Source organism: Balaenoptera musculus, chromosome 4 (assembly GCF_009873245.2).
Source record: "Balaenoptera musculus isolate JJ_BM4_2016_0621 chromosome 4, mBalMus1.pri.v3, whole genome shotgun sequence".
NCBI classification, from domain to species: domain Eukaryota; kingdom Metazoa; phylum Chordata; class Mammalia; order Artiodactyla; family Balaenopteridae; genus Balaenoptera; species Balaenoptera musculus.
In genome coordinates this window covers 20,464,520-20,752,877 of record NC_045788.1, presented here as the reverse complement: position 1 = coordinate 20,752,877, position 288,358 = coordinate 20,464,520, and the positions used below count along the sequence as shown (strand labels likewise).

Here is a 288,358-nt window from a genome sequence, read left to right as displayed (position 1 = left end):
AGAACACTTACTTGCAGGCGGCAGTTGTCAGCTCCTAAGGAGTCTTGCTGCAGCTCAACGCGCTTAACGCAGTGCCGTGGGGCCTCGTTTCTGTGGTGGCAGGTGTGAGATGCCACGTGCGCTAAGTCAGGGTCCCTCCTCTGGCCTTCACTCCATGGAAAGAAAGGCCTCCCTTAGTTTAGTGGACATTGGAGCTGAAGAATTTGCAGCGAAGGCAGCCAAACTGACTCAGCTCCTGATGCAGAGTGAAAAGCAAGGCCATCCGCTGAGAAGGTTGGTGATTCTGTGTCACCCTCCCTGCCCAGTGATGTGACACAGAGGTACCATCAGGGCAGGAGTTAGGAGGTTTGTGTGGCACTCAGAGTCAGTCCCCTCATCCTGCAGACTTCACAGTCCCCATCTCAAAGACGAGGGTGATAATCCCCTCCAAACCTAAGGCTGTGGGAGCAGAGAAATCCGTGATCTCTAGGATCAGCCCACTCTCGGACCAAGGACCCTGGTGACAACAACCTGTATTCAGCAAGTGCCGGCTGCATGGTGGGCATGGGCTTCCCCACCGTTCATCCTCACAGAGACCCTGTATGGAAGGTAGCACTGTGGTCCCCATTTACAGATGACGACACTGAGACCTGGAAGGGAAGGAAATTGTCCAGTCACCCAACGAGTGGGCGGCAGAGCTACAGATAGACCCCAGTCCTGCTGATGCTAATGCCATGCCCTTAACCTCTTGCTACCTTGCCTTTGTACCTTTGAATCCTAGAACAGAGGTAACACATGCTAAATACCCAATCAACATTTTAAGAAAATAAATGAATAAATAAATGAAAGAATGAATAATTAGTACCCCCCCCAGCCCCAGAGAGAATCATGTCCATGCTGGTGGGGAAGTGATAGTTCAGCCCAGTGCACTGAAATTGTGTCTTGTGTACTGTTGTGTTAGAGATGCCCAGGGTTTTGTAAATAGCATTTTTCTGCTAATAATGATAATAATGCACGTTTGCAGTAGAAAATTAGGGAAGCGCAGAGAAGTGTAAAGAAGGAAATAAAACTCATCCATAATCCACCCCTGGAAAGGTAGGTGCTGCTGACATTTGGGCATATTTCACCCCAGGAAAAGAGAAAATCTTAAATAGTCCGAGGCCTTAGGCAGCCCTTGCTGTCTCCACATGTGTCCTGATACACTCAAGTCAAGGGGCTCGACAGAATTCCAATGCCCACCTTACTGACAACAATAATAATTATAAGCATTTCTATAGCACTTAACATGTTGCAGATATTATTGTAAACACTTCACATATTTACTCATTTAACAGCAGGAGAAAGAGCCATTTTATAGGATAAATTTCAAGATTTTACAGCATCATAAAATTCAGCCAATAATCTTAAACTCTCCTCTCTTTCCTTCCCCTGCCACTCACAAGGAAAAAAAAAAACCTTTTTTGGGTAACGTATGAGCGATGACTTCTTAAGCACCTGCTTTTACCAAAAGAGCACTAGGCAATGCTCCTTGTAAAAAGGGTCCCTTCCCCCCACAGGCTCTTACTGGGTCATAAAGGAAATGGCATGGGCCCACTGAGCAGTAATGATTGCTTTAGACCAGAAGCATCAGCAGTACCTGGGAACTTGTTAGAAATGCAAATTCTTCAGCCCCATGTCAGACCTACTGAATCAGAATCGTTGGGTTGGGACCCAGCAGGCTGTGGTCCAACACGCCCTCCGGGAGATGTGACACGCACCAAGTTTGGGAGCCTCCGCGCTAAGATATCCTAGTCCTGGCATTAAAGGGTTGATGCCAAGCGCACCTGATGTCTGACTTAAGCGGAAAAAGCCACTTTGGGCTAGAGAAGTCAGGGAAGCCTTTCTGGAGGAGGTGATCCTTACCTAGAGCTCAAAATTGTTCCCTTTGGAAGGAGGAGAAATGCGGGATGAGGGAACGCTGGTTGGGCTTTTGGACTCAGACAAGAGAAGGACACCTGACCTTGCTGTATCGGGGGCAGCACAGGCAGACATAAGGAAATTGCTCACTCCCTCACCTTCAGATTTCAGCCCTATCATCACCAGTCAATAGCCGTCCATGGTGATTACTGGGAAGAGGCAGGGAAATGCCAACTGGGCAAAAGGGAGTGAGGGGTGTGGGCAGTGAGGAGTCTGGAGGTGGTGGGGAGGTGAGGCCTGGAGCCCACAGGTGGGCTCCCTGGGGTCATGCCCCATGTCCTCCATTACCACCAGCCCCCAGGACCCCCAAAGATGACACCCAAGGACCAGAGCACGAGTCAGGATACCCATCACTCCACAGCAGCGTAACCATGGAGGACCTGTCATATGAACAGCCTTGGACTGCGGCGGGCGGTGGTCACAAAACAGTCCCATGCTGGTCTTGCTGGTCCTGGGACTGGTTTCCCACAGGTCCATTACTTCCCCGACTCTGCTTTGCAGGACAGAGGGGTCGACCCCTTGAGGTTGTTATTTCCCAAGCTCCAAGACTGGCTCTCTTCCACCTGGCTCAGCCAATGAGGAAGAGGAGGAAGAGAGAAGCCAGCGTGTTTATCCCCTGCTCTCTCCGCTTCGGGGGCACGGCCAGCCATAGTCTCTGTGGTTCCAGCACCCATGCAGTCCTATCATGGGCTGGCAAGCCTCTTCCCTTTGTCCCCACCCCTACCTCACCAGCGCCTGAAGCTGCCACTGCTGCCAGTGGTGTGACCGTATCCAATTTGCTCCACCGAACTGCGTGGTGTGACCACTCTTTCCCCGTCAGACTGTCTGACCTACTGTGCACCCACCCTGGCCGCTTCTGCCAGCCCATCCTCTGATGTGCAGAGCCCTCCTGAGGCTCTCAGTTCTCACAGAGGCCCAGGCTCCGTGGCAGGTCCCAGACCCCCATCCTCCCTCCAGCTTCGTCTCCTGCCCTCCTCTGGCCAAAGAGAAAACCTTGCCAGTCTTAACTGCATCTTGTGCCCCAGGCCTTGCCCTTCCGGGTGCCTTATCCTGGCCGCTTCATCTTAGCCATATTGACCTATCAGAACCATCTCCTTCCTTCAGAGCTCAGCTTGAATGCCCCCTCCTTCAGGAAGCCTCCCTGCTTGCACACCCTCTCTCTCCTCTGATCCTGGAGGTCTCTTCTGCCCCCTGCCCTGGCCTATCTCATTAGATACAACGTTAGAACATGTACTAGGGATTTGCCCAGGCCTGGTCCCCAGCTCCATAAGGGCAGGACCAAGATATTCCCAGCCTCTTTCCCCACAACTCCTGGCACAGAACCTTCCACAGAATATAGTCCTAACTGATAGCCTCCAGACTCATCACCTCTCCCATCCAGTGGTCTTTCTAAAATTATCAATTTACCTGCCTGGCCCTTCTGTAAACCCTGCAACAGCCCTCCTGTCCCCGGGATAGAGTCTGTACTCCTCAGCGTGCCCTAGAGGCCCTCCTTGATGTAACTGGGGCCGTGGTGGGTGCCCCAGACCGTCTTCTGACTGGGCCTTCTTCTCCTTCTGTCCTGGTCCCCACCCTACCCATACCCCATCCCTGCTCAGCATTGGACACTTAGGTGGCAGATGGCAAATCTGTAATAAACAAAATGTGATTCTTTGATGGATTTGCCAACCTGACCAAGTAAGTCCCATGGATTCCAGCAGTGCTTTAAGTCCTCTCCCATTTGCTGCTGGGTTTTAAGAACATGGGAGAGAGGTTGAGGCTGACCCAGGCTTGAATCCAGGCTCCATCACTCACCAGCCCTCAGTTCTCCAAGCTCCATCTCCCCTTTCCTGCGATACATGGGTACCTCCATCGAAGGGCAGCAAAATGATCAGTGAGGGCATTCCTAGCACACACTGCCAGTTCCCCGGGAAGCACCGGTAGTGCCTTTTCACTGACCAAGATACCCATCCCATCTGAATCTCTTTGCCCTTAGGGGAGTTTGGGGTCTATCCTTCCTGCAGGAAAACAGGTCTTTACCCGTGCATACTGCTGTGTTGGGGTTGGCGTCTCTGCGGCTCTCTGTCCCCCCTCTTTAAACCTTCCTCCTTTCTTTTTCCCCAAATAGCTAGAAGACAGTCAGCCCCACCCCCAGTCCCACAACTCAGCAATAGGCTCATACCCTGCAGATTAGCGCACGGAGAGCAAACAACGTAGTCATGGTGGAGCAACTCAGGCATTTTAGAAGCATCTGTGTTTTGGGAAAATTGCCCACATCTTGACCCTCAGGGGTTCAGGTGTCCTCACTCCATCTCCCCCTGGCTGCTCAGCTCTGAGGGCAGAGGTCCCTGAGTGCAGAATAGAAGCTCCATGGTTTCTGTGAACCAAGTGATGATGGAAATGAAGAGGCGTGTGGGATTCACCCCTCAGGGGGTCAGAAGTGTCTCTTCGGCAGAAACCTCAATTCAGATTGACAAATATTTAGGGAGTGGCTACCATACGCCAGGAACTAGGGGAGCAAAGACTGTGGGATTTTGAGAACAATATCTTTTCAACTCTGTGTCCTCTGGTCCTTGCATAGCGTCTGTGCCTGCAAAGGCTTGGGGAAGTAAAGGGGAAAGAAAGGAAAAGAAGAAAGGAGGAAGCAGAGTTCCTTGTGTGTGCCAGGATCTGGGATCCAGAGATGGATAGGGAGTGGTCCCTGGCCCTGCAGGACCTGGAGCATCCTGATGGCTCAGACATGAGGGCCTTTGAGATGGTCTGTCTCCCACCTCATGGCTCAGCTCTCTGAGGGCAGGCCCTCCCATCAGTTCTTCTCAGAGTGGGGCCATGAGTGTCCCTCGGAGTCAGGAGGCCACCTAAGAGATACCCAAGGGAATAGGAAAGCAGTCAAGTGTGAGGCCTTGTCAGCTGGAGCTCTTGCACCCCCAGGTGGAAGGGAAGGTACTCACACAGTAGATACAGCAACAGTGACATCCCAGGTGGCTTCCTGGAGGAGGAAGGCATGGAGCAGAGCCTTGAAGGATAAGGCAGGTTTATCTGAATGGAGAGGAAGGAACAGGAGCATATGAGCAAAAGGACAGGGCAGGAATACACAGGGGTGCATCAGGGAACACAGAGCAGGAAGTTAGTCAACAAATACACCAAGCGGAGGTTCCCTATAGAAGAGTATTTGTGTGTGTGTGTGTGTGTGTGTGTGTGTGTGTGTATAAAACAGATAACCAACAAGGACTTACTGTAAGCACAGAGAACTGTACTCAATATCTTGTAATAACCTATAATGGAAAAGAATCTGAAAAAGAATATATATAACTGAATAACTTTGCTGTACACCTGAAACTAACACGACATTGTAAATCAACTATACTTCAATGAAATTAAAAAATAATAATAAAATTAAATTAAGTTTTTTAAAATAGAAGAAAAGAAAAGTGTTACTAAGTGCCAATATAGCTATCAGCACAAACTGACAGCGCTATTTCCCTTAGATGTTTATCACCTGCTCTCACATGCACGGCTTCCTTCAATTGTCCCAGTGATCCTCTTAGCCACCCCTGATCAATGGCTTCTCAAATTCAACTCGTCAGTCATTCCACACCCTTCCCTTATTCTTTAAGTTCCTACCGTCTCCTCATGCCCTTTGCTCTCAGCACATGACCTGTGTGTCCTGCTTCACACAGAAATGGAGACTTTCTAGGAAGCTTCCTTTGTAGCCTCGCAAGCCGAGTTAGACATTCACTGCTGGCTGCCATGAAAAGCATGAGCGCCTGTTTATGGGGCTGCCTTTCCTGCTAGACTGGGAATTCCTTGAGGGCCTGTCTTATTTGTCCCCCATCTCCTGGGCCCAGCCCATAATCTGGACCAGAGTAAGTGACTAGGAAATGTTTGCTGAAAGAATGAGTGACTCATCCTTACTTGTCAGGTGGGCATTATTTTTTCCATTTAGTTAAGGGAAATTGGGTCAGAGAAATTAATTGCACTGTCCAAGGTTCCCCTTCCAGTGAAAGGCAGAACTAACCCCTAAACCCACAACTCCTGATCCCAGGGTTGGCACTCTTCAGACCCTAAGATTGTCAAGAGAGAAGCCAACAAATGCCCCCAAAATGGGTCAGCCTTCCCACCTGGCCAAGAGGCTGCCATGTGCACCACCGCCCAAGGCAGCCCAGACAGCAGAGGTGGAGCCCCTGTGAAGGCAGTCACTGTAGAGTTGATACGTCTGCTCGTTTCTGATCCATATATGTGCTTCCCTGCCAGTCATCCGCAGACGGCACTGGATGAGCGGCCGGCTTCTGGAGAAGCTGCGTGGGTGGAGCGTGGCCAACATGTGGCTCCTATGCCTTCCTGTTTATGCATGTTGATGTTTTCCCATGCTGTGTGCTGAGTCCGCATCTTCTGTTTGTTTTGAAGTTAGTATAATTAGTGAACTGGCCTTGACTTCTCTCTCTGTGCCAGCTCTTGGCTCACTTCTAACTGAATGGTTCCATTAGAGCCTTTTCCTGGGATGTGTATCAATGCTGTGATACCATTTGCCCTTCCAGGGATGTGCCGACCGACTGCCACATACCACCCAGAGCGGGGGATGCCAAGTCAACAGCAGCAGAGAGGACAAGATGTCGCGCTTTCCCTCACTTCAACCTCTCTCTACAACCACAGTTGCCAGGACACAGGGTCCCCAAAAGGATGTTTTCAGGGCCCTTTCAGCACACACAGGTGGCAGTCCTTCATGTGACTCTGCCACTCCTTTGTTTAAAACCCCTCAAAGAGCCCTCTGTCCTGCAGGGTCCTTCAGAAGCACCCTTCATCCAGATCCATTGCCTTCAAGCCCTGCCCTACACTTACCTCCACACCCAGCTCTCCCGCGATCCTGAAGCACGGCTGTTGCGGTACTGCCCACTGGTGCTCTTGCTGCTTCCCATACCTGGAATGCCTTTCCTGCTCTGCCCCATATGGGATCGTCTGTGATACCACATATTGAGAACTGTTGTTATATTCCTGCCAAGTATGGTTTATTGTACCCATTCTACAGATGAAGAAACTGAGGTACAGAAAAGTTGAGTAACTTGTCCATGGTCACTCAGCTAGCAAGTAGCAGAACTAGGATTTTGACCTGAGACCTCTTTCACCACAAACTCTATGATTTTAAAAACTTGATGCTTCTATACCACACTCTCATCTCTCAGGATTCAGTTCCCCTCCTCTCCGAGGTCCTGACTCCCGTTTACCCTGCCAGAAGATTCTCTGTCTCCCTCCCCACCACCTCTCCAGGCAGACATCGAGCTGAGCACCTGAAATGCTGCACAGCCCTTGGTCTCTGTTGCCCCACTGGACCAGGAGCTCTGCAGGTGGGGAAGAGCTCACAGTTTGCCAGTGTCCCTGGCACTTGTAAGATGCACAGACACACCTGTAGGTGATCACTGTACTGTTTCATTTTTTATTTTTATTTTTTAAGTTTAATTTTTTTGTTTAATTTTTATACAATGTTTAAAGGTTACTTCCCCTTTACAGTTATTACAGAATATTGGCTCTATTCCCCTTGTTGTGCAGTACATCTCTGAGCTCATCTTAATAGTTTGTGCCTCCCACCCCCTCCCACTACATTGTTTTAAAATGAACTAACTAGTGGGTGACAAAGCCTATAAGTGCAAAGGGCAGCAAGAACTAAAACATGTTCTCCCCAGAGTGACACATCCCTTTCTCCTCATTACAATACCTGACATGCTTTTGGAGTTTCCAGACTTTCTACTCAAAAGGCTACCTGCTTCCTCTTGAACAGTGTTCCTGTGCTACAGCCCTGCTCACCTCGTGTGGCGTGCGTGCCCCTGGTGGAGGCTGACAGATGGCTGCCCTGGGCACTTGGCTGGCCCGTGTCTCCCACCCTCTCTTGCAGAGACACGTGGCCATGATGTGGACCCTTCCTAGGCTGCAAACACTTATGTAAATTCTGACTCTTGTGGAGTGACTTTTACGGAAAATAAGGTGGAGTTCCCTGCCTCGCTCATCAATGCCGGTCTGCACAAGCTCTGCGCTGGCGGGAGGAGGTCCGTAACCCTCCTCTGTCCCGGCCCTCATGCAGCTCCTTCACCGGCAAGCCACACTCCCTGCACTTCCTCCACCTCCACATGGGGACATGGACCGGCACCCACACGGAAGGGGACGGAGGACACTTGCAAGTCCCCGCTGGATATGCTGTGACGCTGCGGCTTCCCCTTGCCCCACCCTGAGAGGCTGTGGGGCACCCACCCATCTGAGCCTCCCTGTGGCCGCACCCAGGCCCATCTGGGGGGCAAAGGGTGACAGCACATCTCGGGACTCCTCCGAGCAATGCAAGCTGGTCGCCACCCTGAGCAGGGCAGGGGTGGGAAGGGGACGCCAGGCAGGGCCTGGGACACTAGGAGGAAAGGAGCAAGCAGCTGAAGGCCTGTCCCAGTGAAGCAAGGAGGCAGCAGGAGGTGGGACCACGTATGAGCTGAGGGTCAGCCTTGGATGCAAGCTTCATTGTCTCTTGTACCCATGCGCTTCACTTACAGAACACAATTTCAAAGGTCAATTCTTACGAATTTCAAGACAGCAACCACAGAGCATTAAACCCCAAGTGTGGGACCCTTCTAAATGCAGGGCCCTGTGTGACTGCATTGGCTGTGCACCCATGAAGCTGGCCCTGGGCTAGATGGAGGGTCAGTAACCATGGGGTCTCTAGAGTCAAGAAAAGAAGAGCAGGGGGGAAATGGGTTATCAGAATGAACACCAGGAGGAGGTGAAACCTGGCCTCACCATGAAGCCTGGGGAGACATGACCAGGCAGAGGGGAGGAGGGAGGCTATCACAGCCCATCCCATGCTGGATACAGGAGAGGAAGACCCCGGCCTTTGTTCTGTGCCCATGGTTCTCAAAGTGTGGTCCCCAGCCAAGCAGTATCAGCATCACCTGGGAACTTGTTAGAAATGGACACGCTCAGGTCTCACCCCAGGTTCAGTGATGAACTCTCACAGTGATCCCAGAGAACAGGAAACCCACAACAGAAGCAGCGAGCCCCATCTCTGCTACTTGCCTAGCTGTGTGACCTTGGGTGACTCAGTTAACCTCTCTGTACCTCCATTCCCGTCTGTAAGATGATAAGCATCCCACCTCATAGGGTTGTCCTGATGATGGAATGACTTGAGACATGTAAGAGTACCTAGCACATAATAAGTGCTTGTTAAATAAAATAATGATGGGAGTTCATATTGATCAAACATGTATTATATACCTGGCACTGGGCTCTGCTTATGGGGATGATTTTATTTGATTCTTACACAGGTTGTTGCTTTTCTTCTCATCCTATTTTGCAGTAAAGGAAGCTTGGGGAGTGAGTCCCCGAGGCCAACAGAAACTGCATTCTGGGTCTACTGCTTACTGCTCACACAGTATTGAGCCTCACTTTGGCCCTCTCTGAAGAGGAAATGAAAGCATCTGCCTAATTTGGTTGCAATGAGAATGAAATAAAGCTCTGAAATGAACCTGGCACACAGTAGGCCCTTATCACATGCTGGATCTTTCACAGTAACGTGTATTCTGTGACATTCTGTGGGTCCTGCTCACCCCCAGCTGCGATGTTCTTTGCCAGATGAGGTTTCTCTACCGTTTCTCCCTGGCTCTTAATTGCCACATCTCTCTTGAAGCCCCGCTAATAAGAGAAAAAACTCCCTCCCATCATTTCCAAACCTTGCCATTTGAAGCGGCTGGGGATGGCAGCTTGGGCTTTCCCTTTGTCTTGGCCATTTCTTCTGTTTTTCTCTTTGAAGAAGGTATATAAATATTCAGAGAACACTGGCATTTAGACGCCCTACAATTTAGGGATCTACTTAAAATTAAGCATGCTGAATAGAAGTCCTTTATGAGTTGTTCTAAACCCCTATAAAATACCATTGCCAACACCCTGGAGAGCGGGTTATTTGCAACTTCATAAACAGGGTGAGTTGTGGGTGTCTCAGCTGCACTTGGCTCTACCTCGGTTCCTTCTCGTAAATGTGGATCGGACCCTTGAAACGCTGTGTGTATGAGCCTTGGCAGAAGGCACCAAGCCCAGCCTAGGACTGAGGATCCATTAAAGAATTATGTCCCGGTGCACAGGTAATCTCCGAACGGAGGTGAAGAGAAACTGAGAGAGGGTTTAGGAAAACCAGCACATAAATCTCAAGGTCTGAAATGTCCTTCCTCCTTTTACACCTGCATATCTGCTTGTCTGGACGATCTGGAAGCTTCCTCACACTCCCCCTGCAGGGGCCTCCTGTGGATGTGAGGGGCTGAGGCACCTTACCCCAGCGCCTATGACGGGGCCTTTGGACTATCGCCAATGAAGCCTTTCCCCCTCCTTTCTCAGGTAAAATAAACCTACAGTTCAAAGGAAGAACTACACACACACACACACACACACACACACGTTGTACCAATGTCCTTTTCTTGGTTTTTATATTATGCAACTATGACATAAAATGTAGCTATTGGGAGAAATTGAGTGAACGGGACACAGGACTTCTCTGGACTGCTTTTCTGTCAATCTGTGATTATTTTATTTAAGTTAAAAAAAATTCAAAGGGAGACACTAGGTTTTGAAGAGTGCATTCTAGGTTGCTTGGTGAATGGCACGTGATGTGAAGGGGCTGTCACCACTTGCCCTAGGGAACAGTTTCCTGAAAGGGTTTGAGTGATTTAGGTTTTTTTGTAAACTGATCCTTTTGATTTAAACTCCAGGAAGGAAATTTGATCCACTAGACATTTGCAAAAATACCTACTAAGTATCCTGCTCTATGCTAGACTGTTGAGTTTGAAATTTATTAATTATAATTATAGTAAACACCAATACTACATTATAGAGAGTGCTATGTTTTATACTGTACTGAGACCAATAAACCTTCACACAGGCTAGTCCCTTAGTCAGCACATAAAATTTTCATTGATTGGTTGGCTGATTCAATGCTGTTTTTCCTGTATAAGTCTTGACTAATTTCAATTCAATAAACGATTCCACAAATGCCTATTGAGCACCTATTATGTAAAGTCTGGGGCTCAACAAATGCCAATTAAACCAATTATGTGCTCAGTGCAGTGGGATTCAAGTAGGTGATGCTAATCCTGGCCAAAATGTACTAACCTTAGCAATGGCAATCACAGGGCACTCTGCGTGCTGTTTGTTGCAACCACTCTGTGTGGTAGGTAGTATCATCATCAACATCCTCCTCATCATCATTGTTCCCATTTCATAAACAAAGTAGAGAAGTGAAATAACTCACCCAAGTTCACACAGCTAGTGAGTAGTAGAGTTGGAATTCAAACCTATAGTATGATTGGAGAGTCTAAGATTTTGACCTTACACTACACGGCCTCTGTCTAAGAGACAGAACCAAAAAGTGTACAAAGGGCTATGGGATCACCTAGGCAGGAGTGATTCACTCTAGGATAAAGGATGAAAGAGCTCCCAGAGGAGATGACATCAGAGCTGGGTTCTGAAGAGTAAAAGTTCGGTCAGCAGAGCTGAAGGTCAGAGAAAGTGAATCACCTGACTGAACAGTCATTCTGGTATCCTCCTCAGCTCTGTGCACCAAGCCCTGTTTCCCTTATCACTGCCTGGTGATGCCTGTATTGCAAAGCCCTAGGAACTCGAGTCCTGTGGGACCAGATATGTCCACCATCCATGCAACCTGGCCCTTGCTTTGTGAGCTCTCCAGGAGAACTCGCTCTCACCATCTGAAAGTGCGGGTTTGTCGTCTGGAGCTAGCTTAGTTGTCTGTCCTGGTTCTCTGGGTTGCAATGGCTTTGTGGTACCCAAACGTGGCAAGGATATCTTTTAGTGCTCAGATAAGAATTTTTTACTGTGGAAAAAACCCCCACATAACATGAAATCTACCTTCTTAATCAATTTTTAAGTGTACAATACAGTATTGTTCACTATAGGTACATTGTACAGCAGATCTTTAGAAATTTTTCATCTACCATGACTGAAATTCAGGTATGAATTTGAAGACAGGGACTTGAAACCCAAGCAGTGGTTTGGGCACTGTCCAAGGTCCTAAAATACTAATACCAGAGCAGTAGTGTCTCTGTGAGTCGTCAGAAAATGCTAGAACAGACAAAGACCCTTAGCCACTATTTTATTCAACTCTCTTATCAGTGCTGAAGATGAGATAGAAATCAAAGAGATAAAGGCAGAAAGTGAAAGATTTTCCTTAAATAAAATAAGCTAGAAAAAAACATACACGAGACCGCTTTGGAAATTGCAGAGTTCAAAAGGCAGGTCATTTTTCCCAAGAGGACACTGTGGCCCCAGTCGAATGAGCACTGGATGGGTAGTTCACTGAACTCTAGTCCAAATCCAAGTTCTGCTCCTCAGATAGTAATACCTTCCATTCCAACCTCACAACGATCAAAAATAAAAACGAGATACTGCAGGAGAAAGCACTTTGGTATCACGGAAGCATTAACACATAAGATATTGTTATTACTAGTAGAGTAATAAATAGTGAAGCAAGCATTGCCATGTTAGACAGATTTACTCCTACCAAATAAAAATCTCTTAGGGTTCTGATTCTCTCACAAATGCTATAGAGTAAAGCTCTAAGTCCTCTTTTTATGGAATCAGCCAAGCCTGTTAATAAAAAGAAGGCAGCTCCCTTTGGAAGAACACTCATCCCTGATGTATCTCAGGTGATAAGGCAGGACATTTGACAATGACCTAATGACAGGACAGGAAATTCACCTTCTCTGGGACAGATAATGAGGGGTCAGAACAAGCAGAGAGGTTGTAGTTCTGAGCCTGTTAATCTGAACAACAGGGCCCAGAGGTGAAGCTGGGCAGGAGGTTATGCTACCCAACCCCAAGCTAAAAACACAGTCACATCACATCCAAGAGAGTCAAAACATGTTTATTCATTCCACAAACACTGTGGACTCCCTGCATTCCGTGGTCTCTACCATCCAGTAACTCACTGGAAAGGGTGGCAGAAGTAAGGTTATGAAGTATCTTGAGCTTTCAACTAAGGACTTTAAATATCATCCCTAAAATTTGCCTGAAAAAGTTAAATAGAAGAATAGAAAGATCAATCTTGGTTTTTAGAAAGATAGTGGGGCTCCCATAGAGACAGAAAGAGCAATTAAGGGCAGGTATCTCAGCAAAAGGGAATGAATTCTAAACTAATAGGGAAAAGAGATGGAGAGGAAGGTGCAGTTTCCAGAAGTAATTTGATGGGAGACTCTTGTCTGATAGGCTTAGGGAAGGAAGGGGAATTCTAGAATGTTATCTAGATCCCTGGATTGGCATCTTGAGCTGACATTGGTGTCATTTATAAGACTATTGAATACAGAAGGAGAAGGAGCAAGCTTGGGGAGGTGGGATGGTGAGGATGATGAATTCTATTGGGCATATGGTAAGTTTGGAGGCCCTGGGGGCAGGAGCAGTCCTTGGTGGAGATAGGTTTGGGATGCAGGCAGAGTTCTTGGCTGGACTGAGAGTTGTCAGCAAGTGAATGGTAGTTAAAATCAAGGGGTGGGAGCTTGGCCGGGCAGCAGGTTGACAGTGAAGACGCCACAGATCCAAGGCCAGAAACTTGGGGAAGCCAGCCTACACTGAAGCAGAGAGGGTCTCATGGGACACCAAGAAGGACCAACCAAAGAAGTGGGAGGAAACCCAGGACAGAGTGATGTCAAGTGATGTGCCAGAATCCCCAGAAGTAGGATTTCAGTCAAATTTGCCCAGAATGGGCAACACCAGCTCTTCAAGTTCTAAACTTCCAAAAGAAGTATATAGTGGAATGTTCCCTGAGTACCAGCCTTTTCTGAAAAGTCTGCTGAGGAACCAGAGAATCAAAAGACATAACTCCTGCCCTCAAAGTACCTCAATCTAGGGTGTGGACCCTGAGAGCTGTGAGAAGTCAGAGAAGGTTCAGGGAACATGGCAGTACTTAGGAAGGCTTTGTGGAGAGGGGACTTGACACTAGCAAGGTGGAAAAGTGTTGGAACGTAGACTGGGGAACCACAAAATAGAAACAAAGAACAGAATGGAAAGGAACAAGGTCCCTGTGGAGTGCACCTTGCATGGAATTCACACTGTGTTTTTACCTATACTCTGCCTTGCAGCCAAATTAAACGACATGAATTCCTCTAAAACTCTAAGTTCTATCTGCTTGCAGGTCTTTGCACGTGCTGTGTCCGCTACCTGGGCTGCCTTACACTCCTTCTACAAATGCACATGCTGCCCCAGACTGATCAACAGACTGTGAACTCCCTGAAGGCAGAAACTGTATCTGATCTATATATCCCTAGCTCAAACTTACTGCTATTAAATTCACACTATCACATTTGTTAAACTAAATAACTGAATGCTAAAAGCAGCATGAAGTAGGTTGGAAGAGGCAGGGAAGATGCTTTGAGAAGCAATGTGGTTTTTAACTGATTCACCAGGTGTTTGAGTTTATTAATTTACTTTACATTATTCCAGCGTGAGACCAACTGACAGATCAATAGATTTTATAGTGGCAGTGTGAGGCTTAAATTAGATTTGGGGAGAAGCAAACATCATCTCCAGATTTAGAAGTTTTTTGGTTTTTTTGTTTTAGCCTATCAACATTTTAACCACAAAAAGCATTTTAATCCAAAGCAGGCTGAGTAATCACTCCTGAAATATTGCAACATACCAGTAACAGATCCCTGGGAGCCTGGGAGCTCAGCTTTATGGAAAGATAAATGTTTCTCTCTTTGACTTTTTAATATTCAGAGAGTTCTTGACTTGGGAGAATTGCGGTTGACCAGTTACCACTTCGTGCTGTGCTGGGCTGAGCCTGTCCAGCTATCTAGCCCCATTCCAAGAGCGCTGATAAGGAATGACTTCCTGGAGGCACCAGGCTCAGCACCATTTCTCCAGTTTCATATTTGCTAAGCCGAATTTGCTCATTAAACATTTTATTGTATTAAAAAAAAATTTTCTCCTAGCTGGAATCACTCCTCTATCCCCCTCTCATCCCACCTCACTGCAGTGAATGCAGGCTCCGCAGCCAGACTGCTTGGGTTCAAAACCTGTTTTCTACCTTTTCTAGCTGAAGGATCCTGGAAAAGTCACTTAACTTTCCTGAGACTCAGTTTCCTCACTTATAAAGTGGAGATTATAATTCACCTACCTCATAGGGCAATTGTTCTCAGCTGGGAGCAATTTTGCCTCCAGGGGACATTTGAGAGTGTCTGGAGACATTTTTGATTGTCATGATTGGTGGCGAGTGCTATTGGCATCTAGCAGATAGAGGCCAGATGCTGCTAAACACCCTACAGGACATCCCACAGGACAGCTTCCATAACAGAGAATTATCCAGCCCAAACTGTCGACAGCACAGAGATTGAGAAACCCTGCTCACAAGCTTATTATGAAGCACTTGATACATGTCACCCTCTCCCCACCTCATCCTCAAAATCCCGCCAATTCCTTGGCCTCTAGCTCCCTTGTTCAAAATCCTCCCTTCATCTGTTCTTCACCCCATAACTGCCACAAAGATCCTGATGCAAGCTCACATCTCTTCACACCTGAGACCTTCGTCTATCCCTAATTTATCTTCCTCGGTTCCCACCACAGAGCAAACGGTGGGATCCTCACTGCCAGGGCTTGGTATTTTCCTCTATGTGTCTTCAGCACCAATTGCAATGCCTGGCACATGGTGGGTGCCAAGTGAATGTTTGTTGGACCAGCTTGAAATCCACACCTTGCTGAACTATCAGATCATCCGTTCCAATATTCTCACAGGCACTAACCCCCAAAAGATTGCTCAAAGATAAAATCTCAGTCATCTCTCCCAAAGTCCCAACCTCCACTTGTAACTTAATTTCCCACCACCCTACATGAACTTTTCTTTCAAACCACACTGTCATGTGCATTGTCTACAAAGCACATCTTAGCTAGTCTCATTTCTGTACATTTGCTCAATCCTTGTCCCCTACCTTGGTTCCTCCTCCCTTCTTTTCACATAACCAAATTCTCTCCATCCTTGAAACCCAAACCCAAACCTACCTCCTCCCAAAAGCTTTCCTGAGGACCCCAATCCATCAGCCACTGGCTCTTTCTCTTTCTCTGCACATGGTCACTTTGGGCAGGATGTGTCTCTTTCTGAGACTCAATTTCCTCATCTGTGAAGCAGGCATTGATGGAGTCATTTATGCAGCCCCAAATCCACCAACTTTCTCCAATCGAGTATTAAAACTATGGAGAAATAGGGCAAAGTTTGAGAAATAACTCTACAGTCTATATCCATAGACGTTCTTAATATTATTTGAGTATATCTCCTAGCTTTTTCTTGATTTAAATTGCCCAATCCTTCCTATTAAGGTAAGAAGGAGAGATAATTTTCTTTAATTATTTGGGGGAGGGGAGATCAGGAAAAACCAAATAGTTATTAAAATCTCAGTCCCTTGTCTCCCTGTGCTCCTTAGCCCCAGGTTCTCAGAGTGGAAGGTTGACCATATGTTCCAATGAGCTTCACCCTCAGAAGTTTTAGCTTCCATTAATAAATGTAATTGAGAGCAATGAAACATTTGGATCTCACTTTAATAAGTCAACACAACGTAAATGAAGACAGTGGTTGACAGGAGCCTTTTGTCCTGGAAAAGGAGACATCTCTTCCCACTGCAGCCTGCTGTTTGGGGGAGGGGCTCAGGACGGAGGATGAGACTGCTGGGCGTATGTATAGAGAGCCACCTGCAGATGAGGTTTGAGGGGTCCTGAGAAGCCCCCATCCCCCTTGCATCTCTGCCGTCCGTCTGATACAGCTCCTGCAATCCCACTAGTAGGGGCTCAATTCATGCCTACCCACATCTGGCTCCTCCCTCAAGGTTCACTCCTAACCCTACCGTTTTGAAACTAATCCTGTTCTTACTCTGGGAGAATTTAAGAAGGTTGAGTGGGGAGTAGAAAAAGTTCCAGGAACTTTTGCATTCTTTGGAGAACCTGATGAATTGGTCTGTTTTAGGTGGTAATAATTCAATAATTAATTTACAGTCACACATTCATTCAGAAACCCTAGCCTCAAACTGTCACAGCTGAAATGTAATGGATAAAGCTGAAAAAGAGGTTCCTGTCCTTGGATCTTCTTATCTAATCTAGGAAGCAACCCCACAAGGGCAAAGCCATCAGAGAGAAGTGAAGGAACAGCCTTGGTGCCTGATGGCTGACAGCTGCCACAACAACCTATCCAACGTCTGACCAAGGGGAGTGGTTCTTTCACTCACACATTTGGCAAACACGGTGTGCCAAGATGTCCCCTAAATTCTCTGGGGTTAGTCCACCGGTTTTGCATTATGGAGGGCAGATGCGTACACCCTTGACTCAACGATCCCACTTCCAGATATTTATCATACAGATACACTTACACACGTGCAAGGTGGTACATAGGCAGGCATATTTGTGCAACACTGTGGTAGCAAATAATTGGAAACAACCTACATGTCCATCAAAAGAGGATGGTTAAATAGATTATAGTACAGCTGTGAAAAAAAAGGCATTATGGGGCTTCCCTGGTGGCGCAGTGGTTGAGAATCTGCCTGCTAATGCAGGGGACACGGGTTCGAGCCCTGGTCTGGGAAGATCCCACATGCCACGGAGCAGCTGGGCCCGTGAGCCACAACTACTGAGCCTGCGCGTCTGGAGCCTGTGCCCCGCAACGGGAGGGGCCGCGATAGTGAAAGGCCCGCGCACCGCGATGAAGAGCGGTCCCCGCACCGCGATGAAGAGTGGCCCCCACTCGCCGCAACTAGAGAAAGCCCTCGCACAGAAACGAAGACCCAAAACAGCCAAAAATAAATAAATAAAGTAGCTATAAAATTAAAAAAAAAAAAAAAGGCATTATGGATACCTAAATCAAAAGCAATCCAGCGTGTTTTGTTAAATTAAGAAAGCAAGATGCACGGCAAAGTCAGTTGGGGGGTGGGGCGGAAATATTATTCAGAATATCTGTCTGTGTTTGTAAATGCGCAGTCCCCAGAAGAACACACAAAGAGCTGGTAATGGTCATCAGATCTGGGACAAAAACTGGGTGGAAGAGGAGGTAGAAGGATGGCTTACTCTTTTTTGTGTTTCCTATTTGTATCCTTCTGAATGTGTGCTAAATGCGTATTTGCAAAGAATAAGTAACTTTACAAAAGGAAAGAAAAGCAAGGGTTTTGTATGAGGGTGTGAGTCTCAGCCCTTCTACCTACAAGCTGTATACCTGGGGTGGGCTGTCTAACCTTGCTGAGCTTTGGTTTCCTCAGTTTCTAGGCATGGATAATGTTATCTTCCACATCAGATTATCGTGAGGACTAGGGGAGACAGTGGTCCATGCTAGAGGCTCAGTAAGTGGTACTCACAGCCACCAGCATCCCGGTCACCGATATCACAAGTGAAGGGCACCGAGTGTCAAAAAGGCAAGTGTCACCCTAAAGGCTGGTTAGTACCTGCATCAGAAGATGGTCTTTCTCTCTGCTTGGTCACAGGCTGATCCCTAACACTAACCAAGACTGACCCTGACCTTGAACTCACTGTACTCCTAAATCCTGTCCAGGTAACTCCCTAGTTATGGCTCTAGTCATGAGCAGGGCAGGGTGTTGGCCTAAGTGTAGAATGCAGGCGAAACAGAAAAACAGTAGAGAGTCAGGCTAGAGGTGTGGCCGTAACAATCTTGGTTTAAAAGCTCTCCAGTAAAACTGCCCTCACTGCTGGCAAGAGGGTGAATTGGTCCAACACTTTACAAAACCGTTAGGCAGTATTGACTGAAGATAAATATAAACCTACCCTATAATCAGCAATTCCATTTCTCAAGATATACCCAACAGAAATGAGCGCATATGTCCACACAAAGACTTACACATGAATGTATGTTCATAACAGCTTTATTTATGTCAAAAAAATGATAACCACAAACATGTCCATCATTAGAAGAATGGGTAAACAAATCATGGTATATTCATGCAATGGAATACCACCCGGAATTAAGAAAGAAGAAACTACTTGTGCCCAACACAACATGGGCAAATCACACAGACGTCAGTCATATTGGGTTTTTTAAAAATCCAGACACAAAAGTAAATATACTGTATGTATTCAGCAACTGGCAAAATTTATCAATAGTGACAGATGTCAAAGTAGTCCTTATCGTGGGAGGGTAGGTACTGAGTGGGAAGGGGCACAAAGGAAACTTCTTGGGTGTTCGAAGTGTTCAATATCCTGATCTGGATGGTGTCACGTGGGCGTCTACATAGGTAACAAATCAAGCTGTGCCCTCAAGATTTGTGCATTCAATCCATTTTATGATGTGTATATTATAATACAATACACCTCAACTAAAAAAGAAAAAAAAATGTAATAATAAAATAAATAAACCTCTCTCATAAAGTTTTCCCAACTTGCCCCTGCGCTGACCCACCCTCGTTGGCCGGAAAGTCCATCCTGTTATCTAAGTTGTCATCCTTCCCACGCAGGGCTGAGCCTCCCGCTCCTGGCTCTGTTCAAACTGGTCCAGGAAAACATATCTACTGGAATGGCCGCCTTCCTAAGAGGCCACCTTGTCACTTGCTGTCTGGTCATGGCAGCCATGTCCCTCCACTGTGGGGACACCGGGTCCCACTCCTCACGATTCCACGCACGCGCGCTTGGGCGGGACTCGCTAGCGTGGAGCAAGGGAGCGGCTGCTCTCCTTCGGGCCGCCCAGCTCCCTCCCGGGAAGCCGGTGCCCAAAGTGGGATGGCGCCTCTGATCAGCAGAGGAGCAGAAATCCACCTGCAACTTCAAGGAGGGGTCCTTTGTTATGTGTTCGGTGTCAAAACAAGAGAGAAACAGATGGAAATCAGAAGTGCTGATGCTCCGGTCTGAGGCCTTTGGAGGCTGCTGGCTTCCTCTCTAAGCTCCCTCTGCTGGTTCTTTGGAAAATACATCTGCTTGGCCAGGATCTATGCTCAGGACTGAACTGGCCGCAGCCAGGGTACTCCATGCTAGAAAGCTCCTTTCACGTGTCATGCTCCTTTCCCATCTTTTCCCTGGAGTCCCCGGAGAGCCTATCACGGATCTCCCGACCAGCCTCATGGCAAGAAAGCCAGGCAGCCAAGGGAAGCGGGACTGTGGCCTTCAGCCAGGTGATCATTTTGGCATCCTCTGTGTCCCCCAACACACACACACACACACACGCACGCACACACACACACACACACACACACACACGTGTTTCTGATGACTCTGGTTCCTCAGGGAGAGACTGGGAATTTCACTCACAGAATAGTTTTCCCCAAGAGTATGGAAAACCATCCAAATTCCACTGTCTTCCAAGCCCTAATTTACCCAGACTTGAAGGGTAGAGAAGAGGTGGTCTTGGAGGCCAAGATTATAAGCTGCTTAAAATAAATGCATCTATTTCTATCTCTGGGCCCCCTCCAGGGAATCTTGCCCCTCAGGAATTCTGAGGACCTAGGGCTTCAGAATTCCCTCCGGTGTCATTAAAACCACTTGAGGTGTAATTATAGCTCTTCTGACCACTGACCCCTGGGAGCGGGGGGCGCAGAGGCGAGAAACAGAATGCACTCGTTTTAGACTCTTCAGCTCTATTCCAGTAACAGCTATTTAAAGCCCTGTCAAGCTAACCAATTGCTGCAATCTTGTCAGAAGGACGTCTGTCTTTTTATTTTCATCTTTCCAATTCCAGCATTGGATTTAGGTAAAACTTCGCTTTAAAGTCCTAAACGGATATTTGGAATGATGAAGAACATAGGAGCATCAATACACAGTGCAGAGCCTACCTCTGCTCTGGTTTCTGTCTGGGTCAGCTTTTCCAGCACTTTCAGTATTAAAGAACCTATTTGTTCAGATCCACAGAACCTGGTAGGACAAAGTGTAAACATCATAATAGCCTGGACTCTGAGGCAATAGATTTGGAAACATCTGGTTGATTGTTTACAATGTTATCCGAGTAATAATCCCTATCATTTGCTAAAGCAGCTGGACTTCCTATTGTATGCACTTGGACCACATGATGGCTGAGAGTCACGTGAGTGCCACATTCCCAGGGGCTTCCCTGGACCTTGCATGATTCCCTTCCAGACTCCACTCCAAGCCATTGCCATCGTCACCACTCAAGGAAGCATCTTGCTGTGCAAGGGCGTGAGCATGATGCTGTTAGGAGGATTAGCAAGAAATCTGCTCAAAAGTGAGTCTATCAAAAATAATGATTTTTAGGGACAGACTGTTGAATCTTGGGCAGCCAGGAACCCACCAGCCAAGTTCCTCCAGGGTCCCTTCCCACACGTCTTCCACCAGGTCTGCCCTTCAGCTTGAGGTTAGTACTGCTCAGCTCTGGCCCATTCAGCATGCTGGTGGTAGCTGGGAAAAGAGCATGGTAGGCTCAACATTCGGGGTAGAAGCTATGGCCCCAGGGCAGGTCAGGAACTGGCAAGAGGAGGCAGAGGAGGAAGGAACAGCTGTCCGGGAGGTGGGCACACCAGGAAGGGGACTGAGCAGGAGAGTGGATATTGACACCAGGTTGTCAATAGTTGCTATGCCCAGGAGAAAGAAGGTTTCAGTGACCAAAGAAGTTTGGGAAATGTTTGATCAAAATTAAATGGGTTTCTTTTCAGTGAGACTTCTAAGAAGACCCTTTAATGTGCAAATGATGAGGGTTATACTTTGTGGTGCTTCTACAGCTTGTTAGATCTCAGATTCCCTTTCTTTTATTTCCAGAGCATCTCAAAGGGTAATTCTTTGGTCAACTGGGTCAAGTTGGAAGCTATGTTTCCCAGAATCTCCTCCTCTCTAGGGTCCCAAGTTCAAGTTGGCTAAAAGTAGAACTTGAATGAGATCTGAAAAGTAGAAATGAAGCAGTAACCATTTCCTTCTGAAGGTTTCTGAGGTCAGAGGAGGTGACAGACAGATACAGAGGAGCCTGATGGATTCCGACGTGCTGTTTTCTATCACTCTGAGCCCAGCTCTTCTTCCCAGTTTCTAGTCCTAACCACCAAGAGTGGTCACTGTTTTACCACTAGATTCTTGGTAACCACAGAGATGGCAGCTGTGCAACGGCTCCCCATAGACCTCTCCATGGGCTCCTCCTTCACATTTCCATGTCTGCAGCCCCGACCTGCCTGGATTCTTAGATTTTCCCTGAGAGATCTAACTTTCCATCCACATCAGATCTATAGGGAGATGCGTAGTGATTATTTATGATCCTCTAGCTTCCCCTTCCAGAGTGTATTAGTTTGCTTGGGCTGCGGTAACCAAGTACCACAGGCTGGATGACTTCTCAGGAATTTATCACCTCACAGTTCTAGAAATTGGAAATCTGAGTTCAACATGTCAGCCAGTCTGGTTTCTTCTGAGGCCTCTCTCCTTGGCTTGTAGATGGTGACTTTTCTCTTTGTCCTCATATGGTCTTCCCCTGTGTATGTCTGTATCCTAATCTCCTCTTCTTATAAGGACACCAGTCATATTGGATCAGGGCCCACTCTAGTGGCCTCATTTAATTTTAATCATCTCTTTAAAGACCCTATCTCCAAACCCAGTCATATTTTGAGGTGGTAGGGGTAAGGCTTCAACATATGCATTTGGGGCAGAGGACATAAGTTCAGCCCATAACATAGACCATCTCTTCCCAGCTCCTCCCACAATTGTGGGAAGTCTATTTCTTGTCATAAACCCCTTATTCTATGGCACAGTGGCTCCACTTCCCTAAGTCCTAATACAGAAATTGGTAGTAGAAGTGGGATGATACCGTAAAAGAAAATGAAAACAAGAGGTATTGGCTTTGGAACTGGATGGCAGTAGCTAAAGAAGTAGTGGGATCAAGGGGTGCCCCAACCTGCAACCTGCCTCCAGCCTGTAGAAAGACAGCAGAGACCTCTAGATGGGGGTGGGCTGGAGTCCCTCAGAGTCAGGGATTCAGGGATTACACCGGACCAAGACTTCCGGAGCCTCCCTGCCAGCCCAGCCGTGACTCACTGTGCCAGTGGCTGAACCCAGAATCTGAAGAGGCAGCCCTTGTCAGTGATGTCCAGCCTGGTCCTGCTGCCAAACAGAGCACCAGACAGGAGCCCCCAGCCGCAAGGAAACAGTCCTCTTCTCCAGATGACCAGACACACATGCAAAGCAATTAGAGGATCACGGAAGAACAGCTATAATCAAGTGTCTATGTGTATGTTACAGACAAGCACGTCCCTCCTCTCCCCTACATTATGCTCCAACCAAACCAAACCACTTACAGCTTCCTGAAATGTCAGGCTATTTCACGCCTCGGGGCCTTTGTTCTAACGCTCTCTCCCAGCCAGAAGCCCTGCCAGTGTAGCTGCCCAGCAAACATCTATTCATCTTTCAAGCATCACCTTTTCTATGAAGCTTTTTCTCTTGGTCCCACTGGGTGGCTGTCATTTATTAAGACTTGCCATGTGCCAGTAAATGTGCAAGGTAGCTCAGTTCATCTTCTGTGAACTACCTATGAAATAGGTATTCTTAGCGCCCCCTTGGCAGGTGATAAAACTGAGGTTCAGAGAAATTAAGTGATTTGCCAAGTTCACCCAGCTTACAGGAGATGCAACCGGGCTTCAAACTCAAACCATTGTGATCTAAGTCCGGATCTACACATACTCATACATGCAGTATAGATTGCTCCTCTGAGGCCAGGTTTGAGCCAGAGACTGAGGCCATCCTGGGGTCCTTATTAGTATCCTGCTGTGTATTACAACAGTCTGGAGGTCAACAATCCCATCGGAGAGCAACCCTTTCTAAGCATGGCATCCATCAGTGTCCAGATCCCTCCTGAACCCCCTGGACGGGACACAAAAAGGCCTGTCAGCATCAGGAAGGGCACTCTCCACCAAGGGAAAGCTCCAGCCATGTATATATCAGAACTTTACAGATGATCTAGGTGGTACCACAGACAATGGGAGAAGGAAAGATTGTTTAGTCAGTGGTGTTTGGAAACTGGCTTGTCATGAGGAAAAAAAGACAGCCACGTTGTCACTTTATGCCAAAGATTCTGGGTAGAAGAAACACATAAGCATCGAAAGTAGAACTATAAACTTCACAGAAGAAAATATAGATGGATATCTATTATCAAATACCCCAAAGCACAAACCATAAGGCTAAAAAAACAAAAATAGGTAGATATCAAAACTTGTAGTCATGGGGTTTAACAAGAGCACCATAGACAAAATTGACAGATCAATGACAGACTGGAAGAAGCTATTGCAATATCTAATGCCAATAATGTATTAGTATCTACTCTAGACTCTACCGGGAACTCCAAGTCATCAAGAAAAAAGACAAGAAATCCAATTATTTTTTAAGGGGCAAGGATAAGAATCAAGGATGTAAATAGATGAATTTAACAGAAAATGAATAACAAGTTGATGTTCTCACTCCCTAGTAATCAAAGATATGCAAATTAAATCACAAATGAAACAGTGTTTCACAGCCATCAGAGTAGCAGAAATTAGAAAAGTGGGTAATTCAAGTCCAGGCGAAGAAGTGAGGAGATAGGAACACTTGTGCCCTGCTTGCTGGGAGTTTTAAGTTGGTACAGCTGTTTTGGAAAGCAATTTAACAGAATTTAGTACAATTATGGGTATTTACGTCCTATGAACTGGCAATTCCACTCTTGTTTGTACAACCCAGAGATTTTTCCACAGATCTAATATGAGAACCAGTATGAGGATGTCTGTCAATAGTGTTATTATTCCTGAGAGCAAGAAGTTAAACTTGGGCCATCACTAGAGGGATAATTAAGTGAAATGTGCTGGAGAATAAAATACCAGGCAGCCGTGAGGAGCTGTGGCCTAGAAGCACATAAATCAACATGGATAGATCTTAAAAGCATAGATTTGAATGGGAAAAGTCAGAACCAGAATGGTTTTAAGGCACAATACTCTTTAAATCAATTAAAGCTAAGCACGCATAAAACAACTTCAGATATTTTACAAGGTGACATACATCTTTAAGATTTTTACATAAAACGCGTTAGAGTAAGAGCTTGTGGGGAGTTAGGGGGAGATGGGTGTGGATATCAGAGATGGGGGAAATAAACGAATAGATAGTAAACAAACAAATAGCTCTGGAGAGGGGCCCCGCAAGGATAGATGGTGATGGCGAGGCGTGAGCCAAAGGGTATGAGGAGCTGCCGAGGCCAGAGCAGAGGAAGAAAGAACATAGGAGAGAAAGCACGGGGGGCAAGAGAACCGTTTCCCCAGCGATGGCCCTGGAGTAAACTGCCTGGCTTTTCATCCACTACTTGATAGATTTGGCCTGGAGCTGGTTATTTCACCGGACTCGGCCTCTGTCTCTTCAGCCGTAAGATGGAAATGCTTTCAGTAGCTACATCAAAGGATCTTTTGAATCAAATGGTTAGGCAACATCCATGCCCAGCACCTATAAGTAGTGCGGGCTGTGTGGACAGTAGCCATGTTTGTTTCTGTATCACTTCTGCCGTGTACTCTAAAAGCCTACAGTGACACGACAGTGAGGACGTGCACGGGGTCTTTTAATCAGCCATTGCACGGATGATTTCGTTTCACCGGCAGGCTATTCGTTCTCCCCTGGACATTGTCACAACTACCTTCTCCCCAGAAACCTCAGTGAGCTCCCCTATGTCTTTTCTATCAGACAAGACCTAGGCAATGCTGCTGAGGGCTGGACGGGAGAACGGGAAGGGAATGGCTCTGGGGTCAGAGACCTACCTGGTTTCCTGTCCCGGATCTGCACTCACCACATTCCTTAAGCTCTCTGTCTTATTGTCTTCATCCACGAATACAGATAAAAAGAGCATCCCCACAAAGTTGTTGTGAGCATGCAATGTGCTCATGAGCAGAAAGCTCCTAGCACATAGCAAGTGCTTTGTAAATAATTGGTACTATTACTTGTGCCGGGGGAGAGAGGGGACCTTCTGTATTAGGTGAGAACGCCCTAGCAAAGACCAAAAGAGGAGGCAATAGTGTGTGTAACGCCAACAAGGAGCCCTTAGTTCCACTCTAGTTACTAGCTACGGGCGTGTGGTGGGCTTCCGGTGCTGAAAGACCCCAGAACTTAAAGGAGGGGGTCTGTTAGCAAAGCAGATCGCTGGGAATCAGCACCTGCTTCATAGCTGAGCATGCTGGAAAGTAGGCACTGTCAGATCTCAAAAATGATTTTATTATTCTTATAAATGACTATTTTACTTCCCTTGGGAACTCAAGAGGAGCTTATAAGAGAGAAACTCAGCTTCCCAATGAAGGGACTGTTTTCAAACCAGAGTTGGCATTTGCATCAGTTTTGCTGAAGGGGAGCGATTCTTTTTTCCCCACTCCAGTACGATGCAGTGGGATAAAAGAGTTTGGTTTCTTGCACAAGAGGAAACTATGTCTGAAACTTCAGCCTTGGAGAAAAGATGAAGGGTTGCTGGCTCCGCCAGTGTGCTGGGAATGATGGCTGGGATGAGAAACACGGTATGGGGCTGATGGGGTCCAGCAGGACACAGTCAGCTGGTGACTTTCACAACAGGGCAAGTTCCCATCCATTTTGGCTTTTAATTGATTTAGAGTTTGCTCTGATTCTGCTGATTTGTCCTGCCGGTGCCCCCTCCAAACCCCCCCCCCCCATTACAGATATGAGAAATCTTCCCAGGGCTCTTGTCCTGCATCTGATGGTCCCTGGCTTAGACACCTGCAGTGTCCCCCAGGGTCACTTTAGATTTCCAAAACTCTTCCCTGCCTGCAGCCTACTTGTCCAAGAGTAACTCTTCGGTTGAACGTTATTCCTACCTTGCTTTCAAGACCCTCCACGATCTTGCCTTTTTGACCAGGACCCCCTCCGCACCATGGACGCGTGGACCCTCTGCAGACCTCCCCTTCATCCCCACAGACACACTTTTGCCCATCCTGAGATGCCCTCTCACTCCTCCCCCACTCCCATCAGCGACTCCATTCAGCCCTAGTTCATTAAGCTCCTGCCCCGGGGCCAGGCCAGAGAAGACAAAGGCAGAGCTTCTGCTCTCACAGAGCTAGTGAGGGGAGAGAAGAGTCACAGAGACTAGGAACTAACTCAGAGTGGTCGGCAAAATACTAAGAGAGAGCACATGGCTCAGTGGGGACCCCAATGGGGGACTGGTCAGAGGAGGCCCAGGAGGCCCCCTTTCAAGTGCCAAACCTGACTCCATCTACCACCTCCAGGAAGCCTCCCCTGACCCTGCTAGCATCATCTGAGGCAGTCAGTACAGGGATTAAGAGCCCAGACTTTGAAGCCTGGCTGCCTGAGTTTTGAATCCCAGCACTATCACGTACTAGCTGTGTGACCTTGGGCTAGTTACTTAACCTCTCTGAGACTTTGTTTCCTTATCTGTAAAAGGGAGGTAATATAGTGTGATTAAATGATATAAATATGTAAAGCACTACTTAAAACAGTGTCTGGCTCAGTATTAGTGCTGGAGAATGTTTGCTGTTATTGTCTGGGGTCTTCATACTACACTGCCTGTGGGGCTTCTCTCCCACGCCATAGCTGCCCTAGAAACACTGTTGCAAGGTGGCATTCAGCAAGAGATTGACTTTCCTCTACATAGATATGTATATATTACCAGAACACTCTGCCTTTATCTCCATAATGACAATTCTTCTGTTGATCATAATCTACCTCATTGGCTCACACAGTGTCCATGGGTTCCCAAAGAGTGTTAATAACATTACATTTTGATTGGTGTTTTTAAGAATAATAGCAATAAAAGAAACTTCTGTCTTGAATGTCCAAGAATAGATTCTGCATAAGTCTTGCAGCTTCAGGCCTGGGACAGAATTGGAAGAGGAAGCGATCATTTGTCATCTTTCTTTATAGGCTGCATTTCTGGCATCACTTCAATGCTAAATGGGACTTTTTAAAAATAGTCTGAACAAGCATTTTGACAGACTCCATTCTGGATACCAGAGAATGTAGCCATGGAGAGTCAGCATGTGTGAAATCTGACCCGGCCTCGGCCAAATGGCCAGAGACTACAGTCCCCTCCTGGGGTGGGGAGGGGGAATGTGTCTGGTGGCAGCAGGGACGCTGACTTAAGAGGACCACTTGGGAATATGGTACTGGTTGGGCACTAAAGCCCTAGATGTCTCCCTCCTGAAGCTGACACTTATTCCCAGGAGCTCAAGGCAGATTCAGTCAGATGAGAGGTTCCTCCCGCAAAGGCCACCCCTCTGCTGGAAGCAGTGAAGGAGACCCTGGGTATGACCCATCGGGGACACAACCCAGGCCCATTCTTTCTGGAGCCTTGTCACTTCAGGATCAAGTCCAGGTCAAACCTAAAATGTCAGTGGATACAGGCTGAGAGCCTTCGTACATAAGTGGTGGGGCTGGTGGGAGGAGGGGTTGTGCAAAGAGGGAAGCGCCCAGACCCTGTCACTGCAGCGCAGCTTCGCGGGGTGGAAGCATCGGGTTCTGCAGAGGCAGAGGCTCCTGGGCGCTGTCCAAGTCTCTGTGCACTTTGGTTCCCCATCTGTAAAGTGGAGATCATAATAATTACCTCTCGGGGAGATGGTAAGGAATTGCAGGGCTTGAGGCGGAAAATATGGTAGTGATTGCTATTATTATGATATCAGCGGGAGATGAGACCCTGTAGAGGCAGGGTAAGTGGGTGCACACAAAGCTGTTCTGGGGAGAATGACAGGGACCTGCTGCCAGCCAGGATCCCAAAGTAGTCACTGCCTACTGCCGTGACATCCACCCAAAGTGGCTCCAAGGATAGCTGACTGAGGTCCACAACTTTATGCTTGCTATTGCCCCTGACTCCCCTCGAATCCCTCATCAGATGTTGCTGCAAATTCCAGACACTCTGCTCTACGCCTCTCTTCCCCTGGCCACTGGGGCTTTCTCCTCCCCCTCCTCCTTTTCCTCCCCATCGCCCTTCTCATCTCCCTCGCATCCCTTTCCCCCAACTCCTCTGTATGCTCTAATCACGCTGCCCTGTCTTTTTGTCTTTTCTTCTTTTGTCCAGAGAGAAAGTGAAGACTCAAGTTGGGATCGGGGAGACAGAAAGGAGCCACCCCTCAGCATCCTCGACTCAAGCAAATGTGACCATCAGCAGAACAAGTGCCCAAAGCTGTGACCTGGGGGCTCCCACGTGGAAGCGCACTGATGGAAGAAGACAATGAGTCCTCAGAACCCAATCCAAATTAGTACATGTGGGAAACTGATAGCCCGGAGAGGGAATGAGACTTAAACCCTTCAAACCTTGTGGCAGAGCTAATATTCCAGACCCCAATCAGGATCTTTCCCCTAGACTTAGTCACATGGTGTTCAGGCTCCAAGGCATCTCTGAGACCTAAACCGCAGCCCCTTCTTTCACAGGTGGGCAGCTGAGTCCCAGAACCCAAGCCGCAGGTCAGGTATTAGCTGAGCTGGAATGAAAAGGCAGGTCCCTCCATTCTTCACAGCCCACTTCTCCCTCCCCATCCACTCGCCTATCAGCTTTACAAGGACTGGAGAGGTATGAACAACTCCCACCCAAACACCCAAACATTCTCTCTCTCTCTCTCTCTCTCTCAGACTGTGGCCCCAGTCAGGCACCCACCCACCTATTCCCTAACCCCACACAGTCACCCAGCTAGCCTGAAGGAGGTCAGTGATGTACCCAAGCACAGATCACAGGCTGTGTCCTGTTCACCGTGATACGCATCCTCTGAGCATGTACCATGTGCCCGGTTCTGGACCGGGCACCACAGTCTTCAGCAAAGCGTTCCCTGACTTTATTTAATCACAGTCTGGTGGGGAAAGAGGCAGTTTCTGTGCCACGTGATCCACACTTTTATTGAGTGAGGTTTAGGAACACAGTGGGAGGGCTTGGCTCAACCTGGATGTCCTGGGAGGCTTCCTCGAAGAGGAAGCCCAGGCTGGCTCTTAATGATTCAATAGAAGTCATTCAGGCATCCCTGGCTCAGGACACAGACAGTCTATACCCCAGAAGGAGGGAAAATTGCTATGATTACAAGTTCAAGCATACTTGATCGATAATGCTCAGAGTAAGTGAATGTCTGTACTCTTGATATTTTTTCTTCATTTGTTTGTAAATTTAATAAATCTTGATCAAAGAAAAAGGACAAAACCCCTATCTACAAGAAATCCTCCAATTATCATCACTTTCTTTGACTTCTCTGAATTCCATTGCATCCGACTCCAAATTTCAACAGATGTGCTTTATGTTCACAGATGGACTACAGCTTTCTCAGAAGCAGGGACCATTTAGGAGGAACAAGACAGAAACCTCCCGGAGGTCAGACGCTGCATCTTTTCTATCTGTGTCTGAATCCCCTGCTCTGAGAGCAGAGCATGGCACAAAGAAAGGGAACAATTAATCCTGGAAGCTGCAGGACAGCTTCTAGGCTGAGCTGAGCAGGGCAAGCCTGGGCCCAGGGTCATGGATTCTTTAAGGGCAGGGCCAGGTGTTACTCATTTGGGGGTCCCTCCAATACTCATTTTAGGGTCCCACCCACACAGAGCCTTGCACAGTGCCCTGTATACAATTGACATTCAATGCATGGCTATTGAATGCAGCTGAAATACTTTGAAAAATCAAATACAACCATACCATTTTGACAGAATGATGACCTTCTTTTTAGATGATTTTGGGGGAGAAAATAAGAATGCTCTGGAGAGGCTCTGTCTCTCCAAAATGGGCAGCCATCTGAGCCCTCCTTCCTGCCCCTACCCTGAGTTCTGGGCGGAGCTCTGCCAACTGAGAGGGGGCATCTAAGGTGTCCATTGAGCTCTCCCCTGAAACGAGGGTTTCCGCTCCTCAGGGGTACTGGCCCAACAGCTGTAACGGTTGTCTGGGCTTAGGGAGCTGTCCTTCTGTCAAGGTGCCTTGCAGGACTGAAACTTAGGCACAGGGGCAGGTGAGAGAAAGGGGACAGATTTTTTTTTTTTTAACATATTAGCACTAGGGCTCTTGGCCAAACAAGCACAAAGCTTTATGAGAAAATTCACTTTAAAACTTTTCAAATGGAAGAGGGATCACGAAGCAATTCAAGGAGGTGAGCAAGTATCAATGGGCACAAATTGGTTCGGTCTCCATAGCGCCAGGTAAAGCCAAGTAGAAATGGTTTAAGTCAAGTGACATCATTAGTTGGGTTTTAGTAACGTGTTCATTCTTTTTCTTTTTTTAATACATGTAAAATAATACAATGCGTGGAATCAAGCAATAAACGATGCTGTAAAGTTTACGATGACAAATAGCATCATCTCCTGACTTCAGAGGTCACTGTACCCTGAAGCGATTGAGGCTTGATCTCCAGAGTCCCTCGTTTTGACAAACCCCTCCTAAATCTTTGCCCCTAATTATGTATTTGTCATTCTTTGTCTGAGAGGTTCCCCAAGTCGTGTAAGTTTCAGGCACCACAACACCTGGATCTGTCCCCTGTCTGACCTCCTCGACATCCTTTATACCTCAGTCTTGCTCCTAGGAGGAAACACATTCCAACCCATCTGCATGTTTTTCTCTGGTATGTATCCTCATCTTGCTAAGTAAGACACTGATGGGGCCGGTCCTTGCTCTGTTTTAGGCATTGTCCATCCTCTTCTCTTATAAAAGGTAAGGAGGGAGCCCTCTCCCCCTCCCACCATCCCTCCCTTTCCCCCGCCGTCCCACAACCTTTCCTCCCCATCCGCCCAATTGCATCACATCACAATTTTCGGAAGGATTACTGCAGAGTGTATATTTCTAGAACCATATAAATATGGTCCACGACTGAGCCAAATAGTGTACTGTAACTACAGTTATTTTCTTCTACTTGTTTTCATGTTTCCTGGAGTTGAAATTGCCTTACATTTTCGCTTGCTCGTTTTCTGGGCATCAGTCACTAATTCATGCTAAACTTGGACCCAGTTGTAAAACAACTCTCATGACAGTTAAATATATGAGATAATCTCTACATTCAGCTTTTTGTTTCTCTGGTGACACCACTCCTGGGCCCCTCCATCCTCTTGCTCCAGTCTGAAGAGTCGTCTGGAGCTGACGCACAGCTGTCATCCTTTGCCATCAGCTGGCAAATCCCTTCACCTCTCCCTGTGCTGGTTCCTCCATCTCCTAGATTCCGTGGTTTTTGTTTTGTTCTGTTTTTGTGGACTCCTTTTCTGTGGAGCACATCCTTCTAAAAACTGGGTGCACGAGAGGTTATTGTTTTATTCTTGACAGTTTGGCCATGCAGAGAATTCTAGACTAGAAAACATTTCCCCTAAGAATTTTGAAGAATTGCTCTTTATCTGCCGGCATCCTGGGTTGCTGTTAAGAAGTCTGATGCCGTTTTGATTCCCACTTATTTTTGTATGATTCTTTCTCTCTCTCTCTCTCTCTCTCTCCCTCCCTCCCTCCCTTCCTCTCTCTCTCTCTGAACATTTTTAGGATCTTTGCTCCATCTCTGGTACTCTGGCCTTGGTGCGAGTCATTTTTCACCCACTGTGCTGGGCATGTGACAGGACTTTTGTCTCTGAAACTCAAGTCCTTCAGTCTGAGAAATGTACTTTTATGATGTCTTTGATAATTTCCTCCACCAGACTTTTCTGCTCTCCCTTTATAGAATGCCTATTAGTTAGATTTAGATCTTGTAGATTGAATCCATAATTTTCTTTTTCTTTCTTTTTCTTTCTTCCTTTCTTTCTTTCTTTCTCTCTCTCTTTATCTCTTCCTCTCTTTCTCTCTTTCTCTCTTTCTCCTTCCTTCCTTCCTTCCTTCCTTTTTTCCCTCTTTCTCTCTCTTTCTTTCTTTTTTCTTCCTTCCATCCTTCCTTCCTTCCTTCCTTTCTTTCTTTCTCTTTATCTCTTCCTCTCTTTCTCTCTTTCTCTCTTTCTTTCTTTTTTCTTCCTTCCATCCTTCCTTCCTTCCCTCCCTCCTTCCTTCCTTCCTTCCTTTTTTTCCCTCTTTCTCTGTTTCTTTCTTTCTTTCCTCCATCCTGGAATACTTTTCCTGACTTCTGCATGTGGATGGTAAGACTCCCCCATCCCCCATCGCCAGCTAAAGAAGAGGCGGTCTGGGGGTCTACCCGCTCCTTCCACAGACTCGTGTCTGCCTGTCTCGAGTCTCACCCTTGTGTTTGGAGCTACGCGGGCCTCCCCACCCCTGCACCTTCTGGCTCTGGGTGGGAACCATCAGGTCCTCAGAGGCGTCCCTGCTGCAGCCGCACACATTGCAGTATCACCACCACCAGCACCCCATCTTCCCAGCCTCGTTGCTCTCTCTTCCCCACTGTCTTCTTTGCTCCTAATCGCTTCGTCTTGGCAGATTTATACCATTTTCTTTCCTTTTTTCTACCAGTGTATTAGTGTCTCAAGAGGGAGTAGGGATAAATGCATGTGTGCAAACTATCCTGTTTAACTCCAAGTCTCTACTTTTACTTCTTCTTCTGTTTCAAAAATCACAATTTTATATTGTTTCGTACCAAACAGAACTGTGATTTGTGTTTCACAATTTAAATTGCAAAATTTCTTAATTTTGACAGTTCTAACGTATTTTCAAGAGCCTTGAAAACTTCTGGGAATTTCAAGAAATGCTATATCCATCCCAGTTCGAACTCTGTATGCTCTACTTAGGATCCAGTCATCAAGTAGTCAGTGGGAGTTGACTGAATTATTATTCCATTATTAAATTAGAGACTCAGGTCCCTGCAAGATCTAGGGGTGGTGGCAGTGAGCACAGAAGGACAGGTTCCAGACAGGAGGGGAAGGAAGACATCTTGGGGCAGCCTGGACAGGAGGTGGGAGAGAGAAAGGAGAGGGAGGGTCCAGAGGGACATAAGGATTCCATCCTTCTGTTGACACTGTAATTTCACTGTGCCATTGGACCATTGGGTGGTCCAGCCACACCTATGGGACACAAGTGAGGCATCGAGTGGTGTTGAACTTGGCCTCTCCACCTGGACAGTGCAGGGAGGAAGTGGGCCTTCATTTTTCAGAAAGATATTGAAGGAATGAATTAAGATGATAAATTTGAAAGCTCTTGGAAAATAAAAGGACTATATAAATGCACAGTGTCATTACTGGATCTAGTGTGGTTTCAGACAAGTCTGGCCTTAATTCATTGTAACGTTATGAGGCAAGTACATTACAATAATCTATGGTGCAGATAGAAATGTCCTTTGCCCATGGCAAATGTCTAGAGTGCCTGTGAAGAAATGCAGCATTCAATAAGGAAATTAAAGCCCAGGGCATCCAAGGTTGATGCAGGAAGAGATCTCCCTTCCTGAGATCTCAGGACATGAGTTAACATGGTGGCATCCCAAAATGGTGGGAGTCCGGGGCCTGAGTCACCAGGTCTAGGCTAGCCCTGACTGACCCGTATCAGACTTTATCTAAGTGAGAAATGAACTCCTGTGCTAAGCCACTGAGATTTGGGGATTTATTTGTTACCACAGTATAGCCTAGCCTGCCCTGACTAAGAAGCTTGAACTAAGAAGGGCTGCGGCTCCTACATGGGTGTCCAGGAAGGTATATGGTGATGAGGTGATGAGAAGAGAGACGGCTATGCAGATACAAAGGACCTTCCCTCGAGCCTGGAGGGAGAGCTGAGACCAGAAATGGGCCGCTGGGTCAGGCTTCACCAAGCATTCTGGGGAGAGTCAACAAGTGGCAGGACTAGAAATATTGATAGTTCACCTCACCAGATGTTCCTGTCTTATCTTCCATGTGGAGTCAGCCACAGGGTGTCTTCCTCTGTCTCCTGTACCTCCCATGAGGACGCCCCACGGTGCATCTCTCAGCCTGCCGTCCGTCGGACCCAGTCTCATGGAGGCACATTCCCGCCTCACCTGTCTCAAGGGGACACATTAGCCACGGTTTCCCTGACTACAGAGACCCCACCCCTCCTCAGAGGCATGGGTCTCCCCTTCACGTGGGACCTCCTTTTAGGACTTCCTTGGAGAACTGCACATCACCCAACCTCACCCAGCCTTTGGTCTCTGCCACTGGAGCAGGTGCAGGAAGGGTGGCCTCGTCTTACCAACCTTCCCAATCTGTGTTGAAACACAAGCATACCTCAGTTACAACTAGAAGCACAAACTTTGAGAATGAGAAGTCCCTTAGACATCCTATATTTCAATAGCTCTTAATATTGGGGAGGGGGTCATGTGATCCTGTTGAGGATCTGATGCAATCAGAAGAACACACATAGTAGTAACAAAATGTTGAGTGTGGATTTTCCCAGTGGATTCAGGATTGTCTGCAAAGCCCCACACTGGGGGAAGAGAGTCACGTGTACACTACATGCTAAAGTGAGCCCAAAGCAATTAGAGCCAGATGCCCCCTCCCCAGGGCTTGGGGGAAATGGCAGAACAAGGCCTGCTACCTCCGGCCCCTGGCAACCCTGCCCTTTGTCAGTCTATCTATATTTTTTTTCGAATTGAGTTTTATTAATAACATCACAGGCCTGAGTCTGATGAGTGGGGAGAGTCTGCCGGGCAGGCCCACCCTGCAGATACAAGGACACCATTGATCTTAAGACCCCTTGGCTGCAGGGGCTCCTTGGTGTGCCCTAAGAAAAGGGGGATACACCCTTATGCAGGTTGCAGGGATCGGGGGCAGGGCAGACTCGGGCCAGCACCAGCTTGACTCTGGAGACCAGTTGCCCAGGAGGAGTATCCCAAGGAGAATGGAGGTCAGCAGAGAAGAGGGTCACATGCCATTGCAGAAGGCAGGCACATGAGGCCCCAAGAGATGACTGAGGACCCTGCAAGAGAGCTCCTCGGGAGAGCTGGCTTCACGCACCCCTGAGTGGCTTGGTAGGCGTGGTCCTCACAGGCCCCTCTAGTGCTGATGCTGGATGGAGGGAAGGTTGGTGATGAATTTGGCAGAAAGCTTGACATGTGTTCCCTGTAGTTTAAGGTATATATTTAAACAGAGGTTACAGCCTGCTTCTCTGCTAGAAATTTCTGAAGGTGGGAGGCTGGCTGTAGCAACCCACACCAGCAGAGTAAGTCAGGATTATGGTGTCAATAGCCCACCACCGCCATCTGTGAACGGGAGACCTGTGGCTGGTGCAGGAGAGGACCTCTCCTCCTCTTGACCCCCAAGAGGAGCGCTGAGGTTAGAGGAGCACACAGAAGCTTTAGGCTCTCCAGGTGGCCTAAGTGAGATCATGACCCATGTCTCAGCTGGAAAGTGGCGTTAGAAAAACGGACTATGGCTAAAATAAAGGAAATACTGTTTTTCCCTTTCTGGAGAAGTCCTCAGCTATGGGGAAGCTGAGCACTGCCCCTGAAGCCCATGATCACCATTGATACGGGGACCCTCCACCTCAGCCTCCAGATAGAGCTGGCTCCGCACCAAACCTCAGTGAGGCCAGCAACACCTGCCTCCCTCCACTGGCCGGTTATCAGGGGTGAGGGAAGACTTCTGCTCCCTCTTTTTCTCCTCCTTGCCCTGGACCCTGGATCCAAGGATGGAGAAGAGCAGGTGTCTACATGGCAAACTCCACAACCCCCAACTCTAAGGTGCCAGGCAGGGGAGCAAACCATACCTCCCTCCTTTCTCCAAGTCCTAGAGCCCCAGCGTCTTGGTCTGTCTAGGCTGCTACAACAAAGTACCACTGACTGGGTAGCTTATACACAACAGGAGTTTATTTCTCACAGCTCTGGAGGCCAGAAGTCTGAGATCGCAGGGCTGGTCGGGTGAGGGCTCTCTTCAGGGTTGCAGACTTGTCGTATCCTCACATGGTGGAAGGGGTGAGAGAGCTCTGTGGGGTCTCTTTTATAAGGAACTAATTCCATCCATGAAAGGTTCACCCTCATGATGTCAGCACCTGCCAAAGCCCAACCTCCTAATACCATCACTTTTGGGGGTTAGGATTTCAGCATATGAGCTGGGGGGTGGGGCATGAGCATTCAAACCATAGCACATGGGTAACGTCTTCCCTGGGGGAGGAGAGGAGAGATTGAAACTTTAAACTGAACTCAACTTCTGGTAGTGGAAAATGATAGAAAAGTGACAGAATCTGCCCACGATGTTGCTAAAGAGAGAAAAGAGTCAACATACCCAGTTGAAGGCAATGATTAGAGAAAGATGAAGTCATCTCATGTTTCTATCCCAAGTTAGTTAAGACTGTTCAGTGAACCATCCATGCATCCAAAATTTGGCATCTGATTTCAATGTGTATATGAGCCACCAAAGATTTTTTTAAGTCATCCCACCCATTTTACAGATGAGTAAATCCAGAGAGGGGAGGTGGTTTGTTCAAAGACATATAGTTTGCAGCAGAACCTAGAGAAACTGGCAGCACTGACTCCTGACCATGTTAAAGGAAGTGCCTGTGTCTGGTTTTGTCCTTAATCATCCAGCTTGGGCTACAAGGGCAGCGCTCTGCATCCAAACCACTGAATAGCCTCTCGTGTCCCAGGACGGCCTGAGGTAGTGTGGAAGGCAGCCTAGATGGAAGAGAACTCTTAGATGGTGCTTCGCATCCATTTGAGGATTTGAGATCCAGAATGCAGGGTAGGAAGGCAAACTGCACAATGCACTATTTTGCTTGAAGCCCTGTGCATTTCATTACACACACATCCATATTCACTCAGAAGTTGAATAAAGGACAAACCAAACCCAAAATGCAAAGACTGTTGGATGGTATACCACTTCGGAATACCCACCCTTATTCATCCCCTCCAGAACTGCTGACTGTTGAGCTTTCACAGTTAACTGCCATGAGGTCTAATTAAAGGGAGAAATGGGGGCTTCCCTGGTGGCGCAGTGGTTGAGAATCTGCCTGCCAATGCAGGGGACACGGGTTCGAGCCCTGGTCTGGGAAGATCCCACATGCCACAGAGCAACTGGGCCCGTGAGCCACAGTTACTGAGCCTGCGCGTCTGGAGCCTGTGCTCCGCAACAAGAGAGGCCGCGATGGTGAGAGGCCCGCGCACCGCGATGAAGAGTGGTCCCCACTTGCCACAACTGGAGAAAGCCCTCGCACAGAAACGAAGACCCAACACAGCCAAAAATAAATAAATAAATAAATAAATAAATAAATAAAAGAACGTGAATTTCTTAAAAAAAAAAAAAAAAGGGAGAAATGGAAGAAAATGTGAATAATAAACACAAATCTCACACACACCTCTGAGGAAAGATGTGTGTTCTCAATTTTACCTTAAGTAACACTGAACTGTTTCATTTTTCAAAAACTAGAAGCCAGCCTTCCTTTCCTGTTAGAAATTGTGCAAACATGGCACATCTTCAGCATGCCTTGCTAACCACAGATTCCATTATGTGTTGAATAATTGACTATTCAATAGAGCATTGATGCATTTTTGTCTGGAACTAATTCACCTTTGTCTGTGCCTTGTCACGAATGTTCGGTGAATCACAGATGGGATCGTAGAAGTGCTTCGGGTGCCGCTGCTCATCACAGAGCCACATCCTTGGGATTATTCCTGTCAGGCCCTGTGCTCACAAATGTTCTAGCGTGCTGAAGCCACCTGAAAATGTGATTTATGAAAGCCACCAAGTGCGGGACTGCACCTCTTCCCTTCTAATGAGGACTAACAAATTACAGTCTGCAGGCGGCTTAAACCAGGGAAGAAAGTGTCGTCTGCAAAATTAACAAAAATGAACGCCCTTACAGCCCATTAAGGCCAGGGAGCTACCCAGTTGGAAATCGGGCTGAGACGTGTTCGTTGTGGAAGCAAAGTATTAGCAGATGCGTACGTCTGGACTTGTCTGTAGTGGAAAGAAAATCCCTGCTCTCTCCTAAAGAATTCCCGCCTTGCTTTTATGGATTGGGATTTATGAATTTGAACAGCATCACAGACAGCACTGTGTGTAATTTTGTGATGAAATGGGCACACCATCCTGCAGGGCTCTTTCCTGGGAAGGACCAGCTCTGTGTCTGGGCTCAGACACTGATCGGGGTTGGCAGGGCATGAATGCCACAGATTTAAAAGGAGGAGGGGAAGAACTTATCCCAAAACTGTTCTTATCCATTGCAATTATCTTGGCTATTTTTGTACCAGAAGCAGAGCACTGGCTGAAGTGCAAGTGCCCTCCAGCAAGAGAAGGCCCGGTTGCTTCTACTCAGCCATGAAATAGTATTCTGATACAGGAGAAATATTTCTTTTTAGTCTTTTGTGAAAGCTGGGTATATGATGTGATAGCTAGCATACCGTTTCATAAAATTATCCATTTATTTAAAAAACCCATCCACAGCATTTGATGTTAAGATTGCCTTCTTGTTGGAGCTTGCTTTTATCAATGGAATTTCCATTGCTTGGGGGTGTGAAATCTATTTTTTTTTAGTGGTTGTCCTAAAGTAATGGATGGTTAAATTCATATATTCCATTAAGGGACTCTACTCTTCTGTTAATCTCAGGGGAGGAAAAATATTGCCTGACTATCTCTACCATCCTCATTGCTTCAACTTGTCCTATCTTGTTGACTTCAGTGCAGACCTGTGCATCAGCATGGCCCAGGGTTCTGACGACCACCTGGGCTCCCTGAGGCAGCCAAAGCCTGTGATTTAAGCTGCAGTTATAGTCAAGTCTGAACCTGGGCCAAGATTGGAAAAGTTTGGCCTGCTGATCAATTCCTTTTTTCATTAATCAGCAGAGTTGTTAAAATACCCTCAAAACCATTGCCCAGACCTCGAAGCCTCCTGAATGAACAGGATCCAACTACTGTTTTCCCTTTATTATCCTTTTCCAGAATAGTCTAGCTAGAGAATGAGCCCCTAATATTTTTAGCTACAGTAACAACTTAAACTTATAGAGCCCTTACTCAAATGCAGGCTCTGTTGTGTTTGTACCTTTTAACTTATTTAATTACAATAATCATATAAGGTAATTATCTCAAAATTACAAATATGGAAACTGAGGCACAGAGAGGTTAACAATTTGCTGACAGTCACACAGCCAGTAGTGGAACCAAGCTCGGAACACAGGCCATCTGGTGCCATAATCTATGCACTAAATCACTGTATTTACTGCCTCGCATGAAATAAAAATGCAACATGTGATTGTATCATTAATGACCAAAGTCTTTTGATCTTTCTTGCCATGAATTCCTTCATTCAGACTCTAGAATGTGCATAGCATTGTGATCAAACTTAAAGAAATAATAAAATATAACTATAGAGTCCTTTCCTCCCACAATCCAAATGGAATAGAAAGCTGAGTATTATATTATGGTGCAGAGAGGAGGCGTGGAGGAGCAGGATTGCCAGCTGTGTCTCTTGGTGGCTGTGTGAACTTGGCAGATTAACTTAACCTCTCAGAGGCCGTTTGCCCATGTGTATAATGGAGCCGGCAAGCACTGCCTCATGGCACCCCACCACCTTGCAGGAAGCGTGTGCTCACACAGGTGACATAGGTGGTTGAGGTGGGATGATGGAGGGCCAAGGTTTGGGGCAGGGACATGCTCTGATATAGCTTTGGTCTGCAGTTCTGACTTCTAGATTACATAAAGTCCCAGTGTAAGTGTGGTCCGGAAACCATGCTGTAAAATGTGGGAAAGAAGACAGTATGGTACTGGCACAAAAACACAAATATAGATCAATGGAACAGGATAGAAAGCCTAGAGATAAACCCTCCCACCTATGGTCACTTAATTTATGACAAAGGAGGCAAAAATATACAATAGAGAAAAGACAGCCTCTTCAATAAGTGGTGCTGGGAAAACAGGACAGCTACATGTAAAAGGATGAAATTAGAACACTCCCTAACACCATACACAAAATTAAACTCAAAATGGATTAAAGACCTAAATGTAAGACCAGACACTATAAAACTCTTAGAGTAAAACATAGGCAGAACACTCTATGACATAAATCACAGCAACATCTTTTTTGACCCATCTCCTAGAGTAATGGAAATTAAAACAAAAATAAATGAATGGGACCTAATTAAACTTAAAAGCTTTTGCACAGCAAAGGAGACCATAAACAAGATGAAAAGACAACTCTCAGAATGGGAGAAAATATTTGCAAATGAAGCAACTGACAAAGGATTAATCTCCAAAATATACAAGAAGCTCACGCAGCTCAATATCAAAAAAACAAACAACCCAATCCAAAAATGGGCAGACGACCTAAATAGACATTTCTCCAAAGAAGACATACAGATGGCCAACAAACACATGAAAAGATGTCCGACATCACTAATTATTAGAGAAATGCAAATCAAAACTACAATGAGGTATCACCTCATGCCGGTCAGAATGGCCACCATCAAAAAATCTACAAGCAATAAATGCTGGAGAGGGTGTGGAGAAAAGGGAACCCTCCTGCACTGTCAGTGGGAATGTAAAATGATACAGCCACTATGGAGAACAGTATGGAGGTTCCTTACAAAACTAAAAATAGAACTACCATACGACCCAGCAATCCCACTACTGGGCATATACCCTGAGAAAACCATAATTCAAAAAGAGTCATGTACCACAATGCTCATTGCAGCACTATTTACAGTAGCCAGGACATGGAAGCAACCTAAGTGTCCATCAACAGACGAGTGGATAAAGAAGATGTTGTACATATATACAATGGAATATTATTCACCCATAAAAAGGAATGAAATTGGGTCATTTGTAGAGACATGGATGGACCTAGAGAGTGTCACACAGACTGAAGTACGTCAGATAGAGAAAAGCAAATATTGTATAATAATGCATATATGTGGAATCTAGAAAAAAGGTATAGATGATCTTATTTGCAAAGCAGAAATAGAGACATAGATGTAGAGAACAAATGTATGGATACCAAGGGGGAAAAGGGTGGGGAGGGAGGAATTAGGAGACTGGGATTGACACATATACATTATTGATACTATGTATAAAACAGACAACTGATGGGAACATACCGTACAGCACAGGGAACTCTACCTAATGCACTGTGGTAACCTAAATGGGAGGGAAGACCAAAAGGGAGGGGATATGTGTATGGCTGATTCATTTTGTTGTGCACTGGAGGCTAACACAACATTGTAAAGCAACCATACTCCAATAAAAATTAACGAAAAAAAAAAAAAAAAAGTGGGAAAGAGGCCCAGGGCAGTCTTCCTGAAGAGGAAGTGGAACTGGTTGGAAGCGTGAAAGTAAAGATGGTTTTCAGACATTAGGAACCATAGCTGTATGATGTGACCTCTGATGGCTCTAGGAAGCCCCATCCTACCACCTGTCTGTCCCCGGTCTGAGTGGTATAACAAGATGCTACCCAGAGCATGGAAAGGGGCCCTTCCCAGAAGATGGAACAAACTCCTACACACCTGGCCAAGCCTATCATCTTCTCTGGGTGCAGATGGAAGTAGGGCATTGAAGGGCAAGGGGAAACCTCCTTCCCAGGATAACTTCCCTGGATCCCATGACCTGGGGCTTCCTGCAGTACTGAGTGGGGCAGGCATGACTCGGGGGCGGAGGGAGAGTAAAGGAGGTGAAGCAGAGAGCTTGTGCATTCGTTCAACAAACATGTACTGGGCTTTGTGCCAGGTCCTGCTGGATGATGTAGTGCACCCCCGTTTGCCTCTTCGAAGATCTTCTGCTCTAGTAAGAGGACACAAAGAAAACCCACATACATTCACTCAGCCTGTAAGCGTCCATTCTACCTAAGGCAAGGGCCTCAACCACGTGGCACACACACCCCATTGGCTGATGACTGTCACTGCCTCCAGGCTGCACGAACACAGGGGGGCTACTCTGCAACCTCACACCCCAACAGAGAGGCTAGAACCTGGAGCCCACCAGCAGACTCTGGGTTCTAGGGTTCTGGCTACAGTATGAGTTTCAAGGGGCTTGGTAATAGGTGATTCTACCAAAGAGGAAAGGGTTACTGGCCAGACCCTGGCCTGCCTGGTTTCCTGCCACACATTCTCTCCAATCCCCACACCTGGGGAAAAGAATGAGGTACCATTTGCTGACTGTCCAAATGGGCCAGACACTGACTTGGAGATTTACCCCATGAGGTAGGTGTTAGAATTCCCATTTACATAGATGAGAAACAGCCCTGAGCATGAGAAACTGGCCCATAGCTATACCAGTTGCTAAATGGCAGAATTAGGATTTGAGACCATCAAACATACCACGGGCCTGTCTGATTCACTCTTCTCACTGCAGCCTGGCTTATAGGTTGCTTCATGCCCAGCCTGCCTCTCCAGCCTCACCTGCATTCTTGCTCTCCCTGAATTATCTGTGTCCCCCAAGTGCCCCTGGGCCAGTGCCAGGCTCTTCTAAGTTCCACCTTTGCCTCTCCAACACTCCTCAAAGCTCAGTTCAGATGCTGTTTCTTCTGGAAGAATACACCCTGTATACCCCCAATCCGCCTACCCCACCACCAAGGCTGAGCTCCCTCTGGAGTCCCATGGCACCTGCACTTACCTCTTTCATGGCTGACCAATCAGTGTCATTGTCCTGGACTTCTGTGTCCTTGAGGCCAAAGCTGGGTCAGATTCATTCTCTAGCTCAGAGGCTAGACCATGACCTGGCTCAATTGGGAGTCAAGAATTATTTGTGGGAGGGAAGGAAGGAAGGAAGGAAGGAAAGAAGGAAGGGAGGAAGGAAGGAAGGAAGGAAGGAAGGAAGGAAGGAAGGAAGGAAGGGAGGAAGGAAGGAATCCTGGCCCCCACAGGTCTGTCATACCTCCCTTCCAGCCCTACCTGGTCTGACCTCCCAATACCACCTGACTCTCAGATCCAACAAAGTCACTGATTTCTCTGTCCCCAGATCAGGGGACATATTCCGAGCCTGGGGCAGTAAATTGACCCTTCAGTCAATTTTTAGTCTTCCCAAAGGGCACGATTTGTTGGCTGGTGATCCGTAGTGAATTTTTAATCACAGATCAGCCGCTCCCCCTCCCTCCTCCCCCTCCCCCTCCCCCTGCCCCTGACAAGTCTCAGTGCTGCGAGTGCTGAGCACCGGGGACTCTGTTTGCCAAGGATCTGCAGTGAAACTAATCAGGAAGGAGGATTGTTGCTTAAGCCTCTGCACTGGCTGCTGAGCCTCCTGCAAACATTTTTATATGGCAACTGTTCCCTCAGTTCCAGGGATAGTTCAAAGCTGAGAGCACTGAGTTGTAGGCATAGTTTTCTCGTACTGGGTTATCAGGGCCATTATTACCAGGAAGGGCACGGAAGTTAGTGAAATAAAATTTATAACAGGGGCCAGTGTGGATCTAGGCTTCCCAAGTTATAAAGTCTTTCATGTGTGTGTGACCTCATTGAACCTTTACAACAACATAGGAGGAGAGATCATTAAAGCTATTATTTTACTGGATGCTTACAAGATGTGTAAGCCAGGCCCTGCACACACTTGCTTTATAAACACTGTCTCATTTATGTCCTCAGCATTATGAGCCAGGTTCTGTTAGGGTTCTTATTTTACAGATGGAACCCAGGAATGTTAACTTTCTTTCCTAAAGTCATGCAGCTGGGGGATGGGAGGTCTGGAGCTTGAATTCAGGTCTGTCTGATAACAAAGGCCATGCTTGACCGCTTTCACAAGCAACATGCCCATTTTGCAGATGAAAAATTAGTACACAGTAGAACCAGGACAGGATCTGAGCAAAGCTTCAGAGAAATGAGCCTAGGCTCTGGAGTCAGAGAGAATGGGACGGATGTCTTGGCTCTGCCACTTACAAGATGTGTGGCCTTGGGCAAGTTGCTGAGTCTCCGTCTTCTCAAGTGTAAAACGGCACCTGTCTTGCAGGATTGCTTGCTGCAAAACTCCTCAAAATGCTGCTTTGAGAAAATCAAAAGGTTTTCACTTGGGCCATCTTCGAGCCTTCCAGAGCAGGAAGTCTTCTAAAGGCGATGAGTCATCACCGGCTCGGGCTCTCTCTGTGTTAAATGTTCATTCACTCAATGGCCACAGGCTAAAAGGAATCATTACTGTTGTTGGGCCCTGACTGTGATTCAGGCACTGTGCTGGGCACTTTCACATGCTCGCCACAGGCCTGCAAGGCAGGGAGTTTTAAGCATCTTACAGGTGATGAAATTGAGGCACAGAGATGCGAGGCGAGGGTCTCAAGCTCTGGTCTGGGGCAGAGGCCAGGTCGCCTGGCAACAGCACCCTCGCTGGCCCATCCTGCCTCTGATTTGTCACAGCTGTCAGTCACCTCCGGGAAACCACCTTTCTTTGTTCGGGACACCTGCCCTTGGATGAGGAAATAAGACTAAGTCTTAGACAGCACAGCTCTACTAGGTTAAGAACTTAATTATTCGGCCTTTTATTTTTTACCCTTCAAAATAAAATGCATTCATCATGTGGGGGAAGCGCTTTTTCCTCCTGTTTGCAAATAATATTATTTAGTCTTCTTAGTACCAAAGGGAATTCATTTAGAAGGAAAAAAAAAAGAGGGAAGAGAGAGAAAAAGAAAGGAAGAAATTACTGTGAATAGAAGACCTAGGGGACATAATTACAGAAATACTGCAGGTTCTGCATTAGCTGGAAAATTGCAGCCATTTCATTGTGGGAGTGAAGCTATTTTCTTTTATTTTAAAGTGGATCCTTCACCTTCCAAAGGGCTAATTATGGTGCTGCCTACTTTGTGCTCATAGGCTCCAATATCATCTTTTCAGTAACCACAATGGCAAATAACAAAATTGTGTGTGCGCTCTGGAAGCATCTTCGTGACAGCTCCCATAACAGGTGGGAGGGACACGGCAATCACTCATCTCGTGACTCAGGCCATGGTTTCCATAACTGAGCCCACCACGGACCCTGTCAGAGGCACCTCGTCTAGCTCAGCCAACAAGAATTCACAAAACAAAGCAGGTGGGCGGCAGGAGCTGGGAGGAGGTCCAGGGAGAGTGAGCAAAAGGGAGGGCAACACAATAGCTGTTAAAAAATGAATGCCCTAAAATGATGTTTATGGAGAGTTTTTAATGATGTGGGAGACTGTTTAAAATATGATGCTTAGGAGAAAAAGCAGGATATACAATATGTGGACAGTACGATTTCAACTATGTGAAACATCTATATCTCAATATATAGCTATCTTTATGATATTTGACAACATTTGATATTTAATACATATCAATCACCAGATTCTTTTAATATCCAAATATAACTCAATCCCACATAAAGGCAGCAATCCAAAGCCTCCTCCTTGAGATGTCAAGGATCTCCTGAGAAAGGGGGGTTTCATTTTTTTAGGGGTTGCCCTTCACCCCCTATTCCAAACCCTCCTCTGGCTCCGTTGTCAATCCCCTCAAGGGATCCCAGCGCTGTTCCACTGGACCCTGCTCCTCTCCCTAAGCCACTTCATCCCTCTCAGGACAAGGACCCATCGTCTGTGTTCCCCAAGACACCAACAGCATCACGCTGTTTTGTGAAACGGACTTTTACTCTAAAAGTTTGAGGATGGGGCAGTGGCGGGTGCGGGATGGGGGGTGGAATGTTGTACGACAGAGGGAAGATGCTGAGAGCTAAAAAAGGCTTTAGTCTCTGAAGTTCACTGGATGTGCTGGGCCCCGACCAAACAAAATCAGTTTGGCTTCTTCTCTAACAAAGCAGGCTGACGCTGGTGTCACTGGGTTTCACGTTCTGCCAGTGTGTGTGTGTTCCTGTTCCTCTCTGGTTTTCTGTGTGTCCCTCTCTGGGTCTTTCTGTGTCCCCTGTTCTCCATTCCATCCCTCATTGTCTTTCGCTCTCTCTGGGTGTCCCTCACTTTCTCCCTACGTGTATCTCTGTCTCAGATAACCTCATAGGTTTCCACTCTGTTCACATCCTTCCTTTCCAGAGCGCCCCAAACGGAACCCCTTCCTCTCTGCTTTCAACAGAGGACTAAAAGACTTCTGTCTGTTTCTGACTTACTTCACTCTGTATGACAGACTCTAACTCCATCCACCTCATTACAAATACCTCCATTTCATTTCTTTTTATGGCTGAGTAATATTCCATTGTATATATGGGCCACATATATACGGAATCTAAGGAAAAAAAAAAAAAAAAAGGCAATGAAGAACCTAGTGGCAAGACGGGAATAAAGACACAGACCTACCAGAGAATGGACTTGAGGATATGGGGAGGGGGTGGGGTGAGATGTGACAGGGTAAGAGAGTGTCATGGACATATATACACTACCAAATGTAAAATAGATAGCTAGTGGGAAGCAGCCGCATAGCACAGGGAGATCAGCTTGGTGCTTTGTGACCACCTAGAGGGGTGGGATGGGGAGGGTGGGAGGGAGGGAGATGCAAGAGGGAAGAGAAATGGGAACATATTGTATATGTATAACTGATTCACTTTGTTATAAAGCAGAAGCTAACACACCATTGTAAGGCAATTATACTTCAATAAAGATGTTTTAAAAAAAAAAAAAAAAAAAGACTTCTGTCTGATTAGCATGCAGAGCATTCAGAAAACTTTTCTTTCAATGTCTCCCATCCAGACTAGCCAGGAAGAACAAGGGAGGGAAGTGAAAAAGCCCATTAAGGTGTCTTCCCAAACAAATGTCTTCCTTGTCCTTCTGCCCAAACGCAGAAACAGCTTCAGCTTTAAAAATACCTTGCTTTCATCTTTTGAAGGAAATATGCCAAAATTTTAACACTGGCTGTCTTTGAGTGGCAAGAAATGCTTTAGTGTTATTTATTTCTTCCTATTTTTCTGAGTTTTCCAACTTGTCCAAGACAAGCCTGAACTACTTTATCATAATAAAATCTCCCATGTATTATGCACCTGCCAGATACCTGATTTAATCTTCACAACAGCCTTAATAGGTAAATGTTAATATGCCCATTTAGAGGTTCAGAAAGGTCAGGCAATTTGCTCAAGGTCACACAAGCAGAGGTGGAGATCCAACTAGACGTTAGGCCCTCAACCACTAAATCATACTTCTTGGAGAGGCCCATCCTCTGCTTCACCTGCAGGTGCAGAGGCTTTCCCACACCTGAAATCTCACTAGATCATCTGAGCTGCCTTGCTTGAGTCCTCACTGTAAATGCAAGTGGTTCTGTATGTTATGATTCAAAATATTAGCCTTCTCCGGGGGGAGGATTCTACTTTCCCACATCAGGCCTGCGACCTGTGGGAGGACTATACATCCTGAGCCTGTTGAACTTGAAAGTGGCATATGACCTGCTCAGGTTAATAAAACATGAATGGAAAGGCCATGTCACTTCTGCACCAAAGCAGTAAGAGCCAGAGTATGGTTCTCTGTGTCTTTCTCCCCTCTGCCCCAAGGCAACATCCCCAGGAATGTCCATGTGTAAACACGGAGCAGAGCTGTAGTTGACCCATGATGGACATGTAGCCTGAGCAAGAAATAGATGGTTGTTTTTATAAGCCATTGAGATGTGGGTGTTTGTTACCACAGCACAGCTTAGCCTAAAGCTGACTAACTCCGTATATGCAAAATTTCAAATGCATAGGGGGTCACTAATAGGTTTCATACTTCCTCCTCTTGGAAGCTATAAATAGAGGGAGTCTTGCCCAAAGCATTAGTGTAAAGTTCCACTTGTCCTTTTCAAAAATGATCTTGGGAAAATAATCTGCTCCCCTAGGGTGTATTTCTTCAGCACATTCTCCTGATGGGGTCAGACTGTCAGAATCAGTCCGAATTACAGGCTCTGGAACTGCCCAAGCAGACACAGGCCAATTAGTGCATGGCTGTAAGTCTTAGAGGACCACGTGGAAGGGAACATTCTGCCCACTCTTCTCCCCTCGAGGAGAACTGAGTCCCCACTGACTGCGGCCACAACTGGAGGCTTGAGGCTCAGGTGCCATCTGGGCAAACAGGGAGCAATAAAGATGGACAGAGGGAAGGCTCGGGGTGGTGCAATCAATGATCACTTTTGGTCTGAAATACGAGAGCACACAGCCTTCACCGGCAATCTGTTCTCCCTGCCTTTAGCAAAGCTGCCTTGGAGGGAAGAATGGAGACTTAATCCAAAAGCTGAAGGTTCAGAGGAAAAAGAATTGCTGTTATTGCTGAGGAATAGGCAGGAGAGAGAGAAAACACTACTGCTGCCCCAGGATGAAGCAGTCAAGTGATTTTTCAAAGAATCCCTGGGGGGATGGAGGTGATCATCTCACCCCTAAGTGACTCAGTTGGTAGTTCTGTGGCTGAAGTATCTTTATTCAATTTGTTCTTCTCTCTGGCTGTGTCATCATTCCTGCATTCTTTCACCTGAACCGTCATTCTTTCCTTCCTCATGTCATAGTTCATGCACTCTTTCATTCATTCGTTCAGCCAGTGAGACCTCTGAGCACGGCACTGCTCCAGACATTAGCAGGCTGACCGGCGGACGGAGGAGGTGTGGGCAGGGTCCAGCAGGGGAGGGAAGGACGCAGAGCCAAGATTCACAGCTGAGCTTTTGTGCCTCAGGTACAAGAACTCAGGGGTGAGGATTTCAGTTTGAGCTATTATTTCAGAGTCTGAGATAGGAATAAAATCTCTCTCTCGCTGCAGACACAGCCCTAACCCCTGCCTCACTGTGCCACAGAGCCGTGAACTGTGTGGGGACCCAGACCAGTCCATGAGCTCCCGTAGACAAAGACTGGTTGGTGGAAGGTGTGACAGACACGGAGATCCACTGCCCAGATCCGCCTTCAGAAAAGACTGGCTTCCCTAGTGGGAGGGGCGTGGCTTCCTGACAGCCTTCCACTGGTGGCCCCAGTTTTCAACCCAAGGTCGAGTTACTCTCGGGGCAAACCCTAGCCAATGACTAAGCAAAGGGGGTACAGGGGTCTGTACCCAACACAGGTCACCTCTAGTGGGCGATCTGAGCTCCAGAGCTCCACCAGCTGGCAAAGATTGTTGGGTCTGCATCGTGGTCTGCCGGCTGCCCCTGCCCATCCAACTCCTGCCTCTTCTCTTTCACAGGTGTCATTCTCCTGTAAAACTTTTGCACCTTTAACTCCATCTCAGTGTCTGCTTTGTGGAAAACCACACTGGCACAGAAGAGGAAACATGGAAAGGAGGAAGGAAAGCACGGGTTCCTCTCACACCAGGAGCTCTACGGTCTGAGACCGTGCAGCGTTTCTTGCCAGCTCCTTCTCAGAAGACAGATCAAAGTTGAGAGTTGACACTCCATAAGGAGCCCTGTCATCTCTTTCTAAAGCTGTTGCCATTTAGGAGACACTAGGTTAGTGGGGAAGGCCAGGACTTAGCCCTGTGGCCCTACAGACCAGCTGGGCAGACTGGCGCTGGACAGACTACTCTGAATGTGAGTGTTAGTGTTGACTGTGAAAGGGCCACAGAGCACTCCAGGCTCTCGGGGACCACTGGAGGTCAGGGCCTTGCTGAGGCAGTAAAGTGGAAAGAGCAACATGGTTTGACTGCCAGGACATGGATCATGGAGGGCTGCATGGAGGAGGAGGAATATTTGATCTGAGCCTTAAAGAGCAAGCTTCCTGAGGACACAGGTACAAACCAGGGCCCATGGCCTGTTCTGCACACATGTGTTTAGAAATCAGAGCAGGAACAGGGTATCACTCAGGCCTCTCTGGCTGCCAGCAACAGAAATTGACACTGGATAATGTAAAGGATTTGCAGGGAGGCCACAGGAGAGCTAAAGAACCAGGCAGAAGGCAGAAAGAAACCTGGCAGCTCTAGGGCCCCATATAGCAGGAGCTCTTCAGCAATTCCACCAGGGCACTGCTGTGAAAATGGAAGAATGCCACCATTTTTAGTTGTCTTAGTTTCTCTGCTCACTAGTTAATTTCTAGGGAGAGGCAGAGTGTCCTCCCTGTAGCTAAGGTATGATCTGATGCCTTGATCAGTAGGCCTGGCAAGGCAGGATGCACTGTCCAAGAGGTAAGAAGAGATGCAGGAGAACCTGAGCTCACAGAGCTAAGGGAGAAGTTTCTACAAAGGCGGTGGTGAACATTATCAAAGGCAGCACACAGGGCCAGTCAAATGAGGACAAAGATTTACCCACAGGAATTAGCACCCAGCAGAATGGTTTTAGTGTGGAGGCAGGGACAGAAGCTGGATGCTCTGGGTTGAGGATTCAATGGGAGGAGAGAAGATGTGGACAGACCACACTTTTGAGAAGTTTGGATAAGAAGAGAAGGCAAGAGATTGTTTGTTAGAGAGGCCATTGGGTAAACGGTGGATTCTTTTTAGGACAGGAGAGACCTGAGGCTCTTATAAGCTAAGACAAACGAGCAGAGAGGAGGCAAAGGTGAAAAGACAGAAAAGCATGGCAGTAGTCAGAGCCCTGGGGGGCAGGAGGATGGCACGAGGGCATGGGCAGAAGGGCTGGCCTTTGAACTCTGTCTTTGCCATTGTCATCTGTTCCTCACTGCTCAGAGTATATTATACATCACAGGTCTTGCTGTCTACTTGCTTAAGAGGATTATTTTAATCTCAATTCGGCCATCAGCTTCTTGAATGCAGGAATTGTGTCTCTGTAAGTAGAACAGGAAAGGTGCTGCATAAGGAATGGAGTGACCAGAGTTCTAGGACCAATTTTTATTATCAGATTGGGCAAAGCTGTGTGTTTCTGATACCCAGCTATAGTGGCCTGGCCAAATAGGTTTTTAATTTTCTTCCAAAAGAAGAAGTCTGCAGGTAGGCAGTTCAGAGCTGGTATAGCAGCCCCATGGTGTATTTTTACATATCAGACTCCTTCTATTCATCTACTCGGCCAGTGGCTAAATAGTCTTAGCAAGTGACTTTGGAGGTCATGCTTGTCACCTCATAGACTCAAGATGGCTGCTTGGCCTCCAGGCTCATATTCACATTCTAAGACAGAAGAAGGAAGGAGGACAGGGGCGAGGAGCTCCTGTGGTTGGAAAGCAAAACCTTCCTACTAATCCCACGCAAACTCCTGTTTGCTTCTCATGGCCGTTCCTAGCTGCACAGAAGTCTCCCACTTTAAACTAAATCCATGTTTCATTGTATCCTGGCTTCCCTGCATCCCTGACTTCCTCCTAACATCATCTTTGGGGGGTCCTTTGAGGGATTTGCCTCTCTCCACCATGAGAGGCTTAGCGGAGAAGTAAATTCAGGTGTCTTCCTCTCAGTGACCAAAGTGGAAGGGGTTTGCCAGCACGACCTCAGAATGTCAGGCAAGTGTGTCCTAATCTTGGCCAGTGAGAGGGTCCCTCCCAGGACCTTGGCTCCTGCATGAGTGAAATAGAGAAAAAGTGGCTAAAATGTACTCACCTATCCCTTCAATGACATCCTCACTAGACCATTTCTGCTAAGAGATCATTCCTAGGGTTTTCACTTTCTAGGTTTTCAGAACTGCTTTCTTCCTGCCCCTTTCTAAGCCTGGATTTTCAACCTTCCTATAAATTCTGAAGGCCCGATCCTACCAATAAATTCCCTTCTACTCTGCAGAGACTGTTTCTGTTGCTTGTTTAACAACAACAACAAAAAATTCTGACTTATACTCTCACCCCATCTCTGACCAGCTACATGTGATCTTGAAAAAACCACCTAACCTCTTTGGCTCCTCTCTCCTCCTCAAAAAATAATGGGTTAGGGAGCGTCTAGAGGGAGAAGTAGCAGCCGTGATGGACGGGTTCCTCACGAGAACACCATGTTCACAGACGCCAAGGAGTCAAGCACCGTGTTGGAGCTGAAGCACATCGTCGAGGACATCCTCAGGTGGTCGCTGGACGAGCAGCAAGCGGCTGTACAAGGACGACAAGCTTCTGGACGACGCCTTGTTCAGAGACCTAGATTTTATATGGCCAGTGAGGCCTGAAAACCCTCTCCCTGGTCATCTGGAACAAGATGGAATCTGACAGATGCAGCTGCAGTGCATAATATCCTCAACAACACTGAACATCTGGTGGTCGATAACAAAGTTGCAAGGAGCAGAAAGATATGAAGTTTTCTTTTCATGATACAAGTTTTTGATCTGGATTCACATAGAGGAGTCAAGGAAGTGTTGAACAGTCTCAGAAGATACATAATCAGGCCTCATGGAGAACTGGAACTCAGTAAGAATTCAAGCTGCTCTAGTGGTCCAACAATAATTCTAGTAATGAATTATGCCCATCCCAGTTTTATACTTTCTGTATTTCTTTCTCTACTTCTGTTACTGCTATCAATTGGCATCAGGGTACCTTCTTCCATTTACTGATGGTTCCTCCTGTCTCATGGCTCCTGTTTATTGCAGACTCTCCATGTGTCTTTCCTTCTGTGCTACTATACCTTCTGTGTCTCTCTTATTTTTATTCAAGTTTCTCAGGAGAAGGGATCTAATCAGGACGGATAATTATGGTTCAGCATGGAGTACCTACAATGAATAGATGTTTAACTCTAGGACACATCACAGGTTGTGTAAGTCATTGTCAGGTTGAGTGCCTTTGGTTTAGGGGTCCTTCAACTATAACAAAGATGTTAGGGTGACATGGTCCAAAACATGGTGACATATATGCATTGGAATTGAGCATCTTTGGTTATGGAGAAGACACTTGAGCTTTTTTTTAGCTTTTGAAAAAACTTAGGTAATTAATAAAGAAATTGTCAACCAAATTGTTCACCAAAAATACAGCACATAATTGTTAAATTTAGAACTTCATTTGCATGAGGTTGAGAATAGCTTCAAAAAAAAAAAAAGCTAATTTGGCTGTCCTGCCACTCTACAGGAAGTCAGGTATAAGTACCCTAGAATTTTATAACTTAATAATTATAAGGGGATATAAGATGGTCTTACCCAAACCTCTTATTTTGCAGTTGAAGAATAGGCTAAGTGAATGGTCCAAGATCACACAGCTGATTTTTTTTTTTTTTTTAATATTTATTTATTTATTTATTTATTTATTTATTTATGGCTGTGTTGGGTCTTCGTTTCTGTGCGAGGGCTTTCTCTAGTTGCGGCAAGTGGGGACCACTCTTCATCGCGGTGCGCGGGCCTCTCACTATCGTGGCCTCTCTTGTTGTGGAGCACAGGCTCCAGACGCACAGGCTCAGTAGTTGTGGCTCACGGGCCCAGTTGTTCCGTGGCATGTGGGATCTTCCCAGACCAGGGCTTGAACCCGTGTCCCCTGCATTGGCAGGCAGATTCTCAGCCACTGCGCCACCAGGGAAGCCCCACACAGCTGATTAATGTCTAGCTGCTGCATTATGAGGGACAGAAAACATTTTTCCTCTAGATTCTGAGTTTTAGAACACTGTGAGCAACACTTCAGCATGCTTACAGGAGAATCCTATTAGTTTCGAGTGATTACTTTACCACTTAAAACCCTTAATCAAAGAAGGGCCACAGAATTCATTTGAGTTACTGACAAATTGCTGAAATAGCTATTTTTCTCCAGATTAAAAATGCTTAAATTCATATATTCCCCCATGTTGTTTATACACACTAAAGAAACTTTAAATTATAATGCCATTTTACATTTTTCAAAGGATATGATCTTACTGTGAATCACAGCATCAATACAATTCATAATTACTCTTTCTTTTTGGTTTATTTCACGGGCCACATTGAACCTTTGCAAAGATACATGCAAGACCTTAGGCCAGGAATCAGTAGCATTGGAGGATTTCACATACTCTGATTACCCTTTATTATAGACATTGTTATTTATTTGCTCCCAATTACCATTCTGTAATTTTACCTTCCATGGAAAATATATCACATTAAGCCAACCTTTTAAAGCACAAGAAATTAAATCAAGCTGGGAAAATAATAATAATAATAATAATGGGTTATTACTAAAGTGCTTTCCAACGTGAACAATGCATTATGACTTTGACCTCTTTCAGAAGGCCTGCTTTGTACCAAGTGGGCCCCGATGGACAGCAGGATTAGAGTTTTAGCAACAGGGGTAGAATATAAAAGCTCCATCAGGAAAGATAATTTACAGCACTGAGGTGCTGCAACTGGAACATTCCTTAGACAATTAAGCCTAGGTAGGTGCTCACCAAAACCACTCCCCTGCTAGTGGCACCAGTGTGCAATGTTCTCATTAGCAAACAGGCACCATTTGGTATCATCTTGCCATGATGTCAAGGACCCACTTACCAATTCTATGGTTTCAACTGTTCTTGATTCCAAGACTGCTTCATTGCACCACTGTAAAACCTGTTTTTCAGGGAGTCTTTGTTTGCACCTTAAAGTCCTTTCTGCAGCAGGCATGCATCTGCCTTACAAAACTTCAGAATATAGGACAGAGGACTCTGTAAAATCGTAGTCCGTACATTCAAGGAAAATTTACTTTGTTAGAACAGTGGCCCGAGTTTGGCCTTATGTTCTAGCAAAAGCTCATTGCTTAGCTGCATTTAATAATCCATGAACCATTTCTGTGTGAATTGTGTGGCTGCAAAATGGGAAAAAAAAAAAAAAAAGTGGGAAGCAGGAATAAAACATTGGCAGAAAATAAAAATTAGTGAAATCTTAAATATTTGATCAAGGCCTCTATTTCCAGGTAAGCAGTTACCACCTTGGGCCCTCAGATGCCAGCAGAAGCCAAAGAACACCATTCTGAATTATTAAAATAACCAGGGGAAACTTTTTTCTTCTTAATACTTTTAAATGAGCATGTAGCCTTTCAAGCTAACCTTTGCGTAAATATTTAACACAGGATTGGGTCAAATGTAAAAGAGCCAAAGTTCTCAGTCTAATACTCATCTGTAATTATGAATCAGATTATATAATGCATCTCAACCACTTCATTTTATTTTATTTTTTTCTCTCTCTGCTCCCACAATTCTTCCCAACTTGAGAGGAATCCAATCTGGATGAGTTGAAAGTCTGCATTCTAAAATATTTTCAAACTGTATGTTTACTGATTTTGTTTCTATTTTTCATTGGTTCAATGCATTCATTCATTCGACAAATATTTCTTGACTACCTACGAAGTGCCAGGCACTGTTCTAAGCATGGGGATAGGGTATTCCTTGACAGTCCAGTGGTTGGGACTCCGTGCTGTTTCCACTGCAGGGGGCATGGGTTCCATCCCTGGTCGGGTAACTAAGATCCTGCATACTACGTGGTACAGCCAAAAGAAAAAAAAAAATGTGGGGATATATCAAGGAACAAAATAGATAAAGACTCAGCCCTTTGGGGACCTTGCACTTAAGTGAGGGAGACAAATAAGAAAGAGATAATGATTCCAATGACAGATAATAAGTGCTATGAAGAGGGTGGTATGGGAGTGCTGGTTGTTTATGTCTGAGGTAGGTGGCCTGTTAGAAAGCTAAGGAATTAGGCAAATTACCTTGGGAGTTGGGGGGGTATACCATTTCGGTCAGCGAGAACAGCAGTGCAGGGGCTCTGTGGTGCAAACAGGTCCAGTGTGTTCAAGAGACAGCAGCAAAGCCAAGGCGACTGGGGGTGAGGAGTGGGCGCTGTCAGGAGACAATGTCAGGGAGAGCTTGTCAGAGCAGATCTTGTGAGGCCATTGGGGAGAACTTGGTGTTTTATGCTAATTGTGGTGGAAGAGGCTGAGGACGTCTGAGCAGGGAAGTGCTGTGGACTGATTCATATTTCAAAAGGATCACTTTAACTCAGTAGTAACTATGGCCAGTGGAGCCAGGTTGACCAAATGGTGGCTTCTCGTGGAGGCCTGCTTCAATGGCCAAGTAAGAAAGACTTCACATTGGCATTACCTGTTCATTGCCTATGAGAAAACATCCACCTTTTGAAGTCCTTAAAGGGATTGGAAATGTTGCCCTCTCTGATCGTTTTAAAAGTCCACCAGTCTCCTTTTTTTACATTTTACTTCCACCAGTCAAAACTTGACCTTTCTGAGAGCTCAGAAGGCAAGGTTATAGTCTCATCCAACCACAGAGGCTGACCCAGCCTGCAGTCCCATCATGATCTGTCCAAAAGCAAGTCTTCCAGAATGTCCTCAGGTCACACCTGTAGGCCTGAGACAGTATGCAGAAAGTGCTTCATCAGGACACCATTAGGTGACAGAAGGAAGCTGCAGAATAGTTATAGCTTGATCTCATTTGGTAACCACATTTATATGCCTAGAACTAATTTGTAAAATGTTCAAAATGAGCTAATCTGTCAGTCCCAGTTTTTTCCCTTTAGAGACCTCTCACCTTCAGCTCTTTCTTGGGTTGGATAAATCTGAGCCACTTTCTTTACATGTTCTTTGCTTTCTAGAATTTTCCTGCAGGATCAAGCTCCAATTATCTGTAACAGTAGCTGCCTTAGTAATGCATCTTTTATTGGACTCCCAAATAAAACACTTGCACTTGAATCCTTGTCTCAGGTTCTGCTTGTAAGGGACCCAAACTGAGATGTAAAATCCTCCTCCTTCCTGAGGTGGCATTACCTGGCCACTTCCTTGACTCTAATGGCAGATAGGATTCAGGAGAAATAAAACTTACCCATATAAAAAAGGTAAAAAAAATATTATCCCTGTTATACCCATGATCCAGTAGCCCTGTGTGCCCTCAAGCAAAGGGCATGACTCTCATGTAGATATTCCCTTATCTAGAGTATTAGGAGCTAGTTGTCTCCTGCAAATGGATTTCTCAACCACAGCCTTTTGCCCCTCCTTGATTTGGGATAAGTGAAGTTATTATGGTTATTATGTGAGGTTCTTACCTCCCACCACTAGGAGGCACTACTTCATACCTGGAAAGCTAGGCTTCCTCCTAAACCAAGCCTTTATCTTCACTACCTCAGGGAAAGAAGCATCCCTTGCATGGAGAAGTCATTGCTCATCCCCCTCTTGCTCTCTGTGTCCAGCCTCTCCTTCCCTGGGTCAGGGCCCTGACTCAGAATGATTTAGCCCTTGATTTGAACCCAACCTGTGGTACCAATGCTACACACAGATTTTAAGTCCCTAACCTTTCTCACAAGCCTCCCACCTTGCTGGGAGACAAACCGTGTTATCAATAAGAGACCATCCAAAGATCATTATCCTTGAATTTTTTTAAATCTCAGAGTAGGAATGGCCTTTCTAAGTATGATACAAAATCCAGAAGCAATAATAAGAAAAGAGCAATAAATTTGACCACTATTTAAAATTTCTGAGTTATTAAAAAAAAATAGGGCTGTAAAAAAGGAAAAAAAAAAATCCTCATGCGTATACCTATGAAGCCACTTAATCCTCCCCAAAAAGTTGTTCCCTCCAACTTCACAGAAGGATCCTGAGGCTTTGGAGAGGTAAGGTGACTTTGCCCAAGGTCACCTTGTTGAGGCACATTTCACACTGTAAGGGAGTCACTTCTGATTCTTGGGAGCTGGACGAGGGAGGAAGGAGAGGAAGCAGGAGAGACGCGAGGCAGAGCAGAGGAAGGGGAAGGACTGAACTCTCAGGAGAGAAGGGGTGTCAGGGAGGGCGTGGACACCGCTTCTTCAGTCTGAGTAAGCAGAGGTGGACCAGCCCCTTCGCCTGTGCACTTATTGGGTGCTAGCTGTGTGTGCCCTGTGCTGATTTGGGAGGGGACAAGTAAGGCCCCTCCTAAAAGTAGAGACAGTATGCCTGTCCAGCCAACATCATGGGAGCACTGTGAGAATCTGGTGATCCTGCAGGGGCCCAGAGCCAGCTTTACAAAACACTCCGTACTAAGAACCTGTCACAGATGCTAGGGAAAGCTGGGAATGAGGTGTGCAGCAGTCACAAAACCTTGACATCACCCTTGATATCTCTTTTTTTTTGCACACTTCAGTTCACTCCATTAGGAAATCCTATTGGCAGAAACTGATGCATCTTGACCTTCACCGCCCCTGTAAGGACTGGGAGTTATGGAGGGTTCTGGGTGGACAGAGGAGGCCAGGCCACACTGGGGAAGCAAATTCAAGAAATAAATTACCTGCGAAGATCTCAGAGGATATGGACCTGAATGTCCAAGGTCCCAGCATTTTGTTGTGATTGCTTTTTCCCATTCTAAATAAATTTTCATTTGCAAGGCTTGATTCTGTAGGGCTTTCTAAAACAGCCCTCCTACTCCCCTCCCCCCACAATTGTGTACGCTTCAGGCCCCAGAAAGCCTTCATCCACTCCTGGTTTGAGGTGTCAGAGCTCACCAGGGCAGGACTTGAGAACAGAGGGGTAAACTTGTCAGGAGAGGGAAGGCAGGGGCGCAGGAAGAGAGTAAATCCTCATCGAACATGGCAGAAAGTCAACAGATAACTCAAGAAACCTCTGTGTAAGCTTATTTTTTAGCGACAAGGGGGTAAGCACTAGCAGAACTCAACGCAGTAAGTGCTATAAAGGACTGCGTGGTGGGGCGCAAGGGAGAGGGCTCTGTTGCTTCCATTATAAGAACATGCAGGTAATTTTATTTTGTAAAAAGTGCTCATGCATTACTTAGATATATTTTTAAATTCGATCTTTAAAAAAAGAAAGTAAAAAATAAAAATAAGTAATAAAACGGAACGCAAAACATAGAAAAATAAAATGCAAAGGCGCACACAAGCCAGGGAGTGGGAGCAGAGGCGGGGCGCTGGGGGCGTGGCTTGGTACGAATGGGCGGGGCGCTGGGCGGGGTCTCTTTAGGGCCCGCCCCCACGGAGGAAGTTGGGCGCCGCGGTTTCTCTCTGACTCCGCCCACCTCGGGAAGCCCTTGAAGCGCAGGGTCAAGTTCGCCTTAGGCCCTCTCCCCAGCGCGGGGGTGGGAAGGGCAGGTGACTGGCTGCCCAACCGTAAAGGGCGGTGCGTGCGGAGGCCTGGAGCTGTCTTCACCGGGCCTTGGGTGCGGGGCCGCGCGCGGGCGAAGAGCCCCGGTTCGGCGCCGCCGGGCCTCCAGTCCCCTGCAGTCCCCCCCCAGAGGCTCGCCGAGTGCCTCTGCGGAGCCCCGCGACGCGCAGGTAAGCGCAGCCAAGGCCGGGCCTGTTCAGCCCGCCTTTGCCCTGGCGGGCGCCCGCCGAAACCTGGCCCGCGCCGGGGCGACAGGTGGCGGCGGAGTGCGGAGCCCGGTAGCCCGTCTGGGTCGGATGAACCCCAGAACGCCTCCTGTGTGCAGCCGGCGCCGCCCATTCTCGCCACAGCGTTATCGACCTAACCCCAGCACCCCTGTGGCTCAGACCCGAGCCCATCTTCAGCACTCGCGCACTCAACAAATGCAAATAAGGATCCACCAAATCCTGCATGCCATATGAGTGCCCGCCACTGGGCTCAGTGCTGGGGGGTACAGTGCGGGCCAACGAACGTAGTGCCCACCCCCCGTGGAGCTCGCGGTCTGGTAAGAGAGACCCACAGCAAATAGGTAATCTCCACACGTGAGTGTAAAAGTTAAAACTGAAAGATCTGTGAAGATAAGAAGTGCAGGGTGCTGGGAGAGCATTTAGCCGGTGGTCCCCATCTATAAAGGATGCTGGAGCTCACACTTCAATATGAATGGCAGGGTCCCAAGGTGGAGAACGATGGAGCAAACACACTTGCTGGGAGAGAGTGTGGCTTGTTTGAGAAAAGGAAGGTCAGTGGGACCTGCCCACTGAAAGTGGGAAGCAAAGCAAGTTCCCTAACTTCCTGCTCTGTAAAATGGGACTGTTCCTCCCCATTGACGCTTCAGACTTTGCATGTAAATGACTTAGTGGTGTTCCAAGCGTGCAGTAAGTGAAGTGAAGGTGAAGATTTCTGTGGATGGAGCAGGGTGTTGATCTGGGCTGAACGCAGTGTGCTACCTCTGGGCACTCACTTCCCCTCTCCTGGAGTCCTGTCTCCTTGTCTGAGTAGAATCTCTCAAACAGCTTGTTCTCTAAAATGATGACTGCTTTAGTCATTCATTCTTAAAATACTTAACTGGTGCCCACTTTACATTGGCCTTGCCCTCCTGGAGCTCATGCAGGGCGGGCCAGGTGAAGTACACTGGTAGTCTCAGCCGTGGTGCTCTGGAGCCCAGAGGAGAGAGCCTGATCCAATCGCCTTGCCAGGGAAAGCCTCCTGCTTCCGTCAGGGCCAGGTATACATTTCCCAGAAAGGCTCACCTGTTAGTGCCAACACCATGAACCCCCTGAGAACATAAGGCTCACACTCCTCTGCTGAGCATGGTACTTCCTTATTTTCGTTGGTGGCATCTCCCCCCAAAACGGGCCAGAAAACTCCCAAGAGGCAGCAACCCTACTGGTCCCTCGCTGAGGACCCCCAGGGATTTAGGAGAGGTTTGGAAGCTTCAGAAAACACCTGGCTGGCGACTGCTTGGTATATTTTATTGGCTTGGATGATGCCAATTCCTTCTTTGGCTCGGTTTATACTGTTGGTGGAGACTGCGGATTTGCTCCATGAAAACAGGCCGGGAGGCCCAGAGAGTGGAGAACACAGTTGAGAGAAGAGTCTGGCACCATTTGTGAGTAGGGGTAAAAAAAAAAAAAAAAGAGGACAGGTGTTAACAGAAGGGTGCTGGGGGAAGAGGGGGAGAGGGCAGGCTTTGTGCAGCCACTCTGTTTCCCCTCGCAGACCGTGGCAATGCCACCTGCGGAGACCAAAAGGAGAGCGCTGGGTTAGGCAGTCACAGACCTGGGTTCAGGTTCTTATTTGTTACTTCCCAGCTCTGTGCCTGACCCTGGGCAGTTCACTTATTATCTGATTGTGCAAGCTTAAGACAGTGCTTGGCATCTAGTTGGCCCTGAAGAAATATTACCTCCCTCCCTCTTCCCCTAAGTGAACTAAAATAGGAGTAATAATAGTGCCTACCTAAGAGGGTTATTATGGGATTTAATGAGTTAATGTACCTAAAATACATAGAGCAGTGCCTGACATGTAGAAGTTACTGCTGCTGCTGCTATTGTTATTATTCCTTATTCTGGGTAAAAATTGGTGAAACAAGGCAGGCAGAAGATAGGAGGTAGGGGTGAGAGGTTGGTTCTGAGGAACTGTGCAGGGTGATTAGTGGGGGAGTTGTGTTATCTGTTGCAGTGGTTTTACTGGAAAGCATCAGCCCTGGCAGGAAAAAGCAGTGTTCTGGGTGATAAAAGGCCTCTTGGGCAGCCAGGCTGTCAGAAGGCCTGAAGACTCAGGCCAAAGAAAACACAGCAAAAGCATGGGGGGAAAACTAGGGCTGAAAAAGATCCAACGTTGTCCTGTTTGGGTTGTCCCTAACCCACAGCTGGGTGTGGGTCCCCGGTGAATAGCTGCCCCTGCTCCATGCTGACCCCTGCCCTCCTGTGGATATGGTAATTGCCTGAAACCGGTCCAGGAGCTGTGGAATCCAATTCTGTAAGCCCTGTACCCAGCAGAATACTGGGCCCATAATGAAGGCATGAATGAATGAATGAATGAACGAATGAACAAAGGAACCTAAACCCACAGATCAAATTTCTCAGTGTGCAAGTGTGCTGTTAAAAGAAGGGAGTATGAAGATAGGGAGAGATAACTAATGTTTTTAGGCCCTTGATAAGGGCCAAGCATTTTCATGTATGTTGCAGCTTAGTGGTGAACACTGCAGCTTTGGAGTCAGATGAAATTGCCTGTGTGACCTCACATGCATGACAGAAGCTCTCTGAAGTACAATTTTGCATCTGTAACATGGGACTCATTGCCCCTCATTTGTAGGGCCGTTATGAGCAGTCAGTAATGCTCATATGTAAGTGTGTGGTGTGCCGTCCTCAATGCACAGCACAGGGTTTGGGAAGTACTCAGTCAATAATAGCTGCTGTTATTATTATTATATTGATTAATCCTCCCAGTGCTGTCCACTGCGATGAGGAAACGGAAGGCCACAGACACAGATGGGTGGCGTTGATTCTGAACTCTGTCCTGTCTGGAAGCAGAGGTTCTCTGCAGACGCTAACCAGACAGCTTTATGTGCATTTCATGCATTACTTAAAGCACTTGACTATGTGAAATCTTAAAAGGAAAAAAAACTGTAAAATTATAATTTATGTGTCTTTCAAGTTCAGGTATTTTATCATCTAGATAAATCTTCCATGCATCTATGTTAAACCACTTTGGGCTGTCGAAGCTTTTAAATAAAGTGGCTCATCCTGACCAGTGTCTGTCTTTGCTCGTTTATCACAGTTCCCTGGTAAAGACAGACAGATCCCATTTGGCAGGGCAGGCCTCAGGACGGCAGCTCCTGCCCCACCGTTTTAGCCGTGTGGTTCTGCACGGTGTGTTTAACAAACCACAGTGGACTTGTGATTCCCTCATCATTGTCTCTCTCATGTACACATAGACCCACAGCACCAATCTTGGAACTAGGAATAGAAAGGCGTTCTGTGGCTAGTGTGAATCTGGGGAAATCACAGGTTCTCAGTGATGGGTTTGGGGGGTGAAGACGCCTTGGATGAATGTGGCGGTGTCTTCTAGAAGTCAGGGCTGTCTGCCCTTTCCACCCAGGAGTGCCGTCTCTGGGTCTGGCCTCCCGCCCAGTAAAGGTCTGATCTGCATCCCCATGCCTTCCTGCTGTCCCTGTCTCTGGCCGGATCTGCCCCGAAAGCTGGAACCCCTGCAGCACCTGCAGGGGCACAGCCTATTGCAGGGAAGCCTTTCCGAAACAACCCTGCATTCCCATGGTCCCACTGGGCACCTCTGCTGGGCATCACTTTTCTAGCTGCCCTGGCATTACCTCCTCTGTGGGCTGTGAGCGCTTCCACAGCTATTGGATTGAGCACCCCTGGTGCCCAGCACCATGTCTTGCTCATTTTCCTCCCTCCTTCTCTCCCTTTCTTCCTTCTATACATTCTCAGGCAGTGTCCTGGGGATCAGAATGCTGAGACAAAGTGACACAGTCTCCACACTCATGCGGCCCAAAGACATCATGAGACAGATTATTGATAAAGACAGAATTAAGCACATGACCACACACACAACGTCAAGTTATAAACCAGATTAACTGCCATGAATGAGAAGCCTGGCATGCCAGGAGAACGCATAAAGGTGGGATAGATATAGAGATTTAGTCAGTATTGATATAGATAGAGGGGGCCCGGAAATGTTGGTTGGAGGCTTATACTGAATTATTTATATACCTTTGAAGACTGTTGGGTAGTATTTTTCTATGAATTCTGGCAAACAATATTTTATGCAGCCAAAGTAGTCTTATAAGAATGTGTACTTTAAAAATCACTGAGCTTTGGCTTCCAAATGGGAAAATAATGCTAATGCTCCGGTTTACTTAACCCTTTAGAGTTGCAGAGCCCCTCCTTGGATGTTGTCTCACTGGGTGTGCTAGTTCTCAACATCTCTCATACTGGCTGGCGGCAACATACAGGTGTCCAGCTCACCTGGGGTAGATCGGGCGTGGTGGGCCTTGAGGCCCTCTCCCTTCAGAGTGACAGGGACCACCAAGAGCCTATTTTTTTCTCCTTCTTTGATATCTCTGGGCACATCAGGCTGAGGTTCTGGCATAGATTTTATGACATTGCGTCTAGAGACCTGTCATTTGAGGGGAAAGAAGGGCAAAGCTGACTGCTCTTGTCCGGGTGTGTGGAGGACACCTGTCTGCATGCAGCTGAGGGAGGGCGGGATAGCTGGCAGCGATCTACCCCTCCAGAGCCCCGCCATCCCAGCGTGGTCCCTCGTCAGGAACCAGCGTCCTCCAGAGGCACACCACGCCTACCTTCAAGCCCAGGCAGTTCCTCTGAGAACAAAGAGAAAAATCATACTCAAAGTCCAGTTTTAAATAAGACATGATCCAAACAGCCCCAGGAAGCATTCTCTCTCCATGACTAAATATTATTAGAGAGTTATTTTATTTATTTGGCCAGCGCTGATGACAAAATACATCTTCGATCGATCCCCACCTGTCTCAGAGGTAGACCTTATTACAAGAGATGAGCTGCCGTCTTCCCCGAAGCAAAGGAAGGAAAGTCGCATCGCTGTGCAGAAATTGAGCAGGCCTCCGTGCCAGTCTTGGTGGGGTTGGGCTTGAGCGCTGTATTCTCAGGGTACAGGTCTAATAGGCTTGTAATCGTGTGGCTCTGAGCCATGGAGAAAAGAAGTGGCTCTGGAAATCTGCCTTCCATAAGGCTGACACACAGTGACGGTATTTATTGCCTCTAGGAAGTGCATGTTAAGGGGTAGGTATTTATGAAAAGGGTTCTGAGGAGTAAGTGTGCCCATCAGTCAGCCTGGAACTCTTTAGAGCTCCTAAGATGGTTTTAAATTAGAGCCAGTCTTCCTTCCTGCCTTCCGCCTTCCATCAGCAACCCCCTCCCTTGCTTCCTGTTATAGAAATGAACTGTCAAGGCAGGACACAGCCCAGGTAGGAGTGTGGGAACTCTCCTGACTTGCAGAGTTCACGTATTCAAGGCAGATGTGTGAGGGTTCGCGCCTTGATTCCGGTCCTTCCCACCTAGTTACCGCATTGGCAAGACAGGAATGTGGAGCAAGGCTGAGCAACGAGATCAGCCTAACTGCCCCCTAACCACAGCCGCCAGCTGCTCTGCTCTCAGCCAGTCCGCCGGAAAGGGTGGACAGTTGGTGGGGCGGGGGGAAGAATGATGAAAACAAGTGATGCAAACTAAGCTGAACTGGGGCCCAGTAAGTGGCATATGGGAGAGAATGAATGTCAGTGTCAGGGAATCCCACCAGGCCAGGTAAAGAGCAGGCTTTAAAAGGCTAGAAGTTGCTCTGTGAGCAGTTGATCATTAGAACAGAAGGCCTGTTACACGAATTAGTGTGTAGGAGTCTAACTTGAAATTATTATTGACCTTCAAATGTTCATTTTAAAGATCAGAAATTGGTGTTTATTGCACGAACCCTATACTTAGTATCAAAGACTGCTTTGCTTTTTAATTCTCCCATCAGGCCTTCTTCTATGTAACTTTTTTTTAAAATTTCATTTAATTTTATTAATACAGCAGGTTCTTATTAGTTAACTGTTTTATACATATTAGTGTATATATGTCAATCCCAATCTCCCAGTTCATCCCCCCCATCCCCCCCCCCCGCTTTCGCCTCTTGGTGTACATACGTTTATTCTCTATATCTGTGTCTCTATCTCTGCCTTGCAAACCGGTTCATCTGTACCATTTTTCTAGATTCCACATATATACGTTAATATACGATATTTGTTTTTACCTTTGTGACTTACTTCACTCTGTATGACAATCTCTAGGTCCATTCACGTCTCTACAAATGACGCAATTTCGTTCCTTTTTATGGCTGAGTAATATTCCATTGTATATATGTACCACATCTTCTTTATCCATTCGTCTGTCGATGGACACATAGGTTGCTTCCATGTCCTGGCTGTTGTAAATAGTGCTGCAAAGAACATTGGGGTGCATGTGTCTTTTTGAGTTATGGTTTCCTCTGGGTATGTGCCCAGTAGTGGGATTGCTGAGTCATATGGTAGTTCTATTTTTAGTTTTTTAAGGAACCTCCATACTGTTCTCCATAGTGGCTGTATCAATTTACATTCCCACCAACAATCCAAGAGGGTTCCCTTTTCTCCACACCCTCTCCAGCATTTGTTGTTTGTAGATATTTTGATGATGGCCATTCTGACTGGTGTGAGGTGATGCCTCCTTGTAGTTTTGATTTGCATTTCTCTAATAATAAGTGATGTTGGACATCTTTTCATGTGTTTGTTGGCCATCTGTATGTCTTCTTTGGAGAAATGTTTATTTAGGTCTTCTGCCCATTTTTGGATTGGGTTGTTTGTTTTTTTAATATTGAGCTGCATGAGCTGTTTATATATTTTGGAGATTAATCCTTTGTCTGTTGATTCGTTTGCAAATATTTTCTCCCATTCTGAGGGTTGTCTCTTCATCTTGTTTATAGTTTCCTTTGCTGTGCAAAAGATTTTAAGTTTCATTAGGTCCCATTTGTTTATTTTTGTTTTAATTTCCATTACTCTAGGAGGTGGGTCAAAAAAGATCTTGCTGTGATTTATGTGAAAGAGTGTTCTTATCTACAGTTTAAAAAAAAAAAAAAAAGAGTGTTCTTCCTATGTTTTCCTCTAAGAATTTTATAGTGTCTGGTCTTACATTTAGGTCTTTAATCCATTTTGAGTTTATTTTTGTGTATGGTGTTAGGGAGTGTTCTAATTTCATTCTTTTACATGTAGCTGTCCAGTTTTCCCAGCACCACTTCTATGTAACTTTTATGATGCTATTGGTCGACCTTGTCTTAACATTTTTTGTGTGTGAGAAAGAGGATGCCAGTTTCTGTTACCTGGTTTATATTTTATGACTAATCCAAGGACTGTAGATGATAAAAGTAGGGGGGGCTTCCTGTTTCAGATGTCACTGAATTGCTGCCTTTTGGCTTCTGGAATTCTGTCTTAAGAAAATAATTTGAAAATTGGAAAATGCCACTGTATGAAGATGGATCATTATTTATAATGGTGAAAACTTAGAAGTGACTTGAATATCCAGTATAGGAGGGTAGTCAAGTTACAGAACACCAGGTTGGTGGAATATTTAAAAACAGGAAGACTAGTAATGAGAGAAGTCATTACCCGCTCAGTGAACAGAATACTGTTCCATGAAAGATGTATTCAGGAAAATGGTCTATGAGGGGTGCCTCAAGGGGACAAGAATTGCATTTGAACAGTGGAACAATGGCTGACTTTTTTCCATATTTTAAACTTTCTATATTGTTTTATTACTCCTATAAAGTCTTTTTTAAATTCTAAAACGAGCCAAGTTCAATAATGATCTTTATGCTGTTTGCAATTTTAAGGTCACTGCATTCGTGGCCTTATCCTGATTAAATCTCTTACTCAGCAGTTTCTAAGGCCAGGCTTGGCTCCCTGCCTCGGTGTCTCTGGTTGAGGGACATCCTCTGGGGCCACTGGCTGAGTGGCCAGGAGATGTGCTCCCTCTGGCTGTGTAGACTTAGATTCTCAGGGTCTTATAAGTTGGAGGCGGCAACTGCCCACCCCTGCCCTGCAGCCTCACACCCCTCTACCAGTCTCTCTCATCCCTGTTCCCCACCTAGTCCCCAGTGGTGGGGTAAGGATGGGGGGTTTGGGTTTGCAACCTTTGGGGGCTTCGTTGGTAAAGTTTCAGCAAACTCTGCCCCCCGGCCCCAAACACACACTCACTCACTCCCTAAGTCAGCAGTTGCCTGGGGCGGCCCTACATCACTCTGGCTTCTTGTCCTGCTTAGGCCTTGGTACGCCCGTACCTCAGGGCCTGGATTCTACATCCTTGACGCCAGCTCTCCCAGTGTCCGCCCTGTGCCCCTCCATCCTCTGCCCAGTGCTGGCCGGGGCCTAGTGCTTGGCCAATGGTACGTCCTAAAGCAGCAGTTCTCGTACTCAGCTGGCCATACGTTGGGAAATCATGGCACGTGTCCTTATTTGAGACAAGGATTTGAGTCTGTGTGGTTTATTTGGAAGGAAATCCCAAATAAAGAAGGGAAATAAGGAAGTAGGGAAATGAGCCAGAGAGGCGCACCATCGAGCCCGTCACCATCGCGGACCACTGGAGTTTAAACCTGCTGGGAGTTTCCGGCAGCCAGTGTGTAGAGCACCCATCCCAGAATTGGCCTCTCCTGGGGATGGGCGGCTGGGTATATACACACCCTTGCGATCCGTCATTGGTTGAGCAAGGCTCCTTAGGGGAAGCGAATTCTCTGGGAGTTCCGGCAGCTCCCAGTCACCAGGTAAAGCACCAGGGCAAAGGGCTGCAGGTGCTGACTCATAGAAGACGCTGGCTTGCTCTGAAACAATGAGTCCTGAGAGCTCAGGGCGTAGCACGGACAGCGTCTGCTGTGCTGTTCTTCCCTAAACACCGTGAACGTGATCAGTGCGCTAAACTGAAAATAACCAAATCCATAATTCTGTGCTGAATCAGACCTGTTTATACTCAACTGAAGACTACCTTAAGAGTGGCCAACCCTCAAAGTTTATGAAAAATCATGGGAAGAAAACTTTAGATAAGAAAAATATTACCATTTTTTTTCCCTGTGAGTTGGGCTAGACTACCAATATTTGATTTAAGTGGCAGAACACTAGTATTCTGCAGCCATGCGCTTTGAGACCCAACACTTTGAAAGACGGCCTGAGTATATAAGAAGAGTTATCTTTATTTTGGCAATGTTTCCCCCTCTCTTGTAGCTCGATTTTTTTTCTGTTATTTTTCAAGTGTAATACACTAAGATGACCCTAAAAGAAAAATTCATTGGGAGAAAACATTGAACCTCATTTGTATCAACCCATAATTATGTCTCCAGTGCCGTGTTTTAATATTAATGCTGGATTCACCATACTGACACTGATACCAGAGGATGGGAGAGAATGTCTGTAGTTATGGCTTTAGACACTGTGATAAATGTTTTGTAGTCATTGCCTTTCTATAGAAACACTCCATCTCCAATTAAAGATTTAGTAAGCACTTCATCAAAGTATCTGTTAACAATTGACATACAGTATGGTTGTGCTGACATTTCAACTTAATTCACTCTATAGTTTGAGTCCCAATCCATTTTATATGCCTGTTTTTTTTCTATGCTTGGAGGAGGAATAATGGCAGAAATTTGGGGGCATATTGCAGATTCTAGAAACATTTCCATGTATTTATTATTATTGTCTGTTGGCATATTTGTCACTACAAATGAGAAAGCCTTACTCCAAGAGAAGATTTAAAATTGTTCATGTAGCAAGCTCAATAGGATTTAGTGGCTAAATCTCATATGCTTTGAGTTATGGGCATTTTAGTATTTGCATAGAAGGGGCATTCATTCAAGATCCCGGCATTTTAGAGAAATGAGGCCATTTCCCTTTAAGGTATGGTTTAATGTGCGTTCCATAAAGAGCGGGATGGTGGATGCTTGGTGCTAGTGCCCTATTCCTGTGTCCCGTGCGCACAGCAGACGTCACTCCCTGATACTGCATCCTCCTCTACAAAGCGTTCCCTGCAGCCACTCCAGCTCATCAGTACTGGCTGACTAGATGAAGCCTGTGGACTCCCCATGCTGTTGCACACCTTTGTACTTGGCCTTGACATTACTGTGCACGGCCAACAAAACAAAGGAATCCTTCACAGTCTCTCTCTAAAAAAAAAAAGATGAACTCAAGAGGTAGTTTTTCCTCACCTTGTGCTTTTCAGTCTCCTCTTTGTTGTGCAGACGGTATCTACTCAATTTGTTAATGTTTGTCTCCCTTGTTTCGTTCTATTATATGCATTTTGATTTTTCCCTTTCTGCCTTTTCTCCTCTAATGTTGCTCAGAAGATAAAGCAGGGAGCCCCAAATTATTTGCTGTTTGGTCTCATCAAGTTTGGTTGCAGTGATTTGTATTGATGGGAATGCATTGAGAGCTTCCTTTTTTTCCCACCACTTCAGGGAGACTACTCTCCTATAGAGAGGTCACCAGTGACCTCTGCATTGCCAAATCTTCCAGAGCTTTCTCTGTATCTTCGGTGTAACATTTGACACCTCTGACCATGCCCAGCTCTTGAACTCTTCTTTCTTGCATTTTCTTCCTTCTTCCCTGATGGTGATTCTTTGACTTCTACCTGCTCCTTTTCCTCTGCTGGCATTTTCAGTGGGGCATCCCCGGGGGTCTTCTTCTCTTGTTTGTGCACTCCACCTGGATGACTTCATTCCCGGCCCTGGTTTTTAATGACCACCTTTACCTAGACGCCTCCTGCATCCTCAGCTCCGTCACATCCCCTCTCTGGAGCCCAGACCTTGGTACCCAGCAGCCTGCTGAATGGTGCCCCTTGTGGTCCCCATGGGCATCCAGAGTCATATGTTTCATTTGTTTAGACTATTCCTACTTTCATAGGGCCAACTAAATACTTGCCCCCAGGTTGGTTTCTGCTACCCTCTTGGGCTTATAGGTAAACTGTTCTAAGTGTGTCAGAAAGCTTCCATGTTGGAAAATCAAGAGTAAGACAGAGGCACAAACCAAGAACTGCTCCTCAAAACTTAAGGGATTGAAAGAAAACAGTTATTTGGTTCTTGTCTCTACAGTTCTGGGGGTTGGCTGGACTCAGTGAAGCAGGTCCTACCCTGGGGCTCTCATCTAGTGGCAGTTAGTTGGCCATCTCAGTGCCCCCCCTTCACTCAGGGCCTAGTGGCTGGGACCTGGGCTGGGCCGGGCTGCTGGCCTCGGTTCCCCCCTTCAGGACAACTGGGTTCTGAGAGCAAGCATCCCAAGAGGACCAGGTGGAAGCTCCGTCACCTCTCTTGGCACACCCTCAGATGTCTCAGGGTGTCATTTCTGCCATATTTACCTGCCTGCCCAGCTACAGAGGGACAGGACGTAGACCTGCTTCTCAACAGAAGGCACGCCAGCATCACGTTGCAGCTGTGTTGGAAATGCACCTAAGCCACAGTCCCCAAACGTGTCTAACTATCCCTTTGAGAACTACCCTAAATGCCACAGAAGCTTTACCTTTAATTTAAAATTTTTTTGGAATAGGTAACATATTTACATGATTGGAAAGTTAAAAAAAAAAATGTAAATGTATTCAATGAAAATGGTCTTTCTCATCCCATATCCCATACCCTTACCTCCCCATAGACAACCACTGTTATGTTTCTTTATAATTCTTTGAGAGTTTATAGGTCTTTTTTATATTTCACCCTTATACAAAACTCACCATTTTGCATTTTGCTTTTTTTTTTTTTTTTTTTTTTGCTTAACAATATGTCTGGGAGAGATTTCCATATCAGTACATAAAGCATTCTGTCCTTCCCTCTCTCCCTTCCTCTCCGTCTCCCTCCCTCACAGATGCACAGTATTCCACTGAGCAGCTTTACCCCAGTTTACTTAACCAGTTCTCTGTGGGTGGGCCCCGGGCTGTTCGCAGTCTTTCTCTGTGACAGATGCTACTGCAGTGCGTAACATACATATGCCATCCTTCATGTGAGACAATAAACTAGGAAATCTTCCTCAAGGGCTCCAGCCTGTTATGTGTATCCTCTTCCCATAATGCCTTGCAGCTCCTTCCATCGTGCACTTACCTGCCTCCTCTCACTGGACTGTGGGCTCCCACGGGTCATGGGCTGTCGCCGTTGTAGCTCATTTCCACACTGCCTGGCACAGGGAGCTCGGTGTCCACAGTGTGCAGAGGAGGCCTGTGGTGAGGAGGGGGAAGAAGGAAGAGTAGGGAAAGGTGACTGAGTACAGGTTTCTGGGTGGCCTGTGATCCACCTCCTCTAATATCATTTGGAGCCTTATCTCTTAGTGACAGGTACCACTTGAGGCCTAAGTGGGTCCTCCCTCAGTCACTGAAACTGGAACCTGGTCCCGCCCTATCCTGCCTAGCTTCATGGCTGTACCCCAGGAGGCTTGGGCCCAAAGCCCAGTTTTTGTGCAGTCTCCCTGTTCAACCCAGGACCACTCTCTGACAGCTTGTCCTTTCCTGCTTGAGGAAGTATCCTTAAATCACATATTTTCACTCTTTCTCTGCTGGGAAATGTATTCCCTAAGGAATATAGATTGTTTGTGTTAAATTAGGGAGGCTAATCTCTAACCCCCACGGGAAAAATGGACAGTTATGCTAGTTGTTTTAAAGAAGGCTTTCTGGGGATGTTCCAGATTCTTTCTGTTATAAGGAATAGAAACCTCACTCAAACTAAGTCAAGCAAAACTAGGAACATGGCTATTAGAATAAAAACGTTTCAGGGTATCAGGCACAGCTGGATCCAGGTGATCAGATCATGGCACCAGGAAGTGCACCTTCTCTATCTTTCAGCAGTTCCACTATGAACACCACTGTGTTGGCTTCACTCTCTAAGGTAGGGAGAATGGCAGCTCTAGGCTTATGTGGAGCTTACAGCTCCTGATTTCAGAAGAAGATACTCTTTTGTCCAGTGTTCATACTGAAAAGGGGCTCTGATTTGTCCTGTAGTTAAGGTTTTCTGGCCATCTTGATTGACAGACCTTCCAGAATCACAAGGAGTGGTAGCAGAGCAGTTTCCAAAACACATGGAGTGGCCCACTGCAGATGGTGATTCAAAATTCAAATTTCAGACTGAGAGGAGTACCTGAATTGGAGGTGGTAGGCCTAGGAGTGAGTTAAAAAAAATTCACTGTGCTCATCTCTCTATTTTTGTATATGTTTGAAATTTTCTGTAGTAAATAGTGCTTTTTTTTAAAAAGTACATTATGAAAAAGAAAAGAAGAGCAGTTTTTTTCTGACTTGGTTTGGGAACTGTCAGCAAAAAAGCCTGCACATCCCTGTATGTTTACTGTCTGATTTTCTCACTCTCTCATTTTCTTTTCATTGTGTAAAGAAACCTTAATCCTTACTCTCCTCTAAGCTGGGGATTGGGAGGAAAACACATAATAGTTGACTTAAGATTTGTGTGGTGTGCTGGGAGGGGCACAGAGGTAAGGCAGTCAGGTGTCCCTGTAAGTCCATATCTCCATGGTTCCCAGGACAAAAGGCTTGGAATATTCCAGCCAGGGGAAAGAAGGAAGTCGATGCTGGCTCCCTCTAATGGTCAGTACTGGAGCCTCAGTTAGTGTGGACAAGACGAGGTGAGACTTTCATGGGGTCCTGGGCTTCCTCACATGTGTTACTAGGAGAAGGTCAAGGTCCTCAGACCGTCACAGACTGGCTGCTAGGAGATATTTTAGAGAGTGCTTAGATAGCCTTTTCATTTTGTAAGTGAGGAAACTGAGGCCAGAGGGGTTGAGTGACTTGCCCAAGGTCACACAGCGAAGTAGCAGGAGCAGAGCTAGACTGGAGTCCCCATAATCTGACATCTGAGTCTGGTACCACTTAATAGCTGTGTGACCTTGAGTAAGCCCCATTACCTCTCTGAGTTTCAGTCTCTCTCTGGTGGACGGAATAATGGCCCACATCCCAATCCCTGGAACCTGTGAATAGGTTTGGTTACATGGCGTGAGGGAATTAAGGTTGCAGATGAAATTAAGGTTGCTAATCAGCTGACTCTAAAATTATCTTGGATCATCCAGATGGGCTCGATGTAATCACAAGAGTCCTTACAAATGAAAGAGGAAGGCTGGAGAGGCAGTCACAGTGATACAGTGTAAGAAAGACTGGGCGGCCATCACTGGCTGGGAAGATGGAACAGGGCACGAGCCAAGGAATAGGGCAGCCTCTGGAAGCTGGAAAAGGCAAGAAATGGATTCTCCCTTAGAGCCTCTAGAAAGGAATGCAGCCCTTCGACACCTTGGTTTTAATCAAGTGAGACCTCTTTTGGACTCTTGACCTCCAGAAGTGTGAGATAATAAAATGTATATTGTTTTAAGTCACTAAGTAAAGGGGGGTAATCATGTCTTTCTTGAAAGGTTGGAGTGTGGAGTCAGGGAGATATTGTCCAAAAATTACACAGCAGACTCCTGGAATGTAGCAGATGCTTAATAAACAGTAGTGTTGATGGTGGGCAGCGGTGGTGGTGGACAGTGGTTGTCATGAACACAGAGTGAAGGAGGAGGAGCTGATGGCAGGTGGTTTTGAAGAACCAGGGTTGGTGCCTTGAGGCGAGGTTCGGTGCTAGCGGGAGGCCAGTAGGAGACACCAGATGGCCCAGGTGGGCGGCCAGAGGCCCCGTGCAGGGAACGCTTCCGCTCTGATGGTCCAATGGCCTTCCTCCCCCTACTCCTCAGCACTTCCATCTGGCAACGCCGTCCCGCATGGAGGACACGGGAGCCGGGAAGGGCCCGCCCTAGGACCTCTTGCATCAGGCAAGCCCTGCCTTAGAGATCTGCAGGGCGCGGGCCTCTCTCTGCCTGGCCCTCGCTCAATCTCATGCCTTCGGCTGCCCTTATGGCCTTAAAGGGGATCACTGCCACCCCCAGTGGCAGCAGCAGAACTTCAGTGAGCTCGTTACTGCCCAAGCAGTGTGCTAGGCGCTCCACGACAGAGCCTGTGTCACTGTCTCCTTCGGTCTTCATGACTGCCCTCTGAGGCAGGCCTTGTCTCCCACATTTCAGAGGAACACACGGAGGCTCCCAGAGCTCAGGCGACCTGCTCAAGGCAAGTGTGTCGCTGGCAGAGCTGGGCCTACGGGTGGGTTCGTCTGATCAGATCCAGCCTCCTGGACAAGACTGGTCACCGAGTGGGAGACGGCTGACTGGAGGGGCCTGGGAGCGCTCTGTTTGGATGTGGTGGCACTGTCGGGGCGAGGTCCCCCAAATCTCCAGAAGGGGACCCCACTTGAGGGAAGGCCCCTCCACCCTCTCGCGCCTCTGGGAATGATGGAGCCCCCAGGTGGGACAGGGGTGAGCGCGTTTGCCTCCTGGGGACCTTGCGGGGGCATTCACATCTGCTCTGTCTCTCCCGGGGTTGCCCAAACTGTATCGATATTTTCTTTCCTCAAAAGATATACACTGACATTTGGACCTGTCTTATATGATATTGAGGGATTTTTGTTAATTGTTGTCAATTTTGTCAGGTGTGATCATGGTATTATGAATAAGTAAGAAAGTGGCCTTGCTTTAGAAAGTGTCCTTTATTTTCAAAGTATTCAGAGGTGAAATGTCATGGTGTTTTTAACGTGCGTACTTATACTTCCAGCGGAAAAAAGGTGAAGTAAACTTGGAAACACGTTCATGAGCATTTGGAGACGGCTGTGTTGCAGTCCATTACACTATTTCCTCTACTTTTCTGTATGATGTGATTTTTTATAATAAAAAGTTGTTCGGTTGTTTTTTTTTTAAAGTCATTTGCTGAGGCCTCAGGACGTACTTTGTCTTGGGCTGAATTAGACACAGCTCTGCACTCTGGAGACCCACAAATAAATGCTGGCAGTGGTGGGCGGAGCTTGGGAGCAGAGGCAGAGGGGTGTAGGGCGTGGGTGGGGCAGCCCTCGGAGGGGCGGGCTTCTAGGCGGAGTCACCTAGTGGGACCAGATTCTGGCTCTCCCAGTTGTGATTGCTCTCCTGGAGCTGTGTGTAGTCAGTGCAGAGTCAGGTAACTACGAGACAGCTGGCCTAGTCTTTTTTTTTTTTTTTTTTTAATTATTTATTTATTTATTTATTTTTGGCTGTGTTGGGTCTTCGTTTCCGTGCGAGGGCTTTCTCCAGTCGCGGCAAGCGGGGGCCACTCTTCATCGCGGTGCGCGGGCCTCTCACTATCGCGGCCTCTCTTGTTGCGGAGCACAGGCTCCAGACGCGCATGCTCAGTAGTTGTGGCTCACGGGCCCAGTTGCTCCGCGGCATGTGGGATCCTCCCAGACCAGGGCTCGAACCCGCGTCCCCTGCACTGGCAGGCGGACTCTCAACCACTGCGCCACCGGGGAAGCCCTGGCCTAGTCTTTTTTGATGCCTGATCACAGAGAGAGTTCCTGCAGTGTTCGACCGTCCTTCCCAGGGCTGCCTGATTTGTCCTTCGTGGTGGCATTCCGCCTTTGCTGTGTTAGGCGAAGAGAAAAGGACCACGGTGTTTTGTCCAACATCTTCTCACGGTACGTACGTACACTTAAGACAAATTCCACTTGTCGCTGCTGACCCCCCCAGCACATTTTCCTTGGCAAATTCTGTAATCTTTTGAGTGGTACATGAAAGTTCGTTTTTCAGACTTAGCATTGGAAGAGATAATCAGATTCCGCGGGCTCCTGTTAGCCTCCTCTTTCTTTGCATTTCTCCGTAGCAAAGTAGCCAGCCGGTGAAGAGAAGCAGCCCTCAGAGCGTTTGCTCTTATCTTCTCAGTATTTCCAAGGACTTTGACAGATCTGTAGAACCGTGTCGAGCGTCTTTTAATACAGACGTTACTGCCAGCCGAGAGGCCAGACTCGGCCCAGCACTGGTTTAGCTCTCTAAATACCGTGTTATTCTTCCACTAGCACTCTATTTCTTCCCTATAAGCCTTTGGACGTAGGAACACATGATAGGTGGCCTCTGAGTGGTAATTTCATATATTCTGGGTGAAGTGAATTGTATCAGATCGATACATCCGTAGACTCATCACATTTTCTGGGCCGCGAGGGACTCTGAGATGAATCTGGTACAGCTCTGTTAGTAGAGGAAACATTCATTTCAACTGCAGAGTCAATTCTCCATTAACAAGGGTCATGGAGTGGAAGGAGGTCAGTGATAATCAAAAATCATGGTGAAAATAAAATTGTAGTCAGCAGTGGATTTTCTGAGGGCTGATTAACTGGTTTGTGAATTCATTGAGGTTAAGACACGGTGGACACCAGGTTGTCATCACCTTGGTAATTCTCACCACCTGGTCTCCACCTACCCTCTCTGTCCCGGGGAGGAGAAGGGCTTCCCAGGGGCTGGCTCAGGCAGAGCCAGCTGACCTTGGCCAGATTGGTACCATGAAGGCTGCTTTTAGGGTTTGTTGCCCATGCCCCTTGAGAAGCGCTCCTCAAACTTGAGCTGCATCAGGCCCACCTGGAGGGCTTGTGAAGCCCCAGATTGCTGGGCCCCATCCCCAATTTCTGATTCAGTAGTTCTGGAGTGGGGGCTAAGAATTTGCACGCCTAAGAAGTTCCCAGGTGTTGTGATATGTGCCAGCCCAGGAGCCACACTTGCAGAACCGTGGCTTTCCAAACCATTCTCGTCATCCCAGCTGCACATTAGAATCACCTGGGGAGCCTTTTAAACCTACTGATGCCCTGATACACCTTGGCCAATTATATGAGAGGCTCTGGAGGTAGGACCCAGGCATGGGTGATTTTAAAGCTCCAGGTGATTTGAATGTTCCTCCAGGGTTGATGACCTCTGCTCTACGGAATGTTTCCCAGCACCACAGTCATCTGCCTACAATTCTCATGATTTTTTTCCCTATCTTTACTCCCTGTGTATTTGTTTAATATTTCTTTAAAGTTTTTATGTAAATAAACTTATTTTAAAGACAAACTAGGGACTTCCCTGGCCGTCCAGTGGTTAAGACTCCGAGCTTCCAATGCAGGGGGCACGGGTTTGATCCCTGGTCGGGGAACTAAGATCCCACATGCTGAGAGATGCAGCCAAAAAAAAAACACAAAAAAGCAAACTATCCCTTTCATGTAGGAAAACTAGTTTCACAGGCCAACTATAGGACATACTTGTAACAATAAACATATTAAAGTTCTGGCCTAGAATCATCTTGCATCCCATCACACTTTGAGAGTCTCTACTCTAGAACTGTGATTTTCACTCTTTTTTCACAAAGGTGACGGAATACACTGTGTCTGCCCTTCGTCCCCTCCCATGGGTCAGGCAGGGCTATGCTAACTCTGAGCACACCTGGTCTTCTCCCCACAAGAGAGACAGGTTAGAATGCAAGCGTGACTTCATTACAGAACAACCTTGATGAGGCAATAATCTTTACTTTTAAAAAAGGAATTCACCAATGGGAAAATTATCTAGATAAACTGTGGTACAGCCAGAGAATGGAATACTACGTGCCAATGAAAAGGAGGAACTACTGATGGACACACCCCCTGGGAAGCCAGACACAGAGACTATACACTGTAATTTAGAACAGTGGTTGCTTGGGGGGGAGGGGGACTGGGAGATTGAGTGGGAAGGGGCGTGAGAGGACTTTCTGGGGCAATAAGATGTTCTGTGTCTTGATAGGGGTTGGAGTTACATGGGTGCCTGCATTTGTCAAAATTCGTTGAATGGTACCCTCAAGATTTGTGCATTTCACTCTATGTTCAGAAAATGGGGAAAAGAATGCAAAACCAATACAGAACTCCAGTCAGTGATATGCTTGCTGAAGTGTTCAGGGAGAAGGGTATTGCTGTCTGCAGCTTACTATGAAAGGCATCCAAAAAATAACCTGGATTGACGAATGGATGGAGGGATAGATATATTACACAACAAACATAATAAAATATGAATAGTAGAGTCTAGGTGGGGGATAGCCAGGTGTTCATTTTTAAATTCTTTCAAGTTGGCAGGATGTTTGAAAATCTTTCCTATTAAAGATTGAGGAAAATTTGACATATACATTCAAAACAACAAACAAGTGCTTTCCCCGCATGCCTGAGCTCTCCGGCATCTGCCACTCCAACAGCTCCCTCGGAAGATGAGCCGGAGGGTCAGAGGGGTGAGCCAGGTGTGGGAGGGCGGGGCCCTTGAAAGAGGCTGCTGCTCTGGGAGAGAAGCCTGTGGCTCCCTGTGCTGGGCCCCCTGCAAGAGGAGAAAGCCAAGGGCACCGCCTTCCTCCACCTACGCTGTGTCCTGGGTGTCCCCTGGGAGGGGCTGTGCAGAGGCGATGTCAGATGTGACCCGCAAAGACCACCTGGACCCTGTCACAGAAAGGCAGGTGTGAGTGGCTGAGGAAGAGAGGGGCTTCCCAGGCCCCTCCAGCCGGCAGAATTCCAGAACATGCCACCCCTGTGTCTCCCTGGGAGAGAGTGAGGGTGCTGAGGCATGAGCTTCCCATCACGGGTATCAGGCAGGTGCAGTGGGCAAGAGCGGCCTTTTCAGGCCTGGTAGTAGCGGGCTGTCCGGGGTGCCCCCCGGCTGTGACGGGGACCTGAGGCACCTCTCTGGGCTGCAGGGTCCTCCCCACCCTCCACGCACCCCCACTGCACACCCCCGTGATACACCACAGCAGACCGGTAACCCACCTCCACAGCACAACCCCGCAAGACACCTGCCAGCTTACAACAAAGCGCACAACATAAGAGCTGTGAGTTGAGTTCACTCAGTGTCCTACCGAGGACCGTAGCCCGGGGGACATTCTCTCAGTAGCTCTGAGGGTCTGTTCCAAAGAGGTAAGGGAGCAGGTCAGCATATATGTGATTTTGGTGAAAGGTAGGTGTAATCAAGCACACGTCTCAGGGGAAGGTTGCTGCCAGTCACGAGGATCGGGCACCTTAGTTAATGGTTTTAGCGCCTTTCTATGTATGGAAAGATGCGAGAATTGGGGTGGTATGGTCAGGCCACTCAAGATGGCTGTTCTCTTGCTCTCCAGACATCCCCTGCTCGACTAGAGCCTGCCTCACCTACACCCTACACACACGACTGCCCTTCCTACGTACTGGTCTCCGCCCCAGCTAGTGACTGTTCTCATCAAGAGGGGTGGTGAGGCGTGTGCCCCTCTGCTAGTTTCCCTGGTAACCGATGGGCCGACCTGAAGTACTTCTCCCTATAACTGGCAACCTCCCCCCCTGCCCCCAGGAGCGAAGACGGCCTCCACGTCCTGCCCGCAGGTGCGGTGTTGCCCCAGGACTCTGCTCCAGACGTGTAAGCTCCCCCATCCTTTGAACCATTGACGTCTCTGTCGCCGACTCCGGGCTCTTCCTTGGTCTTGAGGCTGAGCAAGCCCAGGGCTTGTAGGCCTGCGGGGTGCAGCCCAGCAGGGGTTCATAAAAATTTCTCCTGCAGATATCTAACTCTCTGAAGGCCTGTTCTGCAAGCTTTTCCCAGAGCACAGAGCGCCTTATTCCTGATCTCCACCCTGACCTCCTCCAAGGCTGTGCTGAAGGTCAGTGACTACGGTGGCTAAGGACTTCATTCTCGTAGAACCAGGTGGCGAGCGACATTCTTTAGCTGGCACATTCCAGCTGCAACCCTGCAGCACCCTCCATGTCACCCCCCGACAGCAAAGCCCCCAGGGGGCCCACCCCCATGATGCACCCCACGGCACACCCCTCGTGAGATGTCCCCCGCATCGAGGTTTCCACCACACGCAGCCCAGCCCAGCCCCCGTCACCTGCCCTTGACCTCCCCACATCCACCGCACGCCTCCCCATGAGACAGCCCCTAGACCCACCCTCCGTCAAAGCCCTCCATGACACCCCTTGCGACACACGCCCAACACAGCCACAGCACACTTCTCACTGCACACGCGCGTGCACACACACACGCACACACACACACACACCCTGCTGAACTTTGAATAGAGGCCCCCTTGCCGTTGAGGGTAGAGTGTGTGCGTTAACCTGCTCTCACCTCTCCTTACTCGTGCAAGGATCTTGAGATACGCAGGATGGAGGACAATTTACTCTTGAGGGAAGGATTTGTGATTGACGTCTAAAAGATGGTTAATATGCTTATTACATCTAGTGTTTCCTGCAAAAATGAATGAGCCCATCTTGAATATCAAAGAGCCTGGGGCCTGCGTGGAGGGGGAGTCTGGGGCCCCTCTTGGTTTCTGCACCTTCGAGGCAGTGGGGAGTGAAATGACCCAGCCTTTGTGATCAGACGGGAGCTTGTCCTTGCTCCGCGTTTCCTGGTACTGCATCTTTAGATGAGCCCCAAGCTTCAGGGGACCATCAGAAACAAGATGATAATACGTACCTCTCTGCATCGTGTTTGCAAAGATTAAAGATAACGCAAAAGACAGGGTAATAACAGGCTTGGTATAGGTGCTGTCGAAATATGAGTTAGACCTAAAAAGTGCCTAGTACACAGTACACTAAATAACTTTTAGCCGTTGTCAGTGTTCCTATTGATTATTGATTTAGTATGACTGTGATTTATTATTGTCATCCACAAGGGTTGAAAATGTGAAGAGGGCAGCATTTAGAACTTCCCCAGCTTTGATGATACGAGCTTTTGCTTTGACCACATATGGCGTTTTGAACATTTAAGAAGCTGCTTGTCGTTTTTTCCATGTCTGATCCCCGCTCGAGAGTAGGGACTGGGTCCTCTGTACCCTGGTCCCCAGGACTGAGCACGGTCCCACATGGAAGATGTTAGGAATTTGGGTGGTTGGCGTGGTTTCTTGATGAGCAAGTCCTCCCAATAATGAAACTGTGTAGCTCAGCAGAGCTGGGCTTTCGAAACAAAACTGCTAACAGCACCTTTTAAAGCCACAAAGCCACAGTCGTGTTTTCATTTACATACTACTCTGTCAGTTAACGTTACATGCCAATTAAATGGGACGTTAAGCTGCCAATAGGCATGCGACTCTGCACGCCAGCATCTTCTCCACTTCACTTAGTGAGCTGGATTCCTTGCCTCCCATCCTTTCCCAAGGCTCTTCCTCACCCACTTCCCAGCCCTCACCGGGACAGGAAGACCACCAGACATGGCTCTGGCTGGGTCTCCTCTGGGAGAGGGGTTCGCAACACCAGTGAGTGTGGCTGGTTCCCTGTGGCATTCCAATCAGAATTTGACCAAACGTTTCAGTTGCTTGGATGCATCTGAGTTGGTGACAATCCCATCTTTAAAAATCCCTCCTAGAAGCAGAAAAGGCAGGAGTTAGTGCCCAAAAGCGCAAGGGGCCTACCTGCTACCTAAAGCAGCTGGTTTTCAGGGAGCCATTTTAAGAGCTCTCATAGCAGCCGTTCTGCTGGCAGCCCAGCTCTTCCTGGTTTTAGGTAAACTGATTATGGTGAGTGAGCAGGTGCACCTGTGAGATGTCCAGAGCGCCTGGTCGTCTGACACGGCCCACGAGCTTGCATTTCATTTTTCAAACCCTTGCTTTTATATTTCTATTGGCAAAAGGTGCTTAATTATTCCCTGCCTTTGTGGCTCGGGCACTTTAGTAATTTAAAAGCGCTTCTTGTCCTTCTTCATCTAGAGAAGTAAAAATATCATAGAAAATGGGTAATTTACAGCTACAGTGCCAGGCTGATAATCAAAACCTTGTAAACGGAAACAGGAGCATATGCTTATCACTTCTCGAAATGAGAACGCAATTGAAAGTAGCTGCGGCCTCAGAAGCGGTGAATAAGGAAGGTGTCCCTGGAGGCGGCTTTGCCGTTCAGGAGACCCTCGGCTGCTCACTTTCTAATTGATCATCCCCTGTGTAACCATGCAGGGGCTCACCAGCCACCACCATCATGATCAAGTTCAACCTTGCCAACATAGAGCACAGGCCCTGGAGAATGCTGTCGTCTCCCCGCTCCCGTCACCACCCCATCCCCCTCCACCAACCTTAGCTACTCTGTTGACCCTCTTGCATCCCTGAACCTGACATTCCCCATGGCCTCCCACTTCCCCAGGTTTGCAAACACTCTTTTCCCAACTCACTGCCTCCTGCCTAATTCCTATTCATCCTTCAAAACCCCAAACACCTGTTACTTCCTCTTGGAACCCTTCCATACCCCTTTTGCACACTCGCAGCCTGGTTGGGCTGGGAGCCCTCTTCTGTGCCCTCAAGCTCGCTCTGTTTCCATTTATGCCAGTTCCAATATGTGTTGTGAACATCAGGTAGCCTGTCTGCCCCCCACCAGCACAGTCAGGAGAGCCCTGTAGGCAGGAATGTGGCTTACCCTTCTGTCTCCCTGGTTCCTGGCATACTTCCTGACACATAGTAGATGCTGATTGATGTTTAGTAAATGAAGGGATTATTAATGGCAGTCAAGGAGTTTGAAACAATTTTAAAGTTTGTCTTTAAAACATGGTGATCCCATTGATCAAATAAATCCATGATGCATTCTACAGCCAGCTGGGAGATTTGTATTTTTGGTGTCCACGTTCATTTTTGTGATGAACCAATGGGTGGATCATGAGATAGGTCTGCCCAGTTTTCAAGTCAAAAGCAGAATCGGCCTGAGAGACATCATGGTTTTGCTTCTGTCTTCAGTTCTACCTGCCTCTGTATCATAATCAGGAAGCAATGTGCTTACAGCTTGGCATCTTATTTTTGTGATTTTATTGGAAGTATGGAAGGGCACACAAATGCTCTCGGCGTGAAAAGGAGGTCAGTCTTATTAATGAAGAGTTTCTGAGCCCAGAATCAAGTTTATCTCTATTTATGCCCTTCCTCTGTAACCCAGAGTCCAGCTCTCTCTCTGCCTGCCGCTGAGTAGACACGTCCGCCAGTGGTTGGCTTTCTCATCACTGAGCTTATTCTCAGCTTGTTCCAGGCTCATGGGCAGTAGGGGTACAACGTTTACGTTTAAATCAGCCCCCTGGTTTGAAGTTGATTTTCTTTTTATCTGCAGGTGTACTTGCTGGAGGCTCGCTTTCCTGCTAATCAGTTACCTCTCATGCCCCAAGCCAGGGGGAAGAAGGGAGCAAGGTGTGATTCCTGCCCAAAGGGTCTCACCTGTAAGACACTCCCGTAGAGTGGGGATGTTCCGGAGCCATCCTCGGCCCGGGGCTGTGCCGTCTCAGGACTCTGTAGGTGCTGTGTGCTCTCCCAGCTGCTGGGACCCAGGGACGAGAGAGGAGAGGAGTCCAGGCAGGGAGGTGGGAGGCACCACGTGCCCCAACCGCATCCCTTAGCTTGTCTCCATCTTCCTGACCCATGGACCATGCATCTGCACTAGCCAGGATCTCTGGTCCCTCGTATCTGCATCCGGCTCTGAGATGCAGTCCCGCCCTGGGTCTGAGTTAGAACGTGTTGTCCACTATGTGACTCTAGCAGTGAGTGAGTCCAAGTAGGGAGGGGAGGGGCTGCCTGGATTTGCTAGAGGAGGTTCTGGAGTTGCGGTAGGGCTGGTCTGTGGGGAGCCTCGTTTCTCCATTCAGCCAGCATTTCCTAAGCCCAGATTATGTTCCAGTCCTGCGTCAGACACAGAGATCCTAAAGGCAGTGAGTGGAGCCGGGCTCTTCTGGTCTGGGGCGCGTAATCCAGTGGGGGAGGCAGGCCACGCTCACACACCGTCCCCCACCCCACCGAGCCCGCTGCCTGCCTTCTCCTGCCCCACCTTGTGCTTGCAGCACTTACCAGTCAGTTGCGTTTGTTTCCAAATGTGTTGGTGCCCATTGTACTTGTAATGAATCACGTAATGTTATTAAATGTTCCATAAACTGATGGATTATGAGTATAAAAGGAAAGAGTAGGCTTTTTTGGAGGAATGAATCGAATGCTTTGAAAAGACTCAAAATAGTGGGTGGCTCGCCTCCCCCCACCCCCCCGGGTGTTGGTGAAAGAACTGGACTATAAAAGATGGGTGGGGATGGGGTGGGGTGCAGATCCGAAGAATCAAGACAGATCCTTCCCCTCAGGTTCTTCTGGTGTGTCCTTAGGTGCACTCTCCCCCTAAAAGGAGCTGGCATGGGGAAGGGGGATGGATGGGGTTTGTGAAAGCTCCAAGCCCTGCTCCTGAAACAAAGCCTTGGCCCTGCGTCAGAACGCTCCCTTGTACAGGTTTACTTTAAAGCTAAAGTTCACCAAGACTTTTTGGGAATGATTCCCTGCTTTGGCCATTTGTTCCTGCTTTACCAGCCAGAAACAAGGGTAAGAGGGCTTCTGCGGCAGCTGGCGTGGGGCTGAGAGCTGACTGCTAGCAGCTGAGACTTACGGGGCCACGTCATGGACCACCTCTCTGCCTTGTCAACAAGCTTGGGCTGCATCCTAAGGACGGAGGGGAGGGACGGGCTCAGTGTGTATTAAGGAAGGGCTGGACAGGGGAGTGCGGAGCAGGGGAGCCGTGTGGTGGCCCCATGGACGCATGGAAGGCTGGGGCCAGGCATTACGGGGTGATGGAGAAGAAAGGAGATCAGAGAGGGATCTAGGACGTGGAGCATACAGGACTCGGTGATAGACGAATTGAGAGGAGGGTGGTGGGAGGAAAAGAGAGGGGCCCAGAATCCCTCCCACACAACTGTCTGGATGACGGTGCTGTTCGTTTATGGGACATCGGAGAAGGTGGTACAGATAAACTGAGGGGAGGGGGCAGTCCAGGTGGAGAGAAGAGCTCCAAGGAAAGGGAGGAAGCAAGAGGCTCCTGGCCAGGTGCCTGCATCGTTTATTCAGGGAGCATTTATTAAACACCGTCTGTGTATCAGGTTGAAGGCCAGGAATGCTAGGAACAAGCGTGTTGGTCTCAGGCACAGAGGAGGAAGGGCCAGGCTGTGAGAGGTGCTTGGCAGCTGGGTGGGCAGCGACGCCTGGGGTTTTTCACCCCACAGTGCCATCCCCAGGGCTAATGATGTGGGATGAGGAGCCACTCTTGTGGGGAAACAGTGAGTCACGACCAGTTGAGTTCTGGGAGGTGGTAAAGGGTAGGGGTGTTCCAGACAAAGGCCAGAAACTCACCTTAGGAAGTGGAGGCAAAGGAGCAAAGGGAGAGGCCAGCATTTTATAGTGTTCTACTATTTTTTAATTAAACCAGTTTTTTTTTTCTGTAAAAAAAAAAAACCTTTTAATGGGGTTTTTAACAATACCACTTACCTTTTGCATCATTCAGTGACACGTCGAGAGGTGTGAGGTTTTCTGCATCAGAATTTTTTTTTTTTTTAATTTTATAAATTTATTTATTTATTTATTTTTGGCTGTGTTGGGTCTTCGTTTCTGTGCGAGGGCTTTCTCCAGTTGCGGCGAGGCGGGGGGGCCACTCTTCATCACGGTGCACGGGCCTCTCACTGTCGCGGCCTCTCTTGTTGCGGAGCACCGGCTCCAGACGCGCGGGCTCAGTAGTTGTGGTGCACGGGCCTAGTTGCTCCGCGGCATGTGGGATCTTCCCAGACCAGGGCTCGAACCCGTGTCCCCTGCATTGGCAGGCAGACTCTCAACCACTGCGCCACCAGGGAAGCCCCCATCAGCATATTTTTAAAAACCATCTCTGAGTCTGGTTTTATTTGCAGAATGACCTTTTAGGAACCTTTTAATCCAAGCATAAGTATTTTTATAAACTGGAGTAGACATAGGAAATGACAGACTAACTCCAGTAAGGTGGACATTTATGAAGCAGGGATTCCTTAAACTGGAACGTCTTGCATTTTTTTCTCCCTGTATCTGTTCCTTTAACATTTTAGTTCCATTATTTCAATAAAATAGGGGTAGGATGCTTGTTGTGAAACCCAATTTGTACTTTGAATCTGAATGGTTTTAATCTTCTCTTGAGTGGATGTACATCTCCTTGGTTAAGGGCCTCAAGCTCAGGTTTTTCTTCTCTTGCCTTTGCTTCTGGACTTCTAGAGTTACAACCAACGCTATTCACTCTTGGAGAAGCAGAGCCGCATTTGGTTCTAGAGTGATTCTCAGTTTCTCTCAGTGGAGAGAAGGGATGGTGTTTTACTGGTTCTCCATCCCCTCTCCTAGGGAAAGAGGCTGCGGGGCATCTGTTTGCTCTTGCTTGCAAAATTAAAGTGAACTGAATTTAGTTTTGAGAGTTTTGCAGTTCCTCTTAAACATTATGCTGTTGGGGAACCTGGGAATCCAGGCTGTGAAGTACCCCCAAGTGTGTGCTCACAGGTCCATGCTGTTGTCATCTGGTTCACAGGTCCTGGGAGACAGCTGGAGAGCCCGCGGTGTGGGATCAGATCCCAGCTCACTCCTCCTCCCTATGTAACCTTGAACAAAGTAGTTCACTTCTCTGAGCCCCAGTTTCCTCGTCTGCAAAGGGGGAATGTTAGCATCTAATTGAAATAATATGTGGAAGCAGTTAGCAGCAGTGCCCCATGAATAGTAATGATATGATCCAGCTCAGGTGCTAACTCTACAGCTTTCCTCAGCTCATCCACTCAGAGCCACTTAGCCTCGTTTCTGAGCCCCCTTGCATTTTGTGGGTACCCGCACTTAATTGGATTATAGCTGTTGACTCATGGGCCTCTTCCACCAGCCATGGGCTGCCTCCGGGCTGAGATGCGGCTGAATCTCCTCTGGGAGCCCGGAGCCCACACCTGGCCTGGGCGCTGGCTGGCTCAGGGCAGACCCCAGAGTGCAAGTCTTCCCCGGGCACCTGTCCTCCCAGCATCACCTCCAGCCTGGGCTCCCTCTCAGGCCTGAAGCTGGGTGGAAGATGAGGGCCAGACACAGATCAAGCAGTGGGTGCCAGATATTCCACCAGTGGATGGGAGGTTCCTGAACGCCTTGGGGAGGAGAGGGGGGCATTCAGAGAAATCCTTGCTTTGGAACAACAGAGGAGAAACAGCTGGAACAGGAGCCCTGAGTCATGGCTACAGAAGCTCTGACGGGTCACGGGAGGGGGATGGTTGGGGTGGGGGGAAAATTAAAGAAGGTCCTTGTTTCACACCCTTGCCCAGGACCCTGAGGCCAAGACTCCGGTGTTTGCTCTGTCCTCAGACCTGCCAGCCCCCCTCACAGGAGCTGCGAGTGGCCTGCACTGTGCCACTGGCCTGGACCGCCTTAACTCCAGCAGCTGCCTTTGGGACACACCCCTGGATTCTCAGGAGCCCGGCATCTCATCATCTGACGGAAACGCAGTTCAAAGCCGTTGGCGGTGGGTCAGCGGTATCGTCTTAGATAAAGTGCCACACATTATTAGCTTCCGCTCTCTTAATATCACGGATGTTAGGCAGACTGCCTTCTCTCAGAATCACCTCTGGCTTTTGACTCATTTGGCATGAATATATGTGGAATCATTGGTGGAGTTTTTAATCAAACTTTTTCCCCTTCAGATTACTTAGAAATGTACTTTCTCCAGCTAAGGCCCACTACAAAAACTGCTTTGCAAAAAAATGGGACTTCATACGAAACTTAGAGAGAAAAATCATACAGTGGGAGCCACTGTATAGTTTCGAACTCAGGAGTTTTCATGTTGCAAATGTTTCATGCTCTGCAGTTCTCTCTGTATTATCCTCTCTGTCAAAGTTCTTCGTATAGTCAGGCCCGAGTGAGTCTCCTACATTCTTACAGATTCTTACAGAAATCATAGTTAAGGTGTCACGACAACTCTGTACTTCTTATTTTCCAAAATGTTTTCCTTTTACGGTAGAAATGTCCACGTTGGATTAAACTAGGAGGTGATTATTTTTTTACAACTTTTTTTTTTTTTTTTTAAACAGAGGGGTCAGGTAAGATTTACTTTTCTTTTTATTTATTCATTTATTGATTGATTGATTTATGGCTCTGCTGGGTCTTCGTTTCTGTGCGAGGGCTTTCTCTAGTTGTGGCAAGTGGGGGCCACTCTTCATCGCGGTGCGCGGGCCTCTCACTATCGCGGCCTCTCTTGTTGCGGAGCACAGGCTCCAGACGCACAGGCTCCAGACGCGCAGGCTCAGTAATTGTGGCTCACGGGCTCAGCTGCCCCGCAGCATGTGGGATCTTCCCAGACCAGGGCTCGAACCCGTGTCCCCTGCATTAGCAGGCAGATTCTCAACCACTGCACCACCAGGGAAGCCCTAGGAGGTGGTTTTAAATAATCACTTCTGAGGTATCGGGTGAGGAAGATTTTATATTTTTATGCAAAAGACTATGTTGGTTTTTTCTGCTTATTTCTTGGATCCTATTGTTGAGAGCAAATCAGATATTCCTTTTTGTAAGTGAAGTGACAAAATCTTCCCTGAAGGGTTTTAGAAATAAGATAGCTCCTTCTCCCCTGGAATGATGTCTGCGACTTCTGCCTTCAGGAAAGGAAATGGAGTAGAGAATCCCTCCAGGTCCTTTCCAACCTCATATTTCTCTGAATTTATTACCTGCGCAAAAGGGGTCTTCTGCATCCCCTGCTTTTGTTCCAGACTGCCGGCCTCATTAGGCGTAGTGATGAGGATATTGTCATGATGCAGTCCTTGGATAAAACTTAAAAATCTCCATAACCAAAGAGCTTGGCTTAGAAGGCAGCATCGCAGTGTGATACAAGTCTCAGCCCAAGTTCTGATTCTACTAGCTCTGTTATTACCTTACTGTGTGACCTTAAATCAGCAACTTCACCCCTCTGGTCCTCAGTTTCCTCAACTATAAAACAGGGGGTTTGGGCCAGATCCAGCTCCCAATCTTTGTTTTTGCAACAATTCCTTTAAAGGAGATGAAAGTCTTTTTTGAAATTTGTAATAAGGAATCATAAAAATGTCACAACTTTTTATGATTTGCAGCAAATCTTGGAGAAACATACTTGGAAAACTAAACACTTCATATTATATAGGGGAGAGAGGAATGGTTCCTTTCCTTCCACAAAAAGCAGTAATTTCACTGAGAGTCATCACTGCGGAAGTGTTTGCAGAGACCTGTTACCTTCAAAGCCCTGCGCTCACGTGGCACGTGTTTGAGATGGAAATGACCCACGCCCCTGCTTTTATCCAAAGGGGACTTGCGCTTCATGGTTTTTGATCGTCCAGAAATCTCATCTTTGCTTTGACGTCCCGAGACTCACTCCCATCACATCTCTAGTGCCCCTGAATTGAAAGGTGGGAGGTCAGTGCATATTTCCCCCAGCTGTATTAACACCTTTTTGGTGCACAGTTGATAAGCCTGATTGTACATTAATCCAAAAGAGCACTTCCAGTGGGCAAGTAACTGGGGGACTCTTTCAATCCAAGAGCCCTGGTCCTGTGTGGTGGAGCGTGTTTGGGGTGCACTTTGGGGTGTACTCCAAGGAGGGAGACCGGGGGGTCCTTTTCCAAGGCGTAGGCTCCTGTCCTGCCGGACAGCTTACCAACAGGAGGAGGGCTGTGCTCAGACAGTTCCGCTCACCAGCGAGGAAACCGCCCTTCCAGGGGGCAAAACGACCTTTCGAAACGTCATCACGTAGGATTTCTCTGGAAGTGCTCCAAAGACAGAGTCCCCTGGGCTTTCATGCGAAATGAAGGAGCCAGTGAATAGTGGCTTTGCCCCACTCTGTGAAGAGACAGTAGACACACTTGCCGGGGACTTTGATCTCCTGACTATGCCGGTTTTTCTTTTATAAATAAAAACATGGCGGCCCCACTAGGGAGCCTGGCGTAAAAGCCAGCATTTTTGCCTCCAGCCCTGTGACACTGGCAGGCCTGCAGGCGACCTCAAGAAGCCACAGCCAGTCTCTGCGGACCACCAGCCCTTCCTCAGGCCACACCATGCCTGGCATGTACTAGACAAGGTTCTCACAGCGTGTCTTTACTGCATGTTCATTTTTTTCCTCCTTAAAACTACAAAAAGGGCTTCCCTGGTGGCGCAGTGGTTGAGAATCTGCCTGCTAATGCAGGGGACATGGGTTTGAGCCCTGGTCTGGGAAGATCCCACATGCCGCGGAGCAGCTGGGCCCGTGAGCCACAACTACTGAGCCTGCGCGTCTGGAGCCTGTGGCCCGCAACGGGAGGGGCCGCGATAGTGAGAGGCCTGCGCATCACGATGAAGAGTGGCCCACGCTCGCCGCAACTAGAGAAAGCCCTCGCACGGAAACGGAGACCCAACACAGCTAAAAATAAATAAATAAATAAATAGAGTAGCTATTAATTTAAAAAACAAAAACAAAAAAAACCCAAGATTATTGGGCTTCACCCTCAGAGTCTCTGACTCTGTAGATCTGGGGTGGGGACAATACTTTAAAAAAAACAAAACAAAAAAACAAAAAAAAACTACAAAAAGAGTACACACTTAAAGGAAAAAGCACATTCATGTAAAGTAAGAAGTCCAAGTCCGCCCCCCAACAACCCTCCCCTTTCCTTAGAGGTAATGACTTAACATTTGATGAACACCCATCCAGTGGATCTATATACATATATAGGTGTATATATTATGGATTATTCCTATATATTACAACACAGATGGCTTCATTCAACCAAAATGAGATAATACTATAAGACTGTCTGTAACATGCTTCTTTTCCCTCAGCATTTACTAATTAGTAACCTCCCATGTCAGTATATGCATAGAAACATGTTGCTTTTTTATAGCTGCATGGTATAATATGGGGTTTAACCATTCGCCTGTTGGTAGACATTTGGGTCTCTAATATTTCACTCTTCTAAATAAACCTGCAGAGAATAGCCTCATAACATATGCTCGCAGGCATCTGGCCATGTTTATTAATAACTACAATGAATTTATTTGAAGATATGCTCCCCTGCCACACACACACACACACACACTCAACGCAGCCCTAACTGAGCTATGAGGTTAATTTATGGGAAGTTTCTTAAATCCTTGGTATTCCCTTCACACTTACCTATTCAGATATTTGCTTTAAGAACTAGACATGTTTTCTTCATGCACTCAGCCCCCTGCTTCAGGAGGGGAATTGCCCAGAGCTGTTCCCAAGGACCCGGGAGTGTGGCTGCCTGCTTTTCTTACCCTTGTGCTTCATGGACCTGGCTGCCCTACATTCAACCCTCTCACTTTCCACTTGCCTGGAGGCAGGAAGTTGAATTCTGCCAAATACCATCAAAGGAACCATAGAGTATTTGGGATGGTTTTGTACAAACTGAAACCTTCGCCTGTAGCACCTCTAGGGGTGTGTTAGTTTTCTAGGGCTGCTGTAACAAAATATCACAAGCTTGGTGGTTTAGAACAACAGAAATGTATTCTCTCAGGGTTCTGGAGGCCACAAGCCTGAAATTAGTATCACTGAGCCAAAATCAAGGTGTCAGCAGGCCCACATGCCTTTTGGAGGTTCTGGGAGTATATGTGAGGGGGCGGGAGTCTGTTTCTTGCCTCTTCCAGCTTCTGGTAGCTGCTGGCATTCCTTGGCTTGTGGCTGTATCACTCCAGTCTTCAAGGCCAGCATCTCCAAATTTCTCTTTATTCCGTCTTCACATGGCCTTCCTTCTCTGTGTGTGTCAAATCTCCCTTTGTCTCCTCCTTATAAGGATTCATGTGACTGCATTGAGGGCCTTCTGGGTAATCCAGCATAACCTCCTCATCTCAAGATCCTTAACTTAATCACATCTGCAAAGACCCTTTTGCCAAATAAGGTCACATTGACAGGTTCCAGGGATTAAGACCTGATAGGTCTGGGGACATCATTCGGCCTGCTACTATGGGATTTTCCAGCCTCTTTTCCAGCATACTTTAACTTACTGCTGGGGCACACTTGATATTTCCTTTGAACTTTGGAAGAATGTATTTTCATTCATAAGGAAGACAGAAAGAGATGTTATTTCTCTCTGTGCATTGAAAAATGGGCTAGAAAGTCCAGGTCAGACAGAAAATCTCTGGCTGACAAGTTCTTTAAACTGGAGACATGGCATGAACTGCATGTACAGCTGCTCTGAGTTAAATTACAAACTTGTCTGTCTTTCCTTTTTCATTTGGAAATACTTAGCCATATAATAGTTTGGATGCCCTTGCTGGAAGGAGTTGAGAAGCCGTCTGTTCTACCTTACCTCCTGCGGATCAAACCACATCCCAGCCATGAAATTCAACTTTTAAACCTGCCCAGAGGATGTACATACAAATGTTTTACTGTTGTGAAAACAGTGGGGGGCGTTGGCCAATAATAAGGGCATAAGGCCAGGAGCAGCACATAACTCCCAGGTGGTTGGTGGCATTAAAACAAAAGGATGAGGTTCGTGAGCACACATTTAACTGACAAGAGTGTCAGCTCCTTCAAACTCACTGGTGTGAAAGGCCTATTTATAGTGTTGGACCTGGCCCTGCCCTTGCCATGTGAATGCTAATGTCTTGTACTTCCATTTCCCAATTTCACAGCAGACCTGCATAGTCATAAATTAAACTGCATCGCTCAGCATTATCGTGTGCATTCTAGGATTTAGTCCAAAATGGCCCGAACTACTGCCTAGTTCAGCAGAACTCCCTTTGGCCACCGCATGTTAATATATTATAGAGATATTAGGACAGTGATTTGGGAGTGCAGACCAGGCAGGCAGCAAACACAGTTCCCTGCACAGAGGTCCGCCAGCAGACAGGAGTGACCCAGGGGGATGACACGGGGTGATGTTGCCGCCACCTTCCAGGTGGGGCCTGGGCGGACCTGCCCTACCAGAAACACAAGCGGTGGTGTGTCGGCCAGACTTTCTTCTCATAAAGAATCTTGAATGCCTAGTGTTTAAAAAATAAGAAATCAATTGAAAGATGTGATATAAAGAAAGCCCTGAATAGGGCTGGTTTATGTCACTTTCTAAGCCAGTGAGGGGAATTAAAAAACATACTAAAATGCCCACCACTCAACCAGGTTGTCAAGGGTAAAGGAAATATAGGGATGCTTGGCTTCCCAATATAATAAAAGGCTGATACATTTGTAATCAAAATAATGCAACTACTTCAGAAGGGCTTTTTAATAAAAAGTTACAGCTTCATCCCTACCTCCTTGCCTACCTCCCAAAGGTAGCCTCTTTAGTCTTTTTAAATTATTTGGGGGATTAAATGCACAACTCTAAATTGTACCCTGATAAGATAGCCACTGAGTCCCATTAAGAAGGATTGATTTAATTCGCTTATACTCTGCACCCTACCCTTCCTTCTTCTCATTTTTGATGGTTCTGTTATTTTTTATTATCTTATTGGTTACCTTTTTACTTTAAATAATATACTTTTATTTCTTGAGACACAAATGATGAATTGCTTTCCCAATATCTATCTCCCCTTCTTTCTTACAAACAAACCCAGGTTTGTTGAAAGCAACAATGTGCCATCTAAAAAAACTACACTTCTCAGTTTTCCTTGTGATAGGGACAGTCATGTCACTGTGTTCTGGCCACTGTGATATAAGCAGCTGTTGGATGGGGCTTCAGGAAAGCTCTTTATAAGGGGAATGACTCAGCAGGTTGGCCTCTTTTGCCCTTCCTCCCACTTCCTTCTTCTTACTTGGAACACAGATATTATGATGGCTAGAGCTGTAGCAGCCATCTTGTGACCATGAGACCAGATAAGGCATATTCTAAGAATGACAGAGAAATCTAGAGGGATCCTGGGATACTGGTGATATCAGAGCTGCTGCACTATCCCTGAACCACCTACCTTCCAGCTTCATTTTATGGGAGAGAAGTTTATGCCCTGTCTTGTTTAAAGCGCTACTTTCCCTATATCTATTATTCACAATCAAATCTCTGTTTCTTATTCCTAAACTGTAATCAGTATCTAGACTCTCTGTGAGGTAAGAGGAAAATACTGGAACTTCTCCTCTTGGTCCCATTTTTCTTTCCCTAACCATTTCCCTTCTGGTGGCTGTATTCTTACATTACCAAGGGTGTTAACATTATCTTTCTATTATGTATTCACAATTAAACCTTCTGTGCGTTACATTAAATTGACTCTAAAAGTTGAACACCATTAAATAGCATTTAAGTCATTTTGACTACACGAATGTTCACTCCAGGGTCAAGTAGCCCTGGACCACTCAAAGGGAAATATCAGTCAAATGAATTTTCTTTACTCATATTCCATCAGGGCTTAAAATTGTGTCACATTGTAATTTACATTATATTATTAGGTAGCTTTTTGTTTTATTCGGATTTTTTTCTGGTTACAGTTGAGAGAGAAAGCTTTCACTGTAAGCTCAGTGTACCCGGCCTCTCAGCATACACCTTTTACTTAGAGGCCCACCTTTTCCTCTACTGCCCTGGGCCGTGCTCTGCAGCCTGCACAACTCTCATCCCAGCTTCACCAGCCTCCTAGGTTGGGTCCCTTTCTTTCTACTTTATTAGTTTTTCTTCCTTGTTTTGCTGGAACACACTCTCAATGAACTTCTTAAGAAAGAGTGCCTCAGAGGTAAACTTTGAGTCCATTCGTGTCTAAAAATGTATTTACTCTGTCTTTATACTGAAATGAGAGTCTAGCCGGATAGAGAATTCCAGATTCAAAGTCATCTTCTCTCAGAAGTATGCAGCCATTGCTCATTACCTTTGGCATCTAATGTTGTAAAGGAGAGGTCAGATGCCAGTCTTATTTTCATTCCTTTGTCTATGAACTTTCTTATTCCCTAGAAACCCTTAGCATCTTTTCGTTATCCTTAGTGCTGCAGTATTTCAGATCAAGTGTATTAGCAATTAGGTTGATTTTGGTTGCAAGTCCAGGACACCAACTCAAAGCTGCTAAATGGTTAAAAATTTACTGGCTCACACAAACACATGAAAGGATGCTCAACATCACTAATCATTAGAGAAATGCAAATCAAAACTACAATGAGATATCACCTCACACCGGTCAGAATGGCCATCATCAAAAAATCTACAAACAATAAATGCTGGAGAGGGTGTGGAGAAAAGGGAACCCTCTTGTACTGTTGGTGGGAATGTAAATTGATACAGCCACTATGGAGAACAGTATGGAGGTTCCTTAAAAAACTAAAAATAGAACTACCATATGACCCAGCAGTCCCACTACTGGGCATATACCCTGAGAAAACCATAATTCAAAAAGAGTCATGTACCACAATGTTCATTGCAGCACTGTTTACAAAAACCAGGACATGGAAGCAACCTAAGTGTCCCTCGACAGATGAATGGATAAAGAGGATGTGGCACATATATACAATGGAATATTACTCAGCCATAAAAAGAAACGAAATTGAGTTATTTGAAGTGAGGTGGATGGACCTAGAGTCTATCATACAGAGTGAAGTAAGTCAGAAAGAGAAAAACAAATACCGTATGCTAGCACATATATGGAATCTAAAAAAAAAAAAAGAAAATGATTCTGATGAACCTAGGGGCAGGACAGGAATAAAGACGCAGACGTAGAGAATGACTTGAGGACACGGGGAGGGGGAAGGGTAAGCTGGGACAAAGTGAGAGAGTGGCATGGACATATATACACTACCAAATGTAAAATAGCTAGCTAGTGGGAAGCAGCCACATAGCACAGGGAGATCAGCTCGGTGCTTGGTGACCACCTAGAGGGGTGGGATAGGAGGGTGGGAGGGAGACGCAAGAGGGAGGAGATATGGGGATATATGTATGTGTATAGCTGATTCACTTTGTTATACAGCAGAAACTAACAAACACAACATTGTAAAGCAATTATACTCCAATAAAGATGTTAAAAAAAAATTTACTGGCTCACATAATTGAGATGCCTAGTTAGGATTGACTTCAGGAGCAGTTCAATAAGGGCTCTGGCTCTATTTCTCTGTGATTCTCTTGGTTTAGGCATCTGGGTAGGTCTCAAAACAATCCTGATAGAACAGAAAACAAGGAAGCAAGGCAGAGGTTAATGAGCAACCAGTGCAGTCAGACCCTGGCATCAGAGAAGGCTCACCAAAGGAGACCTTTTATTTTTAAATTTTAATTGGGGTAAAATACACATAATATAAAATTTATCATCTTAACCATTTCTAAGTATACAGTTCAATAGTGTTAAGTACAGTCACACTGTTATACAGCCATATCTCAAACTGTAACATCTTGCAAAACTGAAACTACACAACTCCCCATTCCCTCCTGCATCCAGCCCCTGGCAAACACCATTCTATTCCCCATCTCTGTAAGTTTGACTGCTCTAAGTACCTCATGTAAATGGAATCATACAGTATTTGTCTTTTTCTGATGCTTGTTTCAGTTAGCAGTGTCCTCAGGTTTCACACATACTGAAGCATGTGTTAGAATTTCCTTTTTTGAAGGCCAAATAATAGTCCATTGTATGTAAATACCACATAGTGCTTATCTCTTTATCCATCAATGAACCCTTGGTTTGCTTCCATATTTTAGCTACTGTGAATATTGCTGCTCTGAACGTGGGTGTACAAATATCCCTCTGAGACTTTGCCTCCAATACTTTTGGGTATATACCCAGAAGTGGAATTGATGGATCATATAGAAATTAGATTTTTAATTTTTTGAGGAAACTCCATACTGTTTTCCACAGTAGCTGCACCATTGTACATTCCTACCAATAGTGCACAAGGATTCCAGTTTCTCCACATCCTCATCAACACTTGTTACTTTCTGTATTTTTGATAATAGCCACGCAGATGGGTATGAGGTAGAATCTTACTGTGGTTTTGATTTGCATTCCCTAATGATTAGTGATGTTGAGCATCTTTTCATGAGCTTGTTGGCCATTTGTATATCTTTGGAGAAACGTATATTCAAGTCCTTTTTTAATTGGGCTATTTGTTTCTGTTGTTGTTAAGGAGACCTTTTATGTTGCCCTAATATATGCTGAGTGCTAGGGGAGCAAAGTTAAATAGGTACAAATGGGTAGAAAGGGCATTCTAGGCAGAGGGACCGGCAGGAGCAAAGGCACAGATGACGGTGCGGATGTGTTGAGGCTTCCTCAAGTCACCAGGCTGTGTTGGGCCAAAGGCACAGACAGGCAGGCTGCTGGCACTGACGCGGGAAAGACACAGCTGTCCCCGCCTGTGGAGAGGTGGAGCGAGGAGCATGTCCTCCCGGCGAGCCATCGAAGATGCGAAGACGGTCCCACCAGATACAGGGCTGCCCTCAGAGAGGTCCCTGCGGGCACATGGGGACAGTGAATGCAGTTGAGACGGGTCTGTTAAGAGGCTCAGGAGGCAGTTTCCCCCGAGATTAGGTCCTCAGAGAGGCCCCTGCGGGGACATTGGGACAGTGAATGCAGTTGAGACGGGTCTGTTAAGAGGCTCAGGAGGCAGTTTCCCCCGAGATTAGGTTCTGAGGGCCCAGTGTCAACCAAAAATCATGTTTGTTCAAAATAGTCCCTGGAAAATTCCCAGTACAGTGGCCACATTGGGGTCTAACATAGCACCCCTCCCTGGGCCCCACACAGCAGGATGCCCTCAAGCACAGGCGCAGTGCCTCCCTCCAGCTTGCAACCCAGATGGAGTGGCTGCTTTGACTGTAGGGACCATGTCATGCAGAAGGTCCCTGTCTTTTCACACTGGGGTCACACTTGGCCTGCAGAATTGCACACACTGTGAGGCACAGCCAGAACCAGGCCTCCTGAGGTATATCTGTTTGGATGCTTCGAGCCACAAGTAGCCGAATACCTGACCAGCAGTAGCTGTAGCAGTAAAGGTATTTTAGCAGCTCAGTAATAAAACCTAGAGAGAGGCAGTACTAGGTTAAATCAGTGACTTGCTGAGACCACATCTCTGGGTGGTCCTTCACCTCTGCGGCTCTCTAGGGCTTCCCTTTGTGGCGACAGGGGGCCGTGGCAACCCCGGGGGCACATCTTACACCACAGTGTCCAGGGCGGGGAGGGGCAGAGAAAGGGCCTCCCCGTCGCTGCTCTTTCAGCGGGTGGGAACGTCTTTCCCAGAGGCCTCCAGGCTCTTCCTGTTAAATATCATTGGCTGGGACTGAGTCACATGCCCACACCCGACCAATCACAACAAAGGGGACAGACTGCCATGGCGGACGTGGTGCCGTGGTTCCTGTCTGGATCTGTGCCCCTTGTCCCTGAACAAAACCGGGCTTGATAGCAAGGAGAGCAGGACAATCACTATGCCGCGGGAAGGACCAGCAGAACCTCTGCCACATCACACTCTCTCTGGGACATCTGCTCATGGAAGACAGTGAGCTTAAGTCAGTTCATTTTGGCTACGTTTTCTCTTACACCCAAGTTATTATTTTGTTGATCTAGCGAGGCCAGCACATGCAGGAGAATTCACACGGGCCAGAGGCTGGTGGATGAAGCTTCCCTGTCTTAATTTTGGAGCTGATACCTCCAGATGTCTATGTCTGGCTTTACCCCAGCCTCTGGGCATAAGGTGCTCTGTAATTCTTATGGCCTGACTGGATTCTAGCTCTACCCATTGACCTTGAGGCCCCGGGATCTGCCTGTTCCCCTGGAGCCAGGATTCTCCTTGCCTGGGCCTCTGGGCAGCCTCTCTGCTCCAACTCCTAGGAACCCCATGCTCGTGCATGTACACTCATAGATCACCATGTATCACAATGTCCTGTAAAAAATGCCAGCAGCCAATGGCTACCAGATAAATACATTTGGTTCTTCAGCAATCATAGGAGCAAATTAACGTCTTTGCTGGTTTTTTAATTCATGCATAGTAAAGAAAGTCACCAATTCCTGACTTTGTGGGAGGGAACCTGGTGCAGGTCATCTGGAGTGTTGTGTATGACCTACTGGTAGATATGTTGGGCCTCTTTGATTCTCCCAGCCCAGACCCAAATCGGCTGGAACACTGGTTTCATTAAATCCCTGATTTTGTGCATGTAGAGCTTGTGCCCTGAGATAAATAGTGGCCTCGTTTGGCCTGCTCTGGCAGAAACAGGTTGAATCTGTCATGGACAGTGGTGTCTTTACACAGGGTTGGCACACATGAATCCTGCTTCCTAACTTTGTAATGGAAGGCTTCCTCCTCTTCTCAAAGCCATGTAGGAGATGTAGTCCTAATGTGTCTCTTTCGTTCATCTTCATGGCGCCCCCGTGGATGGATGTTGGGATATCCTCATTTTAAAGAGAATTGGAGGGCTTGTTCAAGGTCATAGAGCTTGGAACAAAAAGCCAAGCATTTTCCATTCCAGGTGCAAGCACAGGCAGCCTCAGTTCAAGGCCAGAAGTGCCCCGTGGGCTTCACTGTTTGAGTGTCCTTGTGTGCATGAGAGAGGTTGGCCTGTGCATGAGCTTCAGTGTGGGGACGTGGGCAGGGCCTGAGCTGCCTGTCCTGCTAATGGCTTCTGAAGCAGTAACTGAGGGAAGAAACAAGATAAGGTTTGTCTGTTAAAGACTCATAGAGACTGCAGTCGTTCCTGTGAACTGCCCACCATTTAGGCCTCATCTCTGGCCAACACAAAAGTGATTATGCATAACATTAAATATATGTTGGATGAACTCGGTTAAAATTTTTAATTAATTACCGCCCCAAACCTGGCTCAGGTTTGATCTGACTTCATAGATCACTGCACAGATTTGCAGTTTTCTGCTCATGACCATCTCATTCTGCTTATAACTCAATAAAGAAGGGAAGATGGGCTGCTTGGCTTATAATTTCTTGAGGAAATTATATTACATGAGATGGGAAAGGATTGCTCTGGACCTGGTTATGTTGTGCCCAGTGAAATTCTCAAGTGAACACCTGTCTTTTAGCAGTAAGGCTTGCCCGCATCTCCCCTGCTGTGGTTCACTGGGCCTCCACTGGCCTGGCCTGCCTTCATGGAGGGCCCAGCCAGCTCCTCATCTTTACAGGTATTTCAGGAGCTCCCTGTCATCATCCTGATGCCTGGGGGAACTTGACAGCAGTGGCAACTTGTTTTCTTTTTTAGTGAATGAATGAACAAGCAGGGTAAACAAAGTTGCCTTCTTTGTTAGAATTTTTACATTTGATTTTAAGGCTGGTCCTAAAATTCAATGCAAGGGGACTTGGGATAGAATAGAAAGCAGTTTGATGGAGCAGACACAGGGAGGGGTTGGAAGGTAAATGATGAGGCTGGTGAAACAGGTCATGACCAGGTTATAAGGGCCTATGGATGCCATGCTAAGGAGTTTCAACATTATCCAGAATGTGGGTGGTCGGCAGGGGATTAAGCATGTTAAAAGATCCCTTGGGCAACTGAGCCGAAGATGGATCAGAGGTGAGACTGGAGACAGGAGACCAGGTTAAGAGGCCCGCGCACCACGATGAAGAGTGGCCCCCGCTCGCCGCAGCTAGAGAAGGCTCTCGCACAGACACGAAGACCCAACACACCCAAAAAAAAATAAATAAATTTATAAAAAAAAAAAAAAAAAGAGTGCACTCAGGTCCAACTGAGAAATAATGAGCCCCAATCCAAGGCAGCGACTGTGGAATTTGAGAGAGGGCTGGATCATAAAGATGTTACAGAGGTAGAACAGGCAGGCTGTCAAGGCCAGGGAGGGGGAAGAGCCCACATGGCTGCCAGTTCTGTGGTTTGGGCACTAGAAGGGCCCTGGTGCCATCCCCTGCCATCATTATGAACAGTTCTGCATTTTGCTGACAAATAGGGAAGCCCCTAGGGCTGTAGAGGGTGTGGGACTGCTTTCCCAACACTAACTGTGGCTCATCGCCCCCTGCTGGACTGGAGCGGGACCCTGGGCATGCACCCTGGACAAGGCATGGACAGAGAAACAGAGAGGACAGAGGAGTCAAATGATGCCTTTGAGGGGCAATCAGAAATCAGGATCCTGGATGGGGCCCAGCCAAGGCAGCAGACACGATTCTTGGGGTGAGAGCAATATTCAAGTCTGGAAGGGAGCTGACACCCCAGAAAGAGGGACAGAAGTCTGCATGGGGTAAAATAAAGCAAACTGGAGACTAGGAAGAATTGGTTGTTGGAAGCACGGGAGAGGGGGGTGGTGGGAGGGTGGACAAAGCTGGGGCTCTGCTATTATGGTTTGAGGGATGCTTCCTCCTCAGTTGCTTCTTCCTGCCTCAGCCTAGACCATGCCCTGAAGTACCCGGTGCTCCCTGGCTCTCATTTTGATCTACTTTTCACTTGTCCCCCAATGAATAAGGTGAATATTACTTATTTGCCTTCCACTCTGCATTAGAACCCCCGGGATCCCTGCCCTTAGGGATTTACAGACTGCTAGGCTAGAAAAGTGCGCGGACTCAACCATATAGACAGAGTGTCACCTTGAAGAGGTCAGAGGAGGGAACACTGACTTCCAGGTGGGCCACCAGGAGGAGCTCTGTGGGAGGGTTGGCCTGGAAGAGATTCTAGCTCTAGGAAGTGGCAATAAACAGAGATCCCAGAAGCAGAAAGACTCAGAAGACACGTCAGAGCATGGCAGGTGGTCCCAGCTTGGTGAGGAGATGGAGCACACGTAGGGAACAGAGAGGGCAGTCAGGAGACAATTAGGAGAGGTAGAATGAGGCCAGGATCTCCAAAGTTCTGATGCCAGATGAAGGAGGTGACCTAGCAGATAAATGCCAATGGAGAACAAATTACCGAAGACTTTATATCACTGGCTTGGCATAAGGGCCCAGGTTTTATACAGTGCTTGGTGCATAGTAAACACTCAATAGTTTATCACATTCATCTGAGTGATTGAACCCAAACTTAAGAACTAGTTAATCTGCTCAGCATATTGAGAAAAGATTGGGTTGGGGCCAAATTGGTGGTGGGGAGGTGATTCCAGAGTTTCTCTCACCTTACCAAGTGTGGACGCCCACACTGGGGGCAGGGGTGGGACTGTCCAGTCCACATCAACTGCCCCTCTCTGGGAACAGCATTGTACACTCGTGTGAGCCCCAGTGACCATGTCTGTGCCACAGGACCCCATCCAGGCTGGGACCGTGACACTGCCCTTTCCCCTGTCCACCCTGAGATCTCATGTTCAGCTCTTCCTTTATCCTGTGTGATGGCCTGGTGGCCTTCTGATCATTCCATGCTCCTTCACTGCTTTGCCTTTGGTGGGGAGGGGAACTAAGATAACCAGAGCTTCCTTCTCTTGTTTGCATTTTCCCTAATTGATCCAAGAAAGTAATGAAATCCTATAGGAGGGCAGGTCTTGGTCGTGATGGAAGGTGACCTTATGCAGAGAACATTGGACACACTCAGAGGCTAATTGTATTGAGGGGACATGAGGAAGGATGGAGAGGTGTCATAGTTAACTGGCAGGTTTTGATCATGGGTGACTGGAAACACAGATGAGGGGTACAGGCAGCCAGAAGCAGGTATGGGAGGGGATGAATTCTGTTTTGGACACACGGAAAAGTTAGAGGTTCTGGAGAACCTCTTATGGGCCAGGCACTATTCTGAGTACCCTACATGGTCAACAGCAATTATCTTCATGACAGTCTGAGGAGGTATGTGTAATTATGTCCATTTTCCGTATGAGTCACTGAGGCTCAGAGTGGTTAATTAACTGATAACTGCAGGGCTATTCACCAAATATTTCTGGCTCTCTAACTTTGGGACACAGAGTCAGATTGTATTTTCTAACTTGTTGAACTTTGGTGGGGTTGTTGGAAGTGACATGTGCCCATTTGAGGCCAAGTGACCTTCCAGAGCCTTCTTTTTCTCTGCTACAGTGATTGACTGTATTCCAGGTAGTGACTCCTCCATTGACTTGAGTCCTGGATTGAGGGACAAAGATGAGGCAGAGCAGAGCCCCCAGTAGGCATGGACTGGGCATGTATAGGAATATGAAATAACATCCACACTGAGATTTGGGGGTTGTTTGTTAATGCACCTCACCTGGCCTCTGCTGACTGATACACTCAAGGTCATGCCATTAGGAAGTGCTTGTTGGTTTTGAATCCACGTCTGTCTGGCTTGTTATCAAGCCAGTGTGTGGCCACCCATGGACCTGTAGGGGCCCATAAGCAAGATCAGGACTAGAACAATAGATTTGGGTGTCATCTCTACACATGGGTTAGGGAGTGGAGAGGAAGAGATAGGGTGTTAGTCTGTGGACTTTGGCATGAGGCTCATCTCTCTCCCTCATGTTCTTTCTATCCCGAGGGTTTGTTGTTGGCTCCACAAGCCTGCTAAGTAGGACATCACTGCTGCCTGCCGGGTCTGGTGGTTCAGAGACGTTGGCTTGAGCTTGTCAACAGCTGCACACTCATAACATTGCTAAAAACTTCATAAACTCTGAAGCCTGGAAATAGCCCAAGTGGTTTGAGGTTTTGCTCACTTGTAAATGTTTGAGTATTGTGTCCACAAATTGCAAATTGAGTAACTCAATTTTGAGGCACAGCTGTTATTTGGAAAAGACCCATCTAATGCAAACTCCTTGTAAAATGATTGTGCTTCATTTTTGTCAAGTATCAGAAAACCATTAAACTGCCAAGCCATATGGCAAATGCCCACTCGAAGCAGAGTGCGACAGCACACCATAATGAATCTGTCTTGGGGGGAAGAAGATAAGACAGAGTCTGGCTTTTGTGATCTGCAGAAAAGCAGATTCATTGCTGCACATTTCAGCCTTCTAGAGTCCTGAGTAAGGATTTTTCCTCCCATGAAAAATTCATATAAAAAATTAAGTGATGGTAGAATTATTTTTTCTTAGATGTATTCTCCCTTTCAAACAATATCTATTTGAGTTTCTGCATATAAAATAGGTTTAACTGGGGCAATAGGAACTTTTAAAAGTTTATACACTTTTCATTCCTTTATATCCAAATTCAATAAACATTCATTAGGTATCAGTATATCAGTTTGAATAGGTTTAGCTGCATATAACAGAAAATAGAAAATAATAGTGGCTTAGCAGAGTGGCTTATTTCTCTCCCCAGTAAAAAAAAAAACCTGGAGGTGGGCAGTCCAGGTCCTCAGGGTCCTGGCTTTCTCTTGGCTTGTTCTCTGCCAGACCTAGAGTTGATCCTCATCCTCAGGGTCCAATCTAGCTGCCATACCCCAGCCATCACATTCTAGACAGGAGGAGGGGAGAAGAGGAGAAAGGCATGCCTTTCCCTTTTAAAAAGAGTTCCTGGAAGTCCCACCCAACACTTCTATTCACAGATCACTGGCCAGGCCTTAGTCACATGGCCTCGCCCTGCTGCAAAGGAGACTGGGAATGTAGCAGCATGCCCAGCCAGGAGAGTGGATGCTGGGAGCTCACCAGCAGACTCTGCCCTACCTGGTGTCCTCGATATCTGTTCTTCCTGAAAGATTGGGAGGAAGGGGCCAGGTTTCATTTATCCCTGTACCTCCAAGGCACTAGCACAATAGCTGGCATGTTATCTGCTACTTTGCACTCCTCATAGCAGACCCCAGGCCACCTCTTCTCACCTTCTACCTCCTCTTATATCTTCTTTGTTTAAAGTTGGCAAGTTGGTTGCGATTTGGGGCATGTCTCTTCTTCATTTTCAGATGTTTTTCCTACCTGAATGACATTAAACTATTCATTCCTCTGTTTCTCAATATCAACTCTTAACTCAATTCCAGGGATAAGTGATGCTTTGAGTTGATTGTTATGGTTGGAGCTAGACAGAAACCACAGCAGTGGTATGTGGGAGTGGCCTTTTTTGGGAGCATTCTTCTCTGGTGACAACTCAAGCTGGTTTGACTGAGCTGCCTGCTGGTGGGGGATGCTGACGTGTTCCTAACGCCTGCCAGGTTTTGATCAGTGGGTGACTACAAAATGGTAGGCTCTTTTTCAAACAAGGTGAATAGGTATATGGAAGCAGATGTGGGGATAATGAATTCTGTTTTCAGTATAATGAAAGAGGAAGGAGCTAATATTTCTGGAGAACCCCCTATGGGCCAGGTACTGTGCTAAGTGGGTCAACTCCGATAACCCTCAAGACAGCCCTAGAAGGTGTGTGTAATTATCTCCATTTTCCATGTGACTGAGGCTCGGAGAAATCGATTAGACTCTTTACCAGAACGCAAGCACCAACCCTTCCCTTCTAGGCGTGTTGAAAGAATCAGCGCCAGTGTGTATAAGGTTTTCTGCCCGGTGCCTAGCCCGTCACTCAATAAACCCAGTAGCTGTTACTCAGTTCCTCCCTCCTATGACAGTCGAAATCAGTCCCAACTCCTGAGTGTGGAATTGCAAGAGAGCTCGTTCCATTCCTTGGGATCCTCCAAATCTTTTGAAAGTTCTCAAAACTGAAGAGCCAAGCTGCCTGCTTTCCTGCGAGTCTCATGATTAGGACGAGTGCTTAATTGGCATGTTTGTTTCCTCCAAGGGGTGGCTGGCAGAGGATCCTCACACGACAGAGGAGGCTGGCTCTGCTTTTGTTCTTAGCAGCACTGTGTGCCCATAGCAACAGCGAGTGAATCCAGCAAAGTTGAAAAGAAAAAGTGCCCGGAGTTTGCGTGAAGGTTGATTGCCCTGGAGAAGTTGATACTCTTACGCAGATGGAAGTGATCTCCCCGGGTCCTGAAAAATGTGCTCGTCAACCCCACAAATCCAAACCGTGCCTCTTGTTTTCTTTAAGACAAGGAGTCCGGTCAAGAGGTCTATGTAATGAAAGATGTTTGTAGAATCCATTTCCATTCTGCCCAAAGCCATCTGCTTTATGTCTATAATAAACAGGGATGTTTTCAGCCAGGTCTTTCCCAGGCCAGGTCCCATTAGAGGCACTCACCACAGGGAAAGGTAAACCGCCTCCCAGTTGATGAGCATTAGCACATTACGTCCGCAGTGATGGCACTTAACCTTCCCGGCTCGCCTTTCCTTTCTGTGTCTCTGCAACGGCCTGTGACAAATGTGCCGAGGGGCACACATTTAGTTAGAATTTAGTACGCATGGGGCACTGGCCAGCATCACATTACCCGGTGACTGAGGAGAAATGTAGGCAGCAGGAAAGGCCATCCTCTGGGAAGCTGGGGACCTCCTGACCTTTGCCAGGCAGAGGGGTCCCCGGGGTAGCCATCCCGGGGCTTGCTTCCTGACACACCATCCTGGGGGCACTTGAGAGCTCTTAAAATCCTTCAGAGGTTCCTCATGGCCTATAGGATGAAATCTAGACTCTGCCTTGGGGGACTGCGTGATCCTTGCACCCTCTGCACCCCCATCTTGGGCCACCCGCACGTCAGCTTACACCACACACAGCCACATCTATGTGCTGTTAGTCCATCGCCCACCTTAAGTGGTGGTTTCTGAACCTTTGCAATGCTGGTCCCTGTGCCCGACTCACCTTTCCATATCCTCCTTATCGGCTCAATCCCTGTGCCTTTCCTGCCGCAGGCTGAAGGTCACTTCGGAGCGCCTGCCCCAAATAGGTGAGTGTATGAGTTCCCTATGGCTGCTGTAACAAATCGCCACAAAGTACTGGCTTAAAACAACACAATTTTATTTTCTTATGATTCTGGAGGTCAGGAGTCTGAAATCAAGGTGTCAACAGGGCTGCCCTCCTCCTGGAGGCTCTAGGGGAGAATCTGTTTCCTTGCTGATTCCTCTCGCCCTGCTGGGTCCTGGCCCTCCCTCCATCTTCAAAGCCAGCAGCAGAGCCTCTTCCTGCCTTCTGATCACTGCTTTGTCCCTTATGTCTTCCTCTATGTGACCTTCCTGCTCCCTCTTATTAGTACCCTAATCATGTTAAAATCGGCCCACCTGGATAATCCAGGCTAACCTCTGCATTTCTGATCGTTAATTTAATCGCATCTTCAAAGTCCCTTCACCTGGCAAAGCCACAGCTGATGACCTCCAGGGTGGAGGAATGACCTTGGTGTCAGTGTGCAGGAGGCTGGTATATCCCTATTGATGGGCTCCTGGCATCGAAGATGGCACAACAAGGCAGGAATATGTTGTTTGCTTTCAGTCTGAGTCGGGTGGAGTGGGGTCTTGGGGAGGGCCCTTAGGTGCCCCTGGGAAGCTGGAAAGGTCAGCTTATATCCCTGGAAGTCCCAATCCATTGACTGCTTGGGACAGAAACAAAGAGCGGAGGTCGCCGTCTGAAAAGGAGGATGCTTGGTCAGGGAGAGTCCCTCATTCTCTCGTTCGTGCCACACACATTCCTGAGTACCTGTGTGCCAGGCACCCTGCAGGAGTTGAGGGGCCTAGATGAAGACGGAACCTCCCTGGAGGAGTTCACCTTCTACTGGGGGAAGAGCGACACGGAAACAAGGCAGTGACAGGTCTGTGGTCCATGATAGAAGAAAGTGATAAAGTAACAGGTACCGTTAGCATGGTGGGGGTGGGGGGAGGCGTCGGCCTCCAAGGAGAACACCTTGAAGGCAGGAGCGAGGAGGGCGTTCCTTTCAGGTGGTCGGAAGAGCATTTGCACAAGCAGGGGAAAGGAGCTGCGTGTTGTGTTTGAGGAGCTGGATGAAACGCTGTCGGGATGACTGTGAAGTGGGAGGCGGTAAACTGGAGAGGGGGCGGGGTCCGGAGGTGGAATCTGTTTGCCTCGCCTCCAGTTTAATGATAAATTCCAAGAAGACCATATGCCACCTTCTCAACTTGTTAAATCCCTCAGCTGCAATTGCTGTTCACTCGGAGGACCTCTATTAAATGCTATTGGTGAGAAGCCTTTCCCAGTAGCAAAAGTCCTCCACGCTTGCTTCATCTCGCTGGATACTATGACATGATAGGGCAGACGAGTCACTTTTATGGCTTGCATCCGACCTTTGAGACGCGCTCGAATCGGAGCCTGGTGTATTCTCTGCTGAACCCCTGGAGGGAGTCCATTTCAGCCCTATCATTGTACTTCTCTGGGTTTGGGCTTGGGAGGGTGTTTAGTTGAAGCACATTGGCGTAAACAGACGACGCAGGTGCACTGACCTCGTTCCTGAGCCTGGGAATGTGCACCCACCGCGACCTCCAGCCTGAGGTGCGGCTCAGACAGTCAGTCGCTGTCAGAGCAGCATGGCTCAGTGTGACCACGCAAGGAAAGAAAAGACAGACAGACACTTCCTATATATCATTTGTTCTTCTTCCCATCGTCGCACTGCGTCGCATTGATGCCACCATTCAAACTAATGTTCTAATTTACAGTTTCTGGGAACTTTGGAGAAAATGGATCAAAACCCCAGGTTACCTGAGATGCTGCAGTTACATGTTTTAAGGGCTCTAAAAAAAATGATATTTTGTCAGAACGAAGTAGAATTTTGAAAGACTTCCTAACAGTTGTAAAAAACAGCCAGCGTCTTCAGATACACTCATTTCAAGGCTGCTCTTGTGAGTAGCTCAGCACGCTCTGCAAATACTATCTCATTAAAGATCCGCCCTCCCCAGGAAGAAGCCAGGGCCAGCAGCTGTCACGCAGGCTGCTTTCTTCTCACGCAGCAGGGGGTGTCCCTGCTAACTCAGGAAGTGGGAAGAAACCACAGCCCACCTATGTTGAGAGTTTTTTATCCTCACACCACCATAGCTCAGAACGCTGCCAGAACACTTCTCTATGTACCCAAGGAGGTGCTTAAGCCTTCCCAGTACCAGGAGGTAGGTCCACTCCCAGCTGGCCGGTGCCCTTTCAGTCTCCACCCAGCCCTCCTCTGGGCCCATCCTCTTGTCTCCTTACCCTGTAGGTTTCAGCACCTGGGTGAGGTTAAAGTAAAGCAGAAAACAGCCTGGGCTCCAGGGCAGGCTGGCTGATAGGGCTGTCCTGCCACTGAGGCACTGCCTCCTGGAATGTTCATGAAGAGCTTCACTGGAGTTAGGCCTTGGTTTGACTCCTAGTTCTACCTCTTACTGGCTGTGTGACCTAGGGCAAATGATAGTCCCCTCTGAGCCTGTTTCCTCATATGCAAGATGAGGATAATATTACTTACACTTATAGGGTTGTTGTGAGGATAAATGAACTATGTATGGAGAGTGTCTGTGCCTTACCCTCTCAAAAATGCTTAGGCCCCAGATAAAGACAATGAGTGAAATCAGAAAAGACCTGTAGATTAGATTATAGTCCTGTAGCAATGTTAATTTTCTGATTTTAGTCGTTCTTCTGCAGTTATATAAGAAAATGTCTTTGCTCTTAGAAAACACATACTGAAGTATTTAAAGAGGTATTATGTCTACAACTTATTCGCAAACATTTCAGAAAAAAATTATAGGTATTTACAGATACGTGTGTGTATATGGAGAGGGAGAATGAATGTAACAAGTGTGATAAAATGTTAACATTTGGGGACTCTGTGTAAAGGGTATATAGGAATTCTTTGTACAAATTTGGCAACTTTTTTTGTTAAGTCTGAAATTTTTTTAAAATAAGTTTTTAAAAAGTTCCACTCTGCTCTGAGGCCTGTGACTTCTATTTGGACTATCAGAGATGACATTTTGAGCATCTTACATATGCCTTTTGACCCTAAGGTGATCCATCAGAGTACAGGGAGGATGTAGAGGTTATGGGCAAAACATGGTCTTTGGGTCAGGCTGCCTGGGTTCCGGTCCTGGCCTTGCAGCTTCTAAGGTCCCTGAGCTGTATAAGTAACTACTCAGGATTGAGTTGAAAGCATTTGGTAAGATAAGAGCTGTACCTTGGCATGGTGCTTGGCACAGTTCCTGGCCCATGGTGAACCTCCTGTAAATGTTGTTATTGTTATTCTTGCCTCCTCAGTCATCTTACAAGTGAGAAGTAATGGCCTGCGTGTGGCTTAGAGACACTGATCTTGACACTTGTCTTGGTGCCAACTCCCTGACGTGAGTTTTTGTCCCAATGAAGGCAGGGTGGCTGCTGCAATGGGTGTGAATGTGCCTGACAAGATGAAGAGCCGAATCCCCGTGGTGCTCCTGGCCTGTGGCTCCTTCAACCCCATCACCAACATGCACCTGCGCTTGTTTGAGGTGGCCAGAGACCACCTTCACCAAACAGGTCAGTCACGGGGCCCAGGTCCAATGGAAGAACTGGTGTGTTGGGCCTCTTGGGGCTTTGCTGGCTGCTGTCATCATCCCCATTATTAAAGCTGTCCAATTTATTCATTCACAGCATAACTGGTGACATACATTTCCTCCATCATACTCAGAGGGCTAACACCCCTTAGCCATGTGACATGTGTACAAGTCATATCGCTGGCCATAGAGCTGAAATGCTTCTCAGGATCCGCTACCCCCCTGTCCACTTCACGTTGACTGTTAATGCTAAAAAGACAACTGGGCACATTATAGAACCTGTGTCTCAATCAGGGCATCCTTCCTGGGGCTCCAGGAAGCATTTACCCACACAGCCAGATGAATAGGTAGCATGTACCTTTGAGAACTCCTGCTACTCTTCAGTGGGTAAGCAAACATTCTATAATGGGGATTTTGACACGTTCTCCTTTGAAAGAATAGATCTTACACAATTGCAAATTAACAGACTTGTATATAGGGCATTTCTAATACAGATGGCATGGCTTTGCCAGAAATATTTAATCAGCTGGAAATATTTAATCTGGAAATGTTCCATCTCCTTGACTTTCCATTTCATTATTAAGAGAGTAAAATGGCATTTGTAATCTGCATGATTATTTCTAAAGAATATAAGTCATTTATTTGTTGATGTCAGATACATATGAAAGTTTTATTCATTATGTATTTATGTATATCTTATGTATTCATATATGTATTTTGTATTTTTGCATTGCTCAAAAATGTTTGTCTTTTAAGGGCATTGTTTTTAAATCAAAATCAATTTCTATTTACTTTTAACATAGAAAAAAATATTTGAATAACATGTAAATCATTTCTTCAAAGAAATTACTTACAAATATTAATTTATTTTAAAGAAATGTCTTTGTTTACAAAACATTTTTTAATTTTTCAAAAAGTGAAGTATTTATTTTTAGTAAATAAATAGCTCTGACATAGGAATAAAAAATCCAAACAGTTAACTTAAAACTGGTCAGTGAGCATTAGTAAGCCATATACCAAAGAAGAAATATAAATGGACAGTAAACTTGAGAAAAGCTGCTCAACATCACTAATAATCAATGAAAATGCAAATAAAAACATAAATACCACAAGGTAATAAGCACCATGAGGGCAGCTACTGTGACTGCTTGAACACCACAGAATTGCCGTCTGTCACGAGGCTTATAGCTGGTGCTCAATAAATATCCGTTGTGGTAGTAAATAGTTCTAGCCTATGAGATAGGCAAAGATAAAAGATTGTCAAAATTCAGTGCTGGCAGGATAGGGAGGGAAACAAACACTCATGTATTGGTAGTGATGGGAAATGATAAAACATTTTTGGAGGGCAACTTGGTTTTCCATAGGAAAAAAGAATTGAAGTCTATATACACATCCATAATGAGGAGAAAAAATCAATCAATGGAAGTCGAACCAGAACTGATGCAGATGTTAGAATTAGCAGACTAGGACATTAAAGATTACAATAGTTATGTGACATATGTTGAAAAATTAAGTAGAGACATGGAAAATATTAAAAGAACTCAAATATCTAGGGATGAAAACTACAGTATGTGAGATGAAAAATAAACTGGATAGGATTAACAACAGATTAGACACTGCAGAAGAAAAGGTTAGTGAACTTGAAGCTATAACAGTCTATTCAAACTGAAACGATCCAAAATGAAACATAAAGAGAAAAAAGAATTTTTAAAAATAAAGAAAAGAATATTGGTGAGATATGAGATAATTTACATCATCTTAATATACTTGTAACTGAACTCCTAGAAGGAAAAAAAACAAAGAACAGAAAAAATATTTGAAGAAGTAATCACTGAAGTGTTTTCAAATTTGATGAAAACAGATTTAATCAAGTAGCTCAACAAACCCCACGCACAAGAGACATGAAGAAAACAACGCCAAGGTATATGATAATAAAGTTTCTCAAAACCAATAATAAAGAGAGAATCTTAAAGGCAGCTACAGAAGAACAAATAAAGAAGATAGCAGATTTCTTGTTTCTGAATTCAGCAAAAGGGAATTCAGTGGTACAGATCTTTAAAGTACTGAAAGAAAAAAACCTGTCAATCTAGGATTCTATATCTGGCAAAAATATCTTTCAAAAACAAAGGCAAAGTAAAGACATTTGCAGTTCTACAAAAGCTGAATGATTTCACCACCAGCAAACCTGCACTACAAGAAATACCAAAGTCCTTTAGGCAGAAGGAAGATGATACCAAATGGAAAAATGTATCTACACAAAGGAATACAGAGCATTGATAACCACATGGGCAATTGTACATGTTTTTTTATTATTTAAATTTCTTTAAAAGTAATTGACCATTTAAACAAAAATAACAATATATTGTGGGGTTTATAACATATGTAGATGTAAAATATATGACAGCAGTATCAAAAAGACTGGGAGGGGAGAAATAGAATACTACTGTAAGGTTTTTATGCTATACATGAAGTGTTATAATATCACTTAAAGGTAGACTGTGATAAGTTAAAGATATATATTATAAAGCCTAATGCAACCACTAAAATAAAAAAGCAAACAGTTATAACTCATAAACTTTCAATGGAGATAAAATAGAATGAGAATATACTCAGTTAATCTAAGAAGGAAGAAAAAGGGGAATGGGGGACCAAAGAATAGATGGGACAAATAGAAAGCAAATAACAAAATGATAGACTTAAACCTAATCATATCAGTAATCACTTTAAATATAAATAGTCTAACAACTTCTGCTAAAAGGCAGGCATTGTCAGATTGGATAAAATAAGAAGGACCCAACTACAATTATTTGATGCCTACAAGAAACATACCAAATATAAAGACACAATTAGGTTCAAAGTAAATGAATAGACAACTATCCCATGCAAACACTAATTAAAAGAAAGCTGAAATAGCTCTAGTGTCAGAGAAAGGAGATTTCAGAGGTAAGAATATTAACAGGAATAAAGGAAGTCATTTCATAATTATAAAGATGTCAATTCTTTGAGAGGAAGTAATAATTCTAAACCTTTTTAAAATGTAATAATAGAATATCAAAATACATAAGAATTAAAATGTGTAGAACAGCAAGGAGAGATAGACCAATCCACAATTACAGTCTGATATTTTAAGTCTCTTCTCACTAATTGATAGAATAAATACACAGAAAATTATTAAGGATATAGAAGACTTGAACAACACTATCAACCAATTCAACTTAGTTGACTTTCATAGAACACTTACCAAACATCAACAGAATACACTTTCCTTTCAAGGGCACAGAGAACATTTACCAAGATAGACTATATTCTGGGCCATAAAAGAAGCTTCAATAAATGTATAAGGCTTGAAATCCTACAAAATGTGTGACCACCATGGAATTATATGAGAAATCAATAATAGAAGGATTTCTGGAAGATTCCCCAAATATCAAAATGGAATAACACACTTCTAAAAAACCCATGTGTCACAAAGGAAATCAAGATGGAAATGAGAAAATATTTTGAACTGAATGAAAATTAAAGTCAAATATATCAAAAATTTGGGGATGTCACTAAAGCAATACTTAGGGGGAATTGTAGCACTAACTAAACACTGTATTAGAAAAAAAAGAAAGGTTTTAAATCAACGACTTCAGCTCCTATCTTAAGAAATTAGGAATAGAGGAACAAATGAAACACAAAATAAGCATAAGAAAGGAAATAATGAAGAACAGAGCAGACATCAATTAAAGAGAAAACAGAAACACTTTACAGAAAATCAGTTGAACCAATAGTTGTTTCTTTGAGAAAATCAATAAAAGTTATAAACCTCTAGCCATACTAACAGGAAGATAAAGAGGAAAGACATAAATTACTATTACCAGGAATGAGAGAGGTGACATAACTATAGATTTTGAACACTTATATAGAAAATATAAGGGAATATTATAAACAACTTTATGCCTACAAATTTGATCATTTTAAAAATTGGAATAGACAAATCCCTCAAAAGACATGCTACCAAACCTCATTCAAAAATAGATTTTTTTTTAAATGAGAAGAAACAAGTAACCTAAATAGCTTTATACCAACAAAAGAGGTTTAATTTGTGGTTTAAAAAACATCCCACAAAGGTTTCTGGGAAGATGGCAGAGTAGGAAGCCACAGGAATCTGTCTCCCCACCTAAACAATAATTGCACCAGCAGAATCTGTCTGATGTAACCATTTTGGAATACTGAAGTCTGTTGAAGATGGACTACATCCAGGGGAAGACATGGACAGATAAAGTGCAGTTAAGTTTAGTCAACTTCAGCTCTTAGCCCAGTAAGAGCTACCCCTCCCCCACCCCCAGCCACATGGCAGGCAGCTGTGCCCATGTTCCTGGAACAGCCTGCACACAGCTTGTGGGAGCCAGTGTGGGGAAAAGGGCCTCTGTCTTCCGAATATTGGGGATCTGTGCTCTGATCTCTGGTTACTGCCTCTGATCACTGATGTACAGACAAAGGTGGCCAGCCATTGTTGCATTTCCTCTCATTGTTGCAAGCCCCTCCCTCTCTGGCTGAAGTAACTTCCAGGGGATTTAAACAATCAGCATGCTTTCCCCTCCCCTCCTTTTTCTCTTTTTCCCCTTTTGGGAGCCAGACATTAAAGACTAGCACATTCAAAATTAACTGCATATATGGGAAAAATTAGAAAGTGACCATACATGGCTCAGGAAAGTCTGAAAAAAGACTGAGAAGACTTTAACTTTATACTTTAGGCTGATCCTCAGCACAAAGACAGCCTACAACCATCAAAAAACAATAAATAATAACAACAACCAAAAATATCAAACCCTGGGGAAGGAGAATAATCTGATTTCCAGAGTTACCACATCATTAGAGTCAAATGTTGTTTTCAACCAAAAAAATCAGAAGGCATATAAAGAAACAGGAATGTATGGCCCATTCAAAGGAAAAAAAATAAATAAACAAAAATCACCCTTGAAAAAGACCTGATGGCAGATCTACTAGACAAAGACTTTAAAACAGCTGTCTTAAAGATACTCAACTAAAGGAAGATGTGGAGAAAGTCAAGAAACCATCTATGAACGAAGTGGAAATATCAGTAAAGGGATAGAAAACCTAAAAATAAACCAAAAAGGAATTCTGGAGATGAAAGATATAAGAATGGAAATGAAAAGTTCACTAGAGAGATTCAAAGGTATATTCGAGCAGGCAGAAAAAAAGAATTAGCAAACATGAAGATAGGACAATGGAAATTATCAAGTCTGAGGAACAGAAAGAAAAAAGATTAAAGAAAAGTGAACAGAGCCTAAGAAACCTATGGGACACCATAAGGTGGACATTGTTACAGTCCAAGAAGGAAAAGAGAAAGAAAGGGGCGGAGAGAATATTTGAAGAAATAATGGCTGAAACTTCCCAAATTTGATGAAAGATATAAATACAAACATCCAAGAAGCCCAACCAACTTCAAGTAAGATGAACTCAAAGAGATTCACACTAAGACACATTATAATCAAACTTTCAAAACCCGAAGACAAAGAGAATTCTTGAAAGCAGCAAGAGAAGCAAATCATCATGTACAAGGGATCCTCAATAAGATTTTCAGCAGATTTCTCATCAGAATCTTTGGAGGCCAGAAAGCAGTGGACTGATATATTCAAAGGGCTGGAAAAAAGCTGTCAACTAAGAATCCCATATCTGGGGAATTCCCCAGTGATCCAGCGGTTAGGACTCCGCTCTTTCACTGCCAAGGATGCAGGTTCAATCCCTGGTCAGGGGACTAAGATCCCACAAGCTGTGCAGCATGGCCAAAAAAAAAAAAGGAATCCCATATCTGGCAAAACTATCCTTCAAAAGTGAGAGGAAAATTAAGACATTCCTGGATAAAAAAAAGCTGAGGGAATTTCTTACCTCAGGGAGTTCTGCAGGTGAAATGAAGGGACCCAAGATGGTAACTCAAATTTGTATGGAGAAATAAAGATCTCAATAAAGGTAAATACATGGGAAATTGTAAAAGCTAGTAACAATGGTTTGTAACTGTACTTTTTATTTTCTACACAATTTAAGAGATTAATACACTTAAAGAAAAAAAACTTAGTCTAAAATAAGCTAGTATTATTGTAACTTTGGTTTGTAACTTCAAGTCTGGCTTTCTACATAATTTAAGAGATTAATTCATTTAAAAGAATTACTAGTTTGGGGCACACAATGTATGAAGATGTAATTTTGTGACATCAACAACCAAAAGGCGTGGGGACAGAGCGTTAAAAGAGCAGAGATTTTGTATGTCATTGAAGTTAAGCAGGTATAAATTCAAATTAGAGTGTTATAACTTTTGGATGTTAAATGTAATCCATGGTAACCAGAAATAAAATAGCTATAGAATACACAAGAGAAAATGAGAAAGGAATTTAAACATTTCACTACTAAAAAATCAACTAAAAGACAGTAATGCAGGAAATGAGGGACAAAAATCTATAAGGCATATGGAAAACAAATAGCACTATGACAGAAGTAAGTCCCTCCTTATCAGTAATTACCGTAACTGTAAATGTATTAAACTCTCCAATCAGAAGATGAGGAACAAAATAAGGATGTCCATTCTTATCACTTCTCTTCAACATTGTACTGGAGGTTCTAGCCAAAACAATAGGCAAGAAAAAGAAAAAGTAATCCAGATTGGAATAGGAAAAAAAAATGTTTGTAGATGACATAATCATCTATGGAGAAAATACATAGAAATATACAAAAAAGCTCCTAGAAGTCATAGGTGAGTTTAGTAATGTTGCTAGATGTGAGATCAATACATAAAAATCATTGCATTTCTCTATACAAGCAGCAAAGAATCATAAATTAAAATTTTAAAATAATACCATTTACAATAGCATAAAAAAAGAAATAGGGATAAATCTGGCAAAAGTGTGCAAGATCCATATGCTAAAAACTACAAAACATTGTTGAGATAAATTTAATACAACCTAGTTAAAATGGAGAGATATGCCTTGTTTTGTGGGTTGGAAGACTCAACAGTGTTAAGATTTCAGTTCTCTCCAAATTTACCTATAGGTTCAATTCAATCCCAATAAGCTTTTTGGTAAAAATTGATAAGTTAATTCTAAAATTCATATGGAAATGCAAATGACCCAGGATAGCCAAAGTAATTTTGAAAAAAAAGGAATGAAGTTGGAAGATTGACACTATCTGATTTCAAGACTAATTATAAAGTTACAGTACTTGTTACAGTGTGGTATTGGTGTGAAAATAGTTAAATAGATCAATGGAACAGAATAGTGAGCACGAAATTTGACACCCCCCCCTTACATAGATAACTGAGTTTTGACAAAGTTGCAAAGGGCAATTCAGAAGAGAAAGGATACTCTTTTCAAAAAATGGTATGGAACAATTGAATATCCATATGTTCCCCCCCTACCCCCGCCAAAAAAATAACACTCAACCCAAAGCTTGCACCATATACAAAAACTAACTCAAAATGGATCATAAACTTTAATGTAAAACATAAAACTATGAAATTTCTAGAAGAAAACAGGAGAAACTCTTTGTGACCTTGAGTTAGATAAAGATTTCTTAGATAAGACACTACCAAAAGCGTGATCCAAAATAGGATTGCATCCAAAATAGGATTGCATGCAAAAAAGACAGATTGCATCAAAATTAAAAGCTTATCCTCTTCAAAAGACACTAAGAGAATAAAAGACAAGCCATAGCCTGGGAGAAAGGATTTGCAAAGCATAAATCTGTTAAAGGACTTTTATCCAGAATATGTAAGGACATCTCAATACAGTAATTTTTTAAAAAACCAAATAACCCAATAAAAATTGGAGGAACTATTTGAACAGACTCTTCACCAAAGAAGTTATATAGATGGCAAATAAGCACACAGAAAGATGATTAATTGCATACAGGAAATGCAGAATAAGACCACAATGAGATACCACTGCACCCCCATTAGAACAGCTAAAATTAAAAAGACCAGTCATACCAACTATGGGCAAAGATGTGGAGTAATTGGACTTCTCATACACTACTGGAAGGAATGTGAATAGTTCAATGGCTGTGGAAAACAGCTTGTCAATCTCTTACAAGTCAAAAATAAAATGTCCTTATCTCTTAGAAAAAGAAAGTATATATCCATAGTCTAGCAATTCCACTTCACAAAATTTATTCTAAGGCAAGTATGTGGGGGAAACAAAGAATATTTCTATTTGGGAGAAAGTAGGAATGTATTCCCTATATATCTTAAAGTAGTGTGTGGAATCATGTTCTTTTCAGGGTGGATAGCATCTGCTTTGCTTGGTATAAACATCTGATTGACTCTTAGCCACTAAGTGGCTTTTCCCACCAACCCTGACTCATCAGAAATGCCCCTGTTGTCTTCACTCTGAGGTTTATCAGGGCAGGGACTGTACTCTGCTTTGTGCAATGTGCTGTTTCCCAGGCAGGTACATCTGTACACTGTACTGGGGACTTTGGATACTTCATATACTTGCAGACTCTCACTTAGCACATGGTCAGGCTCTAGCATGGCCCAGCAAGGTGTCAGAGACTATTCCTCATCCTTAAAGCTCATGATAACCACAGAATGCATAATTAGTCATATGGATACAGTATATTTTTATATTGCATATGATTTCTGTAACTTAAAGTATTAATAGGTAGAGGGGCCTCACATATGACCTTGAGCATCTTCTTGCCTTTATTCTCAGTCATTCTTGCATAGAAAGTACCTGGTCATTTTTGAAAGTCCAGAATGGATTCTGCTGCCTGTGTCTTTGCGTGTTATACAGCGGGTTGACATCTTTCAACGTTCCACAGATACCTACTGCATCTTCTTCATGCCAGGCACTGTTGCTGGAAATAGAATCGATTAAATTGCATCTCCTGCCCAAGAGGGATGCACAATGTAGGTGATGAGAGACACATGGTAGCAAGTGATTGTGGCACTAGATGCAAAGGAGAGACATCTCTCACCTGGCGGTTGGGGAAAGCTTTTTGGAAGAGATGACACCCAAGGCTTGAAGAACATGAAAAACTTAGCCAAGCATAGTTTAGAGGGCATTACGGGCAGAGAAAGCAGCACTGGTAAAACACAGAGGTGGAAGAGAATCACGTTCCAGCACATGGGAGAGAAATGAGGCTGGAGGTAGGGAGAACCAGGTCATGGAGAAGGGTGCGTGGGGAGAATTTCCCTTCTCTGCACAGCTGGGCTTTCTCTCCCCCTACCCACAGCCCCAGTGGCTGGCTGTAGCCTCCCATAGCCAGCAGAACTGTGCATCAAGCCATCACCCAACCCTTCATTTCTCCGAGGAAAAATATTTAAACAGAGCCTTTTCTCTCAATCAGAATCAGCTCACAATTAAGGCTGGATGAAAATCTGGCCTCACAGCTGACTTTCTTTTTTCATAAAGAAAATGAAATCTCCCTTCTGTTGGTGTATTTTCACTAAAACGACTCACAATTTTAATTCGATATTACACTCATATAAATTGAACTAAACAAGCTGAAGCAATTTGTGTAGTACGTTTGAAGAGAAATTAATAGTTCATTCCTAGTTTGCTGCAGTAGCTCTAATTACTTTGTTGTTTTGAGCCCTTTCCCCTTTGCCAAGCACCCCTTCTTCAAACTGCAACTGTCCTTCCTTCCTTTTTCTCCTGAATCAACAGCAAAACCTTAAAAACTGACAGAGACACTATAATACATCACAACTTTTTACTGTCTTTACTCCTGTGATAACACACCCCTTTATAGTAAAAATAATTATACACTGGATGAAAACTTAGGTCTGAAGATTTTTGTTGTTAATACCCTGACAAAAAGTCATACATGCTCAAAGGATGAAATGTTGAGCCAGCTATTTTTTTATACTCCTTTACTTGAAAGAATGTTGGGGAATATGATAAGGGCTGGTAGGAATGTGTGATATCTGTGGATTTTCTGTATTTTATAGTGTTGTCCTCTAATCACAGGCGCTTTCTTGCCTTGCACTGTGTGCCGTGTGGGGAACTCTGAAAGAAGATTTTCAAAGCCTTGATGGATGAATTTGTGTAGTGGGTGTGGGTGGTTTTAAAAAGTTCACTTGGGAGTTTTATTCTTGGTTTGCTGATTTTTGACAGAAATGATTCAGCCCAGCATATGACTAATCAATAGCATCAGACATACCTAAAGCTTTCTTTGGATTAAGAATTTGAGCCCGCATTTCTCTTAAGATGTTGGATGTATTCCCAGTTGTAAGTAGTTGTTTTCCCAACATGTAGTCGCAAACTTACTAACGAAGGTTGAATTAAATTTAAATTCTGTTTTCTGTTACTTAGACAGTTTGTTATTTCTAGTCAGCATGATTTGGCCATTGGCCTATATTTCAACAACAATCCACTTGTATTTCTTTTTTAAAATCAGGTTTTCTGTCAGCTTCATTAATACTTATTCATTTAATGATTATTTAGCACCTGTTCATTTTACATATTTAACAAACACATACCATCCTTACTATTTGTCAGGTAGTGTTCTGAGTACATTACATTTAAACAGAGGTCATTGAATCTTCCTAACAACCCTATGAGGTGGATGCTGTCACCCTCCCTATTTTACACATGGGGAAGCTGAAGCTCAGAGAAGTTGAGTGACTTGCCCGACGTCACACACAGGGTAGAGCCAGTCTTCCCTGCAGTCTGTGCTTGTAGCCACCATGCCGTGTTGCCTCCATTCACTCAACAAACTTCTTGTTGAGCTGTGCTGTGAAACTGTGCTAGAAGCAGAGGCAACAAAAGTGGGCCCTGTGCCCCTGGGGAGTGCCTTGGTCAGTTTAGGCTGCTATAAGCAAAAATGCCATAGACTGGGTGGCTTGTAAGCAAGAGAAATTTATTTCTCACAGTCTGGAGGCTGGAAGTCTGAGATCAGGGTGCCAGCATGGTTAGTTTGTAGCAAGAGCCCTCTTCAGAGTTGCAGACTCTGACTTCTCATCATGTCCTCACATGGAGGAGAGCAGCGAGAGGAAGCAAGCTCTCTCGTGATTCTTACAAGGTCACGAATCCTATTCATGAGGGCCCCACCCTCATGACCCTGACTAATCCCAATTACCTCCCAAAGGCCCCATCTCCTAATACCATCACATCAGGAAGTAGGGTCTCAACATATGAGTCTGGGGGAGACACAAGTATTCAGTCTGTAACAAGGAAGCAGACGTTAATCAGATCCCACAGAGGTAGAATTACTCGGGCGACACATGCCTCTGAGGGGAGTTCCTGATGCTATCAGGGTGAACAGTGAGGCAACTTGACAGAGGCAGGGAATCCAGGGAAAGTGTTTCTGAAAATGTAAGGACTGAGCTGGAGAAGAATAGTGAGGCACATTTTAGGTTGAAAGTGAGGTTGGCCTGGGTCAGGGGATGCAGGGAAAGAGCACTCTTGGACCAGGAAAGTGCGTGTACAAAGGCTCCTTGTGGGAAGAGGACAGAGCCGCTGAGGGATGACCGGGAAGCAGGAACAGAGGGGAGTGTTACAGGAGGTGAGGAAAGGGTTGGGGGGCAGACCGTGAGGGCCTTGCCGGCCATTGTTAAGGAGTCTGTTTTTCATCCTAAGAGCTGTGGGAAGATCTGCCTTTCCCTCCCTCCTCTTTGTATCTGCCCCCGCCATACTAGCACTAAAGAGTGGGCAGAGGGAAGCCAGTTAAGAGGCAATTTAAGCAATACTTTTGATGAGAGGGTGACATGACAATGAAAAGAAGTTGGTGGATGGGGAAGGTCATTAGAGGGTGAAGCTGACCTGATAGTGGATTGGGTCTGAGGGGGAGAGAGAGCGCCACCCACGGAGGAGAGAGTCTGGAGGTGGAGCAGACTTGGGGAGGGACAAGTTCAGCTTCAGACCTGTTGACTTTGAGACACCCGCGCGAGAGAACATCACATGGGCTTTAATGATTACAGGAGACTGTGGAAGTGCAAGCCTGGAGCACAGCAGGTATTCAAGGTCAGGAGGTAGTGTTGTCCCTACGTTTATAGACAGGGAAACCGAGGCTTGGAGAGGTTATCACTTACAAAGTTAGTACGTGGGGGAGCTGGGGCCTGAACCCAGGCGTTGGGCCCCGAGGCCAGTGTTCTTCTCACTGCCCTGTGCTGCAGAGATGCACCAGCTGGCTCTTGTGAGGCCTCCTGAATGTGCAAGTCCCAAAGACAGATTTGATGAGAGCAGAGTCTGGGTGAACTCATAGAAAGTAGGGAAGCGGTCGGGGCTTGATTTTGGAGTCTGAAATGCCAGGTAAGGAATGTGGACTTTAGGTGAAGGGAACTCACTGAAACCCTTTGACCAAGTGTCTCATCAGATGCCTACGAAGTAAGGTCTCTGCCATGGATGGAACCTGGGCACAGGGATCCTCAGATAGATGGCCTCCAGAAAATCACCTGCTAGAATACTCTTAGCAGCCTGTACCTGGATAGCCGGACCCCATCTGGTGCCAGGGATGGCTGACTCAGAGTTCAAGCCCTCTTGCCCAGAGTGACCAGGACTCACCTTGGGGGCAAGTGCACAGCCCTGGATAACTCCTCCTGCCTGCAGCGTAGCCCAGTGTGCATTTACCACCCTGTTGCCAAGGTGATCTTATGAGACCTTGGCAAATGCCTGGATGAGGTTTTGCCTTCATGGTGGTTACTTGCCTGCCCATCTGGAAACGCTACCGAATAGGGAAATGACTTATTCTCAACAAACTCTTGCTAACTCTGAACAGTCATCACTTTTTCCAAGTGCTCAGAAACTGTCAGTCTCAGACTATGTTTCCCGATTTTCACTCTGGTTGGAATTCAGCTTCCCAAAATATATTTTCCAGAATTTATTCTTTGTGCTTTGTTTATAATTGATTCAGTAGATGCCCCCAGAAAAAAAGAGCATTGGTCTTCTAGGTGCATGCAGCAGAAGTGGGCACATATCTGCTCTCAGCCAAATCTCTGTCCTGGCTCAAGACAGAGATTATAGTGTATTATATGTATTATATATATATATGTATAGTGTATTATAGTGTCTCTGTCAGTTTTTAAGGTTTTGCTGTTGCTTCAGGAGAAAAAGGAAGGAAGGACAGTTGCAGTTTGAAGAAGGGGCGCTTGGCAAAGGGGAAAGGGCTCAAAACAACAAAGTAATTAGAGCTACTGCAGCAAACTAGGAATGAACTGAAGGGTCTAACCTACTCGACAAATCCAATACATGTTTGGTCTCTCCACTTGCATCCTGAGCAGGCGCCCCGCAGTGCGGGCTCAGAGTAGCTCCAGGTCCCGTGGCCACCACCAGACAGGTTAACATAATATTCTCACATCTACGCATGGAAGTGAGAAAACCACAAAACTGTTTCTTCTGTTTTCTTTAGCACTTTCTTGATACTTTATGATGTTATTGACTAACAATCCTGCCCCACGCATTTGTGGCATCCCAGATTAAATTGCATCGTAAAGATAACAACCTGGTTGAAAGCCTTGTCCTTTTTTTCCCTTTGGACAACCTTGAGGAGGGGAAAGGTATTTTACGGCTCCTAGGAGTTCCTCTCAGCGACTTGCATTTTAAATTGGAGCATATTTATTACAATGTCATTTACACCAGCAGTTTTCTGTGTTAAATAAAAATGTCTGGTCAGTGTCCAGTGTGATGCACGTTACTTTTGCTACCCCTGTGACTTTAATTTTGATCCTTTATTACACAGTGAATATTGAGAGAATTAAATGCACCATGATGTGGTGGTGCGGTACAATCTGAGGTAAGGGGGAAAATTAAGCTATAATAATTCTATTTAAGGCAGTGACAGCCCCAGTTCTGGGTCTTCTGGGCTTTCAGAGATATCATCAGAGCATGAGTAAATATTACATAAGCTCAGCATGTTACTTTAATCTTGGGCTCACACGGACATTTATTAATCAGAGTGATTTTAATATATATTCATGGGCATTACTCCAGCCCGGTCTGAAAAACTGTTCATTTTCACGTTTCTAATTTAAGAGATTTTTCTGGAGAAGATAGATTTAAGAATGTTGAATTACTCCAGCAATTGTTTGGAACCAAGACAATTTGTTCCTCATCTTGTGAGGCTTTAAGGGTTTGAGGCTGCACAAGTGTTACATTCCAAATTCTTTCAAGAGGAGGTGCTGTTCTGATTTAATAACAAATCAGCATTTTCCTTATCCTTCTATGTCTACTTTGGGATTTAGCCTGAAGGAAACAGATCCTGGCAGGGTCTCTGACGGGGGCAGTTTCCACAGTATGTACTCTCGCACCAGACTCGGTTGTGCCAGGTTAGGGGGTGAACAGAACCTCACCTGTGAGTGTGCCTTGTATCAAGGCCCTCAGACACTTCCCGAGCACCCCGCACCCCCCGTATTCTGGTTTGCATCTGCCTCACTGCAGCTCATATGCACATGCTGTGAAAAATGGGAGCGATTGCTTGTGTCCTCATAAACCATAAGATGCTTCCCACCTTTTCCCCTCGTTTCTCACCCTCTTCTCCTTTCCCCCAACCAGATAGAAAGCTAAAAGAAATCAGTGCTTTTTGTTTAATTTTTTGCTGTTTTATTCTTCAAAAAGAGTTGAGGGCTTCCCTGGTGGCGCAGTGGTTGAGAATCTGCCTGCCAATGCAGGGGACACGGGTTCGAGCCCTGGTCTGGGAAGATCCCACATGCCGCGGAGCAACTAGGCTCGTGAGCCACAACTACTGAGCCTGCGCGTCTGGAGCCTGTGCTCCCAACAAGAGAGGCCGCGGTAGTGAGAGGCCCACGCACCGCGATGAAGAGTGGCCCCCACTTGCCACAACTAGAGAAAGCCCTCGCACAGAAACAAAGACCCAACACAGCCAAAAATAAATAAATTAATTAATTAAAAAAATAAATAAATAAGAGTTGAAATTGCAAAGCACATATCCAACAAAAAACTGGAGTCCCGAATACATAAAGAATCTCACCCTCATACCCTGTTGGTGGGAATGTTGGTGCAGCCACTATGGAAAACAGTATGGAGGTTCCTCAAAAAATTAAAAGTAGAGCTACCATATGATCCAGCTATTCCACTTCTGGGTATTTACCCAAAGAATATGAAAACACTGATTCAAAAAGATACATGCACCCCTATGTTCATTGCAGCATTATTTACAATAGTCAAGATATGGATACAAAGTGCCCATCAACAGATGAATGGATAAAGAAGATATGTTATATATATACAATGGAATACTACTCAGTCGTTCAAAACAAAAAGGAAATCTTGCCATCTGTGACAACATGGATGGACTTAGAAAGTATTAAGCTAAGTGAAATAAGTCAGAGAGAGAATGACAAATACCATATGATTTCACTTATATGTGCAATCTAAAAAACCAAGCAAATGAACAAACAAAACAAAAACAAACTCATAGATACAGAGAGCCGATTAGTGGTTACCAGAGGGGAAGGGGTTTGGCAGGGGTGCTAAATGGGGGAAGGGGGTCAATTGTATGGTGATGGATGGTAACTAGACTTATCATGGTGATCATTTGTAGTGTATACAAATATCAACTTATGTTGTACACTTGAATCTAATATAATGTTATATACCAATTTTACCTCACTTAAAATAAATAATTCTCCAAATTTAATAAAAATACAAACAGTCCAATAAGGAAATGGGCAAAGACACATTTCACTGAAGAAGATATACAGATGGCAAATAAACACATGGAAAGGTATTTGACAACATTAGTCATTAGGGAAATGCAACTTTAAAAACATAATAGGGTATTACCATACACCTATTAAAATGGCTAAAATAAAAAATAATGATGACACTAAGTGCTTGAAAGGATGGAGAGAAAAAGGACCATTCGTAATTTCTGGTGGGAACATAAAATGGCTCAACCTCTCTGGAAAACAGTTTGGCAGTTTCCTGTAAAACTAAAAGTGCAACTACCATATAACCCAGCAATTGCACATATGGGCATTTATCCCAGACAAATGAAAACTTATGTTCACACAAAACCTGTACTCAAATGTTCATTACAGCTTCATTTATAATAATTAAAAACTGGAGACAATCGAGGTATCCTTCAGGGGGTGAACAATTAAACTGGGATACATCCATACCATAAAATAAGCTCAGTATAATAAGAAACAAACTATACACACAACAACTTTGATGACTCTCCAGGGAGTATTGCTGAGTGAAAAAAGCCAATCCTAAAAGGTTACGTATTAAATGATTCCATTTATATAACGGTCTTGAGATGACAAAACTATATAAATAAGAATAGACTCGTGATTGCCAGGGGTTAGGATGAGGGCTTGGGAGCAATGGGAGGGAAGTGGGTGTGGTTATAAAAGGACCACATGAGGGTTCCTGGTGGTGAGGGAACTATCATGTAGTTTGCTGTTGGTGGTGAATACATGAAACCTACAGATGAAATGAAATTTCATAGAACTAAACACACGCACTCAAATGAGCAAGTGAGTGCATGTGGAACTGGTGAAAGCTGAATAAGATCAATGGATTCTATCAGTCTCAGTCCTGGGTGTGATATCAAGTATCATACTGGAAGATGTTACCATTGGGGGAAACTGGGTGAAGGGCACATGGGATTGTCCTGCATTATTTCTTACAACTGCTTTTAAATCTGCAGTTATCTCAAAAAGCTTAATTTAAAAAACAAGAAAGATTGAAACAACATATTTTATGAATGTAAGGATGAAAGGGTGAAGTGAGGAAGTGACACTGTCTTTTCAGTGGACCTCTTCCATGCCAGAGGTTTTTAAATAGAATCATGTCATCCTCAAAACAGTGCTGTGAGTATTAATATTCTCATTTTACAGGTGTAAGTAAACTTGAGTCCTGGAGAGGTGACACATTTTGCATGAGATCTCCCCAGCAAGTAAAAGACAAAGCCCCAGTCTCTTAGAATGCAAAGCCAGTGCTCTTGTCATCTCTCCATGGGGGTCCCCATCTCCTGAGCAAACCATGTTGTCTCTACCTGCTGCTGCTAGCACCATACCAGCCAGTCAGGTTGAACTTTCAACTCCCTGAGGAGACAGCTGCAGAGTTAATATGCCAGGACCTGCAACCATCTTGGTCTTCCAAATGGGAAGCAAAGATCATTCAGAATCAGGCACCAGCATTTGCCTGCTTTTCTAAGCAGATCATAAAGAGAACTCATGCAAGAGCATTCAGAATATCCAAGCCAACATCAGTTAAAACAGTCAATGAAGTAGCACTCCCAACAGCACAAAGGGCATTAATTAAAACTCACTGAAAAGATGTGTCTGTATAAATACTTCTGAAGATGAGGTTGTCGAGAAAGGGTTCGACCTTGGGGAGATTGATGAGTTACTGATAATTACAGGGAAAATAAATCTTAAGAGGACAAAATCATTTAAGAATGGATTTTATAAGCTAAGGAGATTGGTTCCTTCAAGTGGGTGAATGGGAACAGAGTGAAAAGAATGCAGGATGGGAATGGGGTAGAAACTAGGAAGAGGGAGGAGAGAGCCTTCTCTGAGCATACCACTGTTTTCAGTCTGTCTCTTAGAACCACAGAATCTCACACCCCAAAAAACTAACTGTATAATTAAGGTCAACCAGGCTGTGAGGGGAACCCAAGCTGTAATACAGACAGTAACAAATGTGCCTATCTCTATTATAAAAGAATACATAACCACACTGAACCCAATGGGAAAGGAAAGAACCAACTTCAGGAACTTGGAAAGCGTCATTGTGACTGGATACTGCAAGGCTAAAGACAAAAAAAAAAAGTGTGCATAAATACTGTTCTCTAGTTAGAAAATGTATTTTCCACGGGAGTGTAGGTAAGCAATTTTGAAACTACTCTATGTAAATAATAGTAGGATCAAGCAAATGAGTAAATTATTATGGGTGACAGAGCCAGGTATCTCAGTGTTAAAAAAAGGAGTTACAAATAAGGAAAGGAGAGGAAGGCTAGAATGAACTCTGTGGTGTTGGATTAGAATCGGAAGTTTCAGTGTGAACTCATGGTTGTTAATATATATCCAGATAGATAGTTACAGAAATAAATACAGCAAGGTGTGTGTACACATGTGTGAGTATATATGTATATATAATTTCTAGTTCTGTCTTCTAAGAGGTGCCTAGAAACCACAAAATTCCAGAAGCAATGGGCACAACTAGCCCTCTTGGTCTCTAATAAAAGAAACCCAAGCTTCTTAGAAAAATGATTAATTCCAGAGCAGGGGCAGGGAAAGTACAAGACGAGCATGAATGTCTTGTGGTTCCAGAAAGCAAGGGAATACTTAATAAATGATGGGAGCATGTCAAAAAGACATAGGCAACTTAAAGGAGCTTCCATTGGGCAAATCTGGGATAATCTGAGGAACAAAACAAATAATGGATTCCACCCCACAGAGTAAAATAAATATTCATGAGTCCATATTGACATAAATAAGTGATTGAAAAAGTGCAGGAAAGGCAACATTTCTTCCTTCCAGTAGAATTCTAATTAATACTGTAGAAAGAATGTTGGAAATAGAAAATCACCATTTGGCCAACATCATAGTAATGATTGTTGCGCACCAGAATCCTCAATGGATGCTAAAATTAGTGGGTGAAAGTATGATATTTGCATAGTCTCAAAGCACTTTCCCACAAGATCCTTGTTAATTACAAATACACAGGAGAAAATATTGACTTCACAATAGAGAAATCTGGCAGACACCACCTCAACCAAGTATTAAAGGTAATATCACCAGAATCAAAACAGATCAACATCATGTACCCCCTGATATGATGCACCGAGAAAGGCACAACGTCATCTCTGAGATATTCTTGCCTAAGGTACATAACCTCAATCTACTCATGAGAAGACATCAGACACACCAAACTGAGGGATGTTCTACAAAATAACTGGCCACTCCTTTTCTAAAGGTTATGAGAGACTGAGGAGCTATCCCTGATTGGAGGAAACCAAGGAGATAGGACAGTCACATGCGATGTGACCGGGAATCCTGGGTCAGACCCTACATTAGAAAAAAAGCCATTGTGGACAAAACAGGGGAAGTATGAACGAGGTCTGTAGATTAGTGAATAGTGTTAATGTTAATTTCCTGGTTTAGATCACTGTATCATGCTTATATAAGATGTTAACATTAGCAGAAGTCTAGTGAAGAATATGTCTTTGTACTATCTTCGTTGAAGTCTAAAACTATTCTGAAATAAAAAGCTAAAAGATGTAAAACGGCAAAGGAAGCCAATAATTATATTAAAACCATTGTCCAGATAACTAAGCAAATTCGCTATATAGTAAAAACAATTTTATTACTCGAAACCAAACTAATAGTAATAATATTACATTTGAATGGCTCCTTACATATTACAAAATGTTTTTACATACATTCTGTTATTTAATCCCCCCAAAGAAGCCCATGAGGTAGCATTGTTTTCCTCCCACTTTAGAGATGAAGAATCTTAATCTAAGAGTTACTTGGTATGGTTAAAACAAAGCACAGATCATGTCAAGAAGCAAAACTTCAGAGCCAGACAAATGGACCTGGGACCTTTCAAATCCCAGCGCTGCCATTTCCATCCTATTGCAACTTTGGCCAAGCCAGTTATGAAATCTTCGGGGATTCTGAGATTATTGTGAGAATCTACAGGAGTCACAGCATCCCTGACAATGGTCCTGGCCACACTGTAGACACTCAGAGTAGGACACAGCTTAACGATATTTGAAGGATTCCATCTCTTTTTTAAAAAAATCTATCTGTATGTCTGTGTATGTGTAGAATATACACATAAGTCTGCATATATTTGTGTATTTTTAAGAGTTAACAATAGGTACATTTGCGAAGTGACCATCTCTCATATCAAGATGTGTAAGGAATGAACTAGGGTGAGGAGGAAGAATGGCCATCCCCTGGCAGGCAGCCCCTGCACTGCTCTCTGAATCATCCCCCATCTGTCTCTAGTGCTGCTGCCATCTGTGGAAGTGCTTGGAAAACTTTGAAGCTATTTGAACCCAGGATATCTTTTCCTGAGCCTGCTGAAGACTTCAACACACACAAGCTATGGAATAAGAAGCAGGAGGCTGGCATTGCCTTGCCCAGTGCCCTGCACACCGCTGCATGCTTATTACATGAATTTCTGAGAACTTTGCCTGGAGAGTAGTTGTCTCTCCACCTTCATATTTTGCACCGAATCGCTTTGCACTTGGTGGTATTTCGTGTCTCTTCTACCTCTTGGAATGTAGTGGATTTACATCTCCTCTGAGACTAGGCTCAAAAATTAGCACATGAGACAAATCGCATGTAATCAATAATACCCTTGAACATACCTTGAATCGCTCCATGCAGGATGACGTGTGTACAGCTCAGTGTAGAGTTTCAGTTAAGAGTGTCCCTGGAACCAGACTACCTAGGTTCACACCCCAGTGCTACAATGAATTCGCTTTGTGACCTGGGGCACTTAACCTCTCTTCTTTTTGTAAAAGAGAATGAGGATTAAAGAGATGGTATATGTAAAGCCTTTAGCACAGTTCCCAGTACTTTGTTAGCACTCAGTACATGCCACTCATTACAGATCTTCCTCCACTTATGATGGGGTTACGTCCCAATCAACCCATCGTAAGTTGCAAACACTGAAATTGGAAAATGCATTTACTACATCTGACTTCCCGAACATCATAGCTTAGCCTCACCTACCTTAAATGTGCTCAGAACATTTACATTTAGCTGGGCAAAATTCTTTAACACAAAGCCTATCTTATAATAAAGGGTTGACTGTCTCATGTAATTCATTGAATACTGTTCTGAAAGTGAAAAACAGAATGGTTGTATGAGTACAGAACGGTTGTAAGTATAGCAGTTGTTTACCCTGGTGATCGCGTGGCTGACCCAGGATCACAAGAGAGTATGTACCGCATATCACTAGCCTGGGAAAGGTCAAAGTTAAAACTTCAAAGTATGGTTTCTACTGAGTGCATATCACTTTTGCACCATCATAAAGTCTAGGACTGTCTGTATTATTATTATTATACATTTACATATGTACAATAAATGCAGTGCGTACATAAAATATAACTTTAAAATAATTTAATTACATAAACTAGAACATATAGTTGAGTAAGTTAAGTCCTTTTCTGCTGTGATCCCCCAGGACTAGCTCCTTAAGCAGTAACAAGCTGCATTTTGAGCTGGGTTTAAAGCCCCTCATGGTTGCCACATGGCTAGCACCAGGGTCTGCTCCCCAACAACTAGCTGAGGTCCAGCTTCCACATTTCTGAAAGCAGATTGGGGCTGAATTTTCCCATCAGATAAACTGGCATGGCAGCCCTGTGTGGCATATTTTACTCTTGTCAGAGAGGTAATTGAGGGACTCATGCCTTGGATCAGAGATTCTCTTTAGACTCTAGATCCCAGGATTCTACTGGGACACCATGTCTGGTTCCACTTGGTGGTTATTGGTACCTAGGGATAAATATGTGCAATTATATCTCATCTTCCAACCTTTGAATGCAACCTGGAATAATAACACTGTGTTTTTTATCTCCAGACTGGACATAAGAAAGATGGTGGCAACAGGGGAGCAGTGGTGGTGACTTGCTCTGACAGCAGTTCTAGTGACTACATTGGGGGGGATGGTTGCAGTAGTGGCAGTGGTAGTAGTGTGGGTCACGGGGTAATAATAGCAGTGGTGTTGGTTGCTCAGTGTGGCGGTAATGGTGGTGGTGGTGGTAGTGATGGCTAGGTCATGGTGATGGTGATGGTCATGGCAGTGGTCTTGTTGGTCATTGTATGATGATGGTGGCACTATCAGTATAATGGGAGTGGTAGGGATTGTAGTATTAGTCAAAAACACTGGTCATGATTTGAGGATGGTGGGAGCGAGAGTTGGTGATGATCAAGTAGACTCTGATTCCCATTATTTTGATCAGTGCTTGAACTTGAATGTCGAGAGTGGGAGGTTTGTGTTTGAGGGAGCTCCCCACGTGATCTAATGTGCACCCCCAGTTGTGAAACATCTTCCTAGGCCTGGGTCTTAAGGGCAGTGCATCTAAGTGAAAGCACCCTGATCCCCCTGATAGAGTTTGCCGGTGGGTTAAACTGAGTATTTGACAACTTGTGGTCCTCTGAATGTTCATCCAGTGGAATGTTCCATGAAACTAAATGAGCTTGGCAAACCCTGAGATTTCCATCCCTTTCTTGTAGAGTTACTGTGCATACCCACATGTTAGGGGCTCTCAGAGGATCTGTAATCTGCAGTAAAAACCTGTTTCACTTTGTGTGCCTCAGTATTTCCCAAGCCTACTGGATCACTGAACCCTTTTTCTTTGGGGGAGCTGGTAGGTACCTATTAACCATTACACAGAACAGCTACAGAAGCACTAATCTAAACAACACTTGAAATGAAAAGTAAAAACTTTTAAGAAAAATGGTCCCCCAAAGGGACTAATTTTTTAGTGCTTGGTGAGAATGGTTAGCTTTAGGTTACTTTTGCAACTCTAGATTATGTCCTATATTGCAAGTGAACAAGATCATCTACAATTTACATAAATCAGAATTGACCGATGCATATATTAGACATGTAAATTAAGGGTATTATTAGAAGCCAACCTCAAAAATGAAATTGCATTAAACTCTATAAAACATTTACAACCTAAGAAATTCATATCCTTTTTTTTAAACTAAACATTTTTTTGAGATAGAATGACTTTATCCTTTTATGCCATACTCATAAAATTGGCCATTTGGTCATAATAGCAAAGCGGTCCTTGTTTACCTTAGAGCTCGGTTACCTTAGAGCTAGGTTAATCAAAGAACCTTGGATGACTACAGTCAGTGCTGACCCACGGTTCTCTACTCACGTGTAAGAATCACCTAGGATGCTTGGGAAAAATGGAAGTTCTTAAGCCTCACTGCCAGAGAGTACATCTAGGTGCAGCTTGGAATATGCATTTTTAATAATGACATCAATGCAGACCTCACTTTGAAAAGTACCAGAAAAGTACTGATGTTAAAACACCGTCATCCCTCTCATTCCTCCCAAGGTTGATCTTGGGAAAAATTCCAGTTTCAGGCTCCTTGCCCCTGCAGCAGTTTCAGGAGCAGCCCCAGTGGTGGAGATGGGCTAGTGGGCTGCTTGGGTCTCTTCCCCAATGCAAGGTCTGTTAACCTCGAGGGCAGAGTCCATAACCTCACCGGATGTGCTTAAAGAATAGGAAAATGGCCTCCTGATTCCTACAGTGATCTCTTCCCATTCACTGATCAATCGTTAGTCTTAACACGAATACTAAAAAAAGGCAGCTAAGCAATTTTAATTTTATCCATAAAATTAAGCCCTAGATTTCACCACAGTGTTTAACTCCATGACCTATTTTATTGAATCCCTCAGCAGATCTTGGACAGTTTCCTTGAGTATAAATTACCATGAAGGTAAATTGAAAATGTATCAAGAAATGGGCAAGGATATTAGTGCAGAATCAAGGAGTCATCAAGCTTCAGTTGTTCTGAAGATTTTTTTAAAAAGTCTCTTTCAATACAGTTAAAGTGGAAAGAATTGATTTGATTAACAAGACTTTACCTTTCATAGGTCACCATCTGCCTTCAGCAATCGTACATGACTCAGTTTAGCTGTACCCCCCCTCCAGAAAACCTGCTCTACCTGTTCAGAGCCTCTTCAGTGCTCCCTGTGTACCTCTGCCCCATGTTGACCGCCTTGTGGTGACTGTTCGTCTCCCCAGGACTGAACCCCCATGAGGGCAGAGCTCCCACCATATTTATTTCAGAATTCACAGTGCTGGTACATTACCCAACTTAAAGTGCCTGCCAAGCCGGCCCCTCTTGCCTTAAGAAGAGAAATGGTGTTTGTAGTGAAAACAAAAGAGAAGGAGGGGAAAATTCAGATTCAACTGATATTTCTAGCATGTTCTCCATCCATGTGTCTGCCCTGAACTGGTGTCTGTCTCCTGCGTGAGCTCATTTGATTCAGGTGGAGAGAATGGGAGACTGAGAGGTTAAGTAATTTGCCCCAGGTCACACAGCTCAGCAGCTGCAGAGCTGAGTCTCACGCTCAGGTGTGTCTCTGCCTGCTCGCCCTCAAGTTCCTGCCGCTATAAAGCCTGTCTGGAGAGGACAGTTGAAGGGACTGATTGCCCAGGCTCAGTTATTCGTTAATGGGAAATGAGGCTGCTTTGCATAGATTCCAGGCACAGAGGCTGCCCTGGGGCGGTGTTCGGGCAGCTTTCCCTTGACCCCTTCAGCAGATTACACACCGAGCCAGAACTGCCGTTTGCAACCTGCCCCCCACTGCCTTCCTTCCTGTATTTTTCCTGCCGGATCTAAGGCCTTCAATGAGATGGTAACGAGTTTCTGAGGAGCCGAGACCCTAGCATTTGGGATTCTGCTGAGTTCTTTTTAAAACCTATCTTCTGTGAAAGGACAGTCATTCCGTTCAGCAGGCAGAGATGCAGCGCCAGGAGTTAAATAATGAAAAATAGAGACGCACAAAAGAAAAAGAATTTCTGATACCCTGAAAGCACATAGGACCCCACGGAGCCAGCCACCCCCCTGGAGGCTTTGTCAGTGCTCAGACAGATGAAGGCACTGCCAGCGGCCCAGTGCCAAGTGCCTGAGACTTGGGGGGATGATTGCAGAGAGTGGGACGGGAGAGAGAGGAAACCAAGAAGTCCTTTTTCTCCAAGACCAGAAGGAAGTTTAAACCCTATGAAATATCGCCACTTTATTGTTTACTCTGTGAAGTTTTTAAGAAATTACAAACACAAAGCAGGACATTTGGCAATGAAAGAAAGAAGCCTCACGCTGACCAGCTCAGGCATTGAAAGACTCAGACCAGAGGGGGCTTTGTCGTGTGCAGGAAGAGTTTGCCGGTTGAAAGAAAAGACTCTTCGCACAGAAAGAAGTGAGGGCAGACAAGAAGAGGAGCATACACCAAGGGCACTGAAGAGGGAGGAAGGATGGTTACACTTCCAGGAATGGCCCGCTCAGTCCCAGCTGGCCCACTGTGCTTCCAGAGGGCTGCCACTCTACTTGGGATACTGGGAATGCTGGATCTGGTCTCCTCCCTGCTGCCACCCAGGCCCACAGTGGACATCAAAATAGATGGGTGCTCCTGGCCGGTAGTGCCCAGAGCAGAGCAATAAATAGGCAGTCTCAAGTTCATTTGGACCACGAGAGCTAAGAGCAATCCAGCTGAAGAAACAAACATACAAATGAAGAAAAGAGCAAAACTTGTTAAGTAAGCTTGAGAGCTGATAAAGAAAATAAAGAAAAGATGCCAAAATGTCCTCAAAGCCTTAGCCGTTTCAGCCAGACCATGTTCGTTAGACTTAGTGTAACCGAACGCAGGTTTGGCCGCTCGCCGCTCAACAGCCAATAAATCGAGGGGTAAGCTTCAGTAGAAGAGAAAAGTACTTTATTCAGAAAAACCAGCAATCTGGGGTGATGGTGGACTTATGTCCAGAGACCAACTCCGATGATTCTGCTCAGCCGTGACAACTTTTAAAGGGAAAAGTGGGAAACAATCTCAGTTGATCATCAGGCAGGAGGTCAGATTCTTCATCATCTTTCCATTGCGCACAGACCTGCTGACTTCCCGCATCTTCCTTGGGACACCGTCTTGCTCACGAGGTCCTTCTGCAATTGGATGTTCTATTGCCCACATGGTCCGCCTGTGCCAGAGAGGTCCACCCGCAAATTTACTAAGGGGAAGCTAGGGGTAGAGGGTCAATCATTCTTTAACTCCTTAATTCTTCATTCCTACTCCTTCTAATGCAGGAAAGGAATCAACAGCTTAGGTAGGGTGTTGTGTATATTTAGGAAAGCAGAAATCAGGAGCTAAGTTAAATGTTGCCTAAGGATCTCATCTTTCTTATTAAGGTCTAAAGAAAACAGGGATGATCAAACAGAAAAGAGACAAAGGAGCTGCTTACATTAGCTTGGAGGCCCAGGTAATCACAGCTGCTTTTTTAAAGCAGGTAGATCCATTTAGTTGAGAATCTGGCCTGTTTTTGTTTTTGTTTTTGTTTTTTTTTCAACCTGCTTATCATCACTCTGGCTTCTTTTCCTTGTTTACTTGGTTCCTAACAGCACTGGCAACAGTCTCTCTTGCTATTTCTTAAAGGATTCCTGCCTTTCACGGCCTCATTTCCAAGGGTGCTTTTCAGCAAAAACAAAAGAAAGAAGAAAATGGACAAAAGGGTCCATGAAGTGGGTAAGGCCTCCTAGCGTCACCTAACACTTCTCTCAGCTCTTTTGACAAGTGTAGTTTTGTTTTAAATATGTATGGTAATCCTTAATAAAATGCTGATAAATGTGCCAAAGCATGCTCCATGGAAATAATGAAGTCTTTACCGTTTGGAATGCTATTAAGTCTTTGCTTCATGGTTCGTGAGCCTGCCAAGCATTTTAAGCAGCAGTAACATTTTACTGAAGCCCCGTCTTGTTGGGGGAGATGGTCTCATTTGTCCAGGTCAGCTCTAGACGGGGCAGAATCTCTGTCATACGCCTGAGAGACCTGCTTTGGGGATGTACAAGACAGAGGTGGGGCTACCTAGTGGTTACCCTTCTGAGGTCTGGCTGCCTTACGTCTCCTCAAAGCTCACTATTCGTCATCAGTACAGTGCAACAGAAAAAGTACAGGCAGACCTGCGTTCAGATCACAATCCTGCCATTTCCTGGTAGTATAACCGTGGGAAAAATCACATAACCTTTCTGAATCTCTATTCCTGTTCTAGTTATTATTACTATTAACAAACCACCACAGACTTGTAGGTGTAAATTGACGTGTTTTGTTATGCTCAGAGCACAGTGGGGATGGCTTGTCTCCACTCCATGATGTTTGAGGACTCAGCTGAGAAGACTCAAAAGATTGGGAGTGAGTGGACAGCAGGGGAGCAGAAATCACCTAGAGACCTTTTCACCCACACGTGTGGCAACCGGCAGGGCGTCCGCTGGGACACTGACGTTGACCCTAACCATACTCCTGGCTGTGCTAGGGGGACTCTGCATAGGCTGATTGGGGTTTTCACAGCCTGGTAGCTGGGTTCTAAGACCGAGCATCTCCAGATCACAAGGTGGAAGCACCTGGCATTTTTATGACCCAGCCTCAGAAGTCACACGATCTCACTTCTGCCCCAAACAAAAGCGCCCACCCAGGTCCAAGGGAGACCTCTGGATGGAGGAATGACCAGATCTAGAAGAGCGTGCGGGCTGGGAGATAATGACGTGACCATCTTTGTAAAATGCAGTCTGCCACAGTTCCCTCCTCCGCCGACCGGCCAGGCCAGGGAGCAGAGCGAGTCACAAAGGCTGAGCACCATCCACACACCACAAGCTGTTCCTATGTTATCAAATTCTTACTAGTGTAAAGCATTTAAATAATTCTGGGGCTAGGAGGACACAGGGGTAGTAGCTGCCTCGTGTATTCTCTCACAGGGGTGGCACAAGCACAGGATAGCCACCAAGCAAGCAAGTTTTAAGTTTCTGTTCGTGTCGCATCTGCTAATATCCCATTGGCCAAAGGAAGTCTCGCAGCCAAGCCCAAAATCAAGGGGTGGGGAAGTATGTTCTGCCTTAGTGAGGCAGTGGCAGAGGTGTGGGTGTGCGATATTATAATAGCAGAGTGAGGAATTAGGACCAATAATCCAATCTGCCATCACCATTTTCTAGAACAAAGAAAATTGGATAAGGATATTGTGGCATTACAGCTAGTGTTTGACAGTATAATTTTGGATGCAAAATATCCATATAAAGTAGTAGGTTATCAAATTACTACTAAAAGAATAATTCAACATGACCAGGTAGCATGTATCCCAGTATTCAAGGACAGTATAACATAAAGAAATCTATTAATATATTGCATTACTAAGGCAATATATTTTTATGAAACTTAAATCATCGTCTCAATACACACTTAAAAGCCATTCAATAAAAATCCAGCATTTACTCAGGGATTTTTTTTTAAAGCTCTTAGTAAAGTAGAACTAGTATACTTATCCATCATGATACATAATGGCATAACACTTCAGAAGCATTCCCACAGAGGCAGGGAAATAGAAAAGAATGCTTACTCACCACTATTATTTTCTGATGGCATCAATCAAATATAGTTATAGAAAGGAGACTCAGTTTTCATTATTTTTTTTTATTTTATTAGAGATTGGAGTTTATTTATTTATTTATTTATTTATTTATGGCTGTGTTGGGTCTCCGTTTCTGCGCGAGGGCTTTCTCTAGTTGCAGCAAGCCGGGGCCACTCTTCATCACGGTGTGCGGGCCTTTCACTATCGCGGCCTCTCCTGTTGCGGAGCACAGGCTCAGTAATTGTGGCTCACGGGCCCAGTTGCTCCGCGGCATGTGGGATCCCCCAGACCAGGGCTCGAACCCGTGTCCCCTGCACCAGCAGGCAGACTCTCAACCACTGCGCCACCAGGGAAGCCCTCAGTTTTCATTATTGCAGGTGGTGTTACTGTATCCCTAGAAAATCCAGGAGAGGCATTTGAAAAGCTGTTAGAACTAATAAGTTCAGTAACGTAGCCCAGACTCAAAATAAACAAACCAAAGTACAGAGTTTTCTATATAACAGTTGTAATACAATGTAATGAAAAAAATACATATATATATATATTAAAATATGAGGGAAAAAAGATCTATTCACAAGAGAAACAGCTAAGGACATCTGCCCCCAAGGCTAACCTGAACCAGAAACGTGAAGGATACTGAGGGCAGGGCCTCTGTCCTCTGCTGAGAGACTTGACCAAATGAAATATGACCAGCTGCTCACTGGAATGTGCATTCACTGATTGGCTTTTCAGTGAGAATGCCAATGGGTGTTTTTCTTTATTTAACATGAGAAAGGTATCCCAAGTTTCTCGTAGAAGACTGACCATGTGCTCAGAAAGCTCTCTCAGACATTAAAATGTAATTTTTAAAAACCTTTTTAAAAATTTATTTATTTGGTTGCACTGGGTCTTAGTTGCGGCAGGCGGGTTCCTTAGTTGCGTCTTTCCAGCTCCTTAGTTGTGGCATGTGAACTGTTAGTTGTGGCATGCATGTGGGATCTAGTTCCCTGACCAGGGATCGAACCTGGGCCCCCTGCATTGGGAGCATGGAGTCTTAACCACTGCACCACCAGGGAAGTCCCTAAAATGTAATTTTTTAAAAAAGAGATTAAATGAGTGTGATAGGGACTCAAGACAGCACAATGGAACATAAAGTCTATGTGAAAGAAAATATACAGTAAGGGGAAAACAAAAAAAATCAGTGATGGGGGGTACAGATTATTTAATTAAAGGAAACAGGACAGTCACCTACGTATTTGAAGAAAAAAAATCTATATTTTCCTACCTTAGATAGCTCAGTCAGTAAAATACTACAGATAAACCTTAGGAGTGAAGAATTCCCTTCAATTGCTGTTTCCTTTTACCTGCAGCTCCCTGCTTGAAATATTTCTAATATACAAAGAAAAATTACAGTAAGCTTAAATGTTGCCTTTATCCTTTAGCCGTGAACAAAGTAATTACGCAAGGACCTACCCAGACTCTGACAGGGCCGCCCAGCCTTCCATACTGGACAGATAGACCTTTCTGGAGGCAGCTGACTGACTGATCAGAGAGAGGTCACAGTTCATTTGAAAAAGGAACTGCATTTCCAAAGAAGGCCCCATCCTCCAGGTTTAGGCCACGTGGCTCTCCACTTAACGAAGGTAAAATTTTAAAGCCTCTGGTTCTCATGAGATTCAAGAGGAGAATGTGATAAAGCGAAAGAGCAGCCCACCTGAGGACAGGGAAGGGCTTTTGGAATGAAAACCGTCATCGCCACGTTAGTGCTCAGTGGAGACAGGCAGTAGGGAGGCTATTTCTTGCAACTAAATAGAGAATTAGGTCACCAGTGCAAGGAATGCTTCCAGAACGCAAGAAAAAAATAAGGATATGAAATCTGTGAGATGAGACAGAGAATTTATGCAAGAGACTAGAGCAGAGGAGCAGCGACACTCAAGAAACGACAGATGAAAGTACAGACGGACCCCGACTTACAATGGTTTGACTTACAGTTTTTCGACTTTATGATGGTGCAAAAGAGATGCGTATATAGTAGAAACTGTACTTCGAATTTTGAACTTTGATGTTTTCCTGGGCTAGTGATGTGTAGTACGATCCTCTCGTGATGCTGGGGCAGCGGCAGTAGCCGCAGCTCCCATCAGCCACGCGATCATGAGGGTAAACAATTGATATACTTACAACCATTCTGTACCCATCCAACCATTCTGCAGTACAGTATCCAATAAATTCCAGGAGATATCCAGCCCTTTATTATAAAATTGGCTTTGTGTTAGAGGATCTTGCCCAACTGTAGGCTAATGTAAGTGTTCTGAGCATGTTTAAGGTAGGCAAGACTAAGCTAGGATGTTCGGTAGATTAGGTGTATTAAGTGCATTTTTGACTAAATGATCTTTTCAATTTATGATGGTTTATTTTCCACTTATGATGGGACTAATCCTGTCGTAAATCAAGGAAGAGCTGTAACCCTGAGATGAAAACTGGCTTTATTGCACATGGACGAGGGGAGTTTTAGTTGGATGAATACCTGGGCCTAATTCCTAGCAGCCAGACAGGAGCTGGGGGAGGTCCATGATTTGGAGGAGAATCCTCTCTATATGTTTGCCAACAGATCCAGCAGGCAGACATTTAACATACTTGTTTAAAAGTATTCATACACATCAGTAGACAAATAAGCAACAAATATAAGCAGAAGGTTCACAAAAGGAGATATAGAAATATCTGATAAATAATAAAAATCACACAAGTCATTTTAAAAGCAAAATTTAAACCACAAGAAATTCCTACAAATTGGCAGGTGTTTTTAAATTGAGTAGTCCCAGTACTGACCAGTGTGGGGAGAGATGAACTCTCTCATACTGTGCTGCAGTCTCTCTCCCTTTGCTCAAAATTTCTGAAAAGAAGTTTAGCAAGATGTGGCAAAATCACCCAAAACGTTGAAGCCAGTAGTTTTACTTTCTAATCATTTATCTTAAGAATTTATCCAAAACTTGAAACCAAGATCTACAAAGATGGTCACAATATATTGATTCCAGCATAATTTTTTAAAAAATCTCTATTACTCTAGAGCCATTACAAATGGTGTTTTCAGAGTCCTAATGGCCAAGAAAAATGCTTATGATATAATCTAAATAAAGAAGATACAAAATTGAATTTATACTATATGAAGAAATAGAAGAAAAAGACAAAGAAAGCTAACCAAAATTTAACCAAAATATAAACAGTATTAACCTCTTTGTTAATTTTTGATTCCTTACACTTTCAGTATACTGAAGTATTTCTACAAAATACATTAATTTTCAATTTATTTTATAAATTTATAAACATATTTATAATAAAAGTTATTATAAGGCTTATAGTAGTGTTTGTTCCATTCTTTCCCACCACTGATTCCTGGTTCCCAGGGCAATCACTTTTGACTTTTTTAGCTGTTTTCTCTGGTATTTGACTCCCTGTTTCTAAATAATAAGCTTATACTGTTGTTTCTTGAATTTTCAGATTCAGACAGTATCTATTGGCTTCCAATTATGTAAAAGGAGAATTTAGCATTCACACCTCCACCCTCACACTCATACTTCATCTCCACCATACGCTCCCAAATTGATTAGCTCACAGCTTTGGGTTAAATTAATATTTATTGTTTACATTTATGTCTGCTAAATCATCTCAACTAAACCGTGTATTACACTAAGATTTTATTGCCTCTCATATAAACTTTGGTTTTTCCTAGAGTTAATAATTGCTGCATTTATTTGTTTCCTTGGGTTCCTTACACCTATCACTAATTTAGTCCCAAATTTTCCCCCCAAAAAATTATCTAAAACTCTTCTTAGTACAAACAAACTCATGGTAATCTGTCTATTCCATTTTGTTTCTGCTCATATGCTTCCTGGAGCCCTCAAGGTCCTATCTGGACAGCTAGCTCTCTATGCCTGCTACACCACTGTCAACTGGGATTTCCCAATGCTGTTTTCCTGGGGATTCCCTTTGCTTATCTCCTGATTTGGAACCCTAGTTTCTTAGATCCGATGCCTTCTGCTATTTTTGGTTTACTCTCTTGTCTTGGTGGAGTGCATCCTCTAGCATCTTTCTGAGAAAGAATCTATGGGAGGTCAACTTCCTGAGACCTTACATATATGAACACAAGTTTATGCCACACTCCAATGCACAGATCAATAAACTACAGCCCATGGGCCAAATCTGGCCTATAGCTTGTTTTCATGCTTTCTGTGAGCTAAGAATGATATTTTTACATTATAAAAGGTTGTTTAAAAAGAGGAATATGCCAGGACTTCCCTGGTGGTCCAGTGGTTAAGACTCTGCACTTCCAGTGCAAGGAGCACGGGTTCAATCCCTGGTCGTGGAACTAAGATCCCACATGCCCTGTGGTGCAGCCAAAAAAAAAAAAAAAAAAGGAGAAATATGCCACCAAGAGTATATACAGCCCACAAAGCCTACACTATTTAATATCTATTCCTTAATAGAAAAAGTTTGCCAACGCCATCCTAATTAATTGGTTGTTTGGCCAAATATAGTATTCCATGCTGGAAATAATTTTCCTCTAATGTTTGAAGACTTGCTTCACTGTCTCCTGGATCCCAGAATTGCTGTTGAGAAGTCCAGTGCTGTCCCAGTCCTGTGTATACAATCTCTTATTTTCTCTCTGGGAACTTTTAGAATCTTCTCTTTAAAACTGGTGGTCTTAAATTGTACAGTGGTTTGCCAGTGTGTTCTTTCATTCAGAGTGCTGAGCACTCAGAGGGTCTTTGACTGTGAAAACTTAGGTCCTTCTAGTCTGGGAAGATATTTGTGTTACTTCTTCGATGTTTTCCTCCCTCTGTTCTCTCTTTCAGGGATGTCTATTAGTTAGATGCTTCACCTCCCAGATCAATCTTCTAAGTTTATCTTCTTTTTAGCATATGATTTCCTCAAATGTATCTTCCAGTTCTTCTCCTAACTTATTTTGTTGCTGCTGTCATCCACCAGAGTATAAGCTCCTTGAAGAAAAGAATTGGTCTGCCTCATCCCCACTGTATTTCCCCAGCACCCAGCACAGCACCTGGCATGTGATAGTCAGTTGGTGAATATTGTCAACTGGGTGAATATTCTTCTAATTTCTAAGAGCTTTGTCCTGTTTTCTGATTTTTTTTTTTAATAAAAAAGAAGCCATTCTTGTTTCATGGATGGAATATCGTCTCTTGTCTTCTGAAAATTTGGAGATTTTTGAAGCTTCCTTTTGCTTTCTGCCTTACCTTTGTGTCCCCCTAGTTCCTTTTCTCTGGATGGCTGTTTTGGTCTCTGTCTTTCATGGTCAGCACCTTTCTAAAACTGGTGTCTTCCTGAGCTGTCCACTCCCATCTGCAGATCAGGTCGTGTCATCCAGAAACTCTGGGTGTGTGGGTGAAGTTGGTGGGCCTGATGGCATATGTCCAGCCCCTAGGTCCAAGACCCCTGACTGTGTCTGTACATGTCCAGAGAGATGGTTCCAATCTGGTATTCTGGAAGCCAGACTTGACCCTCCTGTCTTAGGGATAGTAATCCCTCATCCCCTCAGCTATGCCTGGGAGTCAAGGGTCTCTCTGGTCCAACCTCGGCAGAAAGCAGAAATCTGGCCTTCTGCCAGGATGGGAGAACAAGGTCAGTGGTTGTATCCAAGGGCTCCTTAGATAAACCCTCAACTAGTCCTCCTGTGTTCGGGCCCTCTGGCACCCACCCCCACTGGGAGGTTGTTGGCTCCTCTGGGCTTCTGCCATGCGTGGCAGCTTGACCCTTACTGCCTTCCCTGCCTGCAGACTCTGCCGGCTCTGGTACCATTGTTCATAAGCTCTCCAGCTTCCAAAATTGTGTTGACCTTTCCCACCTACTGTTGTCTCCTTTCCCACTCTCTTTGCCCTTGTGATTTCATACTTCTTTGATTCCTTTACTGCCATTTTGTTAGAATTTCCAGAGGGGTAGAGATAAACAAAAAAGGAATTCTATCAGCCATGTTAAACACATAGCCACATATTACTATGATAACTCCAAGGGAAGGATGGGATAGCTTCATATTAAGTGAAGTGCTGGCCATGTTATCCAGAATGAAGACAGGTTTGCATCCTTAAGGAGCTCTCAGCCTCACAGGAAAGACAAAGGCAAACAGATCATTACCATACAAGTGCTGTAATGGAGGTGTGTCTGGGCTGCATTGGGTCACCAGAGAAGTACCTCCATGCAGCAAGAGGGAGAGGGGGTCACATGAGACAACACTGGGATTGTAGCATTGTGGAGAACAAAAGAGGCTTAAACTCATCACCATTTAGAGGGCAAGAAGGAGTTTTAGCTCAAACTGTTATTGTTATTGACTCTCCTCTCCTGGGAGCTATAACAAAGCATTGATTTCTCAGTGTACAACCTCCCTTGTCAAAATGAGCTAAACCATCCCAGGTGACACCTGAGTATCCAAGATGCTCAGCAGAACTGGCTGGAGGAGCCCCTGGCCCCCCACCCCTGTAAAACAGAGATTAAGGTGAAGGTTAAATGTATGTAAATTACCCAAGAGAGTCGGCACCCAACAGGAGTTAGTCCTCCTGACCCCCATTTCTTTTAAAGAGGAAAAGAGAAAGAACTAACGTCTTCCATGTCTGACATGAGACTCAGATGTGCAGAAGAATAACTTCCTTTGCTTTCTATAACACTTGACTTACTCTTAAGCCACCATTTCCATGAACGGTGAAAAGAAAATTGCTACTTTAAGGTAACTATCTTCTGATTTTAAGCTTATTCTCTTATAGGTCACTTTGCGATCAAGTTTCTCTTTTCCGCCTATTTTCCCAAGAGTAAGTTAAGCATCTGAGGTGGCTTATCATCCTGGCATCTGAAAAGGGGCATCTGGCCCTCAATGTCCTTCAGCCGAGGGGTCTGCCCTTGACCTTGGGCATTGGTCTCTATCCTCTCTGCCTCCACTATTGAGGCCTCTTCAGCTTCTCTTGGCTCAGGCACAACTGCTGCTATCTGGGCCCATGCTGGACTCTCCCTGGCACTGCCAACACCATGGCCTCTGTCTTTGGGCTGCACACCCTGTACCCTGTACCCCCACCCAGTAACCCTACTGACTGTTAATTCTCAGCTTCCCTCACTACTCCTCTTGAGGAACCTTGAGAATTTTTACTGGTTTCTACCATGCCCTGCTGGAGCTGAGGGGGACTTGGAAGGCACGGGAAGGGGTGTTTTCTGAAGCTCTCTCTGCCTGTACTCGACACACTGCCATTTCCACTGTGTTGATGCTGTTCTGTGTTGGCACAGGGCAATGGGAGATGGTCTCCTCCTAGAATTCCAGGTGGGAATCAAAATACAAGTCCGTCTGCTCTGCAGTTTCCAAACCCAACTGGACCTCTACACTATGCCCTCTCGCACCCAACACACACCTGGTTTTGTCTCTGAAGGGTAGGAGTTTGTAGGGAGCAGGCCCCAACCCAGGTCTAAATGCTCCATCACACAAACCTTTCCTACCAAGCTCTTCTCTGCTTTGCTGCTCATTTCTCCACCCACCCCACCCTCAGCCCAGAAAGGGCCTTCCCTTTCCATTTTCATATTCTCTCCTTCTTACTGCTCTGTGGATTTTAGTAAAACTGTGTCCTCTGACTCCCTGGGCTCTGGTTCTTGACTTTTTTAAGGGTAACTTTTGCAAATTAAATAAATCTTTCTCTCTCAACAACGCCTGGATCTTCTAAATGAAAGCTTTGACCTTCACAAGCACTCCTCTGAAATGAGTTTCAGGAGCCAGTTCTGGAAGTCAAAAGCTGAATGTCCTCTCCTTAGTCTCAGCTGGTCCTGCCACCCCCCTGGGCAGTGGGAGCCTCAGCCTGCATGATGGAGGACCCTAAGGCAGCCAGGTTTCCCAGAGATGGAAAAATGCATCAGAGAACTTCCACCTTCCAGGGGACAGGCTGCACTCTTTGGATCAACTCTCCCACTAAAGCAACAAGAAATAGTGGATAGAACATTTTTCAGACTTCACTTTTAAAATGGAAAAGACAGGGGATGTCTCAGACTAGCTAAGAGATAAACACCTGTAACCAGGGAGGTAAGTATGCCACCGGGACCCCTGGTGGGCATTTGACAGTACTGCTTACAAAGGTTTGACTCAGTGGCCATACAAGCCAAGAGGGAAAGAATACAAAGTTGGAGCCCTCCCAAGCTGGGAGCCTTATGGGTGACTTCTCCCACATGAAGCTAGATTCCCAGGAGTTGCACCCTCAGGACCGGGATGAACTAGATCTTAACCGACTTTCCTCCCCCAATCCTAGAGGACTTCAGAAAAGCCTTGGTGCCTTGACACTAAGGCAAGCAGAAGAAAAAGGAGAGCATAAAATATTGCTAGGAAGAAATGGCCACACATCAGCCCTCTGCCTGGATTAGTCAAAGAAGCTCAAGTTGAGAACTTGACTTAAGGTCATCCATGACTTTTAATAACTCCAGCCAGGTACCTGGCGAAAGCAAACATGAAGCCTCTCTGGAGGAAGGCATATCTATCTTAGGCCTTGGGGAGCCCCCCAAATAACTAGTTAGTGGCATTGACCAGCACACAGTCAAAAACAGCTAAGCACAAAAGAAACAGGACAATATGAATAGAACTAGCAGAATCAACAGACAGCAAAAATAACCTGTAGAGACTTTGCAATTGGCATTGTCAGATACAGATTATTTATTTATTTATTTATTTTTCTGCTTTTTGAAGTATAGTTGGCTTGCAATATTGTGTTAGTTACCGGTGTATAGCAAAGTGATTCAGCAGTATCTATCTATCTATCTATCTATCTATATATATATTCTTTTTTTCAATACTTTTCCATTATAGTTTATTACAAGATATTGAATATAGTTCCTTGTGCTATACAGTAGATCCTTGTTGCTTATCTATTTTATATATAGTAGTGTGTATCTGTTAATCCCATACTCCCAATTTATCCCTCCCCCCTTCCCCTTTGGTAACCATAAGTTTGTTTTCTACGTCTGTGAGTCTGTTTCTGTTTTATAAATTAATTTGTACTATTTTTTAGATTCCATATATAAGTGATATCATATAATATTTGTCTTTCTCTGTCTGACTTACTTCACTAAGTATGATAATCTCTAGGTCCATCCATGTTGCTGCAAATGGCATTAGTTTGTTCTTTTTTATGGCTGAGTAATAGTCCATTGTATATATGTACCACATCTTCTTTATCCATTCATCTGTCGATGGACACTTAGGTTGTTTTCATGTCTTACCTATTGTAAATAGTACCACTATGAACATTGTTGTGCACAGATACAGATTTTTCAAGTTATGCTTATGTTTTTTAAAAAAAAAGGACTTATCAGATTTGATGAAGAATAAGTCAGAACTTCTAGAAATGACAACTAAAATAAATAAAATTAAAAGTTCAATAAAGGTCAGTTAAGAACACATAATAATCCTAAATGTCTGCACACCAAAAACCAGAGTCTCAAAATACATGAAGCAAAAACTGGTAAGAGCTGAAAAACAAAATACGCAGGTTCACAGTCACAGGTGGGACTTCAACACTCCACTTGCAGCAATTGACAGAAATGCTAGACAGAAAATCAGCAAGGATATAGAAGAACTGAACAACACCATCAACCAACAGACTCTAATTCATGTGTGTATAACTCTCCACCAACAACAGCAGAATACACATTTTTTTTCAAACAACACCCATGGAACATTCACTAAAATGGGCCATATTCTGAGCCATAAAACAAACTTCAAGTTTTAAAGAACTGAAGTCATACAGATTATGGTCTCTGGCCATAATGGAATCAAACTGAAATCAATAAAAGGAAAACAACAGGAAAATATTAAAACACTTGGAAATTAAACAACATACTGCTAAATAATCCATGGATCAAAGAGAAAGTCTCAAAAGAATTTTTTTAAAATACATGGAACTTAATGAAAGTAAAAATACAACATATTAAAATATGGCAAATAACGTGGCAGCTAAAGCATAACAGAGAAGGAAGTTTATAACACTAAATGCTTACTTTAGGGAAAAAAAGGAAAGGTCTCAAATCAAGAAATAAAAGGCGAGAGATTGGTTCAAGATGGCGGAGTAGAAGAACAAGCTCTCACTCCCTATTTTGAGAACACTGGAATCACAACTAACTGCTGAACAGGCATTGACAGGAAGACACTGTAACTCACCGAAAAAGATACCCCACATCCAAAGACAAAGGAGAAGCCACAATGAGATGGTAGGAGGGGCGCAATCACAATAAAATCAAATCCCATAACTGCTGGGTGGGTGGCTCACAAACTGGAGAACACTTATACCACAGAAGTCCACCCACTGGAGTGAAGGTTCTGAGCCCCACATCAGGCTTCCCAAACTGGGGTTCCAGCAACAGGAGGAGGAATTCCTAGAGAATCAGACTTTGAAGGCTAGTGGGATTAGATTGCAGGACTTTGACAAGACTGGGTGAAACAGAGACTCCACTCTTGGAGGGCACACACAAAGTAGTGTGTGCACTGGTGCCCAGGGGAAGGAGCAGTGACCCCATAGGAGACTGAACCAGACCTACCTGCTAGTGTTGGAGGGTCTCCTGCAGAGGCGGGGGTGGATGTGGCTCACCATGAGGACAAGGACACTGGCAGCAGAAGTTCTGGGAAGTACTCCTTGGCATGAGCCCTCCCAGAGTCCACCATTAGCCCCACCAAAGAGCCCAGCTAGGCTCCAGTGTTGGGTCACCTCAGGCCAAACAATCAACAGATAGGGAACCCAGCCCCACCCATCAGCAGTCAAGCGCATTAAAGTTTTACTGAGCTCTGCCCACCAGAGCAACAGCCAGCTCTACCCACCACCAGTCCCTCCCATCAGGAAACATCCACAAGACTCATAGATAGCCTCATCCACCAGAGGGCAGACAGCAGAAGCAAGAACTACAATCCTGCAGCCTGTGGAACAAAAAACACATTCACAGAAAGATAGACAAGATGAAAAGGCAGAGGGCTATGTACCAGATGAAGGAACAAGAAAAAACCCCAGAAAAACATCTAAATGAAATTGAGATAGGCAATCTTCCAGAAAAAGAATTCAAAATAATGATAGTGAAGATGATCCAGGACCTCGGAAAAAGAATGGAGGCAAAGATCGAGAAGATGTAAGAAATATTTAACAAAGATCTAGAATAATTAAAGAACAAACAAACAGAGATGAACAATACAATAACTGAAATGAAAACTACACTAGAAGGAATCAATAACAGAATAACTGAGGCAGAAGAACGGATAAGTGACCTGGAAGACAGAATGGTGGAATTCACTGTTGTGGAACAGAATAAAGAAAAAAGAATGAAAAGAAGTGAAGACAGCCTAAGAGACCTCTGGGACAACATTAAACGCAACAACATTCACATTATAGGGGTCCCAGAAGGAGAAGAGAGAGAGAAAGGACCCAAGAAAATATTTGAAGAGATTATAGTCAAACACTTTGCTAACATGGGAAAGGAAATAGCCACCCAAGTCCAGGAAGCACAGAGAGTCCCATACAGGATAAACCCAAGGAGAAACACGTCGAGACACATAGTAATCAAATTGCCAAAAATTAAAGACAAAGAAAAATTATTGAAAGCAACAAGGGAAAAACGACAAATAACATACAAGGGAACTCCCATAAGGTTAACAGCTGATTTCTCACCAGAAACTCTACAAGCCAGAAGGGAGTGGCATGATATACTTAAAGTGATGAAAGGGAACAGCTTACAACCAAGATTACTCTACCCAGCAAGGATCTCATTCAGATTTGATGGAGAAATCAAAAGCTTTACAGACAAGCAAAAGCTAAGAGAATTCAGCACCACCAAACCAGCTCTACAACAAATGCTAAAGGAACTTCTCTAAGTAGGAAACACAAGAGAAGAAAAGGACCTACAAAAACAAACCCAAAACAATTAAGAAAATGGTAATAGGAACATACATATCAATAATTACCTTAAACGTGAATGGATTAAATGCTCCTACCAAAAGACACAGGCTTGCTGAATGGATACAAAAACAAGACCCATATATATGCAGTCTACAGGAGACCCACTTCAGACCTAAGGACACATACAGACTGAAAGTGAGGGGATGGAAAAGGATATTCCATGCAAATGGAAATCAGAAGAAAGCTGGAGTAGCAATACTCATATCAGATAAAATAGACTTTAAAATAAAGAATGTTACAAGAGACAAGGAAGGACACTACATAATGATCAAGGGATCAATCCAAGAAGATATAACAATTATAAATATATATGCACCCAACATAGGAGCACCTATGGAGCACATAAGGAGCACATAAGGCAACTGCTAACAGCTCTAAAAGAGGAGATCAACAGTAACACAATAATAGTGGGGGACTTTAACACCTCACTTACACCAATGGACAGATCATCCAAACAGAAAATTAATAAGGAAACACAAGCTTTAAATGACACAATAGACCAGATAGATTTAATTGATATTTATAGGACACTCCATCCAAAAACAGCAGATTATACTTTCTTCTCAAACGCACACAGAACATTCTCCAAGATAGGTCATATCTTGGGTCACAAATCAAGCCTCAGTAAATTTAAGAAAATTGAAATCATATCAAGCATCTTTTCTGACCACAACGCTATGAGATTAGAAATGAATTACAGGGAAAAAAACGTAAAAAACACAAACACATGGAGGCTAAACAATACATTACTAAATAACCAAGAGATCACTGAAGAAATCAAAGAGGAGATCAAAAAATACCTAGAGACAAATGACAATGAAAATACGATGATCCAAAACCTATGGGATGCAGCAAAAGCAGTTGTAAGAGGGAAGTTTATAGCTATACAACCCTACCTCAAGAAACAAGAAAAATCTCAAATAAACAATCTAACCTTACACCTAAAGGAACTAGAGAATGAAGAACAAACAAAACCCAAAGTTAGCAGAAGAAAAGAAATCATCAAGATCAGAGCAGAAATAAATGAAATAGAAACAAAGAAAACAATAGCAAAGATCAATAAAACTAAAAGCTGGTTCTTTGAGAAGATAAACAAAATTGATAAACCATTAGCCAGACTCATCAAGAAAAAGAGGGCGAGGACTCAAATCAATAAGATTAGAAATGAAAAAGGAGAAGTTACAACAGACACCACAGAAATACAAAGCATCCTAAGTGACTACTACAAGCAACTCTATGCCAATAAAATGGACAATCTGGAAGAAATGGACAAATTCTTAGAAAGGTATAAACTTCCAAGACTGAAACAGGAAGAAATAGAAAATATGAACAGATGAATCACAAGTAATAAAATTGAAACTGTGTTTAAAAATCTTCCAACAAACAAAAGCCCAGGACCAGGTGGCTTCACAGGTGAATTCTATCAAACATTTAGAGAAGAGCTAACACCCATCCTTCTCAAACTCTTCCAAAAAATTGCAGAGGAAGGAAAACTCCCAAACTCATTCTATGAGGCCACCATCACCCTGATACCAAAACCAGAGAAAGATACCACAAAAAAAGAAAATTACAGACCAATATCACTGATAAAAATAGATGCAAAAATCCTAACAAAACACTAGCAAACTGAATCCAAAGACACATTAAAAGGATCATACACCATGATCAAGTGGGATTTATCCCAGTGATGCAAGGATTCTTCAATGTATGCAAATCAATCAATGTGATACACCATATTAACAAATTGAAGAATAAAAACCATATGATCATCTCAATAGATGCAGAAAAAGCTTTTGACATAATTCAACACACATTTATGATAAAAAAAAAAAAAGTCTCCAGAAAGTGGGCATAGAGGGAAACTACTTCAACATAAAAAAGGACATATACGACAAACCCACAGCAAACATCATTCTCAATGGTGAAAAACTTAAAGCATTTCCTCTAAGATCAGGAAAAAGACAAGGATGTCCACTCTCACCACTATTATTCAACATAGTTTTGGAAGTCCTAGCCACGGCAGTCAGAAAAGAAAAAGAAATAAAAAGAATCCAAACTGGAAAAGAAGAAGTAAAACTGTCACTCTTTGCAGATGACATGATACTATACATAGAGAATCCTAAAGATGCCACCAGAAAACTACTAGAACTAATCAAAGAATTTGGTAAAGTTGCATGATACGAAATTAATGCACAGAAATCTCTTGCATTCCTATACACTAATGATGAAAAATCTGAAAGAGAAATTAAGGAAACCCTCCCATTTACCACTGCAACAAAAAGAAAACACGTAGGAATAAACCTACCTAGGGAGACAAAAGACCTGTATGCCGAAAACTATAAGACACTGATGAAAGAAATTAAAGATGACACCAACAGATGGAGAGATATACCATTGTCTTGGATTAGAAGAATCAATATTGTGAAAATGACTATACTACCCAAAGAAATCTACAGATTCAGTGCAATCCCTATCAAATTACCAATGGCATTTTTTACAGAACTAGAACAAAAAATCTTAAAATTTGCATGGAGACACAAAAGACCCCGAATAGCCAAAGCAGTCTTGAGGAAAAAAAACGGAGCTGGGGGAATCAGACTCCCTGACTTCAGACTATACTACAAAGCTACAGTAATCAAGACAATATGGTACTGGCACAAAAACAGAAACACAGATCAATGGAACAAGATAGAAAACCCAGAGATAAACCCACGCACCTATGGTCAACTAATCTATGACAAAGGAGGCAAACATATACAATGGAGAAAAGACAGTCTCTTCAATAAGTGGTGCTGGGAAAACTGGACAGCTACATGTAAAAGAATGAAATTAGAACACTCCCTAACACCATACACAAAAATAAACTCAGAATGGATTAGAGACCTAAATGTAAGACCGGGAACTATAAACCTCTTAGAGGAAAATATAGGAAGAACACTCTTTCACGTAAATCACAGCAAGATATTTTTTGATCCACCTCCTAGAGTAATGGAAATAAAAACAAAAATAAACAAATGGGACCTAATGAAACTTAAAAGCTTTTGCACAGCAAAGGAAACCATAAACAAGACGAAAAGGCAACCCTCAGAATGGAAGAAAATATTTGCTAACAAATCATCAGACAAAGGATTAATCTCCAAAATATATAAACAGCTCATGCAGCTCAATATTAAAAAAACAAACAACCCATCCAAAAATGGGCAGAAGACCTAAATAGACGTTTCTCCAAAGACATACAGATGGCCAAGAAGCACATGAAAAGCTGCTCAACATCACTAATTATTAGAGAAATGCAAATCAAAACTACAATGCAGTATCACCTCACACCAGTTAAAATGGGCATCATCAGAAAATCTACAAACAACAAATACTGGAGAGGGTGTGGAGAAAGGGAACCCTCTTGCACTGTTGGTGGGAATGTAAATGGATACAGCCACTATGGAGAACAGTATGGAGGTTCCTTAAAAAACTAAAAATAGAATTACCATATGACCCAGCAATCCCACTACTGGGCATATACCCAGAGAAAACCGTAATTCAAAAAGGCACATGCACCCCAATGTTCATTGCAACACTACTTACAATAGCCAGGTCATGGAAGCAACCTAAATGCCCATCGACAGACGAATGGATAAAGAAGATGTGGTACATATATACAATGGAATATTACTCAGCCATAAAAAGGAACGAAATTGGGTCATTTGTAGAGACGTGGATGCATCTAGAGACTGTCATACAGAGTGAGGTAAGTCAGAAAGAGAAAAACAAATATCGTATATTAACACATTTATATGGAACCTAGAAAATGGTACAGATGAACTGGTTTGCAGAACAGAAATTGAGACACAAAAGTAGAGAAAAAAACCTATGGGCACCAAGGGGGGGAAAGTGGCGGGGGGTTGGGGGTGGTGGTGTGATGAATTGGGAGGTTGGGATTGATATGTATACACTGATGTGTATAAAATGGATGACTAATAAGAACCTGCTGTATAAAAATATAAATAAAATTAAATTAAAAATGAAATAAACAGCATACATGTAGGAAAAGAAGAAATAAAACTTTCTCTATTTGCATGTGACATGGTTGTCTATGTACACAATGCCAAGGAATCTGTTTTTTTTAGATCTCTTAGAATAAATGAGATAAAAATCAACAAACAAAAATCAATCTTGCTTATGTATATTAATAACAAGCATGTGAACCAAAATTAAAAACATAATACCATTAACAATTGATCTAAATAAAATGAAATACTTAGGTACAAATCAACAAAATATTTATATAATTTTCAAAATTATAAAATACTGAGAAAGAAATCAAAGAAGACCTAGACAAATGGAGATATTTACATGTTTTTAGATTAAAAGACTTAAAAAAACTTTCAATGAATAATTTGGAATCAGACTAGAGATAGAAAAATACAAACTTAGTGAACTGGAATATAGATCAAATGAAATTATGAAGAGTGGAGGAGAGAGAGAAAAAGATTTGTTTTTAATTCCAGAAGAGAGGGTAGGAGACATGGTGGCTACGTATACACAATCAGAGAGCTAGAAGAAGAGGGCAGAGCACAGGGGCAGAGGCATTTTCTGAAGAGATAATAACTAAGAATTTTCCATGTCTAATAAAAGACACCAATCCCCAGATTTAAGAAACCCAGTGATCCCAAAGAAGGATAAACAGAAATCCCTGTGTAGACAAAGGAAATATTGAAAGCAACCAGAGAAGTACAGATTATCTTCGCAGGAATGGCAGATAGATTATAGATGGCTTCTCAATAGCATCAATTGAAAGTCAAAAAAATGTAGAACCATAACTTCAAAGTACTGAAGGAAAATTATTGCCAATCAGTTAGTTCATATACAGTGAAAATATATTTTGGGAGTGAGGGTAATATCTTGAAAATGTCTTTCAAGCATGAAGTCACTAACTTAAGGAAATTCTATGGGATATATTCTGTCAGAAGGAGAGTGATTCCCGGACAGCAGGTCTGATATGCAAAGAGAAATGGAGTGCAAAGAAAATGGCAAATACATGGGTAAATTTAAGTGAGCATTGGTTGTATAAAACAGAATGATAAGGTCTAATAGGGTTAGGGAAAACAATAGGCTTAAAATATGTACAAGACTAGCATGGACAGAGCTCTCTAGTCCCCATGTTGTTGAGGAAGAGGGGAAAGGTCTTCATTTACTTTGGATGTGAGACTATACATAATTCCAATCTGAGAGAAAAAAAATGAAATAAAGCCTAAACACAGGCAGGACAAGAGGAAAAAATAACATAGACTTGTGTGGGAAGAAAGAAAATACTCTGTAAGTTGGTAGCTTTAAACTTAAATCTGTTAGCATTCACGTTAAATGTAAGTGAACTTAACGTTCCAATTAAGAGTCAATAACTGTCAAATTTGACCCCCCAAATTTTTTAATCCAGCTTTAGGCTATTTACAAAAGACTTCCCTAAAACAAAAGTATAGAAAGGTTGAAAGTAAAAGGGTGAAAAATATATGACATGCATATACTAATCAAAATAAAACTGTTGAGACTATAGTACTATCAGGCATATAGACTTTAAGTAAAAACTATTACTAGAGAGAAAGAGGCTTGATTCACAGATATGTAAGAATCATAAATATATAGGAACTTAAATAACATATTTTAATAACATATTAAAATATATGAAACAAAAGTTGAAAGAACTAAAAAGAAAAATAGAAAAATTCACAGTCATAGTGGGAGATTTTAACATGCCTCTCAATAAATAATACACAGGCAGACAAAAAAATCAGTAAGAACATAGATTTAAACAAAACGATTAGCAATATTAAGTAAATGGACAGAACATTCCACCCAACAATCATAGAACACACATTTTTTTTAAGTACACATGGAACATTTACCAAAACTGATCATATCCTAGGACATAAAGCAAGTATCAACATATTTCAAGAGACTGAAATTAATAGAGTATGTTCTCTGACTACAGTGAACTAAGCTAGAAATCAATAACAAAAAGATTACCAAAAATCTCAATATGTTGGGTAATTAGGAAAAACACTTCTAAATAGTTCATGGATCAAAAAGTCGTAATAATAAAAATTAGAAAGTATTTTGAACTGAATGATCATGAAAACACTACATATCAAAAAGTAAATGCAAGTAAAGTCATGCTTAAAGGATACAAGTAAAGTCGTGCTTAGAGGGAATTTTTATAGCCAGAACTGTGTGTATTAGAAAATAAGTTAAATGGCAAATTAGCTGAGTATCCATCACCAGGAGTTAGAAAAAGAACAGCAAAATAGCACCAAGAAAGCAGGAGGATAGAATTAATAAAAATAGAACAGAAATTGATGAAATGGAAACCAAACATTCAATAGAGAAGATCAATAAAGCCAAAAGTTGGTTTTTTGAAAAGACTAATAAGATTACAAACCTCTAGCAAGATTGAGCAAAGAAAAAGAATGGAAACACAACCAACATTAGGAATGAAAAGAACATCACTACAGATGGTGTCAACACTAAACAGATAAGAGAATATTGGAAACAACCTTATGCCAGTACATTTCAAAATTTAGATATAATGAAAAGGATCCTAGAAAAAATGCAAGTTGCCAAAAATTATAATGAAGAAATAAAAATCTGAATCATTTTACAACCATTAAAGAAATTAAATCATTAGTCAAAAAATTTCACACAAATTAGACTCCAGCCTCATGAAGACTTCACTGATGGGTTCTAGAAAACACTTAATGGAAAAAAATGTTATTTCAATCCTACACAAGCTATTTCAGAGCATAGAAAAAGAGGGGACTCCCAACACTTTTTATGAGGCTAGCATGACCTTGATACCAAAACCTGATTAGGACATTAAGAGAAAATAAAATTATAGACTTCTCTTGCTTCCTAAAAATATATTAGCAGAGTGAATCCATCAACACATCAAAAAGGTAATATATCTTGACCAAACCGAGTTTATCTCAGGAATGCAATGTTAAAGATTAGACGGTTAATCAATGCAATGCACTGTATTAACTGACTAAAGGAGAAATATCACACAGTCATTTCAAGAGTTTCAGAGAATTCATTTGTGACAAAAGCTCAAACTATGACTAGCTGGGAATGTCTCTTTTTTACTTTATAAAGGTAACATTGATATATAACATTATGTAAGTTTCATGTGTACAATATTTCTACTTTTGTATACCCTACAAAGTGCTCACCATCAAAGATTTAGTTTCCATCTGTCACCATACAGGAGACATGTATGGTAAAGGAGACTGATCTCCTTTACCCATTTCACCCTCCCTCCACCCCTCCCCCTCTGGTAACCACTACTCTGTTCTTTATATCTACGGGTTTGTGTTTGTTTTTGTTTGGTTTGGTTTGTTCATTATTTGTTTTTGTTTTTGTTTTTTTAGTTTATTAGTTTTTTAGATTCCACATGTGAGTGAAATTATACAGTATTTGTCTTTCTTCATCTGACTTATTTCACTTAGCATAATACCCTCAAGGTCCATCCATGTTCTAACAAATGGCAAGATTTCATCTCTTTTCTGGCTGAGTAGTATTCTATTGTGTATGTATGTGTGTGTATATATATATATACACACCACAACTCCTTTATCCATTCATCTGTTGATGGGCGCTTAGGTTGCTTCCATGTCTTGGCTATTGTAAATAATGCTGCAGGGAACATAGGGGTATGTATATATTTTCAGATTAGTATTTGTGTATTCTTTGGAAAAATATACAGAAGTGGGATAGCTGGATTGTATGGTAGTTATATTCTTAATTTTTTGAGGAATCTCCATACTGTCTTCTGCAGTGGCTGCACCAATTTACATTCCCACCAACAATGCAAGAAGGTTCCCTTTTCTCCACACCCTCACCGACACGTATTTCTTGTCTTTTTTGATAATAGCCATTCTGACAGGTGTGAGGTGGTGTCTCATTGTGGTTTTGATTTGCATTTCCATGATGTTTAGTGATGTTGAGCATCTTTTCATGTGCCTGTTGGTCATTTGTACGTCTTCTTTGGAAAAATGTCCATTCAGCTCCTATGCCCATTTTCAAATTGTTTTTTTTTTTTATTGTTGAGTTATATGTGTTCTTTACATATTTTAGATAGTAAATGTCTCTTTTAAAATAACATATTTGTCAGGATAGATCAGGCTAAGTTGCAGTAACAAATCCCCCAAGTTGAGGAGCTTAACACATTAAATAAAGTTTATCTCTCATCAGATAAATCCTGTGTAGGTTCAGAAGATCTACAGGGCAGTTCCCTTCCAAGCTGTGTCTCAGGTATCCTGGTAGGCCCCATATGCTTTGCTATCTTAATTGCAGCTTTCAGATTTACTATGAAGAGCTAGAGCGTCATGCAAGAGTTTTTATGGCCAAGTCTACATGGGGCATACATCACTTCCACCCATGTCCCAATGACTATAACTCATTCAAATCACAAAAACACAACCTAATTTCAAGAGGAACAGAAATATTAGTTTCCTATATGCCCAGAAAGAGGAAGAATAAAAATGGGTCTTAATGAACACATGGCATGGTCTCTGCCACAACTGAAAAAGGATATCTACAGAAAACTTGCAGCGAACATCATATGTAATAATGAAACTTGAAAGTTTTTCTTCTGATAGTGGGAATAACACAAGGATGCCTGCTAACACCATCTCTATACAGCATTATTCTAGAGGTCTTAAACAATGCAACAAGAAAAATAAAATGTAAAAGGATTGGAAATGAAACAGCAAAATTGTCAGTATTTTCAGATGGTATTATTTTGGACATAGAAGACTCAAAAGACTCTGCAGATGAACTATTAGAATTAATGAGAGAGTTTAGCAAGTTTACTAGATACACATTCAAGATACCTAAGTCAATTATATTTCTACATATCAACAGCAGGAAAAAAAGTATTTTAAAAATGCCATTTATAGTGGCATCAAAAAGATCAAGAATCTAGGAATAAATCTTACAAAAGATATGTTAAGTGCGCTACAAGAAAAATTGTAAAATTTTACCTAGAAACATTTAAGAAAACCTAAACAAATGGAAAGATATACCATGCTCGTGGATTGGAAGACTCATTATTGTAAAAATGTCAGTTCTCCCTAAATTGAATTATAGATTTGATTCAATTCCTATCAAATTTCAGCAGGTTTTTTGGGGGACTGGGGAGCTGTTTCATCTTTGTGGAACTTGACAGGTGCTTTCTAAAATTTATGTGGAAAATGCAAAAAGTCAAGAATGGCGAAGACACTCTTGAAGAACAGGTGGGAGGATTTACTTAACCAGATATCAAGATGTGTACTAAAGCTCTATTACACAAGGCAGTGTGACATTGTACAAGGATGGCAAATACAGCCACATAACAGAACAGAGAGCGGAGAAACAGGCCCATGCGCAGATGGACACTAGGAGTTCCACACGGGTGACAATGCACAGCAGCGGGGCAGAAGAGGTCTTTTTGGTAAATGATGCTGGAATAATTGACTATCCAAATGGAAAATAATTTAATAGGACGCACATCATGCACAGAGACACAAATGTGAAAAACAAAACTATAAAGCTTTTATGAGGTAATATAGGAAAATATCCTCATAACACAAAATGCACTAGCCATAAAGGAAAAAAAACGAACAACCCAACTACATAAAAATTAAGAACGTTTGTTTTCACAGGATTCCATAAAAAGAATAAGACAAGCCATCAAGTGAGAGAAGGTATTTATGACATATATAACCAACCAACAAAGGGCTAATATTTGGAATAGATGAAGAACTTTACAAATCAATGATAAAAAGGTAGACAACCGAAAATATGGGCAAAAGACTTGAACAGGCACTTAAGCTCGAATGTTTAATAATATATTTGAATAAATGCTCAGGCTCAGTGGTAAGCAGGAGAAGGAACATTAAAACCACAATGAGATATAACTACACATCCATCAGATGGGAAAATCCTGACAATAACCCTGTATGGTTATTTGCTCGATGGTGTGAAGCAAGTGAACGCTCATACACCGCTGGTTGGAGACTAAATATCTATAACCATTTTAGAAAATTGTTCGGCATTATCTAGTAAAGCTGCAAATACATCTACCCAATGACTTAGCAGTTCCACTCTTAGGTACATATCCTAAGAAATATATGCTTGTGCACACAGGGAGACTTGTGCAAGCATTTTCATAGCAGCATTGTTGGTAACTGTCTAAAACCAGAATCAAACCAAATCCATCAACAGTAAGATAGATCAATTCTTTGGTATATAACCGTGCAAAAGAATATTATGCAGCAATAAAACTGGTTGGACTACATGAATTTTATCAAAGTGAAAAAGGCTTAATGAAAGAATACATTCAGTACGACTCCATATTTAAAAGTTTCAAAAGCAGGCAAAATCAACCTGTGTTTTTTAAGGATGCATAAATACATGGTAAAGCTATAAAGGAAAGCAAGAGAATTAATATTATAAAAGTAAGAATAGTGATGAGCTTCCATCAGAGTGTGGAGGCTGTGATAGGGAACTTCTGTATCTTAACCTAGGTAAGGATTAGAACAGGATATACTTTATAACTCTTTGTCAAACTCTATGCCCTTTTATATGCATATGATATTTTATAATACAATTTTTTAAAATGTATCATATACAAAGTCAAAATATTATCACCCCCTCATAAACATTATCTAATTTTGTCCTTACCACAAGGTCCTGCCAAGCAGGTATTATCCCATTTTACAGGTAGGAAAACTGAAGTTCAAATGGCTAAGTGTTTTATTTTTGCAAATAGCTTGGTAATTTGCCTAAGACATCCTAGTGAGTGGTAGAACTAGAGCTTCACCCAAGTCCCACCCACAGTCTCTCTGAGGCCCATTCATACTCTTTCCATGGTGGTTCTCTGTAGCTTCTACAATTCACTGCAGCTCTAAACCTATGATGCCCCATTCTTCAGTCACTGAGCCATGCAACATGTCTCATAAGACAGCTCACATCTTTTCCAAAGTAGGTCTTCCCATTCCCTTAACAGCACAGTCCTCCAAAGCCAATGGTGGGCCTGTGCAGTGAGTCTGAATGCCATCACCCACCCACCTGGTCCAGGCTAAATGTCATCCCTTCCTCTTTGATCCACAAAATCCCCTGTTTGAGCTAAGAAACCATGTGTAACTGTTGTCCCAAACATGGTTAGAGGACAGTAGTGCCCCTGTAAGTCCCACGCAGGGGGAGTCATCGTGTTCCTGCAACATGTTCTGACCCTAACCGTCCACATTGCTATCTGGGAGCCTTGCCTCAGCTCTGCCCTCACGGCATCCTCTCAGCTACTCCAGGGTGTAGAAGCCTCTGGAGGAGAGGCACGTGGTTCCTGAGGTAGCACCTTTACCTGGCCCAAGGGAGCTGGCCCGCCCAGCAGAGAATGCTAGGGTCTGATCCCACTCAGGACGAGACCCCAAGATTTTTAGCACCTGCCTGAATTCCAGCTGCCAGGTGACAAGGTCCTGTACCAGCAACACCACTGCTCTCTGCTGCCTAGGCAGGTACCAGGTGATCGGGGGTATCATCTCTCCTGTCAATGACAACTACGGAAAGAAGGGCCTCGTGGCTGCCCGGCACCGGGTGGCCATGGCCCGGCTGGCCCTGCAGACGTCCGACTGGATCCAGGTGGACCCCTGGGAGAGCGAGCAGGTGCAGTGGACGGAGACAGTCAAGGTGCTGAGGTAACGGTGGGCATGTGCTCTTGGGATGAGCAGGGGCCATGGTTGCGTCTGCAGAGCCCACAGGGAGACAGGCAGGGATGGAGTGTTGAGTGGGGCTTCAGCCAGCCCCTCTCACCCAGGTCCTGCAACTGTTTCTCCTTAGAGGGAGAGAGACCAACAGATTCACATTCTCAGAGAGGTCCTAAGAGAAAAAATCACAAACCACTGCCCTTCAGGCTACACTTTGTGGGAAAGCCCCATCTTGTTTCAGGGGGTTGTAGCATCTAGGCTCCAGGGCCACCACTCGGTAGCTCTATGGCATTAGGCACATGACATTTCTCTGGGACACATTTCTCACTTGCAAAACGGGGACAGCATAACCTAATGAGGATTACAAAAATGTAACTCACTTTTCTGACCCAGAACCAAATAATCATACTCAGTAAGTGAGACCCTTTATTATTGTCATCACTGACTAGGTTGAAAACTGCATCTACATAACAGGCCATCTTTTCCAAGTGTACAAATCCTAGGTTCTATAAATCTAGACTTTAAGAAAAAACTATGAATCTAGAAATAATTCCACAGGATTTTTTTTTTCTTTTAGAATTGCTATTAGCATTCAGCATAAGTAATGCAGCCGTTTAAAAGCCCTGTATTTTAGGACAATGGGTCTCTGACTTTCGTCTGGGAAGCTTTCCTGGGAGATCGCTAGAGAAGCAAGAGGTCCCACTTGTCCCACCTGTCAGAGGGGATTGTGAGGTGGGCCTGCCTGTCACTAATGACAGCCAGCTCTGCCGGAAGGGATTGCAAACTGTGGGCTGTGTCTTGATCTATGTGGAAGCACTAGGATTGTCAGAGAATAGGAGACACAAGGGACCAGGTTGAATGATTGACAGCCCTGTCCATAATTTGGATTGGTTTTTATTTTTTACTAATCTTCAAAGTCACTTGGGAGAAAAATGTCTGCCTTTTTAAGCAAAGGTTAACATTTAGTTTCCACATCCTGGTTCTTATTACTTACCCTTTACTGGGGAAAGAACCAGCTAGAAGCATTCCGCAGTTACAGTGCTACTTCAAAATCTGTTGTCAAATTGAAGGAGAGCAAATATGAAATAATTGTTAGATATATGCTTCTCTTTTTTTTAACTTAAGTAATAAATTTATACCTAGATCACCCTTTTAGAATAAACAGTGTAGTCGGCTCTCATTTATCTAGGCTAACAGAGGGGAGTAGAAACAAATCAGATAATCCAACAAATCATTTAGCTTTAATATGTAGTCAGAAACAAAGAGACGCTCTCCTTTTCCACCCTGTGAGGGGCAGTGTGGCCTCGGGCCCAGATCTTGGAGCCAAATTTACTAGCGAAGTGACTTGATGTAAATGAGTTAGCTTCTCTGAGCCTCAATTCCTCACCTAATAAGATGGGGATGACACCACCTACGTCACTGGGATACTGTATGAACTACATGAGATGATGTCGGAAAACACCTGGTTTATAGTAGGTGCTTAATAATGTTAGCTACCTTCCCTGCATCCCTAACGGGCCCATAATGTCTCCTCATAACAGATAAGCCATTCACAGGTAAGTAGGATTTGACCGCAGTACCACGTAATTAATATCCTGCTGCAAAATGCAGACCTAAGATTTTACAGGACACATTCTTTTTCTTTTTTTTACTGTACCCTTCAGACAAGTGCTTCTCAGCCCTGGCTGCACCTTGAATCACCTAGGGAGTTTTCATAAGTATGGAAGCCTGAGTCTTACCCCAGAGACTGAGATATCATTGGTCTAGGACGGGGCCTTAGGATTTTTAAGAGCTCCCTGGTGATTCTAATGTGTGGCCAGGGTTGAGATCCACAGCCCCAGTCACCAAGTGTGTGAATCATGCTTATGATTAGTACTGGGACCAGTCCAAACCAGTGGTCTCAATCCTGGCTGTAGGAATCACCTGGGAAGCTATTTCTAAATGCTCAACCTCCCCTACCTGAGATTTTGATTTTTCTGGGGCAGGGTCTAGGCATGGGTACTTTTCAAGGTCCCCAAATGATTTATTTTGTGCAGCCAAGGTTGAGAATCCACTGATATAGTCAACACTGTTTTATCAGATAGCTGATTAAGATTTTTTTTCAGTATTTGGGGTGGGCTTCATTAGAAAATTTGTTTAATTACTAATGTTTTCCTAAAATTCCCAAAAGCATTTTTTTTAAGATTGAAAATCTGGTTAAAATTGTAAAGTTAGGTGATTCTAGAAGCATTGTAGAAATCCACCCCACCCTTTGCTCCATTTAGTATCCTCTTGGTGGACTCAGCAGTGAATCTACATCATGGTGACAGTGACATATGTCACTATGAAGTCAATTCACTGTAGGGCTTATTGAGTATTCTTTTTCTCCTTATTAGGTTTTTTATTTTTACTCTAATTTAAAAAAAAAAATCTGGGCCAGCTTTCATGCTTTTAGGGCACTTGATAACTGATTTCACTTGCCCTTTCTCCATGCTGGGGGAGGGCCTCGGTCACGATGCCGTTTGATGTGGTACAGCAGCAGCTTATGTGCCCCTTGGCAAACATGGTCTTATGTCGTCCTCATTTTACAGATGAGTAAACTGAGGCTCAGAGAGGCTAAGTTAACCACAGTCGCACAACAAATAAGCACGTGGTGGAGCCCTAGTCTGTTGAACTCTGAAGCCATGCTTATGGCCATCCTCAAAACCAGTGATCTACGGGTGGGACCACGATGTGGCTGACTCCGCTTCTGCCACAGTGACCTTCTGATCGGGTATTGTTGGAGACCAGGGGCTGCTGAGGACACAGAGAACATGCTGCCAGTGGCAGTCTTCAGGCCCAAGGCTGGGCACACCAGGGTACCCCTCAGGCAGGCAACAAGAGGAAGCAATGACCTCCCGCCCAACAAAGGCGGAGTGGAGGTCTGTGAGGAAGTTGCATTTGGCGTTGAAGATAATCATTTGCACACCGGAGTTCAGAGCTCCAGCTAATATTCAAAGTAGGGTCAACTTGAACCAGGAGCATCAGGGTAAGTAAAATAAAGTAATACCAGCTTTCGTTGATCACCTACTCTGTGTGCCAGGTATATAATATCTAGTCAGCTCAGCAACTCTGAGAAGTAGGTGAGTTTGGCCTCATTTCACAGATGAGGAAACAGGGGTTCTGAAAGGGTCAGCAACATACTCAAAGTCCAACAGCGAGAAAGTGGAGGTGAGACCCGAACCTACTTCAGTCTGATGCAAGATTCCAGACTAACCCAGGAGTGAATCCTCAGAGGTGAAGCTTTCTAAAACCAAAGTAATAAGACAATAATGGAAACACAGACGAGTCCAGCGAGGCCCTGAGAAGACTCAGCTGAGCCTCTGAGACCATCAGGAGGGAATCTGGACCTGAATTAAATGTATTTATTTATCCCCCTTCCATCCTTTCTGAATTCAGCTGACTTTACTAAGCAGTTCCCTAGGTACCAAGAATATAAGGATGAATTAAATGAGCTCCTTGTTCACAATCTGGTGGGGAAGACAGACTGAGAGTAAGGATACTAATAACAGCTAAGATCGATGGGGCACTTTTCTGCGGATGGGCTATGCTAAGCTCTCTAATTCATCCTCACAACAGCTCTCTGGGGTGGGTACTATCATTGTCCGCCATTCTACAGATAAGGAAAGTGGAGGCAGATTGCTTAAGGCACCCACCAAGATTCCACAGCTCCTAGTTGGAAGCAGTATTCCAACCCAGGCAATCCCATTCTAGAACTTAACCTCTACACTGCACCGCTCCTAATAATAATCAACATCAGCCACTTCCCCAGCCTGGCAGAATCCCTTGCTCCTTCATGGTCTTGTGATACTCAGGGTAGACAAGGCCGGCATTAACTTTCCTGACCAATTAACAGAGGTCAGTGAGGCCCTGAGGGTGTTTGTGACTCACCCAGGCTCGTACAAGCAGGAGAGCCTAAACTTGAACCCAGCCACTCTGGCTACAAACACATACTTCTCCCACCAGGCACTTCTCCTTCCCAAACGCAGCTCTAGTTAATACGGTAGGTGGAAGAAGGAAGATCTAATTGATACAAGACGTAGTGATTACCTGTGCTCGATTAAAAAGAAGAAGGCACAGCTATCTCTTGATTTGCAGAAGATAGATTACTTAAAGAGCCGAGCCTGCAATATGGGTGTAAGTCCAATCATATCTGAACTGCTAACACATAATGAGATTTGCTCTGCACTGCACACCGCTTGGTGGGCTTTGCATGTATAACTCCTTTCATCTTCATAACCATCCGTGGGAAGCCGGCACTGTCATCATTCCTCGTTTTGCAGGTGCCGAGACTGGAAACCGCCCACCCGGGGTCCCACCGCTGGCGGGGGAGTTGGGATTCAACCCAGGCAGTCTGGCTCCAAGCCAGGCTCTGAGCATCACCCTGTCAAATCCTAAAGTACTAGCCCACGATCCGAGAGAGCCTCTATCTTGAGAGGCAGCTGTGGGCCATGCACTGTGCCAGTGCTTGCTGCGTGTTAGCTCATTTACCTTCACAAAAGTCTAAAAAGTAGGTGTATTATCCCAGCTTTACAACTGAAAATTTGTATTTTGAACTCAGGTCTGATTCTAATAGCCCAGGTCTGTAATCCCTATTCAGTTTTTTGTAAAAAGTGAGGTATTGAAAGAAAATACTAAAAGAGTAGAAATCTGCTCATTTCCTCCTTTCAGCCGGGGCTCACAGAAGGCAGTGAGCTGCCTTGGATACGGGGGTCTGTGAGGACCCAGACGCATCACCTGGCACAGGGCCTGGCACATAGTAGGCCTTCAGCAAATATTTATGGAATGAGCTACCTAAAATGGACAAAAGCAGGTTGAGACTTAAAATTAGAGAACCCCCTGGGTGGTCTGGGGGGACTGTAGGCCACATGGACGCCCCCTGAACCCATATGCTTACAACACAGGCACCATCACAGCGAACTGCTCAGATCTCTGCCCTGGAAGGAAGGCCCGGACCAAGGCAAGGTTGACTCTCCAGCCCCCGCAGGTGGGTGCTGACCCTCTCCTCTGTGGGAGGGTGAGATGTCAGGGCTTCGGGTGAGAACCAATGGGAGTCACAGCCCCCTGGGCACAGATAAGGGTTTTCGAAGCCTGCTAGGGGTGACACTTCCCACGTTGAAAGGTCAAACTAACCAATCTGCCACCATCCCTTGTAAATTGTTATGCTAAATTGGTATTTTCTGCCCCAAAGGAGTTTACCTACACTTGTGACTTGTGCTTGTGACCTGGATTACAGTCAGGGCTACATAGAGATAAACTTCAGGGTGCTGCTGGGCTGCTTTGGAAAGCCTTAGCCTTTTTGAAAACAAAATGTGCCATTATATCCCTTAAACTAATACTTTATAGCAGTGTTACTCAGTGTTTTACTTGGAAAAGGAAACCTATTTTTAAGGCATGTAAAGTCGATTTGGATTATCCTTTTAATTTGTAGCCCTGGGTTTCTACCCTGTTGTCAACTCCTGGTGTTTGATGGAATCTTGTCAGCTGTGATTTCAGAGTACCTCCCTGGCAGCCCTGGTACCAGGGGTCAAATGCATAGCCCCTCAGGCACATAAACAGGAGCACCAGTGATTGGGGTGGGGGGGGGGGCAGGATGTGCCATGAGCAGGGAATCGCGGTCCCACTGGGCCAACACTCCAGCGGCTCTCCCAACTTTAGTTGGTGGGACACTATTTCCCTATTAGAAGGGCTCCAGAATGTCAAGGTTAAACAAACTTAAAGTGGTGTCTTTACTGCAGGACTTTTCAGAGCCTTTACTATGTTCATGTGCGTTGTGACTCTGAAAGAAAGGGAAGAGGCTCGCAGCCATTCTTAGCACTTTTTAATCATGGGACTCTTTTTAATGCATATTAGTATTTCTCAGAACCGGTGCTCCCCAGAACACAGACTGGGAAACACTCTTCTAAAAGGACTTTAAGGGTGGGTGGGGAGACATTAGGAGTTTGGGATTAACATATACACACTACTATATATATAAAATAGGTAAACAACAAGGACCTACTGTATAGCACAGGGGATTATATTCAATATCTTGTAATAACCTACAATGGAAAAAAATCTGAAAAAGAATATATATATATGTTTATAATTAATTAATTAATCAATTAATTAAAAGGACTTGAAAATGCCCTAAAGGTTTCCTGCAGCAGTTCCTGAATGCTGGTCAAAGGAACCTGTGCGGCTTGTTAAAAACGCTAATTCCCAGGCCACGCCTCAGACCTGCTGAGGGGGAATGGGGCCTGGGACTCTGGATGTTTAATAGGCACGCTGGGGAACTGCTTTACCGCCAGTTTGGGGAGCTGTGCACTAGAGTAGGAATCCAAGAAAGAAGGAGCTACAGAGTCTCCTATATGATCAGCTTGTACAATGTTTATTACACTCCCCTGGTCTCCCTGTCTCCCCGCCTCCACTGCCAGCATGGGCTCCTCCTCATCTGTCCCGCAGTCCTGAGCACAGCACACAGTGTGCATTCTCAGCCCTCTGCCTTCTTTCTGAATCACCTCTGGCTCAGCAGTCACTCCTAATAGGGTTCTAGAGATGCCCGCTGAGAACAGAGACAGGTGCCCAGCCCCTGCCCTGAGCTGGAGACAGGCTGTGAATGGCAGTGCGTCCAGACATGGATTAGGGGGGCCGGAGGAGGTGACGCCTGCTCCATGACTCATAGGATCAGCAGGTTCTCTGGGGCTGGGGATATTTCGGGGACAGAGGGGCAGCTGAGTGAGGCACACAGGCAGGAAGTGCTGGGCACTCCATGCCATTCAGGATGCTGGAGCCCACAGTGAAGGAAGGGAGTAGCTTCCAGTGAGGTAGGAGGAAGGCCACGCTTAGGCTCCCAGCTTCTCACCTCTCTGCGGATGCTTCCAGAATCCCTGTCTCTGCCTGGCGTGCCCCTCCTCCCCCTTCCCTTCTTGGCTGCCCTGTTGAAAACCTGTCTGTCCTGTGAGACCCAGATTGGAGCCCACTTCCCTGTGGCGAAACCAGTCCTTCCCTCCCCCAAAGCTCACACTGCATTTTTTTTTGGATTTATCTTTCCAGGGGGCTACTAGTCTGCTCTGCTTGGCCCTATGATGTTGGGGGTTTGTTCCTTATCCCCTTTCTCTCTGTTCAAACCCTAAATCCTACTCATCTTGTTCTCTTCCAAAGTAACTGTTAAAAAAGGAAGTTTGCATTGAATGAAAAGTGAGCTTTTCAATTTACCAGAATATAGCAGGGGCCTTAAAAATGTGTGTGTCCTTTGCTTGATACATTCCTCTTCTAGGAATCTGGCTGAGGAGACAATTAGAAATTGGGATGAAGACATGCAGAAGGATGTTTATCGTAGCAATTTTTATAATGGCAGAAAATAAAAGCAACCTCAGTGTTTAAATGTACGGGAATGTATAAGTAAATTACACTGTATATATAGGATGTATATATATAGGATGTATATAGGATGTTCTGTATATATAGGATGAAGAATCCACACAAAAGGTTTTCATGATATGGAGAAACACTTAGGAGGTGAATGGGAAAAAATCAGGATACAATACTGTGTAATCTCAAGTATATAAAAATATGTAAATATACTTTCACATCTATTTGCACGTTTAAATGGAAAAGACTAAAGAAATACACCAAAATATTGAGATTTTTGTAGAAAGAATTATTGTTGCTGTTATTTTCTACTTTAAATACTTATGTATTTTCCATACGTCCCATAATTGACATAGATTTCATGTTTGTCATCAGAAAAAAAAAAAAAAAAACTAGAGCAATTAAAAAAAGGCAGGTGATTTTTTCTCAGCGTAAGTTTGGCTTTTGATGAGGTCGCTTGTATGTTACTAGTGACGTGTTTTTAAAGGACCGTTTTGTGTGCCGTGTAGTTTGTCATGCGCTGCTCTCCTCTGGGGCTGAGCTCAGCATTTTCTGGCCACCGGAGCCCGGCTTTGCCCATCACACACCTGTGATATGCAGTCCTCCTTGGACTCACCCAGAGGCGTGTGAATTGCCTTGTCCCGGGCTGCTTGGGTGTCACGCTTTGGGGTGGATGATGCCTCAGTCCTTTAACAGGCCGCCTCTGTCGCTTGTGAATGTGGTCCCTGCGTTGGCTGATGGGGCCCGAGCACAGCTCAGCCCCATTCCCCTTTCATACAACCAGAGCAGATGCTTCATCTGGTTCCATCTCACACTGACTGTTCCAAGGCAGCCTTGTATGGTGAATTTGGGTGCCACCCCTCAGTTGCCAATACCTGGCTTCATCTTGGGTGTCCTGTCTAGACCCAGAAGTCCTACGCTCCAGACACCACCCTCGGTGCCTGCACTAAGCAGGAAATTTCCATTGCATTCTCTCCATCACTCAACTTCCATAACTCCCAAAGGAGTCTTTATTATCCCTACTACAGCTGAGGAAACAGGCCCACCAGCTGTAACTATCCCGGGGTCCTCGCAGATCTGAAATTAGAACCCAGGGCTGACTGGCCTCAGGGTTGGTACTCTTTGATGTCAAAGAGTTAGGGCAACTGGACATTCAAAGGGAAAGGTCCTGGCGGCACTTCTCCCACTTTCTGTGTTAATCTCTTCTTCATCTGCTTTCCAAAGCCTGTGGCCATTCAAAAAGCACACTGCCCCCAAACGCCCACAGACATCTATTTATGTCACTATATCACCGTTAGGACAAATCAAATTGGCAGTATTTATTCAAAACCTCAGACTTACAGACTTTGGACTTAGACGATCAGAGTCACTCCGTCTGCAGACTTTGTAAGAGTGCTGTGAATGGATTTGAAAGGGAGATGTGAATGCCTCTGGGGGGCCTGATGACAGGACTGCCCAGAGTTGGGATCTGAGACGCGTATGGCCATCACACCAGCCCCACAGACATGCCTTTGACTTGGGGGATGGGGCAGGCGTGGGTACTTGTCTCTTCTGGGCAAGGGCTCAGAGTGAATCATAGTCCATACTGTCATTGTTAATGAATTCAAACGATATCTAATATCGAAGTGGATATGTGGAAACCGTTCCCACAGAAATCCACAGGAGAAGAATCCCTGACCTGTGGGAACAGGGTGATGTGCCTCAGACCCAGAAGACCCTGGAATTCAGTGCACATCATTTAACCTCCCCCACAGGAAGACCACATAACAGCAACCCAATTGCTTGAAAGGTCAAACAGTGGTCTCTTGCTACATTACTGTGGTCAAATAAATAAGAAATTAGAGTAAAATCCCACAGGTGCAGAGTAGTTTGGATCCACATTCATGTTGTAAGCAATGGGACCAGCTCAAATGAGTGAAAAAGGTCTAAGTTATTGGGCTTCCCTGGTGGCGCAGTGGTTGAGAATCTGCCTGCCAATGCAGGGGACACGGGTTCAAGCCCTGGTCTGGGAAGGTCCCACATGCCGCGGAGCAGCTGGGCCCGTGAGCCACAATTACTGAGCTTGCGCGTCTGGAGCCTGTGCTCTGCAACAAAAGAGGCCGCGATAGTGAGAGGCCCGCGCACCGCGATGAAGAGTGGCCCCTGCTTGTCGCAACTAGAGAAAGCCCTCGCACAGAAACGAAGACCCAGCACAGCCAAAAATAAATAAATAAATAAATAAATAAACCCAACGTTTAAAAAAAAAAGCTTACACTTAAAAAAAAAAAAAGGTCTAAGTTATTGAATAATTTTTAAATGCAGTTTTATTGATTTTAAAAGGCCAGGTACTTAGGAGATATTCCATAAGTGCTGAATGGATGTGCTGATGAATGGATGGGTGGATAAGTAGGTAAAGATGGATGGATGGATGGATGGATGGACGGACGGACGGACAGTAGTTAACATATGTCACACTTACTCTGTTCCAAGCACTGTTCTAAGTGCTTTACATTTATAAGCTCATTCAGTTCTAAGATAATCCTATAAGATAAGTACTGTTACTATCCCCATTTTAAACTTGAGGTCACACAGCTGTCAAATGGCAGAGCCAGGATTTGAATCTAAGAAGTCTGGCACTAGAGTCCTAGTTCTTAACAGTGGAGAATTCATGAATACATGCCTTAAAAAATGTTTGAATATCATTTTATTATACCAGTATTATGCTGCTAAAGTGTTTGAAGTGTGTTTCTGTAATTACATCTGCTGCTTTAAAATGAGTAAACAAGTCCAGTGCCACCATTTCATGGATGGGGAAACTGAGGCCCAGAGAAGGATCTCAGCTCCAGGCCCACAGCAGCCTGTGCCCGACTGAGGCCGGAACTCTGACCTGTCCATGACATCTCTAGTTTCTCACTTTCCAGTGCACCACTGGTCTAGTGCTCGTTTGTAAACTCATCTCTCTGGTCCACGTCCAGATCCCTTCGAAGGTTTCACAATAGAGGAGACTAAACCGACCATTTACATCAGGTTTTCCCCAGCAGCTGGTATCCCTGAAGCCCCTCCCAGCTGAGATTTCAGGGTGACTGAGAGATGCCCGTGCCCTAGAAGCCCAGCCTTTGCCGTTCACTGAAGCTAGAACTGGCTTCCAGAAGGACTAGAGGTCCTGCTCGTTGCTTCTAACATGGACTTGGTTTTTCCTTTTCCGATTAGCCCATTCAAAGGGGGCCTGAACAGGAATGGTGCCAGGAATATCCAGGCAGGGTGATGCATGTACAATTCCTGCCAGCAGGCGGAGGCAGAGCCCAGAGGTTTCAAATGCCCCAGCTGGAGGCTGGCTGTGTGCATTTAAATCCTGACTCCTCTGCTTAAATGAGTCATGCACCTCTCTGTGCCTCAGTTTCCCCCTCCGCAAAGTGGGCACAACAATAACACCTACCTTCTGAAGTTGTTCTGAGGCTCAAATGAGATTAAACACATAAAGCGCTTAGCAATAGTGCCCACAGTAAACAACCAATACATGTTAAGTATTCTTTAATCATCATAATCATCATTCTCTAGCAGCACAAATGCCAAAGGATTAGCCACATTGATCAGTTGTTCTAGAGCTTTGTTTTATTGAAAACAGATGAAAAGGTCACCAGCTGGGGTCTTAGAGACCTTTTAGTTACCCACAGATCCTTTATAATTAACCTTTAGGATGAGATTGTACTTATAAAAATACCAGGTGTTAGGGCTGAAATAGATTTTGAGAAAGGCAGTGACTTGTTAGTCCTAGGGCTTTAAGAACCTCACCTTCTATCAGAAGACGGGCTTCTAGGTACAACACAGCCGCCTTTGGACTCTGCTATGGGGTCCAGCAACCACAGACAACCTTGTGGTATAACACTGAAAAAAAAAAAAATTTGTTTTGTATTACTTGGCACTTTGCCAATGTTAAAAGATTTATTGATTAAAGTATTACTTACAACTGTATGTCCCTGAAGTAGCTTCAGATTCATTTACATGCTTTTTCTTTTTAAGTCATGAACACGGAGACATTGAGTTCCCCATACATTCCAAGAAAAGCATTTTTTGAAAATTTCAAACAGAATATGATGTTATCTTTCCTGGCCATGACCCTTCTGTAACTTTCTTGGGATCCACCCTTGTTTTTCCAGCTGTGCCTGAGCTGAAGCTCCTCTGCGGGGCAGATGTCCTGAAGACCTTCCAGACCCCCAACCTCTGGAAAGACACGCACATCCAGGAAATAGTGGAGAAGTTTGGCTTGGTGTGCGTGGACCGGGCAGGGCACGACCCAAAGGGGTACATCTTGGGCTCGCCCATCCTGCAAAGGTACCAGGACAACATCCACCTGGCCAGGGAGCCAGTGCAGAACGAGATCAGTGCCACATACATCAGGTGGGCCCTGGGCCAAGGGCAGAGTGTGAAGTACCTGCTCCCCGATGCCGTCATCGCCTACATCAAGGAGCACGACCTCTACGCCAGCCCCGGAGAGGAATGAAGGTTAGCCGAGTTGGGGAGGGCCAGCTCCACCTCCTCCACTGATCTCGTCCCGAGGACAGGGCGCTTACGGTCTTTGTTTTCTGAAGTTTTTCCATTTTTCATTTGGTTTGTTTCAACAATGATTTTGTTTGTGAGGCATCTTCTGTCCCAGGAAGAGATAACCTTCTTCAGGGAGGAGCAAATGTTTACATCACAAGGAAGGACATTTATCCCAGAAGTTAAAGTGGTGTGGCAGGTCATTAGGTTTAGACAAAAGCTCTCAGAACCTCTGGATGAAGAGGCCTTCTTATTTTGTAGATGGTAGTTATGGCTGCACACTGAAGGCAGTTCTGCAAATGGCAGGGGGCCCCTGAGTGTCAGATCAGAATTGTACACAAAGCGTTTTTTAACTGGGACCAGGTGCAGCTTGCGGGTCTTGATTGGAGAGACTTGACAGGATGCTAATTACCAAACAGTGGGCTTTGTCAATGCCTTGTTTCCACAAAGTAATGCTCATGGAGGAGTCCAAAATTTGGAAGCAACACTTTGCTGATTGACATTGAATCTTCCTTTACAAACTGTAGTCTGCCTGCCTACTGGCCATTGATAAAATTTAAACTAAAATCTTTCTAGGTAGTGATCCTCAAACAATATTTTTGATACAATACATATATATATATATATTTTTAAACACAGCTATTCTATAAATGCCAGGGCTCCTGATTTCCAGGTTTCTAAAAAAGAACGGAGGTAAAATAGATGCCTTGACTGTTTTAGAAGATCTTTTTGAATGTTTTATGACTGCCTGCCTGTTTGAATATTGGCGAAGGGATAAATAATAAATTGACATCAAAAAGCACTAATGAAAAGTTTCTCTTTTTTCTTTCTTTCTTATATTATTAATGCCTGATGTACCAGCTGTTGCTTTTCTCCATGAAATTTGCTACTGTTCCAATCGAACTGGCATGAATTTAAAAGTTTCCATTCCCGGGTACCAGCTGTGGAGGAAGCAGTTGCTTTCCAACACGAAGCAAATGGTTCTCTAAGCTCTGGGTTGATGGCTGTGTTCTGGTGAGCCCCGAAAGTTGCCCACAGGAGCTGGTGTGTGTGTTCAGGATTTTTCCTTCCACTCCTGATTAGGAAGAGGTTTTGACTAGCCGAACTCTGTTTGAGTTTACTCTTTCCACTTGCTGACCAAATGACTGAACTCATTTAGAATTTACTTCTCCAGGATTTTACCCTGGTTCATCTTTGCTACAAATTTAATCGTGCAGAAACGCAAAGGGTCAGTGGGAAGAATCTAGTATCTCCCCAAATATATCCTAGTGTCTGCAGGTGTGTCAGGATGGACATGAGTGAAGTAGGAAATTCAGGGTTTCCTGCAATGGAGAGTAGTGGGGCCATCCCGTGGGAGTCTCCAGACTTCCACGCCTGCAACCTCTAAAGCTGCTGGCCATCCCCCTACCCTGATGAGCTCTGCCCTCAAGAACTTCCTAAGGACCCTGATAATTCAGAGGAATAGGAATCAAACAGCCCTGCCCAAAAGCTGGCACAGCAAGCTGGGTGATGTTAACTAGCTCCCTTCCCCACTGTGAGCCTCGGTTTCCCAGTCTCTAAAATGGGGAGGTTTGATTAGACATCCTCTAAATTCTCTTCCAGCTGATTTTCCAAGACTCTGAGTGCCTCTGACTTCAGCCTCTCCACCCTTCTTCGGGTCCAGTACACTTTCTAGCCCAACTGGAAGCTCACCAAGGGCAGGAGTCTTTGTTTTCTTTGTTGCTGTATCCTAAGTGCCAAGAAATTTGCTACTCCAAGTGTGCTCCCAGGCCAGTGTTTTCATCCTGGGATGAAATACAGATTCTCAGGCTGAGAGCTGGTTAGAAATGCAGACTCTCGGGCTTCACGCCAGACCTACTGACTGAGTATTTGTATTTGAATAAGATTCACAAGCCATTCAAGGCATCGGCCTAGAATAGCCCCTGTTATAATAAATATTCATTTTGTTTTGAATAAACTGAATGTATGGCTGAAATTGCATCACATTTACTCTGGTGAATAGCTTTCCAACATTGCCCCCACTGTTCTGTGTGGAGTATAGAAGGCAAAGGATGAAAAAAAAAGGAAAACAGCAAACAGCTATAGTGTCCAGGAAAAGTGATGGAGAGGGAGTCTGCGGGTTTGAGGCAGGGCTTCTCACCCTGGGCACTAGTGACATTCTGGGCCACAGAATTCTTTGCTGGGAGGGGCTGTCGTGTGCCTTGTAGGGTGCCTAGCAATATCCCTGGCCTCTGTTCATTAGTTGGTAATAACACCTGCCCATTGTAACCACAAAAAATGCCCCAAGGCATTGCCAAATGTCCCCTGGGCACAAAATAATCACCAGGCCCACTAGTTTAAGAGTATGGCTGGACAGGGAGGATATGTATATGAGGAAGGGGGTCTCTGTTTCCCAAGAGGGAAAATTAGGAAGCCGCAGCTTAATCTTACAAAGGACTAGTTTGGGGGCGGGGAGATCCCTACCACTCATGAAGTCATCTTTATTCTGGGGGACACAGTGCTGTAGACAGTAGGAATTAGATGCTACATCCTTGACTCAAAGGCACCCCAACTTCAGTCTCCCTCTACTCCCAGTGCCCAGAGTGGTTTTCTCTTCCATGTTTCACAGGCTGAGGCTTCCAACCTACCCCGCACCCTCAGTCCTGATGATCAGGGCCTGACAAGTGTAGACTCCCGATGAGGGGGAGCTAGTAGTACTATGATTATAATTATGATTCAAAATTCAGGATTCATTTACTCAAATCCTTTTACTGAGGACCTCTCCTATGCCAGGCACTAGACTAAACAGTAGGAAAATGAACAATGGTGAGCAAAATGGACACGGTCTCTCCCCTCAAGAAGCTTACAGTCCAGGGTGGAGATGGCTAGGAATCAACTATTCACACCACTAAACATGATTGCAAAGCGTGTTGAGGGCTCTGATGGGCAAACACACCACGTGATATGCCAGCCAGAGACAGCAGGTTCCCTGTGAAGTAAGGAAGCTTAAGCTCTAGCCCCTCGCTCACCAGGCCCTTCCCAACACTCTGGAGGGACCTTAATTATTTAGGTATCTAATTTCACATTCATAATTGTTATTCTTTTTCTGGAAAGGGGCCTTCAAGATTGTACAAAGTTTAGGCTCCGTAAGGCATCAGGGATTCACCCTGATGACAGAGTATAGACAGCAGGGAAGAAAGGATAGATTTGAGACCTGAAAGATGAATCCACAAGACTTGGGGATGGATGGAGGCAACTGGCTTTCAGGCAGAATGAACAGTGGGTACAAAGGCCTTGTGGCAGGAGAGGGCAAAATAGCATGACTAGCTAGATTCATCATCACCTCCCTAAGAAGGGGTTGATCATTACCATGTGCACCTGATAGCAGGCATCTTGGCACGCCACCATCTATCTCCCTGTCCAGCCTTTCCATGGGCTCAGGGCACCAGGCCCAGCTAGGCTGGAGGAGATGCCTTCATCTGTCTGATTCATGGCTGTATCTTGTGGCTCCCACCAGGCAAAACATTCATTTCTTAGCCTTTGCATACATTGTCCCCTAAAATAAAACAGCACCAAAAAAACCTACCATATGTGTGTATATATATATATATATATATATTTATTTATTTATTTATTTATTTATTTATATTTATACGTATATATAAATTTTTATACTCTCGTCCCATTGATTCATGTAGCCTCCCTTTTTTTAGTATCAGAAGAGAAAATATGTACCACTGCTGTGCTCCTGATTTATTGCATTGACACCAACCTGCGTACCTGATTTCACATTCTTCTCCATTCCCTCGGGCCTTCTTTGCATCTAGTTTGCCAGGGTGTTTTGTTTATTTTGCAAGAACAGATAAAACAGTGGCTTGGGCTCCTGGGTAAATAGAATTTCCAACCTTAAATAAAGGTTCTCCTGTGATAGCACACGCTGCACAGATGAGCGGAGCTCTGGATCCCGGCCTGAGGAGAGGATTTTTCAGTTACAGTACTGTCTGTATCACTTGGGACAGAATGATGTGAAATCCCATTTTAAACAGACAGTGCTCTGGATTTGCAAGGCACATATGGTAATTGAGTTAATACATGAATATGAATTTCTTCTCCCCGTCCTCACACTTCCTATGCTAACAGTGTTTCTGCCTTCACTTTTTACAAGGGTCTCCATGCATAGACCGTGTTCCATTTCAGTCATGAAGTTATTTTCTTGGACCAAAGCTCAGCATGTTAGATACACGTGTGTGTGTAACTCTTAAACAATCCATCGTAATGCACCTAGGCACACACCTCAGAATATTTTAGAATTGTTAAAATAATCCCCAAAAGACTTGCTCATGGCACACTATAAGGGACCCTAAAGTTCATCTGGTTGGTCCCACCTTTCCCAAATTATCAGAACACTAAAATCCCACAAAGGTATGGAAGTATCGCTATTAGAAACAATAGTATTGTGTTTTGCGGTCAAGTTTGGGGAGCCCTACCTAACTTTCTTCCTCCTGTTGGAAATTCACAATGAGTGTTTGCATGCCTTACTTTCTGTACATCCCTCATATGCAGCCTCTTTTCTCCATCCGCCCTGTCCCCTCCCAATCTAGACCCCCATCATCTCTTACCTGGACCACTGTGATGGCCTCCCTAATCCACTCCCCGCCCCTGAGATCTGTTCTTCACATCAGAGCCAGAGCAGTTATGTGTGTGTGCAAATCTGGGCATATCCCTCCCCAGCCCACACTCCTTCCAAGGGACACCAGGGGACTCCAATGGAAGCCACAGACTGAAGAACACATTTCCAAAATGTGTATCTAATAAATGACTCATGTCCAGAATATGTTAAGGACTCTCTTAAAAATAAGCCTAAAAACCCAATTAAAAACAATCCAAAGATTTGACTGGACACGTGCAGGAGAGGGTTAACCCAGCAGGCCTGATGCTCCGTAGAAGGCTGGCCCTTGGCTGGCATCTGAGAAACTGGCTTTTGGAATATTGCCTACGTGTCTAACTGATAAGGCTGTTTTGTCTGCCTGGGGCACTGAACCTGGGTATACCAGCTTGCCTAGACTGTTTGTACAAGCAATGTGATTTGTAGTGAACATCTGCCTTCCTTCTAGGAGTTTGGGATGTCGGTAATCACGGCAGGTCATGCAGGCAGAATGCTACATCACCAGCCCACGATAAAAACCCTGGATTCTGAGTCTCAGGCAGGCTCCCCTGGATAGAAACAATGCACAGTGTTGCAGCATTTCACTGCTGGAGGAAGAGGCGTGTTCTGTGCGTGTTCTCTCTCGGAGGGAGAACTTGGGAAGCCTTCACCTGGGCTCCTCCACACTCCACCCCATGTGTCTTCTCCCCTGGCCAGCCCTGCCGTGTGTCCCCTCACTGCGATGACTCATTGACAAGACAGGTAACTGCCTCTGAGTCCTACGAATCCTTCAAGCAAGTCACCAGACATGGAATCCTGGAAACAAGACACTTTGCCAAAGGCGACACAGGAATGACAAATAAGCACAGAAGAGATGCTCAGCCCTGTTAGTCTTTAGAGAACCACAGTGAGCTACCATTCCCCACCCACTGGAATGGTTAGAATCAATCCGGCAACCACACTCCTAGGTATCCGCCCAAGAGAGAGGAAATCATTTATCTATGCAGACCTGCATGTGAATGTTTGTAGCAGCATTATTCACACTAGCTAAAAACTGGGGAAATTCAAAGGTCCATCAACTGGTAAATGGATAAAGAAGTGTGTTTTGTCCATACAATGGAATATGAGTCAGCAATGAAAAGGAAGAGCTAGCGACGGATACCTGCAACCAAGTGGGTAAACTCAAAGACATGCCGAGTGGAAGGAGTCAGGCATATAGGACGACGTATTATATGATTCCATCAGTATGAACTTTCTAGAAAAGGCAAAACTATAGAGGCAGAAAGCAGACCAGTGGTTGCCTGAGGGTAGGAGTGGAAATTGGCCGCAAGTGGGCACACGGGAAATTTTGGGGGCGTTAGGAATGTTCTAAAACTAGATTGTGGTGATGGTTGCTCATTTATATAAATTTACTAAAGCTCATCAAGCTACACACATAAAACAGATAGATTTTGTGGTATTTAAATTACACCTCAATAAAGGTGTCTTAAAATAAAAAATCCTCCTGAGATTCCTTTACATGCTTTCGGAGCGAAGACCCGGCTTCTCCTGGGGTTGGCCTGCTCCTACCCCCCCACCCCTACCCTGTCCTTGCCCTACCCACCCAAGGCCCACAGCCCTTTCACTCTCTGCTCCAGCCCAGGGCATTTTTCAGTGTCTCACACTCTCCCTTCCTGGGCCCATCAGCGCTTCTGCATATATGCTTCTCTCTGCCCACAGGCTGTCTCTTCCCCTTCTTTGGGCTAATTCCCATTTCTTCTTCAGTTCTCAGCCTCAAGTCGCTTCTTCCAGGAAGCCCTCTCTGAGTCCTGATTAAGTTAGACTTGCCCACAGTATTCCCAGCTCCCTGCTCTCTTTTGTGAGAGAATTTCATCACTCATGAAATGACTGATTCGATGGTGACACCAAGTTCCCTGAAAGCAAGAATTTGTCTTGATCATTGTTCTTTTTCCCCAGCACAACTCCTGGATCATAGTAGGGGCTCAATAAATATTTCATAAAATAATATCCAAATAAGAATCTTATGAGCTCTGAGAATACCGTGATAAACACACCTGTTTGACTTGATACAAATCAGTGTTTTTGAAGCATGTTTGCACTTGGAATCCTTTTTATACACACACGCTTGAGGAGCACAGATCTCAAAGGAGCAGTTTACAAAGTTCTTACCTAAAGTTTTTTTCCAGTTTTTTGCTGCAATAGACTCCCTTATACATAAGCCCTTATAAGCTAGTGCGTTTGTGGGATAGATTCCAGGAGCGGTACTGCTGGGTCAAATGGTATGTGTACTTTTTATTCTAATCAGTGTTACCAGATGGATATTTTTTTAAGTAAATTGAATTTTTTAAAAAAACAGAATCTCATAGAGCGGCTGAAAATTTCATTTCCTTATTCCTTTGCAGGAAGTCACCTTCATTACCTTTCATACAAGCCACTGCAATATCCGTCTCTTTATTCCAACAGACAATCTGTGTGGAAGAGTTTCAGGGACTCACTCGCCTTAGAGAGACATAGCAGTTTGCGGGCAAACCTTGTTCCTAGTGTTTGCTGGGTGCCTCAGTCGAGGATTCTTTTTTCTTTCTGGTACACAGGAACTCCTCAAACTCACCCAAACAACAGAGGTGGGAGCACAGGTGCCATAAGGATGTCAGGAATGGGAGGGCCCAAGGAGAGAACATGTATATGGGGTTCTGGAGAGAAAGAAGAAATTGGCGTTCCCTCCCCCGCTCCCTCCCCCTCTCTCCCTCCTCCTCCTCTCACTCTCTCTCTCTCTCCCTCCTGCTCTGCCCCATCCCCAGACTATCTCCGCTCTGCAGCCACTGCGGAAACATCCAGCAGCTGGCACACCTGTGCTCACGTGACCCTCCACTTTAACCCCCGTCTCAGTGTCACAATTCTAGATTCCCCAAGAGATTCACTGGCCCTGGATGGACTTGTCCACCTGGTCGATGTGGCAGTGACGTCTCTGCAAGGGGGGAGGGCGGGCAGGAAAGAAGTGACGGACGCGCCCCACACTCGGGTAAGCGCCCACAAAATCGCACAGTAACCCAGCCATCTGTGTACAGGCCTCTCGCTCTTGTTCCGTTGCAGGTGGTGCTATAGGAAAGGATGCTGGTGGAAGAGGCATGTTCCTGGAGGGAGAAAGGGAAGGGAGAGTAGAACGACAGCCAGGTGTCCATCTCTCCTTCTCCACTCCTCCCTCCACCGTGGGCAGACGGACCGGGGCCCAGGGTGGGTCGGGCAGAAACTAGAGGGAGTCCCCCAGGGCCCACAGGCCTGTGCTTGAGTAGCCGTGGGTCTGGGAGAGCCTGGCCTCCCAGGGGAGGGCAGAGTACATGGGCTGCAGCTGGACTAGTGAGCCGGTCCCCTCAGCCGGATCCTGCAGAGGATGCAGCATCAAGCATAGAACATGAAGTGTCAAGCCAGGGGCGGGTCCCAGTCCTCCGCAGCAGCCCAGAGCCTTGTCCGGACCCTCGCAACCTCACTGGGCATCCTAACTTGGCCAAAACTCAACTGGATTCTTGGCAGGACAGCAAGTTCATACATGGATGTTTGTGAGGTGAGTGTGGATTTCCTGGGTGTCTCAAGATGTTATGTCATCCAGAGACCTGTCTTTCCCAACTTCTGCCCTGACCTCCCTCTCTCTCCTCTGGGAAGAGCCTCTCCTTGGTGGTCCTAGAGCCCCTGCTGTCCCCGTCCTGGCCCCAGCCACCCTGGGTGCCCCTGTTTCAGTGGCTTTCTCCCTGACCTGACCGCACCCAGAGAGTGTTACTGAGTCCAAGCGCATACCGCTTGCCACAGGACAGGCCAGGAAATTGAGAGGTGAGTCTTTGGGGCAAGGAATAGCGACTTTATTCAGAAAGCCAGCAGACCGAGAAGATGGTGGGCTAGTGTCCCAAAGCACCGTCTTCCCTGAGTTAGCATTCAGGCTTCTTTTATACTAAAAGAGGAGGGGGTAAAGTCCTGGTTTGGGGATGTATTAATTTCTTCCTTCCTGCAGCCAGGTGGGCCTGGTCAGGAGGTTTTCTGTGAGCTAAACAAAGGTGTTTTAGCTTAACACTCATTACATGGCAGGCAGGGTTCCCAGAGATGGAACATTCTGTATAATTTAAGCTTACAGGCAACATCCCTTTAGTGACAAACTTGTAGCAAAAGCAATAGAATACAAAGGTTAAAGTAAAAGAAACATGCAATATGGTGTCAGATTTGTTCTTCCCTATTACAAGATGAAGGGCCTCAATGTCTCACAGTGCCCGGACCAAGTGCCCCACGGGGTGAACATCCAGATGGTCTGGTGAAGGCCTAGCACCCACTCTCCTTCCTAACAGCACCCTGAGTTCCTTTGAAGGACTTCTCTTCCTCACTGGATCCAGTCCGGCAGGGCACACCCAGATGCTCATTCCCTGGAATTTAAATCTAGAACACATCGACCACGAAAAATGGCTGGAGTCGGTCCGTCCTGGTGGCCATGTCCTAACAGTTCCCAGTAGAGGGTCCCATTTGTTTTTCCTCTTTCCCTCCCCAAATTCGTTGTGCCTTTGGTAATCCTTCTAGTAAATTTCCTCATTTCTTAAATTCTCCAGAATTTGTTTCTATTGCTTGTAACTACGGGGGGAGTGGGGGAGAGGAAGAATAGGAAGGAAGGAAGAAGGAAGGGAGGGAGGAAAGCTAACTCAAACATGCGGTGAGTGAGTGACTGAGACCAGACTACAGTCCAGCTGGAAAGCCTGCCATCAGCAGGGCCGCTGTGGACGGGGTGATAGTGGCCACGACGAGCAGTATTGACTTCTTGGAACAGCCAGGCCAAGCCCATACGTTCACATCTATGTTAATGCTGGACCAGCCATGGAGATGGTTTCAGACAATTCTCTTAGCTCTCACAAATGCCGTCAGGCTCAGGGTGTCCTCCCGTCATGGTACCGACTAACAGACACCTACCAAGCTCCTGCTAGTAGAGACAGGAAAGCCCAGGCCCCCACCCTCTGGTTGCTCCCAGCCTCATGGGAGAACCCCACATCCAGTGTACACCCAGCATCCTCTAGTGCTGAGTCAGGGTGCAGGGAAGGGGCCAGGACGACCGAGCAGTAAAGATGCCAGGAGTCAGGTCTTCAAAATGCCGGGGGCATAAGCATCATCTGGAGAGCCTGGTAAAAGGACCCTCTTCTGGGCTTACCCAGACTGTGATTCAATGAGCTGGAGTGGACCCAGAGATCCAAGTTTTAACAAAACCCCAGGAGCCTGAGGCAAGCGGACTCTCTCTGGAAGACGCTATCTAAGAGTCGGGAGAAGGAAGAAGAAATTCAGAGGGGTGTGTCCTGTTCAGCAAGCAGCTTGGCTGATCCTCTGCAGAGCTTTTAGAAGATGGAGTGCATCTGCCCTTCACCCCCTCCCAAGGCAATTCCTCCTAAACTACCTTTACATTGTGCTGCTGTCACTCTGGTGTCAAAAACATTCAACATCCTCCCTCACCTCATGGGAAAAGCCCAACTTCTCAGTCAGCATTTGAGCCTCCAAGTCTGGTCACTCTCTTTTGCTCCTGCCTGTTCTCTGAATGGTCATCCAGGAACCCTCTCCTCTGGACAGCTTGAGATCATGTCTGTAACCAACCATGGTTTCCTGCTTCCCACTGTTTGTGTGAGCCATTTCTCTAAGCTGGGACACCCTTCCTGCTTCTCTAAGCCTCTCTCAACACCACTCATTCCTTGGGACCCTCTCAGGCTCCACCTTCCAGAAAGCCCTCCCTCCCCACTCTGGTCCCCGGGGACCTCCCCTCCTCCAAACCCATGTTGGGATCGCTTTGTATCAGGTGACTGAGGCTGACAAAGGGTTTCCCATCCCTCTGAGTCAGAGGAAGGTCACAGGGTCAATGAGGAGAACTCCATTGAAACTGCCTGACCTGGAAAGACTGGAATGGACTGGGGCACTCTTGTGCATGAATGAGTGGGTAGATGGGTGAATGGGTAGGTGTTGGATGCATTCTGTGTGCTAGAGGGTGGATAAATGGAGGTTGTTTGGATGGATGGTGGGTTTGTGGATGGTGGGTAGAAGGCTTTCACATCCTACTCTCATCCCTAGAGCCCAGGGGCATGGTCACAAAGGAACAAGACAACTGTGCTTGCCATCGTGCAGCCCTTGCAATCTCCTGGCGGGCAAATGAGCCACCTCCCTGCCTACTGCACTCGACCAGATGTTCTGTCCCTTCTGGGCTGGCCGGCTTGCACAGAGGCTCATGCCCAAGGCCTGTTACCATGACTGCGTGTCTCTCCCTTCCCTCATGGTGACACTCCTGTACTTAAATTTTTCAGTGGCCACCCTTTTCCCTCAGGACAGAGGCCAATTACCTTGCTCCAGCATCTAAGGGTCCCCATGGCCTGGCTCCACTTGTCCCTCCAGCATTTTCTTCCACTGTGTCAGACCGTGCCACCCCTCTCGTCCCCCCAGGACTCCCCCTTAGCCATGCTGCAGCCACACAGGACCCCCCACTTTCCCTGAAGACACCAGGCTTTCCTACACCTCTCTGATGTTGCACGTGCTGTTCCCTCTTGGGAATACCCTCTCCCCCCTCAGTCAGGCAAACGCCTACTCGTCCTCCAAGACTAAAGCCCTATGCTCAACCGCCATCTTGTCCTTGAAGCACCTTGCACAAGCCTCCACTTGGTACATTTCTCTCTTCCACTAGACTTAACTTCCTTGGGGTCGTGTCTCGCTCACGGCAGTGTCCTCAGCATCCAGCCCAGTTCCAGGTGCCTAGAAGGCGCCTGGTAAGTGTTTGCTGAAAGCATCCATCACCTGCAGCTTTGACACGTCCCCCCCATTCTCTCGGCGTGCGTCCACTGTGTGCCCAGCTCCCGACCTGGTGCTGGGAGACACAGTCCCTGGCCACAGAGCGTTGACAGTCTCGTTCAGGAAGCGGAAGCAGGCGTGTGCACACACGATTCCCCGGAAATCAAGGCTCTGTCCGCTTGAGGCAGTGAGCTACAGGAACATGCTGGGAGAGCTCAGGCACTCAGAACTCGGGGAAGAGATCACAGTGAAACTGGAACCTGAGGACTTTGATGGATGAGGAGGAGAAGAAGGCTTTGGGGGCCAGGGACCTGCAGGAGTGAGGCTGGGCTGTGAGGACACAGAAGACGAAGCCACTAGCCCAACAGGGTGACTCGAGGGAAAGAAGAGTATAGGGCTGGGAAAAGACGCTGAGATCAGACATTGAAGGGCCTCAGATGACAAGGACGAGAAGGAAACTAGAATTTATTGAGGATGTGTGGGCCAGGCGCCTCAAAACTACCCTATGAGATGATGGCTCAGAGACGTTAAGCAAATTACCCAAGATCACACAGCTAGGAAATGGTAGGCCTGGGGTTCAAAACCAGTCTGACTCTAATGCCCAGCTCTTCATTCCACTGGACTGTAATCCAGAGGCAGAGGGCAGGATGGAGCAGGAAGGGAGGTCACAGATGAGAAGAGTCTTTACAAAGATTATGATAATGCTATTTGAACTGTGTTCTCTGTCCCTGTATCAATGAGCTCCTGGCTTATTTCTTCCTTTGTTGGAAACACCAACCCTCCACGAACCACCTAAGCAGTGTGTTTACCTCCACTGCTTCTAAGGAGACAGGACAGAGACCGAGGCCTTGAGGCTAGCCCTGGACCGAACAGGTGACCTTGGCCCGTCCTACCCCAGCGAGCCTCCCCTCCGAGGCCTCCCCTCGTCCCGGTCAGCACAGCCGGCTCTGTGTTCCATCTCAGGGAAGTCCTCAGAGGACAGGTCACGTGCTGCCCAGAAATCGATGTGTGTTTGACCAGCTGCTTCCCTTTCATCTCTTCATTGTATAATTCTGCCCCCAGAACGCAAAAACATTGGTCTGGCAAGATTTGTTTTTTTTTCTTTTTTTTTTTTTTTTAAAGTCTTTATTGAATTTGTTACAATATTACTTGTGTCTTACATTTTGGTTTTTTGGCCATGAGGGATGTGGGATCTTAGCTCCCTGACCAGGGATCGAACCCTCACCCCCTGCATTGGAAGGCGAAGTCTTAACCACTGGACCGCCAGGGAAGTCCCCAAGATTTGTTCCTTTTAAATCTGGGTGGAGCCTCACTAAGGGCCGTTAATCTTTAACTCTTTATCGATTTTTCCTCTTAGAATATATGCCCTGTGCTTACATTTCACGTGGGGATTCAAGTTCTGCTTCCATATTGATGATGACTTGGCAGACTTATGTTCTCTCTGGGGTTTTCTTCTGTGGGCTTATTCATCAGAGCCAGCACACCAAGATCCCCATACATCTTTGCCTCATTCAGGAGATAATCTGCAAGGTCAGAAGACCCTGGGCTTGGGGTCACACAAAGCCAGACACAAATCCAGCCCTCAGCCCTGCCACTCTACCCGTGCGACCTCGAGCAAGTCGCAAGCCTCTCTAAGGCTCATTGTCTTCTGAAAATGAAGACCCAAGGCAGTCATATCTCACCCGAGGTTGTATAATCAGCACAAAGCCCATACACAGTCATAACAATTACTTTTGAAAAGTGCTTGACTCTGCAAGGACTCCCGTCTCCTCAGCCTCATCCCTCACCTTTTTCCAGTCTCCCCTTTTCTTCTAAGAGTAGCTGCCTGCTCTTTCTCTGTCCACTAAGTCAACTTTTGGGGGTCACCTCTAATCCTCCCTTCCACCCAGCACCTCTGACTAGCCCTATAAGAAGGCCTGGGGTAAAGTACACAAAACCACAATCCTCCATAAAAGGCAGGGAGATGGGTAAATTGTGAATATGTATGATGCATTTTTTTTTTCAAATTCATTACTGGCCAAAAATATATTTTAAGAGTATCATTATGTGTATATACATATACACACACACACACGTATGTGTATATATATATATGTGTGTGTGTGTGTGTGTGTGTATATATATATACATATAACTGAATCACTTTGCTGTACAGCAGAAATTAACACAACATTGTAAATCAACCATACTTCAATAAAAAAAAAGAGTATCATCAAAGTGAAAACACAAAATTTATAAATCTTTTGTTAAATCTCAAATCTTCAAGGCCAAGCACACTAAGTACTTGAGAAAGGCTGCTCAAGAGAAGTGATTTAAAAAAAAAAAAAAAATTGGCCACCTCTACCCAGCCACTGGCCCAATGGACCTACTGAAACCACAGCAAACACCACGTGGGTCAAGATCTGCCTACACCTATTTTCTATCTAATAGTTGGCAAGGGCTGCTCTTAGTCGCCTAGCTTCTCAGATAAGCTATGCCACCTCCCACTTTAGTCCTTTTGTGGGCATGTCCCGGGGAGGTAGGCTGACTGGCCACCATTAGGCAGATAAATTATGTGGACCCTTTTCCCACCTTTTAGTGACCCTGGTATAACCCAGTTGCTAATGACATCTCACTTAAAAATTGCTTTGCTTTGCTTTTGACCAAAAACCCTTCCCGCATCATTGTCATGACATGGCAAGGCATGGAATCATGACATCTCCCATCTTTCCACTCACTGTATCATTTCATCCATTTCATTGGATGAAATGGCCACTTAAAGACTGAAGTTAGACTGGAACTCAAAGACTGACTTCTTCTGATTTCCTACCAGCTATGCCACTATACAAGATCTCTCAGCTGAACCAGTGCCCTGGGGAACCTTCCTGTCAGACATCTGTAACTCCACCCAAATCCTCCTGGTCCTGTCATCTGGGTTGGTGAGCCTCTATTCCATAAAGTCTCCATCCCAGTCTAGGGCTGTCAGGTCAGGAGACATCCAGCACAGTTGCCTCCCTGGCACAGCTTTGGAACTCACGTCGGGGGGGCGGTGCTTACACCAACCGTCGATGAAAAAATGTCGCCTGCCATATCAGTAAGCAAAGGATGCTGCAACCATCAAACCATCGCATTACAGCCGCCCGTACGGTGAGCCCCGAGGGCGCTCAGGATGGAAACAGAATGCTGGCCATCTAGCAGTCAGTTGCTGCAGCTTCCCCTGACAGTATAGCCTGAGGAGACTCAGGATGAGAAACACAGGATACTGGCCCCAGATAGCTGAGGTGCCTATCAATGGAATGATTTTAGCAAGCCCAGACCCTTGCATCTTCCCATACGTAGAAAAGCACTAAATTCATGAACTTGAGATTTCTGGTTTTCTTTCATTAACAGTAATCTTTTGATGTTCCAACACCCTGGTCTTTGTTGGAAAAACCCCTGTATATCCCGGCTTCTCCCTCTCCTCTTTGGAGCGGTCCCTTAGAGCGATCTGAGAGGCTCTGTCCCAGGCTTAAGTCCTCAGTTTTGTCCGCCGAATAAAACGTAATTCTCAACTTGTGCATTTTTTTCAGTCGACAGAGCTTATGGGTAATCCCCCTACCTACCTGACATCTATGCCTGCCCCACAGAAATCACAGGATTCCACAGGACCCAGGCTTCATTTTCCAGGAGGCAATTGCAAATATATGTCTGTGAGGCCACAGGATTGGAAAGTTGGGACCCAGGTATCTTTGCAGGCTGTTAGGCTGGGGAGGTGGACTGGAGTAGATAAAGTAAAGTGTGCTCTGTTCTTCATAAAACTACCACTACCAAAAACGTCTCTTCATTGAGTGTCTTGGATCTGCCTTCTGGACAATGTCCTCACTGTGGGCAAGACCTTTGCTAGTCCCCATCTTCTGTATCACCCTTTCCAAGGTGCTCTAATCATCTGGCAGCAACCCAAGAGAGCTACCACACCACCCTGCCACTGGGATAGAAGGAAGGCATGTGAAAAGTGACCCCCCTCCCTAAAACTGGGCCCTGGCATGCCTCAGCGGGAAGCCTCGCAAGATGGTGGACATATATGGCGGCCCATGGGGTACCTCTCATCTTCCCAGACCCTGGGATGCTCTGCTTTCCTTGGACCCCTGAGCCTGGTACGCCATTTCTGGTAGCGTGTTATAGTCACATGAGGTAACACACAGGAATAGGGACTGCAGATGGAATTGGTAAACACAATTTAATAAAACAAACCCAGAAGTCACATCTGAGCTCAGCAGTTCCACCCCATTCTGATGTCGTTCATACGTACAGAGGAGATCAACTGGGGCTTTTACAATCCTGGCTAAATAGGAAAATGACTGCTCACTTCTTGGTATCAAAACCCTCCCCAATGCAAATGCAAACTACCCTGATATACTCTTTTTCACGGAGCGAAAATCCAAGAGTTTGACAACATAATCTGTAAGTGAGGAAACAGAAACTGTCATGCATTGCTGCTGGGAAGGCGAAATGGTACTATCCTAAGGAGGGAAATTTGGCCGTATATAACGAAAGTACAACAAAGTCTTTGACCTTTGACACAGCAATCCCACCCCTAGGAATCTATCCCAAAGATACACTCGCAGAAATATAAAAAGGCTTAACCTGCTTATTGCTGCACTATTTATTATAGCAAAAGACTGGAAATAACCCCTGTGTCCATCAGTAGGGGATGGGGTCAGTAAACACATCCACACAATGGAGCCCTTTGCCACCGTAAAAGGGGAGAAGGAAGCTCTAGCTGTATTGCTGTGAGTGATCTCTAGGATGTTTGGTTACATTTTTTTTTAAAGTATATAGTATGCTACCATTTATCTAAGAAAGGGAAGGTATGACTATATATTTATATTTATATTTTTAACAAAAGATAATAAAAGAGATATATCAACCAATGGTAATGTACGAAACTTGTTTGGATCCTGATTCAAACTAACAAACTGAAACAAAAAATTATAAGTAAGCTCTTTCTGGATATTTGATGATATTAAGGAATTAATATTATTGGTTTTTAGTTGTGATAACAGTGTTGTGTTATTTTTGTTAAGTGAGTCTTTATCTTTTAGAGATACTTCTTGAAATGTTTCCAGATGAAAGGATGTGATATCTGGTATTTGACTCAAAATAATTTTGGAAAATGAGGCGTGGGTGGGGATATAGATGAAACCAGATTGGCCATGGGTTAGTAATTGTTGAAGCTGGTGAGGTTGAATCCATGGGAGGTCAATGTACAATTAATTATCTCTCTCGTTTATGGAGGTTTAAATGTTTCCATAATAAAATAGTTAAGAAAGCAAAAAACAGTGAGAGGAAAGAAAGAGAGAGAGAGAGAGAGGAGGGAGGGAGGGCGAAAGGAAGGAAGGAAGGAAGGGAGGGAGGGAGGGAGGGAAAGAAAGGAAGAAAGAACAAAAGAGAAACACGTCCCATGCAGGGTTTATCACAGTCTGTAGAAACAATTGTCATGTGTCAATGAAAGGTAGCTAACCCACTCTGCAGAACCATTTTCTGTACAGAAATAAATCCCCATTCCACCTCCCCAAAGTGGGTTTAAGATTCTGGGGCTTGAAGACCTGGTGTTTCATTTGCATATTTGCCTATTCATAAATGCATCAAAGACAAGCGTCCTGTGTAGACCTTGGTGCCCCTCAGCCCCTGTGGCCTCTTGACAAGCCCTCTCACCCCCGAACATGGTGGACACGGGGAGGCAGCTTTGTTGGGCCACCCTCATACTTTCAGACACTAGCTTCACAGATGGCACGGCAACAGCTCAGGGACTGGAGGGGGGTTGTTCTCCACAACATAATTCCAGACACATATTTGAACACAGGAAAAGAGAAGATTTTACCAGTCTCTAAAGTAAAATGAGCTCTTGAGAAGAGAAACGTGGGTGAGGAAGGTTTTCTTTATCAGCATGAGGCAGGAGTATGAGGTCACCTCTCCCCTGCTAGGACACCTGAGTCTCAGGGAGTGGGAGACCCAGCAAAGAGGGCAGGCACTGAGGCATGCTCCTGCCCAGCTTCTCGTGAGGAGCGTCTCTGGGGGAGGGATGGAGCCTCAGGGTCTGTCCCAGGGCTCTCTGCTCCAACCCCACTGCCCTCGGGAAGCTCTGCTGCCCCACCGGCTACGGACACACAGGGCAAGCTGCCTGACCACTCAGTGATATGGGAATAGGACTCCGCCTCACACAGAGATTGTAAGGATCATGGGAAGTCAAGGTATCCTTTCATGGAGATGGTTCTCTGAGCTCTGATTTATCCCCCGGGAGCAGACTGGTCAGCTAAAGAATGCCACGGCACATTTCCTCCCCAGCTCCTCTGAGCAATCCTCTCCCCCAGGCGACCACCTTGGGGGCCCTTGGCTCTCTCCTGTCCTCCCTCCACCCAACCCAGGCTTGCTCACTGGCCTCACACATACAGCCTCAGGGTGGTTCCCCACTGGCCTGGCTCCCCTCCTTCGCGGTCCTGCTGGCTCTCTGGGACTGGTCGTGGATCTCTGGATCTCCACTGCTCTGCTCTAAGGCTAGTGAATGACACACATCTGGTTAGGATGTCCTAGAGTGTTTACAAATCTCTCAGCCATTCACAAGTCGGCCCCTTCCTCAGCACCCCCTTGTTCACCTCTCTCCCTCCTCCCCTGGCCTGTGCGTTCCCCCCCTCCCCTACCTCTCTGATCCCGGCCATCCTCAACATCCAGCTGGAGCCTCACCCCCTCCAGGGAGCCCTCACTGACTGCCAGCCCCTCACGGGTCCCCTCTCTCTTCTTCACACTCTGTCCTCAGATGCTCTCCTTGCTTTACACATCCCAAGAGATATCACCCCAGATAGAAAGGAGCACCCAAAAATACTGATTAATGGAGTAAATCAAGCATGATGGAGTGGGCTGAGGAAGGATAAGGGTGATGATATTTAATGCTCCTGCAGCACTTCCACAGAGCACTTTCACTCAACTCACTGGATTGATCTGCAGGCCCCAGAAGCAGGGGGCACAGGCCAGCACCTCTTCTCTCCCTTGCCTTTTCCCTCACTCCTCTGGCTCAAACAGCCGTGTATCTGGAGCAGTACTCTGTGCCATGCCCTTTGTATCCCTTATCTCCTTTGCTTCTCACCACCTGAAGAGGTAGGTAGTCAGAGCGTCCCCATTTGACAGATGTGGAAACTGAGGCACAGAAGGGATAAGCAACTTAACCAAGATCACTCAACTACACAGCGACAGAGCCAGCTTCAAACCAAGTGTTCTGCCTCTAAAGCCTGCCCTCACAACCAGCCCCCAGCTGCAGGTAACAGCACAGCCAGCAGGGGCTACACTTGGGAAAGCCCTCCTGGGAGGAAACCCAGCAGGGCAGCAGTATACTTAGCCACTGGGGGACTAGACAACGACAGACAGGAACCAGGCAAAAGCAGGCTGAACTAAGTGCCATGTGCCCGGCCAGCCAGCTCAGAAGACTGAAGCTGGGTGAACAGATGACCAAAGTTGCCAGGGGAGGGAGGAGTGGCCAGACCTTGGCTCTTTGGGATGAACAAAGGAGAACCGACTAGAGAGGTGGGGAAGGCGGGGGGGGGGGGGGCTCTGCCTAGTGCACGAGGGGACCCTCTGGGCATGGCAGAGAGCCAGCACTGACCGGCCCTTGCTGTGCACCTTCAGCCTGGGCGGGGCGGGGATAGGCTGCCACACTGTCCCACTGAGATGAGCCCCGGGCTGGCCAGGGAAGGCTGCAGAGCCAAGGCCTGTGTGAACGACCGATGGTGTGAGCGTGAGACGAGATGGGAAACAGGCCTGATGAGGGGTAAAGCCGTCCACAGCAGTGGCCCTCAACCAGGGGTGATTTTGCTCCCCCTGCCCCCTGGCCTGGGGCATTTGGCAATGTTTGGAGACATCTTTGTGGGAGGTGCCAACTGATATCTGGCACGTAGAAGCCAGGGATGTTGCTAAACCTCCTACAATACGTAGGGCACACCCCTCCCCACCTACAAAAAATTATGGGGTCCAAACTGGAGACAGTGCCAAGGTTAAGAAACCCTGGTGTAGAGCAGGGCAGGTGAGAGAGGCTGAAATCCAAGCCACTCCCTGGGACGAAGCTGCCCCTACTCTGATGAAGAGGCATCTTTTCCTAACACAGCCGGATGTAGTGTGAGGGGAGGGTGGGCGGGGAGGCGGTGGGGTTGGAGCCATGGTACAGCTAGAGTGGGAGGGGAATGTACCTGCTGTCACCTAGGCTGTGAGTTGTGCAAAAAGCAATTTAAAAGAGTTGTTTAGTCTTTAATAGAGGTCAAAAAGTCAACCTGCATGATTATGTCATCTCCTTGCTGGCAAAGACAGAGGTTTTAAAGCACCATGACATACCCACCAGGTGAGAAATGAGATGTGCTCAAAGATCTTCATTGCAGTACTGCTTCTAACAGTAAAAGATCGGAAAATAATATATACATAAATGTCCAGCAGTGGGGGACAAGATGGATACACAATGGAATATCCTGCAAAAGAATGAGGTCTCCAGGACAGAGTAAGTGAAAAAAGCTAAGTGCACAACACTGAGTGCTGTACTGCCACTAGGTGAAAGCGGAGGGGAAAGTCAACAGTGTATTGATAATTGCTTACATTTGCATGAAGCAGTGGATCTCAAACTTCACTCTGCAGAGGGCCTTTTTTTAACCATACTTACTTCAAGCAACGTCAGCCTTGCTTTTATGTGGGGGAGGGATGTGGGGAGTGCCCCACTTTTCTTTCCCAGAGTTGAACTGCCCAGCTTTCTGGATCCTGGAGCCCCACCGGCCACCCGCGCTGTAAGCCTGTAAGTGGTCTCTTTCCCTAATTACTCCAGCAAACGCAGGAGAATGTTTCCCCACCCTCAAGGGGCCGCTGAATGTGAGAAGTTCAAGGCGTTTGAAGGAATCCCGCAGGAACCGAAAAGTTGGAATCAATAAAACAGCCCTCACCTCCACCGCCATCTCCTTTTCCTTCCTAGAGAAGGAAACTGAAGGTCTGACCTAGGCGGCGGCGGGCCGGGTACAACCTGGCCCTCGGACATCCCCGGCCCCGCCCCGCTGAGGGGGGAGGAGCGACAGCTACGGTGGATCCTCCCGCTGGCTTTGTGCGCGCTTGCAATCCAGCTGTCGCCGCCCCACGAGCCCCTGCCCCCCGAGGGCGCACATTTCCGGGCCGCCCACCACCCGGATCGCTCCGCGAGCCCAGATCTGCTCCCGCCCGCTCGGTCCCGGTCCGGCCCCAGTCGCCCCCTGAAATGCCGGTCGACTTTACCGGGTACTGGAAGATGCTGGCCAACGAGAATTTCGAGGAGTACCTGCGCGCGCTGGGTAAGCGCCGCCCGCCGCGCTCTGCCCGGGGCGCCCGGCCGGGCCGCTGGGGGTGGGATCCCGGCGCCCTCCCGAGCCGGCCGCCCACCCGCCTGCCTCCGCCGGCCCAGCCACCGCCCTGAGCACCCCGACCGGGGAAGGGGCGTCTCCAGGGGGCCAGCAAGTGCGAATTGGAGGACGGGGGTTATTAGGGTTCATGGTGGTCAATGTCTGATGGTTGGCTCTCGAAGTGGATAATTTCATTAGGAAAGCTGGGCTTGATTGGCTAGCTTTAGTTTTCAAAAGGTTAGCATAAGGGTAGAAAACTTTGTTGTAAAAAAAAAAAAACAAACAAAGAAAGCAAAGAAAAGAAAGAAAGAAAACGACACAGACCAGCTAGCTGCACGCAGAGGCCTTGCTAATGGAGCAGGGGACCCCGATGGTTTCCTTGCGGGGGGCGGGTGGGGGGCGGGAGAAGCGGCCTCCTAGGGCCCCGCTACCTTGGCAACATTTCTCTGAATTTTCCAGTCAACTCTCTGCTCCTTTCTGCCCCCGCACTCCCTGCAGATGTCAACGTGGCCTTGCGCAAAATCGCCAACTTGCTGAAGCCAGACAAAGAGATCGTGCAGAACGGCGACCACATGATCATCCGCACGCTGAGCACTTTTAGGAACTACATCATGGACTTCCAGGTTGGGGAGGAGTTTGAGGAGGATCTGACGGGCATAGACGACCGCAAGTGCATGGTGAGGCTTTGCGTATACCTGGGCATCTGCTGCCCAGGGTTCCTGACCGAAGGCAGGGCTAGTTCATCTGAGAGGGGAGCAAGGGCCTTTGTGTTCTTAGGGGCCCAAGATCTTCACACTCCCAGCCCCCAAGGTAGGCAGCTCTCGACTCATCAAGCATACCCTCCGAAATGAAAGCTGTGGTTTGTTGAGTCTCTACTGTGTCCCGGCATTGGTGCTTTATACACTTGCCTTCATCTAATCCTCATAACAACCTCCGAAGGAGGTCTCAGTACGCCCATTTTACAGATGAAGAAACAGTCTCAAAGAGACGAAGCAACATGCTCAGAGTAACACAGCTAGGGAGGGGCTGGGCAGGAATTCCAGGCAAATCTGTTGACTCTCTTCTTTGTCTGAACTGTAGGCTGGGGGAGGAAAGCAAGATGAAACACAGGCAACCCTTCTGAAGTGTAAACTTCCTACCAGACCTAGCATGAAGCCACTCTAGGAAGCAGGGGGCACCATGACTCTGCCTTCTGACCTGCCCCTCTTCATCCCCAAAGTGGGGTTTGTCTCCTGGCCATCCCCTTCCCTACCCTATCCTCCACTGCCCCCTGAGCTTCCTTTGAAGCTTGCAGCCAACAACCTACTCAGTAGGTCAGTGCCACAGCAGCCCAGGCCAGAGGAGGAACAGTGGGGGAAGGGAGTGAGCCCCCTGCCCCCAAGGGTGGGAAGCTGGTGACCCGGAGACCCCAATTAGCGTCACCACAGCAGCCTCCGGAAGGTCAGCCCGGGGCCTCCATCAACATTCTTGGGGTCACTGGGAGGTCAGGGTGCTCCCGGTCTCCCTTTCCCAGTCTTGGGTCCAGAGCTAGCTCACTCCCACCCCCAGGGAGCTGCTTTGCTTACTGGTGAGCTTCTCCCTGACTCCTCTTCCCCTCCCCCTCCTACCCTTTACTGAGGGTCTGCTCCGTGCCCTGCACTGTGCCAGCTATTTTACACCACAGCCCAGTGAGGGAGGGGTTAGGAACCCCGTATTTTACAATGACTGAGGCTCGCAGAGGAGATTCCAGAGACTGGACTTTGAGGCCCACACTCCTGCTCGGGACCAAGCTCCTCTGTGGCTTGCCTTTGCAGAAACCGGGTGTCTGGGGTTCGTCAGGACTGTGGTTGAAGGAGTGCCGGTGTCTGGGGATGAGGAACCCCAGGCCAGGATGACTCACCCCGCTACTTGTTGATTCATCTGAAGGGGATCTGAGTTAGTGTCTGAGTCTGCGCTTGGAATGGTGGCGGAAGAGGGGGTGGCCGCCAAGGAGGATCCTTGGAGAGGCCACTGCAGGGGGAAAACGCCACTGTTGTAGGGAAATGTCAGGTCGTGCCTTTGAAAGGCCCAAGGCCTCTTAATCCTCGGAGAGGCTCACAGTGGGAAAGGAGACCTTCAGACAGGGCCTGCCTTGGCGAGGAGGGGGCCCGGGCCTGTCAGACCACTGCCCAAGGTCTGGTCCCTGGCTCGCTGCCTGGAAATGCACGTAAGAACAATCCTTGTCCTCGGCCCACTCTTGAGGTACTTACAGGGCACAACAAACATCTCTATTTATTTTGGGTCACTGCCACCTCTGGAATGTGCTGGCTTGTACTTACTTGGCTAATTATCTTTGCTGTTTCATTCCCACCCTCATCCATTACTGTATGAAACATTTATTGATCACCTAGTAATACTAGTTAATATAGGCAGACCTCGGAGATATTGCAGGTTCAGCCCCAGACCCCCGCAATAAAACGAACATCACAATAAAGCAAGTCACACGAAGTTTTCTGTTTCCCAGTGCATATCAAACTTATGGTTACACTATACTGTGGTCTATTAAGTGTGCAGTAGTATTCTGTGTAAACAACAGTGTATATACCTTAGCTAAAAACTACTTTAGGGACTTCCCTGGCGGTCCAGTAGTTTATACCCCACACCTCTAAACCAGGGGGCACGGGTTTGAGCCCCGGTCAGGGAACTAAGATCCCACAGGTGGCGCAGCCAAAAAAAAAAAAAAAAGAAAAACTACTTTATAGCTAAAAAAATGCTCACCATCATCTGAGCCTTTGGCAAGTCGTAATCTTTTTGCAATAGTAATGTCAAAGATCACTGATCACAGATCTCCGTAACAAATAACGAAAAAGTTTGAAATACTGCAAGAATTACCAAAATGTGACACAGAGACCCAAAGGGAGCAAATGCTGTTGGGAAGATGGCACCAATAGACTTGCTTGATGAAAGTTGCCACAAACCTTTAATTTGTAGAAAACACAATATCTTTGAAGTGCAATAAAACGAGGTATGCCTGTACTCTTCAAGTGCTGAAGTACCGTTCCCGTTTTATTTTAACTCAGTGAATCTTCACAATGCTGGTTTCAACCCCATTTTACAGATAAGAAAACCAAGGCAGGATTTCTTGTTGTGTGACCTTGGGAGGTTAAGGAAGTGGCAGAGGGAGGGTTTGAATGCGGTCTGACCCAGCGGAACATGTCACAATCTCTGATGTCCAGGAACTCACAGTCTTTGTGGTGCAGACAGACACACACACAGTGAGAACACAGTGTGATCAGTGGTGGCAAAGGGAAGCTCTAGAGGAGGGCATCTCAGAAGGAATTCTGGAGGTGGTGACTTCTCCACTTACTTGTAACAGAAAAGAGGTGGAAGGGACGGGTTTGGACACAAAGGAAGGGGCACACGGCCACCCTCTTTTTTCGGCCATTAAGCATTAGGACAGTGGTAGGTGAACAGATCAGGGAGCCCAGCAGCTGGGCAAACTCGATGACATTGTATGAGGACTCGTGGTCACCTTTGCTGTCCCAGGGCTCAGGGCGGCCCCCTCCCAAGTATTATAGATGGCGCGCACTAACCGTGCTGTTGCCTGTTGGGAGGATGGACGGCCCTCTGCTCTGGCCTCCCCTTGGCCCTTGCACTGCAGAGAAGCCCTTCTCCCCTGCTGCCCAGCTGGAGGGGGGCCACAGGGAAGAGCACGGCTGGGGGAGAGCATAGGGTAATGGAATGATGGCAACTGTCCAGCCTCGTGCTTGTGAGTGAAGGGGAGCTGCCTGCAATAGGCCACATGGCCAAGGCCTGGAGGGTCCTCGGGGGTCCTGGGCAAGGTGGTTGCCAAAGAGAGCGCACCACTACCCCCTGCTCCCCATGCTCTGCAGCCACCAGCCGGGAGCAGTGGCCGGAGGAAGCCAGTTCTCAGCATCAGGTTGGCCTCATTCTAACGTGTACTTCCCAGCACATGACACGGATCTCATTGCTCACCTGTTCTGTTCATTCCTCTCTTGGTCCTGTAAGCATTTCGTGGTGCTCACTCTATCTTTGCGGCCCTTGCGTTACTAAGATGAATCGCACAAGAGTCCTGCCCTCGTGGAGTTCAGTGTAGTGGGGGCAGCAGACCAAAGCAGTCAATCATACTGAGATGGTGTGCTGATGGGGAAGGACAGGCAGAGAAGGGCCCCCCGGGTCTGGGAGGTCAGGGGCTGTTCCCACAGGAAGTAGAGTCTGAGTAGTGGCTTGAAGGATAGGCAGGAAGTAGGCAAACAGAAAGGGGACGAGAGGAAGGCCAAGGCCAAGAGAACAGCACTTGGTAGGTGCTATTTCAGACCTGTCCCACACCAGCCCTGGGCTCAGCCTGGGGACACAGAGGCAGCAAGGCCTCCTGGAACACCCAGGCCAGTGGAGGAGACGGACACAGCCTCAGGCCATTACAGCCCAGTGCAGTGATGGAAGCACAGCAGGCTAGGAGGGCAGGGATGGGGGGATGGGGTCAGGCAGTGGTCAGGGAGGGCTCCCGGGAGGAGGTGATGGCTGAGGGGGCCTTGAAGGACAAATAAGAATTAGGGCGGATGTGGAGAGCATTTCAGGCGAAGGGAACCACGTGCACAAAGGCCCAGAGGTCAGAAAAGGCCTGGCTGGGAGGGGTTTCATCCGGGACAGAGGTGCAGTCTGCAAAGACTTCATGTGGCCAGAGTGTAGGGTGTGGCTGGGGAAGAGGGCAGTGCTGAGGACCCAGTGGGGAGCCTGGATGTGGCCCGGACAGGTCCCAGGGAGCCTTCTGGGAGAGGCGTGGTCAGGCTGCCATCCTCCCCAAAGGGCCCAGAGGCTCAGAGAGCTCTGCTCCTGCCTCTTTCCATGGGAACCTTATCTGTCTTCTGGAACAGCAGCCAGAGGATGAAATCTGGCCTGCAGATGTGTTTTGTTTGGCTCACACGATGTTTGACAAATTTAAGAGCCAGTTGCCAATGACTGCCAAAGATTGTAAGATGTCGTAGAAAAATCCATATTTCTGGCTATTTGTACCCCAGTAAAATCAAGACTGCTGAAAATGCTGGGTGCCCTTTTATTCCTGCACCCTGTGGATCCCCAGGACACTGTCGCAGTTCCTTCTTCTAGATGGAACCTTCTCCACTCTTCCGCAGCCCTCACCCCACCCTGGTACCTAATGTCAAGGGTCAAACAGCCGTACGTCATTGTTTGCACCGTGTGTTCCTTAGAGCAGTGGTTCCCGAAGCTGAGACCGGCGGCGGCCGCAGCAGCAGCAGCGTGAGAACTTGTTAGAAACACAGATTCTCCAGCCAGACCCCTGGTGGATCAGAAACTCTGGGAGCGGGGCCGGCGATCTGGGTTTCAATAAGCCCACCAGGTGGTTCTGGTGCAACTAAACCTTGAGAACCACCGCTTTGGAGAAAAGAAACCTCTCTGTACCTGTGTCTCTGTAAAAAGTGGAAAACACTCATGATGTTTCTTAGGCACTCAGGTGTAGAGGGCCACATGCTGGCTTCGTCCATCGCTGGACCCCTGTGGACATGGCAGTCCGTGCCCAGAACCACCTGAAATGGCTCTGCGGTCTCTCCCCAGGCTGACGGGTGGAGGGGCTCAGACCTGTGTAGCCGGAATCACTCAGCTCCCATTTGCAGTCTTTTCTATTCAGATCTTTACATGACCACAAGCAGCCAGGGCTGTGGTTTTGGTAGAAGTGTATCAAGACTGGACTCAGCTTTTCTCCACTGCCTCCTGCACGCCTTTATCCATTAAAATGAAATCTCAGGCCCAGTTTGAAACCAGTATGATTTATTGAATCTAGCAGATATGGAGGCTTTGGCAGGGTGGGGACCTTCCGAAAGGGAGATGCTCCTTCGCTTCAAATACCGTTCCCCGCGCCAGGGCCAGGGAGCCCTTCGGCACAAGGCGTGATCGGGTTCCTGGTTCCCAGCTCCCCCGGCACAAGCAGCTTTTGTGGGAGAAGAGGAACCTCGGCAGGAACCCAGCCGGGACCCTGGCTCTGCATGGTGGTGGCAGAAGGGCCATTTGTCATCCCTGTGGACACCGGGTCAGGTTTCCCCTGGGGGAGGCAGCTTTGTTCACTCAGCAGCGGGCACCTCCTCCCAGGCTGAGGCCTTGCCTTCATCTCCAGCCTTGAACTCAGGATGACCCCTTGCGCAGAGCCTGCCTTCCACTTCCAGCCCTCTGTTGCTTTCTTTGTTTTCACTGCAAAAGGAAAAAAAAGAATTCAAATGGCACAGGAGAAAGTGGACTGAAAAGGAAAGGACCCCTTCCCTTACTTGGCCTCATTCCCACCCCCAAGAGGTTATCACTGTTACTGTTTCTGGTGGATCTGTGCAGAAATCTTCCTCGAATATAGAAGCCATCCAGCCATGTAGTTATTGAGGAGGTGATTTGTCAATGTTTCTATCTAAAGCCGAAAAAGGCAGAAAGAGGGAGAGACAGAGAGAGAGAAAGAAAGAAAGGGAGGAAGGAAGGAAGGAAGAAAGAACGAAAGAAAAAAAATCTACTTCTTAGCACATTGTTTTCTCACTCGATGATATTTCTTAGGCATCTTTCCGTATCAGCACTTATATGTTTCCTTCCCTTCCCTCCCTGACTTACTTTCCTCCATCCATCCATTCGTCTAAGTATATATGGTAATACATGATATCTACCAAACTGCTGTTAACGCTTTGGTTTAAATTCTTTTGCCAGCTTTCTTCTGATCCTATTCTTGATTCATTAAAGAGATTTTTTTTTTTTTTTTTTTTTTGGTTCTTATTTTAAAAAACACGATGCCAAAGGCAGAATTCACTCCCTGGGCTGCAGAGCTGAGAATGCCATTGGATTTGGAAGCCTTCTGAGAGCCGCCCCTGCTCAGATCAGGCCCCCAGCATGTGGCAGGGTCTTTTCCAGGAAGGAAACACGGAGTCTCTTTCATGTCTTAGCTAAAGTTCTTCGACCTTTGAAATCGGTGTCAGCAGCATGCTTTTGAGGATTACAAAAAGAAGAATTAAAGCAACCCAAATAAAATTCACAAAGTAACTTTCAAGAATCACACTTGTTTGTTAGGTTTTGTTTTTTGTTAGGCAGGAACAAAGGAAAATAACATGTGCTAAATCCTTACTGAGTGCCATGCCTGTCCCAGATGATTTTAGCACTTTTTCTCTTTTGGTCCCCACAGCAAATGCTGTTCGGTGAGTAGCATTATGCCCATTTTACAGATGGGAATCTGAGGCTCCGAGTTGAGGAAACTTTTCAGCCCAAGGTCATCCAGCCAGCTGGTGGCAGAGGAAGGGTTCTAACTAGTTTATTTATAAAGCTATTACAAGGTCTCCTATGGAGCTCTGCTGAGGGCCAGCACCTCAGTTCCTTATTGTGGGGCTCATCGCAACCTGGAGGTGAGCACGGACGGTACTGACAAGGCTTGGGGATGTGGAGAAGGAGTGCTGGTAGTAGAGTCAGACATCTGGTTTTGAATCCTCCTCTATTACTTAGTTAACAAAGTGACCTTAAATGACTGGACCCGCTGCCTCTGTTTTCACATCTGTAAAATGGGCATCATGATTGCTGCTTCACCTGCCTTACAGCAAATTCTGAGGACCATGGTGATAGCACAGAAGACAGGGCCTGGTGAAGCCACAATACTATGTGCAATAAGCAGGCAAAGCCCTTCTGATACCCTAGACTGCAGGCAAAGCGAACTTGTGATGGCCAGATGTTTACTGGAGGATTACAGCTGTTTGTTTTTCTGACCGACATTGCTCCCCTTATTTGGTGGGAATGACCCCTACTTACCTGTGGGTTCTGGTGAAGCTGCAAATCCCAGTACATTGTGTCTCCTGGGATGAGCACCTTAAACCAGGGCCATGACAGTATCCCGTGGCCTGTCCCATGATTGTGCGTTTGACCTGCACTGGGCCAGTCGTACGTTTCCTGCCACCCTCCATGGCTGCATGCAGAAATCCAACAGAAGGAAAAAATAAGATGAGGCTGGTAGATAAGCAGAAATGAGAGAGAGAGAGAAACCTCAGCATCGGAGGGTTGCTGGAACTCCTGACACTTAATGCCATTCGGAGACTTTTCGTGTGTACTTGAACCAGCGAATACATGCCCTTTCTTTCCCCTGAAACTATTTGAACTGGTTTCCTGTTGCTTGCACCTAAAAACATCCTATGACATACAGAGCCCACAGATCATGGGTTAAAAACCACGTAAGTAGTTAAAGCACTAGTTCTCAGACTTGAACTTGCCCCACATCCAGAGTTTCTGATTCAGAAGGTCTAGAGTGGGGACCAAGAACTTTTCTAACAAGTTACTGACTGATGCCGATGCCGTGGGTTCAAAGGTCATGCTTGTGATAACTACTAAGAAAGAGAAATGAGGAAGTGGGCTGGCCCACGCCCGGGTTCCAGTGATGTTCTCGTCATGATTCAGTGTAATAAGCCTGTGCTGGGGTTAAGGGTGCCCAGTTATGGGGGATGAATGAGAGTGGAGAGGTGCAGTCCCTGTGGATGGAATCTGCCTGGGGACACCAAACTTGCAGCAGCCCATGATGGTTTGCAACTGAGGGTCCGAGTAAGTGATACCAGTAGTGTGTGCAGCTGGACAAGCGTGGGATACAGAAGAGCAACTGGGAGCCTTGGCTTTGAGAGGAACCTGGATTTGACTCCTGGGTCCACTCTCCAACTGTGTTTCCTTGGGGAAGGTACTCTATCCCTCTGGACTTCAGTGTTCTCATTTGTAAAAAGGAGCCAGAGGTAGTACCACTGATGGGATGTTGTGAAAATTAAATGTGGTGATGAATTATTTCAAATTTCTATTGCTACGTAACAAACCACTTCAAAACTTAGTGCTCCGAAACTCTGAAACAATAACAGTTGTTTATTTTCTTCATGAATCTGCAGTTAGGGCAGGGCTCAAAGGGGATGGCTTGTCCCTGCGTCATGCCATGTCCGTGAGGCGTTGGAGGGTCCACTTTGCAGATGGCTCACTCATACTCGCTCTCTACTGGCTGCTTGAGCTTCCTCACAACATGGCAGCTGGGTTCCAAGAACGAGAGGGCCAAGAGAACAAGGCAGAGTGTATGACATTCTTATAATCTACTTAGCCTCTGAAGTCATATAGCAAGAATTTTGCCATACTCTGTTGGTTGAAGCAGTCACAAAGGCCCACCCGTCTTCCCAAGGAAGGGGGCATGGACGCCACATCTCAGTGGGGGAGCACGTCGGGTGGAAGATACTTTAGAAAAGTTCAGTGTGCTATATGCAAGCTAAGCTGTGACCACAGTGCCTGGTGTCTGGTGAGTACACAGTGGGAGTTGGAATATTATTCTCTGGCTGAAGTTTGCAGGTCTGTCAGGGCTGGGCTCTTGTTTCTGGCTGGTCTCAAGTAGCAGCAGAGCCCACAAGGACTCCATGGGGGTGGGAGAAGGTGTGTGGTGCCTGGAGCTGGGTCTCTGCAGGCAGGGCGGGGACTCCACCTCCCTGGGCTGCCTGCCACCCAAGGCAGGCCCTGCATGGGAGGCTGGCGTGTGAGTTGAAGGGCAAAAGGATGGCCTCAGAGTGTTGGGAGTGGTGCAGGGCTTCACCTTCAGCCCTGCACTCACCTCCAAAAGTACTTGATATATGTTATGTATTCAACCCTCCAACAATGCTAGCACAGAGGGGCTACTCTCCCATTTAACAGACAGGGACCTGAGGTCCTGCCAGGGTCGCACTCCCAGTTAACTACAGCCCAGGGACTGAACTTCAGATCTCTCTGACTCCCAACTTTGTGTGGTTTACAGAACAGGCTGCCTTCTGCTGGTGTCCCTAAGTGCCCAGGAACCACAGGCCGTTAGAGTGACTGTGGGTTTTTAATTCCATAGACCACTAGGTAGCCATGAAAGTGATCGCTGTGAAGATAAATGGAAAGTGTTTATGGGCAATCAGTCCACAAGTTCCATAGATTCTGCTTCTTAATATCTCTCTCCCCTTTCCCCATCTTCTGAATATCTCTTGCCTGGAATAATAATAACAATTAATGACTCTTATGCTTAGTATGTGCCAGGCTTGGTGCTGCTGGCCGAGATCTGCAGCTTCCGGGCTGAGGGCGGTTGTTCCTGGCCCTCCTCTAAGCTCTTACTTGTCCACAGCCCGTCTCCCTCTGAGGCAAGACCTGGTAGTCCGGCTGTGTCATAACCGGTTCAGTCCATGAACCAGACTGTCATCTTTGGAATCCCATCTCTGCCACTTACAAACTGGGTGGCATTAAGCAAGTTACTTCACCTCCCTATGCCTTCACTTGTCTGTGAAATGGGAGTTATTGTCAAGTAAGGGATCTACTTCACAGGCTACTTCACAATGAGGATTAGATGCAAGAAAGCCTGCAGTCAACTGCTCCATCAATATGAGCTGTTATTAGTAATTCTCTCACCTTGTAAACTGTGTGCTCCAGAAGACAAATTCCGGAGGTGGCGATGTGTGAAGGGACACCTGGCCACCCAGAGAAGAGCTAGCAGGGTTACACGTGCAGAGGCTGGCCTGAAAGGGCACTTGCCTCTCCACCCTGATGGAGAACGGTGCGGGGCAGCGGGGTGGGCTGCAAGGTCAAGAGCAGAGGGGAAACCAGTGCTTACTGAGAGTCCAGAGCTGCAACAGGTCCTTGCAACCCCTGGTTTCATTTCATCCTGATGGCTCTGTTCTGTGGCGGGACTCATTAGCCCCATTTTGCAGATGAAGAAATGGAGGCTCAAAAGGTAAATTGCTGGGGTCACCCAGCTAGAAAGAGGTGGGGATGGATTGGAGCTCAGGCCCGCCTCTATCCAAGGCCGTCATCAGGTCCCTCCTGAACGCCCAGCTCAGTCAGGCTGCTGTCTGCTGGCCAGACGAGCCCCACAGCCTGCCAGGTTCAATGTCAATGGCATCCATGGCAGCAAGATGTTCATGTGGGAGCAGTAAGCAGGACATGGGTTCAGAGTTGGGGAGAAGGGGGTTGAAACCATGACTCATGCTCTTCCTGGCACGATGACTAAGCACTCCAGGCCTCAGAAACTCGGGGCCAGTGTCACTCCAATGGTTAACCTGTTTATATAAGACTAATCTATGGAAGAAGAAACATATGCCTGAGATATTTTGTCATTTAAAAAAAGGTGTAAATTACAAGAGTACCCCTAGAATGTTTTCTGACATTCATTCATTCTATTGATTCAACAAATGGTAATGTGCATTTTCTCTGCCATAGATTCTAAGGTAGGGGCTGGTATCCTACAGTGAATAAAAGGATTCCAGAGCCCAAAGAACTCTTGGTCAAGAGATCCTGACCTGCTCACTCTTCCCTGGTTACTGAGCTACCATCTTTTATCTTCTGGGAACTGTTTGTTTCCGTTCGCCTTGCAAGATAAAAAATAGGGGCCAGAGGCTCTCGTGGAAGAGATGAGGCCTTGGGTGGGCTCTGCCCTTCTGAGCCCCTCTGAGCACCTTCTGGCAGGACGGCCCCTCCTTTATTCCACCCCCACTGCAGGTGGACCTGAGAATAGGCCGATTTCTTACACTTGCCCAAGTAGCAAAGCCAGCTCTGCCTGCCAGATAAGCAAATATTTGGATTTTCCATTGTACCAGGTTTGGCTGGTGGGAGCCACATAGATGTGAAGTGAGGAAGAAGAGATGCTGGTAACTTCTAGGGTCGGAGGTGCAGGATCACACTCCCTGGGGAGTATCATGCCATGAGAGTCCAGCCTGGCAAAGCCCATTTAGAAGCCTCACTCATGCAGCCCCTGACCTCCCTGCATCTGTGCAGGCTGTTCCCTCTGCCTGGGATTCCCTCGTTCCTCTTTTCCAGATTCTACTTCTTCACCTAACTCTCTTGATGTTTTTTGGTGTCGGTTCCAGCATTACCTCCTCCGGGAAGCCTTCCCTGATGGACCTCTGTCTCTACTTCAGAGGCGGATGAGGTGCCTTCCCACTTCCAAAATCACCATCACCTGCCTCTACCCAGCACTTGCCGTTTTGCTGGAATTCTCTGTCTGCTTGTCTTCAATAGTCTGTGAGCTCTTGAGAACAAAATTCTCACCTTCCCTGCCTCTGTTTCTAGCACACGAGGCTGGTGTGCAGGTGTGGAACCCGCATTTGCTGAATGATGCTTCCTTACGCAGAACCATGATGCAAAGTCTTACTGTTCATTCAAGGGTCAGCTTAGATCAGGGAACCGCAGAGCCCAGTAGCCAAGAGCATGGGCTGTAGAGTCAAACCTCATCTCTGTACTTCATGGCTGGGTGACCTTAAAGCCTCAGTCTCCACATCTGTAAAATGGGGAGAAGCATAACTGCTCCAGGAGGTTTAAAGAATCAACTTGATATGACCCACGCTTTAATACCCTGCCCAGCACATAGTGAGTATTAAATAGATGATTTTAAGGTGATGATGGTGATGGTGATAATGACAGTATTGTTATTACTTACACCAGGAAGTACCCAGCATACAACACACAGGTGCTGTTGATGTCAGTTTACATGTCTGTCTTCCCTCCAGCCTGAGCTGCTCCATGGCAGAGCTTGGATCCAGCCCAGCCTCAGGGCCACCCTTGGTGCTGGGTCCCTGCAATGACTGAGCCCAGTTCCACAGGATCCCTGTGACCTTCTCCAGCCTCACTTCCCCCTCCCCATCCAGAACCTTGGCCTCATGGGGCCTTGAGCTCTCTGGCGGTTTGCTGTTTTAAAATTAATCCTGGGCACTTTCTGGAATGTTTAAGGAATTTTAAAAATTTTCATGTCAAGATTAGTCTTAACAGTTTATCATTTAGTTTGTCCTAAGAATCGTGTTATCATTTGCTGTTCGCTTCTTCATGGTATTGGAATCACATTTGCCCGTGCCCACGAAGGCCTGCTGTGGCTTTACTGGTCTATAGCTGTTGCTTCTAATGGCTTTTATGTGCCTAATTACTCGTTCGTGTTTTAAGGCCTTATTAATCTAGTTTTAATATGCTTACAGAATGAATCGGCTTTTCCCCTGAATGTGCTGATTTTAGGTCATTGCCGTTCCCCTGGGAAAGGATCAGAGGTTCACCCAACCTGACCTCCCAGGCAGGGCAGCTCATGGGCTCAGCCAGAAAGAACCGAGTTCAAATGATGGCTCAACCCCTAACCCCGAGGAGGCTTGGGCTGGTTACTTAACAAGCCTAACTTTGATTGGCTCTAAATCTTGAGGTGGAAAGCCCCCAGCACCATACCTGGCACTCGGCAGGTTCTCAGTTACCTTCCCTGCCTTTCCCACCCACCCACTTATTTCACAGGCACGGGAGGCTGAGAACCTTCTGTTATTCCAGAAACCCTCAAAGCGGGAAGCACACTGTAACATCAAACTCCAGGAGGAATGGCCAGTTTGTATCTTTTAGCGATTCACATCGCGCTTAGAAAGTGTCTAGTCACCGTCTGGTTTTTCAATTTTGCCCTTAAATTTAAAGAGCGCAGGCTTGGGAGTCGGACCTGGGTCAGTCCTGGCTCTGCCCTTTGCAAGCAGAACCGCCATGGACAAGACCTCCCCTCTGAGGACCTGGCTCTGGAACCACAGAGACAGTAAGGTCCAGTCCCAGCCCTCTGGGAAGTGGCTCTGTAAGCAGAGGGCCTCCCAGAGCTGGGCGGGTGAGTGGGGGGCACCACCCATCCATCCTCCCCCTGCTCATGAGAGTGGATGTTTGGGGCACGTGGGAGCTTTAAGGAACGTCACAAGTTCTTGGCAGCCAAGCTGAATCCCACTATTTGTGGCTCATGCCAGGTCACTGCCAAGAGATGGGTCCATTTAGTGGGAATGGTCTGTCACTCCCGGTATAGGTCACTCATACAGGGTGAGGGGCCTTGAGGCTTCCTTGGGGCCAGCTTCCCCAGGCTGCCTGCGGGAGCTGAGTTTTCTATGTCACCCCAGTGCCAGCTCGGGTTTCCAAGTGGTCAGGGGAGCTGGATAATGGCTTTTGAAGTGACAGCCCCCTGTCAGAGTAATACAAAGCTGTCTTCACTCATCTTTTGGTGCACGTATCTCCGGGAAAGCTGCTGACAAGGCCAAAGTGTTGGAGGTTATTAGTTTTTAATAGAAAAGTGAGACCGGCTTTGCTTTAGAACCAGCTGCCCTGGGCACCAGCTCGTTTGCAGACCTCAGATGGTCTAGGCGGTGAGAATTACCGTTGGGAGGGGAGTTGAAGGTGGCCATGCTTTCCCCTTGTTCTTGGGTTTGTCTGGGCTTCGTTTCCAAGGTGGACTTCCCAGAAGTGGGGTGCCGGGCAGCTCTGCCTATCCCCGTGGTTTGTACCATGCCCACCTCAGCCGCCACTGGCATCTGCCTTCCTGTGTCACTTGAAAAGCACCAGGAACATCTTCTTGCCTGAAACTCCCCCACTAGACCCTGATTAAATGGATTAAGCAATGGTGAGTGTCCAAGCTGGGCGACTGAATTGAATGACCTCTTCAAGATCCTTTCAGATCTGCATTCACAGGGCAAGCTGAGCCTTGTCCCAGACTTTGCCTGGTGTGGCACAGGTGGCTGCTCATCACAGAGGGAGGTCACAGAAGGAGTCCTCGTTATCAGAAGCTATGTTTTGTGTCACAAGAAAACAAGTGACCATTGTTTGCTACATCCCCCTCCCAACATTCTTTCTTTTCCTTCTTTCCTCTCATTTGTTTGTAGGTGATCGTCCCCCCGCCCCCCTTTTCTGTTCTTAGGACAAATCTGATCCTCTGGGAAATGGCTGGTTTATTCCCACAGGGTACAAAGCTTAAAAAGAAAAATCCATGCCCACCACATGTGAACGTGGAACAGCAAAGTGGGAGAACTAAATCGCATTTTCAGAGCCATCGCGGCTGTCAGTGGGGAGTCTCCAAATAGATCTTCTGCTTAAACAAAGACTAACTAAATTTTCGGGGAAGCGGACATCGCAGGGCTCCTGGGCACCCGGCTCAGCAGGCAGCCCCTGCAGGGTCTCCTCTTGGATCCACGTCTCCTGGAAAAGAAGGAGCTTCTGAAACATGTAGCCATGGTGAATAGCTTGTCCATCACTTCTTCACAAATCTCCAACTTAAAAAAGAAAGGCTCTAGTTGTTGTTCAACTTCGACAGGCAAATCCCACCCTTATCTAAGCTCTGGACATCATGATTACCATTACCTCGGGACCCATATGCCAGCCCTATGCATTTTATGGATATTTTCTCTCATCCTCTGCATACACTGGTAAAGTAGGTCTTGCAGTTATCCAAAGCCACATAACAAACGACCCCAAAACGTAATACGTTAAAACAACCACCACTTGCTCTCATGATGCTGTAGGTTGATTCAGTGTCCACGGCTCCGTGTGACTGCATTCAGCTAAAGGCTCGGTTGGGGCGACCAACAGACTGTCACAACCTCTGGCAGTGACTGCTTTCTCATCGTCTGGGGCTTATCATGTGGGCTTTCACTCTAGTAGAATAGCCTGCACTTCCTTAAAGCACAGCAGCTCGGTTCCGAGAGGGGAGGGTCCCGAGAGGACGAACCCCCAGCGTACAAGGGCTTTTGAAGGCGCCTCTTACCTCACGCTTGCTGCTGTCCTGTTGGCCAGAGCCAGTCTCGCAGCCAAGGCCAGAATCAATGTGGGAGGGTCTTTACAAGGGCGTGAATGTCACGTGACCCATTGGGAGCACCGATGGAACAGTCTGCCATAGTAGGTACCATGAATCCCCCTTTTGTAGATGAGGGCCCTGAGGCTCAGAGAGGTTCATCCTGTTGCCCAAGGTCATTCCACACAGTTAGGGACAGAGGACCCAGGTCCGTTGACTCCAAGGAACATGTTCTATGCTGACAATACTGGGTCAACCTGATACAGGGTGGGAGGGCGGCAGGTACCAGGAACCCAGGGTAAATTACAGCTGAGCTTCCCAGAGGACAGCCCGGCAGACTCCCTGGCCCACTGGGGAGTGTTCCACCCAGCAGATCAGAGCCATGGGGCTGTGTGAGGGCGCAGGCAGCATTGGGGGGCATTGAAAACATGCTCCAGGCCACTGTCTCAGTTATAGTCTGGCGCTATGACCCTGTCTACCCCCCAGCCTCGTACTCGCCCCTCCTCCAGCACTGGCCTGCTTGTCGTTATTCGCTCTGTTTGGGATGCCTCCCCACTTTAAAAAACTAGCTGTGTTTCCTCTGAGAATGAGGGGCCCTCCTGGGCACTGCAGCCCCTGTGCTTCCCCTGATGGCAGCACCTACCACACTGAGCCGTAAGCGCCTGGCACTTCTCTGTCTGCCCGTCTCTGCGGTGATCTCTTAGCCCAGGGGCCTTCAGGACCCATCTCTGGCTCCCAGCACCCCACACTCAGCAGTGGTTGGGCTGGACTGAAGTGTGTTCCTCCGGGGGGCTGCTCAGAGTCTTAGCATAATGCCCATGTTTTCTCTGCACCCCCCAAAAACTGAGCAGACATCGGCTGGGTGCGTAGCCTGGCCTGGGAAACAAGGGGGCACTGAGTCACGCAAGGCCCATGTTCCAGCCCAAATTGTTTTCCTCATTAGCTGGGTGACACTGAGAAAGTCGCTTAACCTCTCTGAGCTCAGCCTCCTCTGTATATCCAATACAGACGAAAATAGTCTCTTTTCCATCCAACTCACTCTGGGTCAAGAGTCAGCGGGAACTCAGGGCTGAGAAAGTGCCTGCTCTGGACACTGACATAGCATTTGTGCTTTAAGGATCCTTCTCTTTGAGGGTCTGATTTGTAGGGCTCTAAGAAAGGGTTCTCTACTCTCAAAGAGCCTTCCGCTCCCTGAATCCCTTGATCTATCATGAAGCCTGAAATTGTGCCATCCATCATTCTTTTGGTAAGGTATTTTTATTAATCTATATCCAAAGGGTCCCTGTTAAAAGATGTCAAATGATCCAGAAAGTGTAACATGTTAGCACAGGAGCAAAGCCTGCTTTACTGGGGTTTTTTAAATTTAATTTAATTTTTTTTTTATACAGCAGGTTCCTATTAGTTATCTATTTTATACATATTAGTGTATATATGTCAATCCCAATCTCCCTAGCCTGCCTTACTATTTTTTTTTTAGATTTTTTTTTTTTAATTTATTTTTGGCTGTGTTGGGTCTTCGTTGCTGTGCGCGGGCTTTCTCTAGCTGCGGCGAGCAGGGGCTACTCTTTGTTGCAGTGCGCAGGCTTCTCATTGTGATGGCTTCTCTTGTTGTGGAGCACGGGCTCTAGGCGCACAGGCTTCAGTAGTTGTGGCATGTGGGCTCAGTAGTTGTGGCTCCCGGCGTCTAGAGCGCAGGCTCAGTAGTTGTGGTGCATGGACTTAGCTGCTCCACGGCATGTGGGATCTTTCCGGACCAGGTCTTGAACCCATGTCCCCTGCATTGGCAGGCGGATTCTTAACCACTGCACCACCAGGGAAGCCCCTAACCTGCTTTACTATTAATGAACATCTCTTTCGTGCTCATTCTCTGACATGGACATTGGAAGGGAAGCAGGTGTGAGCCTTTTGGAGATCAAGGTGGTGATCCTTATCAAAAGCCTTAAAAATATGCTCACTCTTTCATGCGACAATTTTTCCTCTGGAAATTTATTCTAAAGAAACGTTGTGCTCAAAACTGTATACAAGGAAGTCTTCTTTATAGTAGCACAGAATTATAAATAACCTAAAAGTCCAGGAATGGGTAATGGGCTAAATAAGTAGGTATGTACAGTGAAATACTACCAGGATTGTCCTCATGGGCCTGTGACCAGTGCAGTCCCACAGGCTTCTGTGCCCAGAAGGGCCCCTCACTTGGTTTAATGCTCTGCTGTCACTGTCTTAAAATTCTTAATCATTTTTTAAAAAGGAGCCCTCATTTTCATTTTGTGCGGGGTGGGCACTACAAATTACATAGCCATTTCCTAAATATTATATAACAATTAAAATAATGCTTATGAAGAATATCTGTTGAAGTGGAAAATTGCTTCTATTAAGTGAAGAAACTAGGGTGCAAAACCATAAATGATGCAATCCGAATTTTTTTTAAATAAAAATATATGAGTGCGTGTGTGTATACACACACACACATATATAAAGACTGGACGGAAATACACCAAAATCTAATTATCTCTGAAGAAGCAAGATTTTAGGTATTCTTGTTACTACTATATTCTTTTTTGAGCATTTCTCGAGTTTTCCAGGGCAGAGGATATGAATATGCACATAGACTCTAATATTTCCGGTAGAGACAGAAGTGTATCTATTGTAACTGAGCACCAGTGGGTCTCTCTTGGCCTCTGATAGCGTCTGGAGCCCTCAGTGTGCAGGGTAGACTTCTGGATAAACACATGAAGAGAAGCTCAGTTGATGAGGAGGCCAAGTGTTCTTACGAGCTCCTTGAAGTTGAGGCACGTCTGATTTCAGTCCCCACTTCCCTTCACAGTCTGGGCATGGACAAGGCGCCCAGTGAATGGGCATCTTGTCTGTGGCTTGAGGTCGTTAGTGGCCTTTACCCTCGACCCACCTCATCAGACATTCACTTCATTCTGTCCTGACTTGGAGGTGGGACCTTCTTTCTGGCTTGGGGCTGGACATGTGCCCCGAGTGATCTCTGGACCAGGGAGAGGAGCCGCCCGCCCCCCACCAGGTCCTCCTGTGCCCCTCTGCCTCTGGGCTCCAGGAGCAGAGGGCAGATTGATGCCTGGGCAGAGCTGGGGGCGCACTGGCCCCACCTGTTCCCCTTGGGCCCGCCTCTCATTGCAGACTTCATCCCAGCAGTAGAGGGCGGTAGAGATCAACAAGCTCAGGCGTGAGACTGGGGGTTGGGGAGGAAGGGGGAGGTGGCCCTCCCGTAGGGAGTGGCCCACTCACTCCACACTCATTTCCCAGATTCCTCCTTCTCTCCTAAATCTTTATCAGGCTCTAGCTGACTGTCGTCTCAGCTGAGCACGGCAGGAACACAAGAATCCTAGAACCTTACCTCCGTAAAGCCAAGGCCTCTGAGTTCATGGCCTCTGACACCTCATATGACAGATGGGGACACTGGGGCCCAGAGGAGTGATGAACTTGCTCAGAGCCGCACAGAGAAGGGGCAAATGGGGTTCTAACCTCTACAGGGGGAGGCAGGGCCCATGTGGATGGGAGGTGGGTAGCTGCAGATATGGGAGATGCCCACTGCACACAGGTCCCAGTCTAGACCACGAGCTCCTGGACCATCTCCCCTCTAAATTCCAGCACTTCGAGTCCTGTATTTCTGGGTGGGTCCATGTGCACAGGCTGGGCATCCTCCTCCTGTCTGTCTGCCCTTCAGCACGCCCAGTACTTGGCGGGGCACACAGGGCTCAGGGAAGATGTGAGCGCTCAAAGCTGGGGCCGGAGGCAGGGGTGGTGACCAGACCAGACGGGCAGACCGGGGGCTTCCTCCTCTTTCCCCCACGGTCCCCTGGAATGTGGAACCTGCCTGAGGAGCTCCTGAGCACGCCCCGTGCTGTTCAGTCTCTGTGCCTTTGTCCGGTCGTGGTCTGCAGAGACGCTCTCTCTCCCAGCGCCTGCTTGTCTCTGCTTCCGCTTTGCTCTCCTGTCCTTCAAAGCCCAGCCTGGTACCTTCTCCTCCCAGCGCCTCCCTTCCCTGAGTCTCCTCTGGGCTCCTGCAGCCTCTGGTCTATAACTCCGGTGACGCTGGGCACCTAGGGAGGCAGCGTAGTCCAGTGGGGAGGGGGACCTCTGAGCGTCACAGATCCGTGTTCTGATCTGGCTCTGCCATTGACACCTGGGTGGACTTGGCAAGTCCCTTAGCCTGACCTGTGGAGCAGAGATGCTAGCCCATGCTCCACGTGGACAGTCATGAGGATCCAGAGTCAGCGTGAGAGTGCCTGGAAGAGCTGCCGTTTGTGCCCGCAGATGGTGATGTATATCTAAGGCCATTCTCCAGGCAGTGAAAAGATGTTTGAGGCGGTGGCGGGGGGGGGGCTCTTTTTTGGTGTCCCAAGACCTTGCAAAGGTTGAAACAGTGAATGAATGAATGAATGAATGAAGGTCTGGGGATGAGCAGGATATTCTAAGAAGTCTGCCTCTCACCACCGAGATGCAGGCCAGCAGCCCTCACGCACCCCCAAACCCGGTGTGCACTCAACCCTCAGAAACCCCTCCTCCCTTCCCAGCCCCATTCTCAGCCTTTGCACCGACAGCTCCCGCCCCAGTGACTTTTTCTCCCCTAATTACCCATTTAAATGAAATTTATGAAGGTTTTTGTGAATTTTAAAACCGATTTGCCTGCTTTGATAAGAGCACGTGATGGACAAGGAGAATGAGGCTGCAGATTTTCTGAAATGAAATTGACTTGAGCGCACCCTGGATTCTCCAGGTTGGGGCTGCCCCTCCCCCAGCGCCCAGGGGCTGCTGGCTCCAGACTGACAACTGTGGTTTTTGGCTCCGCAGACCACAGTGAGCTGGGACGGGGACAAGCTCGAGTGTGTGCAGAAGGGCGAGAAGGAGGGACGTGGCTGGACCCAGTGGATTGAGGGTGACGAGCTGCACCTGGTAGGTTCCGGGGGTACGGGGGGTAGGTAAGCCAAGCTGGGCCCCAGACGCCCTGGTCATGTTGGGGTCTGGATGGACTTTGGAAGTAGGCACCATGGGTGGACCTTGGTTCTGCTCTGAAGCTTCTCTTCCAAGGCCCTGGGGAAGATGCTTGAGTGACTTTAAAAACCGAGCAATGTGTTTTCAAGGTCTAGGCTGACCCACTTGTCCAATCAGAGGGAGGAGGTGAGGGGATGCATCTGCTAAGCGTGAGATGGGGAGCATTCTGTATCTCTTTCCATTGTCTCAGCAGCCCGACGGGCCAGGTACTGTTATGGTTCTTATTTTGGAGATGAGGGCACAGAGGCTCACATCCAAGTAACACAGCTAGAAGACAGCAGAACTTACGTTTGCTCCCAAATGATATCTGTTTTCACCATGCCAAATTGTGGCTAGCCAGAACCAGGCGAGTTCTCTAAGCTTCTCAAGACATGATCTTGTTACCTGAAAATTGGGTTCACCTCTTGGTGGGTGTCGAGCCAAAAGATACAACCAAGCCAGAGGTCGGGAGAAGGAAGGGTTTATTACTCGGATCAAGTGAGGAGAACACCGGGGACCTTTCCCAAAGCTGTGTCTCCCTGAACAGCAAAATTGGGGAAGTTTTAAGCCAAGGGCACATGTGTATTCATGAAGGGGCTTGAGCAGAGGAGAATTCAGCATTGAAATGGGGCAAAGGTCAACAGAGTCCAAGCTTTAGTTGATTGAAGTCACGAGGGTCAGAAAAGGTCCACATCATAATCCCATCCTCCACCTGGGTGGAGGCCTTAGTTCCTGAGGAACTCAAAGATAGTTATGTGTATCCCTTGAGGAGGAACTAGGCCCCTGTTTTATCACTGAACTGTGATAAACTGTGATAAACAAGTCACTGAACTTGACTGCTTTTCCTTGGTTCCTGCATTTCTTCACTTCCCTTAAGATAAGTAATTACTGAGACCTGTTCAAGGGCAAGCACTGTAGCCAGGCTTAGATCACAAAATGGCTTAGGCCAAAAATGGCTTCTTTTATGTCCGGACACTCCCTACCCTACCTGCTCACAATCCCTACAATCTAGGTTGGAGGAGGAGAAGCCTTTCTCGGCTCAGGTGTGGGCCCCACTCACCCTGTCCTCCAGCCTGGGATCGCTCGTCAAAGCCACTTCTATTCTATCCATTGTCTGGAAAAAGCACACCCAAATCCAGAGTAGGGGCCTTAGCCTCTGGGGGGCTAAAAATAACACCTGCCCTCTGAGCGGAGACCTCCTGTCATTCCTTCTGCCACCTTGGAACTCCCCAGCTACTTTCCTTCTGAGAAAGGGGCCTCGTCCAGGTGACCTAGGGTCTATTCTGACTTTTGGGGAGGTGCCTTCCTTCCCTCAACCTCATCTGCAAAATGCCATCCTAGCACATAGGGCTCCTGCCAGGGTCAGGGTCTGCAGGAGCTTTGGGACAGGTGAGCGCTGAGAGGAGGCACATCATATTCAGAGGCTGCTTAGGCTCGTGTAGAGCCTGGGCTGCAATGCCTGACCTTGAGCCTTTCTCCCTCCTGGGCCTCTGTTTCCTCAGCTGCAGAGCCATGAGGGTAGGTTATGTGATCTCCATTGGCCCTGTCAGCTCAATAGTTCTGTGGCTTTTTGCCAGAGGTTGCAAAGTGCGGGCCACAGGCCTCTTTTGTTTGGCCATCATGGGCTTCAAATTTCTTCAGCCAGTAATTTAAAAATTTGGAGATGTCACATAAATATTCAGATTTCTAGACTCCTACCAAAACAAACAAACAAACAAAAAGCTTCACAGGTAGGGCGACACTGTGCTGTCATTCTTGCTGGCAACACTCAGCAGGGGTTGCCCTGGAGGCAGAGCATGGACTTTCTTAGCTGCATTTAGCACTACCTGGGAGCTTTTAAAAATAGCAATTCCAGGACCTCACCCTCTGAGATACTGATACCAGTCTAGCCTAGAACCCAGGCATTTTTCAAACTCCCCCCGTAACTCTAATGTGCAGCTGAAGCCTGGAACCACCATGCTAGTTTACGACCCTGGTCTGCGGTGACCCCTTTGGCGGTTGAGCCTTGTGTCTGGCCCTGATTTCTTGCAGCCCTGCACACAGACTCTGACCTGGGCTCAGGCCTGACATTCTTAAAGCCTTTGGCTTGTCGAGGGTAGTAGACGGAGGGAGGCATCTGAGAGTCCTGTCAGTCAGCTCTGAGCCACATCTGTCTCCCGCCAGCTCTGTCTATAGGGCATAGCCAAGACCGATGTCCACTGATCCAGTTCAACTGACTCGCCAAGGAATTGTCTAGTTCAGACCAACTCTTGGGGAAAAATAGCAGTCACAGAGTATTTTCCAAGCCCCTGCCCCTGGATGCGCTGAGCCCCAAGTGTGACCTTGCTTTGGTCAATAACAAGAATCTGTTTTTGTTTCAGGAGATGAGAGTGCAGGGTGTGGTCTGCAAGCAAGTATTCAAAAAGGTGAACTGAAGCCTGAACATACCTTAGTCTCGAGGAATGAGTGGCATGGACGGGGAGGGGCCAGGGTCCCCCCCCCCTCTCTGCACAGCATGGGGCAGAGAGCCAGCCTGCATCTGTTAGCAGAGTCTGTCTCCTGGCTTTGTCTCTTTCCCTTTTCTTCAAACGAAGCCGTCCCAATAAAAGTGGTCTCTGCTCGAGATGTCTATTTTGGAAAGGCTTTGAAACCCCACTGTGCTCACATTTTCTCTGAAGGCTTCTGAAGCTGGCTGCTCTTGACGCCAGCCCTGAGCGGAAGGGAGAGATTCAGCCACAGCCTGCAGATCTAGTCCTGATGTTACACCTGTACCGTCTCTCTCCAGGGCACAGGCTTGGGTCCCGGGTCTGTGGCCTGACATTCAGTCATCTGTGTTTTAAGTACCTACCATATCATATGTCCAGTCAGGGCCAAGGTGTAGTGAGTGCCAGACGCAGGCCAGGATGCCCTCTACCTCGGAACTTAGAGCCTTGTTAAGGTCGGACCAACAGTGACTTCACGACTGCACTTACAAGTGTACAAGAGATGCTCCAAAAATTGTTTGTAAACGAAATGGACCTGGATAGAATTTTAAACTCAAAGCTAGAATGAGGTGAACATTAATGAAAGACAATTGCCAATTGGATTTAATTTCAGAGATGTCATGAATACACACCTCCTCACCCCAAAACCATCCCCACCCCATCTATGGGCTTATGTAGAGCCTTCCTCTTCACAGTTACAGATGAGGCATAACTTGCCAATCCCCCTGGAAGAAGAAAAGCAGCCTCGTGTTCTCACTAAAGTGTAAATGACTGCTAGCTGTGCCTTTGCATAAAGAAATGGGGACACTGAGTGAGGAGGTGGGACACCATGGGTAGGAAGAACCGCTGGGAAAGGAAAGACTCACGTTGAGGACCCTGAACACCAAACCTGCCCAGGCTGGGCCCTGCCCTTTGGGAGGAGCACTGGGGTAGGAGTCAGATGTGCTGGGATGGAGTCCCAACACCACCACTCACAGGGCTACCACACTGCTCTGGACCTCACTTCTCTAGTCAGAAACTCACAGTAATAATCCCGCTCCCTTCCTGCACAGAGAGGTTCGTGAGGCTTGTCATGCATATAAAACTTGTAGACTGCCCAGTGCTAAACCAGTGGCTCTCAGACTTAGCTAAACCTTAGAACTACCTGGGGAGCTTTTAAAATTTCGTGTACCCAGGCCACTACCCAGGACCAATTATATCAGAATGTCTTGAGGTGGGACCCAGGCATCAGTTTTTTTTTTTCCAAGCTCCCCAGATGATTCTAGTATGCCACTGGAGTTGAGAGTCACTGCCCTAGACCAGTGTTTCTAACCTGGGGGTAGTCCAGCCCCCGCCCAGGGGCATTTGGCAAAGTCTGGAGATATCCTTGATTTCACACCTTGGGCTGGGGGATGGCGCTCCTGGCATCTAGTTGGGTAGCGGCCAGGGATGCAGCTAAATAGCCTTCAATGCCCAGGACAGCTCCCACAACAAAAAATTATCCAGCCCAGTATGTCAAGGTTGAGAAACCCTGCCCTAGACAAACATAAGAAATGTTTAAAGTTTTTTGATTACCGAGGTCATTTCGCTAGCCTACACCAAGGAGATGAAAGTCCAGAATGGCCTAAGATCCTGGAGACCCCCTTCACGTTTGTGGCCTTGGTCTTTGTCCCTGAGGGTAGAGAACTCAAAGGCAAAGATTCTTGTAAAGACCGTTCGTTCATTCATCACACAGATGTTTAATGAAGGCCTATTGTGTGCCAGGCACTGATTGAACACCACACCTGTTGGGGATCCAGGCGTTCCCATCCCATCCCAGGTACTGAGACCCCATCCGACTTCCACTCCCAATACATAAATGCCTCAACCCAACGGTTAGGTTCTGACGGGGGTCTCAATGGTGTGGCCCTGCTGGTGTGAGTGTGCATGTGGTGTAGGGGTCCTGACCCCACCCTTGGGAGCCTCTGGTACCCAGGGGAGACTCCTCACTCTGATTGAATAGCTTGAATACTAGGACCTATTTTAGTGGGCAGTGGGAGCCACAGAAGGTTTTTGAGCGGGAGAGTGGCGTGATCCACCTTTCAGCAGAACTAATCTGGTGGCCGTTCTCTCCATAGTAAGAAAAGGTGAGGAGTCCAGTTGGAGTTTAGCACAGGGCAGTCACATTTAATTGAAATTCACTTCATATGAGATTAATCTTCCCAAAGAAGTACAGGTCAAGTGGGAGGGATGTTTCTTATTGTACATAAATCTATAACCAGGGAAGCAGGCTTTGGGCTTTTAACCGCTGCTTTCCGTTTTCTCAGCTCCATTTCCAATGGCTTGGAAAGTGCTTGCTCCTAAATTGGCAGCTGTACGTATCACGGTGCTTGCTCAGCCCTCTTTGAGACATTTTAGCACTTCTGACTTCCAGTGCAAAGCTATTGATGTTGGCTCCATTTTGGGAACACTACCGCAAGCTCCACCACTTAACTGACACTTGGATGCCATTGTTACCGGTTATAAAAAAGATTTTCAATTCTAACAACAGTGAATGATCACATAACTGGGCACTAGGAATGGATTCACTTACTGAATTTCCAAAGCATGGCAAAAATTCTGTGATGCCCACAGGATGACAAATGATGGAGTTTGCCTATTTACCAGCTCACCTGGTACCACGAGGCTGTGGAAATTGTGTCACTCCATCTCACAAATCCCTGGACCTGCCAACTTGGAAATTTTTGCTGTTTTTTTTTTTTTCACATTTTTCAAATGGAAGGGTTACATTATTTCAAAATACACCTGAAGTGAGACCTTACTAAAGTATTTACATCACATAATTTCAAATATTCAGAACCTAAGGGGACTTCCCTAATCGTCCAGTGGTTAAGACTCCACCCTTCCACCTCAGGGGGCGCGGGTTCGATCCCTGGTCAGGGAACTATGATCCCCCATGCCGCATGGTGTGGCCAAAAAATTTAAAAAAAAAAATTTTTTTAAAACCAAAATAAACCAGGACTGCCATGTGCAGCAACTCAGGTGGGAGGGCTGAGGCTGGGCTTCGGGCAATGGAAGGCCCTCACTGGGAACTCGGGGTGAAGTGGCTGAGTGGCTAAGCTCTGGCCACGTGGCCCGGGTTCGAGTCCCATCTCTGCTACTTCCTAGCTCTGTGAGATTAAGGCAAGTCATGCAACCTCTCTGTGCCTCAGTTTGCTCATCTGTAAATTGGGACTAATAATTCCTCATAGACTTTTTGTGAGGATTAAATTAATCTATGTAAGCAACTTAGAGCAGATGTATATTTTATCTGCAAAGAGATTTGAACAGTGCCTGGTGTATAACAAGCCAATTTATGTATGGGTTAAAAAAAAAAAATCAGAGATCTGAGAGGCACTTCAGGGTAGAAGCAACATGACTTCACTGCAGACACGACAACACAACACAGTGTGGGTGACGGAAGAGTGGGAGGAGCCAAGGTCAGGGCAGCCGGGAAGCAGTTAACAGAAATCAGGAGGGGTGGGTTTCTAGAGCAGGAAGCCCCCAGGCTGCCTCAGCGGCGGGGGTGGGTGGAGGAGGCTCGTGCAGAGCCTCTCTCCGACCTCCTGGGGGTGCAGACCCCAGTGCAGGTTGTCTGCCACCACACCCCCAAAGGATACTGACAGGGACCCCAGGGCTTCTGATGCAGACACAGTGACCCTCCATCACAGGGCTGGCAGGAGGATGGACTTCTGACATGAAACCCCCAAGGCCCCTAAAATGTCATTCTCTGGGCAGCTTCCCAAACCTTCCCACAAGAAAATTCTAACACGTGAACCCCAAGGACCTCTCTGGACGCCCAAATATATAGCCTCTGTCTCGGTTAATTAGGACACCACTACCGTTCCTTTCAGGTGCAAATTAAACAGCTCTATGCTGCATTGCAATTCAACTCTGCTCAATTCTCTGAAATATCCCTTATCCACGCTACCCCACCCCACCTGCAGAACTGAGTCTCCAGGGCCTTCACCCACTCAGCCCCAGCCCCACATCCCGCCCTGAGCTGGGGACCTGCAGACCTGCAGAGCTGAGTTAACAGAGGTGGCGGGGACCTGTTAATCACCCACATCACAGGAATGGGTTTTCTCTCAGGCAGAGTTGGGACAAGGAAAGGGATGGCTGTCTCTTTGGAAAAAAGGACTTGTTTTACTCTGGGAAGAATACTTACCAATCATGACATCTCCCATTTCCCCTCCAATAACCAAAACCCGACCCATCCTTCAGAGACAATTTTGGGGTCGTCTTGTCCCCTCTCCACAGCCCACAACCCCTGCTTCTTTGAGTTCTCATCTTCTCAAGGGTGATCCTGGCCATTTCCCCTTTTTGAGATGATCTCAATAAAGAAATATCAGGTCAGAATGACAAAATTGTTGTTTATTTTAAATGGTTGCATGTAACCAATAGTTTAGCAGACAAAAATACAGTGTAATATAACTATGCTGTGCTAATTCCAAGATCATTACAGAATTTGTAAAATTAGCGAATTCATAGTGTCCCTGAGGCAGTCTGGTCCAATAATGGTTCACAAGTTTAAAGGTGGAGAATGAACTTCATTACTGTCTCTCTGTGACCTTCATGTGTAACTTCCTTTGGTGATAATGTCAAAAGTTGAAGAGCCCCTCATGGATGTGATCTCTGGGCCAATGGGTCCCTTTCCCCAACACCACGGGCTCCCACTGGAGGCCCTATTTGAACTCCTAGCACTTAACTCTCAGTCCTACCATTGTTTCAGACACCCTAGTGAACAACTGTCACATTTATGGCTGTCTGCCATCTTGTGAACAATTCTCCCATGTTTAAGGAGCTTTCTTCATTAGGAATTCCATCTCTTCAAGGTATTAATAGAAGAGAGAACTAGCTTTCCCAGCCTACTTGCACCCAGGCTCCAGGTGTAAGACCGAGGTGCCCTCAGTTATATGCCCCCAACAGAAAAGATTTGGAAAAAGAACTATGTGAGGTGGATAATGCTGATTGGATCCTTTGGGAATCCACAGGGATTGGCTTTGGGATGGCACCAGTGGCAGAGCTTACGGTTCCTGGTGTCCAGAGTCATGGTTGCTATCTACACTGGCAGTGGATGCAAAAGAGAGAGGCCACCAGACCTACGTGCTTCCTACACACACCACCTCTGAAGTGGTCTCTCCAAAAATTTCACTTTGAGTCTGGTCAAGTGTCCAATCTAACTACATATTTACAAGCAACACAGGGGCAGAAGGACATGTTAAAGGCCATTTCAGGAATGTGATCAACAAAACTCAGAATGTGAGAAGCTAGAGGACAAACAACTTGGTTTCTTCAACAAATGAATTGCAAGGGACAAAAAAAGATACAGACAGGGAACCTATAGACTAAAAGAGACTCAGGAGACATATCAACTAATCATACTATTTAGCCTTTATTTGAATCCTAATTCACACAAATGAACTACAAAAACAAAAACTAAAACAAATCACAAAGGACAGGAGATAATTAGTGAAATTTGTACACTGACAACGTTTGATAATATTAGCAGAAATACTGTTAAATTTTTAGGTGTGATAATGGCATTATGGTCATGTATTTTAAGAGTTCTTATCTTTTAGAGAGAACACACTGACATATTTATGGCATACTGTCTGGGATTTGTTTCAAGATAATTATGGAGGGGAAGAGCAGAGGAATAGAGATGAAGTAACACTGGCCATGACTTGATAAATGTCAGAGCTGGATGATGGGTGTATGGCATCCATTAAACTATCTTGTCTGCTTGTGTAGATGTTTGAAATATTCCACGATAAAAACGTTTTTAAAAACCAGTTAAAATAAATAAAATTTAAAATAAATAAATGATTCTGCATTAAATCAAACTCCATCTGGCTTAACTATGAACACCCTTACAGAACTGATGGGCTGGGTTAGCCAGGCACTTTCCGTTTTAGATCAAAGCATGGGAAGCAATTTCTTCTCTTCTGGGGGAGATGGAGGGTGGAGCTACTTGGATGTGGAGGCTGAGAATCTGGCCATCTGGTCTCCCTCAGCTCATAGATGCTCCGATTTCCAGGGCTGCATTGGGAACCGTGGTGCCCAGCTCCATGGCTACCATGCATCTCTACTCCATCCCAGCCAGCTAACTGTCACCCAACTGCAGCCAGCTTTCTCTGCCATAAACCATCCATATGGACCTCTGTAGCCAAGGGGACATTGGAAAGTGTGTGGAGGTGATGGATCTCTCAGAGCCAGATTCTGGTTTAGGTGGTCTGAGAGAGCTGGAGTGGGGTCAGTGAGGTTGTCCTCCAACAATGGTCCAGGAGAGTGGCAGTGAGAGGCCATAGCAAGGCAGTGGGATGGAGAGGAGGGGCCGCTGCAAGCAACAAATCTAACAGAGAATCCACTGACTTATCAAATGATTAAATTTGGAGAGAGAGGAAAAGAGAAGAATCTAGAAAAAAAACATTCCCCATAAAGTGCCAGGCAGTTTATTCACTTTATCTCCTTCAACCTTCACCATCAGTGTGGTAGACCACTGACAGTTTGCTTGTTCCAAGTCTGGTCCCCTTTCTTCTGGTAATAACACTTGGTCCATGTGGTTCAAACAGGACTTAACTCCCTTGCCCCCAGCCAGTTCCAGGGTTGGACACACAACACCAGCCTGGCCAGTCAGACCTAGGGTCACTGGCCCTGGCACATAATCTTGGGTTTTTAGTTTAAACCACTGGGAGAGAGATACTCTCTATCATTTGGGGATGCTGAAAGGGTAGAATGTCAGCTTGCGACTGCTGAGAGCCATCACATGGAGAGAGCCTTATTGGACTGAAGCCTTCATGGAGGAAAGCAGAGGCAAGAGATGAAGAGATGTCTCATTATTTAAACATCAGGATCCAGCTCTGCCTGACGCCAACCCTAACACTGGGCTGTTGACTTATGAGCCAATTAGCTCCTTTGCGTTTCCTTAACTAGTATGAGTCAGAGTTCCATTACCTGTGACTAAAATAGTCCTAATATATCAATCTTGTGCGATAAATATTACCATCCCCAACCTCCTGATGAAAAAACGGAATCTCTGACAAGTCAGTGAAATTGCTTAAAATTATGTACTTTCATGTGTCAAATAGGATGTTTCCTTCCCCCAGCCCCTTTCTCTCTGTCCTCACCTTTTATTGAGAAGGTTCTTTAGCATACAGAACAGGAAGAGATTTTTGCGAGCAAATCCAGCACCCCATCACCACCACACACATACACACCCCACTCTGGCAGAGACCCTGGACCTTGGGGCTCTGGGAGAGAAGGTGGGGAGGAGCAGAATAGTAATTAGACCAAGTAGCTGAGGACAGAGTAGAAGAAGGGTGGAGACCTAGTGCAGAAGAGAGCTGTGGTGTTTTTAAAATATTTTGGCCAATTCTTTGACATGCCTTCTTTCGAAAGGTGAAGCCTCACTGCCCCCGGATCCCCCCAGCCCTTCAACGTGGACTGGTGGCAGAAGTGATGGTATGTGACTTCCAAGGCCACGTCGTGGAAGGATACAACTTCCTCCTTGCTCGCTCTACAATCATTCAGTCTGAGGGAAGCTAGTCACCACGTCATGAGGACACTTGAGCAGCCCTTGTCCACAGGGAGAGCAGTGGAGGCCTCTCACCAACAACACCTCTCATCTGTGAGGCACCTTCCAGAGCAGATCCTCCAATCCAGCTAAGCTGTTCTCAAACTCCTGGCCCCCACAGAAACTACGAGATAATAAATGTTTATGTTGTTTTTAGCCACTAAGTTTTGGGGGTAATTTGTTACACAGCAATGAAAAACAGGAACTCTCTGATACACAGTCAGGGTGGCCTCTGTGTGGACTGACTATCTCAGTGGAAACCATAACCGACAGCTATGCCTTGTCCTCTGAACCCCATGAGTACAACACGTCTGCCAATGACAAGACTTCCTTTCTTCTCTGTAGGGCTTTCTAGACAGAATCCAGAGGCAACGCTGGGGTTGGCACCTGCCAAAGACTGTGCCTTTCCATGGGACCATATTTCAGAGTCTGGATGTCAAGGAGCTGGAAGAGCAGGAAAGAAGAGTTAAAAAACCTCAGGTTGTTCCTTTGAATCTGACAGAGGCCAAGAATTAGAGGACAGAATAAGATGGTGCTTCTCTTATTTTTATTTATTTATTTATTTTTATTTTTGGCTGCGTTGGGTCTTCATTGCTGAGTGCAGGCTTTCTCTAGTTGTGGCGAGCGGGGGCTACTCTTCATCATGGTGCATGGGCTCCTCATTGCGGTGGCTTCTCTTGTTGTGGAGCATGGGCTTTAGGCGCGTGGGCTTCAGTAGTTGTGGCACGTGGGCTCAGTAGTTGTGGCTCGCGGGCTCTAGAGCACAGGCTCAGTAGTTGTGGCGCACGGACTTCGTTGCTCCGTGGCATGTGGGATCTTCCCAGACCAGGGCTTGAACCCGTGTCCCCTGCATCGGAAGGTGGATTCTTAACCACTGCGCCACCAGGGAAGTCCTGGTACTTCTCTTATTAATTTAATTATTTAAAACCCAGTGGAGATGTGATTAGGGTAGAGATCAAGATGAAAGCATATTGGATTAGGGGGGCCCTAAAATCTAACAAGTCTATCCTTATAGGGGACAGAAAGGGACACACACAGAAGAGGGCAATTTGAATATGGAGGCAGAAACTGGAGTGATGTGTCTACACACCAAAGCATGCCATGATTGCTAGTAACCACTAGAAGCTAGGAGAGAGGCACTCAGCTGATTCTTGCTCAGAAACTCCAAAAGGTACCAACCCTGTCAATAACTGGATTTTGGACTTCTGGCTTCCCAAAGTGAGAGACTAAATTTCTGTTATTTTAAGCCAAACAAAAACAAACCCCAAAAAATCCAAAATCAAAACCCCTGCCAATGATATTAAATAAATAGTGGGGCAATAACAGATAACACTTTCAAAATGGCCTTAGTGGATTGGGATGTCCCCTGATGTCTTTCATTCCTCTGTAAATGTACACTGATCACCTGATCAGTGCCAGGGCCATGTCTGGACCATTCACACTGGAAACTTTACATCAGGGCCAGGGGCCAAATGAACTCCTCAGACGGACCGTGCTATAGGAGCTCGCTGGCATATAGAGAGCAGGGTGTAGTACAGGATCTAGAAAGACGCCCCCTGCAGGGGGTGGACTGAGCAAGTTGGGTAGATATTTGGAAAGGTGAGAGGGTGGAAATTTCTAGCAGGCACAGAGATGCAGCCCCAGGTGATGCACTCTGGGCTGGTCCATCATGTGGGCAGAAAACCAGAGGGACAAGGGGCATATTAACTCCTGCACTATAGCACCTGTCTCCTCATTCTGATGTTCAAGGCCTCCTTCAGAAGTCCCTCCCCTGAAGCTCCGGGGCACACCCTGTCTGTTTCAGCCAGCCTTGTCTCCTGAAGTGATGTGACGGGTTCTGCCCCACACTAGTGTTCTTCCTGTTCCCCCTGAAAAATGCCTAGTTCTTCCCTTTCTAGAAAATTCTTACGAATTTGCTCAAAAAGTCTCTCTTCCTGTGGAGAAAAGGGAACCCTCCTACACTGTTGGTGGGAATGTAAACTGGTGCAACCACTATGGAAAACAGTATGGAGGTTCCTTAAAAAACTAAAAATAAAGTTACAGATGATTCAGCAATTCCACTCCTGAGCATATGTCCAGAGAAGACTCTTATTCGAAAAGATATATGCACCCCAATGTTCATTGGAGCACTATTTACAATAACCAAGACATGGAAGCAACCTGAATGTCCATCGACAGATGAATGGATAAAGAAGATGTGGTATATATACACAGTGGAATACTGCTCAGCCATAAAAAAGAAGGAAATATTGCCATTTGCAGCAACGTGGATGGACCTACAGATTATCATACTAAGTGAAGTAAGTCAGACAGAGACAAATATCATGTGATATCACTTATATGGGGAATCTAAAAAAATGATACAAATGAACTTATTTATAAAACAGAAACAAACTCACAGACATAGGAAACAAACTTTTCCTATGTTTCCTAAATGGTTACCAAAAGGGAAAGGTGGGAGGAAGGATTAAATTAAGAGTTTGGAATTAGCAGATACACAGTACTTCCCTGGAGTCCAGTGGTTAAGACTCTACGCTTCCACTGCAGGGGGCACGTGTTCGACCCCTGGTCAAGGAACTAAGATCCTGCATGCCATGAGGCTTGGCCAAAAAAAAAACCACAAGAAGCAAACTATATATAACATAGATAAACAACAAGGACCTACTGCGTAGCACAGGGAACTATATTCACTATCTTGTAATTAACTATAATGGAAAAGAATCTGAAATGAATCAGACATATATATATATACATATATATATATATATATATATATATATATATATATGAATCACTTTGCTGTACACCTGAACCTAACACAACATTGTAAATATATTAACTATACTTCAATTTAAAAAAAAAAGTCCCTCCCTCTCCAAGAAGACTTCTTTGACTGACTCGTTCCTAAAAATTCCACTCAGTTTTGATTGGTTTGGTGCTGCTGTGACCTTGGCAGAGAAGGGCCAGTCAGGCTGCCCATCTAGGAGCTCTCGCTTGATGATCCCTGCATGACCTCCATCAGGCTTTCTCCAGCCAGGCAGGACCTGGTCTCCTGCCATTCTTATTCTCCTCTCCCTCCTCACTTCGCCCTGTGTTCTCTGAGCAACTGGACTGTGCAAGTAAGTTAATGAATAGACCGAGCTTCACACTCTGTGGTTATCAGCCCAACCTTGGCCACACTTTCATTTATGGCCCTTCTAAGGAGACCTCCAGACCATGTTAAAAAATCTTCCTGCCACGCAGCAGTAGGTGGGGACCTTTGGCCCACAAAAAAGGCCACGTCTGAGGGGGTGCTGCTCTTCAGATGAAGTGGGCATTGCATCACCTAATCTGAGGTATCAAGATAATGCCTGGGGATGTCTTAAGAAAGCCTCTGCTACTTTGTACTTTGGGACTCTTACCATTTTATAGCCCCTAATTGATAACCCTCAAGGTTGCTGTAATCACTACAGACTTTTTCCCCAACCCCTACTTATTCTTCAAGACTCAGATAAAGGCCCTGCCTAAGCAAGACACATTTCCCATCAGCACTGAATGACCCCTCTCCAGACCGACATTGTGTTATTATTAAATTCCATTCTTATTTGTGGCTCATTAACTCACTTAAGAAAATTTTGGATCAAAGAGTAAATCAAAACTGAAATTGAAAAATAGTTAGAAATTAATCATAAAAAGACTACATGGGAGAAAATATTTGAAAATCACATATCTGGCAAAGGATACATATATGAAATATGTAAAGAACGCTATAAACTTAACAGTAACAAAACAAAGAATCCAGTTAAAAAATGGGTGAAAGACCAGATTAGATACTTCTTCAATGAAATAGAAGGATAGCAAGTAAAAACATTAAAAGATGTTCATTAATCGTTATCACTGGAAAAATGCAAATTAAATCACAATACATACCTTGATGCGCTTGTTAGAATGGCTAACTTATTTATTTATATTTTTTAATTGAAGTATAGTTGGTTTGCAATGTTGTGTTAGTTACAGCACAGTGATTCAGTCATATATATATATATGTGTGTGTGTGTGTGTATGTATGTGTGTGTATATATATATATATATATATATATATATATATATTGTTTTTCAGATTCTTTTCCCTTACAGGTTATTACAAAATACTGAGTATAGTACCCTGTGCTATATAGTAAGTCCTTGTTTGTTATCTATTATATATATATATATATATTTTTTTATATATAGTAGTGTGTATATGTTAATCCCAAACTCCTAATTTATCCCTCCCCCCACCACCTTTCCCCTTTGGTAACCATAAATTTGTTTTCTGTGTCTGTGAGTCTGTTTCTGTTTTGTAAATAAGTTCTTTTGTATCTTTTTTTTTAAAGATTCCACATATAAGTGATATATGATATTTGTCTTTCTCTGTCTGACTTACTTCACTTAGTATGATAATCTCTAGATCCATTCATGTTGCTGCAAATGGCATTATTTCATTCTTTTTATGGCTGAGTAATATTCCATTGTATATATGTACCACATCTTCTTCATCCATTCATCTATCAATGGACATTTAGGTTGCTTCCATGTCTTGGTTATTGTAAATAGTGCTGCAATGAACATTGGGGTGCATGTATCTTTTCAAATTATAGTTTTCTCTGGATATATGCCCAGGAGTGGGATATCTGGATCATATGATAACTCTATTTTTATTTTTTTAAGGAACCTCCATACTGTTTTCCACAGTGGCTGTACCAATTTACATTCTCACCAATACTGCAGGAGGGTTCCTTTTTCTCCACACCCTCTCTGGCATTTATTATTTGTAGATTTTTTGTTGATGGCCATTCTGACTGGTGTGAGGTGATACCTCATTGTAGTTTTAATTTGCATTTCTCTAATAGTTAGCAATGTTGATAATTTTTTATATGCCTGTTGGCCATCTGTATGCCTTCCTTGGAGAAATGTCTATTTAGATATTCTGCCCATCGTTTGATTGAGTTGTTTGTTTTTTTGATATTGAGTTGTATGAGCTGTCTGTATATTTTGAAAATTAATCCCTTGTCAGTCACATCATTTGCAAATATTTTCTGCCATAGAATGGCTACATTTAAAATCTGATAATACCAAGTATTAGCAAGGATGCAGAGATACTAGCTCATTCATACATTTTTTATGGGATTATAAAATGGTAGGGACACCCTGGAAATGAGTCTGGCAGTTTCTTAAAAAATTAAATGTACACTTATCATACAACCCAGCAATCACACTCCCGGCTATTTTCCCCAGAAAAATGAAACCTTATATTCACACAAAAACCTGTGTGTGGATGTTCATAGCTGCTTTATGTGTAATAGCCAAAGTCTAAAAAAAATCCAGATGTCCTAATGAGTTTACACATTATTTCATATGTTTGTTAGAATTTTGAGTTTTCTCTTCTGTACCAGTACTAGTGCTAGTACGTGTCCTTTGACAATTTTTTAAAAATTAGGATTGCTGTCTTTTTTTCATTGATTTGCAGGAATTCCTTGAATATTCTAGATATTATTTACTTGTTGGTTTTAGATATTGCAACTGTCTTCTTCCATCCTGTTGTAAATTAAACTTGTCAATGGTATCTGTTGAATAAAAATCCCCATTTTATATGTAATAAATGTAATCATTGTTTTGCCTTATGGCTTGTGCTTCCGAAATTGTAAGAAGTCTTTCCTTACCCTTAGGCCCATAAACAGTCCCCTACATTTTCTTCCAAAAATGTTATAGTTTTATCATTCGCACTGAGGTCTTTAATTCGCTTAGAACACACGTTTGCATGGGGAATCAGGGAGATATATGGTTTTGTTTTTCTCTGTATAATGAATCAGTTTGCTCACTCTCTGTCCCTTTCCCATTGATTTGCGATGTCACTTCTATTACACATTAACTTCCCATATACAGAGGTGTCTGTCTCTGAGCTCTCTATTCTGCTCCTTTGGCCTATCTGTCCCTACTTGTGTTAATACCATAGTGTATTTATTACTTGGACATTGTAGTATATCTTAATATTGTTAAGACAAATCCCCACCCTTCAATCTTTTAAACTAAGCTATTCATGGACCTTTATTCCTCCATATAAATTTCAGAGCAATTTTATCATGTTCCCCCACCAAAAATTTCTACCTAGAATTTTGTTTGGGAATATATTGAATTTATAGATGAATTTGTGGGGAATAGAAGCCTTCAGAATGTTAAATTATCTAATCCAAGAGTATAGCACATCTCCTCTTTTATTCAATCATCTTATGTGTCCTTTAATAGAGGTTTCAAGATTTCTCCAGAGAGATTGTGTATGTTTTCATTTTTGTTAATTCCTATACTCTTTGTAGATTTCCTGCCTTGTGAAAAATTTCTTCTTTTTTATTATATTTTCTAGTAAGTTATGGCTGGCATAAGGCAATGCTATTGATTTTTGTAGTTTGCTCTTATACCTGGCAGTTTCTGAAGTCTCTTATCAGTTCTAACAAATTGTGTGTTGATTCTGATTTTTCCTAGGTAAATGATTATATCACCTCAAATAATGACAGTTTTAAGTCTTCCAATCCCTACACTGCTTATATAAAGCAGTCAAGAGCAGAGAGAAAAAGAAGAAAAGCTTCCAAATTCATTTTACAAACTAGTGCAGTATTTATACCCAAAGCAGACAAGATAGTCTAAACAAAGAAAACTACATATTAACCTAATTCATAAATATCTATGTAAACATCCTAAATAAAAATAATAAAAAAGTACATTAAAAGAACAATTCACCCAGAAAAATGGTGTTAATTCCTAGAAAGTAAGGTAGGTTTGATGTAATTCATCACATTAATATGTCAAAGGAGAAAATTATATGACCATCTCCTTAGATGATGAACATCCATTTCTGACTAACTTAAAAATAAAAGCTGGGCTTCCCTGGTGGCGCAGTGGTTGAGAATCTGCCTGCTAATGCAGGGGACACGGGTTCGAGCCCTGGTCTGGGAAGATCCCACATGCCGCGGAGCAACTAGGCCCGTGAGCCACAACTACTGAGCCTGCGCGTCTGGAGCCTGTGCTCCGCAACGAGAGAGGCCGCAATCGTGAGAGGCCCGCGCACCGCGATGAAGAGTGGCCCCCGCTTGCCACAACTAGAGAAAACCCTCGCACAGAAATGAAGACCCAACACAGCCAAAACTAAATAAATAAATAAATTTATAAAAAAATAAAATAAAATAAAAGCTTAGTGAAACAGACATAGATGACTGACTTCTTAACAAGATATATTAGACTAAAAACTAATCAGTCGTATTGGCAAGACATTAAAAGCATTTCTACTGAAGTCAAGAATAAGCTATAGATACCACTAATATTTTTGTGTAAGGATTAGACATTGCTGCTGGACAATCGAAAGGAGTAAAAGTATAAAAATTGGAAATAAGGAAGCAAAACTATCATTATTTGTAGATGATATTATATTCATGAAAATACAAGAATACAAGCAAATCAACTAAAAAACTATTACAGATAATAAGAAAACTCAAAAAGGTAACTGACCACAAAATATGCTCAAGTCAGTCAATAGCTATTCTATATACAAACAAGAAGCAATTAGAAAATAGAGTGGGAGAAAATATTCCATTTATAGTGTTAACAACTGACAAAATCTTTAGAAATAACTAATAAAAAATATGAAAGATATAGTCACAAAAAGCTTTAAACTCAAGTCTTCATATAAAATAAGATTTGGATTAATGGAAAGCCCTACCCTGTTCTTGTATAGGAGAACTCAACCTTATAAAAATGTCCTTTCTTCCTAAATTAATATATACATTGAATATGAAAATTTTCTTATTTTCATAACAAAATGGAATTTTACATTAGTGAGGAAATGATTTGAAATGGTGCTAGATAATCAATCACACATTTGGGGAAATAATTAAGCTGAACCAAAGTTTATAAGCTAAAAATGAAAGTGTAAAGGTTCTAGAAGTAAACGAGAGGTTTTTGTTTGTATTTTTAAAATTAATCTTAGGGTAGGGAAAGCTACTCTAAAACACAAACTTCAGAACCAATGAAGTAAGTTTGACATCTTTAAGTACTTATAAATTAAAATGTTTGCACAGAACTTTCAGTTTAAAAATGTGGATTGAACACATGAATTTATCACTGCTCTTTCCCCAAATTTCACTAAAATGACAGTGTTGAAGAAAAAAATTTTTAAAGAAGATGAAATCATGACCCTCATACAAACATATACACTTGTCAAAGATTTTATTTAACTTATTAATTAATGAGGGAACCGGAAAGATGTTACAATTCTTGCAAAGGAAGCTTTGGCTTACAGATTTATATTCCCCACCTAACAGAATCTGTTCACATTGCCCTGTTCAGGAGTCCTTTGCATAGCTGTAGATTGGAAGCATTTTCATTATTATTAGTCCTACAAGTTAATTTCTATCCCTGCAGAGTTGGAAAACAGCCTAGTCAAAGACAACCAAGGATAACTTGAATGGGTAGGCTAGACAGGATACTCATTAATATTTTTTGCCCATTTCAAAATCTTTTGCAATTTTCCTGATAGTCTCCCCCACTTGCAATCATAATAATCTCAAGTAAGATTATTCTTGATGACAAAATAACACCCTTCTCATAAGGTTTGGCCTGATTATTTACATAGGTGCAGGAGGAGTGTTCATACAGGTCTCTTTAAATTTGCTTTGTGATACCAAGGGCAAAACAAGTTTGAACAATTACAAAATTAACTTCCATCTGAAAGTCTTCATAAGGCATCTCACTGGACTTTTAAAAAAGTCTATTGGGACTTCCCTGGTGGCGCAGTGGTTAAGAATCCACCTGCCAATGCAGGGGACACGGGTTCGATCCCTGGTCTGGAAAGATCCCACATGCTGCGGAGCAACTAAGCCCACAAGCCACAACTACTGAGCCTGTGTGCTTCAACTACTGAAGCCCGAGTGCCTAGAGCCCGTACTCCACAACAAGAGAAGCCACCTCAATGAGAAGCCCGCACACCACAACGAAGAGTAGCCCCTGCTCGCCACAACTAGAGAGAAAAAGCCCGCATGCAACAACGAAGACCCAACACAGCCAATAAATAAATAAATAAGTAAAATAAAAAAGTCTATTATTTGTCATCCCAAGGCTAAGAAATAAGCCCAAGAAACTCTCTCTACCAGATTCTACCTGCAAAGTTCGATGAATTCTTCTTTTCTCAAGGTTCCCAAAATAACTTAGGTCTCTTGGCCCACCAGGAAGTGACCTCCCTTACTACCTGTGAGACTGGACCCTGTAAACGAGGCACTCAGGCCAGTTTTCCTGAGAGGTCATAATACGCAATGTCTCTTTAAGTACTACCAGACTTTGTTCCTTAGTGTGACTTGTCAAGCCTGATTAAAAGAGCATCGCACTCAAATATGATACTGCAGGAAGGCCTTGGATGTTTAATCAATTCGTTTAATTATGTTCTGGTAGAAAGACAGATTCTTATTAAACTTATGCAAATAATTATATTGCCATGAAAAGGAGTCTCAGAATTTCTGAAGTCTAGGGAGTTGGTACAATTAGATATCACTTTTAAATGTTTCACTTTAGCTTAAAAAAGCAGAGTCCACCAAATTGCTATGGGTTACAGGGAGCATGAGAAGAAACAGAAAGGGCTTCCTTATAGATCTAGAAAATAGTACATTAAAACAACATTAACAATATTCCAAATAAATAACCACAATAAAATTTTGCTCATTGATTCATTCAGTTCTATATAATTAATTCTTGTTCCACTGGATCTTGGGTTAGTAGTCTCATGAAGCCATCTGTTTCTCAACTAAAAAGAGTTCTGGAAATCCTAAATCAGTCCACTGATATGGTCTGAAAGTTGCCTAAGTGATTCCAGCTCAGATACTTCTATCCAAGACTTGATTCTTTGAAAGGTCAATATTTTGAAGTACCTCTTTCCACAAGGCTCTGAGATTTTCCTTCTTTGTTGAAGACACAAACTCTGGCTTGCTGCTGATAAGAGAGACTTCAGCAGGCATTAGATTAAAACACAAACTATTTATAAATGACAAAGCTGTGGTTATTTTATTACTGAAAAATTTCAAGTGTGGAAGGACTGATGAGAGTTTATAATAAATATAATGCAAGAATAATACAATGGACAAGGATATATGGGTGTTTGGTTGGTGGCATGCAAAACAAAGATAATAAACCCATTCTCCAAGAAAAAGTTTTAAACAAATGTCTCTTAGCTCAATGATGAAGTCTACTTTCTAAGAAGCCAGTGAATGCTGCATCTGATTTATAAAGTTGGATTTTATAGAGGAAAAGAATCTTGAGATATAACATGATAATCCTTTGATATGATATGTATATAATATACCTAGACTATTGAGTAAAGAGAATCAATAAATCTGAAGTAGGGCCTAGACATCTGTATTGCTGTAAAACTTCATGATTTAGGTCTGATATGCATTGAGAACCACTGGCCTAAAAATGACTTGGTTCAAAGTCTTTAAAAAAAAAAAAAAAGTGGCAATCAACATTTTAAATAATAATTGAAATATATTGTTGCTCAATGTCATCAGGTAAAACACTACCAAGGCTCAGATAAATAGGGGGAAATTCAACAGAACAATTTTATAAGACTTTCAATGTGTTTTCCTTGAAATTAAAATATATAGAGAAAGTGAGGCATTGAAAAATCTCCAGGGGCTTCCCATAAAGCATAAAGTTTCTGAAATATATGTATTAGTAACATCTTACCTATACAAATTTAACCTATGGAAGGGTAAGCATCTCTTCTGATTTTACAACTCTTCCCATGCAACTCACCAAACCTGATTACTTCTAGCATCCCTTTTTATAAGGTAAAAAGACAAATTTTCCTGATTTTTTTCCAGGAACCCTATGGGAAATCTCAAAGACTATTTTAGGTGTATAAGATGTGTGGCAAGTTTTATTTTCTTCTATTTTGCAGACCTGATTTTTGGAAGGCAAAAATCAAAAGAGTTGTCAGAGGAGATTTGTACACTTGATTAAGACAAGATCATGAGTACCTGTGAAACAATACTTGGTTGCTTATTGAATCAAAGGGAGAATAAAACATTTAAAAATAAACAAGAACCTTAATATTTTCATAAGCAAGGAATCTTTTTCCTTCTCTTTTTCCTCCTATTTTTCCTCCTCCTCCTCTTCTTTTTTATAATTAAGAGTGTAAAGTCAACATACAGCATGTAAAATTATTCGGGTAAATCACAGAATCTTTGCTTTCTAGGCAGATTACACAGAGAGTAAATGAGGTAACCATCCACTTTGGTTTCCCCAAGACTCTCCTGGTTTTAGCACTGAAAATTCCACATCCCCGGAAACCCCATAGTCCCAGGCCAATCAGAAAGGTGGATCACCCTAGAAAGAATAACCATTCACACTGTAGCTGAAGACATTAATCAGAAAACCAAGGGAGCAAGTCCATCAAGATTGAGAACTTTGCAAAAATTTTAACACATTTTGTAGCTTGTGAGATTTAGTATTATGAACCAGGACAAGTAAAATTCACTTGTTTGATTCAGGACAAATCCAAGTTTTATCCTTTATTATGCTCTTTTATACTCTGGTGACACTTTTATTCTAACACAGATCTCAAGGGGTCCACACGTTCAACTCTAATTTCATAATAGTATTTAGATGCTATTTCTTTTAGCACGCTATGCATTCATCATTGCTATCTTCAAATAGATAAATGAATATTTTAAATATTTCTCGGTTTTGATTTTTAATAGAGTAAACACAAATAATTGTAACCACATAAATAAAAGCTCTTTGTGTCCCTCGATACGCGCGAAGTAGTTTGAAGAACAAAAATCCCAAGAACCACTGCTTATGGAAAAGCAAAAGCATATTCTCAGTTGTATGTCTCTGTGATTATTGCAGTTGTCACCACTCATATTAACTATAACTTTTCACTAAAGTAATTAACTTCTATTTCACAGAGAAAACTAGAGAGCAGATCATTGAGAACTTTCTGTCACACTGAAGCATTTTAGCAGATTAGTGAAGTTTATAATACAATTTTTTACAGTCACACGCATTCCTGTGTGGCAAAAATGAGCACATTCATTAACATGACTTGTGGTTATTACTTATAGCACACACAAATAAGAAAAATTATGCTTAATAATCAATGTGTCAGTGTTCCAGGCTACTTAGAAAGTACCTAGATATCCATTGATTACATGATTAATTTAATTTAATATCAGCTTAAAATTTTAAGTTGCCGAGAGATCTTGCAAATGATCTTCAAGCTGACGTACTACAAAACACAATTACTGTTGAAATTAAGTTTGTCAGAATCATGATTCGATTGAGTCAGACATAAATTTACATTTTTCATCATCTTAAACATTATGGAGGAGTAAAGCGAGCTAATTCAATCAGCAAACCTGTTATAACGTTTGGGGAAAATATACCCAATTAGAAAAAACTGTTTGCCTGTATTACAGTTGACCCTTGAACAATGGGAGGGTTAGGCGCACCAACCCTCCACACAACTGAAAATCCCCAGAGAAATTTACAGTCAGCTCTTCCAGTCCACAGTTCAGCATCTGTGGAGTCAACCAACTGTGGATTGTGTAATGAAAAAAATTATTTAGTGAAAAAATCTGTGTATAAGTGGACCCACACAGTTCAAACCTGTGTTGTTCAAGGATCAGCTGTGTACTTAACAGTGATAAATTAGAGGAAGACAAAGCTGTTTTTATTAAACCCACATTAGTAAACTGGTCTTGTTTGCCAAACATTTACTTTAATTATGTGAATTTGGATTCTTAAAATGTTTCTGAGTGAGCTGCACAAAGAACAATTTTTGGCACATTTTTATAGCACATTTAAAGTATTAGAAGTTTACTTGTCTTATTTTTCAGGATTTTATGTTGGCACTTATTTATTCCATAAACCAATCAGGACATAGCTCCTTTAATTTAAAAAACTTTGTAATTTAATTCATTTACACCCTCCAGAAACAGGAAAATATACACACACACATTGAAAAGTAAAGGCCTTTCCAGACTTCCCTGGTGGCGCAGTGGTTAAGAATCCACCTGCCAGTGCAGGAGACATGGGTTCGACCCCTGGTCAGGGAAGATCCCACATGCCGCGGAGCAACTAAGTCCGTGTGCCACAACCACTGAGCCTACGCTCTAGAGCCCGTGAGCCACAACTACTGAGCCCACGTGCCACAACTACAGAAGCCCGCGCGCCTAGAGCCTGTGCTCCGCAACAAGAGAAGCCGCTGCAATGAGAAGCCCGCGCACCGCAGCGAAATGTAGCCCCCCTTCGCCACAACTAGAGAAAAGCCCGCAGGCAGCAGCAAAGACCCAACGCAGCCAAATAAATAAATAATAAATATTTTTTAAAAAGAAGAAAGGTAAGGCCTTTCCAAATTATAGACAGAGAGCTTACAGCTTTAATTTTAGGATTTTAGTCAAAAAAAATTTTTATTTACCATTTCATATATCCAAAAGAACTGTTCTCTTTCCTAGTGGGCATGAATTTTTTAACTAATTTGTAGTCAAACACATAAGCAAACATAAATAAATAGCCAGATTCTCTGTTACCGCTCACCCAGCAGAGAATAGATACCTATCATTCATCTACAGAAATCACCAAATGGTCAGACCGTTAAGCCAAATTCCCAGTCATTGCTGTCACCAATGAGGTATAATTTATGGGCTCTTAGTAAACCAAAACCAAAACAGAAAATTAATTGAGAGTTGGAAAAAACCCAGAGAATATAGAGTTGGCGAAGTTAAAGTTCTACTGACACTTGGGACTCACCTCTAGGAGCCAAGAAAAAAATGTGCTCTGGCTTCAACTGTTCATGAAGGATTCTCTGGACACAGAGACTACCTGACTCTGTCAAGGTGAATCTATTGTGCATCTCAGCAGGAACTCCAAAATTGTGAAAAGATGATTTTTTAAAAAGATGAAATCATAACTCTCATACAAACATAAAATGAACACTTAGCAAAGATTTTAAATTAACTCATTAATTAATGAGGCAACCACTAGGATGTTGCAACTGGTTCAAATGAGGATTTGACTTACAGAGATTTATATTCTCTACTGGACTATATATATATATATATATATTTATTTATTTATTTATTTATATTTTATATATATATAAAAGAGTCAGAGCAAATAGAGGACATAAATGTATATGTGGGAAGGGAAGGAGGAGCTGGTATGAGTGCTACATCTTCAACATCCATTGACAGAAGTCAATAGAAAATGTTTAAAATTGATATAATTTTTAAAATGATATAATTTTCTTCAGAAATGCAGAAGCAAGGGCCAGCAAAACAGCTAAAGTGGTAAAAGAGTTGCTTCTGGGAAGTAGGAATTTAGTGAGTAGGGATGGGATAAAAGACTTCTACATTAAAAAAAATTTTTTTTTATTGAGGTATAGTTGATGTACAATATTATATAACTTTCAGGTGTACAACACAGTGATTCACAATTTTTAAAGTTATACTTCATTTATAGTTATTATAATATATTGACTATATTCCCTGTGCTGTATACCATATCATTGTAGCTTATTTTATACACAGTAGTTTATATCTCAATTCCCTACTGCTATCTTGCCCCTCCCCCTTTCCTCTCCCCACTGGTAACCACTAGTTTGTTCTCTATATCTTCAAGTCTGTTTCTTTTTTGTTATGTTCACTAGTCTGCTTTATTTTTTAGATTCCACATATAAGTGATATCATACATAATTTTCTTTCTCTGTCTGACTTATTTCACTAAGCGTAATACACTGTAAGTCCATCCACGTTGCTGCAAATAGCAAAATTTCATTCTTTTTGATGGCTGAGTAATATTCCATTGTATATATATACCACATCTTCTTTATCCATTCATTTGTTGGTAGACACTTAAGTTGCTTCCATATCTTGGCAATTGAAAATAATGTGGCTATGAACATTGGGGTGCATGTATCTTTCTGAATTAGTGATTTTGGTTTTTTTGGACATATACCCAGGAGTGGAATTACTGAGTCATATGAAAAACTCCTCCATTTATTATAAGCCTTGTAGTACTTTGATTTTTGTAATATCTGCATGCACTGTTTTGAGAAAAGTAGAAAATACAAAAAAACAGTGTAATAAAGGTAGAAGCAACTGAGAGAAATAATTGTAACAGTTATAGAATAAGATTAATTTCATTAATATACAGAAAACTCTTTAAATCAATAAAAAAGACTAACAATCAAATTTAAAATGAACAAAGGACATGAAAAGGCAGCTCATAGAAAAAGAAAAAACGTTCACAAATATTTGAAAGTACGTTCAACTGTACTTATAATAAAGAATCTATTTTAAAACAACAAAATACATTTTTCAAAACCTATCTGAATGACAAAGTTTTTTAAAACTATTTGCTCATACACTGGGTTGCCAAGAATATGATGAAATAAGAACTCTCATACACTGGGACAACCTACTTGAAAACCACTTTGACATTTTCTGTAATTTGCACAAAAACATATGTACACGATAGATCAGAACAGCACAGTTTGTAATTGCAAGTAATAGTAACAACACAATGACCTTCAACTCAGGACAGGCTAAATTAATTATGGTGCTTGTAATCAATAGAATACTATACGACAGTCAGAAAGAATGAGAAAACTCTCTGTATTGATATGGAAAGTTTGCCAAGATAAGTAAAAAGAAAAATGCAGATCCAAGTTTGTTGTATTTTCCTTTTTGGATAAACAGGCATGAGGGAGAAAATATCTTGATATTTGGCTTTCTGTGCATAAAGAAACCCTGAAAAGATACATAAACAATGAATACAAATGGTTTCGTATTTGGCAGTAGCAGCAGTGGGACCTGAACACAGGTGACCCAGAATTTTCATTTTATTGATATATTTTTTCATACTACTTGAATTTCTAACCATGTGAATATGTTACCTGTTCAAAAATGCAATAAAATATGAATAGATAAATAAATAAGAATGAAGTAGATCGCATGTGCTGATTTGAAAAGATTTCCAAGATATATTAAATGGAAACGTCAGACACTCCTTAGGTCTGGTGGAAGGAAAGGTCAGTGGGAAGAAGTTTCCATCAGGTGTGACTGCAAAGGGCTGTCCAGGGATTCTTGGAGAGGCAGGAATAGCCCCCCTGGGAAAAGGTGGTCTGGGGTGACCCCTGCCAGCTCTCTACCTCCTCCTGAGTAAGGGGATGGGGAGGGTGGAGGAAAAGAGAACTGCAAATGGGTCCCTTCCTGGGTCAGAGCAATCTGATCCCAAAATGAGGGTTTATGACTCCTGCTCTCCTGTCCTGCCTTCTGGGAGCAAAAGTGGAGAAGAAGCACAATTTATATAAAACTAAAGCAAGGCCCACTGCTGCCTGGTGGCTGAAGGAAGTCCCAGGTCCCCTTCCTCCTGGGTCTCCAGGTGAAGACACATCCAGTGGCTTCTTCGGGAAACATTCAATCTGATTCACGTCCATGGCTGAGGTGGGCAGTCTGCCCAGCCAAGGGCAGCATGACCAGATGCTCCTCACCAGCCCAGCATTGATCCAAACACACTTACATGCTCCCAGTGGCTGTCTTGAGGACACTGTGGGCACAAGGATGGCCGTGGCCATGGCCATAGCCATTACTAGTACCTGTTCCTGAGGCCTGGCTCTCCCAAGTCCAGGGGGCAGAGCCTCCAGAAAGCAGGGCACTGAGGGGACTATCAAAATCTGGTGGTTTTTCTGGCCCAACATCTTTAGCCACCCTCTTTTCTCTTTACACCTGACCTCTTGGGAATTTTATATTTGCTTGTTTGTTTTCTATCTCCCCCCATGTTTTAGTGTATGTAATGTACTGTATCAATGGTTCTCCCACTTTGGCAGGTATCAGAATCACCTGGGGGAGGAATAAGGCACACAGAGGCTCAGGATCCTTAAAGTAGCATAGGGCCTGACCTCCGTGTTTTTACCAAGTTCACCAGGTGATTCCGATAGGACCAAAGTTGGAGAACCACTGCACTAAATTTTTTCAGACATTCAATTTAACCCCCAACCCTGCTTTAAGAGGTAACTACTATGTTCCTCAATTAGAAAATAAGACCTAATAGGCCAGATAGAAAAGTGTCTGGTTTCAAATCCACTGTCTTCTTACTAGCTGTGTGACCATTGGGAAGGCACCTAACCTCTCTGGACCTCCTCTTCATCGTCCTTACAATAACATCCCCCTCTCTTAAAGAGTTGCTAAGATAGTTAAAGGAAACAAGCCGGCACAAGTGCTCAGCACTCACAACAAAAAGTCACACTTTTTTTCTAATCATGGCTCAAACCACTTACTGGAAACAAAACACTATGTAATAAAAGTTTTTGAATGGGTACATCTTCATTGTTTTTAACACATCAAATGGCATTTGATAAATGATGGGAGAGTATATGGACCAAAATATTATTGATTAACTCACCAATGCTTTCATTTAATTTGAAGTCTTGAAAAGAAAGATTGCTAGTAGCTCATAGAACCACTGGTAGTCAAAGTCTTTCTGACCTTCCTTCCACAGAATATGAAGAAAATTGGGGCTCTCTGCTGTGGAAAGACCCTCCCCTACTCACACTCAAGACAAGCAGTGTTCACAAACATTTGTTTATTTCTCACCTGCCATGTGCCAGGCACTGGGGATATGGTGGTAAACAAAAGAGAAAATGACCCCTAGTCTCAGGGAGAGAGACAGTAAATAAACAGATTTTGCCTAACCTGGGAAATGTGAGACTTTCCTTAGGTCTGGTGGAAGAAAAGGTCAGTGGGAACAAGTTTCTACCAGGTGTAACTGCCAAGGGCAGTCCAAGAGTCCTCGGAGGAAAGGCAGGAACAGCCCCCTTGGGAAGAGGTGGTCTGGGGTGACCCCTGCCAGCTCCTTACCTCCTCCGGACTGTGGGGAGGGTGGAGGAGAAGAGAATCGCAAATGGGCCCCTTCCTGGGCCAGAGCAATTTGATCCCTGTGGCCAAGAGAGGGATGAGGGTTTGTGATCTCCTGCTCTCCAGGCCTGAGTTCTGGGAGCAAAAGTGGAGAAGCAGCACAATTTACATAAAACTAAAGCAAGGCCCAGTGCTGCATGGTGGCTGGAGAAAGTCCCAGGTCCCCTTCCTCCTGGGTCTCCAGGTGAAGACAAATTTGATGGAATGTCTAGTTCCCATAACAAGCACATTCAGTTGGACCAGACATGCAAGTCGAAAGGACGTTGCTCAATGGGAAGGGAAGGAGTGGGCCATGCAGAGAAGCTCAATGAGCACCCAGCTGATGCCATTTGTCTTCTAAGGAAACGCCTTCTCACCTCAAGGGAAGGAGAGAGGGCGGAGCTAAGCAGGCCTGGGCTGGAGGGGTTTCCTGGCTTCCAGGAGCCAGCCAGGAGCCCAGCTGCCCGCAGTCAGATGCACCCCAGGACTTCCGGTAAATGCCTCGGGATCTTGGCTGTGTTTGCTCTTAGCTGACTGATCTATCTCAGACCCAAGCTTCTTGAGAGGTCCACATCTTCACTTTTTAGTGTGGTCTCCAGAAAGCTTCTTGCAACCTAGAAAGATTTAGTTTATGACTGATGAGTTTTCCCAGTCTTAAGAGTCACCTGAGGGATTCCACAAAGGGTCAGGTACATAAATTCAGAAGTGGAGACACCAGGCACCTGAGAAAATGGAACATCCAGGTATGTGATTTGTTAGTACGAGTGGAGAGTTAAGGGACCCTAGGACAGAACTTTTGAAACTTGGGCTCTTGCTGCCAATTCTAAAATGAGTGGTCCTCCTTGAATAGAAGGTGTAGGGGACAATACTGTCTGAGTTGTTGAGTGACAATTGTCTTCTTTCATCCACTGTCCCTCACTATTTCCCCTTAGAACCCTCCCCTGCCCACCTCATCCTCTACACACACGATCTGAGATGGAAGAGTGTGCCAAAGCTGTGTTCTGTTGAGGACATATGTCAAGCATTGCTAGGAGCTTGAGCTACGACACCTACCACTGCCACTACCTTGGAATAAATGTGTGCTATGTGTCAGGGACTCTGCCAACAGCTTTATGTTTGTGATCTCCTTTAATCCCTACCAAGACCCCAAGACTCAAAAACTGAATCTGAAACTCAAACAAGATAGGTGTCCAAGGATCCCACTGCTAGGAAGTAGTGAAACTGGATTCAAAACTCTGTGTGTCCAGCTCCAAAACTTTTTTAAGATTTTATTTTTTCCATTGGTTTCCTTTTTTATTTCCATTACTCTCTAGCAGTAGTTCTCAAATCGTGGTCGTGGACCAACAGCATTATCACACCAGGGAACTTATTAGAAATGTAAATTCTTCAGTCCCACCCCAGACCCTTTAAATCAAATTCTAGGTGTAGTATCCAACAATCTCTGTTTTCATAAGCCCTCCAAATGAATATAATGCTTGCTAGAGTTTGAGAACCACTGCTCTAGAGGTTTCTCACAAGTTTTTAAGATATTTAAACTTATATTTCTTTTTTTTTAACATCTTTATTGGAGTATAATTGCTTTACAATGGTGTGTTAGTTTCTGCTGTATAACAAAGTGAATCAGCTATACATATACATACATCCCTATATCTCCTCCCTCTTGCGTCTACCTTCTACCCTCCCTAACCCCCCCCTCTAGGTGGTCACAAAGCACAGAGCTGATCTCCCTGGGCTATGTGGCTGCTTCCCACTAGCTATCTATTTTACATTTGGTAGGGTACATATGTCACTGTTACTCTCTCACTTCATCCCAGCTTACCCTTCCCCCTCCCCGTGTCCTCAAGTCCATTCTCTACGTCTGCGTCTTTATTCCTGTCCTGCCACTAGGTTCTTCAGAACCTTTTTTTTTTTTTTTTTAGATTCCGTATATATGTGTCAGCACACGGTATTTGTTTTTCTCTTTCTGACTTACTTCACTTTGTATGACAGACTCTAGGTCCATCCACTACCAATAAATCAATTTCGTTTCTTTTTATGGCTGAGTATATATGTATATATTCCATTGTATATATGTGCCACATCTTCTTTATCCATTCATCTGTCGATGGACACTTAGGTTGCTTCCATGTCCTGGTTATTGTAAATAGTGCCGCAATGAACATTGTGGTACATGACTCTTTTTGAATTATGATTTTCTCAGGGTATATGCCTAGTAGTGGGATTGCTGGCTCATATGGTAGTTCTATTTTTAGTCTTTTAAGGAACCTCCATACTGTTCTCCATAGTGGCTGTATCAATTTACATTCCCACCAATAGTGCAAGAGGGTTCCCTTTTCTCCACACCCTCTCCAGCACTTATTGTTTGCAGATTTTTTGATGACGATCATTCTGACTGGTGTGAGGTGATACCTCATTGTAGTTTTGATGTGTGTTTCTCTAATGATTAGTGATGTTGAGCATCCTTTCATGTGTTTGTTGGAAATCTGTATATCTTCTTTGGAGAAATGTCTATGTAGGTCTTCTGCCCATGTTTGGATTGAGTTGTTTGTTTTTTTGATATTGAGCTGCATGGGCTTCTTGTAAATTCTGGAGATTAATCCTTTGTCAGTTGCTTCATTTGCAAATATTTTCTCCCATTCTGAGAGTTGTCTTTTCGTCTTGTTTATGGTTTCCTTTGCTGTGCAAAAGCTTTTAAGTTTCATTAGGTCCCATTTGTTTATTTTTGTTTTTATTTCCATTTCTCTAGGAGGTGTGTCAAAAAGGATCTTGCTGTGATTTATGTCATAGACTTTTCTGCCTCTGTTTTCTTCTAAGAGTTTTATAGTATCTGGCTTTACATTTAGGTCTTTAATACATTTTGAGTTTATTTTTGTATACGGTGTTAGAAAGTGTTCTAATTTCATTCTTTTGTATAGCTGTCCAGCTTTCCCAGCACCACTCATTGAAGAGGCTGTCTTTTCTCCATTGTATACCTTTGCCTCCTTTATCAAAGATACGGTGACCCCCTCGCACAGAAAGGAAGACCCAACACAGCCAAAAATAAATATAAAAATAAATAAATAAATAAGACCTGGTGCAAACAAATAAATATTTAAAAAAAAAAAAAAGATACGGTGACCATATGTGCGTGGGTTTATCGCTGGGCTTTCTATCCTGTTCCATTGATCTATATTTCTGTTTTCATGCCAGTACCATACTATCTTGATTACTGCACCTTTGTATATAGTCTGAAGTCAGGGAACCTGATTCCTCCAGCTCCGTTTTTCTTTCTCAAGATTGCTTTGACTATTCAGGGTCTTTTGTGTTTCCATACAAATTGTGAAATTTTTTGTTCTAGTTCTGTGAAAAATGCCATTGGTAGTTTGATAGGGATTGCACTGAATCTGTAGATTGCTTTGGGTAGTAAAGTCATTTTCACAATGTTGATTCTTCCAATCCAAGAACATGGTATATCTCTCCATCTGTTTGTATCATCTTTAATTTCTTTCATCAGTGTCTTACAGTTTTCTGCATACAGGTCTTTTGTCTCCCTAGGTAGGTTTATTCCTAGGTATTTTATTCTTTTTGTTGCAATGGTAAATGGGAGTGTTTCCTTAATTTCTCTTTCAGATTTTTCATCATTAGTGTATAGGAATGCAGGAGATTTCTGTGCATTAATTTTGTATCCTGCTACTTTACCAAATTCATTGATTAGCTCTAGTAGTTTTCTGGAAGCATCTTTAGGATTCTCTATGTATAGTATCATGTGATCTGCAAACAGTGACAGTTTTACTTCTTCTTTTCCAATTTGGATTCCTTTTATTTCTTTTTCTTCTCTGATTGCAGTGGCTAAAACTTCCAAAACTATGTTAAGTAATAGTGGTGAGAGTGGACAACCTTGTCTTATTCCTGATCTTAGAGGAAATGGTTTCCATTTTTCACCACTGAGGACAATGTTGGCTCTGGGTTTGCCATATATGGCCTTTATTATGTTGAGGTAGGTTCCCACTATGCCTACTTTCTGGAGGGTTTTTATCATAAACAGGTGTTGAATCTTGTTGAAAGCTTTTTCTGCATCTATTGAGATGATCATATCGTTTTTCTCCTTCAGTTTGTTAATATGGTGTATCACATTGATTGATTTGCATATATTGAAGAATCCTTGCATTCCTGGGATAATCCTCACTTGATCATGGTGTATGATCCTTTTAATGTGCTGTTGGATTCTCTTTGCTAGTATTTTGTTGAGGATTTTTGCATCTATATTCATCAGTGATATTGGCCTGTAGTTTTCTTTCTTTGTGACATCTTTGTCTGGTTTTGGTATCAGGGTGATGGTGGCCTCGTAGAATGAGTTTGGGAGTGTTCCTCTGCTATATTTTGGAAGAGTTTGAGAAGGATAGGTGTTAGTTCTTCTCTAAATGTTTGATAGAATTCGCCTGTGAAGCCATCTGGTCCTGGGCTTTTGTTTGTTGGAAGATTTTTCATCACAGTGTCAACTTCAGTGCTTGTGATTGGTCTGTTTATATTTTCTATTTCTTCCTGGTTCAGTCTCGGAAGGTTGTGCTTTTCTAAGAATTTGTCCATTTCTTCCATGTTGTCCAATTTATTGGCATATAGTTGCTTGTAGTAATCTCTCATGATCCTTTGTATTTCTGCAGCATCAGTTGTTACTTCTCCTTTTTCATTTCTAAATCTACTGATTTGAGTCTTCTCCCTTTTTTTCTTGATGAGTCTGGCTAATGGTTTATCAATTTTGGTCATCTTCTCAAAGAACCAGCTTTTAGTTTTATTGATCTTTGCTGTCGTTTTCTTCATTTCTTTTTCATTTATTTCTGAACTGATCTTTATGATTTCTTTTCTTCTGTTAACTTTGTTTTCTTCTTTCTCTAATTGATTTAGGTGTAAGTTTAGGTTATTTATTTGAGATGTTTCTTGAGGCAGGATTGTATTGCTATAAAATTCCTGCTTAGAACTGCTTTTGCTGCATCCCATAGGTTTTGGGTGGTCATGTTTTCATCGTCATTTGTTTCTAGGTGTTTTTTGATTTCCTCTTTGACTTCCTCAGTGATCTCTTGGTTATTTAGTAGTGTATTGTTTAGCCTCCATGTGTTTGTATTGTTTACAGATTTTTTCCTGTAACTGATATCTAGTCTCATAGTGTTGTGGTCAGAAAAGATACCTGATATGATTTCAATTTTCTTAAATTTACCAAGGCTTGATTTTTGACTCAAGATATGATCTATCCTGGAGAATGTTCTATGAGCACTTGAGAAGAAAGTGTATTCTGTTGTTTTTGGATGCAATGTCCTATAAATATCAATTAAGTCCATCTTGTTTAATGTATCATTTAAAGCTTGTATTTCCTTATTTATTTTCATTTTGGATGATCTGTCAATTGGTGAAAGTGGGGTGTTAAAGTCCACTACCATGATTGTGTTACTGTCGATTTACCCTATTATGGCTGTTAGCATTTGCCTTATGTATTGAGGTGCTCCTATGTTGGGTGCATAAATATTTACAATTGTTATATCTTCTTCTTGGATTGATCCCTTGATCATTATGGAGTGTCCTTCTTTGTCTCTTGTAATAGTCTTTGTTTTAAAGTCTATTTTGTCTGATATGAGAATTGCCACTCCAGATTCCTTTTGATTTCCATTTGCATGGAATATCTTTTTCCATCCCCTCACTTTCAGTCTGTATGTGTCCCTAGGTCTGAAGCGGGTCTCTTGTAGACAGCATATATATGGGTCTTGTTTTTCTATCCATTCAGCCAGTCTATGTCTTTTGGCTGGAGCATTTAATCCATTTACGTTTAAGGTAGTTATGGATATGTATGTTCCTATTACCATTTTCTTAATTGTTTTGGGTTTGTTATTGTAGGTCTTTTCCTTATCTTGTGTTTCCTGCCTAGAGAAGTTCCATTAGCATTTGTTTTAAAGCTGGTTTGGTGGTGCTGAATTCTCTTAGCTTTTGCTTGTCTGTAAAGGTTTTAACTTCTCCATCGAATGTGAATGAGTTCCTTGCTGGGTAGAGTAATCTTGGTTGTAAGTTTTTCCCTTTCATCACTTTAAATATGTCCTGCCACTCCCTTCTGGCTTGCAGAGTTTCTGCTGAAAGATCAGCTGTTAACCTTATGGGAATTCCCTTGTATGTTATTTGTTGTTTCTCCCCTGCTGATTTTAATTTTTTTTCTTTGTATTGAATTTTTGATAGTTTAATTAATATGTGTCTTGGTGTGTTTCTCCTTGGATTTATCCTGTGTGGGACTCTCTGCGCTTCCTGGACTTGATTGACTATTTCCTTTCCCATGTTAGGAAAGTTTTCAACTCTAATCTCCTTAAATATTTTCTCAGTCCCTTTCTTTTTCTCTTCTTCTTCTGGGACCCCTATAATTCGAATGTTGGTACATTTAATGTTGTCCCAGAGGTCTCTGAGACTGTTCTCAATTCTTTGCATTCTTTGTTCTTTGTTCTGCTCTGTGGTAGTTATTTCCATTATTTTATCTTCCAGGTCACTTATCTGGTCTTCTGCCTCTGTTATTCTGCTATTGATTCCTTCTAGAGAATTTTTAATTTCATTTATTTTGTTGTTCATCATTTAAACCTATATTTCTTATAAACATCTAGTCAATCAACAATTATAGCCTCCTTAGCACATGCTTACTTCATGTCAGTCAGCTAACTTCTCATGTGGGCATAATAAGGGATTTTAGTTTGGGTTGAAACTAAATATTTTCACATAAACAATCATGAATGAATATATGAATAAGAACAATTTTATTCATTTTCATTAAGTAAAATTTACATACAATTTAAAGGAAGAGATATCAATTGTAGAGTTTGAGTTTTGGCAATTTTCTTACAACCACCATCTCAACTGTAGAACATTTCCATCTTACCTCCCCAAGAAATATTCCTTGTGCCCTTTCCTATTTCACCTTCTCTTCCAATACCCATCAAGCCACTGGCCTATTTTATTATCACTACAGATGAGATTTGGTTTTCTCTAGACTTTCATATAAATGGAAACATGCAGTATGTGATTTTCTGTGTCAAGTTTCTGTCCCTCAGCATAATGTCTGAGATTCATCCATGTTGTTATATATATCAGGAGATTGTTCCTTTTACTGTTGAGCAGTATTCCATTGTGTGAATATACCACAATTTGTTTTTTTATTAACTTGTCAATGGATGTTTGGGTTATTTCCAGTTTGGGGCTATAATATGTGAAACTATTTTAGTTTTTAAAGCCCTCATATTTTAATGAAGTTGGCTGGGTTAATAATTCTTATTCAAAAGTATTTCCCCTTATGCCTCTAAGATATAGTTCCATCACTGTCTTCCATCAGAGTTGTTGAGACATCTGATATCATTTTGATTATTGTATTGTTTCTCTATAGGTAATCTATATGGTTGTTTTTGTTTTCTCTGTAAGATTTTAGAATTTTATTTTTATTTTGATGTTCTAAATTTCCACCAGTGTGTTCTGTGGTATATACATCCTGGGTAATTTCCTTAACTTTATCTTCCAATTTACTAATTCTCTCCTCAGCTGTGTTTAATCAGCTGTTTAACTCCTCTATTACCTTTTTACTTTTAATGACTATATTTTTAAATTTCTACTACTCTCTGGTTATTTTTAATCTATCTTTTAAAAAATCATTTTATCCTTTTTTATGTTTTTAAGTGTTTTTAAATTTCTTTAATTTCAACATACTTATTTTATAGTTTATATCTGATAATTTTTATTATCTGAAGCTCTTGGAAGTCTAATTGGACTGTATGTTTCTGCTGGTGCTCGCTTTTTGGTGGATTATTTTCATGTGTGTTTTGCAATTTTGGATTATGAGCTCACATTTGGCATGGCTTTATACAGAGAATTCTGGTTGGTCTGGGTTGAAGGTGTGTCCCTCCAGACAGCTTTTACATTTACTTCTTTCCAGCAGCCTATAAGTATTGCAAGCTCAAGACTGCATTTATTTTAATATATTGACTACCAGGCAGCATAAATTCAAACCCCAAACCAGAGTCAGAACAGGGAAGAGGGGCTTCCCTGGTGGCGCAGTGGTTGAGAATCTGCCTGCCAATGCAGGGGACACGGGCTCGAGCCCTGGTCTGGGAAGATCCCACATGCCGCGGAGCAACTGGGCCCGTGAGCCACAACTACTGAGCCTGAGCGTCTGGAGCCTCTGCTCCGCAACAAGAGAGGCCACGATAGTGAGAGGCCCGCGCACCGTGATGAAGAGTGGTCCCTACTCTCCGCAACTGGAGAAAGCCCTCACACAGAAACGAAGACCCAACACAGCCAAAAATAAAAATAATAAATAAATAATAAATTTAAAAAATTAAAACAAAACCAAAAACATAAAATCTGGAAAAAAGTTGAACACCTATATACCCACGGCAGACTTTACAATTAGTATTTAAAAAAAAAAAAAAAAAAGAACAGGGAAGAACCTTTTTTTTTAACTCACGTAGAACCCAGGCCAAATAAACTTTCTTGTTGTCTCTAGGTAGATTTTGGCTATTCCACACTCTCACTGAGGGACTAGTCCATCAAATATTTTGGCTTTATGCAAGCATCTCCGTTTCAACTTCCTGCCTTACACAGGGTAAATGACCCCCACCCCCACCCCCATGCCCATTAAAACCCAAGTCCCTGGCTTTTTGCAACTGGCAAACCCATTCTTGTCCCCAGTCTCCTCCCGTACATGGCCAGCTTATTGTTACTTTCTTGCAAGGGAGGCCTACAGGGGACTCAGGTAGGAATCGGAATCTGAGCCTGGAGGGGAATACCTAGCTCCCAGGAGGCTGAGTGCTCAGCCTACAGCAGATTCTGGCTGGACTTCAAAGGATGAAGCCCAAGGCTCCCTATCTGTCCACTTCTGATGCCTTCACTCATTTTCCATTTGTAGTGACGTTGTCCTTTACTCCCCTCTTCCTTTCATCCTACATTGGCCTTTCGACAACAGCTGGGCCAATTTTTACTGTGTGTCTTTCTGACTCCAGTATATTTACTGAAAAATAAATGTGTCGTTTTATACCTCTCAAACCACACACAGCAGAACCATTTGCTTAGATTTCATAGCACAAGGATATATACATTAGAACTTCAAAGTGTCAAGATTAAAACTGGGGACTCATGGTTTATCCATCTCAGCCCACACCTCCATTCTTCAGAGTGTAGGAGCCCCTGCTCAAGCCCCAATTCTCAGAACCATGTGTCAGAGCAGTAAGCCAACCCATTTTCTGACCCACTGGGATAGCCAGTTTGAAGAACAGTCCTGAACCAGGAGCCCTTGTCCAAATGCCAGCCATGCGATTCACCTTAGGCAGGTGATCTTCAGCTTTTTCCTGGGGTCTAAAGCAGAGTCCCACTACCCTGCTGCCCTCCATCTGGCCTCCCTCTGAGTCCTGCTTGCTTTTAGAAGATTCATGCTCTGAGAAAATGCTTTTCTTGAGTAACCCCACTGTGTAGATGCTCTCAGGGTACCTTGCTGGGAAGCAAGTGAGAATCAGGTTCTCAAATCAAACCCCAACCCAAGCTGCCCTTTCCAAGCTGAACTTAGCACACTGTCTTAACAAAGCTCTTTTCCTTAGAAAGAACTTTGGAGCCAGACAGGCCTGAGTTTGAATCCCAGTTCGGCCACTGACCAGTAGTTATTAGGCATGTGATTTAACTTCCTTGAACCTTTCTCATCTGTAAAATGGAGATGGTTAAACATAGCTCAGAGCTCTTGTAAGAAAACAAGATGAAGGGTGTCTCCTGCCCAGCACAAAGTAGAGTAGAGGCCCACAGGCATGGGTTCCCATCTTCTTGACTTTACCAGCCAGGCCAGAAGTTCTGGCTACACAGTTGAGGGACTCCAGGTTTGAAGCCTGGGAGCTGATGGCCTGTTGTGCATGTAGGGTGGGTACTGGGTGTTTGCTGGACAGAGTATTCTGCATGGGACCAGGAGCTCTGTGGGAGCCCAGCCAGACAAAAATGAGCTGTTCCAGGCCTTGTGTATGTTGGAGGTCACAAGGACACCCATGCCTGGACACGTCAGGTTTTGAGCATGGGTTGCTCATGGTCCTGCTGAACTTTGCAAAGGAAAGGAAAGTTCCTCTGGGCTGTGCTTGTGACCTTTGAGCGTGTTATCTTCAAAGCCATAAACCTGGTCCACTGGATTATAAAAGTAGCTCATTCTAACACGTTCGCCCTGAAGCCTGCTCCTTGCCATCCAGCACACAACCACGGTAACCAAAGGCCACCACCATGACAAGGGACCATAGTGGAACCTGGGAGATGGAGAGTAACGACAACTTTGAAGGCTACATGAAGGCCCTGGGTAAGGGGGATGCCAGAGGTGGGAAAGGGGGAGTAGGTGGGAAATGGGGAGGAGGTGGGAAAGGGAGAGGGAGGGCAACTTTGGAAGGACTGTGGTCTGGCCCTCCTGGCAGTGCCACTGTGGAGTTCCCCAGACCTGTGTGCAAGCCTTGTTCCTCGCTCCTTACCAGCTGTGTAATATCAGGCAAGTCATACTCATTCTCTGACGCTCAGATTCCTCATCGGCAAGTTGGGAACAATAATAAATGAGGTTATGTCTAGAATGTCCTTGCTGTATAGAAAAGATTCACTGAATGGAAGAGGCACATACACACACACACACACACACACACACATGCATATGTGAGGAAAGCCAGACTTGAGAGGAAAATGCAGTAGCTCCCTTGCCTTGTGATTCCCATCTCTTAGATAACCAGTTGGATCTGATATTATGCACAAATGACCCCTGCATTGCTCTTTTATTAATCTTGTAGTGGAGAAGCAGAAAAAGAGTAGATAACAAATCTCTCAGCCTAGAGAAAATCACGCTAGGAAAGGCTTTCATCATATACATCAAACAACTCATTGCTCACCTGACTTCTGAACTAGACTCCAAGCCAGGGGCTCCATCACCATGTGTCCTGAGTTGACTCTCCTGTGGGATCTCTTGTGGGGCTGGCAGAAAACACACAAAACCAGAGCAAGTGGGCCCACAAAGGGGAGCTCACTTTTGGGGGCAGATATAGGCCAGGCCCCAGCAAGGAGCACTGGCTGTCCGTCCTTATTTCTGCAACAACCTCCTGATCACCTTTTCTAGCTTTAGATCTCTCCGCATAGGGAGTTCCCAGCTGGAACTTCCCTACGCGAAGCATGAGAAAAAATGGCTGCGGGTGCGGTCTGAGGCCCAATAATTTGGATGTGATGATGGGAAGTCTCATCAAGAATGGGAACTGTGGGTTTTTCTGTGCAATTCACTTCTAGCTAGATGACACTTCCACCGTGTCAACAAACAAGGAGAGCTCATGTGACATGTTTTGCAATTTACAGAGATTGGAAATTTCTTCATGTACTTTAGACATGTTTACAACACTGGATAGCTTTTTTTCCCCTCCTGGCTACAGAATGTTACCAATATACTTGGGAGAGGAGGGAGGAGACAAAAATCCCCCCATCAGAACCCTAACACTGTCGCCCCTGCTTTTAGTACCCTGAGTGAGACTAGAAATGGAATCCTGCTTCCATACGTGAGTAAATGGGCTGGAGCTGAGCTCAGAGCTAGAATTCTGAACAAGATCATACAGAGGAGGAAACCAAACCAGTGGGCCAGCTGAGGCTTTCTCTCTGACCTTGACCAATTTCTTAACCTTTCCAAACCAGTCTCCTCATCCACCAGATAGAGAAATAACACCAGCCTTGCCTGTTTCTCCAGATGATGTTGGTCGTTGTTTTGAATGATTGAAAGTACTTTAACAAGAGCTATTTGGTGGTTTCAAGCTTTCAGCAGTAAGCTGAAGAAGCCCAACTCAGGGAATATAATACGAAAGCAATTTTGTGTCCTTTGTTGCTTATTCTTAAATTATATAAAGTCTTATGGTGACTTTAGGTACAAAATCGAGTCTCAGTTTAGTTTTCGGCTGTACAGGGTGGGCCCCTGGAGCCCCTCTTTCTAGTCTTAAGGTGAGAGGCAAGCACTCCTGTCACCATCCCCTATTCCCTCTGGGGGATGCCGGGATGCAGGGCACCCTGTCAGCTCTGTCCAAAAAATCCTCTTCCTAAAAGCAGCCTTCCTCTGGACTCTTTCACACCCACTTACACCCTCCTTGTGGGGGAGGGGTTCGTGGGTCGTGAATGTGATGTTTGGATGTCTCTGTCCAAGAGGTTTTGGACGGAGTGGTCTTTCCAGTTCTCCTAGGTATCGGACACCTCTTATCTCTTAGAGCTACAGTCATGACTTCCAATTCAACATCTTAACTACATTAATTTCACTCTAATGAGCAAACGGGTTGACCTCTTTGTACGAGTCTCTGCAGTGGAGAGGGGTGGGCTCCCACTTTCCTGATGGAGGTTAACACCATAGGGGGTGGTACTAGCTAAACCCAGAATGTGCATGTGCTTGGTGCCTCGGTTTACCCAGCTGCTGACGGCCTACAGTATCCCAGGAGCTTGCCCCAGCTTGAATCCATGAGGCTCTGTGCAGAAACGACTCAGCCAGAGTCACCTTCCCACCGTGGAGCTGGGACACCTGACCCCTCTCACCTGCCCATGGGGACACAAGTGGGGCAGACAGGCACTGGCAGTGACTGGAGACAGGTCTCAAGGGCTCAGCCAGAAGCAGCCAGGTGGGGCTGCCTCCCACAACTGAATCTGCTGAAAGCAACCCAGCAGGGACTTCCCTGGTGGTCCAGTGGTTAAGACTCCACGCTTTCATTACAGGGTACGTGGGTTCAATCCCTGGTCAGGGAACTATGCCATGCGGTGTGGCCAAAAAAAAAAAACAAAACGCAACCCAGCAGATCTGTACAATTTCCTCCACATCCACCTCACAAGACAGGGGTTGCTTTCCCAACACTGACAAGCCAGTGAAGCTTGCCTTCTTGCCCTTTTGAGCACGAGGCCCTTCGCATTTGGGAAAAACATATGTGGAGATCCTCCCAAATCCCCAGATATGGAAATATCACTAAGTATAACTGCATTCCCTGCCAAAGAGCTGTCTCTTTCTTAGATGTTAATCCCTAGCACCAGGGAGTCGGCTTTCTCTGTGGGTCTGGCGGCTGGTTCCCTAGGAAGGAGATACTCCTGTCGAGAGGTGGGTCTGGGGACAAACTGTCTTTGCTCCCAGTTGGTGACTCACTCCACCCTCAGCCTCCCCACATGACCTGGCTGCCAGCCTCAGCAATGACACGCCAGGGCAACCTTTGGGTTTGCCCCAAATTTTCAAAGCCATTCGCTGTTCAGAGAATGGGTGACAAGGGTCAGTGGTACCTCCTCTCCTGCCTTCTTAGACCTCGTGTTTCCTGAGGCCCTAGACTCTTTCTTGACAGTGAGGAGAGCAGCTGATGAACTCCTCTACCCTGAGGAATCTGTCATGCCCTGAGGTCCTCCTTCAGCTTGAATCGGGGGGTCGGGGAGTGGAGGAGTGGTCTTCAATCTAAAGGGCAGACCTCTCAAAGTGAGGTCCCCGTGCTGTGAAAGAACGCTGGGGGAGAGTCCATTCACTCTGCCCTGGAGTGAGACCAGCACAGCACGTACATGGGGAAGCTTCTTTACCAAAACTTTAGACGTCACCCATGGAAGCCAAGGACGGTGCTATCTGCAGCAGGCCCGGGCCCAGCCTCTGTTCTCAAGGAGCTCAAACTGGTACAGACAGTCAAGCTACAGCTGTGTACAAATTGCATTTCTGTTCTCTATTATAGTGTGATAAATCACCCCCAAAATGTGGTGGCTTGATTTTATTATACAGTGATTTTATCATTGTCTCTCATAGTTATGGGAGCTGACCAGGTTCACGTAGGGGGTTCTTGCTAGGAGGCTCTCATTCCATTGCAGTAGGACAGTGGCTGGGGCCAGAGCCATCTCAAAGGCTTCTGGCTCCTGTGTCTGGCAGTTGGTGCTGGCCAGCCGCTGAGACCTCAGAAGGGGCTGTGGATACCTACACGTGGTGACCCATGTGGCCTGCGTTTCCTCATAGCACTCTGGCTGTGTCTAAAGAGACAGGAGGCAGTGGCTGAATGACCTTTTATAACCCAGACTCAGAAGTCACACAGCATCACTTCCACTGTATTCTATTGGTTGAAGCAGTCATGAGCCCACCCACATTCAAGGGGAAGGTACATAGACCCCGCCTCTCAAAATGTCAAAATCATATTGTAAGACCAGCCTGTAGGATGAGAGGTGGTGTTGTTGCAGCCATTAAAGAAAGTATAGTCTGCCACAGATGGGACAGTGGGTGATTCTGTCCCTTGGGCCTGAAAGGGCTATAGTGACAATAGAACAATGGTGACCGGAAGTGTGTGTGCTGTATGGTGATGGATGGTAACTAGACTTGTGGTGGTGATCACTCTGCAGTCTATACAGATGTTGAATTATGATGCTGTACACCTGAAATGTACATAATTTTTTAAAACAGTGTGTGTGGCAGTGAGGGTGGAGGGAGCTACAATAGGTGGATCATTGAAGGCTTCCTGAGTACTTCTGGGTGGGGTTTAGAAGGAAGGAGAGGAGTGCTCCACACAAGGATAGAGTCAGGTCTGGACCTATGAGCATGTGCCAAGGTCAGGCTGATGAGAATGTGGATGGCCAAAGGAAGCAGGAGCCATATTACCAGGAGGTGAAGTGCAAGGGCGGGCACAGGGGTAAGACGAGTCAGAAAGGTACCAGGGCTGGATCTTGAAGAGGTGTGACACCATGTGTGATCATCACCCAAGGACATCAGGTAAGGAGAGGGTCCTGGGAAGAACTGTGTACAGAGGAGAGAAGGGCCATGAGCACCCTGACAGCCAGGGCATGAATAGATCAGCAGAGACAGTCAGAGAACTGAAGGAGGAAGTGGTTGCAGTCGTCCTGGGAAGATGTGAGAGCAGTGCCAAGGAGGGTGTCCAAGGGGTTGTCCATAGCAGGAAACTGACTAGATTTGGTAACTAAGTGGAGAAGAAGTGAGGGGTGAGCCTAAGAAATAAAACCCCACCATGTAACTTTAATCAGGAAGACAGGGATGTATAATGGAAGGCATCTGTTCTAAAAGTACTCAGGGACTTCCCTGGTGGTCCAGTGGTTAAGAATCCGCCTGCCAATGCAGGGGACACGGGTTTGATCCCTGTTCCAGGAAGATCCCACATGCCGAGGGGCAACTAGGCCCGTGAGCCACAACTACTGAGCCCGTACGCCACAACTACTGAAGCCCACACTCTGTAACAAGAGAAGCCACCGCAATGAGAAGCCCGCGCACCACAACCAAGAGTAGCCCCCGCTCGCCGCAACTAGAGAAAGCCCGCGCGCAGCAACGAAGACCCAGCACAGCCATAAATAAATAAATAGATAAATAAATAAAAATAAAAGTAGTCAGTTAACGTTAAACTTAGACATATTTTAGGAAATCTTTGTTCAATAAATTGTAACCATTAGGAAAAATCCAGTTCTTCTCTTAATTCACAAAAGAAGGTGAGGGTCATCTTCTATGAAGAGCATCTTTTCATTGAAATCAACATGTACAGATTTAAAAGAGCAGTGGCTACTGCAAGAAGTCCTAGTGGGTCTCTGGAAAATTCTACCAGGAAAGCGGTAGCCTTAGAGGCTGAAGTCAAGCAGCTGCCACCTGAGAGGTCTTTGCCAGGAAATCTTTCCTGATTACCCACAATGTTCAAAAGTCTGTCCTGACTGTAGGGATCCAAAGTGTAACATCAGAGGTGAGCACATGCACAAACCATTCTCATGCCATGATAAGCATCGTGCTAGCATGAGCTTTCTATACATTATGTCATTTAATTAATTCAGTTTCAACAAATGCCTTGAGCACCTATGACATGCCAGGAAGAGCTCTAGGCATTGGTGAAGCGGTGGTAAATGAGGCAACAAGTTCCCTGCCCTTGTGGAGTGGGCATGCTAGTGGGAGAGAGAGAGGGTAATAGTTTAAGACCATTTGGGTAGTGGTAAGTGCTTTAAAGAAAATAAAAAGGAATTCTTGGGTGGAGAGTGATGGGTGGTCAGGGAAGTTTGTCTGAGGGGGTGACATTGGAGCCGAGGCTTGGATGCTGAGAAGTGTTGTTCCGGGCACAGGGCACAGCAAAGGCTGGTGTGCTGGGTGTGTGGTGAGCCCAGGGGTAGGTCAGGCCTTATGATGGGCAGACTTAATCCATCTTATTCATATTCTTTAAGGTTCGCTATGACTACAGCGTGAAGAATGAATCACAGGAAGGCAAGACTAGAAACACAGAGGCCCATTAAGGAAGCTTCTGTGTTGTTCAGGCAAGAAATGATGATGGTTGGTTTGGGGCGGTGCCCAGGGCTGGAGAAGAGAGGACAGATTCAGTGTATATTTTGGTGGTAAAGCTGACAGGGCTTGCAGATAAAAATGAAGTGAGAGGAAATGGAAGAAATGAAGACGGCCCCCAGGCTTAGGCCTGAATAGCTGGGAAGGCTGTGACCCTATCAGCTGACATGGGGAAGACATGGCGGGGAGTGAGTTTGGACATGGGTGCCGGGCAGGGGGGAATGCATTAAGAATTCTGATTTATATCTTTTGATTACAGATGCGCATTACACATCCAAGTGGAGTATTAAAGTTGGCATGTTGATATAAGATCTAGAGCTTAGGGTAGAGTCCGGGATAAAGCCAAAGGAATGCTTGCTATTTTAAGGAGTGAGGAATCTGAAGGTCAGGGAAGTGCAGGAACTTTCCTGGGATCACTTGTGGCTGGAAATTGGTGTTGCTCAGAGAGGAGCCTGGTCTGCCTGCTTCTAACCCCCAAGCACTTGCCATAGCTCGGTTCCAGGTACAGGTGCTCAGTGTGGGGTTAGGGGAGGGGGAGTTTTGTGCTGAGCAAAGTTCATCAGGATGGGGACCTCCGAAGCAGGCAGGCAGGACCCTCAGATACATTGCAAGAGAGTCACTCGGAGTCCCTGGGTAGGAATGAATGAATGAATACATGAATGAATGAATTAATGTCTAATGACCCGACGAGGAGTTAATTTCACGGCATTTGGATTCCTGTCAGTGTTCACAAGTCAATAAAGTTAGACACTGGCCAAAGACTTTACTTGTGTGGCATCTGGTTGGACTTTCAAACAGGGACAGTGCTGTAGGTGGGAAAAGCCCAGGTGAAGATAAGTTTGGTCCCTTCCTATGGGTCTCCCCTGGCGTGTAGTGGCAGCTTCTCCTCCCCGACCCCCATCCCAACGGAGCAGACTAGACTATGGGGGGGAGGTGAAAAGTACAAGGGGAGCAGGGAGGCACCCCAGGGTCTCCAGCCTGCCTCCTCTGGCTAGGGAAGGGTCTGAATGCATTTGGAGGTGTCCCTGAGAGTAAGAGAGAAGGAGGCAGGAAGGGGCAAGGACAGTTCCTCTTTCTGTGGATTATCTGGAGGAGGAAATGGCATGGAAAGACGGAGAAGATTGCTCTTCCACTCTGCTTCTCACAATGCCTGAGTGCTGAGGATTTGTGAATTAAGGAGTTCAGGTTCGAAGCCCATGGAAGCTGCACTGAGAATGGGTTTCAGATTTCATATGATGAAAATGTGTGCATCTCTGCTCTTTAATTTACAAATCGCGTCTGCCCTTTTAGCCTACAACTTTAGCTTTTTCCACCAAGCATATTACAAAGCATTTTAATGTTGAGTAGCATACTCATATTTCAACTTTATGGCCTGCATTGTTCAAAATGCAGTTATGAAAAGTATGCTTTAATAAAGTCACTTCAGTGGTTTTTTTTTTTCTTCTTCTGCAGCAGCTATAAGCCATATATATTATTCAGAAATAGCTTGCCTTTGGACGTTTTCCTCTGAGATAGAAATTCATTTCACCTGGCTATAAATCAGGCTCGGAGATACCTTTAATCCAGAGAAGCAGATGAAACATATTTGATAACCCTGGTGTTCAAATACCATACCAGGAAAATAATTTTCCCTGCAAAGTACAAAGAGTAAGTGTTTTTGTAATCTGTGTGTGTATGCCTGTGTATTCTACAGCTGCAGTTAAACGTTTCCTTTTGATTAGAAATATCACAAATCCACCAACAGAATGTTTGGCTCCCTTCCCCGGGATGGAACAGAGGTGACATGATTAACTAGCCTGCGCACACGGTGAAGGGTAGCCAAGAGGCCAAGCCATTTTTCAACCCAGAGAAGAAGCAATGTTTGATTCAATTTGCATAGAGCCCCTAATAAGATTCCCCGGCTCTGGTTGGAAAGACTGACTGGGGGTGGTGTTTCCAGGACAAACCTGTTCTCTTGGCAGTAAACATTTTTAGCTGTGATCTACCTCTCTGGGCAACCAGGGACAAGCAGTAATTTCCATTTGGGGAGCCTTAAACAGAATGTGTTTTAGTTGTGAGTGATAAACAGAATGTGTTTGTAGGCAAAGTGTCAGGAGCTCTGTCCTAGCTGGGCAACTCTGAACCAGCCACTTAAATTCTCTGGGCTTTGATTTCCACATCTGTGGAGTGAAAATAGACTTGCTCTCTGAAGACCACTTAAATTTAGACTTCTAAATTTCTCTGTAATTCCCAATTCTTCCTTAGTACAGTTGACCCTTGAACAACAGGGGGGGCGGAGGCAGCAGCGGTGTGTTAGGGGCCCTGCTCTCCGTGCAGTCAAAACTCTGCGTGTAACTTATGGTTGGCCCTCCGTATATATGTAGTTCCTCCATATCCGTGGTTCTGCATCCGCGGATTTAACCAACCACAGATGGTGTAGTTCTGTAATTACTATTGAAAAAAATCCACGTGTAAGTGGACCCGTGCAGTTCAAACCGGTGTCTTTCAAGGGTCAACTGCAGTTTTGCCTGGTGCCCTCCCCTCCGTTTCATCTGGTTAACACATGACCTGTGCTTTTCTTTCCTCATCTCCTAACTGTGGCTCCAGCATGGTTTAGCACAGCCGAAACTCCTCCTCACTCAGCACAGAGGGCTAGAGCAGGAACTAAAGTCGTTTCTACCCTTTGGCCAACCTATGGAATGAGGAAACCAGTCCATGCAAACGAAGGTTTGGCCAGGCTGGATTAAACGCCCATGTGACAGGCCAGGGCTGTGAGGGAGGGAGGGCGTGGATCAGCCACCATTCTGACTGTTTCTTCAGAGCCCAGGACACTTGGGCTCCACTGAGTGGCAGATGGCTGTGGAGATGTATAAACATGAGCTGAATATTTCACTCTGGACTGAATGCCGATCTGACCACTGTTCGACCAGAGTGGAAAAGGCCAAGGAGTGGAGGCCAATGTGCATCAAATACCCACCAGCTCCTCGGCACTGTGTGAAGCATTTTTGCCATCATTTTAACTGAATCCTTCCATAAATAACCCTATGAGATAAGCTTTCTTTCCCCCATTTTACTGTGAGAAACTGAGGCTCAGAAAGGGAAAGTGACTTCTCTGAGGTCACATAGCTGGGAGATCAGAGACAGGATTTATGCCTGGATCTGACCCTCACTCTTTTATGCCAGAAGTTCTAAACTTTGGCATGCACAGAATCGCTTGGAAGGCTTGTAAAAACAAGAGGGGCCCAATCCCCTGTAGGTCTAGGGTGGATCCCAGAATTTACATTTCTAAGAGGGTCCCACGTGCTGTGGTTGCTGCCAGCCCAGGGGCCTCACTTTGAGAACCACCGTCCTAGACCACGGTGCCCACGCTAACCAGACCATAAGTATCTCTTGAGCTCCTACTGTGTGCCCAGCCCTGGGCCTGGTTCTGTGGGGACACGGGAGCAAAGAGACAAATCATCCTTGTTCTCACAGAGCTGAGACTTTGGAGAAAAAAATAATAAACCCCATGAAAAAGAGGAAAATGCCAGGTAGTACCTCCTGCGGGTTAAACCCTGGGCCTGGAAAGCAGGTGAGGAAGGAGGCAAGAAAGAACAGAACATGCTAGAGCAGGCAAGGCTGGGGCTGGGAGGAGAGGGGCAGGGATTCAGGGACCAGATGTGCAGGGAGTATCTGGAAAAATGCAAAGGGCTCCGAGGAAACCAGCTTATGAGATCAGGGAGTTGATTATGATGGTGCCAGCAGCTACCACTTATGGGGCCATTACCACAAGCCACCAGCCACTGGGCAAATCTCTTCACAAACACCATCAAATTTAATCCTCAAAATAGCCGGATGCAATTAGTAATAACTCTACTTATAGCTACTGCTCTCTGCTGCTTCCAGATCTGGACCCTAGTGTCCAGCGATGGAGCTGAAGTTAGATGTCACCTGGCTCATTAGGCTGTGTTTCTGGGGCAGAAGGAGAGAAACATGAATTGGAGTGTAACACGTTAGCCCCTGCCTAGCACAAGCACGTGTTTATACCGACTAGAATGCAGAAAACACTCTTTTGCGGCTTTTAGCAGTTTTAAGGAAGGATTCATTTTGAAGTCAGAAATAGTTGACCACTTGGTCCTGTCTAGTCTTCTCCTTTCCAAACAGGCCAGCAGTTCCCTTAAAGGGAGAAAAATTAAACAAGGGATATTACCATAATTGCAGGGACCAGGTGACAGAGATAAATGCCTCAGAAAGGGTTTTGTCAACCCTTCCTGTATTATGTTCTGGGGAACCCTGGCCAGCTGGAAATCCCACCACAGAGGGTTCTACAGCCACCTAAGATTGGGAAAGGCTGCATCTTCTGTCCTGCTCTTGGAGTTACACAGCATTTTTCCCAGATTAAAGTCTCTGTGAAATTCTTCAGTATAGAAAGCATCCAGCCTGTCTTGGTTTTAATTGCTCATTCCTCAAACTCTGATCATGAGCTCCCCTTTAAAAAAATTTTTTGACCACCAGTCTTTTGTGGGCTGAGTCCATGGCAAATACAGTGGGGCACCCTGGGCTCTATGAATGCTGGCCTAGATGCCTAGGAGGGTTCACAGCAGCAGAGAGAGCATTTATCTACCCCCATGCCCTGGGGCCTGCAGGCTGTGTGGCTTGGACATGCCCAGGTACAATTTCATATGACGCAAAGCTGAAGCTATCAGAAAATGTCCAGCGTTGGAACGTGGTTGCTCCAGCTCCGAATTCTTGTAGAGCCCTAAGCCTAGAAAACAACTGCTGTCTGATGGGGGCAGTGTACCTGAGCCCTGGGGAACATAAGCTGCCCCAAACAGGGAGGGCTCATCCAGCTGGATCCAGAAGCCCCTGTGGCTCCAGGGGAAACGTAGAGTCAGAGGTTACTGGTATCTTGGGCAGCCACTGGAAGTGCACAAACTGGCGTGGTCTGACGTGATGGGACGGGCCAGCCCAGAGCTTGTGGAGCACGGTGCTGGTCCTGGAGCCAGGCCCTCCTGGGTTCAATTACCACCTCTATTGCTTCCTCACTATATAATCGAGGGCAAGTGACACAGCCTCTCTGAGCCAGGTTCTTCACTGGTAAAATGGAGAATAATATAGTACTTATCTCGTGGGTTTCTTGGGAGAATGAAGTGAGTGAAGCTTCCCAAGGGAGGTTCCACTATGGGACAGCATTCCTGGTTGGTTCCAAGGCATGTCTTAACTATCACCCCAAATACTACCAAAGGTCCACACAGCATGGCCCCCAGAGCCACCTTACCTAAAACTTAGCTCCTAAGTTCCCCCCATAAAATTCTTTACTTCTCTGCTTCTACATTGGTTACCTAAACTCAGAACCTCTGTTTTCACCTCCCAACTTGATCTTCCACACATCCATCCAATAATCTAAGCCTTGTGATTGCTTTCCAACTGTGTAATCTTAGACAAGTCACTTAACCTCTCTGGGCCTCCACGTCATCGCCTATGCCATGAGGGATTTGGGGGAGCAAAAGGACCTCAGTCCTTGTCTTCTTTGAGGAAAGAATTCAACAAAGAGACCAAGATTGTAAAGCAGGCACAGAGTTTATTAGAAGCACAGTGTGTGTGGGAGAGCACACAAAGAAGCAGTTTCTTTAGGGCAGCAGCAAAAGTTACACACTCGAAGGAGAAGAGTGGGGCGTCCTTGGGAGTGAGGGGCACGCCGTAGGGGCAGCTTAGGTTGTTAATATGGGGTTAATCTTCTGCGGCTTAGATGAGGGTGACTCCCTTTTCCTCCCCTATGATCGTGTCATCGGCAGTTCCTTATTTGGACTTCCACCAGGCACCATTTTGAATCCTTCCCCTGAGCACCTAAGCGAAACCCACAGGGGTGGGGATGGGGTCAAAACGGCAGTGCTAATGATATTATAATGATATTACAATACGGCCAGGGTTACTAGAGGGCGACTTGAGACCCCCTCTGTGCATGTGTCGGGCTGAGAAGTGCTGTTGACGGCAAGAACGAGGAGTCCGCCAGTGGGCTCCTTTGTCTTTCATCCGGTCATCAGCAACCTGTGTATTTTTATTGTGCGGGCTCCACGGTTTTCATGGGCAGAGTTTCTTGCTCAGATGCTACAAAGTTTCTGTTTTGGATGCCATTCCTCCATGTGTGGTGGCCTCATTAAGTGCAAAACAAGGAGGTGCTTTGCCTTCTCCCTAACACCTATGCACGAGGAGGCTGTGCTTGGGCCCGGCCTTGACTTTTCCTACCTCATGAGGGGTAGGTGCTTAAACAGTAGCTTTCAAATTTCTTAAACCATTGAAGTCTTTCTCCAAACAGCCCCCTGAGAGGAAATCCAAGGTTTAAAACCACCCAGAGATTCAGGGTCTGAGATGAGGCCCAGAAATCTGTAGTTTTTACATCTTCCCAGGTGATCCTGATGGGCAGCCATTGGTGAATTCTTAGACCGGGCAAGTTCTCAACCAATAGTAGTGAACAGTAGTTGAGCAAAGCACTGGCATTCATACACCAGCTCAGGCCAACTTGAACCTATTTCTCTTTTCAACTTAGGATACAGGTATATAGTCCTTTTACCTTCTGGGTTGCCTGTTATTACTTGAAATTATTCCCTTAGGATAAAAGCTGACTTTATACAATTTAGAATCCAAAAGACCAGCCAAGGTCCTTCCTGGATTCTGCTGTGGTCCAAGCATCCAGCTTGGACCTCTTCTTCTTGGTCCTTAGGAGAAGGAATGGGATAATGACCAAAGAGGGATTCAGGAAGAAGTGTGTCAGAAGTGAAATGGGGAAAGAGGGTGAGGGAAGTGATGCTTGGCTACCAGGGCAGGACAGAGGAAGGGGTGGGGATGCGACCATCGGAGACGTTCATTCTCTGAACTGAAAGCAGCTCTATGAACTGTTGGTAACTGCTGGTCTCACTCATGGGCACACTAGTATTTATCCCCCACCAGGTAGCACACAGTGTGAAGTTTAATCACCTACTACTATAGAGATGAGGCTGGAATTCTCAGAGAAACAGCACTCAGTGAATCTGAACTGTTCTTACTCTTGAAGTCATTATTACCTTGGGTTATGAGCGAATCAATCTCAGTGTTTTTCGAAATCTTCCAGGTAAACTTTCTTAAAAAAATAATTAAAGATTTATATTGGCATCTGAAGACATCTGGAGAATTCACAGGCGTAAAGGAGGTCAAAGATTTGGCTAGAGATAGAAAGCTTAATGATGTTTGTAACAAGCGTAGAAATTTAGCAGTTCCAGTATTATCCTGTTTCTATATCATTTCTATAAGACAGTGACGTTTTGGCTTGGGTGACATTTTATGCACGATCAGAGGTTAGCAGGAGGTGGGCTCAGCACTTAGCTTCTTACCGTAGAATGTAAAGCTTAGGAAATGAAACACTCTCTTGAAGGGCATGCTCCCTTTTACTTACAAATGGTCTCTAAGAAATGAATAAGACTTTCTTTAAAATATCAAGGCAAAAAAAAGATGTAAATGGAGTAGATGCAGCAAAACCTTGACAATTGTTGAATCTGCGTGATGGGTGTGCCGGGTTCCTTGTACTCTCCCCTCTACTTTGGTTTGTTTGAAATCTTTCATAATAAAAATATAAACAATTATTCATCTTTTCCTTAAAAACAACAAAAGGAATCTCTGAGCAAGTGTTTATTAAGTGTCTGAAATATGCCTAAGCTGTGCTGGGGCCATGACTGAGGCAGAACATCCCCCAGATCTGCTGTAAAAATGGAAGTTTGTAGGTATTCTTCCCTTCAGTGGGCATGAACAAAAGATCCATCTTTACCCAGGATCTAGACTCGTTATTTTTAAACAGTCTTTTTCCTTTTAAACCATGAAGTCTTCTGTTCAGCAAACTCTTAGGAGGAAACCAATATGTCAAATAGATAGAAGGGAGCTGCTGTGAGGGCAGGGGCATGTGCGTGTGTATATGTAGGCGTGTGCGTGTGTATACGTGTACGTGTGCATGGGTGTGCACACACGCACACTGGGGAGTTGCAGCTCAGGGGTGCTACCTCCCCTCCCATCAGGGCTCCCGAGGAGATGCCCAGGGACCCTGGGTTTCCCGACAGTTGACTGAGATGCCCAAACTGGCCCTGTGCAAGACAGCTCTCGTTTCCCACTTGAGCGAAGAATGTGGCCGGCCTGAGATCTGCGTCTCTGGTCCTGAGTGTTTGGCCTTGTTAAAGAAATGAATGAGTCTGGCTGAGCACATCATAACCTCCACAACTCCCTTTGCCAACAGATATTGATTTTGCCACCCGCAAGATCGCCATCCATCTGGCTCAGACGAAGATCATCGAGCAGGACGGTGATAAGTTCAAGACGAAAACCAACAGCACGTTCCGAAACTATAACTTGGATTTCACAGTCGGGGTGGAGTTTGACGAGTACACGAAGGGCCTGGACAACCGGAATATTAAGGTACTGACCAGAGTGGAGTTTTCATCCACACGGTCTTGGTGCAGGCGCTGGCTGTTTAGCTGCACAATGAAAAAATGACAGAAACAACCTGGGAGGCATCAGGAGAGGGGGACCAGAATGGACTTAATGATGCTGGCAATAAGCAAGTATTGAAAGTTTAGTGGGAAGAAGCAGGCTGGCTTCTGCATGAAGCTTATAAGCCAAGGAGGGATTAAAGGATGCTGACCTCTCCAGGATCCAGGGTAGGAGGCCAACTCATACGCTGACATGGGCCTGGCAGGCAAAGCGAAGAGGGCCAGGGGGACTCATAGGGAAGGACGTTGACAGTGCCAGTGGGATAGCATAGCTTCATCCTGGGGGCAGCTTCTCAGCAGCAGCCAAGCATTGCCATGGAGGACTGACGCCTCATGTTGCTAGAATTTTTTTTCTTTTCAGGAGCTGTTGAGCATTCATATGTTCTTATATGAAATATCTCAATTTTAGATGATCCCAACTGATTTAATTTTTTTTTTTAGAAGAATGCAATGCAAATCACACCAAAATATCAGTAGACTAGATGAAGTCAGGCTTTCTCCAATCCTAGAAACCCAGATAAATCTCTGGCAAGTTTATGGCTTCAGTCTCAGCCTCACCTTAACTCTCAGGACATAATCGAGGAAATCCTCCATGCATCAGAAGGCACACTTCTAGCCGCTTGAAGCTTTTGGATGTAGGGAGGCCCCTAAAATGAGCAGAGAACTCTGAGTGCAGAGTGGGGAGTTATCTCCAAGCCCGAAAACTGGAGTCTGCAGAATAGGCAGGCCCGCATCCAAGGGGCTTTTTGTGAATAAGGCAGAGGTTGGTAGCAGCGGGGAGAAGTAGGGCAGAGGTGGGAAAGGAGGGGCCACCGGCAGGTCCCCTCTCCTCCCGCATCACCTGGTGGTATCACAGCCCAGTGACTGATTGTTGCACTGTCCACATTCACGCTCAGTGTGAACATCTTTGGTTTTCCAAATCCAATTACACCTGGGCAGTCCCAACAACAGAAATGGGGGAAAATCCAATCTCAGCCGTATTTAAGGATTCCCGGACCCAAATCTCAGCATCATACAAGAACCCCGGGGACTGCACGGTCCAGTGCAAGCCCGCGTGGTTTACACAGGAGTGGGCAGCTTGAGCCCTCATGGCACCCACTCCCTCTGTGCCAACGCAGCCACCAGGACCTCTGCCCTGGCTCCCAAGCTGAGGAGGGCCGGGCTGAGATTCCTGTGCCCAGGTATCCATGCTCTCAAGCACTGCAGAGGGCCACCCTCTCAGAGCACCACAAGGAAGCAGGGCCCTTCCCCTTTCCCCATGAGCCCCACTCCCCCCAGAGCCCCACTCTTCTCTGGTGCTTCCAGGAGCTCCTTCCAAGTCGAAGTCTCAGCTCTTCCCCCAAAGCTCTGGCTGCTCTCCCGGGGTGGGGAGGAAAAGCTGTCATCGTTCTTTGGGGATGATTCCAAAGCCAAAAGAGCAGGACACGTTTTATTTCTCAATCAAGTTGTCCTGCCACATTGATCATCTCAGCCAATGAGTCAGGGTTGAATGACGTTTGGGCTCCTTGAAAAGAAAAGTGGGAAATGGAAAGCCCTTTGGAAATGCTTCCATCAAACCAGTCTTGGCAGGAGACGTTAAGCTTCCGAGCCCCGGAACAGCCCCTTGTAGGATCCCACCCCGAGGAGTTGCTGGATCGGCAAGTTTTTTGAACTGTGTGGCTGCGAGGCCAATTCATCAGACACCAGAAATGATAGGAAAATTTGTCTCAGAATTTTTGCATCCCTCTGCTGTTCTAACCTAATCAGTTCCAAATGATTCACTTTCCCCTTGCTTCTCAGTTTTGGGCGTGGGCTATTGAAAAGCAGGCCTGTCCTCTCTGACTCATTTTTTATCACCTGTGATGTTGGAGAACTCACTCTTACTGAAATAAATCATGTCCTTTTGGCCCTTCCTGACCCTTAAAGGGTTCCATTTGTTAACACCTAGGCTTCTGCCTCTCCCTTCCATGCTCCGTCCTCTCTGAGTTCCATTCTCTCTCCAGGATCGGCTCTTAGCCCTGCAGAGAGAGATAATCCCCTTTTTCCCTTCTGGTCTCTGCTTTGCCTGCAGCAAAAAGCCAGGGCTAATAAACACACACACACACACACACACACACACACACGAGATTGAGAAGTACCCAGACAGAATTTGCCCAGCCTCCAGCAAAGGGCTGTTCCCATGAGAATCACAACACAGAGCAGGTGCCCTTGGCACTACCTTCTTCCTGTAACCTGACTGCAACCCTTTAGCTGGAGAGGCACGGCAGGGAGTGGGTGAGCTTATCTCTCTGATTAATTTCTGTTGCCCACCCTTGGTGGCACACCCAAGTGCATAGAAATCTTGCGTCTGTGTGCATGTGTGCACTTGAATGTGCGTGTAGTACTCCTCTACACTTTGTCCTCTCATTCTCCAGGACTCCACTTCTTAACTCCTTGGTCACCCTCACGAGCCCCTCTGAAAGAGGGGAGACAGATATTCATTCAATCAACATGCATTAGGTGTTCTTGATGTGTAAGACAATATGGGCTGGGGGATTGGAAGACACAGACCTTGCCCAAATAGAAGATGTGAGTCCTTTCTCGTCTACGTGGGAGGGATCTCTGGAATATTCCAGACAACATCTCGCTTCCAGAAGGGGAAAGAGAGCAACCTATGAATTAAGCTTCTCTAAGACATTCGAAACTGTGAGGCTTAAGATGGTCCTAAAGGAGGAGGAGACATGTTTTCTTTAGAAAACATGTAGAATTTTATTTTTAAATTAATTTAGGGAATATTAATACATATGCATGCTTTAAAAAAAAATGAAACACTAAAAAGTGAAATTTCCTTCTTATCCTGGAGCCCAGCTCCTTAGTTCTCTCCCCGAGGGACAATTACTATTAAGGGTTTTTTTTGCCTCCGTGGCGAGAACGTGTACAAACATATGCATGCATCCCCACTGCTCCTTTCTTTTATGCACATGGCCCTCCTCCTTGCTTTTTTAACTTAAACTATACACTATGGAGACCGCTCTTCTCCGTAAGTGCAGAACTGCCTTCTCCCTTCAAAGGCTACAGAGCGGGGAGGAACCACACCCGTATTTAACCAGCCACCCACTGATGCAATTTATGAGGCTTGCAGGCCTTTGCTGTAACAAACAACGCTGCGATGGGCTGAAGAGTAAAATAAGGAGGAATAAAATTGTACATAAAATATATAATATGGTCAAGGTCAAATATTGCTTTAGAAACAGGTAGACTTAACAATCTGTAGAAAACAGATATCTACCAAAAAACAGACCTGAAGTGAATTTAAAAAAAAACAAAAAGCACAGGTTTGTTTATCACCAACTGGGTTTGCAAGATAGGGAGGAAAATAAACGCCTGGTCCTTAGCATAATATTGTTCATAGAGGCGTAATATGGTTTGCACATACTTGGAAGAAAACCAACTCACATCAGGATCATCCCCGAGGAAGGGCAGCACCAACACACCACCACTGCCCGGATGGGGATGATACCATCAACCTCACGTGCAAGCCTAATGTGGGCACAGAGGTGGGTGGCCTTGAAGGACCACTTAGGGATAGTACACATCGTCCCTTGGCAGGTACTAAGACAGGTAAAGTGGGGGGAACAGGAGGAGGAGGAGCTGGGGCAGGGTGTGAAATTTGTAAATATGTAAATTTAATAAGAGGGGTTAGAACCTCTTGTGGTTCAGCCTCCTGTGGCTTCTCCTACCTGCTGGTCAACTCAGCCTGGTTGTCCAGCACAAGCTCTGCATCTCTGCTGCCTTCCCTGTGCTGATTGATCAGCACTGCTGCCTGGAGGAAACCCAGGACCAGGAGAAGGTCCACCTCCCGCTTCTGGATGACAAGGCTGGCTTTGCAGGCATATGTGCAGCCCCCTGCTAACTAGGTAGCTTCCCTGCCTTTATTATTGCCCTACAGTGGGCAGTCCTCACAATGTGTTTCCTGTGGGGAAAATTCTCAGAAGCAAAATCTCTAGGTCAAAGAGTATGCACAATGTTATATTTTGAAAGGTAATGTAAAATTGCCCTGCTAAAAGATTCATACCGATTTATATAAGCACCAGCCCTGTATGAAGGCCCATGCTTCTCTGTACCCCCTCCAACCCAGTGTGTTATTAGACTCTTTGATCTTTGACCACAGGATGAATTGTATCTGAAAAGCACAGATTTAATTTGCATTTCTCTTGTTATAAGTGAGGTTGAATATATTTTCTTATGTTTTTTTTAAAATTTTTTAATTTATCTTTTTTATTATATAGGGCTGTCATTTTTATTTATTTTTTTATATTTATTTTTGGCTGTGTTGGGTCTTCATTTCTGTGCGAGGGCTTTCTCTAGTTGTGGCAAGCGGGGGCCACTCTTCATCGCGGTGCGTGGGCCTCTCACTATCGCGGCCTCTCTTGTTGCGGAGCACAGGCTGCAGACGCGCAGGCTCAGTAGTTGTGGCTCACGGGCCTAGTTGCTCCACGGCATGTGGGATCTTCCCAGACCAGGGCTCGAACCCGTGTCCCTTGCATTGGCAGGCAGATTCTCAAGCACTGCGCTACCAGGGAAGCCCTATTCTCTTATGTTTAAAAGCCATCTGCTAGGGTGTTTTGTTTTGTTTTGTTTTTCCTTGTAAGCTGTTGGTTTGGTGTCCTGTGTTGAATTTCCTATTAGGTTAATGATCTTTTCCTTATTGATTTACAGGTGTCCTTTGTATGTAAGGAAATCAGGTCTTTGTCTGATATGTGTTACAATTATTTTCCCCAGTTTGTTATTCATCTATTGACTTTTGAGGTATCTTTCCCTTCCAGAAATTTTTCATTGTGACATAGTTAAATTCATCATCTTTTCCCCCACCGATTTGGAATGCTGTCTTTACCATATGGTAAAATGGAAGAGTAGAAGTCTTTCAAAGAGAACAGAACCAGCCAAGATAAGTCAGTCTGGCTGGAATGAAGGGCGTATGTGGAAAGGAGGCTGGTGGGATGCTGGCGTGGTTGTGGTTGAGAGCTCTGCTCTGGGGACGGAGCAGGAGCCCAGGAGTGGCTGCAGGAACTGCAGCTGCAGGTTTACATGTGTTCAGTCCCCATCAAGACCATACATTTGATTTGCCTGGAAACCTCTCATTACAGACTCTGATTGTCTGGGAAGGTGATGCCCTCGTGTGCGTGCAGAAGGGGGAAAAGGAGAACCGAGGCTGGAAGCAGTGGGTCGAGGGGGACAAGCTGCACCTGGTAAGTCCCCAGCTCCCCTCCACTCTGCTTATGCCAACTGCCGGTTCACCCAGCCAGGCGCTTTGACAAGAAAAGTGGCCCTGCCCTCCTCCCCTAAGCTCCAGCCAAATGCGTGTGGTCAAATGCATGAGCCATTCCCATCTGGCTCAGGGGACTCCAGGAGGAAATCTATATGGCTGTTTCTGTGAACGGCTGCAATTAAAAGGAACGTTCAAGATGCTGAGTTAGGAAGCCGAGATCCAAGGAGAAATGCAGGGAACCTGTCAAAGACCAGCTGGGGAGAAATGCGAGGCACAGAATTAAGATGCCCTGGAGGAGGGTGAGACCAGGCCTCCTCAGTGATGAGAGCCTAAGAAGGAGAGGGGTTGCGGTGGGCGTGGGATGCAGTGGGAGTGGGTTGCACTGGGAGCATCTGGGCCTGGGAACTGCCTGTAGACCCCGGGCACTGGCCTCACATCCTAAGGTGTGTCCACCTGATCCCAAAATATTTTAGTTTAATTTGACACCAGAACACAGCAGTTGGAATAAATTATTTCTGATTTCCTTGTATAAATTATATCCGTCTAGATAGCTTAATTTTTCACTCTTCAGTCTTTAAGACAAGTGATTTGTCCAACATTCAAATAGTGAAAAATCTTTCACTCCTTCATGCCTTCAGTCACTCGTTTGTTAAATGAATGGCTCATTCAATGGATGGCTCTTTATTCATTCACCTGTGGAGTCAAGCAGGTACCTGGCTCTGCTGTCACTATTCATGTCACAGGGTGCCCTTCAGAGCCAGCCTTGCCTCACCTGACATCTTTATTTCAGAGACAATGTCAACTGGTGATAAATGGGAGGCAGTCACTGTTTTCCATTGACCGTTTTCCCTACCTGCTCTGGTTTGGAAGGTGGATTTTTTTTAATTGTAGTACAAACCCCAACTGTCCCTGTGGCTAAGCCAATGGATTCATCATCAACTGCAATGATTTTTGTGGTTGTTCCCACACTCGTGTTTTTCATCTCCTCCCTCAAAGGGTCACGAGGCGCAGATAAGGCCTGGGGGACTCCCTCTGTCCAGACGAAAGGCAGCATCTTGTCTGCCCAGGCAGGCCTGGGGGAGCCCTTCTGCCGCCCATGCCCCGTCATTGCCTGTGCTGCCACCACCCAGCGTGCTAATCACCAGAGGCCAGAAAATCCACAGGGTGCGGGGATAGCTCACCAGGCCCTTGCCTTCCAAATGCTCCCCACAAGATCCTTCCCTTCTTTGTGGCTTTGCTGCCTTTTATAAATTAAGCGATGTTGCTTTAATCACGAGAGTAGGAGGAATCCTGCCCAAGAGGATAATTCCTTTGCATTTTTCATTTTTATAATTGTTCAAGCTCAATTCAAGTGTCAAAATCAAATCACTGCTACCTGCAGGGCACGCCAGCTGATTGGGTCTCTGAGATGCTCTTTGCCCAGAATGACTAAGTGTCCTCTTTATTCCAGCTCCACCCCCCCCACCCCAACTCACAGACACCCAGAGGGCTGTGGGTGGGCGGAAGGAAGGCCTGGCTTGTTAGTCACTCACCTGCTTTCTGATGTTGCAGGAGCTGACGTGCGGCGACCAGGTGTGCCATCAAGTGTTCAAGAAGAAGTGATGGCTGTGAGAAGGGCCTACCAAGCATGCGCTCCACGCTCCCCGTGAAGAGCTCTCTGCTGGCTTTGGGGAGCAGCCGCAGGACCCTCCTACTCCTGATAGAGCCCATGGGGAGGCATCTGGATGGGTTTTAAACAGAACGAGTATGTAACAGTGACAGACATAGCCATCCTTCCTTGAAAGCTGGCATTAAACGAGAAAACAAAAATCACTCCCATACTTTGAAACCCTTTAATCTATTCCCCTTTATTTCTAGAACTGTTAGTTTTATCCGCAAGCAGAAGAGGTGATTGCCTGCGTAGTGGTTTTCTGTGCAGCTTTTGTTGTTTATTTTTTAGTTTAGTTTAGCTTCGCTTCTTTGTCATTAGTTTGGGTGTGGGGTGGTTTTACCTGGAAACATTCTCTGGCCAGCCCAGCATATCCCCTACTAATTCTTGGACATTGCCTATTTGAGATTCTTTCCTATGGATAGCACATTTATTTCTCCAAGATCCTATTTTAGGAAGCATATGCTTTCCAGTTTGTACTTTCCCTTAAGCAGCCTAAGTGGCTCTACCTCTAAAGGCCTCTGCAGGTCTGCAGTATCATCTGCTCTTGGTCCAGGCCAGTCCTTTGCCCTTCAGCCCTGCACAGACTTTCACCCCTGCAGAGGGGTCACCAAGCTCTGCCAGGTAGCCTGAGTTCAAGCCCTGCGCTCCACTTCTTAGCTGGGTGACCATAGGCACATCATTTGGCCTCTCTATCCTTGTTTATCTCTTCTATAAAATGGAGAAGATAAAAATAGCATCTCCTCCACTGGGATGGGTCGCTGTGAGGATTAAGTGAGTTAACACATACAGAGTGCTTGGAACAGGACCTGGTACATGGTAAGGGCTCAGTCCCTGCTAGCTCTGGTCATTATGTGGATCTACCCCCTCCACCACCTTAGGGGTCCAGATGAGTGGATGCTCAGTAACAGTAGGTCAACACCTCCGAGGCTTCCTGCTGCTTCCAGAACATGAGGTTCGTTACTCCGAGGCAGCACTGTATCTTCCTGCTGGATACGCAGATGGAATAGTGCACCTGGAACAGGAGAGTAGTTAATAGGGATGGATTTATGGTGGATCGTTCATGGGATCCTGAGAAGGCACTGCAGGTCAGAGCCATCTCCGTATCCTTCTGTAGCAGAGCCTCGAATCCCACCATTAGACAAGCACTGCCTTTGAAAGGTGGGTTCGTGCCAGGAGGGGTAGCAGGCGGTATTAGCACCCTCTGGTATGATTTGAATGATCACTGATCCTGAACATCCTAACAGGAGAGACAGGCTGTCAGCTGCCCACGTGACCCAGGGCCAGCCTTGGCTCAAGCGCTTGTGACAGGCGGCCGTGACGTGGGCGTCCTGGCAGGTCGTGTTCCCCAGCAACCATGCCATGTCCCGGGAAGTGCCTGGTGGGGCCTCGTGCTGGCTGAGGACCTAGGGGAGGTGGTGGTGGTCCTCTCTCGGGTGCCAGGGAGGGGGACCCTCCTGAGGAGGTGCAGGCCTGTCTCCTGGGGCAGACCAGGGACCAAGTGGAGGGACTGGTGAAGTGGGCCCCTTGTCCCCAGCTTCCCCATCTAGGAGCCCCATGTCCCCAGATGACCCCCCCCAAGTCTTGTCCCTGCTCACCACAGCCTCAAATGACCCTCTCCTTTGTCGCTCAAGAAAACTCTGTTGAACGAGATCATTGAGGACTAGCTAAAAAGTGTTCTGCACATGTAAGGGGTTATACTTATTAGTAGTATTTGATCCTAGTTTTTGCAAAGTATATTCTAGGGAATGTTAGCCACTCAAGATTCTGCGAAACGGTTCATGGTCAAATGAACTTCGGAAATGCTGAGAACTATATCGCCTTCTTAGAAATGTACAGTGAGAATGAGTGTCTTTAAAGCCCTGAAAACTCCTGTAGCAAAGAAGCCCGGCCTTAAACCCCAGGACCCCCTCCACCCTGCAGCGTTTCCTGTCCACAGGGTGTTTTGGAAACACTGTACCTCTGCGTTCAATGAGAGAAAACAAACAATATCATTTAAAACTCCCCTTTCCCAACTGGGATTTTCTCAGTATATTTTTTTTCCACAAATGAAGAGTAACTGAATTCCTTTACATATGGTATGAAAGACCAGTTGTGGCAGTATTCATTCTACTGATCCTTCTTTTTCAACTAAGATGCATCTGAACTCATCAGAAGTAGTCAGGATGGAGGCACCCATTTTAAAGCAAGGGCAGGTCTTGGGGGCCAGGGCTGGCCTACCAGTCCTGCACTCACAGCGGATAAGGTAGGGCAAGTCCCCTGCCTCCTATTTCTGTTCCCTCAGCCTATTTCAAAACCAAATCATGACACAAATGCCTCACCCTGATACTGACAAGGCTGTCTGGGGACAGAGTGGAAGGGGTCACCTTGGTGGGAAAGGCTCCCAGACCTTCAGGACCCCAGCCTCCAAGGGGTGTCAGGAGAGAGACTGGGGTTAACATAAATCAGGGCGCCTGATCTTGAAAGTTAAAGAGAACCTGTCACATGAAAATCCCAGTGCACAAATGGGCAGTGCCGCTGAGTGGTTTAAGCATGGACTTCTCTGTCGGCCCTTGGATCAAATCCTGCCCCACCTCTCTTCAGCTGTGTGACAGTCTGGCAGTTACTTCCCCCCTCTGAGCCTCTGTTTGTCCATCTGCAAAATGAGGAATAAGGACCGTGATTCATAAGGGGTAGTCAGGATTGAATAAGATCTTAGCACAGTAACTGAACCAACCGTCAGTCACCCTTATTACCCTCAGCGCTCTGTATCCGCAGGTTCTGAATTTAGATCCCCGCTTGGTTGAATCTGTGGGTTCAGAACCTGCAAATGCAGAGGGTCAACTGTATTATGCCATTTTATATAAGGGATTTAAGCATCCACGGACTTTGGTATCCGTGAGTAGCCTGGGACCAATCCCCTCGGATACTGAGGGATGACCACATGTGTGTGTATATTACATATACACATACACACATATATATACACATTCTCCACCCCAATCCCACATATCTATACATACATACATACATAATGAGATAGTGATTCCCTTCATTAAAACTCTTTGCTTTCTAAAAGCTTCAACACTGAGATCCTTACTCCAATCCTCAGATGGGAAGATCACTAGGAGGACTTACTAAGAATACAGATTCCTGCTCCCCGCACCCCTTTCAAGATTCTGGCTTTGAGGTCATGGGCAGGGTCCAGGCATGTGTGTTGTTACAAGCTCCCTAGGTGGGCGCCCTCAGGTGCTTGGCAAGCACACTGACAAACCCTACCTTGTTCAGGTAAAGCATGATTCACTTTAAACGTTTACTCACCCATGTGTCACCCACGAACACTCTCAAGCAAAAGCCGGGTCTATCTCTGCAGGTGGCCAAAGGTCACGTAACCCACCCACACTTTTCCTGCCACGTGGCACCGGGGCCGCTGCCTGTGTGGCTGAGCCCTGTAACAGAAGTGACGTCACACTTTCTGGAGCTGCTTCGTGACGGGGGATGCATTTGGGCCCTGGAGGATGGCGGTGGGTGATGGAGACAGGGTACAGCGGAGAAGGAAGTGCCGTGAACAAAGTCAGGGGACAGAAAAGGCGAAGAGGGCTGAGGTGGGGGAGTGGAGCACCTGCTGTGAGGGTAGGTGAGGAGGCCAGGTGGGGAAGGTCGTTAGTCAGCCGAGGGAGGCTGTGAAGGCCTTGCTGGGCCTCAGTGGAAGCATCATGGCGGCCATTGCAGGCTTCTGAGCAGCAAGTGATGCGATCCGATTCATGGACCAGGAGTAATGCTCGGCCACTGTTAGCAGGACAGATGGAGGCGGGCAGAGGGACTCAGGATTACCTGCTCAGAGGCTGCTACAGTGTCATTCCCAGGAGAGGCGGCGAGGGACCCACCTCAGGGCCAGGAAGTGGTTGCAGGGAGGGAGGGAGGAAGGTGAGAGGTGCTGGGGGGGGGCCCCTGCACTAGGTGATGGCTGCACAAAGCCCCCAGAGGAGGTGAGGCAACAGGATGGTGTGAGTTTGGGGAAGAGGGAGAAGGAGGAGACTCAATGTGGCTTAGCAGTCGAGGGGAGAGGGGGCCAGAGAGAAGGTCATGGGTTTGGGTTGGGCCTGCTGCACATGAGGTGACAGAGCAGTGATGGCAAAGCCCACATGCCTCTCCCATTGCCCACTGCCACCCTCCGATGGCCAAGTGTCACCCCCTTCATCTTACCTTCCTGCTGGGGCGGGAGGCTGGGCTTGGGCTGGGGCTGAAGGAGTGGCCAGCTGCCACAGACACTCTTGAGGCCAGGAAGTGATGATGACACCAAGGGGAGGGGAGGGAGGAGGAGAGGGGAGGAGGGGAAGGAAGGGGAGAGGAGGGGAGAGGAGAGAGCAAGAAAGAGAAGGAGAGGAGGAGAAAATGCAGAATAGGAGGAAAGTATGGGGGAGGGAAGAGGATGAGAGAGGAGGGGAAGGGAGGGAAGAGGGGAGGAGAGAGGAGGAGGAGGGATGCCTTGACTAACCAAGTACGCAGACCACAGCCAGAGTGGCAGTGACTGAGACACACCACAGGGGCTTTCTCTAGTTTTGTTCCCCCCACAGACACTCCCAAAGCACAGGAAGGTTTCTTTAAATACAACTAGGCAAGTCAACACAGAGCAGGTGTACTTACAGGCGCTCACTAGGCTTGGCCTGGGTCCTTAATCGGTGTTCAAAGAGAGGATACTGGGCCTTTTGTTAGGCACCTCATCAGTACTGTGGCACTTTCTAGGACTAGGATAGAGGAGCCCATTTCACAGAGGAGCAAACTGAGGCTCTGACTGAGTCCAGCGCTCTCCCAGGACTCCACAGCTGGTAAGGCACAGAGGCAGGATTTGAACCCAGGTGGGTCTGTCTCCAGAGTTGGAGACCCACCACCGAGGAGGCAGCCGCTGGCAGGGACAAGGTGACCCTCTCCATTCCTGGACGTCCAGTTCCACCCCTGCAGGCTCCGGGCCCCTGGCATGTTCAGGAGACCACGAATGCCATTTTTTCCCAATCCTTTGAAATCAGATTTTATTTTTCTTAAATCAACATTCACTTTGTCTCCTTCAAGACTAATTCTGCGGCTGACAGGACGTCATTGGAAGTGACTCGTTTGCATTCTCCCGGCTGGGGGCTTGGGTCCTGCCGCTGTGCAGAGCCTGACAGAACTGATGGACAGAGCAGGCTTCCTGGAACTGATTTTTCCACTTGCACTGGCATTTTTCACTCGTGATTTGTGATTGATTAGAAGGTCAGGAGTTGGGGATATTTAATTTTGGCTCACTGATTATACTGGTTATGTAGATGGATCCAATTAGAAGCTGGGGCTTAAGAAAATGAAATAGAATTTTCAGAACTTTGAAGATTTGGTCATAGATTTTCTGGGACTGGCCCTTACTTTAGTTGTTCCTCATGCTTCTGATTGCTAAGGTTATGGAAAATGAAGGAGCGCCAAGGGGAAGGCCTGGAAGATGTGGTCAAATTCCACCTTTTTAGAATATTATAATAGAAAACGCACTTGGCCAATAAGAGATTAGCGAACTCCTGCCATGGTCAGAGGCTGGAGACACGGATGTGTCAGTCTGCTCCTGTCAGGGAAATAGCCATGCTAGGCATTTCTCATGGAGGGAATTCAGTTCAGGGGATTGCTTACCCAGAAGATGGGAAAGCTTGGAAGCCTACTAGGAGATGTGAAACAGCTGGGAGCTTGGCAACAGCAGGAAGCTGAGGGACAGATGGATCAGGAAGAAGATGGTTATCAGAAGCCAGAAGCCAGAAGCCAGCTGCCAGGCGGGGCTGGACCATAGCAGGAGGGGCTATCAGAGGAGACCAAAAAACATCACTAAAACAGAAGAGGGAGGAAAAGACAGAGAAACACCCTGGCTTCTCCTTTCTTTCCACTTTTCAATCTCCAATCAGTGCTCCCACGAGTAGAAACTAGCCCAAAGCCTGTTGCCAGGAAGCCTAGGAAACGTAGGCAGCAGCACAGGGAAAGGAGGGAAAGGCACCTGAGAGCAAATGGACACCGAGGGGCACTCAGGGGAGTGGCCCCCAGGCCCTGCCCTCCAAGAGCTCCCAGTCTGACTCAGGCCAGGGAAGAGGGGAGGGGTCATCATTAACTGACCCTTCCTTGTGCCATGCAGTGTGCCAGGTTCTTTCCATGTGTACTGTAGCTCTCTTAATCCTCAACACAACCTTGCACGGCAGTACCATCCCCACTTTACACAAGAGGAAACTGAGGCTTGGCAGGGTTGGGAGGGTGACAGTAAAGACACGGGAGGGCGGGGGTTTGGATGCAGCCTCACAGAGCCCAGGCTCCTGTTGGCATTCCCAGTACCTGTGGCTGCCTTTCTCCTGACATCCATCAGCCTTTGGGCTAACGTGACCTTTTCCAAATGCAGACAGACATTAATCCCAATCTTAAAGGACAATGAAGTTAATCAAAGGGAGCACTTACTGAATTGAAACAAAACAGACTATTTTATTCGCCTTACTTTTAACTCCTATTAAGTACTTAAAAGCTCAATGGAAATGTTTTCTTTTATTAAAGTTCACTGTTTTAAGCTTTAAAAGAGATGGAAACCTCTCTAAAACTTCCCTAGAGCCCAGATCTTTGGCTCGCCACAATCCCACAGGCTAGCCCACAGCTGTAGCCGGCGTGCTTACATGTGTCTGGGCAAGTGTGAGATGTGAGTGACTCTGAACACCCGCTTTGTGGCACTTTTCACACTTGTAATTGTTCAGTGATATGTAATTCTTGTTCATTGTCATTCCCATCCTCCTGGATCACAAACTCCCGCAAGGGCAGAGGCAGTTCTGGTTTACATCCCGCTCTCTACAGCCTCTGGTGCCTGCTGCTGCCTCTGTCCTTTGCCTGTCTGCATCGCAGATGTGGTCAGCCAGGAAGTATTTATCAGACACCTCGGTGCCAGGGCCTGTGACAGATGCGGACATTTTTCTTCATCAACCTATTCATTCCAGGAGCGTTATCGATCATCTACTCTGAAGCAGGCCCAGTGGCCAGGCACTGACGGGAGAGAGGGAACAAAGTAACCATGTTCCCTCCTACCAAATTTTGTTTTCTAAGCCTTATAGGCTTGCAAGGCAGGCATCATTATCCTCTTTTTATAAATGAGGCTCAAACAGGATGAGAAGGCTTCCAAAAGCACGCTCCTGATTTGGAAGTGACCAGGCCGGGCATCTCACCTCTCCTCCCTGCCCGATACTGCCCCTCCTCCCTGCTGGGCAGGGCAGGAGGCAGAGAAAGAACCTGCAAATTAACTAGAGAAATTGGAAGATGCCGTTGCTTTATGTGTTTCCCATAATAAGAGAAGAAAATAAAAGACCCTTGTAATCCACTAGCCACGGATAAACAAGATCTTGTCTGTAAGGCCCTTAACCCAGCGCCTGGCAGGTAACAGTCACACAACAAATCTAAGACAGTAGTCTGTAATTACTTTTTTTTAAGAACAAAATGGGACCATTTTTTAAAACCCAAAAAAGGAACAATTTTTCCCTCCAGGGGACACTCAGCCTTGTCTGGAGACAGGTGTCATAACTAGGGGTGGGGTGCTACTGACATCTAATGGGTAGAGACCAGGGATGCTGATAATCGTCCTACAATGTACAGGACGGCCCTACAACGAAGAATGCTGTGGCCCAAATGCCAATAGTGCAGAGGATGCGAAGCTGGTCTCCTGGAGACTTTTCTTGCATCATTATTTTTTATAACATTATTTTCAACAGACACAGAGAGGTCGATTACATGGCTGATGATCTAGAATTAGTTGGAAGACTCCTTTTTTCTTGTAACCTAAGTATAGGATTAATCTGCTTCATCCCAGCTTCACAGATGAGCTTCGGCGCGTTGCCACTCTTTGACTCATCCCACGCCCCCTCCATCTTGTTGGCTCTGTCAAGGACCATGGAGGAGTTAGACAAGACCTACTTCTTTGCAGAAAGAGTCAGGACTCCAAGACTTAGTTCCTATTTTTAAGTGCTCTCCCTCTCTGAGATCCTTCTCTCCCTGTCGCAGGCCTGGAGGCCCCTCTTAGCCCCGTTATGATCTTGAGGGAATGTTAACGCACTTCCGATAACGGGAAATCTGAAAGCCAGCGCCGTGTGACGTGAGCCCAGCCAGATTAGAACAACTTCAAATCCCTTTAGACTTAAGGAACAGCAGCCTTGTCGGAATTGTAGGGATAATTAGAAAATATGGCCCCGCTTTCTCTAATCCGGCTGAGGTTCTGGGATTGCAGAGGTGTCAGCTGGGAAGCAGCTACATTTTCTCTAACAGGTGAGGCTATAACAGACCTTCCAAGACACCCTACACGCATAACCAAAGGGACTCTAGCCCCTTTGCTCCACATTGGCCAAAGGTCGGGTCCCTAGTTTGTCGTATGTCAATTGCACCTCAATAGAGCTCTTTTTTTTTAAGTCAAAGCTCTATGGTGGGAACCTGGTTATAACTCTGGCTGTAGAGATAAGGATTTCAATAAAATTCACAGAACAGGAGCCAGGAGGAGCCTTGGTGGTCATCTGACACCCCTCCCCCTGCTAGAAGCCAGAGAAGGGACTTGCAAAATGGCCTACTGATGTGGAAGCTGGGACTCGAATTCATGTTCTCCCAGCTTCCGCTCTAGATGGCTTCCCAATTACAATGGCACCTACGGAGAATAACCCCCTCACTGAATGCCATGCTGCCCGCTCCCATGCTCTTCTTTCCAAATAGGGAGCAATCACAAGGCACAGCACTGGGGTCACTAAAAGCGCCACCTGACATTTGTGAAACATCTTTAAGTCTGCACGGAATTTTCATCCTTGTTATTGTGTGTAATCTTCTTAAAAACCAGGAAGAAAAGGCAGGTAGTGTCAAAATTTCCTTGGCAGATGAGGAAACTGAGGCACAATGGGGTTCAGTGACTTTCCCCAGGTCACTCAGACGCTAACAGCAGGGCAGGCACTCAGCTGCAGTTCTCCTAACCCGTGTTCCAGGACATCACCCACTCCTCTGGCGACTACATTTGTTCCAGCCCCAGGAAATCCAAAAGACAGTAGAAACCGCAGGGTGCCCAGAAATCCCCAGCGGGAGCCACCCAAGTTTGGGAGACTCCCTTTGGAAAAGGAGAGAAAGAACCTGAAAGAGCAAGGCACTCACTGACATGGAGGGTGGGCGTCTGAATGGCCAGAGGAGCCCAGGGCCTCTTGCTGGCACCTGGGAAGGGAAGGCCCCTTGTCCAGGGCAGGGGGATGGAATGGATATTCCTTGACTCTGGTTCTCCCATCAGAATAGGAAGAAGAAAAAGAGAAAAAGGCCACACCCCCCCCATCTCCCTGCACCCCTCCAGGAGCAAAGGTTAGGCCCCTCCGGCCCACAAGTGGACTCTGTCCCTTGGCTACTTTGAAAACCAGCTTGTCCAAAGTCCTGTTTCCAATCTCTTATTTTGCACCAGACGTCAACAGGGAAACTTCTTGGAAGGAACCACATCTTCCAATGGATGAGTCAGTGTGTTTGCCTTAATGGCATCGACATTCCAGGGGTAGGACCTGTACTGATCCACTCAAATCTGCCCCGATGGGCTTCACTGCCATGTAGCCTCAGGAGGAGCTGCCGCAGCCTCTCTGTATAGGAATGTCCTTCTCTCCCTCCTCCCTGTCCCCTGCCTGTCACACCCACACTGGGAGGACTTCATCATTAACTGATAGTGGGGAGTCGCTAGACAAATGTACACAGAGGTAGGAAGGGAAAATGTGAAAAAGCATTGCCTGTGGGTAGGAAGCAGGGGAAGAGCTGGGTGCCGGGCAGCACCTGGTTGGCGGCTAAGAGCTGGGGGTTGGTACAAGCCTAGCACCAAAGTTCTAGGATGTGCATGTGGCGGGATTGTCTCTGAGTGCATTGTTATGTACCAGTCACCTACAGAACCAAAACTCAATGGCCTCTGGGCCTCCATAGGGTTCTAGACCACGAAGAAGCTCCGAGTGGGCAGGGAGGGGAAAGAAAGACCCACTGCTGCTCCTCCACCCGTGCAACATTGTGTCCTTTCTTAACCTCTCTGAGCCCCTTCTGGCAAGTAGGTAGACTAATCCTTGCCCACCTCTCAAAGTTGCCATGGGTCTTCTTATGGTCAGGCTACTCAAGATGGCTGTTCTCTTGCTCTCTGGACATCCCCGGCTCAACCAGTGCCTGCTTCACCTACACCCTATGCACATAACTGACCTTCCTACATACTTGCCCCAGCTAGCAACAGCTTCTCAAAGGGGTGGTGAGGGGTGTGCGCCTCTACTGGTTTCCCTGCTAACTAATGAACCCACCTGATGTCACTCCCCTATAACTGGCAACCTCCCCGTGCCCCTGGGAGCGAAGACTGCCACCACGTCCTGCCCACTATCTGTCTCACACGATGGAGTGTCACTCCAGGAGCTTACTTCAGCTGTGTAAGCTCCCCCATCCATTAAAACAGAGATGTCTCTGTTGCTAACTCTGGGCTCTTTTTTGGTCTTGAAGCTGGGTAAGCACGGGCCTTGTAGGCCTCCTGGGTGCATCCCAATAAACTTCAAGAAGCTAGAGGATAGCACAGTCCTAAAATCCTGGAGTGCTTCCCGTGTGCCAGGGTGAGGCATGTATCTGTTAGGACGTGTTGGGGGGTTGCTTGCCTACCCAAGCCACAGTTCTCCCCTGCCCCGCTTCCAGTCCAGTCTCACGTTTGTTCTGGGACCCACCCAGCTCCATCAGGAAACCACGTTATTGGTTCTGGGGTGCCCTAAGTTGCCCGGTCGGACTGCAAGGATTTACATTTCATGGTTAGGGGAGGGGGCTCTTGTACTCATCCCCCACCCTCACAAGAAGGCAGGTACTTGCCATTTTCCCTGCAGCCACGTGGAGACTCTGAAGAAAACCATCTTAGGAGGATGTCCACAGCAAGGATGGCAGAGCCCAGACACAAGGACGGCCAGCATTCTTAATGACATCGTTGAGCCACCTGTAGTCCCTCACCTGTGTAGTCGAAATCCAACCTCTGTACCTTGACACGAAATTGAATCTCAGAGACAGAGTTTTGGGTGAAGTAGAAAAAAATAGCTTTATTGCTTTGCCAGGCAAAAGGGGCCACAGTGGGCTAATGTCCTCAAAACTGCATCCCGACCTGGAGGGCATAGTGAGGAGTTTTATAGTAAGGGTTCAAAGAGGGCCTGATCAGCTCATGGACATTCTTCCGATTGGTTGGTGGGGAGGTAAGTGGGAGTCAGCCTCATCAACCTTCTGGTTCCAGTAGGTCTGGAGTCTACGTGCTTGTGAGCAGCATACAGTTAACTTCTCCCATGTTAAGGGGATTTCAGAATCTGCAAAACAGCTCAAAGATATTGTTGTGTGTATCCCTTGAGGGGGAACCAGGACCCTGCCCGAAGGCTACGCTATTGTACCTTGACTGTTCCCCCCTTGTCTCTGCATCCCCTCCCTTCCCTGATTAGCAACTGTTTGAACCTGCCCGTTGGAAATCAGGGAAGGCCATGGAGGTTGAATGAAGCCTATTTCCTGCAAACCAGAAAACAGGAGGACACAGAAAGGCTCTTGTGCCCAAGAGCTCCACAGGGTCCTGCTCGGTTTCACATGGAACCTGCCTTACCCCTGGACTTCTAGAATTGTGAGAAAACAAATAGCCCTATTTTTCAAGCCCGTTTCTGTGACTGGCTACCCAAGCATCTTAACTGCCTGAGGTGAGGGTGTCTTTCTCACACCAGCCACTGAAGCTGTCCCAGGTGCTGCTGGAAACTGCCACACTTCTCTTCACACCCTAGGAAGCAAAGCAGCCACACGGTGGTGGGACAGAGCGAGGTCACTATCTCCCCCCGCCCCCAGGATCAACGGTCACTCTCGGGTCCCCCTGTCGTGCAGGTCCTCCCCTCCTCCCAGCCTGCCTTACGTCCTGGAATGCCTGTCCCAAATCTCTGTTTCCATTCTGTTTCTGAGTCTTCTCCAGACCTGGATGGAACCCTGGACGCTGACGCATGTGGGTCCCCAGGCCTTTCCCTTGTGGACGGGCTCCTCATTTGGACCTGCACGCCTTGCCTCTGCTCAGGGGCCCACCCAGACCCCACAGGACTCAGGGGGACCCTCTGTCTGGCGAGAAGCCCCTGCCCCTCTCCTGTCATCAGCGGCAGACACCGAAGGGCTTCAAGTAGCATGAAAGGTATGTTTAATAACTCCATGTTTAGAAAGACCCTGCTGGAGGCCCTGTGGAGGGTGGATCATGAAGTGGGCCCAGTGGGCCTGTGTCTGGGCCTCAGACCCCAGGGCCTGTGCAAGGCTGACAGGTTGATCGATCTTCTCTGGAGTCCCAGCTTTGACACTGAGTCATTCTTTTGAAAGGAATAATAAATATACAGTAATAAAGGTTACCATTTTTGAGTGCTTACCGTATCCCAGGCACAGTGCTAGACCCCTCCCAACCATTTACTTATTGAGTCCTCACAGTAACTCAATAACCATTTTTGATCCCCATTTTATAGATGAGGCTCCATGCTGTTCAGAACGTTTATGTAACCTGTCCAAGCGCGCCCAGCCGCAAAGCAGCAGAGCCCACAGTAAACCCAGATCCAAAAGCCCCTCTGGCTCTTAAGCAAGTGCTGGTTCCCGTCCTGTAACACACATCACGAACAACACATTTCACAGGGCAGGAGAGTAGAAGGGCTGGCCAGCAGGGCTTTCTCAGGAGCACCGTGTCGGATAAGCTTGCATTTGTTCATTGTTTATTGGGGCAGAGCCCTCCCCGGGCTCTGGGACCTGAGCAGCCACCCAGGGCAGAAGGGGCCGGTCTAGGAGCAGGTATCAAGGCCCTTCAGGATCCTGATTCCCCTCAGCTCTGAGCTCAGGGATGTGAAAATGATACATGTGGGAACAGTGGGCCCATTGTATTCAGGTTGTGCTCTCTTTATGGGTGGGCAGTGGGTGGGCATGATGCCGGCGGTGGGGGCCTGGGGAAAGGATGCCAAAAAACCCCGAGGTTCTTGTGTGTCCTAGAGATGGGCCCTGGGTGGGTGAGCAGGTCAGTCCACAAGACCAGATACTTGCAAACGAAGAGGAGGAAGAAAAGTTTTCATGTTCTGTCCCCTTTTGGATTTCTGGACGCCAGTGGGAAATGCTGGTAAGAATCCAGCAGGACCTCGATCGGTAATGCTGTTAAATCTCTAGAACCTGAGAGTTTGTTTATATTCACTTGTCTTTCATTTTTGCTTATTCACCACCATGCTTTGAAAAAAGAGACCTTTAGCTGATTGCGAAACGTCCCTGATCATCCAGAGTCTGACCGTGCCCTGCCTCCCCCTGCAGTATTTCCTCCCACGCAGAGGCCGGGCAGGCCGCCCTCAAGCCTGAGAAATCACTGAAAAGGGAGTCTAGCTGAGCTCCCAGCTCCCAGTCACAGCACTTTCCCTCCCTGGTTTCAACCTTGTTAGTTAAGGAAGCAGACTGGGCCTGGCTGTAAGGGAGACTATTGAGCCTGCCTCTCAAAAGCAAGGGCACCACTGTGAGAACCAGTTGGCACGGCGACTGAGCCAGGAAGATGCTTTCAAAACGGGCAATTTAATTTAAACAATCATTGCGTTTTTAACTAAATGTCACATTCCCATAATTGCGAGGACAGCTAATTGGGCAACTAATTGTTTGGAATCTTTTATTTCTGTTCTCTTAGTCCACTTAATGTGTGTGAATGCACACACACATGTGCACACACACACACACACACACACACACACACAGTCCCTCACAATATGGGCCAAGTTACTAATCCCATGGTTACCAATGACGGAAATTCTGAAGAGCTTGGTCTCAATGATTGACCATTTGGTGGTGGTTGATTCATGGTTGATTCATCAGCGTCCTCATTTCCTAATCGTGTTCAACCCAAGATGCCACCTCATCCC

The 288,358-nt window shown here is 45.5% G+C and overlaps 3 protein-coding genes across 4 annotated transcripts; all 3 read left to right on the top strand.

Annotated features, from left to right (window-relative positions):
- The first annotated feature begins 59,252 nt into the window (after positions 1-59,252).
- NMNAT3 (nicotinamide nucleotide adenylyltransferase 3) lies at positions 59,253-174,385 on the top strand. 2 transcript variants are annotated; one of them, XM_036849505.1, is made up of 5 exons: positions 59,253-59,507; positions 109,804-109,953; positions 161,502-161,685; positions 166,617-166,699; positions 173,202-174,385. In XM_036849505.1, the coding sequence occupies exons 2-5, from the start codon at positions 109,821-109,823 to the stop codon at positions 173,543-173,545; spliced, it is 744 nt and encodes a 247-aa protein (XP_036705400.1). In that variant the 5' UTR covers positions 59,253-59,507; positions 109,804-109,820; the 3' UTR covers positions 173,546-174,385. The 2 variants fall into 2 exon arrangements, with proteins under 2 accessions (XP_036705400.1, XP_036705402.1); XM_036849507.1 differs by lacking the exon at positions 59,253-59,507 and adding an exon at positions 106,338-106,429.
- Positions 174,386-194,060: 19,675 nt separating this feature from the next.
- Positions 194,061-217,459, top strand: RBP1 (retinol binding protein 1). The gene is made up of 4 exons (XM_036850611.1): positions 194,061-194,295; positions 194,842-195,020; positions 214,676-214,777; positions 217,216-217,459. Exons 1-4 carry the CDS (start codon positions 194,223-194,225, stop codon positions 217,267-217,269), a joined length of 408 nt encoding a protein of 135 aa, XP_036706506.1. The 5' UTR covers positions 194,061-194,222; the 3' UTR covers positions 217,270-217,459.
- Positions 217,460-252,996: 35,537 nt separating this feature from the next.
- RBP2 (retinol binding protein 2) lies at positions 252,997-274,627 on the top strand. The gene is made up of 4 exons (XM_036851920.1): positions 252,997-253,156; positions 267,336-267,514; positions 272,694-272,795; positions 274,367-274,627. Exons 1-4 carry the CDS (start codon positions 253,084-253,086, stop codon positions 274,415-274,417), a joined length of 405 nt encoding a protein of 134 aa, XP_036707815.1. The 5' UTR covers positions 252,997-253,083; the 3' UTR covers positions 274,418-274,627.
- The last annotated feature ends 13,731 nt before the right edge of the window (positions 274,628-288,358 follow it).

What these genes read in the sequence shown, in the direction of transcription:
- RBP1 (XM_036850611.1), top strand. Translation starts at nt 194,223, where the DNA reads ATGCCGGTCGACTTTACCGGGTACTGGAAGATGCTGGCCAACGAGAAT. An exon ending in GGAGTACCTGCGCGCGCTGG is followed by an intron (nt 194,296 to 194,841) that starts GTAAGCGCCGCC and finishes CACTCCCTGCAG; the next exon opens with ATGTCAACGTGGCCTTGCGC. An exon ending in AGGGTGACGAGCTGCACCTG is followed by an intron (nt 214,778 to 217,215) that starts GTAGGTTCCGGG and finishes TTTTTGTTTCAG; the next exon opens with GAGATGAGAGTGCAGGGTGT.
- NMNAT3 (XM_036849505.1), top strand. Translation starts at nt 109,821, where the DNA reads ATGGGTGTGAATGTGCCTGACAAGATGAAGAGCCGAATCCCCGTGGTG. An exon ending in GAGACAGTCAAGGTGCTGAG is followed by an intron (nt 161,686 to 166,616) that starts GTAACGGTGGGC and finishes CTTACAACACAG; the next exon opens with GCACCATCACAGCGAACTGC. An exon ending in TGACTCTCCAGCCCCCGCAG is followed by an intron (nt 166,700 to 173,201) that starts GTGGGTGCTGAC and finishes TTGTTTTTCCAG; the next exon opens with CTGTGCCTGAGCTGAAGCTC.
- RBP2 (XM_036851920.1), top strand. Translation starts at nt 253,084, where the DNA reads ATGACAAGGGACCATAGTGGAACCTGGGAGATGGAGAGTAACGACAAC. An exon ending in AGGCTACATGAAGGCCCTGG is followed by an intron (nt 253,157 to 267,335) that starts GTAAGGGGGATG and finishes CTTTGCCAACAG; the next exon opens with ATATTGATTTTGCCACCCGC. An exon ending in TGGACAACCGGAATATTAAG is followed by an intron (nt 267,515 to 272,693) that starts GTACTGACCAGA and finishes CTCTCATTACAG; the next exon opens with ACTCTGATTGTCTGGGAAGG.